Genomic DNA, 287,059 nt, shown 5'->3' on the forward strand with positions numbered 1-287,059 from the left:
CATCTGACATGGAAATGTCAATTCCGGGAAACCACTTACAGAGGTGTTAGAAGATACACAGAGTAGGTACAGCCACGGTTTCATTCGTAAGGTCAATCATGACCCAGCCCCTTCAAGTATGAGTGATAGCTTCTCAACAGAACTGAGTCGTTCACAGTGAATAATTAATTTTGCCTCTTTTGTTCCTGAATTATCCTTCTGATTTTTTCAAATCCTTTATTATTTGAAGTTTCTGCAAAAATATTTTGGCAAGTAAATTTTCAACCTTTACATCCTTCACAAGCAGCTAATCATGGACATTTTATATTGAAAATTCAAGCTGTGCATTAGACTTGTAGATCACATAGCAGGTTTCTCTTCCCTTACTGAGTAAGCACAAACACTCTGAATCAGGTTTTTGGCACCAGTACTCTCACTGATGATCTCAAAATTTGCCCTGTCACGGTTCCTCCCCCACTCTGAACTCTAGGGTACAGATGTGGGGACCTGCATGAAAAAACCTCCTAAGCTTATCTTTACCAGCTTAGGTCAAAACTTCCCCAAGGTACAAAATATTCCCCCCGTTGTCCTTGGACTGGCCGCTACCACCACCAAACTAATACTGGTTACTGGGGAAGAGCTGTTTGGATGCGTCTTTCCCCCCAAAATACTTCCCAAAACCCTGCACCCCACTTCCTGGACAAGGTTTGGTAAAAAGCCTCACCAGTTTGCCTAGGTGACTACAGACCCAGACCCTTGGATCTTAAGAACAATGAACAATCCTCCCAACACTTGCACCCCCCCCTTTCCTGGGAAATGTTGGAATAAAAGCCTCACCAATTTGCATAGTTGACCACAGACCCAAACCCTTGGATCTGAGAACAATGAAAAAGCATTCAGTTTTTTACAAGAAGACTTAATAAAAAATAGAAGTAAATAGAAATAAAGAAATCCCCCCTGTAAAATCAGGATGGTAGATATCTTACAGGGTAATTAGATTCAAAAACATAGAGAACCCCTCTAGGCAAAACCTTAAGTTACAAAAAAGATACACAGACAGAAATAGTTATTCTATTCAGCACAATTCTTTTCTCAGCCATTTAAAGAAATCATAATCTAACACATACCTAGCTAGATTACTTACTAAAAGTTCTAAGACTCCATTCCTGTTCTGTCCCTGGCAAGAGCAGCATACAGACAGACACAGACCCTTTGTTTCTCTCCCTCCTCCCAGCTTTTGAAAGTATCTTGTCTCCTCATTGGTCATTTTGGTCAGGTGCCAGCAAGGTTACCTTTAGCTTCTTAACCCTTTACAGGTGAGAGGAGCTTTCCCCTGGCCAGGAGGGATTTCAAAGGGGTTTACCCTTCCCTTTATATTTATGACATGCCCTCTGCAAATATTCTTCAAAACTCACTTGAACATCTCCATTTCTATGAACATTTCTGGTTCTCTAGAGGCTTTTGCATAAGGTGAATGCAACAGGGACAATCAGAGTCAAAGTAAGTATGTTCAAAATTGGAATGAACGTTTTTGTACATTTTTGTAGTATTTTCCATTTCAACACAAGTCTAGAATATGGGCACAAAGATATTGAGGAGCAAGTGAACTTTGAAATACACTAGGATCCAGAGGTGCTGGAACTAGGAGTGCTGGCTTGCAGTGGTTTCCATCATATATAGGGTTTACAGTTTGGTTCCATGGCTCTCAGCACCCCCACTATATAAATTGTTATGGCACGCCTGCTGGTATCTCCCAAGGTCACAAATGTAGGAGAAGGGGAAGAGATGGACCCTGTACCACAAAATTGGGACCTGAATTTCAAACTCTTCCTATGCAACTGAGTTCAGGAGTATTTGGATCCAGGGCTATGGTTCTATGCATTTTATAGAGAGAAGCCAGATGGGAGATTTGAAACCGTATTCTTATACCTCTGAAGTTTTAGGGAGAGAATTAAGTTTAGGTCTTTGACTTAGACCCACACATTCTTTTTATATACATCTCATTCTCCCCAGGATCACCCCCACTAAGGTTTATAAACCTGGCTACTGATTTATATTATTCTTTGCTGCATGCTTGGCTGTGCCTATCAGCCTATTAAAATATTAATAGGGTCTTAGTATCTGTCATTACTAATTTTGAACAGGAACAAGGACATGCTGAACCATAATATTGATGTATTTGTAAAATATGTTAATGGAAGCGCTCATTATTCATCCTAGTTAGCTACTTTCCAAAGATATCTTCTATATACAAGTCATAAGAGATATTTTAAGGGGTTTTTTTTCCCAGCAAACTCTGAACTCCTCTGAAATGCCTGGGTTTTTTCACTCACTGAAAAATAGGTTTCATGTGGATTTTTTGCAGAGTTATTCAGCAATCAGAGATAGAGATTAACGTATATTCTATAGCGCTCTCTGGGCCGTATCTCAGGCAGGTACTCCTAATGAAAACTAGTCTTCTGAGTTCAGCAGAGGTGCAGACTACCCATTATCTAGCTAGCTCACTAGACCGTCCCCCCACCACCATGGTATCAGATTTCTTGTAACTGATTCCGTCACACCACTGGTACAAAATATCTACAGTAACTCAGAACTAAATAGCATAGGAATATATTTTTCCCCACCCTCAACAAGCATGTGTAACTCCTATTAATGGTAATGGAAGGCATGCTTTTGCAGCATTAGGACTCTAAACTCATTTTGCAATCTGATTGTGTCATACAGCATACGGGTGTATAGAAGGAAGCATAATATCTACTGTTATTTTATGCATTGCTTTCCTAGTTCTGTCTTTGAAAGCATAGCAGAATACTGAAAGGCCTGGCTCCATTTTAGCAAATTTTTTTTTTTTCCTGAGCGTGTGGAAAGATTGCTCTTGTGACATTCAGATGTCAGGTTTCCCATTCTGATATTTCATTCTTAGGCTGAAATATCTTTCAGGCTGCCTGAGATCTTATCTACCCAAATTAAAAAAAGTTCCCCTCCAAATGATGAAGAGATATGGCAGCCTTTCAAGTAATAAATCAGGAAATGTCTCCCTTATGGTGAATTGTGAGCAAGGGGGGGATAATGGGGGCGGGGGGGGGGGGGAACGACTCTGATCATTTCCACCACTGGCTCGCTCTTTAAGATGAGTGACAATCATCATATTGCCATTACTCCTTTGTCTTCTCCCCTCAACTTCTCCCTTCCTCACCCTCCTCCCTCACTCTGGGAGCAACAATTTATCCAAGAGCTATGGATACATCTAAGTGACTAGCTTCAGTCAGAAACACTTCAATTTCACACGCATTTGTGTGCAGAATCTGAAGCCAAAAGTGAAAAACAAAAACTGTGGAAATGATATGGGTGCAGAATCTCAAGAGAGGATGGTTTTGCTATGGAGAATCATTCCCAATAGGGAGCAAGCATCACTACCATAGAGTGTGTGTTAAATGTAAGCACTGAGGCTGGGATTTTCAAAGAAGCCTAAGGGAATTAGGCACCCAAATCCCATCAGTTTCACCTTACTCCCTTAGTTGCCTAAGAAAGTCCCAGATTTATGGTGTGATTTCCAGAGGTGCCGCACTGTGGATGCTCGGTACATCTGAAAAATATCAGGCCACTAACAACTGGCTGTTTGTTTGGTTTTTTGGCTAAAGAACCTAGATGGAAAATCCAAATAGACTAAATATTACAACTAATCTAGAGTTAGGCATCTTGGAAATTTTATGTGGTGTTGCTAGTATTCCTAATGCTGATACAAATATTAATAAGATAGATTGAAATTTAAAAAAATGCAAAGATTTAAAACTAACAGGTGACTCCCATACTGTTAGAGCATCTGGAAATTTAGCTGTTTAACCGTAGGTTTTCGTTGCTACTTTAAGTTCCACCAGTCTGGGGCCCAGATGAAAGATCTTGCAAGACTTCCAGCGCTTACTGGTTTCAGTCGGTGTGGGACCCTCACAAGAGCCATCTCTGTGCGTCCACTTCTGGTAAGAAAACCAGGAAATGCACAGGCACATACGGGATTTTTAAACAGGGCTGAAGATCTTTTTTCCTGCTGGCATGCAAAATATTAAAAAGCCTTTTGTGCTGCTCTGCTAGTGCAAAAGGGAGAGACAGCTGCTTCAAACGGGCACCTGAGCAGTCCCCCCAGCATGGGGAAAAGATTTGGCTGGTGTAAAACCCAGCTGCCTCCATCCTCAAGTATAAGAAGTGCGTTGGAGGACAAAGGGGTGCAGAGGCATCCCAGAGATGGGAAAGGGCGGGCCCAGAGGCCTGTATGGCCAGTGAGTCAGACTTCACTGGGGAGCTGTATGGCTCTAGGAATTGGTAATAGAATAGCAAGCCTTTTACCTTTAGGTCACTTATTCAAAACAGCCGGACTGCCACTGACCAGAAAATCTCTGCCAGCTGTCCAATGGTGGTTTGAGTCCCATCACAACAAAACAGATGTCCACATTTAAATAAAAACAACACACCACAGCTTGTTGGCACCTTCCTCAGCCGTATCCTCAGAGAGAAGCCACAGACTGAGTGGACAGCGAATGTGAACAATCCCCTCATGCTTCCAAGTCAGGGTGGAGACACAGATATGGGGCAGAAGCTTGTTTTGCTGCTCCCTATGGTGTATCAGCTCTGTGTACCAATAAAGAGCATTGGTCTCCAGCACTGTGAGGTTGATACCTTTCATGAGCCTAGGTAGACATTAAAAAAAATACTAAGGGCCAGACTGTATAAGGGTCTGAGCAAGCACACGAGCATGGGGAGTGGGTGCAAGGAGCCATTCCATCCCTTCATCCATCCCCACCTTCCTCCGCCCTCCCCCCCCCCCCCCCGTCCCCAGTGTGGGCACACACTTCTGAGTGATAATTGCTTCCTGAGGTGGTGGAGTTACCTGCCCCCTTCCCACCCTCCATTCAGTGTGGTGTTTATAGGCTCCATCTACTCTGGAGAGTTTACATTCCTAAAGCATGCCAAGATCCTCAGATGTAGGGTCTCTATATATGCAAAGTATCCAAAATATTAATATTTAATGATCAGACACATACCAATTTGAACTGAAATGAGCCTTAGGGGCCTACTCTCCCCTTTGATTAGATAAGATAAGCCTTGACTTCATTCTCAGACAACCACCAATGCTGCGTCTGTTTTTAATGCTCTCTTTCCATTTCCTTTGCTCCTTTTCTGGCTGTTAGCCCAGCCCTGCTGGACAGGTGATTCTCTCTCCACATTTAGAATTACAGATGAGATCAAATGAGTGTGTGTGTATATACATATATATACACACACACATAAAGCCACCCAGCATGGCTAACGTACATTCTCTCCCCTCCTTGGATGCCGCATTGTTGCGTGTCTTTAGCTGTATGAAGCACTTGCCTGATGCTCCAGTACACACAGGGTGAATGCACACGGAGGTACTGTGATATTAGAAGGGAAAAAAGAACACTTGCATAACAGATTCAGTTCAAGAGTGAGCATGGAGATCCTGATGTACTCAGGAGACAGTGTTTCAATTTTCAGCATGCAAAGTCCAATTGCAAGCACAGTAATTAAGAATGAATCATCATCCCCCATCCTGAGATGTTAGGCAAGGGATATGCTTTCTGGGAGTAGTGTCACTTGGGATGCCAAACCAAAAGGAAAGGCGATTAGAGCAACTACACACCACTGATGCTTGCATTACCCAACTTGTACATGCGGGAGCTTGCAGCAATATTCCATTGTACCTGATCAGCAGTCAAGGCTGCTTTAATTCCTAGTAGAAGTATCATCTCGTTCAAATAAGAGGTGGAAAGACATTTTTCTAAATGAATTCTACAGTGTTAGTTCAGTGGGTGGATTAAAAACCTGAGGCTTGTTGTTGCTGCTAAAAACATAGAAATAACTAAGCTAGAGGCAATGTCCCAAATTCGCCTAGAGTGCATGATCTGAAGTGTTGCTGTTTGAGTAGCATTATAGCAGTGCCTAGCAGACCCCCAGTTAAGCTCAGGGCCCCATTGTGCTCAGTAGTACATAGTATAAAAATGTTGCTGCCCCAGTGATCCAAAGCTCAGTGCATCTGAAATAAATTTGTAAGTTTCAAATATTGTGTCAATGACTAGCCGAACAGCTAGACGCTAAACCCATGGCAGTGAATGCAAAGACAGAGCATGCAAAGTGTTCTATGGTGGTCTACACATCAAGAGAGATTGCTAACAACTTGGCTCAGTTCACTGTAACAGTTGAGGGGAGTTGGGTTCGTCTCTCCCGTACCCAGTGTGTTATTGCTTTTGGCTGCGGGAGGAAAAAGGTAGAAAGCTGGTGTTTTTCCACTAACAAGAGACAGTGCTAGAAGAGTTAAACTAAGAAACCCTGAATGTTTAATCTGCCAGAAACATATGAGAAGAGCAATCAAATCTGGGATAAGTAGCTCCGAATGAGGTATGCCTGATTGCTTTAGGCCATGCTGTTTGTCAGTCTTTTAAAATTCAAGTCATTACCAGATGCTGATCTGCTATAATATTGTGATATTTTATCTGATTACACTTATCTGATTGTGCCATATCTGCTATTTGCCTTCTCATTTTTCCATGTATATTAAATGCAGGTGGTTTTATTATTCTGAGAGCTAGAAAGTGTTGACTGCTCTGAATATAAATGGGGATATTATATCATTAACTTGCTCTGAAAGCAGAGCCATTCAGTGTGTAAATCACATGCAAGGTACCTAGTGGAGACACAATAAACCATAATGTCTTGAGAGAGAAAGCAATGAGGAAAGGATAAGGAGATAAAAATTTAAGGCATTGTTAAAGAAGGATAATCTTCATAATCCTATTTAGTTTTTTCAACGATGGGTTGTTGATAATATAACCTTTATATTCAAAACTTTTTTTTTTAAGTTCATTAAGCATCTCTTAGAGGTACCACCCTATGGAATGTTATCAATAATGGGAATGCATAAAAACTAGGATCTCCAGCCCACCATATGCAAGTGTGAGTTAGCAGGTTTCAAAAGGATGCAATGCAGAGACACACATTTAACACAGGTTTCAGAGTAACAGCCGTGTTAGTCTGTATTCGCAAAAAGAAAAGGAGTACTTGTGGCACCTTAGAGACTAACCAATTTATTAGAGCATAAGCTTTCGTGAGCTACAGCTCACATTTAACACAGCAGCTCTAGATACCCTCTTGTCTCCCCACAAATAAGGCTCTGCTTTAGATAAGAGGATTCAAGGTTTCCTGGCAAGATATGCCTTACCACTGGGGTGAAGCTGAAAGGCAGAGTGTGCTGTTAAGAAGTTGGGGAGATTCACCAAAAGGGGAAAACCATGCCTTCGGCCAGAACATGCCATTAGTTTGTGAGCAGAACTCCCTGCTAATTTCAATGGGAAGTTTTGATTCCAACCAATGAAAAAGATCTGTCCCTCTGGGAGGGGGCACTAAAGTCTAATTCTTCTGCTTTGCTAACCCTCTTGGTGTCATCTCCCCTACTCTGATCTGGCAGATTCAGATAAATGCCAATACAGTTTGCAATGATGCACACATTGACCATTTTCACACACACCCTTTAGTCCGGCTTCTGCCAGGTTACACCAGGTCATAGTGAGCCCAATGGTGATTGCGACACCCACCCTTATGTTTGTGAGGGAGGCGCTCCAAGAGTGTTAACCAAACCCCAAAAGCAGAGGGCAAGACCCGGTCAACCAGAAGATGCAATGTATCCCTCATCCAGCCGCTGCTGCAGGGTTTCTATGGCACCCCAGTTAGGAACTAAAACTGCTTTCCCTAGATTAGGCCCCAAAGGTGGACCACAGTGGAACCACCATCTGACCTCCTCCTCCATGGATGATTCTCTCCTGGAGCACAAGCGGCCAGACTAGCACCAGGTTGGGCAAACTACACTTCCTGGTACCAGCTGGGGTGAATCCAGCCTGGAATTAGACAAGTTCTCATTCTCAGCACCCAGGCAATCTGTATTACTCCTTGCTCGTGAATAGAACATGTGATCTCTCCAGCTGGATATCTGCTCCCTCGACTAACCAAGCGACCAGCTCTCCCTTTTAGTTCATCATTAGTTGTAGTCAAAGGTCACAAGTTCTTAGCTAAGTGCTTCAGCTACTGTGTGCTGTAAGCATATGATTGTGGTGACTGCACATAGGCAGCCATGGACTATTATGCCAAGAGGTTGATTATGTAAAGAACAGAAAGTACAGAGGGAGGGAAAGGCTGTGTGTGCAGAAGGCAGCTGGGGGAAATCCTAAGAGACTCTATAATTAAAGCACAGCAGACTAGAGCTTCTCTGGAAAAAAAAAGGCAATTCAAAAAACCACAAGGGGGCTGCTCAGAGAGCTTGAGGTTAAAGAAAATAAAGTACTGGAAATGGGGGAAGCAGCCAAATCTATTCAAGGTTAGTTTAAAGCTTGCAGGGAAAGCAGAAGGGCAGCAAAACAAGCCAGAAAGAGTTAATGCTCAGTCTGTGTTTATGGTGCCGAAGGTCCCTTGTTCAAATCACAGGGCAGCTTGCTGGTAACAGTGAAAATTATGGGATTGATTTTTTTTTTTTAAACTTAGATCAAACTCTTTGGGGCAGGGACCATCTTTCTGTTGTGTTTGTACAGCACCTAGCACAATGTGGAAGCTGTTCCCCTTTGTATAGTTAGTCATTGTACCAGGGACTAGAACTCAGGTGTCTCCTCTCCTGGGGGAGTGTCCTGAGTCATCCTCTCTCTCCACCCCCCATGGCCCTTGATTTGAGTTTTGATACAAAGTGGAACAGCGTCAACAGCAGAGATGGAGAAAGACCCACCCTGGAGTGCCCTATAGCCTGGTGGTTAGGGAACCTGGCCTTCCACACTGCAGTTCAAATCCCTGCACTGAATCAGGCAGAGGGGGGCCTGGAATCTGAGTCTCCCAAATCCCAGCCAAGTGCTTTAATTATGGGGCTAAAGGAGCAGGGGCGCTGTGATACCTTCACCATTTTGGGCAGGGCACCTAAACCCTCTCGTGCATCTAGTCCACATAGTATTTTGGGCTGAAGCTATTCAATGAATGTGTATCAAATTCATGACTATAGTTTCAACCAACCCAAAAATCCATTTTTCGGTGAATAAACTATTTATCCAAAAAAAATTCACCCAGCTCTAGAGAACAGTCCCTCCAAAAAGAAGTCAAACTGATGCCAGGACACTAGATACTCCCATTGGTGGGCTTCGTATCAGATCCTTAGTCCTGTCAATATATTGGACTCTCTAAACATTATTTCCCCCATAGTGTAAGTACACAATAGATTTTTCTGCCCCTTGAATCAATGAAGTTCTGCTTCTGAGCACAGACATTGAGGGATCTCCCAAAACCACGTTTTATAACCTGGCTGAAATCGGAAAATAAAAAATAAAATTAGTCACCACAATAAGCCTTTTGGTCAGTAATTCGGGAGAATCTACCTATTTCATTTGAGGAAATTACATTAGCAATAAAATATCTTCACATTATTTTCTCTAGTGTCTGTTTATTTATATGCTAATTTTTGTAATATGTATACTATAAATACACCTTATTTTGTTTTCATTGTTAATGTTTAAGTGGTATCTCCGTGAATAGAAATCCAAGCCACATGAGGCAGCAATGCAAGAACATATTTAAGTGACATAAGAAAGCCTACATTGTCAAGGCCTTGTATCTCTTTACACAATCCCAGTCAATATAACTAAAAGTTTTCTATTGTGAATGAGTTGTGCACTCAATCAATTGTAGTACTACTGCCCTCTACAGGAGGGAATCAGAACTGCTTGACTGTGTCAGAGACCATATAATGCCGATTGCATTTGAGCTAAAGCACTTGGTGCAGGGTGTAAAATGGCCCCAGTCAGGGACATCCCTCTGGACCTGGAATTGTCCAGGAGACCCACATACACACACACTCTCCCACCCTGGGGGCACTAGGACCTAGGCTGAGTCCCTCCTTCCTCCCACCATGTGGGCTGCAGACAGGAGCCAGACAGATTCCACCTAGTAGAACCAGAAGCAGTCAAAGCTGGGACTGTTAGATCTCTTGACAGTCCAGTCAAAGCTTTTCTTCACTTCAGCTTCAGGCCACACCTACCCCTTCCATGTCCCTCTCACCTCCTTTCTGTCTTTTCTCCTCCCCACAAAAATTGTGGCACTAACATGATGGTTGCTGCCATCACATTGCTCATTCCACCTCTCCCCACCACCCAATGTCTGCCTTGTCCACATAGAAACAATGAGACTATATTGTCTATGTACTCTCCAGTATTGTATACAGCTGTCGGCTTATATTTAGATTGTAAGCTTTTTGGGGCAGACACTGTCTATGTACAACACCTAGCACAGAGGTGGGCAAGCTATGGCCCGCGGGACCGTCCTGCCCAGCCCCTGAGCTCCTAGCCCGGGAGGCTAGCCCCTGACCCCTCCCCCACTGTTCCCCTTTCCCCACAGAAATACCACCACGCCACCAGTGCTCTGAGCAGCGGGGCTGCCTGCTCATGCAAGGCAGCATGTCTGGCTCCAGCCGGGCAGCGCAGCTGCCAGACATGCTGCTCTCAGCGGCATGGTAAGGGGGTGGGGGGCCGGATAAGGGGCAGGCGGTTCCAGGGAGCAGCCAGGGAGCAGTTGGATGGGGATGCAGTCAGGGGACAGGGAGCCGGGGGGATTGGATGGGGGGGTCCTGAGGGGGGCAGTTGGGGAAAGGAAGTGGGCAGATGTGGGTGGGGCCGGATAAGGGGCAGGCGGTTCCAGGGAGCAGCCAGGGGACAGGGAGCGGTTGGATGGGGACGCAGTCAGGGGACAGGGAGCTGGGGGGGGTTGAATGGGGGGGTTCTGAGGGGGGCACTTGGGGAAAGGAAGTGGGAGGGGGCAGATGTGGGTGGGGGCCAGGCTGTTCGGGGTGCAAAGCTGTGGCTCCCCAATGTGGCCCTCCGCCCAAAAGGTTTGCCCACGCCTGACCTAGCACAAGGGAGTCCTGTCCGTGACTGCAGCTCCTAGGTGCTACCGCAATGCATGTAAACAGCAAGTGGTAGGAGCCTGGACTTTTGGATCTCAGTGCTAGCCCCGGGTACCCCCATGAAGTTGTGACTATCGCGTGCAGCATAGTGACAATGGTGAAGCTCTTATATTTGTTAGGCAGAGGATCCATGATAGTGCTTAATAGTCTAAAACGACATGACACATTCTAGCTCAGGCTAACACCAGGGCATTTAGGCACCAACTCACATGGCACCACTAAGTCTGTTTGGAAGTGTTGACTGTCACCAGTGATTTGCCTGATTTTCTCCACATTTCTCTCTCCTAAATTAGCTAAATTATACTTCCATTTAATCTAGTTCTGGTTCCTGTGAGGGACAGGCTTGAACCAAAACCCAGTATCCAAATACTCCCAAACCTAGGCCAGGCTAGAACGTGTACCCTGAGTAGTTTTCAAAAGGCTTAAGTGACTTAGGAGCCAGGCTCCCCATAACTTTCAATGAGAGTCACTTTTGGAAATTTTACCCCATAACTTAACTTGATTCCTTTTCTACCTATTACAGTATGTACTAGGAATAGAGAATCTGAAGAAAGGCAAGAAAAATCTTCATTAACGCTATCTCCAAATTAAGATTGTGTAAATTGCATTATTCATTTTTATTGCTGGCTTAACCTTTAAAAAAAAATCAGCCAATTAGAAAAAGAGCTGGTTAATAAAGCTGAAATAATCTCCGAATGCTAAGGACAGAAGCCAGCATCCCCTTCAAACCCACTTATTTTGCAAAGCCTCTTTCTACCCAGACCTCCGCAACCCCTTGCACTTGGGTGCACTATATTTGTCTTGATTCAATCCCCCTTTACACTTTCAACCTATGCAACATTCCTATTGAAGTCAATGAGACTTTTGCGGAGAAAGCTGCCTCAGGCTTTTGGCTAAGCCATTTGGTCCAGGGCTCATGCATTTTTACATGCTCTTTAAAGAGCATGTGTACATTTGCAGTTCTCTGTGGGTATTAGTAATCAAATACCAATCGTCTTCCCTGCTCAGAGGGTGAAATTCACCCTTATGTGGAAGGAGTCAGCGGTGCTTAGGGCCTCCCATTAGCTCTCTGCAGTGGGGTGAAATTAATCCCTACTGTACATTATAAGAATCCCACAAAGGACTTCGTAAGTGGTAAAGTACCATCCTCTCTATCCCTTATTCTGTAGCGGGGAAGGGATGGTTACACTACTGATAGCTGGAGGGGGAAGGAGGGAGGCAGTACCAAAAACAGCATATTCAGTTGTATTCCTACTGTTCCACATTGTTTCAGTTCCAGCATTAGGCCATTTTCTGCCCCATTTTAGAGTTCTCCTTTTCTTTCAAGCAAATTATTACAAAATGCAAATAGAACAAGTGTCAGTATGTTCCTGGTTATATTTTTCTTCTCCCATTCGCAACAGAACAGATATGTGTTCAGTTCAAAGACTAAAACGAACTGTGTGCACAGATAAACAAAGTCATACTGGGAGTTCAGACAACTTGGTACCAGCCCCTTCCTTACTCGCTATGCCATGGACATTGTATGGGCAGAAAACAGTGATGTACAATAATAGAGAGAACTGCAAGATTATTTCCTGAAGATTCTCTCTTAGGCAGCATACCTTTAAGCGGTTTAGTGTCGTCTGAGTCACTTCAGTCTGCACATACTGGGGCAACAGGTTAGCACAGAAAGAAATCATTTAGCCAAGGAAAATTTTGACAGTCACTGATTTTATCAGAACTCGCTAGGACTCATCTGGTGTTTATTCTTCCAAAGGGTTTCCTCCCCACACCTATCCAGTCTCACATGTGGTTTCCTAGTCCTAAGAAGGCCCTTCTTCATAACCACCAGCTGAAGAAATAGGCAGTGGCATCTTCTCAGCACAGTGGGATATTTTCATTCCTCTTTGGGGACATAAGTAGAATCAGGTTGAGATCTTTATTCACCTTCAGGTACTAGGTGGGGAGTATGATGATGGTGGCCCTGCCTGGAGTACCCCTTCTGTTGCAGGCCACAGCATGACAGACCCCTACCTCACTTTCCCCTTTCAGAGTCCCTGATAATTCCACATCAGGTTCTCTTGCCTCAGACGTACTCCTCCTTGGGGCTCGTTTATTATTTGAGCAATTAGTCCATATGTAGTCCATTTAATCAGTCACCCCACTGCAAGTAGTCTTAAAATCCAAGGCATCTAGTCTATTGATGTAGCACATACCACATTCCGGCATCTTCTGGATGGGAGATCACCTTCACCAGGGAGCATCCCTCACTCCCCCTAGCCTCTCACTGTTCCTCTGGGTCCAACCCTTCAGCATGGAGCTTTCAGCAGGGAAGCAAGGGAGGAGCTTACCTATTTTCACCCCATACTGGTCATTGGCCCTGGCTTAGCAGCAGAGTAGGTCTCCTGCTGACATCTCTCTGGCTGTCAAGTGTCTCTAGCCCTGGCCCTCTGACTTGGAGAGGGCAGCCAGCAAACCCGTATTACTGCTTTCCCCCCAGGCTTCCCCCAAGAAATACCTTCGGCTTCCTTCCACTGTCCCCTTGGTGTCTGGCAGCTCTCCCCTGCCCTTCTTCTGACGGACTCAGTCTGAGCTAAGGCAAGCCGCACTCATCAGGTTTCTCTCTCTTTCAACCCAGTTGGGAGGCAGCTAAGGAGGGGCAGGTGCACTGGCCCTGCTTCCTCTTAAAGAGCCAGTATCACCCACAGATAGCAGAGCTGCCTCCAGGGACAAGTACAACCTTTCTAGCAAGCCAGCATCTTTGCTGCATTTCTGAGGTGGGGGGCCAGATGTTATGAAAACCTCAACACTTCACTTAACCGCCCCTCCCCCCCCAGCTCCCACAGCCAGGTTTTGATGCAGTCTAATGACTCAACTGCCCTGCTCTGTTAGCACTCATGAATAAATTGAGAAGGCTGCTAAATTTCTCGAAAGGGGCAGATGGCCTTTGCAAATCAGCACCTGTATACTAGGGTGATTTATTCATTAGCCAGGGAAGCTAAATAAATAGATTGTTTTTTAGGGCAACACATGGCCAGAGCCTCAGCTGGTGTAAACAGACATAACTCTGTTCAGTGGATCTGGCCCATTATATTTAGGCTATATAGAAGCCTCCTTGCCATGTCCACAAAAATCACGTATGAGATACTGGTCACTTTTGAGTATTCACTAATGGCCAGTGACAGCCCCACCTATTACTTGCAGGCCATTAACTTGCTGTATATCGCACACAACACACAAAGAACTGTTAGACTCCAAGAACAGCACAGAACGCTGTGGTCTGAAGTGAACAAACTTCTGTCCCCGCACTGTGAGATGTAATCAGCTGGGAAGAAAATCTGCCTCCCATAAACTGACTCACAAATACATTTGAGAGACCAGTGTTCACCTCCCTAGAGACATGACCCATAGGAGTAGAGTGCATGCTACATAACACACAAGCTCTCGCTTTTTGGTTTCAGGCCCCTGTGCTTTAATTGCTACTGCCCTTGAGGATTTTGTAGAAAGCTGCAAATTGACTGCGCTCCACCATTCTTGGAAAACCCCCCTCACGGAGCTCTCATACAGAGCCAAATCCTGAAGTCGCTCTGAGGCAGAGCTCCCACTGACGCCACTGGGAGCTCTGCCCCGCAAGGACTGCAGGATGAGACCCAACTGTGAGCCTAAAAGGTTTGTATTCTGCAAGCAGAACATCGGAGAGTATACTTACCTCACCTTTCCTTTTTCAAGATGAAAATACTTAGCCTTGAGTAAAAAGGGCCATACAGACACAGAAGGATATATACCAAGTGGCATACAATAAATAACTTCATATGGAATATGCAGAACATGAGGACAAACAGCTTATAATTCACATTGTAAACACAGATTTACGAACACCACTTACATTACAAAAGAGGGAACTTTTTGAATATTATTCATGCTCATAACAGAGTCCACTCACCATTAGGCTCACCCTCACGGTGAGGCGTGATATAGCAGCTCTCTCATTGACAATGGTTGCTATGACGCTTTCTCATCCCTCTGGCCAGGTCACCACTTTAGATCCACTCCTCCCAGCATCACTATTATGCAAAGTAAGGGTCCCAAAAATATCTATAACACAAATAAAAATCCTTCCCCCTCTCTGGGACTCTTCCTCAGCCTGTCTTCTGCTCAGCCTGTTGCCCTCATGCTGGGCTCGATAACTCTCAGGGTAGGCTTGTACAGCCCTGGTCCCTCCTCCTTCCACTCTAAGTTCTGGCCCAGAGCCCTGTATTGAACAGCTGGGTTTGCTCCAGTTTTCCCTGGGCAGTTTCTCCCTCTCACCTCTGTTTCAGTGAGGGTCTTTCCCAGGCCTTCCTATCTGGAGAGCTGGCCTTCCAACTCTCAGCTTTCTACCTGGCTCTCACTCCAGCTCTTTCCCTAGTTGGACTTTATCACCATTTAAGCTAGGCTCTTCCTGACTCTACCACAGCCACCTTCGGCTCTTTATGGGGATTAGCCTGATTCTCTTCCCCCCGCTCCAGGTGAGGCTCATTCTCTAATCAAGTTGGCTTAGCCCCAGGCTCTCTAGCCCCAGGCAAGCCACCTTGTTACAATGCTCTTTACTGCCAGCTTTTCTCTCAGCTTGGACAATGAAAGGCAGGGTTTTTTGTTCATCGTCCACTTCACTTTTAGGTTCTAGGTGTTGCCCTATGTAGGTTTCAACCACAGCAAGGGAACAGCTATTAGTTTAAATGCAAATGTTTTCACTGGAATTTAACCCCCCTCCTCCTGAAACATTTCTGGTGGTTTTTAGATTTTCTAAAAGTGTGTTTTTCTAAAACTTACATTTGAAGCGGAACCTAACTTGGCAGGGTTGCGTTCAAGAATATTATACAGTCAAAAGCAAAACACAACTAGATGTACAATTGCCATCTTCAGGGGACTGATCAGCTACAACCGTCACCAAACCAAGGAGCACATTGGCTCAAAGACCTTATTTTCTATGAAGATTTTTGTTTAAAAAAACCCACGTAATTAACAATTGTTTTTGAATACAGGTTGACCAACGGTAATTGTGACCAGTACAGCATTTCTCACATTTGTAACCACATGAGCCTTTCTGTCATGCTTGCTCCTGCCTACTCTGCAGTATGATGAGGGGGAGGGCTTCACAGCGATTAAAAACGCACGGCTGGTTGTTGCTAGCTGACGGACTCGCAAGGCTCAGGCTAACTGTTTCACTGCAGTGTATACATTCAGACTCAGCCTGGGTCACAGGCTCTAGAATCCTGCAAGTGGGGATGGTCCCAGAGCTCGGGCTACAGCCCCAGCCCAAACATCTACACCACAATTAAACAGCCCAAGCCCTGTGAGCCCAAGTCAGCTGGCACAGGCCAGCCGTGGGTATCAAACTGCAGTGTAAACATACCCATGGAACCTGATTCTCCATTATGTTACACTAGTTGTATGCCATTAGCTGCACTGAAGCCAATGGAGGTAGCCTGGTATGGACCAAGTGTTAACAGAGGGGAATAGCAGACCCAGGGCATTAGAACTGGCTGTATCCCACCAGCAGAGGGAGGAAGAAGAAAGGCGGAGAGTAGGGGAAGCTCCTGTGTAGATGTGGCAAGGTTGGTTTTCTTCCCCACAAGCATCAGAATGGCCCCTAGGAGTGACTGTGCTGCCAGAGCCCAGAGGGAGCAGCTAAGTGCAATGACAAAGACCGCGAGGGCAGCTCAAGGGAACAATTAGCACCATTCAGATGAGTTTCTGCAGAGAAATTAGGCTGCAAGCCAGAAACAGAGCAGCTGCAGCAAAGAGTCCCAGACATACAGAAAATGAGAGATCCACCTTCACAGGACCAGCAAGAGAGAGTCTTAAAAGAGGAAGGGCCTATACTACACTTGGCTATGCCTACATGAGGGAATTCTGTCAGCATAGCTATGTTAGTCATGGCCATGATCCCCGACTGATATAGCTGTGCCAGCTGAAGACCCTAGCAAAGACACAATTCTATCAACAAAACTGAGCTTGCACTGTTATAACCAGTTTTGCTTATGGGGGTGTTGTTGTTATCCCAGTACAAAGGACCGCTTTGCTGGTATAGCTGCAGCTACACTAGGAGCATTTTGCCAGTATAGTGTACCGGTATTCTTACACCAGTACAACACTCCTGTAGACAGAAAAGGAGTACTTGTGGCACCTTAGAGACTAACCAATTTATTTGAGCATGAGCTTTCGTGAGCTACAGCTCACTTCATCCGATGAAGTGAGCTGTAGCTCACGAAAGCTCATGCTCAAATAAATTGGTTCGTCTCTAAGGTGCCACAAGTACTCCTTTTCTTTTTGTGAATACAGACTAACACGGCTGTTACTCTGAAACCTATTTCCCCTTGTTTTCCTAACCACCCCCTTCCTCAGACGTTCTTGTTAAACCCTGGATTTGTGCTGGAAATGGCCCACTTTGATTATCATACATATTGTAAGGAGAGTGATCACTTTAGATAAGCTATTACCAACAGGAGAGTGGGTTTGTTTGGGGGGGGGAGAAAACCTGGATTTTTGCTGGAAATGGCCCACCTTGATTATCATACACATTGTAAGGAGAGTGATCACTTTACATAAGCTATTACCAGCAGGAGAGTGGGGTGGGGCGAGAGAAAACCTTTTGTAGTGATAAACACCCATTTTTTTATGATTTGTGTGTATAAAAACAAACATCTTCTGTATTTTCCACAGTATGCATCCGATGAAGTGAGCTGTAGCTCACGAAAGCTTATGCTCAAATAAATTGGTTAGTCTCTAAGGTGCCACAAGTACTCCTTTTCTTTTTGCGAATACAGACTAACACGGCTGTTACTCTGACTCCTGTAGACGTAGTCCTAGTATCCTTAAATAAATACTCTCTGTGTGTGTAGACAAGTTAGCATACCTAATTGTGAACACACACAGACAACCGCTCTATTGAGTAATGAGGTCGAGGTGCGTTTTTTTAAACAGGCACTTTCCAGAGTAGAACTTCACTTTAAGACTCAGTGACATCCAGCTGGAACAATAAGTTATGGGTGAGACAGCAGGTAATAGCCCTGATGTGTTTAATATTTACTGTTAAAATAGTACAACAAAAGCAAAGAGGGCATAGTAAGAATAATTACAGGTACACAGTACAAACAGTTGTGAGGACTGCCCCCCAAAGGAATTGTTTGCAGTGTGTCATCTATATAAGATTCCAGGACTGTCACTCTGAAGCCTAGAACGTCTGTTGAGGCAGTGTAAAGCAATGGAAAGAAATAGCTATAAGCATGTTTGGGAACTCCTTTTGTTTAGAATATCCCCAGGTTCAATCACCACTGGGATTTGTGGTTGGTTAGTCCAATTTTTAAAGTTCTCAGCCATTTTCAACTCTTTTACATTTTACAAATTAGATCCATACGAAAATATGGGATTTCATCTAGTACAAAGAATAAACAGCACTATACAGAATTTGAATATTGTATATGGTTTTGGTAGACAGAGATATAAGCTAGAGTCAACCCCTAACTTGTCTAATTTATAGTAGCTGCATTGCATAAGCATCATTCAAGTACTCCCAAACTCATCTGAATTGAGTTTTATCATCTTTAGCAGAATAATTGGCTTTTTCTAGGACTATCCTTTGCCCAATCAGATTGAAGAGGGGTACACTGGCTTTCTACTGCAGAGTAAATTTACATGTGCCCAGTGCAGTCGAGTGATCATAAAATCATATGACAGAAAAGGACCTCGAGAGGTCATCTAGTCCAGTCCCCTGCACTCATGGCAGGACTAAGTATTATCTAGACCACCTCTGACAGGTGTTTGTCTAACCTGCTCTTAAGAATTGCCAGTGATGGAGATTCCACAACCTTCCTAGGCAATTTATTCCAGTGCTTAACTACCCTGACAGTTAGGAAGTTTTTCCTAATATAGAATGTAAGCTGCCCTTGCTGCAATTGAAGTCCATTGCTTTGTAAGGTTAACTGGGTTAGGCAGGGTGTCATGCAATGGAGACATGCACTAGCCCTCCCTTACTTCCTGTTTAATTAGGGGGAGTCCCTCTGTTCCCTCACCCCTCAGGGATGCAGTTATATAAATCAATAAGGCCCAGATCCACAAAGATGTTTAGACGTCTAACTTCCAGGGAAGATACGAACGTAAATGCCTTTGTGGATCTGAGCCTGCAATCCTGTGAATAGACATATTTTTGCTGCATTAAGTAGTCCTGTTTCAAAAGCCAGGGTAATTGTCAGGTGGACAAACCATCTTTTATTTAAGTTTACAGAGAAGATAGGCTGTATTGAAAAGGATATGCAATCTTATAACTCTGTTAACATGACTTACCTTGTAACAAAGCTGCTGTTTGACTGGGTGTTCCCAAAACATCAAGGAACCTCAGATACATTCCCAAAACATTCCATCACTCGGATACTACAGTGACAGGAGCTATGTAAGTATCTGGATAGACAGAACCTGCTGAGGCTTGGCACCAGTGACAAGTCACCTTCCCTTCACCTTTATAAGCAGCAAGGTTTTGGTGTGTATCCAGTGGTTCCGCAACAGTGATCTGTGGACCAATGGTAGCCCAAAGAGAACTGGCTGGCTAATATTACATTCCCATGTAAGACTGCCACAGAGATGTTAGGTGAATGGTTGAGGAAGAGTTCTGACAATGACAAATGGGAGAGGAAGTGATCCACCAAATCAATCTTTAATACGGTGTAGTCCCTGGTATGAAAAAGTTGGAGACAGCCTTTTAGCCCCTTTTAAATGTCCATCATGGTAGTTAATTGGGCACTAAATAAATAACAAGTTGTACTATGTTCAGCAGGGACTTTAAGTTCAGATTCCTTGAGTTCAGTTGCAGTTACTTACATAATTTAAAGTTATGTCAGTGAGAGGTGATATCAGGTCATCTCAGTATGGAAGGAAGGCTTGTGCAAAGAGATGTCTTGTATCAAGCTCTGCAAATGGTCAGGCTCAGGTTCCTTATGGTCCCTTCTGATAATGAGTTCCACAACACAAGGCAAGCAACTGTCCCATCCTTGATGATGGGGTGGTCTCTCAACTAGCCAGGCTCTGACCCATTTAAAATGCTTAAAAATTAGATCCAACCTCTCGAACTGGATCCAGAATTAAGTTTGAAACCAGCAGAATAGCAGTGTGATGATGAGCAGATCTGTCTAATATACATTCAGTGATGTGATCAGTTTTATGTTCAGCTGGAAGTCGCACTGGCATAGAAAAGTTCACCTGAGCTCTCTTCGTCCCAAGCCACTCAGTCATCCTGCTATTTGATTATATGGAAGAGATAATTATGGATATATATATATTTTAATTAAAACCTTCCAACATTTGTCAAGCTCAATAGCAATAATGCCCCATCTAGGATCACAATATCAAAAAATATCTACATTTGACAATGTTCATTGCACTCAAAATGTTGCTCCACTCTGACATTGCAAGATTTTTCTGCAGAGCCAGAAGTGGATATGGGTCTACTACCATAAAGCATTTGCAAGATCAGGACCTATCTATATTGTTCTTAAATGTGTGCTTAGCAGGAACCTACAAAGATAAAGGACATTTTCCATTATTCAATACTACTTTGGCTTCTGAAAAGTCAGCAGCCTGCATTTCATTCCTACAAACTAAGCTGAATCACTACAAGATGCTTTCTTGGCAACTCTCTGTAGGGACTTCTCATAAGTCAATGAGCAACACAAGTTTTGTTTAACTGCTCTCTTATTTATTTATTTATATTAATTCAATGCATTTAAGGGGCTGCCCAGGCTGGAATGGAAAGAGAGTGGTTACACTATCAAATATTTCTCCTGTAGGGTGACAAAAAGAAGCTGTCTCTTAACCTGATGGCAATGAAAGACAGAGAATGAATCATTGCTTGAGGAAACCAATTTATTTAGTCACTCCGTGCCACTGTTATTTATTACTTGTCAGCACATGCTGTTAGTTCAATTAAATATAAAAACCTGAAGTTCTCTCCAAGTCCTTCCCCCAACCCCATTTTTAAAAACACACAACAAACAAGAAAAATGACATGAATCTGCACCGCTAAAGCAGAACCCTCTGGGTTTATTGTGCTTCTCTTGTTTTAATTAAGCATTGTTTATTAAACCTTTTGCAGCAAAGGTAAGGGGATTATTAATCTTTTTCACTAGCTGAAGATAAAAGTTTGCAGGGAAAGAGGACATTTATAAAAATACAGTTTAGAGTACCCCACTGAGATTCACTGACAGAAAAAAAAAATTAAAATGAGGAAGCGAGACAAAGTGTTGATTGCAACACTTTATCAATACAAATACAGAAAGCTGCAAAGACCAAACTGTTCTAGTAAAACATCTCCTCTCTTTTGTGTATAATGGCATGGGGAATGAAAAACCCTCACTTTTATATGCGTGTTACATATAAAATGAGGGAGAGAAGTAAGCTGGTCTCTCCTCTCTCTCTCTCTCTCTCTCTATATATATCTCACATACCCAAATGAGTTTGTATTTCATTACTTCATTTATTCTTGCATACGCCACATTTGTTTAAACATGACAACAGCAGACCGTGGAATTTACTTTCCCGATGAAGGGATTCACTGTTTGCCTTACTTGCACAATTAACCTGAAAATCCTTCTTCATGCTAAATGTAAACCCTGAAGGTCTATAGAAAAGTTGGTATGTGGAGAATACAGATTCTCCTTCTCTCCCCCCCTCCCACCCCTGGTGCCATCCCTAACATAAAAGGGCTTGCTATTCTAAATTACATTTCTGATCAGGTTTACACCTCCAGTGTGTCAAACACTGCCCACTGATTCTTGGGACTGATTACAGCTTTCAATGGTATGTATATATTATACCCCAAACAGCTTTATGAGACCTGCAGTTTTTCGTCCACCCTAGATCTCACTTCACCAAGTTCATTCTTTTTGGCCTATCGGTATTTAATGAACAGCAGTGACATTATCGTCCTCTGCGGTAAATGGGAAGGGAGGTGGAGCTGGTGGCCAAGTGGCTCACCGTTCTCTTCCTTTATTGTTTCTGGGTTGGATGGCCATCAGGACTTAAAATAATGCTAATCTATGGCTAGAGCAAGGCGGAAGTGCATTTTCAAACTGGCGTACCGAAAAAGTATTCTGCTAATTCATTTAATATTGATGACTCTATTATTTAATGAAATCTAGAATGAACTGGCAAGTTGGTTTTCTCAAACACACAGTGATTTTAATATTCTGGTGGTGTACACTCTAGCTAATCAGCACCGAGGATGGGATTCACCAGTTTAGGGCACCAGCCCTGCAGTCTGATCTTTGCAAGTGGATTCCTGTTACCTCTGTGCAGCCATACTGAATTCCGTGTCTTTCCACATGGATCATATGGCATGACCAGCCCCAGGTTTACAAATTAGAAAGTAAGAGAAGAAAAACCATGGCCATTGCATGCTTTGTTAATTTATTCTGACAATTTAATTATGGATAATATGACCGCATGTCAGTAAATGTACCGTCATATATTCTTAAAACAATGAAGTTTTAGAAATGAGACCTCCCTATAATACTTATTCAATCTCTCCTAAGTAGCAGTGGGATGCTGCTGCTTTTTTGAAAGAATTATCAAATTTGCAGATAAGCCAAAGAAGGAACTAGTGAAGGTCTGCTGTACTTTGAAAGAAAGCAAAGTACACATATTTAAGTCCCCAAGTATCTAATGCTGAACATTCTAACTTGTCATTCGCAATATTAAACAGTTCTACCGTATTTCAGTTTGGTTTGAAGATTAATTCCTTTAACAAATCAGTTCCTTTACAAGGAACAATGGCTATGCTGTTATATAAGGTGGTAAGCTGAAAGTTGATCCTTGAATAGAGTTGGCTGGGTCCTTGGAACATTTAAAAATTTTACAAAAATTGAAGCTAGAAAAGACTTTAGTCCATGCCTCAGGTGTGGCAGGATGGGTGCTTCAATTTATTTTTCCATTGCTATGTCCAGTCCAGGTTCAATGCATTTCTGCATAGATATTGCCTTAAGGCCTGGAAAAAATATTAACAGATATTTTAATCAAATGACCTAGCCTGTACTTTAGTGAAGCTGGCTACTGTAACTCCTTAAGGAAGAGGGAGATTTAGGGGCTCTCATTTTAGTAACAACACAATCTAACTAAACTGACACTACAAGGATCATCTTGGGCAGTGGTTCTCAAACTTTTGTACTGGTGACCCCTTTCACAGAGCAAGCCTCCGCGTGCGACCCCCCTTATAAATTAAAAACGTATTTTTATATATTTAACACCATTATAAATGCTGGAGGAAATGCAGGGTTTGGGATGGAGGCTGACAGCTCGCGACCCCATGTAATAACCTCATGACCCTCTGAGGGGTCCCAACCCCCCAGTTTGAGAACCCCTGATCCTGGGGCTAAAAGCCATGGGGTCTCAAGAGACCTGGGTTCTATTCCCAAGTTCTGCCACACATTTCATGTGTGATCTTGGGCAAGTCACTTAGGTGGATATAATGATATTTCCTGTCTCACCTTTTGTCTATCTAGATTAGAAGGTTTTTTAGGGCAGAGAGAATCTTCTTTTAGGGCTTCTGTACACAGTTTTTGTATTGCTTTAACTATAGTTGTTTGAAACTCGTATAGTTAAAGCAATACAGCCCCCTAGTGTGGATGTAATTATACTGCTCTACAAGTGCTAGTACCAGTGTACCTTATTTCTGTAAATTTAAGGGAATAAGTTATGTTGGTGCAAGGCATCTTTATAGTAATGTAACTACCTCCACACTGGGAGCTGTGCTGATTTAACTATTTTGGTTTAAAAACATACCTGTAACCTAAATAGTTAAATTGGGTACAAAAACTGTAGGCCAGGTTTTACCATACCTATACAGTGCATAGCACAATGGGTCTTGATCTCAACTGGGGCCTGCCGGTAATCTAACTGTAATACAAATAAATAAGGAACTCCAGACTCCAGTACTTAAAGCGTTAAACCCACAGAGGAGCAAATTTTGCTCTCAGTTTAAATTCAGAGTGACTATATGAAGGTGGGTGATTTATATCACTCTGACAGAGCAGAATTTAGCCTTGTTTACTCGTCCTTTCTTCTGATATCTCAAATTCACCCACACGTCATGAATAAAATTAGGTTGCATGGAGCCACAAAATTGAGGAGGGAACTGCAATTTTATAGGAATAGAAACTTTTACAATCTAAAATAGTTACCAAGAGCAACTTTGCAGGGCCACCAGATGCAATAAGCAAAAATTCAACTTTAAATTATGACAATAGTCAAGGCAGATCCTATGGAAAGGGAGAGACTCTTACCATGCATTTAAAAAAGGGATGGTCTACCATATGAACATGCATTTTTTAACAGAGATGATTACTTGTCCTCTACAGTTTAATAACCATGCAATATTTACAGTTATGCTCTTTGGTTCTTTCCCCCTCTGACTAGAGTCTGTTTGATTAACTGGTATGCAACAAAAACCTTTATACAGGCTTCAGATTTTTCTTCACCTTTTATGTATCCTGTTTACATATTTTAATATTAATGGCAAGAAAGGACCATAAAACATGAGACTTGACAAAAAAATTGCAGTATTTTAACATTTAAATTTGACTGTAAATAAGATAACCATAATAAACTTTTTTTCTCCACATATTGCAGATTGTCTTAGCAATAAACATGAAGGTTTATATTACCGTGACTAAACTGCAGGACTTCATAATCAGATTTTAATTTGGTATCTGTGCTTCTAAACTCATGTTCCTTTTCTTCACGTTTCGGCATCGATGACTTAACCAGTTCATCTCTCCTCCCTACCAAATAATCTGTTGCAAAACTCTCACCTGCAATTATTTTACACCCATAAAATGGGCACAATGCTTACCTATGTCAGTGATCTTACAAAGCAAAAGCAATGCTTGTAAAGCTAAGTAGTAGTACTTATAAAATACTATATTTGCTATTAGGTTCTGTGTGCAAAAGCCACTTTTAAAAAAAAGAAACTGCTTTTTTTTAAAAAACCTTAAGATACTCACACCACAGGATAAGAATGATATAAAAATTAGTTCAGATGCGAGCCTTTGTAGTTTGAGCTGTGGTTAGCAATAATGGGCATACATGATCTTTATAGCCCTGAATGATTTCAGACCCAATTAGGTGAGTGTTGATCTGCCCACAGCAGCAAAGAACTGCAGGCTTCCCTTGATGCTGCTGTTCATGGCAGTTGTACTCTCTTGAACTGCAGGCAGGGCACCCACAGTCAAAGGGGCCTCCCCCTATAGGAATAGCTTCCTGGTTCGCCAGTTTGGTATGATTTGGAGCACTGTGCTTAATGTGGCCTTTAACAACCACCACATTAGAATGGAAGCATTTTAACCAAGTCAGCTATGTGGGTGACCTGCTTTTTACGTGTGTGCTTCTTTTCTAAATCCTATGAAGTAAACTGATGTTAGTCATCAAGCCTTTAACACATTGTGATTAATAATTATTATTTTAAACAGTGAAAGAGAAAATATCTTAGCACAGATGTATTAAAACAAATGATCCAAGACTGTGGTTTCCCAGCATTTTAGGCAAAACATTTCCCTGCAAGAGCAAATACTATAATCATAAGAAAGCTACAAATAAATCTGAATTGTTCAGTGGAAATGCCTATAATTTCTCTCTTAAAAATGACATTTTGAAGTCTAATTATTGTTCCCTCTATCAAGTCACCATAAAAAACACATTAAAGCCTCTCACCAGGAATAATTGGTACTTTTGACTCTCTGGGGAGTTGCACCTTTTTATTTATATAATACAAAGACAGTCTTGCCACCAGAGAGAGCAGAGGAATTCTTAGGGCGGCAAGGATTCATTTAAGTAAACTATTTCTTTGGTCCTCAGAAAGTTGAGGCAGGGTCTTTCCCTTAATACTGACCAATGTCCAAGCTTCCATTCTACTAGGCTATGATTTTTTTTTATCCTGAATCAGCTAAGGCTTCCAACTTGCTAATCAAAAACCAACATACAGTTATTTTAAGAGTATTCCATAAATAATTCAGGACTGTATTTTCCAAACCAATTGCCACTCCCTCCAATGTGAAATACTAAAATTATTTTTAAAGAGAAAAACACAGAGACATTTAAAAGTGAAATAAAATATGGCCTAGTAAGTATTTAAAATACACTGAGTAGTTTAACTGCACAGTGAATAAAGAGAGGATGAATCAATGCAAAAGCCTGCGTAATGCGGCTGATATATCCCTAAACCATAGCAGCAACAACTCAGTATCCAAAAAATGAATTAGCCCTTGAGTAATCAAATACACAAAAACAATCAGACAATTATTTCTTTGTAAACATCTTTATTTAATTTTCCTGGAACCCTTCCTCTTCTTTTTCATTTCAAGTTCAATTATTTACCTTCTTTATCACATGCATAGTAAACCTTTTTCTTTGTTGTACCACATTAACAAAAGCTCAGAATATGGGATTTCTTGCTATAGACCTTGATATAAGCACCTTTGAAATTACAAATATCAATACACCATAAACTGAAGCCTTAAAGGTGACCTGAAAAGCCAATATGAAAATGCAGTTGAACTCAGAAATTAGTGCTTTAATGCCTTCACTAAGTAAACTAAGTAAAGCAGTATTTTAATTTATCATTAAAAAGGAGTCATCCCTGGAACTACTCCTGGCAGTACTTCCTGATTTGCTAATAACCCAGAATGCATCACTGATACTATGGATTGTGTGGGCAGAAACTGAATAAAGTTGAACCTCATGGACTGAATGCCCTCACCAGCCAGATCATAACTGACTACATTCAGCATGTGTTTCAGAGCTTAAGTCAATTTATATTTTGGCTTTGCAGAGCTCCTCTAAGGTATGCCCTATTCAGCAAAGGCTGTTCTGTGAAATAAGCTCTCACAGCTTGATGGCCTGGCAGACGTATACTGGGAGCCAGGGGAGTCGCGGCATGGAAGGAGCCCCTTTCCTGCAGCGAGGATGTGGTTGAAGAGTGCCAGCAGGTAAGGGTGGTTGTGAATCCATAAACATTTGTCAGCACACAAGATGATGGGGTGTAGCTATCAATCTCATCAACAGAATGAATGGTCATGTGATCAACACAGAACACAGGAGATTAACCACTGATACGTTACCATTCATTTTTCTCCAGTTTTAAGAATAAGATGTTTTATGGTTTATATTTTCTGGGTTTTTACAAGCATTGTCAATACTATGGAGAACAACAGGAAGAGTTGGCAAATGCAAACTAGAAACAGAAGAGCAACAGGAGCGAACACTAAGGAACAATTTCTCCTGTCAGTTATACTGGTGTAATCTTGCAAGATATATGCGGCTGCACTAGTATAACTTAAGAGGGGAATGTCCCTACAGGTGAGATGCTCAACTGCCATGCAAAGCTGGCTTAAATTAGGTATTCAATACCTTAACTGTTGGAATTAAACATTTACAGTAATAGAAAAACATTTTATAGCAAAACAACTGCACTCTCCTGTAACATTACAGTTTAGGAATCTCCCAGGCAGATCTAGGCCTCACCTGCTGTCTTTCTGCCATATTCTTTTTCCTCATCCCCAAAGAAATCCCAAATTCCCCGGAAAATAAGTTAAAATTACAGCACTAGAGGCTGACTTGGTAAACAGGATTCTGTGTAGTACCTAACTGGTTAGGTCCATTCTCCCTCACACATACATTCTGATGATCATCCTCCAACTGCTACATATAGTAGATAAAAGTTAGGGTCATCAATACGGTGACTAAACCAGATGCAATTCACTCAGGCCTCTTCTGCCCTTTGAAGAGTACTCACCGTAAGAATCCTCGCAGCTGCATTTAACAGTGTCTTTATTTTACAAGCAAATTTATGCTGCAGTAGGTCAGTACTATTTTAACAAAACAAAAAAAACCCCGATCCTGATTCATCTTTCAGACAACACAAAAAGAACCTGCTACCATAGACAATGCCCACATATTTACCAAGTTAGGGAAGCTCTTTCAAATCTTGTAAGAGCATTTTGGGTATTGTGCATCACTAAAACAAGGCCTGCAGATGTAAATAATGGAAAACATTTCAAATACAGCATGTAAGAGTTACTAGTTTGTTTTCTTACTATTTAATAAACATCTAATTTGCTTATTTGCATAAGAAGCAAACAGAAAACTCAATATAGCAACATGTAATGAACCATTTATTTTATTTAACAATATTTAACAAGAATTAGACTCAGACCTGGGATGTAACAAAATCAAAAGTTTCTTTTAAATATACTTTCAATTATAAAAATAGCACCACTTCCAAACAATCAAAATTAATTTGTCGCAGTTACCAAATAATAGGAAAGCAAGTTGTATAAAAGCAATTATTTATAAACATCCTTAAAATGAAGAATGAGTTTATGATTTTTGAATCCTTACAAAAATGCATAAAATAAATTATACCACCTTTCTGGAAAGCTATTTACAGGGGATCTGAAAAGATTAAATCAGTTAAATATCAAAAACTTGAGCTCAAAATCAGAAATCTTTACACAGTTTCTGATTCGCTGCATTATCCAATCTCACAAGATGATGTGCTGAATTAACAAAATCTCACAATGAGAAAAACAAAGCATTCATTTTCCTGTTTTCAGCTGAGATGTACATGATAAAATAATTGTGGGAGGAGACTAGCCAAATAAAATGACCAGCAGTATAAAAACACCTACTAGCATAGTTTGTCACTGGAATTACTTTCTCTAACAACAATTAACTTAGATTGCTTACTGAAAAAAATTTTCCTTAGCAATTTTAGCTCTCTAAAAATGAAGCATGCTTTTAATCTCCCAAAGTAAATTGTCATTCAATTTTAACTAATTCATTTATATTCCTAAAAGCTGCGGCCCAATGAGAAATAAACATCTCAAATCGTATCACAGAGTGCTGCAAGCAGATATGAGTACTGTCATGCCACAGAAGACCTCCTCAAACTAGTACCTTTTTAAGAAGCACATGCAAATCAAGTTACTTAAATTGCTAAAAAGTTCAGGAGGAAAAAAAAATTAGCAGTTTAATTGCTAACTACAGGAATTATGAAGAACCTACGGTGTTCGTTTAACCTTTATTAAAGGCACCCAGCATCCTGGCATAGATCTATGACTTCTTCCTGATTCACGTCAAGTGATAACCCAGCAAAAAGAGACACTGATCTAGTGCAGTGTCAAACCAATCCATTTGTATAAGTCACAGAAGCAGCATGCCAAAGGCAATGAAAACCAACTATCAACAATTTAAGCCACAGGTCAGGATACTCAAAAGGGTTTGAATGAGGAATGTCATGCCCAATCCAAACATACTATAGCACTGAAGAGAACAGACATCACACCCTTCAAAACAAATATAAAAAAATATTAAAATGAAGTAAGCTTAGGGCTATTTTTTTACATCGCCAGCCTTCATCAGGGCCTTAATAGCCCTGGCCCGCATCTCAAGCTCCAGGAGCTCCAGCTGCTGTGCTGATGGCTGAACATCTTCTGATGGAGCAACAGTCAAGTTTGCTGCTTTAGACTCCTTTGGGCTGGATTCTGCCAACCCCAGTATCTCATTCACGCTTTTCTCAATGTCCTTCTGAAGGTCATCTATCTGACCAGCTCCACTTCTGACAGCACTTTCTGGCACATCTGGACTCTCCTCTTCATTGCATGGGCCTTCTATGTCACTATCATATGCATCTGCATTTATGCTGAGGACATCACTATCTTCTCCCTTGCCTGTAACACAAATGTAACAAATAACCATGCAGTGCAGGGAGCCTAACAAAAATTTACCTTTCATTTTAGAAACTGCCTCTGCATAAAAATGTTTCTCTTCACAGATTCAGATTATGACAAAAACCATCTATAAATTATAGGCAAGTATTTCCTCCTCTTTTCCCTCCCCCAACTTTTAAGACTGATCTAATTTAGACAAGTTTTAATGCATTTTTTATTCCAATTTAGAAAAACATGCAATATACCAAAGCAGCAGTGCCTGAAAAATGTATTCCATCATATGGAGTTACATGATCTATTTTCCTAATTAAAAATGTCATAAGGTTTTATATCACAATGAAGCTTCTGCATTACAAAATGAAAGTTGATGTGGGGAATTTCTGGGACTGATTATTTTAGAAGTAAATTTAATTCTCAAAATGCAGTTTAAAAATACTTTGATTACTTTATAAATTACAATAAAGAAAAAATACCAAAGCCAATGAAGATGCAAAAAAAAAAAAAAGTCATACATTACAATTATCTAAGCCTTTTAGTGAAGTATTTCAGATTAATTTGGGTCAGCTCAGTAAAATTATAAAAGAAATGCTGGTGATTTTTATTTTTCGTTAAAAGCAGAGGTTTATTAGGAAGAGTTTAATTAGAAAAAGCAGTATAGTCAGTAAAACTGGCAAAACCTCCATCACCGATTCTCTTTACGGTGAAGTTGTGAGTGAGAGATACTATCCCTCTTGACACCTTGGCTCTGCAACTACTTGGTGCTTGGGTGTCATTTTTCATCTTTAGATATGCTCTGATAATATTGCTTATTGCTTAAAATAAATATTGTTATTTATTGCAACAAAATGGCAAAATTACTGATTCCAAGGGTTTAATATTGGCTCCTGGTAGGGTCATTATACAATAGTTAAGGCTGCTAATTCATAAATAGTCTTAAAAAATGAAATTATAGATTTAAAGAAATGCATTTTAAAAATAAAAACTTTTCACTGTGTGCTGAAGATACAAGGTAAAAGGTACATTCATATACAGTAAGCTCCTGTACTGTATAGTAACAAAACAAAATGATAGTTTTAGAGCATATCAGCATTAGGATATAAACATCTATATACCATAGTAATTTTCCTTTTTTAAACTTCCCTTTTTTAAATTAGCCTTTTGCCAACTGGTTTAAAAAGGTTTCCTTTCTGTGGATGACTTAAGAATCACTAGTTTTCTCCATCTGTTCTTTTAGCTCCTAAACCTCAAATCTCCAAGGCTGGGAAGTATTATTGATCTGCCAGTATTGCTCATCAACAACAAAGCCACTGATATACTGGAAACCAATGCAGTACTTCCTTTGTGAATTGCTGTTCTTGGACACCAGGCAATTTGAGTTTTACTAAAGCTCAGGTTATAAAGAATATATTGATAATGTAGTCTAATACAGCAGGGAGTCAGGGTTTGATGCCTTTAACTAATTGTCTTTGTATCTCTGGGATTTTCCTCAAGATGCTCACATTTTATTGTTGCAAAACTTACAGAAAGGATTTTGCTAATCATTCTTCTAAATACTAATGACAATTCCCTTGAAAGCATGTGTTTTAGTCCCAACATGAACCATTCTCCCTTCCTCTTCAAATAACAGCACAGTACACATCTTTGAAAAGAAATTTTTGAAGTCTGTCTTTAGAAATGCTTGTTCATATTTCGGTGCCGTTGGTTGTACACCACATCACAAGAATACAGCTATGTGGGTGAGAGGCATTTCTGGAAAACAGGAGGGAGAACTGAAAAACTCTCCATACCTATAAAGGGCCATATTCCCCTTGAACTTTTCATTCAATGAAAATTCTGTGTGAAGATTAACAGGTAGGATATGGACAACAAATTAAAATTTCTGGATCCAAAATAAGTTGAAGCAACAAATTTTGCCAGAGATCAATTTTTCCTTTTAAGAGTAAAAGAATGCATTAGAAAACTCTACCCCTTCTATGAAACGCTTAAAAGAAATGTTTTTTGGGATGCGTGCATATTTGCTTATGAGCAGGGAAGGAAAATCTTTAGAAAAACAGATTTTTCTTGGCTTTTGTGACATAACTGTTATCCTGAGGGGATGAAAAATCAATATTGAACACCAAGAAAGAAATATAATAAATGCACTTTCCTTGCTTAAAAAAAAAAAAAAAGAGGAGGAATGGTGTTTCATCCAACTACCTAGTCAACAATAAGTTTCCTTAAATTGTTTTTATAAACACTAGAGGCATATTTAAGATAGCCAGCTGCTTTTTATTTACCCTAAATAAAAACTTAAACCTGAGTGCTGGTGTAAAGAGTTCAAAAGAAATATACACATCCTCAATTCTGGAGTTTTGGCCCAGATTTAAGAAAGCACACGAGTCCCTATTCGGGACTTAAGTGCTATCCAAAATAGGGATGCTTTCGTGAATCGAGGTCTTAGCTACTCAACATGTGCAATCCCAGATTTGTAACATCAGCTACTGAACATGGATGCAAAAGCATACTAACAAACAGGTAAACAGTATATGATATGTAAAGTGTACACAGCTACACATTTTCAGGATCAAGATCATCATAAATTTAGTCAGGTATGGGAAAATTGGTCAAATCCCTATAAATTCTTGCTTCTGGAGATTAGCATTGTTGATCACGTTGATATATAGGATTTTTGGTCTGTGGCACTTATTAGGTGAATGATGACTTTTTTTTGGAGTAAAAACTGGTTATATTGGTTAAAACAATTTAATTCTATGAAAAATGTGTCCTCTTCTAATCCTCAACATCACATGGAGAGTTTGCAATAAGCACTAATATATAAGGCCCATCAGTCCCCTACTAAAGTCTTCAACACCACAGAAGTGATGTGTTTGGGGTAGTTGCCCTGTCTCTAAAATGCCTATGATCATGGCAACCTCAAAATCTGCATTTCCACCTCAGATGCAAGTTTCACTTCTCCTCTCCCTGCCTACAGAAAGGGATGAGTGGACTCTGAACAAAATCTTGCTAACTAACTTCCCAGAAAGACAAGGAATGGGAATTATTAAGATTAAGGAATGGAAATTCTTCTGTCTTGCTACAAAGCACCAGTCCATATTTACTTAGCACCTTATTCAACAGGACTGCATTTCCTTGGGGCAAGAAAACATACTGTATTTGAGGAGCCTAGTTCAAAGTTCAGAAGTTAAACTCTGAGCATGCTCATCCTTACTGCCAATCTTCGCTTTGGAACTGATCAGATGGAGCGGGTGGAAAAACCTGAAAGCTACTGACAAACTGGGTCATTCATTCCTGTCCCACTATCTGTATAGAATAGGGAGCTGCCCAGCCTTCAAAGGTACAGGCTGTCCTGGGTTCTATCCAGAATTAGGAGTCTCCATTGCAGCACAATGCACAGTAATCACACAACCACTGGCCTACAAATGTTGTTTAATTAGCCGATGAGCTTCATTTCCCTCTTTTGCAGTTGTAATTTTACACAGTAATAAAAGTCTCAGATGGCATTTTTCTCATTATCTTTTTCATTTTGATAACTTGTACTTATTCCTTCAGCTACAGTTGTGAAATTCATTTCAGCACACTTAATTCCTTTTTTAACCATATTTTACTCACTTCTGCTTAGTCTGCTTTGTCTTCTACCTTTTTTTCCTGTAGCATCACAGGCTCCAGCATGGAAGAAGAATGATTACTAAGTTATATTTTACAATTTATGCCCATATTCTCAAAAGCTCTTTAAAGCTAACATCTTGAGAAGCACCGCTGTCATTGCCCAAAGCCATCATGATACCGTGGTTGATAAAGTCATAAAAAAGGACAATGAAGCAATCACCTGCAGCAGTCATCAATTCCCTGAGATAGGACAGAAAGAGTGGAAGAGGTCTGCAGGAAATCTGTCAATTCCGAGGTCACTCCATATAACGCAACAAGCAATATTTAAAGCGTTTCTCACAAAGTCATGGCATCCTGCTCTTAACAATTCTGCAGCTTTTGTTATGACATTCTTACCTCCTCCCTCCATTTAATTCCCCTCACTTGCTACTTCAAAAAAAAAAATAATAATAATAAACCGTTTGAAAAGCTGTTGAGATAGGACTCAGAATTGTGAAATAAAAGCTGCTGGAAGCAGATAATATTGGCCCCTCATAAGAGGAATACAGTTTATGAGAATCTGAAGCATTTACTGATTTGACAGTTATTTCTGACATTACAATGTATAGTAAGTACAAATGAAAATAAACAGGCTGAGATAGAAGCAGCTATAATTCTAGTGTCATGTATAAAATAATACTGGCAGTTGTTACGCAGTGTTCATGAAATGGATGAGCTAAAACAGGAGCTGATGCAGCTTAAACGCAGCTTCCAATGTACAGTAGGGAATCAAAAGTACATCACTGTCTTGGTATTTTATCCAGTGCCCATCACAGCAGTACATGAATGCTTAACCCAATGCATTTCTGCCTGTTCTAAAAAAACAGAGGACACTAGAATCACCAGAATGAAAAGCTGATTTTGTACCTTTCTTTCCTGGAGGCTACAGAAAATGAAGGCTCATCTGTCCCCACCTGATTACCAAAAGCTGCCATATTGGTGTGATCACACCAAATGCTGGCTTGTTTGTATTTCTACTTTCAATTGCTCAGCTTGCACTTGAAGTACAGAAGCAGCTGTCTTTTAGATATCCAAAGGAAGGTGATCATTTAGAATGATCTGCATCCAAAGAGAGAGAAATGATCAAAGTTCCTCTTAAGCTGGATGGCCAGAAGTGAGAAGTCGGAGAGTGGGAGGGCCTGCAGTCTTGCTTCCCCTCTACTACACTCCCTTCTCCCACAGCTGAGTTATTAACTGTGCTTCTGCAGAGCTGCAGTAATGCTCCCCTAGCTACCAAGAGCTCCAGTCCTGCAGAACTCAGAGGGGCAGGAGAGGGATGGGAACCAGGATTGCAGATCCTCTGAACAAGCCACACAGCCTTGAAGAAATCAGGCAGCTGCTTATTTTGAAAGTAAAACTCTATTGCCATCCTTTCTCCTGCCGTTGGACCTGGGCTCAGGGAAGAGGCTTAAACAATATGTGCTAGGGAGCAAGAAGAATGCCTGTAAGAAGGCAGGACTCCACACTCAGGAACTGAGAACTGCATGGACCCCAGGCTGAGGCAGGATTTGGGTTGGTTTTAAAAGGTTTTGTTTTTTGCTTATAGCGACTTGTTTTAATTTATGGATCTGAAGATTTGCTCCTGCTGAAAACTGCTTGGTCAGTTCACCCCACTAGTTAACGATGGACCTACAGTCTACTTCAGGATAGTTACTATTATGTTATTAGGATTTGAAGTTCTGGAGGAATTAGGAAGAGCAATGAATGGCTAGTTGCTTATACAACAGATTTACCTAATCTCTTGCTGCTGCAAATGGTTATACTGAATGTATGTGACTGGCAAAGTGAAAAGATAGCATCAACTTCATGATAAAAATACATTTCCCCAAAACCTTTTATTTTTTCCTATGGAGCCCAGGGAAGAAACAGGAGGCTCTTAAGATGATCCTGGTCTACTGATCCAGCACTAGTAGGGTCTAAATATATATAAAACTCACCAAACTCTCTTCTGCCACTTCAGATCACTATGAGTACAGTGCAAAAACAAAGAGTGGGGAAGACTTTTGAACGTCAATATTTCAGCATGAAGGCAACAAATGCCCCCATGTCATTCAAAAGAACACTCTGGTCTTACTGGAGCATCAATGGGAACTTTGATTGTTCAGCACTTTTGAAAATTAGGCCCATGTTTTGGATTTTGTTTTGTTCTTTAAAAAAGTGATTCATCATTTTTTCATTTCTGTACTATCTAGGTGGCACAGATGTCTGGGTGGCACAGATGTCTTGATTCCACTGAGGATGCGTCACTATTATTATTACCACCAGTTCAAGTATCCAGGCTGACAGTCACTGGCTGTTGAAACTGGTCACTGCCAAGAACACAAGACTTCAGCTTTCTCAATACATACCCTGTTTTGACTCCAGACCTTCCAGTTTGCTGTCTTCCCTCAGAGAAGAAGTAGAATCTACATTGTTGTCTTGTCTGGAAACAAACGAGAACACATTTTAATTTGCACACTTTATTATATAAAGTGAAGAGGGCTATTTCAAAGAAACATTTCCTTTACACTAGCACACAGTATTTGTTAATAGCCTGAGTAAGACAGGTTCTGTATGAAAGGGGCCAACAAGAGTTTACATATACTTTTATAACCATTTTAAGCACTTTAGAACCCCAGGGTATTTTTCTGCTTTCCTCAGTGACATACAAGATCAAAGTTAATTATCCTCACTGCACTGGTCCTACAAATGAAAAATCATAATTGGCAGTATCTTCCCAATATGGGGTGCTTATTTGCAAAATGCAACATAAATTGTCACACAGGCAGGAATTTAGAAAATCTAGTTTCAGTTGCATTCAAGGGATATTTGCTGTTTACTTTTGCAATTAAGTAGCTATTTTCACCCTCATGAGAAACTAACATTACCGCTGAAGAATTGCTTTTAAAAAGCAAATTCAGCCAGACTATTGACCTGGGTTCAATATCTATTTCCCCTACCTTAAAAGATTCACCTTTTTTTAATTTTAAGATTCATACACCCTCCCCCGCTAAGGTGTCAACCCTGGAATTGCTTCATGTTGCACAGAAGCAAACAAAAAATAGCCTAAGAGCCATGGAACCATATGTTTGTGGCCTGCTATTTACCTACAGTTTTCAAATGACATTTTTTATACAAAGCAGGGAAGTATAAATGAGAGATTGTAAGATGCACCTGAAAAGGGCAGACACTGCTTACAGCAAGATCCTGAAATCAAGAGAATCCAATTGTTGAGTTTAATGAGCATTTTGGCAGTAAAATTATTTTATATTCATCTACCCAATTTCATCCCTCAGCTGTTTTCTTGTCTAAAGTTTGTGTAGTATGTATTACATTAACATGTAATCAAAGCAACCAGCCTGCTTGTAGGTATTAAATCGAACCATAAAAAAAATGATAGCACTACCACAGATCTTACCATATTCTAATTTCAAAGTTTCAATACTCCAGACTTAGTTCCTTTTCAACTATGGCCTTAAACAAGTTCTTTCTTAACAAGGTGGCTGCAGATCTGTTTTTCTATTAAATAACCACAGATGTGTTTCTGTTTAGAATGTCAGGCTAATAAATCAACTGGAAGGGAATCTCTTCCTTTTGTACACCATTTCTAACCAGCCCAAATTTGCTACACTGATGCAAACGAGGGTACACCTATTTTGACGGCTACTTTCCCCGCTAGTTGTAGACATTGTAATCAATTCTGAATGGCCCTCCATTTGTCCCACAAGTTTGTACACAAAGACATGCATATAATTATCACAATTATGCAAACAAATGCTTAGGAAGGTGCCTAGGCATTTGCACACACAGATGCAATAGTTACGCAAAAAACTGAATGTTTGGCTCGATAGCACACACCCACTTTGACTTAACCTGTATCTTGCAAGAGACTGGGCGAGGATCGTGTGCTTCCCTCCTCTCTCTAGTATGCTTCCCTACCCGCTGAAGCTGGGTGAAATGTTATTCCAAATCCCAAGGTTTCAGTTCTGTTGGGCTCTCCATTTCCAGCAGAAGGATGGAAGAGTGGGTAGAGATGAGAAGGAAAAGAGCCCAAATGGGGAAAGAGCTATGCTGAACAGGGAGTTTGTTTATGTGAGCTTCTCTTATCCTAGGAACCACCCAAATGCTTCCCCCACATAGGGATAGCTCAGTGTTTTGAGCATTGGCCTGCTAAACCCAGGGTTGTAAATTCAATCCTTGAGCGGGCCATTTAGGGATCTGGGGTAAAAATTGGGGATTGGTCCTGCTTTGAGCAGGGGGTTGGACTAGATGACCTCCTGAGGTCCCTTCCAACCTTGATATTCTATGATTCTATGTTTTTTGCTTGTCTCCAGAAGGTCAGACATTTCAGGCTGTATTAGCTCTTAGATGCTATATCTAAAACCAGAAATTCTAAGAGAAAATTAATTTTGCTTTAATGTGATCTTTTAAACATATTAAGCAGGTTCTCAGACTTTCATTCCTTCTTGCCCCAGCCTCCGGGGGTGGGTGGGAGGGCTGGTGGTGGTAAAACACAACCCAAAATCTTGCACTCTTCCCTTTTGCCAAGGAGAGAGGCTGACTGGCTGTTTTCATTGCTGATGGCAATGCTACTCCTTGGCAAGCAGCAGGGTCAGCTCTGACACAATCAAATAATTTCCAGGGGGAAAGATGCCAAGCAGTGTCACCTCTGCAGTAATAAAGCTTCTGCTGCCCTGAGTCTTAAAGCCAAATTTCATTCAAGAATTAGAATCACCCCTTTGTCAGCAACCTCACAGCTACCCTTATTTTTAACTATGCAGTTTGTTTTAAGTACAAGTAGTAGAAATATCTACATTTCTTTTTACCTAACAAAAAATAAAGACTTTTCTGTAAATTGGAAATCATGTAGCAAGACCTGCTGTAGAATGTGTCCCTGATATTTAGACCATATCAACTGCTTTAGCAAAAAAAAAAAAAAAAAAGCATCCCTGCTGTAAAGACCATCTGCTGTCAAAAAAATTGGGGGTCCCAAAGGCAAATCTTTTACAGTGCATTTTATTTTATCATAAAAGGTTGGGTTTGACTGGATTGCTGATGAAACTTCACCAGCTGGATTTTAATAAGCAGGTGTCATACACCATCTTGTGGCCAAGCAGTGGCCGAGCAGTCTAGATTTGGTTATTTTCTTAATAAAAAGAATTCAATTGCATAAGGACAGTGGGCCAAATTCAGTTACTATTAATTTACACTGGTGTAAAACAGCAGACACCCAGCAGCCAAAAGCCGATATAAAAGTGGGGAGCACCTCAGTACAGCCCCCACGTGCGGGGAGCAGGAGATAATGCTGGATTTAACCCTAAGGCAATGCCTTTGTGGCTGCAGGTCTCATATCCTCATTTTCCATATTGACCTTGGCTAACAAGTGGCAACTAAAGTTTGGAGTTCCCTGTGCCTCCTGGCTGTTAGGAAAGAAAGCAGTCAGAATCAGGGAGATATGCTCTAGGAGGGAGTCAGTGCTAATTTTCAAAGTCAGCCACAGCTCTCTCCTGCCCTCCTTTTTCAGCTGATTCCCTCCTCTCACCCTTCCAATTTTGGTGCATTAGCCCCTCCACTTCCATTTTTCTCTTGGGTCTCCTTGCCATTCTCCCTTGTTTGGGTGGTGTTCTATTCCACCTTATACATTTTTTTTTTTTTAAATAGAAGGTTGGAAGGACCCTCTCTACCAAAACAATAACACCTTCCCTCTTTTGCTGCTTGCCGTTGACAGCAGCTGCAAAATGAAGCTTACCTAATTAGGTGGTCCATGGATCCCTGGGGGTCTGCAGACTATGTCTAAAATTTCCAAATTGGTCCACACCTTTATTTGAAGTTTTTTAGGGGTCTGCAATGAAAAAAGGTTGAAAACCTTGGCCTAATTCTTTTAGGCTGCTCATCTCCTAAGGCTGTTAGGGCTAGTCTACACTGACAATGCTAAAGCACTGCCACGGCAGCACTTTAATGTGGCTTGTGTTGTCGTGGCAGAGCGCTGGGAGAAAAGTCTCCCAGCGCTCTACAAAAATCCCCCTCCACAAGGGGCGTGGCTAAATACACTGGTGCTTTACAGCACTGAAACTTGCTGTGCTCAGGGAAGTGTTTTTTCACGCCCCTGAGCGAGAAAGTTGCAGTGCTGTAAATTGCCAGCGTAGACAAGCCCCGAGTTTCACTTTACAGGCTTCCTTCTAAGGTAGTAAAAGGCTTCCCACACTGATCTTTCCTTGGCAAGGCTTGAACAGTTATTCCAGATTTCCTTCTCTATTTCACGTAAGAGAATCAAGTTTTACAGGACAAGAATTAATACATACATATCATCTTAGATATTCTTCTTGGAAGAAGTATCAGGGAAGGAGGTTTGTTCCCCCTCCCCCACCAAAAGGATGACGACAGATGAAATAAATAATAAGCATTAGCTATGTTACAGAATTGGACTCCAGACTGATCTGACTTACTAGACCAAGGTTTCAAGACACAAAATATGTCAAAGGGTTGCATGGGAAGCCCAAGGTGTTCAGGGGAAGGGTTCAGAGAAACCCAGGGTGTATGCAAGTGTGCACTCACCCCCACAGAAGTGACTCCTGCAGCTCTGGCTGGGCTAGGCTGTGTGCAATGCAACCTGATTCATGGGCTCTCAGTGCCCAAAGAGAATGAGAACCACTGTAATAGATTCTCCTTGGTACACACTGAGAAGAACAGTCAGAGCCTGATTTTGAGAAGCAGACTCATTTTGCAGGCATTTTTGTACTTGCAATTAACTGTGCTGTAATTCAATGCCCTTCAATCACTTGTCTCTGTGATTAACAGATAGAAACAGGCTATTAGACATCTATGGATTTTTTGTGCAGTTGTGCATGTGGTTTGTGAATATAAAATCTAAAAACAAGGTGAAGCCCTTAAAAAAAAAAATCCAGGGCCTAAGTTTGAGGAACTGTATTTTCTTGCATGCAAAACTTAATTGCAGTGAACAAGTCTTCTGTATTATCACAGTGGTCTGTGAATTACTAATAAAAATCAACACATTAAACATTATTGCTGGAAATACTAGGTATAGTCCCTACCAGCATTATGCACTATGCTCAGGATTATTTGCATGATCGGGTCCTATTTAGAAAATCAAGAATTCATGGGGGCTAACTAGTATTAGAGTCATAATCAAAACCGATAGTTCTTTAGTTTTCAAAAATTATATACAGTATTAAACATTGCAACCCAAATTTACAAATTTGGTTAAGCAAGAGAGCTTCTTGTGTAAAAGAGACAATGCTCATTTTTAAAAATAGCAACATGCAACTGTTTCTGAACCAGATGAAGGAGGAAATTTTCATAAATTTACCAAAATCCCTGTGGTTGACATTGTCTTGTAATGGAAAGTCCAAGATACTTTTTATTACATTTTGCATTAGAAAGGGCATAACATTAAACGGAATGACAGGATGTACCTCAGTAAATTTGGATACATGCAAAATGAGCTATGAATGTCAGACTAATGCATCAGAAGCCTTGCTTTCGTGTGTTCTATATATTACAAAGTAAAAAGAAACAACGGATATTACATTGATTACAGCTTTTATGCTGCCTATGTTCACAAACAAATCTGCTTCAAGTCCTGTGTTACTGAAAATTCTTGAACTGCTTATCAAATTATCATACTTTCTAGTTTACAACTTGTCTTGGAAATAAGTTAATTTAATGTACTATACTAGAGAGAACCTTTAAGAAAAAAAGAATGTATTTCATACAGTTTGAGGGGTCAAATTCTGTGAAGGACAAATTTTTTTTTTTTATGATCACAAAGATAAGGGGTCCTATACTATACTAACCTACAACAGATCCTCCTCAGATAACAATGGGAGATTTGCATCAACATCCAGGGTTGAACAAGCCCCTCAGGTAGCAACTAAATTTGTAGTTAGTAAACTTACTGTTGTACACCGCATCACAACAACCACAACAACGGGGGGAGCAAGCACGATACTCATTCTGATTTGTGCACACAAATGTAGAAACTATGCAAGCTAGGTGAACAATTGCACAACAACCTTATTTGAATAATTGGCTCTAAAATGCCATCATTAAACTCAACAACCCATGTTATTTCAGGCAGTCTGTGAACTGTGGAAGACAACATTGCATCAGTTGCACTTGACTTCCATTTGGCAAGTTTTCTTTCTTTGCAACCATAAGTACTCTATAATTATTTTTTAAGTGACCACTTTAGAGTCTACAGAATCTGACTGTCATGAAAGCTGGTTAAATATCTTACATGGGGCACATCAGGGCCAGGGATAGGTGTCTGACACCAGTGTACTGAGTCTCAAAGAAAATTATAAAAGTATAGCATATCAGAGATAGTGCCTACTATCCACAATTCACTAAAGAATTGTGCCGGACAACCAGATAAGGCACTTCCACCACCCATGCTGGGAGAACAGAAAGGAAATGAACTAATAAAAGGGTCCATCTAAAGATCTGAGATTACTGTAACTTCTTTGCACAATGTCATACCAGTAACTAGAAATAGGAGTCCATTTAAAAAAAAAAAAAATTCCCTGGTCTTCCTTTGTTTTCCTTCCTTAGATCAGAAGCTCAAGCCTCCTCAACATTGGATATGGTTTTATCTGGAGGCAGTACTCATCTGATTGACAAGAGCTGCTGTATCTGGTGAGTATTTTCTTGGTCTAAATCCTTTTATTTTTTATTTCCCTTTCCCTTCCTCTGTTGTGTACAGCTTCCTGCTCGCCTGCACATTCCTCCCCACTCCTATTTGTCCTCTTGCCACCTGCATATGCTTTTCCCTCTCCCCCAAGCACTTCAAAATATTAAATGCTAGTAATGATGTGTGTCCAATGCAATAAATGTTTCTAGCATCTAACGCCAGGCACAATACAGATGTGAAGCCAATATACTAGACTGCATACAACTGGACTCAGACCAAGACAGAGAACAGGAACGGCATTAGTGATGCAGATGGTAGATATCCTCCCGTCAACTGATGGAGGGCAGACATGCATCCTTTCTTCTGAAGCTTTGTGTAGCATTTGACACAGCTGATCATGAAATGTAGTTATCCCACGACAGAAGTGACAGAAATCCTGGGGAAATGTACTAAAATGGTTCGAGTCCTTCCTTCAAGGACACACCCAAAGGATAGTGATGGAAAACTGCACCTGTACCACCAGACACACTCACTTGCCAAGTCTGACAAAGATCTTTTTTGTCTCCAGTTGTATTCAATATTTACATATAACCACTGGCAAGACATCATGGGCTCAAATGCCAACAACATGCAGATGACATACAGCTCTATTCATCCTTCACAGTGTAAGAAAACTGTTGACTAATATGTATATATATCCATGCTAGCCAGCATATTAATGTATTATCCATATCATACACCTACAGATAAGTATGCATTAAGAACCAATAACATTAAACATAAATACTGTAACAATGATATAGCCTAAACTGACCGATACCAGAACTCTGTTCAATAGTCTAAGTATCCCACAACTCCTTGCATTTGCTGAAGCAAGCATTTGGCCTAAGCAGATAGGAAACTTGTCGAAATCCAGATGCATTCACCCTATGTCTTAGTACACACTAGAGAAGTAACTTCACAGGCCAGTACCTGGAATGCTAGTATCCAAAACCAAGATAAGGAAGAAACAGAACAAGTTAAGGAACTGGGACAAAGTGATGGATTTGATTTTAGTGACATGTAAATAAAGGTGTAACTTTGGGATCGCATCTTCTTGTAATACAGATGTAACATTGCTGCACGAGACTGCTTCCCCAGACACTGGTATCATATAGAACCCTTTTCTTGTAGTATATTATTGGCTTACAGCAATAAACCAGATTGATATTGGTTATTTGGCCTCTTGAATAAATTTCGTAAGTAACCAAAGTGTGGGCAGGCATCTCACTATATACAATTTAGCATCACATCACCACCATTGTCATCAAGTTAGGTAGGTATTGGCAACAGCTGGTTGAACATAAACCAAAGCAAGATGGAGGTTATACCGACTGACAGAAGAAAATAATTCCAAATTATGTCACAGTACAGTCTCCTCTGGTTGAAGAGACATACTCATAATTGGTCAAGTCAGTCCTGAGTTTACAAATGCTCTTTGACTCCTCCCCAGCTCTATGCTGTCACACTCCAACATCTGCAAACATAATATTCTACCACTGACGGCTGGCTAGAAAACTACATCCCATTCTGGCAAACTATCACCTGACTTCAGTGACCTGCCCACTGGCCTACCACAATTGAATCTACCTGGACAAGGACGAAGCTATCAGTTGTCGGGAAACTCCAACTTGTACAAAATATAGCAGGGTACCTCATCGGCAGGAGGGAGGGGGGACACTGTCTGTGAAATGCTAGATTCCCCCCTACAGTTATGAGGTATACTAGGAAATTGTTCGAAAGCAAAGTAACTTGTATCGGAAAAGGGATTTTATCTAATACAGAAGTGTAAAGACTGAGGTTGAGCCTTTGTTTTCTGCATAACTTGTACATGATGCATTTCATCTTTGAATCTGATTTTTCTATTAAATAAGCCTTTTTGTTTATTTTTACCCCAAGTAAGTCTCCGTTGTGCAAACTGTGAGGAAGGCCAAAGTAAGCTGGTATCACACCTTTCAGGGTGACAAACTGTGGGGGGAAACACTCCAAGTGTCCAGTAGTTAAGAACTCAGGGAGGATGGATTTGGGAGACTCAGGATAGGAAGGCCTGTTGATGTCACCCTGCAAAGAGTAAGTAGGCTAAGGGAAGCCAGTGTGAGACCTTATGCTGTAAGATAGGCTCCTCGTGTCAGAGATCTGAGCCATAGCAACACAGTGTTAAGGCACCTGAAGTTTACAGAGCAAGTGACAACCTCTTACTGGTCTGGGTGATCCCTAAAACATCAATAACACATCACACCTATTAAAAAAAAGATAAAAATCCAAAAGAAATATAAATCCACATGAAAGGAGGAACCGCATGTGACAAATCTTAGACACACTGCTTAATGCACTACAGGAAGGAGCTCTGATGTCATGATGATGGGTGCAGTTTAAGAACATGAATAGAATACCAGTGAACAGACAACAGGTGCTAATAGTGCTGCTCATATCTGATGCGACTAGCAGTACCAGTGTCCCAAATGGTATAGCTCAGCATCCTATCCTAGGGGGATAAAGACCAGCTGAGGACATGTCTGGGTGCAGTCCTGTATCTGGAAGCAAAATATGTTAAAACAAAAAGAAATCTTCAAACTTTTAAGCTTCCTAAACAAAACCAAAGGAAAACTGCATCCATGAGAGTAAGGTGACCAAAAGGCTGTAAGCAGTACTGATTAAAAGCAAACATGTTACACTGAATATTTCCACACAGCAATGAAAAAACCCACACATATTAGAGTTCTCACAGCAAAGATAACTTGACTGCATTACACATATGGAATATATATGATTATTAGTTAGTGGTATCCAGTATATTGGCCCCCCATCTACCAACACACGCAGTGATACATCAAGGAATAGCTTGAGACGCCTACTCGGGGCACACTCAGAGAAGGCCATTCAGGAAGAACATTGTTTGGAAGACCTCCAGGCTTCTTCACGATGTTGTGGGACCACCACCTGGGTCCTCTGCAGCCCGCAGATACCCAGGAAAAAAGTATTCTTACAATCCCGCAGAACCTACTACAGGACTAAACTGGGGAATCGGTACCTGCTGAAGGAAAATAGGAGAGCAAAGTGGGGGACTGACCAGCAGCTGAAGAACTCACTTCTCAACCTCAGAGCACAGGGAAGAAACAGCTAGCCAGCTTTGTAGACAAATACTAGTTGACTGTCTTCCTCAATTAACTATACCTCATTTAGCAAAAACCTTGGAATGTCCCAAATCCTTTGGCTTAATGGTGTTGTATTGTAGAACAGCAGCATAGAAACAAACAGTGCTGTAAATAGTATATTAAAGATCTGATCAATTGCATGTTAAGAAACTGCACACAGCTCTGAAGTTATGGAACAGATCTATTAGGGCAGTGTTTCTCAAACGTGGCCACCAGCAGATTTTTTTGCAGCCACAACAGCCTCCAAAGCATGGGCAGAGATTGAGGGGACAAAGCAGCAAGACCCACCTTGCAGTGCCCAGTTGTTGCTCCTTAATAGCTGTTACCAAGGGCAGCAAGATGCACTGTTTGCTGGTGCTGCGGCACCCTTTTCTCTGCAGCCTTCTCAAGGCTCTGAGCAGCACCTCTGAAGACATGTGATGCCGGTGTGCGCAGCACCAGAGACAGCTCGTCAGTGGAGGCAGTTGCAGCATTTGGTCACCGGGGCAGTTTCCCCACTCCCGCCCGACCAGGGCTCGGGGAGTCTGGGACTCTGCAGGTAGCCAGTGAGTTCCCAACTCACCTTCCCCAGGACAGGCTCTTGCTGAAGGGCCATAGGAGGTAGGGACAGAGAGACCAGTCAGTGCTTCCCTCGCCTGGACTGGACTCGCCGTTTACAGTTGCTGTAGCTACCGCAGCAGCTCAGTGGCTCCTGGCTGCTGCAGAGCTTGGCAACTCCCTGACAGGGTGAGGGGGACATGCTCTGAGCGCAAGAATAAGAGCAAAGTCTGGGTAGAACTGTTGTAAAGACATCCACCTTTTACCAAAAAAGCAAAAGAACAAAACAAAAAAGACAAAAATATGCAAAGCACGTTATTTGTTTTTAGGTCCAGTAAAGAATAGAAAGAACTGTACATTATTTTTATTATTGAGTCTGCAAAAAACTACATAATATACAGGCACATTTACATGTCCAAATCATTGTAATTTGTTTCATTTTCCTAAAGTTAATAATTTTAGGAAAAATTATCAGAGCAGCCACCACCAAGAGTTGGTGTCCACATTCTGAGGCCACCAATTTTTTTTTTTTTTTTGGGGAACCCATGTACTGTATTAGGGTAGCAATTTGCAGGGTCCTAGCAAACACTGGCCCTGATCCTGTAATCCTTCAGTATGCACAACTCATACTGACTGATTTTACATGGCTTCCAACATGAAAGGGCTGGATGACAGGATAACAATCATATCTTACATTTGATAAGAGCTTTCTACATACTAATGGAGTCTACTACAGATTTTCATAAATCTTTTACATTTTGAGCTTGAGGAAACATTCAGTATTCCATTTCATTGTGGGGACAGGATTTATATGCATCCATTAATAAAACAAAGCTTTTATCAAACTATAGCCACTTATAAACTATAACCACTGATTCAAATTCCAAATGGACTTGGGAGAAGTCCAGAACTAAACTTTGCAACTGAGTGTATCCCACTATATACTTGTGGGCAACCAGACTGAAATGGAGACAGAGTTGGAATAAGACTTTTGGAGACAGAAGCAAGAGCTTTCCTATTTTTTAAGGCAAAAAGTGGAATGAGCAAAATATTCCTCCAAGGGCCAAGAAACCATGTTTTTAGCCCATTTCTGATTTACATCTAATTTGTCAGATGCTGGGCTTGAAGCTCCATGAGGCCTATGAAAACAGAGAAGACAAGTGGGATTTTTTTTAAAAAAAACTTTAATATCTTCTCATTAATATAATTCAGGAATATAGAAAATTTAACAGTTTTACATAAAACAAAAGTCACTTCAACCCAAAAGCTCTACTGAGCTGCCCAGCAAATCATTTGGAGAGTCTTTTTTTTTTAAAAGACTGTCTTCCAAAAACAGATATATTCCCCTATTTGAACTGGTTTTGATCTTACACAGCTTTACATTGTTTATAATCCCTGGAAAAATTTTAAATTTACTTTAAAATCAGCTTTTCTGTTATTTCCTGAAGAGTGCCATATTCAAGCAGTCTACTCCCCGATATGGTACAGTTGTGACTGAAACACTGTCTTCTAAAAGCTCTTACTGGCTTTCAACTTCAATTTGTATTCATTTATAAATGGCTTGAAAAAATTACTTAACACATACTGGCCCAAAGGTTAAGCCTACTTAGGTGAAAGCTATTGTGACCACATCTGCCTGCCTGCACCTTGTTCAGGGACTTCATCCTTTGAAGGAACATGTGGCTTGTATACAGTTCTGATAGTTTTCCAACTCCCCAGAATTCTCTTTGACTACTAGAAGGGAGAAAAGGAACCTTTGTCGATTCCCTTCTTTCCCCTCCACCCGTTTTCAGGTATACTAGCTGCTGCAAGAGGTGTGGGTGTCTCCAGTATTCTACACCTCCCTTGGTCTTCTACCTTCACAGAAGCCAGATGTAAAAGGTTAACCGGTTAACTGGTAAGCATTAGTCTGACCAGTTAACCCGCCTGAGCCATTAACCCCAGGCCTACCAACCCAGTGGCCCCACTGCCCAGCCCCGGCCCTGCTGACCGGCGGGATCAGCAACCGCCACTTAATTGGTTAACTGTTTAAACAACGTATTTTTAATCATTTAAACATTTAACTTTTAAAATGATACTTACATCCCTAGAAGCCAGAGGTATCTGCTACTTGACACTGCATGCCCAGCTTCTGTTTTTGACCCTCTTCCTCAGGAACTTACTACAGTGATGCTGCTGCTGCTACTCATAGCTTTGTCTGTCAGCCACAGAGTTGAAAATAGCAAGGTTCTTGTCAGTTTCGCTGCTCCCCATAAGGTCCTGCATAGCCACAGTGAAAACTGACAAGACTGCTTGAATATTCTGGTGCTCTCTCATCCTTTTGTCAGAATAAAAATTGGCCAGTGTCTTCAGCCTTTGGAAGATTGCACTGTGGTGGTCTGATTTACATTTGGCTCATGTCTGGAAGGTGATCTTCACAACCATAAGGGCTGAAGAATCCCTTCCTTTTAAATTTGAAGTTTAGATTCTGTGGAGGTTAATAGTATTCCCCTGAGAAAGCTTCCTATGCTCTATGAGCAAATGGATTTTGCAATCCCTTCAGATAAACACTAGTTAATAATGATAAAAAAACATTTTTCCCCCCTTTACATTTTTATTTTTATTGTTTTATTCTCTAAGTGACAACACAATTTTCCTCTTAGTTTTTTCCCCTAAAGTCACTAACTATTTTATTTGCATGTAAATTTTTGTTCAATTTATTTTGACTGGAAGTCATGACTACCTGCTTTGAACACTAGTTTTGAAACACCTTTGAGCTATAGAACTACAATCCTGAATCCTGACAGAACTGATTCAGCCCTTATCTTTCTGAGATAGTGAAGTGTGCAGAACTCAGTCTATTAGCTCAAACCTTAAAAACAAGGGTCCCCCCACATCTCCCCTTAGGATAATCCCTCAGGATCCTTGGCCAACAGGATCCTCTCCTCACCCTAATGAACATTTCACTTGCTGTTAGCTATATTTCCAGTGGTGGACGAAGGGATGAAGAGACTGCTTGACATATCTAGGACCTGATACTACAAAGTGCTTAACTCACTGACTCCCATAAAAGTAGGAGGCACTCAGCACATCACAAAGGGTGATCAGCACCTCACAGGATCAGGCTCACAGTTTGTAAAGGGCTTCAAGATTCTTATAAGATGAAAATGATATATTTTCCTGGTTTTACTTTTACACACAAGTACTAATGGGTATTAATGTTAACTGCGACACAGGCATAGATAAAAATATTCCCCTAAATCAGAATTCTTTATAGTGGCATCTTAAATATGCAAAGTAGCACACAAAACAACCCACTACGCTCTTACAACAAACACTAAGTAGTCTGATAAGGAGCCTCATGCAAACTTCTGCAAAAAGGATGAAAGGTATTTCTATTCTAACTGATTCTCTTTAGCCCTGATTCTACAATTAGATTAGTGCAGGTGGACTTTGTCTGGACAGTGCCACAGCAGGGCTGTACATGGGTTCAGGGGTCCATCTGTGTGGATGAGATTGCAGAATCAGGGCCTAAGTGCTCATGCAATTCCCTTAGAAGATCTCCGTGTAGTTAATTTCTCAGTTAATTGGCAATTGTGCAGTATTTTGGCACATGATGATCATCATCCAGTAAGGTATATACTGTTTTAGTGTCACACTATGGCTAAACTTTCTTTTTATTAAAGCAATGGCTTGGTTTTGGTAGGACTGATTTATGGAAAGGAAATTATTTAATGGAAAGTGATGGGGCTAACAACATGAGGGTCTGTCTCAGAGAAATTTACAATACAACGTTGTCTTCAATGCAGATAAAGTGTTAGTACAGGTTTGCAGAGTTGGACCCTGATGATACCACTCATATTGGCTTCAGCTGGATTAGCCATTTGAGTAAGAGTCTGAGGGGGTACTGCGGCCTTTGGTGCTACTGTGAACCGAGGTAGAGGAAAGCAAAACCTCTTTCAAGTTTGTTTATTTTTTACTCACTGACTGACTGATTCAGCTCTAGTCTTATCTCCACCACGATCTGCATCTTCATCAGTATCAGAGTCCGCACCAGTCTCACCTGAATGTATAAAATTTCAGCATATGAGATTATAGCCAAGGGTTGCTTCCTACCTGCTTAGAGTTATTTGCAAAACTTAATTTTACCTGAAGTCAACAGTGTAGTTTTTTCCAATTGAAGGAGATGTTCTAAAATTACATTTACCCAAAAGAAAAAGCAATATCTGAAACTGCTGCTGCCCACAAGCTGAGACTAGTTTGAACTATTCTTTGATTATCCATTAAAAAATATGAAAATCCAGCTTTGTTATTGTACTAAGGGTAAAGGGCAATGAAAAGCCTCAGAGAATCAATCCAAGGCTCTCTGTATCACATAAGCCCCACAGTGAGCTACACAAGAAGGTGAAACACCCACTCAGTGGACCTCTGCATCTCCTGCAACCAAAGGGGAGCTCAACACTGGCACAGAAAAGTTAGCAATAAACAAGCCAGTGTTGAAGGGAATTTGGCAGACAGACCAGAGAAGGTACCACTGGGTCTGAGCTAGGTATTATCTGTGAATACACGGATCTAATACCGGGGAGTCACCAAGCATGGAGTGCAAAAGAGGCTGCAGATACTATTCCAGCTCATGGGTTTGAATGCAGCCACAGAACAGCTACACGTCAACCCTGGGGCCTATCATGCAACACATTCATATAAAACTCAACAACAGCACACTAAACTGTGGCTTGCCCCAAGTGCTTGTACAAGAAAATATGACTCCGCATTACTTCCCAGCACATGCTACATACGCGAGTCACAGCAGGGGACAGAACAGCCTACATGGGACTGCTACACACCTTCATGCACCAGATGGGGGATTAGGTAAAACCATGACTCTACCCCAATGCCTCAGCCAGCACAGCTGAGCTGGTACAGCAGGGGATGGAATCTGCTACTCATACATAACAAAAGCAAATTATTTTCCTCTGTAGCACATGGGGATCCAAGTAAAGAAGTATGGCTAGAAACAGTCAATTCCCTTCCTGGTCTGCTCCTGGAGCAGCACCATACTGCCCGTTGCTATGGGTTGAGAGAAGATTCTCATTCTAACCCTATGACTCTATACAACAACCATGAATTTCGCTTTAGTAGAACAATAATCGAGAGCTGGTCAGAAAAAGGATGTTTTCCTGCAGAAAATTTAGATGAAAATAAAAAATCTGTTTTTTTTTCAAATTTCCATGGAAAAATTATACGTTTTGTTGAAAGTCTGATAACTCAAAACTTCACGGTGAAAAATTTTTATTGAGAAAAAGCAAAATTAAATATTTTGTATTGATCAGTTCAACTTTAAACTGTGTCCATACAGGAAAATTGCAGGGGCTCTAGAGGTGGCAGTTTAATGTCAAATCAACGCAAAAGAAAAACATGTTAATTTGAAAGTGCTGAAATATTATACTTTTGGGAGGGTTTTTTTTTTTTTTTTTGACAAAAATCAGTTTTCCATAGAAAGACACTTTGCATGAAAAAGTTTGTTTTGTCAAAAACCCGATTTTCCATCAAAAATAGCTTAGACAAAGTTTTTGAGCAACCCTAGCTATATCACAGCAGATGACATTGGATAACCACATTTTTCTATCAACAGGTATTAACTTAAGAGCTATTGACTTATTACATATATTTTGGTTTAAGTATGTAGAAAAATATATTTAGCCAGATAATTAACTTTTTACAATACTAGAAGTTTATTCCTTTCAAGTTATTTATTTTAAGAAATTTCTGAGGATGCAGTAGTCTGATATACAGAAAAGACCTATCTTTAAGGTAGATTCCTTTAACTGGGCACTGTTGTACAATTAAAGATCAAAATCTGTAGAATTTACCATAAGAGAAAATAAAGAACTAGTTCTTACCATCAAGAATCTTCAGGAGTTTTTTCTCAGATAGAAGTTCTAATTGATCCAGGCAAAGCCTTTTGATTTCCTCCATGGAACAATTCTAAGAAAATTGAAGTAATACATTAAAACAAAAAAATCCACATATCTGAGGAGAAGCATATATGCAAACTACAATCAACCCTCCATTCCTACCAAAAATTAAACTGTTTTCTTTAGAGTGAAAGAATCTCAAATCATTGAGAGATGCGGATGAACCAAATCTGAAAAAAACAATTCTCTTTCTCTCTTCATCCCACCTCAAAGGGCTTTTGAATTCTTGCTGGGACCTGATGATCTTCTCTATTGTCTCTGATCCAGACAACCACCTTTGGAAGACGAACTGCAAATATAACATGAACATTCCAGCCATTTCAGCTCTACCTGCCGCATGTTCTCATTAACCAAACTAGCAGGGATATTATGTAATTCACTCAAAGTTTCAGTTCTTCTCATATAGTTCATGCAACATCCAACTCAGACAGCAGCTCCTTTTTTGCTGTGATGCACCTTCCTGAGATGTCACAGCCATCATATAACTACAAAGGAGCAATAAGACAGCTTGGGTGCATGTGTGTGTCTGTTTTCAAAGTTAGGTATTTAACAACAATAAAAAAAATAAAAACTGACAAAATATAAAGATGAAGTGTCTGTTACCTAATCCTCTTGTAGATTCTATGGTGGCTGTGACATTTGAACAAAGTGCAAGCTAGTGTGTCATTATGGAGGAGACGCTGGTAACTTGAGCCATGAGCATAAACCATGCTTACTCCACATACTCTGTCCCTAACTAGTAGCTGAACCACAAAGAAGTTTAAATTAGAGCCAATAGACCTGCACCGTCTAGCTCATGCAGTAAAGTCTTATGCTCAGAGGTCCTGGGTTCAATTCCTGTTGCCAGTGACCCACCCAGGGGCATCAAGTTTTTACGTAAGTAAGATAGGATGGCAAGGATCTGAAAAGTGATTTAAAAAGAAGAGGATACAGGTAAAATGTACTTAAAACTCTTCATGGGTAGTTAAATGAACCATTTAGTCCATATTACTGAAGTGCATGGAATTTCTAGCTCTTGTGTTTCTGAATTCTAGCTACCATATTTCCTCGTAAGGATAAAAGTCCCTTTAGAATAATCTTTATTATTTTCAATCACAGATCATTAGAACTGCAGGCGCAGCACAGGCTTACACACTGTTTTGTTACTGTACTTCAATCCCTGTGGCAACAAACAGCCCTCAAGGATGACATGAGGTATGTTTTTTGTGTCTGTCTAGCCTTTTGTTTTAAACTCATTACTTTAATCTTGGTCAATGCCTCAGACTGGAAAGCTGTTCCTTTAACCTTTTTACGTCACAATAGAAGATGCACACTCCCAGAATAATATTGTTGTTTTTTAAGAGGAAACGTACTATCAATCACTTGACTAATCTAACCCTACATGACAACAGACATTTCAATTTTAGGGTTTTCTTCAGCAGAGGCTGCTAGTCTTATCAAATTGTATGCTTTTGTTTTCTTTAGTTTAAACAGGAATAACATTCCAAATTCATTTTCACTTGTGACCTAGAGGACTGGAACCCAGAGCTCAAGCAGATGACATACACCAGGAACTCATTCTACAGAATGTTCCAATAATAAATTAAGAGTCAGGTCTTACTGTAGCAGCTGTGGTATGACAAAATTATGCTCTATTAGTGTTTGTTTTCCTTCCATACCATATAAGAGTTTAATATCATATTAAAGAGAAAGAGGAAAACATTTAAACAGTTTTAGAAATATAAAAATCAAGTCTCATTAATCAGTCAGCTCAATATTAAGAAGTCTATACACAAAGCAGCTCTTCAACCCAACTATGAAATGCTGTCATTTCTATATACCACAGTGATGAGCATGGTATCAATAACTAAAAGTACAGCAATGTCTTAACAATGCATAGAAATACTATGCAACAGTTTAAGACATGAAGTAAATACCACATCGAATTGGAATTCTAGTAGGAATTTAGCGGAATAGAATAAAATTAGTGCATTTGACTAATTTAATTTATCAGGGTTAATATGCCCATCCCTCCTAAAAGTATTGCCATAGGATCTTTAAATGACAAGTTTCACCATGGTTTCATGTCTCATCTTTGTGAAGACTCTGAACAAGAGTGAAAAAAAAATAAAAACAGACGACTGTACCATAATGGAAAATTATTAAATTTAAAATTTTATATAACTGTTGCACAAAAGGTATGTAGGTTGCTGTAATATACATATTGGAAATCCACTGGACTGACCTGAGGCAAACAGAGCTGTTCAGCCCTGCATGTACTGAAGAGTTAAGTATATTTCAATACCTTCAAAACATCAGGCAGCATTTTCTGCAGTTTCTTCTCCCCTATGACACAGAAGCACTGATGAAGCATTTCTTTTTTGTCTGCAATGTAGAAACTAACTGGTTTTAGTGACACACTGAGGTCCAGTCCACCTTCTTCTATGTCGCTGTGCTCTTCAGCTAACTCCTCTTTTTCTGCAGATGGCACAGTACATTTTATTTCCTAAAATTAAAAGATTAAAATACTTGGAAAAATAAAATGGAAATTGTCTCTTTAATAAGTCAAGAAAAGAGGAAAGATTTTACAATGGTGTCTGCCTCAACAATACGGTTCTTACTATAAAATGTTTAAAAGAATATTACAAATGAACATCTTGTATTTCTGGAATGTTATGAACCTTTAAGTGCTTTACATTGTAAGATTGTAAAAGTTACATGAATGCTCTTCAAATGTGTAGGCCAAACATTAATATCCCTCTCAAGAGACTGCTATTTTGACTCATCCTAGCAGTCTGAAAGATCATAAAGCAAAGAGCTACTTCGCCACATAATCTGAACAATATATTTGGAAAAAACGAAACAAAACTTTGCCCACTTGGCTATAACTGGGCTGCTGTATTCCCTGAAATTAATGGAAAACAAGGGGAGAGATGTTTGGCAGCACAAAAAACATGTTCCTCAGGTATGTCTGACGTAGTTAATCACAATTAACCTTTGTAAGACTACTGCTAATGACAAATGTCTTGTTGAAACACAACAGTTTGGGCACAGGATTTTGAGGGCCGAGTTTTTTTTAAAGAAAGGGTGGAGTAAATGTTAGGACAAGAACATGTATTGGGCAGGGTGATGGGATACAGTAAAGGCTTAGAGATTCCCCCAGAAATTTCTTTTCATGTAGCCCCCCTTACCATCAAACATTAAAAATTAGCTAGTAAACATGAAACTGCTTTCCTATAATGCAATTCTGTAGACACTAATATACAAATTTTGGTCACCTCTAAAACTTGTCCCGCACCTAATTTCCCATGAGAAAAGTTATGCAGCTCACCAATACTTCAGACTAGCACCACACAGTTTCAGCACTTTATTCCTTCACCAGGTTTCTATCTTGTTTGTCTTTTTTCTACTCTACATTCGTGTCTGTTCCTTTTTATTTTCGTGTTGTGTGTAAAAGGCTTCTGAGCCTGATTCAGGAGTTTACTTCCAATGAGGATGTGTCCGTTTCTTTTTGAAGCCAGCACTTCACAGTAGTTCTCATAGGAAACTGCCTGCAGGCACGCTAAAGGGAAGGGACTGGTGTAACTGCTTCAAATCCAGCACTCCAAGAGGAGCTGGCAAGGTCCGGCCACCCCAAAGAGAGTGGGAGCAATGCTACCCTCGCCGTGGGGCAGATCTGGGGAGTGCAGAGGAAGCGGGAGCAGAGCCATGGGGGGTTTCCAAGCCCAGCTCTGGAAAAGTTGCTTTCCTCAGACGGAGAGACAGGCCGTTTCCCCTTGATGCCAGTGAGTCAGGATTGAGCAGAGGCCCCTCCGGGGGACGCTTTCACCCTGTGCGGGTTAGAGGCCGGGGGGGTCCCCTTCCCTGGCAATGTCTAATCGCATGGGGGCTCTGCTGTAGCCCAAGCAGGAGCTGGGCCGGACAGTCCCACCGCCCGTGTCACGCAGGGGTCGGACGAGTCGATCCCACCGGGTCCTTCTGGTCTCGGGCTCCAGGAACCAGGCCGAGCACCCGCCTAGGCGGTACCGCGCCCCTCCCCGCCAGGCGGCCCGGGCCTCCCGGCTCAACGCCGGGCCTAGCGCTCAGCACCACAGCCCCAGCCTCCCCCCTCCAGAGCACGGCCGCTTCCACTCGCCCAGCCGGGCCCCGGCCGCTCTGGGGGACGTTACCTCCAAGAGGCCGTAGCTGGACTCGGTACTTCGCCGCTTCCCCTCGGTGCTCCCCGCGCCCAAGCCCCCCTCGAGGCCGCTGGAACGAGAGCGGCGCCGCTTCTTTTCCTTGGAGGATTTGCGGCCCGGCATCGGCCCGGCCTCACGGCGGTTGGAGCCGCGCCCCGTCCCCCACCAACGGTCACATTCCACCCCCTGCGGAGTCAGCGACAGGGCACTGTTCACAACGCGCGCGCGCCGCCGCCGCGGGTGGATTCCATCCCCGCGACAACGGGGTGCTGGCGGCTCCGTGCTGACGTCAGAGCACGCGGACTTCCGGCGCTTGGTGGTGACGGACAGATTTCCGCTACAAGTACTTCCGGTGCGGGGAGGCGCCGCGGTTTCCTGTGCCGTGGTCTCCCCCGCCCCCTCGTGACGTGCCGGCAGCGGGGGACCCTGGCCGAGGCTGCCCGGCATGTCCCCTGCCGCAGGGTCCCCGGGGCTTCCTGCGAGCCGCCCGCCCCCTGGCATCCGTGGCACGGGTTCAGGCGCTGTCTATACTAGGGCCGTGTGCGAGCGGAGGCTGCCGGCGGCTGGGAGAACGTGCGGGTTGCTGTGGGGCCGAAAAGCCCATGACAGCAACGCACGAGACACCAGCCCGCTGTGCAGTGCAGTGCAGTGGGGCTGTCGAGCGCCAAAGAGAAGCCCTCCCAGGCCAAAGGTCCGTGTAGAAGCGAGCATCCCCTGAAGGAGAGTGGAGGGAAGCTCGGAGAGGTGTTGGCAGCAGGAGGGATGGCCGGGGGGGGCGGGGGGAAGGATTCGGGGATTTGTCAGAGCAGTAGGCTGCATGCTCCCATATCTTCCAGGCTGTCCCACTGCTAGGCCTGCTTGTTCCCCAGCAGCATTTTCCTTCTTACTTTAATAAGGAAGGTTTCAGAGTAGCAGCCGTGTTAGTCTGTATATGCAAAAAGAACAGGAGGACTTGTGGCACCTTAGAGACTAACCAATTTATTTGAGCATAAGCTTTTGCGAGCTACAGCTCACTTCATCGGAGCTGTAGCTTACGAAAGCTTATGCTCAAATGAATTGGTTAGTCTCTAAGGTGCCACAAGTCCTCCTGTTCTTTTTAATAAGGAAGTTAGGTCCAGCTGCCTCACCGAGCACCTTTCCACCTTCTTTTAGTGAAGATGCAGTTGGTGCTGTAGCCTGACAAATAGCAGAGGAAGTCAAATTCTGCAACTGTACTGTTTGGTGCTTCTTTATTGTGCTCCAGAGACTTGAGTTGCCATAAGGTCAGGGGAAGCACTGCAAAGGGCAGAGATGGATGGGTGGGAGAATGTTCCTTAATCAATTATATGGAAACTGGAACAATTTCAGAATAATCATCTAGAGTGCCAGATAAGGTTCTGTTAGTCTGTATCCACAAAAAGAAAAGGAGGACTTGTAGCACCTTAGAGACTAACAAATTTATTTGAGCATAAGCTTTCGTGAGCTACAGCTCACTTCATCGGATGACTTTCCTGGCAAAGCATCATGTTGAGGCAGCCTGCATAGGTAATGTTAGCAGAGGGAGGGAAACTCCACAGATGAACAACAATCTGATATCTGATAACTGAATGTACTATTTGCATATTTAAAACTTCTCTTTCTGTCTGTAGAGCACTCTTCAGAAAAAATTGCAGGTGGAGTAAGCACATTACCTGGATGTTTTTATAAGAAAAGAGTTAATATTGACATGTAAATGGTTGTGATTAATGTAGGATAAATATGAAATTAACTAATTAAATTTAGCTTAAGTTTGGTAAAGGAAATGTGTGTTGTAAAGAAAGGCCCTGACTAGCAAGGACGACGACCCTGAAAATAATGAGTAAAGCCAGAATGAATGAAGTAGACAGGATGTCTTCTTCAAAAAATAACTAATAAGATAAGAGGAAGTTTCTAAAAAAGAAGCCCTCTGACTAATAGCGGTGACTGCATATGGTTTTAAATAAGATAAAAGAAATGTGTCATAAAAGAGGCCAGTATAAACCTTCCCACCCCAAATACCAGTGTTATCTTAAAAATAAAGCCTATGTGAACCAAGGTAGAATGGAAAAACTGTTGGTCAGCAAGAAGGAGGGGACAAAAGACCTAGGAAGAAAGGAGGCTGTAAATCTTATCTACCTTAAAAGTGGAAATAAAGGTGACCTGTCTCAAATTGGTTTTTAGCTGAAGTCAGTAATTATCAGTGATATCATTTGTTTATTAAAGGGTTTAAGATATTCAGAAGTGGAGGGGTTTTTGTTAGACCTTACCTTATCGTGAGCACACCAGAATTAGATGGTTTTCCCTAGGTCTGGCCTATTTGTAAGTGTCTTGATCTCATGCTTATGAATACTTTGTTGTTGGATGTAGTAACTGCTTATTTTTAGGCTGTTAGGCATATTTAGAGCAATTGTATAAATACCATTTGGCCTTGGATTTAATAAAGGAATTTATGGTTAAAATAGTATGGTGGTCTCCTATATTAATTTCTAATAAGTCCTATTAGGCTTCAGAGTTAACACTCAATCAAAATGAAGGCAGTTCACACACTGTGCTATTATTTCAATTGGTACACATTTTCAAGCTTATTTTTGCAACCAGAAAAACTAGAAATACTCCCCCCCACCCCACCACGCATAAACATATAAATTCAATAGATCACATATCAAAACTGCACAGATTCTAAATTCTACAAAATGGCCATACTGGGTCAGATGAAGGTTCCATCTAGCACAATATCCTGTCTTTTGGCCAATGCCAAATGTTTCTAAGGGAATGAACAGAACAGGGCATCTATCGAGAGAACCATCCTGTCATCCAATCCCAACATCTGGCAATTAGAGGCTTAGGGACACCCAGAGCATGGGGTTTCTTGCATTCCTGACCATCATAGCTAATAACTAGGGCCCTACCAAATTCGTGGTCCATTTTGGTCAATTTATTTTTAAAATCCTATAACTGAAATTTAATGGTTTTAACTATTTAAATCTGAAATTTCACAGTGTTGTAATTGTCCTGACCCAAAAAGAAGTTGGGGGGGGATGGGTTGCGATACTGCTATCCTCATCTCTGCACTGACTGCCTTCAGAGCTGGAGAGCGGCAGCTGCTGGCTGGGAGCCTACTCTGAAGACAGAACCGCCGCCAGCAGCAGCACAGAAGTAAGGATGGCATGGTATGGTATTTGCCACCCTTACTTCTGCGCTGCTGCCTGCAGAGCTGAGCCCTCAGTCAACAGCTGCCACTCTGGCCACCCAGCTCTGAAGGCAGCAGCACAGAAGTAAGTGTAGCATAGTATGGTATTGCCACCCTTACTTCAGCACTGCTGCTGGCAGGATACTGCCTTCAGAGCTGGGTGCCTGGCTAACAGCCCTTGCTCTCTGACTGCCCAACTCTAAAGGCAGTACAGAAGTAAGGGTGGCAATACCATTATCCCCCCATCCCCAAAACTCCCTTTTGGGTCAGGATCCCAAATTTGAGAAACGCTGGTCTCCCCCAGTGAAAACTGTATAGTATAGGGTAAAAGCACACAAAAGACCAGATTTCACGGTCCGTGACACATTTTTCACAGCCATGAATTTGGTACAGCCCTACTAATAACCACTGATGGACCTCCTCCATGAACTTATCTAGTTCTTTTTTAAAATCGGGTTAGTTTTGGCCTTCACAACATCCCCTTACAAGAAGTTTCACAGGTTGACCGTGTACTGTGTGAAGAAGTACTTCCTTTTGTTTGCTTTAAAGCTGCTGCCTATTAATTTCATTAGGTAACTCCTGATTCTATGTGAAGGGGTAAACAAAACTCTGCTATTCACTTTATCCACACCAGTCATTTTATAGACCTATCATATTCACCCTCAGTCATCTTTTCCAAGCTGAATAGTCCCAGTCTTTGTAATCTGTCCTCTTAATCATTTTTGTTGCTCTGGAAATGTAGGGCTGCTAGAAATCTACATACCAACTTGTTGCTGAGTGTTTTCTTTTCATAATGTTTAATAAATAACCAAGTCCTTGTAGAATTAATGGGAAACTTCCACCACTGACTTCATTTAGATTTTGAGTTAGTAGGGTGGTTAGGTTTTTTTATTATTATTTTAGAGAGAGAGAGAGAGAACACTCAGGTAAGATTTTGTCATGGTTATTTTTAGTAAAAATCAGACAGGTCATAGGCAACAAACAAAAATTCACAGAAGCTCATGTCCTGTCTATGACTTTTCTAAAAATAACCAGGGGGCAGGGCTAGGTAGGTGGGAGAAATGACAGCTGGAGTCCCATTCGGGAGGAACTGACAAGCTGAGCCCCAGCACTATTATGGAAGGGGGGAGCGCAGCCCTGGCTCCACCAGCCACAGCAGGGGAGAGGTGCGCAGGCCAGGCTCCAGAGCTGGCTGCACTGTGGGGCAGGGGCCCACAGCCCCGGCTCCAATCCCAGCCATAGGTGCACAGCCCTGGGCGCAGCCAAAGAGGGGGGTGCATGGCCCTAGGAAGCTGCAAGGGGAGCACACAGCTCCGGCCCCAGCCCCAGGGCAGGGGGCCACAGCCACAGCTCCAGGCCCAGCTGCAGGGTAAAGAAGCTCATGGTCTGGGGTCCGATGAAGTGAGCTGTAGCTCACGAAAGCTTATGCTTAAATAAATTTGTTAGTCTCTAAGGTGCCACACGTAATCCTTTCCTTTTAGCTGCTGGGCAGGGGCACATAGTCCTGCCTCCAGCCCCAGCTTCAGCTGCAGACAGCTGAAGCCAAAGAAGTCACAGAAGTCAGATAAAGTTACAGAATCAGTGACAATCTTATCCTTACTCATAGGATGCAGCAATATATAGGATGAAGCTGTATTGACTGAGTCAGTGCCTGAGTTGATGACTGGTGACAACATTTAGTGAGGCTCAATGCAGTTGGAGCCAATAAGCAGTAGACCGCTCAAAATGTTTACAACAGACCTCCTTACAGATTGCCTTACCAAACTGTTTATAGAAGAGATAGCACCTGTACAATTATTCTATTATGAAAAGGGATTCTGTGGAATAATACTGCAAGGTTCCCGTCAAGGTTTGTCTCTAAGTTTAGATTTCCATCTCTTTCAACCTAAACAGCATGACTGAATGGTTTATCCAGCATCTGGTTAAGACTGGCCTAGATTAGAGTCAACTGTCTCATAACACTTAGCTCTACATAAGCCCTTTTCACGTTAAGATCTCAGGAGGATACTATTATCCCTATTTTACATTCAGAGAAAGTGAGACAGAGGTTAGGGCCCAGATTGTCAAAGATATTTAGGCACCTAGCACCTACTGAAATCAATGGGAGCTAGGCAGCTGCATACCTGACTTTCCTAAGGTCTCACATCAAGTCAGCTAGCAACTCACTGCTGATTGAGCCAAACCACCTAGGAGCACAGCTGCTGGAGAGGAAGAGGTTCCAGTGGTTAGGGCACTAGCCTAGGATTTAGGAGACCCAAGTTCACTTTCATGCTCTACTACAGACTTCCTGAGAGCTTGGACAAGTCATTTTTCTTCTCTGTACCTCAGTTTCCCATCTGTAAAATAGGAATAACAGCACTGCCCTAATACCTAGTGGTGTTGTGAGCATAACGACATTAAAGACTATGGCAATTAGAAAATGATGTGGGACCATATAAAATACCTAAAACAGACACCAGGGCTGTTTCTACCATCCTTGTCCCTCTCTGTCTACCCAATTCTGCAAATACTGTGCTACATGCTGTCCTGAAGAGCTTAAAGTTTAAGGCTACAATTTTCAAAAAGGGCCAAAGGGAGACAACCAACTCCTATGGAAATTCAGTGGTATCTGAGCACTTAAACTGGGGTTTTTAAAGGAGCTTCAGAGGTTAAGAAAGCTGTTCTTGCTCCCAGTGTGCCTTGAGGGCAATTTCTCAAGACAATTTCCTTTAGGCAGTGAAACAGTGAAGGGCTAATCTGTTGTCCAATACAGTGTTCTGATGCCTAGACAACCCCTCCCTCTGTGACAGCCTCACACTGATTTTGACCCAGGACATACGAAACACGAAGGGAAGAGCCTAGGGCAAAGATTTTCAGTAGAAGATTTTGAGCCAGGCTCCTAAACTCATTTAGGAATCTGAAAAATTCAGCAGAATGCTGAGGACCCAACATCTTCGGCTCAATATCAGGACAAGGAAGTAGCATTTGAAGTGGCCAAGGAGCCTGCTTTGCAGACCTTATGAGCAGTGCTTCCCAGTCCTTGGAACAGAGCACTGTAAAGGCAGGACAAGAAGCAGAGCCCAGTTCCCCAGCCGTTTTTATTTTTAATTGCATCACTCCACCTTAAAGTCTGGCTATAGCATTTGCTATTTTATATTGCACTCTTACAATGAAAATAGAGTCTTTTATTCTGAAGGATTCCACAGAGCTTCACGAACTTAGACCCTGATCCTAGAAAGACATATTGCTGAACTTTATGCACAAGTAGTCGATGGAGCTATCCTGAGCACAAAATAAAGAAGATGTAAGCCTTTGTAGCATCAGGGATTTAAACTATTACACAAACATACAAGCGACCACCTTCATGTTATCACCAAATCACTCAGTGAGTGAGCTTAAATGGCACTTAAAGACATTTCCTGGCCCAACAGAGCTTCCTCCCTCATCGGAGTTGATGTGCTGCAGCTTTTAACCATGTACAGCAAAACCATATTCAACAGTTTAAGGAAGTGAAGAAAACTACAAGGGAAATTTAAGGAGGTAGAATGTAATTAAAGTTAATCTTGAGGTCTGAACTTGGCCAGAATCCTAACTTTTACAAGTACCATCGAATCTTTAACAGTCACATTTGATCAGAATCTTAGTTTTGTGTCTGCTGGCAAACAGCACCACCAACAGGCACAATGCTTCCCAGCATCATGCTGACGTACTATTTTCAGTGCTGATTCTAAAGAGACTGACACATACTGAATCAACAACTTCCTTTGTTTCCTTGTTTTTTTCCCCTCCTATGTTTCCTTCCAAGTACAGACCTGGTTTGACCCTGTTTAGCCTGACATATTTAATGAGCTCATCACTCAAGACAGTATAGTTCATACCAGCGTCTCATGTATCCCAGACAGTAAAACATAATTTACAATCAGTGCAAAAGTTTATTAGGTTGTTCCACTCATGACAAGTTAGATCTTCATCAAATTTGAAATTCTCCCACAGTATTTTTTCAGTTATATTCAGTCATGTAAAATATGAAAGGAAAAAAACAAACAAACAAAAAAACCCAACATTATTTCGCTATATTCCTAGGTGCCCAAGTGCTAAAAAAAAGTTACAGCAGATTAAGGACAAACCTACAGCATTTGCTTACTTTAGCTGGTTCTGATACAGAGGCATATTTTTTAATTTGAGAGTCAACTCCTAGAGACTTGGCTAATTGCACAGCATTTGTATCGTCACTGATTAATGTCCCAAGAGCCACAAGCAGTCTAAAAATGGCTTCAAGGTCTTGAACAACTTCTATGACTGTGCTGATTACTGACAAACACTGAGCTTTTCCCTCAATGTTATTAACTTTATGTAACCAAACAGCATAGTTCAACGTCAACGTGGCCAGTGCGATGTGAATGTTCTTATTGCTGCCCAATTTCAGTTCTATTGCATGTGACATTATTGTGTCCCTCTGTGACATCATGAGCCTCTGGCCTGCCTGGCTGACAAAACAATTGCAAAGAGTTCTAAGTGCCAGTAACTGGTTTGCCTGTTTTCCATTACGGCTTAGAAATTTTAGGAGATGGCTGCTGAATCGTATGCTATCCTTTTCACTGCAGAAATTCTCATTCACGCTGGGATGCCTGATAGACAATCGAAGAATGTCTAATGCTGGAAAGACAATATCTAAGAGACAAGAAAAATATTTTAATGTATTACAAACAATGCAATATCTGTGTAAGAACTCTGGAGAACTTTCCTTATATGTGCAGATCTTTACTCCTGCTTTTGAAAAGAGTACTACTATACAAAGGAACATACAGAGAACAATTAAGATTCAGATAGATCACAACTGCCTAATCCACAAGAACTCAAATATTCAGAAATTCATATCAAAACGAAAATTGTGTACACAGCCCCAATTGTACAAAAAGTTTCAGATGTCTACCAGAGAAACTTTACTGCCATGGGTATTAACTTCAGAAACAGTCACAGTGCTTCCAAGATACTAGTAAACTATCATGTCCAAAGAATTCAGTCTGACAACACTGAGAAGACAGATACTTCATATGCAACACAGTTGTTTCACAGGTGTTGTCAACTTTTTTCAATGTAGCCCACATCTAAATAGCAAGCATATCATGGGCAACCTCCCATTCCAGATCTCATAACAGTCTTTGTGACCACTACAGCAACTGTTTACATGGAAAAGGAAAATATTTAGTGTATTTTCAGCTGCCCACACTATGTGTTTTATCCAATTTGAAAAAAAGTGGAAAGGATGCCATCAACTTGAATCCTAGTTTGTATTTCTAAAGTAAGCTTACAATATGAATAGTTTCAGGTACTACACCTGCCTCCTAGCTCACATAAAAATATCTGTGGCTATAGAACCACTTGAAAACAAAAAACAGCAGACACTGAACAAGGGAAACTGACAATACTGAAACAGACTATATACAAATATACAACTTTAAAAGGAGATTTTTTTCCACCCTTGTAGGCTGTAAGGATAATCTTGGGTGTTATTTGTAACAGTTGGTGAAAGATTTCAGGCAGAAATTTGATTTTTAAGTTGGCACAGTCCCTTTAATTGGACCAACTACTGATCTCCATTTTAGTTTCCCCAAACCATCTATTCTGTTCCTTTTCCTCTCCTATACATGCTTTCCTGCCCCCAAATCTCCTCCACTCCCTCAGACACACTCCCCTGCACCCCCACTTCCCTGAACAAGATGTCTAAGGTACTAAGAAGTCCAGGCAGTTAATTTCCTGGATATGCTGCCCAATTCCATCTTCCTCTGGACATTCTTCCCTCTCTGGTGGCTGACAGCTCCAGTCCCACTGATGGATCCTATTTTTCCTTTTTAGCAGCAGGGCTTTTTTACCATCAGCTGCACCTGGTCCTCCTCTTCACATGCACCTGTTTTTACAGGCATCCAGGCTCTTTGGAATGAAGAGACTGTACACCCGTAAAAGCACTAGAAACATGTAGGTGTCAGCACTGGTCTACAGAGATGTGGGAGATTGTAGTATGGTTCACTGCTATGTTTCACAACTTTTTATCTAATGTACAAAAATCCATATTAAATCTCTTAAATGTGATTTGTTTAAAAAAAGTTAGTTTTCTACTTAAAACGTTGCATTAGTTTGATATAAGGTTAATTTTAAATTCAGTTTCCTCCGAGTTCAACAGACACAGTGCACCCAATTGATTTACACAGGCTATAAATCTCAACCTGACTAAAGAGCCACCATCCGCTATGGTGAGTGCTGCATTGGGGGGTTGTGTTGTGGTGAATATCCGAGTGTCTGTCTGCTGTGACCATTTGTTTGGCTGATGCTAGTTGCAGGCACTGTTTGACCGTGTGGCTGGTTGTTTGAAAAGTGTGAATTGGGAGTCCTTTGTTCCAGGTGGGCCTTGAGTGGTTGATTGGAGGGACGGTTTTGAGCCTGGGCAACTGCTTTGAGCCAGCAGCCTTATTAAAAAAAAGCAAACAATTGTGAACTGAATGAGCTGCGAACAGAAGAGAAGCAAACAGGCAGTTTGCCTGTGGAGATTTCCCACAGAGCTTTTGCCTTTCAGGCTTCTGTGAGCAGTAAATACAACATCTGAAGAGGCTCTTAGAAGGAAGACAATATGGATAGTGAGCGATCAGCTGTTGCGACCGGCACAGGATGTGCCATGTTTGTCTTTCTCCTAGAGGATAGAAATGACTTCTGTACAAGTGCAAGCTGGTCTCCATATTGGAAGAGAAGATTAAAGGACTAGAGACCCAAGTATCGACCCTGCGTTGCATCAGAGAAAACGAAGACTTTCTGGACAGAAGTCAGTGTTTGGTACTGCAGGCACAGCATGCTGAAGAATCAGAGGGCAGTGCAGAACATGGAAGAAAATTGGCAGCATGTGACCTCCAGAAGAAGAAAGAGGAGAACCCAAGTACCCCCAATGCAGATAGAAGAAAAACTGTTTTCAGGCTCTCTGCACAGGTACTACTGTGGAGAATGGTTTGGAAGAGTCATCTGAGGGAAGGGATCAGGAGACCCCAATCGACCGGAAAGCATGGGTTGCATTGTCCTAAGGATGGGAGGGGGTGGGGTGGGACCACCATTCCCAAGAGGAGGAGATGGGTGGTGGTGGTGGTGGTGGTCGGGGACTCCCTCCTAAGGGGGAATGGAGTTATCCATCTACCGTCCAGACCAGGAAACTCAAGAAGTGTGCTGCTTGCCTGGAGCTAGAATTCAGGATGTGACGGAGTGTCTGCCAAGACTGATCAAGTACTTGGACCACTACCCTTTACTACTTCTCCACGCGGGAGCCAAATGATACTGCCAAGAATGACCTTGAGCGGGTCACTGCAGATTATGTGGTTCTAGGAAGAAGGATAAAGGAGTTTGAGGTGCAAGTCTTGTTCTTGTTTATCCTCCCTGTTGAAGGACAAGGCCCAGGTAGGGACCATCGTATTGTGGAAGTAAATGCGTGGTTACGCAGGTGGTGTCGGAAAGAGGGCTTTGGATTCTTTGACCATGGAATGTTGTTCCGGGAAGGATTGCTAGGAAGAGATGGGATCCACCTAATGAAGAGAGGGAAGACCATATTTGCAGGCAGGCTTGCTAATCTAGTGAGGAGGGCTTTAAACTAGGTTTGCCAGGGGATGGAGACCTAAGCCCTGAGGTAAGTGGGATACCGAGAGGAAACACAAGGAGGAGGGTGCAACAGGAAAGGCCTCCTGATTCACACTGAGAAAGTAGGGCAATCAGCTAGTTATCCTATGTGCCGGTACATGAACGCAAGAAGCCTGGGAAACAAGCAGGAAGAACTGGAAGTTCTGGCAGTCAAGGAACTATGATGTGATTGGAATAACAGAGACTTGGTGGGGTAACTCACATGACTGGAGCACTGTCATGGATGGGTATAAATTGTTCAGGAAAGACAGGCAGGGGAGAAAAGGTGGAGGAACTGCACTGTATGTAAAAGAGCAGTATGATTGCTCAGAGCTCCAGTATGAAACTGGAGAAAAGTCTGTTGAGAGTCTCTGGGTTAAGTTTATAGGTGAGCAACAACGGTGATGTTGTGGTGGGTGTCTGCTATAGACCACCAGACCAGGAGGATGAGCTAGATGCGGCTTTCTTCGGACAACTAAAAGAAGTTTCCAGATCACAGGCCCTGGTTCTCCTGGGGGACTTCAATCACCCTGACATCTGCTAGGAAAGCAATACAGCAGTGCACAGACAATCCCGGAAGTTTTTGGAGAGCGTTGGGGACAACTACCTGGGGCAAGTGCTGGAGGAACCAACTACAGCCCGTGCTCCTCTTGATCTGCTGCTCACAAACAGGGAAGAATTGGTAGAGGAAGTACAAGTGGGTGGCAACCTGGGCAGCAGTGACCATAAGATGGTCGACTTCAGGATTCTGACAAAAGGAAGAAAGGAGAGCAGCAGAATACAGACCCTGGACTTCAGAAAAGCAGACTGACTCCCTCAGGGAAGTGATGGGCAGGATCCCCTGGGAAAAGCAGTCCAGGACAGCTGGGCTGTATTTTAAAGAAGCCTTATTGAGGGCACAGGAACAAACAATCCCGATGTGCAGAAAGAATAGCAAATATGGCGGGTGACTAGCCTGTCTTAACAGAAAAATTTTCTGTGAGCTTCAGCACAAAAAGGAAGCTTACAAGAAGTGGAAACTTGGACAGATGATTAGGGAGAAGTATAAAAATATTGCTCGAGCATGCAGGGGTGTAATCAGGAAGGCCAAAGCACAATTGGAGTTGCAGCTAGCAAGGGATGTGAAGGGTAACAAGAAGGGTTTCTACAGGCATATTAGCAACAAGAAGGTGATCAGAGAAAGCATGGGACCTTTACTGAATGGGGGAGGCAACCTAGCGACAGAGGATGTGGAAAAAGCTGAAGTACTCAATGTTTCCTGCCTTGGTCTTCAGACAAGGTCAGCTCCCAAACTGCTGTACTGGGAAGGAGGTGAGCAGCACTCAGTGGTGAAAGAACAGGTCAAGGACTATTTAGAAGAGCTGGACATGCACAAGTCTATGGGGCCGGATGCAATGCATCCGAGGGTCCTGAGGGAGTTGGATGATGTGATTGCAGAGCCATTGGCCATTATCTCTGAAAAGTCATGGTGATCAGGGGAGGTCCCAGACAATTGGAAGAAGGCAAATATAGTGCCCATCTTTAAAAAAGGGAAGGAGAATCTGGGGAAACTACAGCCTCACCTCAGTCTCCAGAAAAATCATGGAGCAGGTCCTCAAGGAATCCATTTTGAAGCACTTGGAGGAGAGGAAGGTGATCAGGAACAGTCAACATGGATTCACCAAAGGCAAGTCATCCCTGACCAACCTGATTGCCTTCTATGATGAGATAACTGGCTCTGTGGATATGGGAAAAGCAGTGGACGTGATATACCTTGATTTTAGTAAAGCTTCTGATACAGTCTCCTACAGTATTCTTGCCAGCAAGTTAAAGTATGGATTGGATGAATGGACTAAGGTGGATAGAAAGCTGGCTAGATCGTTGGGCTCAACGGCTTGATGTCTAGTTGGCAGCCAGTATCAAGTAGAGTGCCCCAGGGGTCGAACCTGGGTCCGGTTTTGTTCAACATCTTCATTAATGATCTGGATGATGGGATGGATTGCACCTTCAGCAAGTTCGTGGAATACACTAAACTTGGGGGAGATGTAGATATGCTGGAGGGTAGGGATAGGGTCCAGAGTGACCTAGACAAATTGGAGGATTGGGCAAAAGAAATCTGATGAGGTTCAACACGGACAAGTGCAGAGTCCTGCACTTATGACGGAAGAATGCCATGCACCACTACAGGCTGGGGCCCGACTGGCTAAACGGCAGTTCTGCAGAAAAGGACCTGGGGATTACAGTGACAAGAAGTTGGATATGAGTCAACAGTGTATCCTTGTTGCCAAGAAGGCTAACAGCATATTGGGCTGCCTTAGTAGGAGTACTGCCAGCAGATCGAGGGAAGTGATTATTCCCCTCTATTCGGCACTGGTGAGGCCACATCTGGAGTATCGCATCCAGTTTTGGGCCCCCAACCACAGAAAGTATGTGAATAAATTGAAGACAGTCCAGTGGAGGGCAATGAAAATGATTAGGTGGCTGGGGCATATGACTTATGAGAAGAGGCTGAGGGAACTGGGCTTATTTAGTCTGCAGAAGAGAAGAGTGAGGGGGGATTAGATAGCAACTTTCAACTACCTGAAGGGGGGTTCCAAAGAGGATGGAGCTGTTCTCAGTGGTGGCAGATGACAGAACAAGGAGCAATGGTCTCAAATTGCAGTGGGGGAGACCTAGGTTGGATATTAGGAAAAAGTGTATTTCACTAGGAGGGTGAAGCACAGAAATGGGTTACCTAGGGAGGTGGAATCTCCATCCTTAGAGATTTTTAAGGCCCAGTTTGACAAAGCCCTGGCTGGGATGATTTAGTTGGGGTTGTTCCTGCTTGGAGCAGGGGGTTGGAATAGATGACCTCCTGAGGTCTCTTCCAACCCTAATCTTCTATGATTTCCCAGCTGTAGGCAGAATACAACTGAAATACTTCAAAACTCAAGTACTGGTACACCTAATCGCTTCCAGTTGGGCCAGTTTCAGCTTAGTCCAATGAGCTCCTGAGAGGATGCATTCCGTGAAGTTTTGGAGGTTTACAGAGTAGCTTTTGAACATCTGGGTTTAAACAATGGCAGAACGACAGGCTTTTAAGTGAAACAATCATGGAAAAATCTAAGGCACCATAATACAAAGTTAATTACTTTCCTTCCTCAAATAACTATGGATGAATATTTTGAGGGAACAGATACATTGTGGAGGTACAACTCAAAGGAAGGGATAGATGAAGAGGAGCTTCCCAATTATCTCCTGCCCATCCATATAATGTGTTTATTTCATACCTTCTGGCCAGTTAATTGCTTTCCACAAAGTTTGAAGTTGTTGTGCTGTTGGTGTTTCTGCAGAGGTATTACATGTTACAAAGAGTAATTTTTCTAGGAGTATCAGATCATCTTCCGTTAGCTTTTGTTCTTCAGGTGTGCTTCCATTAAGTTCCTTTAGTTTGCCTGTGCAACCAAAAAACCCCAAAAGGTTAGTCTGTGCCAGTAGATTTTCACCACTTGAAATACTTACAAAGCACTTTCCAGAGAATCTCAAAACATTTTAGAAACATCGAGTCCCCTACTATTTTCACAACTTTTCTTCTGTAGATTTTTTGCACAGAAATTATTTTGCTTGACTTCACCACCTTTCAAATTCAGTTTTTCACAAATGGCTATTTTTCACAATCATCATTTCCAAGATCACCCAGCAAGTCAGCAGCAAAGCTGAGGTACAATCCCAAAATTTAGATCCTTGATTCCCTGCTCTAGCCACAATATTGAATGAATAACATTATCTCTGGCATAATCTTGTCTCAGAGAAGTCTGGACTTCCTAAGATTAAGTTATAAAAATACATCAATAATATTAGTTCATACTTTATCATTTTGAATTTCTCATTAAGAGACTTGATATTAGACTCAAGAATGTTCAAGAAAGAGCTGGTTACAGAAGTAGATAACACTATCTGCTTTTGAAAATTTGCAACAAAGTGTTTTAAAATAGGGGGGAGAGATTTTGAACTCATATCTATGATACTGAAACATGTCAGCTGACAGTGGTAAAGGATCATATCACCACAAATTAGTTTTGAGTGTTTATAGCTGTATTTTTTTCCCCTTATCTTTTGATCATCAGGGTAGGTAAAGTATGGGAAGGCTGGGTAATTCAAAGTTAAACTGAGTCAAGATGTGCTCGGAAACAACTGAAATCATCTTAATATGTATACTTCCTTGTTAAGTGCCATGGAACATCTAATCACCTTATCATTCAAAAAACCTTTGAAACTAAAATTAGCATAATTGAAACTAATTTAAGAACAAAATGTTTATAATATATATAATATATTCCAAACTTTTACAGCTTGCCACAAAGTTTGATTCACTGATGCACATACACCTTCTAAAAGTCACAAATTCCAGTTCTAAAGAAAATTAGAAGCAGGAGTACCACTTCAACTACCTCTACCCTTTCTTGTCAAATTTATAGAGGACAATCAATGGGAAGTCCTGGAAGGACTAGTTGAGAGTCTTTCTTGAGAAAAAAACAAACAAATAACTACACTAAATTTGTAGTTGGGGGCTCTAGCTCCCGAGTTCCATACTCTTATTGTTTGAACAATTCACTCAGAGGGCTAGTAGGAAAAACTTTCCTGGGTGAGTGATATCAACGTTTGCAGAATCTATGCTTTCATAAAAAAAAAAATTCTAGCCCTTGTGGTTGCAAATTTCAGTTCTCACAGCTATTACTGGAAACCCTATGGGCAGCAATTAAACTGGCAAAAATTAGTCAGTTTCATTCTCCATCATATAGGGAAAATCTAGGAGTAATAGCAGAGGCAGGACTGGAGCTATTTACTAGAGAGAACTCCCCACAAATGAAGGCATGGGATTAGCAGAGACCACCACTCAAGCAATCCGCAGCTTATAGAGTTTGAGGAAGAATGTTCTCTCTCTACCATTGGTGTGTGAAGTAGTGGTGTGTGGGGTACTGCTGCACCCCCAGGTTTTATGTAGGGCTGCTGGCCCCGCGCCCCAGCCACTGGTTCTGTGCATAGAACTGGGGGTGTTTCCCCTGCCTATGCCCTGCTCCTGGCCCTCCGCCTGCACTCTGCTCCCTAACCCCTCATCTCACCTGGGGCTCAGGTCCTAGCTGCCAGCCCCAACCCTGCTCCCAGGCCTCCACTCTTGAGGCCCCCGTGACCCCACACCCAACCAGGGCTCTGCGCTTGGCCCCGCACATGGAGTCCTGGCTGTCGGACCCTGCTCAGGGCTCCGCTCCTGGCCCCATGCCTGCCCCCAGCTGTGGCCTCGGCCCCTTTACCCCATCTGGGTCCCCTGCTCCCAGAGACACAGCCCTGCTCCCAGCCTCGGGGTAGGATGGGGGGGGAGACAGGGGTAAGAGGCTGGCTTTCAGCACCCCCACTACTAAAAATGTTCCAGCGCCACTGCTCTCTACCCTCTAGCAGTCTGGGTTTGGAGTTCACACTGATCAGATATTTTCTAGTACTGAGTACAAAATACAGAACCCCAGGAGGTGGTCAAAGGACAGCACCCTGGTAGTAATCCCACCACTCTTCATTTTCCAAGCAGCTGGGGTAAGGTTATAGGCATGTTAGCCCTGGACAGTGAGACACTTTATTTTAGTTCAGTCCTCTGGCTATTGGGTATTTGGTACATTTTCAAGCCCCATAAGGTGGGAAGATGGGGAAAGGGTGATCATAAAATCTCTCCTTCCCACCCACATTTATGCATCATTTCACTTTCATAAGCTCTTTAAGGTAGGACTATGTCATCCCGTAAATGTGTATAGCACCTATCTCATTTTGAGTTACTATCGTATCAAGTACAGTTTTATAGGACTCCCTAGGTACAGAAAATACAGACAAAAAAAAGAAGGGAAGAGATTTTGGGGACAGATGAGACAGAAAACATAGGGGAGGAAACAGAACGAAATAGCAAACGATAAAGGGGGAGGGAGGGTCGAGGGAGAGTAAGAAAAGTAAAGTGACAGTGAAAACAAACACTATGATCTACTACAGCAAAGAGAGTGGAGTCAAGGCAGAAAAGGAAAAGTCTAACAAAAGCAAGGTACATTTAAATGAATTCAATAGAAAGTTTGTTTACTGTAAATTACAATTAAATACTGTACACCAGTTGTTCTCAACCAGAGTCTAAGGCCCCCTGGGGGGCCGTGAGCATGTTTCAGAGGGTCCTCCAAGTAGGGCCAGTGTTAGACTTGCTGGGGCCCCTGGCAGAAAACTGAAGCCCCAACACATGGGGCTGAAGCCTGGAGCCCTGCCACCTGGGGCTGAAGCCAAAGCCTGAGCAACTTAGCTTTGCGGGGGCCCCTGTGGCATTGGGCCATGCAACTGCCCTGCTTGCTACTCCCTAATTCCGGCCCTGGCTTTTATATTCAGAAAACCAGTTGTGGCACAGGTGAGCTGTGGAGTTTTTAATAGCATGTTGGGGGGCCTCAGAAAGAAAAAGTTTGAGAACCCCTGGTGTACATGACTGTTTTACTTCGTGGGTTACACAGGATGTCAGGCTAGATGAGAAGACTGTCCCCTTTGGACTTGGTCTAGGAAAGTGCAGGGGACATGACTGTGTAACACAGCACGGAGGACATGACTACCCAGCATACTGGGTGAATTTTTCAAGCCCTGGCTATACATTCCAAATCAAAGGATGTCCTCCTGAAGCCAGCAAGGGCTGGAAGCATTGTGGAGTTTTATTGCAACAGGGGGAGCAAGACTTGTATCACTCAGATTCACCAATTCAGTAAGCAAAATCCCCAAAAAGAGCAAGAATAGGCATGCAAGATTTGTATTACAGGGAGAACAAAGTATATATTTTATATAAAAAAAATTAGTCCCTTGTGAAATTCAGTCTAGACTCCCAATTCCCCATGGTCTGGATTTTCAAATACCCTTCCATATTGTAGGTCTGGCTGGAGCTGTGACAAAGATATCCATTGTGCAGGACTAGAAGGTTGGAGAGGTGGTAAAAATAATGTAGCTTCTTGGAGGGGTTGAGAAAGAGTGGAGAATTAGTTTAACCAAAATTAGATTTAAGAATTTTAAAAAAACCACACACACACAAAAACTCACCCAATATTTGTGTGGGGTTGGCCTGGTCAAAAGTGACAGCTTCCTTCTTTGGAAAATAAATATTTTCAGTGTTAGCATCGGTTGCTTGATAAGCACCTCTTCCTACACAAGGTAAAGATGATATTAGAAATTCAAGAGAGAATAGTGTTTGATAACAAGTAGTAACTTCCTTTCAGAAAGTTAAACTTGCTGGCTATATATTTCTATATTTGTTGCTCCTGCAATTTGTCAATAGTTATGCCATTAGTGCTTACAATGGTTACAAACCCAAAAGGCCATAATTATAAACATAATTAATTCATAACTGGATTTTTTCCAAATGCTTTCCTACACAATAGCAAGTGCATAACTAGGATTTCACTGTAATCCAAACAAACATCATTCAGTTCACAAACTTTTCATTGGTTCAAATATTCCAAGATCAGAAGGGATAATTGTAAACATCTAGTCTGACTTCCTATGTATTAAAACCCACATATCTCCCCCAAAATAATACTTAGAATTGGAGAGTAGATATCATATTTGACACACGAGTATGGACAGTCCACATTTTAATAAAAAAACAAAACAAAACATCCCTTTATCTTCATGGTGTCATATTCACAATAAAGAGGCTAATGTAAGGTGGTCTGCCTGGGCTACACCTACATTATTTGGAATTGAAGTTTGAGAGATTTCTTTGGAAAGGCAATTTCCCCTCTCTTAGCAACGCATTATCAGATTTGATCTATTACCTGTCATTTATTTGCTAGAATTACATCTGAAAAGAATCAACTCACTTAGTAGAATTCACTTAGCCATTTAAAACTGACGATACTCTGGTTGGTACCACAGACACCATCTGTATGAGCGGAAACCTATTTAACATACTAAGAGAGATAGTCACCCTTATATTCCTTTAAGGGGCAGATTAAACACCACATACTTTGATGTTTCACTCTACCATTCCCACTGGAGCACAGAATAGAGGAATACAAAAGATGAAAAATGTCTTCCATTTTTCCAATAATTTCAAAGGGTGAACAGGCTTCCTTTTACTACAGCTTTGAAAACAATTGAATTTAATATAAAAATCTCATCTCAAGCATAATCTTATAGTGTTAGAAGAGAAACTGAAGTGAAAGATAAGCATAACCAATTTATTTGCAAGATGAAGTCCTTACCAGTAAATGGATCAACTACTCCACTTAAAGGAGCTAACACATTTGATGCAGAACCAGGGACATAGCGACCAGCACCTAAAAGATGGCAATTGAGGGATTACATTAATGTATACCACTCCAAGGCAGTAAAAGGATAACTAGTTTTTTCCATTATTGATGAAATTATATCACACAGTCACAATATCTGTATACCCCTTAAAGTAAAATGTTATTTTTAATTAACTAAAAAAAGTTATCCTCAGCATTTCACGCAGTTTGAGGATTGTGCTACACTGTGGTATGCTAGCTATGTCCTGTTTCTTCTAGCACAAAACTAGAAATTAAAAAATACAAGCCAAACTGATCCTTCTCAAGTGCCAAGTGATTGTCTTATCCTCACACCAACAGTTGTGGTCACAATCCTGTTAATCTGAAAGTGTTCTATACTATTACATTAAGACAGGTCACTCAGATAAAACCAGAGTAGTAAGAAGATACTGAAGTGTAAAATTCTACAGAAAAAACCCAACTCCTAGTTGGCCAAGTGACTTAACAAAAGTTTAGCAAGTATGAGGGTTAAGCACCTTGTTTCCTCTGCAACTGGAGTGGTGGTACATTGTAGAGGACAAACTGAACCCTGTGAGGTGGAGGAGGGAGCCTCATATCACTTCTCCTCACAGTGGATTATCACAGCAGAGAGTCAGTCCTGGTCAATCTGAGTCAAGAGGAGTCAATCTGATCAAGATTGTGGCCCCCAAAATGAAGGGATGGGTAGAAATTTACTGCTCTTCGTTGGCCATTGGTTGGGCCTAAATAGGATAAAAACCCACTTTTTGATGCCTGCCAGAGGCATCAGAACAAAAATCAAGTTATGTAATACCTGTGAATGGATCTGGTGCAGGTACAGCATTGGACCCAGATGAAGAGCCTGGAACATAGCGACCACTGCCTGTGAAGTAGTAAGAAAAGGAAAGCCAGTTTATTCTCTTATGCTGATGATAATTTGTACTGAAACCCATTAGTCTCTGCACTGGTCACTCTTCAGACAGCAAAGTGGCTCAAAATGAGGCTGAATTCAGTTTGTGCCTTAATAACCCTTAACTGTGGGATGATAAAGATGTTTTGCAGGGGGTTTTTGTTTCTAAAGAAAATTAGACACACACACACACACACTTTCTAGTCATCTAGCCAAGACAACTGAGCACTTTTTATTTTTCATTTAAAAAAGGTATACATTTCTACACGTTTGTTGTGACCTTCAGCTTCCTAGCAAATTGCCAAATCAACCATTTATGTTGCAAAATTAAGGCATTCTTGGGTTAAAATCATTCCATTTAGACTGAGATTTACCAGATTTGTAATGTATCTCCAAAAGGAAGCTATTAAAAGTCTTGCATACAAAATTATGTCTGTTCATTGAGTTTGACTACTCTCAAGAAGTCAGCTCCACACATTTAAAAAAGACAAATAGGTTAAAAATGTAATTTATTTTTAAAGTAAAATTTTTAAAAAAAAGTTTCCTTGCTACTACTACCACCTTATTAAAATCAATAAATTCCCACCATGTATGCATTTTACTTCTTGTTCTTCAATGGGACTGGAAAATACACATACTAGTCTACCCTATTTAGGTTCTTACACCTTGTTCATTACCATCTGAGTACTTTCTAGAGACTTTCAAAAGACAAACTGGGTGAGGTAATGTCTTTTATTAGACTAACTTAGTGCTTACAGAGAACTTCTCTTTAGGTCTAAGTAAACAGAAACACTAATATCTGTCAAGTGGGGTTTCTCTCCAACCCCAAGGAATGAACTGCATGTGTATGTTCTTATTAGTTATTTCAACAGTTTATGAAAATCAGATGCAACTGGATTATGAACTAGCAAAATGCTGAATACATTGCAGGGGAATGTTTCAATCTCAATAGAACTTGTAACTGAAATATAAAAGTCTTAACATTTCTATTCAGACTAGAGATTTGTTTTTAAAACACTAAAGCAAAAAGAAAATTGTACTACGATCCCTGAGTTTTTAAACTTAAGGTAAAAAAAAGTTATGCTGCTTTGAAAAGCTGTGTTCCTATTACGGATTATAAAAAGAAAATTAAAGAGTAAATGGAGTAATTTTTTGTTGAAGATTCAATTTAACAAAAAAAATGCAAGCCCAACACAGCAGTTAAACTAGTAACAATTAAACAAAATATAGAGGAAGTCAATTCAAGTACAGAAGCTAGATCAGGCAAAGCCCCACGGTAAATCAGTGTCTTGCTATGCAAGTACTGGATATTGAATTTGGAATCTTAGTGGGCTCATATTTGCATGGTAATATACAGAATGCTTTCCCAGCATTCTGCTAAACTGATGTCCCATATTTGTGACCATGCCAACTATATAAAAATATGTTGTACGCTGCAGACAGAAAAAAACATGCACCTTATAGTTTGCAGTTTTAATTCAGAAAGATATTAACATCTGAAATCTTAAAGTGTCCACCAGTGATAGTTACCTGTAAGGATTTTTTCTTTTACCTGTAAAGGGATCTGAAAATCCAGTGTCTGTATTCCCCAGCGTTTGCCCTTTGGTGTTGTCTATAATAAACTTGGCCACCTGATCCAGAAACATGGCATTTAGATCATTCTTCTGCAGGAAATTGTACGCAGTCAGCCAGGGATCATCACTGATGTTATATGGCAATTTGTAGGAAGGCCCATTTTCATTCACATCAATAGTGAAAACATAATCATATTCCTTTAAGTGGAAATAAGTCAAAAAGGTGTCAACATCTTTATCTACAGATACATCAAATGTGGACTGTAAGAACAGTACAGGCAAATGATGCCAGACTAAGATTTCTGGTTTTGAGAACATGAATATCCTTGTTATCAGACTTCATTAAAAAGTAAAATATACTACTCTCCTATGCTGACTGTTTGTCTAAATATTTTATTTTAGACAATACTGGACACAGTTAAAAAACAAGCGTGGGCTAGATTAGTAAATTTTACCATGAATGGAAGCTACAGTTTCCCTTAGAGTGCAGAGATGTTCCTTTTGAAAGGGGCAAAGGATAGGAAAACTGAAATCACACTTGTGTGCGTGGCTTTTAGAGACAAACTAATACTAAAAATAATTAAGCAGACACATCACATCAATTCTTGTGAACAAGTTTGGCCATCTACAGAATCTGTAGAGGTTAGAATAGATCAGAGGCACAATAAAATGCAGTCTTGAATGTATGTATGTATGTATGTATATGTAGCATGACAAACTAGTGACCTTTTCAGACATACAACTACAACTCTCACTGAAGTCAACAGAAATTGCAGGTACTGAAAAGCAGGCCACAAGATAATCAAAATCTAATGAGACATTAACAGTAAGCTATAAATGAATAAGAACTCAATCCCGAATAGTAAATTAAATACTGCCTAGAGTGTATGTAGTTTTCCACATCAGCTAGTTTGCTCCAGCAAATGCATTTCAGAAATATTAAGGTACATACTATAGGCAACTACAGTATCTAACAGTTCTGCTGTTTGTTAGACCTAGGATCTATAATGAAGTAATGACAAGTACCCAACTTATTTTAAAAAGTTTATTCCAAACAATGACTGGAGTAATGTGGGGTTTTTTTGTATGAAGAGTTACTAGAACATCAATACGATGATCTAAGAAAACTTTACATACCTTTCCTTCAAATAAAACCCTTCCAGATGATTGCTGTGTGGCTCCAGACGAGCCGACCACTTCACCAATCTTGATCCACCTCCTTTCACTAACACTCCACTGGTAGGCTTCAACTTTCCCATTATCTTTAATTAGTCGTGTCTGCCCCTCTCTTGTTCCTTGAAATAATTAAAAAAAAAAAAAGACACTATATAGCTAGAGAGAAATAAGATAGTGAAGCAGCTTCCAATGAGAAATAATGTTTCCAAGTACACAAACCTTCATATTTGGCACAGGTTTTGCCTTCTGACTGGAGAAAAAACCAAAACAAAAAACCAAAACCATCTTTCTGCTTAAGAGCTATCCAAATTATCACTGCTTCCTTTCATTTCACTTGGCTCCGTTCTTTTCTTATGGAGATCCTCATTCTGAATTAAGTAAATTTACGATAAAATTTTGATGCAATTAAGACAGTTTTATTTCAACATTCATGGGTTTGAAAGGGTTAAGTTTGTTTTGTAACTATTTTTTCTTTTTTCGGAAAACAATGCCACATCAAGTTGTCCCTTAGTCACATTGCTAAACAAAAACTACTGCACTGGTGCATAATAAAGCTATTAAAGGCTCATCATAAATGTAATCTGTTCTATTTCTAGGAAGAGATAGAAGAATATCAATTAAACCCTCAGAAACAAAATATTTTATTAGAGGCATAACAGAGCCTCCATAATACCAGTGAACACAGAAGAATGAAATTAATTTTTTTGTTAAAGAACACAAATTTAAGTGATCATCAAAGCCTTCTCCATCTCCAGGAGAGATTAAGCTCCTTATAATACAAAACCAAGGTTTATTGTTTGTTTGTTTTTTAATGCAATAGAAACTGAAGAATTTACCAGGTTCTTTCAGATGTTCTCTTCCAGGAAGATCATCAGCATTAATGTCTCCCAAATCACTAGTTTTAGGGTCAATAGTTGCTTGGGAAAGTTCATTTTCAAAAGCTTGAATCTCCTCAGAACTCGCTGTCCGCTCCAAAGACTCTGTAAATACTCTGATAATCCCATCGCTGAATGCGGAGAAATAAAACACATTTAAAAATGTAATCTCCATCATCTGATATGTCAAAGTGGTTATGTTCCTGGTATGGAATAAAAGTTATTTCTAATATGAATTTATGTCATTAGTTAATTCTAATAGGCTAAAAATCAGTATCTGCTATACAAAAGATTCGGTTCTCATGCTGGCGTTCTATCATAAAGAAATAAGCAGACAAAGAGCAGAGGTGCCTTGAGGCAGCATACTTCTATCAAATGGACTTTGGTACAGAATAACTGCTAGCCTATCCATGGTACTGAACTTTAAAAACCAGCCACATTTCCAAGGCACCATTTCTTCTGACATTCTCAGAATAGTATAAGTGTTCTACTGAAACGAAGAAAATATAAAACTTCCTCCAAAATAAGAAATGTTATCCTGGAGCAAGGCACTTCTCCCATACACAATGATGCATATAATCAATTTGACAAAGTGCTTTGCAAATGCAGCTCACTACATATTATACAGACAGAGTGAAGTCTGGATACCTTGTGCCAGCCGCGATGTCACCATTGTCTAACACACAGCAGCTCCAAACAGACTGAGCTGGAAGTCTGATTATCTGAGCACATTCCCCTCGTTTCCAGATCCTAAGTGACCTGTCCTCTCCAGTGGTTACAAAATCTGGGGAAAAAAAAAACAAAAACAAAAAACGAACATATAGAAGTTTAATATAACAAACAAAGATAAAAAGGTACAAAGTACCTTCCCGCAGGTAAACAATTAAATACTTCTTGCATCTCCTTAAAGAGGTCTACAGGGAAAGCAGTGTAAAACAGTCATTACTCATTCTTCTTTCTGAAAAAAGTGCTCAAGTGTGTAAACTGGTGGGCTGAGCCACTAGCCGGCGAAGGTGAAATTATGCTCTAAACAGCACAGTTCCAGTTTCCTTCTCAGGGGTTTATTAACAAAGCTTAAAAAGCCAAAACAATCTCACCATCATCAGGTCATTGTCTTCCCCCTGGGTCTGCAAGACTTCAGTCTTCACAGCCCTCCCTAGTGGGGGCTTTCTGCCAGCTGGCTCCTGCCCCCTACAGGTGTCCCCTTTGAAGGCCTTACAGGTGCAAGAAAAAACAAAAAAAGTCTCCTTCTAGGTTCTTCCCAAACCCTGGGCCTCTCCCATCTGCCCACGAGGCAGGAAACCTCATATGTGCTCAACAGAAAATAGCATAACTAGGAGAAACATGCGACCTGCTACTACAACTGCCAGTTTTAAAGAGTACAAGTACTGTAACAAGTGCACTGAGACATGTGCATGCACCCCCGAGGCCCTGTGCTCTGTTATGGTGCTTTACTTTTCACCAAGTGTGCAAACATATTCTATACATCATAGAAAGATCTTATGATTAACACACAAACCTGAGAATCAACTTCTTCTGTGACCTTGGGCAAGTAACAGTCCTGAGCCTCTGTTTTCACATCTAACTCTCTGACATGTAGTTAAGATTACATAATTAACATTTGCAGCATGCTCTGAGATCCTTCTGCAGAAGTTGCTACAGGAATATTAAGTATTGTCTCTAAGACTATTGCTATGTACAAGTATCATTTTTGCACTATGCTAGGGTACTGATAGGCAGATGGCAACCTGGGCTGAATTCCTGGCCCTGTTGAAGTCAATGGGAGTTCTGCCATTGACTTCAGTAGGCCAGGATTTCACCCGATTCCCAGGACCTTTCGGATCATATCTATTTTCTGAGCAATTTTGAACCCAGATGTTCAAGAACATTTCTCCTCCAGTGACATGTTAATTGTCCAAGCAGAAAAATACAGAAGATATAATCAGAGTTCTTTCATCAGCATTCTATAATGGTACCAGAACTACCATTCATTTTGAAAAGCTATTTTACTTTGGAAGTAAAGTCTTACCTTTACAACGAGGGAAGACAGATATGCTGTATATGTAATTTGTATGTCCGTAATAAATTTGAAGACACTCGCCCGAGATCTGCCACCTTCGAATACTGGCATCATTAGCACAGGAAAGAAATTCTGTGTCACTTAAAATTGCTAAACCTCTCACACAATCTTCGTGTCCTTTATAAAGGAAAGAAAAAGGTTTTATGAACAACCAAATATTGCTTTCAGCAGCAGCAGCTTAACATACCAATATCTTATTTTGCAATTTTTTTATCCTAGAAACTGATGTTTAATAACGATCCAGCTTTAAAAAAAATTCCTTTGCTTAGCACTTTCTGAAAATCAGGCCTCTTTAACGTGTCTCAAGTTGGGTACCCAAAAATCACTAGCCACTTTTCAAAACTCTTGGTCTAAATATTAAGTTACTTGAATCCACGAAATTTTCACAAACAGGAAGTTGATTCATAAAGATGTCAAATTAGAAAATACTCTCCATTTTACCCAAATACTTACCAGTGAATGTTCTCTCGCATCTGCCTGCTTTCCATAGCTTAATAGTTTTGTCAGCTGAACCAGTCAACATTAATCCCTGTTCAGGCAATATCTTCACTGCCCATACTGCAGCTGTGTGACCCTGTGAACAAGAACAGTGTTAGAATAGCTAGAGAACAACTGAATTTACAAAGCTGTTCAATTATTCATTTGATATACTCATGAAGAACTACTATACCTGCAATGTCATCATGCATTTGTCATTCAACCAGACTTTAGCTGTGGTATCCCATGAGCCACTAAGCAATGTGCCGAATTTCCCAGATGAAAGGCTGCAAACTGGAACAAACAGTCAAATCAGCATTGACACACTCCTATCCTCTGCCCCTTTCTTATTCCAGTAACATATGGAAGGAGATTTTTCTTATGTTAGCAGCATATATTCATGGAATGCAATTTTTTTTTTAAAGTTGTTTCCAGGGCAAGCCCTTGGGCCTTTCCTCTTCTACTCTGGAAAGGGAATTTAGCATACTTGCAGTCACAGTGCTAACTACAACTTAATGCTTCAGAGGACATCTCTGTAACACAGAGGACCACTGGAGCCAGCTGGCAAACGGTTCACTGTTCTGTGACAGCAACTCCTAGCAGGCCGGACTAACTCACTACACCTAGCACACAGCTTTCATGGTATTTATCCATAAATGATGTCACGTAAGAGCTTAAATGAAAAGCATCATGCTGATTATTAACATCATTGTGAAATATATGTATAATGAAAACACGTTCCTAAAGTCTGAATCTAGACAGGGCTCACAAAACAGGTTTCTGCCAGACAGACAAAGGATGTATATTCACCTGTCTCGGCTCACACATAAGTTAAGCATAGTAAGCCAATACAATTTACATATGAAGTAAGCCAATTTACATATGAAGTCAACTGGGAGGCAATGAGACTGAACCACAGCAGGTTGTCCTGTTTCTGAGGGCAGCCAATGAACTTTGGGGAACATAAGGAGAAAACAAAAAAAGACACCCCTTTAACCTGCACCTAGGAAGTAAACGAACAACGCATTTACATTCATGAAAACGGGATCCCAACCAGACTTGGTTGGAGACGCTGCAAAAAGGACATTTATTTATTTTGGGGAGGGAGGGGGAGGAGGAGAAGAGATAAATTGGCTCTAGACAGGAGATTAGTCTGTTAAGTTTAGCCTCTAGAAAGCATGTATTGACTTGGTTTTATACATAACCCTTCTGGTTTCATTATCCTTACTCACTAAAGTAGAACCTCAACATTATGAACACCTCGAGAATGGAGGTTGTTCGTAACTCTGAACAAAACGTTATGGTTCTTTTCAAAAGTTTACAATTCAACATTGAACTTTACTATGCAGAAGAAAAATGCTGCTCCCCTCCCCCCCCTTTTTTTAGTAGTTTACATTTAACACATTACTGTACTGTATTTTTTTTTGGTCTCTGCTGCTGCCTGATTGTGTACTTCCAGTTCCAAATGAGGTGTGTGATTACCTAGTCAGTTCGTAACTCTGAGTTTCTACTGTACATCTTAAATCTTGATTTTTGATAATAAAACTTATGATAGTTTTCATAATAAGTAGACCTTAGTGCTATGGTATTGTACAAGGAACTGATCCCAAATTGAATCATTCAAGCTGATGTGTCTACTGTACCCTTGGGGACAGCATACCTGGTATTACCATGAGTGGATAAGGGGCGGAACACAACAGGGGAACGCTTCAGAGAGTCTTGGGTCTGAGTATACCTACTGTTAACCTCCAAGGCAACATAAGAGTTGGTATAGCCCAGAAATTGATTGGGTAAGTAACAAACTGGAGGTGTCTGGGAGCTGACTCCCAATTAAGCACAAATAAGTCTCTCTCACGCTGGAGGCAGGGGGGATAATAAGGTGACTCTCAGTGTACATCTACACTGCAGCAAAACATGCCTGGCTGGCACTGTGAGGGGGTGGGTCCCCAAGCATCTGAAATTTTATAGCCCTGCAGCCTGAACCCTGAAGCCCAAATCAGCTAACACAGGTCAACCACGGGTATGAGGGTATGTCTACACTGCAACGTAGAGTCCAGGGTTTGAACTCAGGCTCAACCCCAATCCCCCTTCCACCTACACACAAAATCGCTCTAAGCCAGGGCTTGGACTCAGGAATCAAGCCCTATTGCTTTGCAGTGTAGACACATCCCCATTTGGACTCATGCTCTGGGAGTCTGTCAAAAGTATTCCACAATCCCAGGGCCAACTTTATTTGTCCCCTGGACAGTCAAGTTTGGAGCAGATCTCATGGTTTTTTGAACAGTTTGTAAAGTCCCAAGTGGAGCCCTAATTCAGTACTGAGGCACCTACGTAGTACCACAACACAAATATTATTAATCCACATAAGTAATTATACATTATGATAGCTGTGCCTTGCTCTGCTGAAAACATGAGTTACTGTGACTAGTGTACAGAGAATCTGAATTTACAAAACCTGCTGATAGCCATATTTGGACGTAATTCACAATGGAAAAATACTAAAGAATTCTAAGTCTTAGAAAAGCCACATTTTATGAGCCATATTTTATTTTAACCAAGTTAAAGACAATTTGCATTAGTTCCAGCTTTCACAAGGGGAATTACAAAACAAGACCTATACTTACCTGTATTTTTGTGACCCTTAAGGACATAGAGCGGAGCTGTGTTGTCCAGTGTGAAGATGCAAATATTATGGTCATTGCCACCTGTTGCAATTAGCCCATGAGGATAGTTGTCACTTGAAGGTATGATGCATACACAAGATACAAAATTGGAGTGGCCACTCATAGTATGCATTTCAGTAAACCCCCTGTTAGGACTAAACAGATAAACAGATCAATAAATTTACATTTACAGAATCATAAAAGAAAACATACCCACATCAATTTAAGCTACAGAATGCACTTTATATTCAAAAACTCTTGGACTGATATATATTAACAATAGGCTGAGTCTTAGACAGAAAGAAAAACAGAGCCTTGAAAAAAAAATACAGTTTTCAAATTTTGCAGTATGGTAAGCAATATTTAAACCTGGCCATTTAGGTACTAATAACCTAAAGGAGTCAAGAAGTAAAGCTACTACTTATAATAATATTTACATGTAGGATAGGAGGATTTTTCTGGATAAAGATTTTTGAGTGTCAAGTACTGGTCTTTTACTGAATCCCATGTCCATTTTTAAAGAGTACTGACAAGCGTTTGCAAAAGTAGAATAAAAAACACTAAATTATTTAAATAGCTACAGAAATTGAGAATAATAATAAATTCAGAAATAAAGTTAGTAAGATTTTAAGAAATCTGATTATCAAGCTGACTGCCACTTCGTACTGACAAATATTTAGAAGTTCTCTCCAAAATCAACAGATTTTTTCTTCCATTCTATTTCTTTGCTTCACTTACTAATATTTAATACTTAAGGCTCATGCTGCAAATGGGCATTGTACTACTTTCCAATAATTTGTGTTTTCCTTCCTACACATGCAGTTAGCTTTTTAATATGCATTTTGTAATAGCCCCTTAATTTTATTTTACATTAATTTCCTTTATTACAGTCAGAGAGTGGGTTGAAATTGTTTTCATAACCCATCTGGTTAGGTTTAATAATAATATAGGCTTCCTGAGACAAGACTAAAAACAGCAAATCTTTGATGTAATAATATAGCTATCAAATAATACAATATAATATTTTAATCTAGTATCTAAAACACCCCTTGTGATCACAAGTCAAGATTTCTGCAAAGGGGTAAAGTTAACGTGCAACTGACCTTAATTTCAGTACTGAACCATACAACTTTGATGTTGCATTAATAGTTCTGTTTTGAATTCAAGTTTTTTTGTTTTGTTTTGTTTTAAGGAAAAGATCATTCTTCAATAACTAAGACGACACCAATCGGCAAATTATTTATGCTTATGTCATTAGAAGACATGCGCCACTGGCGAAAGGCTGTCTTACCACTACAAACTAAGGCCCCAACCCTGTAATTGACTGTGCATGGGCAACAACTCTCCTCTCTTTTGTTCCTTCCTCCCTCCCCAATGTGAAGTACAAGTGGCTTCAATGGGGGACTGCCTGCAAAAATTCTTTTGCTGAATCAAGGCCTAAGTATTCACTTCTATACTCATGCTCAAGCATGATCAGGTATATACCTTTATAAGCATGTATGAGCAAAGGTGAGGGTGTGAGGACTGTACAATTTTCATAACCTGTAGAGCCAATGAACAGATTTTTGAAGTTTTGAACATTTACAGGGTTGCAATTGTAAGCATCTCAACTTACAAAGTGCCTGTTGTAATACTGTTTTTTTTTCACATTCTGATTTTGGATTTTTCACAGCTACACCATAAATGGACAAAAATCATTTACTTTGAAATACTCATATTTTAAAGAGAATGTCAACTAAAAATCACACTTCTATCTAAAGGTTTTTTGTTTCTTTTTTTAAAACTTATAAGACACACCTCATATTAAAATAAATTAGAGATTCGAGAATATTTCTATATTTTGGTTTGTTTACATAATACTTGACGGCTCTCTGTACACAGTTTCAAGGATTCCTCCGAACAGTCAGTCTAGTTGAGAGAAAAAGCCATTAAAAATATAAAAATCTGGCAACCTACAGAAGTTGGCAGGTACTGAACCTGAAACAATTTTAAATTAGCTTTCCAGGTATTGTATGCAGCTGTGTGTCTACCTCCTTGAATGTCTCAGATGCACAGGAGTCAGTGAAAATGTTATTTAACCCCACACTCCAAAGGTTTTCTTGTAAAAATCATGATCTTCCCCCCACCCCTTCCTTCAGCTTCTCAAGTGCTACATGTAGGTTGAAGTCACAATACAAACAATAGTGGAAGTCACAATAGTCAGCTAAAACCTCTCCTCCACCAAAAAGTAGAAGAACAAGGGCTACATCCAAAATTTTGTATATGATAGCTTACTCATTGATCCCTTTCTGCTGTATCCCTATAATTTCCTAAAGTGGACATATTGCTATTACCCACATTGTGATCACTAACATAGTGGTGGAGAACTAGAAAGAAAAACAAACATGATAAAAGGGAGAGATGTTCGCCATGCTCTCTCTCTTCCACCTCCATCTACAGACACCACCACCAAGCAACTGAAGAGCTGATTAAAGGGGAGAGCCTGGCTGAAGGGCAACCAGCCAGCCTGTTGTGAGAAGCATCTAAGTTTGTAAGGGCACTGAAAGTGTTAAGATCAGCTTAGAATGCTTTTTGCTCAGGATGAATAAAAATCAATGATTAAAAAAAAAAAATTGGATTGTTTTTATTTAAATAGAATTTTTTTGATAAAATGCCTTTTGAGGAAAAAACACCTATGTAAAGATAGTTTTAATTAAGATACATTAGAGCTCAAAGAGCTCTCATCATGGAATAGGGATTATAAATTCTAATTCTATAGTATGAGACAATAGTGTCATGTACTGTTTAAAAAAAGTTTTGTAAAAGAGTTCCAATAGTTCATGAATTAGGGTCCCAATTTTATGGGGTTCCACAGGCTTCTGTATAGATTATTTAGGTTAATCTTTCTATCTACCCAACGGGACTTAGTGCTCAGTCTAGAAGATATATTCAGGGATGCTTAGTTTTGCAGTTCTCAAACTGGATTTTTGTCTCCCGAGGTAACATGCTTGTTAACAGCAAAAGTGTTTTTAAATAAATATATAGAAATGAGAAATAACAGACCTCAACTCTATTGTCCCTCTGCAATTTTGTGCACACAGAGTCAATCTCTTACCTCTCTTTAAGAGTGCAAAGTTTCAAAAAGTTCAATGAATAAAAGATTGTCGGGGGTGGAACAGATCTGGACAAGGAGAAGAAGTCTGGAGATAAATGTGAGAAGCGAGGGACATATGCCTGTTTTGTTAAAATATTGTATGTTTGCTGTTGAAGAAAAAAATCCAGAATACTTAATGTTGTTGTTTTTGTAAAAAAAACAATTTAAATGTTTGTCTGGTGATGTTCTCCTCCTAATACAGCCTGGAAAGAAAATCCTCCAAATATTAATGATTAACCTGTTGAATTGGAGATAGTTCACCTCCCAATAACTTCATAAATATCTGCTTCAATTATCTTTGGTAAATGAAATAACCAAACACTCATTCGTTTTCTGATACAGCTGTAAAACTAATCTGAAAAGTTTTCAAAATAAATCACTGTTTAAAAATGTATAGTGTGTACCTTCTAAAAATGAAACCTACATCTATCTCTGAGTTGTGAAGAATACGTATTAAGGTTGTAACAACCAACAAGAATGCCCTTTTATGTAGAAAACCATGATTAAATCGAGTCTTCTTGACTAGTGATTTAAATCATGATTAAATCAAATCCACCCTAGTTTTTCTTTTATCTCATTTGACCAAATCGGACTTGTGCTTTGATTTATAATCACTTAAACAAATTTAGTAACTACAAAAGATTTTGTTCTAAAAAATTTTATAGAAAGAGCGGTCTCATTAATTTGGAAGAGAGGACAAATCCCTCTTTTGTGATAAAGTTGTTAGGAAATGTTAAGAGTCTATTCCTCTACACTTTCCCTCACCCAAATCACAGTTTTATATAACAGCCTCCTGGCAAAATATTCAGACAAACTTGTCAATTGCTTCTTTTTCCACTCTGTTAGAAAAGAAAGTGTATACCCACTAAATCAATGATATGGGTCACAATTTTAAGCTGTGCACATAGTAGGAAATAGGTTTTGCTGATGCCCCAAGTATACATTACATAGCAGTGTATACATCTACTGATTATAACAAAGGATTGTGAATCAGCTCTCAGTTTCAATTCCTGACTCGCTCTCAGTTTCAATTAAATGACTCACAGTGTGACCCTGGCAAGTCTATTTAGAAACAAAATTGTACAGTTGTTTGTAACACCTAAAGATTTTTATAACTGAAAGCAGTCAACAAAAAAGTTTCTCTCTTTTTCAGTTTGTTTTGTGCATTGGACTGTACTTTGTATATAAATAGTGTCAGCGCATACCATATCTGTGTATTCAGTTTCTACCTTGCTGAAGAGACCATTGTGAACATTAAACGAAGCACAAATACCCGTTTAAAAGACCTGTAAAAAGAATTTTTAAAATGTAGAACATTCTGATCTGTCAAAAACTTGAATGACTTTATTTTTAAAAACTAAGTTTACAGTAGCACTTTAATCTCTTATTGCTTCAGTCATCCCATCTATAAACAGGATTCACACATTCATAGGAGGGATGAGAAAAATGTAGCATCCGTAAAGCACTGAGCTAGTGAGATAAAATGAGCTCAAAGAGCATTCTTCCCTGAATTCCCCAAAAAGTAGACACAAGGACTACACTTTACGATCACTCACAGAGCAGCCGGCTATCAAGTTAGAACAGACTCTGCACAAAAAGCCCTAATAAAGAGCCACCACAAGTCTGCTCACTCCACAGAGCTCGGTGTCGTTATTAAACTGAGAGATTCTCAAGGTGTTTAGAGAAAGCCAATAAGGCTGTAATCCACTTTTAAACAGACACCCACATATATTTAGCAGCTAAGGCCAGCCACAGCAAGAGCAGGGAGATTATACTCCTTTGCACTAAGATTCTGAACGCTGAAGGCCAATTTCACCTGTGAGACACGTACCCACAGCAAGGAGCCAGGGAAGAGTTTAGCGCCTAGAGCCCAGAAGGAAAGATCAGAGCTAGCCCTGGCGTTCGCGGGGGCACAAGATGCCCCTATCACAGGGGAAGGCTGGGTTAAAGCGGACCCTCATCTCCTTTCTCCCGCGGGCCTGCTACCGGCGCAGCACAGGACTGGGGGGCGCGAGACACGGGGGGGGGGGGGACGGTCGCGCCACATGCCCCCGAAGAGCCCGGTCCCGGCCCGGTCTCTTCAGCACTCACCAGTCAGGGGCCCACAGCCGGGCGGTTCGGTCCCGGGACACCGACACGAAGCCTCCCGGCGGGAACAGGCCGTGACTCAGACCCCGCACGTCCAGCTCGTGTCCCGCCACGGAGCAGCGGAGCCGGTAAGTGCCGCCCGCGCTCGCCATGGCCGCGGCTCTCCCTGCAGCTGGAAATCTCGCCTCAGCCCGGGAAAGCCGGCGGGCAGCGGAGGTACGGGACAGAGAGACCCTGACACAGCAACCACTGCCCTTCCCTGCGCCGGAAGCCGTCATCAACCAGTGCCGGGCCTCCGTCCCCAGAAGGCGGGGAGACTGCATATCCCAGCATGCGGAGCGCCAGGTGGAGAGGAAAGACCAGGTCGGAGATGGCGCGATGTATGCTGGGAGTTGTAGTCTCTGTAGCGCACAACAGTTAAAAGGTGGCGCATTGCATGCTGGGATTGGTAGGCCCTTACTACAGCGGGGAGCTTTGTAAGTTGGGACTCGCAAATTGCAATGTCCGAATGTCCTTTCCCAGCGCCCCTCTGTGCGGAGGTTCCCCTAGGCCTTTCCGCCTCTCCCTGTATTGGGGGGGGGGGCGGTAAACCTGTATTCTTAGCGGGGGCGGGACTCGAGGTCTCGCTCCTGGCTGTGGGAGGCGGCGGGATTTCAGATTCTCGCGAGAGTGGAAGGAGCGCGGCCGACGATTGGCTGCTGGGGCAATGGGGCGGGGTTGCTCGGTTGCTGTGATACTGCCGTCGCTCCGGGACGGGTCGCGGAGGAGGTAAATCGGCTCCAACGGGCCCTGGGGAGCGGCCGCCTCGGGTGAGACCGCGGGGCCGGGTCTCCAGCCGCTGCCCGCGTTGGGGGCCCGTCTCCCGGTAGGGCGGAACCCCGCGCTCCTGTCTGGCGCTCAGCCGCCATGGGGAGAATCGGGGACCGGAGCCGACGCTTCCCGTGACCCTCCCGGGAGGGAGCCGCCCCGCAGCGGCCGCCTCTAGTGCCCCCCCCCCCTCCCCAGCGCTGCCCTAGTGTCGTTCCCTCCCCTCCTCTATCCCTAGTGCCCCCCCCAACAGCGCCGCCTCTTACTGCTCCTAGTGCCATCTCCTACTGCGCCCCCCCAAGAGCGCCGCCCCGAGTGCCCCCCCCCAACAGCGCCGCCTCTAGTGCCCCCTGCGCTGTCCTGGGGCCCCCCATCCACCTGCTCCATCCCTGGTGCCCCCAGCACTGCCTCCTAGTGTCCTGCATCCACCTGCTCCATCCCTGGTGCCCCCCAGCGCCACCTCCTAATGTCCCCCAGCCCTGCCTAGTGACGACCTCCACTAGCTCCATCCCTAGTGTCCTCCAGTGCCACCCCTAGTGCCCGCACCCACCAGCTCCATCCCTAGAGCCCCCAGCACTACCTGTAGAAGCCCCTGTCCCTTGCCCCTCTCTAGTACCTCTCAGTGACACCCCTGGTGCTCCCTAACAGTCTCCATAGCCCAACCACCCCTCGTACTCCTCCAGTGCCCACCCCTAGTACTCCTCACAACTAGGGTTGCCGATTTTGGTTTGAAATATTCCTGGAGATTTCATCACATGACATAATCTTTAATTAAAGATGAATCTTCAATTCTTGGAGACTCCAGGCCAATCCTGGGGGGTTGGCAACCCTGCCCCCAGCCCCTGTGTCACTCCTTGTACTCTTTAACAATCCCCACTGCCCCTAGTGCCACCCCAGTACCCCCAAAGCTCCCAGCACTACCCCAGTACCCCCTTGAATTCTCCCCACACTCCCAGTACCAGCCCATATTCCCCCCCACAGCCCAAGTATCCCATCTTCCCCAGTGCCACCCCTAGTACCTCCCTACAGCCCCTGTGTCACTCCTAGGACTTCTTAACAACCCCTAATGCCCCCCATACCACCTCAGTATCGCCAGTGCCACCTTATATTCCTCTCACACCTCCAGTGCCACCCCATATGCCCCCAGATCCCTAGAACCCCATCTTCCCCAGTGCTACCCCAGTATCCCCTAACAGTTCCCATAGCCTATCCACACTTATATCCTCCACAGTCCCCCAGTGCCATCCTGTATTCCCCCACATATCACAGTGCCACCTGTAAACCCCCCCCACAACACTAGCACCCAATACCCCCATCCTCCCTGTGCCACCCTGGCTACCCACCCATCCTCCTAGTAGCCCCAATGTAATCCGCACAACCTACAGAGCCACCCCTTATACTTCCTGCTGCTCCCTGTATTCCCCCCACATTCCTTGTGCTGCACCTTAAACTCCCCACCCACTTGAGTATTTCTAGTATTCCCACGGTGCTCCCTAGATACCCAGTACTCCCCGCAGCATCACACATTATTTATACTTCCTATATACGCTAGTACCACCTTATATCTGCTACATGTTCCTCATACCCTCAGCTGTCCAACACCCTCCATTCCTTCCCCAGCATACAACAAGCTCCCTTAGTAATGTAAAGGATTAGAAATGTAGTGGAGGGCGTCACTAATAAAGGATCAGTTCTAATTAAAGGACATGAGCATCATATGTTTCTTTCCAGAGAGAAGTTTAAAATAAATAGAAAATGGCAAGCAATCACAAGCCACCCACAGCTCGTCCTGCTTCAAGAGGAGGAATTGGGCTGACAACCAGGCCTTCTTCATCCTTGTTACGGACTCCAGCAGTAGCCAGAGTGGGAACAGGGGTGTGTTAAAGTGATTTAATATGTTTGTTTTGAATGTTTAGATTTTATCCTGATGTTTCTGTTATGAAGAATTGGGTGCCAGTAGTAACTGTAATTGAAGGTAGCCGTTTGAATTCTTTTTTGGTACTTCATATTTCTTTCTTCATTCCAAGAAGATTTGTCTATTGTATGTTAAAAGGAGGTGGGTTGGAAACTGTTATTGCCATATATTGGATGAAATATATCTTTTAGAGTTACTAGTAGAAAAAGCAAAAAGATCTGGTTTGTTAGAGATGTGTCCTGTCACCCTTTGTCGGTTGCCTTCCCCTATGATTTTGTTCATGTCATGGGAGTAATTTACACTGGGTCTTCAGATTGCCTCTGGTCCTTTTATTCTGGTATGGCATGCAAAGGCCAAGTAAAGGTCAAACCCATAGTACTTAAAGATTACTGGATCTACAAGCTTAGTGCCTCCCACATCTGGTATCCGCAAAGGAGCAAAATGCATTTTGCAGAAGTCCTAAGGCATCTGCTGATGCACTTTGGGACTAGAATAAACAGGGCTGGACTTTTGCTTTCACAGTACAATCCAGTTTCACAGTACAATCCAATTCCCTAACAGTCTCTCCTCTCCAGCCAAACTAGAGACATTTGTTTGGAGGAGCAACAAATTGTTCTTCCTTAATTTATGCACTTTTTGGTAGCCAGTAGGTTGCTTTTAGCCTACACCTCTGTTGAAGTAGGAGATTTTAATAAAAAGTGGGTGATTTCAATAAAGAGAAGCATTATATGTGAGGCCTGAGCATGAGACTTGTATGTTTTTCTCCACACATAAGTAGAAACCTGAGCTTTATGGAAGTTTTTGGACAGGAAAATCTTGCTTTTCCTGACAATTAAAATAATAGTCTCACTGAACAGATTTTTTAAATCTAATGGGGGGGTGTGGGGGAGGGAGAGTGTTATTGGAACTAACTGCTAAAAGATAACCACATAGCATGATAAACAAAACAGTAGGAATTCAGTTTACACTATCATTTGGGCAGAGGTCAAACCTGAGGAAGAAAAAGAACATCAAGAATGCAAAAAAAATAGCCTTGAGTCTCAAAAACAAATATAGAGAGATGTATGTGCTCGAGGTTTTGATTTGATACTATACTATTTAGATTTACTTCTAAAATATTTGGTATAAATTATCACCTGCAAGAAAAATACCGCTAAAGATCTAGTGTACTAAGTAAAATACATATGTTAGTTTCTAATTGTTAGAACAATCCAGACAAGCTTTTAAATGTTCCTCTTAACAACTGCATAAATATAAGAACTGGTTTATTATTCTATTGTCTTTGTCTAGATGCCCCCTGGTACATCACGGCCTGGTACTCGTGGTGGTCTCCTAGGTACTGGAGGGGTGTTGTCATCTCACATTAAAGTTGCAGACCGTCCAGTGACACAACAAGGGTTAAGTGGAATGAAAACTGGGGTGAAAGGTATTTTAATATATGAAGAATTCTCATCTTAATACAGGAAGATTTTTTTAACACTCTCAATGAATCAGTACAATTTTGGGGAAACTGGATGGCAGAGGATATTTTGTGGCTCTAGTAACTCTAGTGTGGGACAGAAACTTGAAATTTAGCACTGATAGTCACTAGGTCAGACATGTGCCTTTTAGAGTCCTTGGGCAGATTTGGCAGAATGTATAGGGGTTTAAAAATGCGTCTTGCACATTATTTGAATAACAGCCTTACTATAGTCTGTTCATATCATGCAAGCATAAGTGAATTAGTTGAATAGAATATTCTGTCTGGGTGGGTGTGTATGGAATCTTAGCCTTGTCTCATTCCATAAAAAGTTTGATGTTCATGTGGAATTTGGAGCTTTGCGTGATCTATATGATCTACTAATGCTCGTATTGAATGAGGCAAGGGGGCAAATAAACCAGCCTCCTGAGTACACATCTTGTGCAAGACAGAGGGTCTTACAACTGTCTAGAAAATAGTTTCATGTTATTGAATGTCTGTGTTTTATCATTTTTCTCTTAGCATAGTTTCCGTGTGGAATATTTGTAGTTTTTAGAAAGAAAATTAAGGTTGCAAAGTGAAGCCCTCAAAAATCTGCTTCTTGTGCTAGTGCTTTATTATATGCTCTAGTTACGCAAACATGTATTTTGTGTATTGAATGAGGCAGGGTTACAGAGTGAATCAATGGGTCATCATGTGATTCCATCTCTCCTTTTAGGATAAATTCTTTTTTCAGTTACCACAGTGAAAATTCAGAGTGAATCATTAAGGCTCATGGACCTACTCTAAATTTACATTGCTGTAATTGAGAACAAATTTTGGCCCTCAAGGAACAGGATGAATGGCATATAGTGATTAAGGCCTTGGTCCGAGGACTTAGAAAATGTATTGTATCTTGAGTTTGATTATACTTCCTTATTTACAACCATAGAAAGATTTAGTTGATAAAGATTGTGACACCTTTAACTCAAAAGAAAAAATTCTGATCGCAAAGTCAAAAGTTTCTTATCTGTGTATAAGTAGATTTTACAAGTTCAGAGAAGATATGTATCTTTAAGATTTCTTTTATAACTTCAGATTATTTTTATGACTCTTTATGAATCGTAACAATAAGATTTCCCCAAATTTGTGAAGAGTCAGAATAAGGGACACAGGGTAACAATTTAAATGGGAATCCTAAAGCATTTCAAAACACACAGAAGTGAGTCAAATGTCTAACTCAAATATTTGTGTAAGACTAAAGCAAATTCATTAAATGATTCAGATTTCATATTATTCTCTGTAGTTTTCAGGTTATGATTGAGTAGACTGTTATGCATAGAAAGGAACTCCAGTAAGAGACTTCATACTTTCACCCTGATCTTGCAAAATGTTAATTTTATTCTCCAGTTATTTTGTAGACTGTTCTACATTGTCTACCTTCTTTTCTAATACCCCAATTTTAGAACGCACTAAATCACCACTAGCCTCAAATAAGTCACATTTTGACTCGAGGACATGAATCACAGAAAGTGTGGAAGTTAGTGAGGTATCTGAAATGTTTTTCAAGGAAGAGTAATAAGGAGTGAACTGAACAAATTACACTGTAAGGAACTACAACTAATAGGGATTAGGGAAGGGAGAGACACACTAATGAGTCCCTCCTTCTACTATCTTTGCTTTTAGAAAACTCAGAAGTAGCAGACTTCTCTATGCCTGAACACTGCTTATAGTATTCACATCTCTTGGGAGACATTTGAAAAAAATAATATTAAAAGAAGAAGGCATAGATTGAGTCTCCTTCAAGCACTGCAGAACAATATTTAAATACTTTACTATACAACAAATGTTTATACAGTTGTAATCACATTGAACTCACCCACAATTGGACTATGGTTTGATGTCAGAAATACAGCTCCAGGGTGAGGGGACTTCAGATGTCCTTCTTCGAGATAGTGGGTTACAACTAGAACTGTTGGTTTTAATTCCAGGGTGTTCAGTTTAGGTCCCAAAATTCCTTTCACGGCTGTCATAGAATCATAGACTACCAGGGTTGGAAGGGACCTCAGGAGGTCATTTAATCCAACCCCCATGCTCAAAGCAGGACCAATCCCCAACTAAATCATCCCAGCCAGGGCTTTGTCAAGCCTGACCTTAAAAACTTCTAAGGAAGGAAATTCCACCACCTCCCTAGGTAACGCATTCCAGTGTTTCACCACCCTCCTAGTGAAAAAGTTTTTCCTAATATCCAACCTAAACCTCCCCCACTGCAACTTGAGACCATTACTCCTCGTTCCGTCATCAGCTACCACTGAGAACAGTCTAGATCCATCCTCTTTGGAACCCCCTTTCAAGTAGTTGAAAGCAGCTATCAAATCCCCCCTCATTCTTCTCTTCCGCAGACTAAACAATCCCAGTTCCCTCAGCCTCTCCTCATAAGTCATGTGTTCCAATCCCCTAATCATTTTTGTTGCCCTCCGCTGGACGTTTTCCAATTTTTCCACATCCTTCTTGTAGTGTGGGGCTCAAAACTGGACACAGTACTCCAGATGAGGCTTCACCAGTGTCGAATAGAGGGGAACGATCATGTCCCTCGATCTGCTGGCAATGCCCCTACTTATACATCCCAAAATGCCATTGGCCTTCTTGGCAACAAGGGCACACTGTTGACTCATATCCAGCAACTCGTCCACTGTAACCCCCAGGTCCTTTTCTGCAGAACTGCTGCCTAGCCATTCGGTCCCTAGTCTGTAGCGATGCATGGGATTCTTCTGTCCTAAGTGCAGGACTCTGCACTTGTCCTTGTTGAACCTCATCAGATTTCTTTTGGCCCAATCCTCTAATATGTCTAGGGCCCTCTGTATCCTATCCCTACTCTCCAGCATATCTACCTCTCCTCCCAATTTAGTGTCATCTGCAAACTTGCTGAGGGTGCAATCCACACCATCCTCCAGATCATTTATGAAGATATTGAACAAAACCGGCCCCAGGACCGACCCTTGGGGCACTCCGCTTGATACCGGCTGCCAACTAGACATGGAGCCATTGATCACTACCTGTTGAGCCTGACAATCTAGCCAACTTTCTATCCACCTTATAGCCCATTCATCCAGCCCATACTTCTTTAACTTGCTGGCAAGAATACTGTGAGAGACTGTGTCAAAAGCTTTGCTAAAGTCAAGGAACAACACGTCCACCGCTTTCCCCTCATCCACAGAGCCAGTTATCTCGTCATAGAAGGCAATTATATTAGTCAGGCATGACTTGCCCTTGGTGAATCCATGCTGACTGTTCTTGATCACTTTCCTCTCCTCTAAGTGCTTCAGAATTGATTCCTTGAGGACCTGCTCCATGATTTTTCCAGGGACTGAGGTCAGGCTGACTGGCCCTGTGGTTCCCAGGATCCTCCTCCTTCCCTTTTTTAAAGATGGGCACTACATTAGATTTTTTCCAGTCATCCGGGACTTCCCCCGATCACCATGAGTTTTCAAAGATAATGGCCAATGGCTCTGCAGTCACATTCGCCAACTCCTTTAGCACTCTCAGATGCAGCGCATCCAGCCCCATGGATTTGTGCTCATCCAGCTTTTCTAAATAGTCCCAAACCACTTTTTTCTCCACAGAGGACTGGTCACCTCCTCCCCATGCTGTGCTGCCCAATGCAGTAGTCTGGGAGCTGACCTTGTTCGTGAAGACAGAGACAAAAAAAGCATTGAGTACATTAGCTTTTTCCACATCCTTTGTCACTAGGTTGCCTCCCTCATTCAGTAAGGGGCCCACACTTTCCTTGACTTTCTTCTTGTTGCTAACATACCTGAAGAAACCCTTCTTGTTACTCTTAACATCTCTTGCTAGCTGCAACTCCAGGTGTGATTTGGCTTTCCTGATTTCACTCGTGCATGCCCGAGCAATATTTTTATACTCTTCCCTGGTCATTTGTCCAATCTTCCACTTCTTGTAAGCTTCTTTTTTGTGTTTAAGATCAGCAAGGATTTCACCGTGAAGCCAAGCTGGTCGCCTGCCATATTTACTGTTCTTTCTACACATTGGGATGGTTTGTCCCTGTAACCTCAATAAGGTTTCTTTAAAATACAGCCAGCTCTCCTGAACTCCTTTCCCCCTCATGTTATTCTCCCAGGGGATCCTGCCCATCAGTTCCCTGAGGGAGTCAAAGTCTGCTTTTCTGAAGTCCAGGGTGCGTATTTGCTGCTCTCCTTTCTTCCCTGTCCTCTCAAAGACTCCAATTTAGCTATGCCCACTAAGCATTGGGAACAGCTGAGGGACAAGATGGGGTGAATAGGAACTATTGGCAACTCATAATGTCTAAGGCTGGTTCTATACCAGCCCAGACCCCAGCATTGTTTAGAGGTCCTTTATACTATGTCTTGTGGCTATGGCTCCAAGGAGGTTGGTACATCAACCAATGATTTCTGGGACACAACAGTCTATGACCATGCTACCAAAATATCCCCTATGTTGGAGGTGGCTTGGAGTTGGTGAAAGTCCCATTGGCTGGATCAGCTGTCTTTACAGTCCATTTGCAATATGGGGCCATATTGTAGAAGAGAATCTATCCTAAAATCACTGCTGAGCAGGTGAAAAACAAAGGAAGGTATATAGCAGCTAGACTTACAGTAGATTGTCACCCAGAGAGAGCCCGCTGATTCATATGTCACCGCTTTATGCTGTGCGGAGAATCTGTTTCTTTATGTGCTGTGATGTTTAGCCTGTAGAACTGGGAGAGAGCATGTGATGCACCTCAAGGTGATTTCAGCTTTATACAAAGAGTGAAAAGAGATGTAGCGCAGGGCAGGGAGAACCTGTTTTTTAAAGGACTTATTCAGCCTGATGGCATGGCTGGGGTGGTACAAACCGCAAGAAAAGTCAGTCAGACCGCGGGAGGCTGGAGCAGCATCGAGGAACCAAATCTAAACGATAGATGAGGCTAGATCAGCAGTGGAGCTGAATGTGAAATTCAAGGCTTAGCTGAGGTGGAGAGTGTAAGAAAAACAAAGTGGGGTTGAAACTCTGTCCTTGAATTTAGTGTTTCTATGATGCTTTTTAACTTTTATGTCTTTATTTTTAATATGTGCTTGGTTTTGGTAGAGAACACACATAGGGCAAATTACAGCAGGTTTTATAAATCCTCCATCTCTTTTTAGGATGAAGTCACCTTCCTGCAAGATTCATCTCAGAAACTTTCAGTTGCTTAAGTAATCTAAATCCCCACCAAAGCCTAACATGTATCTCTGATTTCTTCTGTATTGGTTGAATAAAAGCTGTATGAGGACATTCTGAAGGTGCTCGTTCTCTGTTTGGAGTATAACTTCAGCTCGTCCTTTGTGAACTTAATTTGTCTCATTAAAACACATTATCTTCTAATAAAATGTTACTTGTTCTCCTTTGTTAGGTCCTCAGAGACAGATTATGGATAAATCCTATTATCTTGGACTGCTTAGGTATGTTAGTGACAACACTTTCAAGCTGTAGCATAGTTAATGTCTTCTCCCTCCCCACACCCATATCAAGGAATAAAATACAACATCATAAATCTAGTAATAGCCATACTTATTAGTGTGGATTAGGTTGGCTTGTTCACTTATGTTGAAATTCTCCCTGTTATAAGGCTTTTTGGGATGAGGAGGGCCTTTGTAGATCCTCTATCCTGGGGTACATTTCGCCCTTAATTCCAAGAATAAATTTGCTAAATTAACATTTTTCATTATTGCCCAAGTATCTTATAAAACACTTTGTCATGTTCAGTAAAATTTCTGTGTTGGATGGGCACTCCTAAATCATATCCTCTTACCTTTAGAGGCTACCCATGTTGTGAAACTGTTGTGGGATTGTTCTACTGGAACAACTGAACAATTCTACTTTACACTTACACCAAAGAGGAGAAAATACTCTAAATTTAAATAAAATGAACTTTTTATGCTATCCGAGTTCAGTACTTTATAACTGTTTAAGAGTTTATCCAAGATAGAACCCCTTTTTAAATTTCTTTAGCTGATCCTAGAGCTGTTTGAGACAATCTGTAATACAAGAGAGATGGCTTGAATACATATACATTTATAATCTAGTATTAGCTTTATCCTACAGTATTTTAGTTGTACATTTTAAGCATACAAGTAACTTTTTATATTTCTTTTCTATAGAAGCAAAATAAGTGAACTCGCAACAGAAATAAATAAACTTCAGAAAGAAATAGAAATGTATAACCAGGAGAATTCTGTCTATCTGTCATATGAAAAGAGGTGAGTCATGTTGAAGTTAATGCAATGTTAGCATACCCAAGTGCCTTGTCAGGACCTTGTCTTTTGTTATATCAGACTTGCATATCAATACCGTGCAACCTAGAAAACGATAAAAATGAATACTTGTTCTGATTTTGTTTTGCTGTATAAAACACTTAATCTCATAAAATTGAATTTTTGTTCTTTATCTAGGGCAGAGACTTTAGCTGGTGAAATCAAAGAATTTCAAGGTCAACTAGCGGACTACAATATGGTATGCTGTTGTTAGCTGTTTCACACTAGATTTTCCCCCCATTGCTTTTGCATGGTGCACATACTGGTTTTAACTTAGTATTTTTTTTGTATGACGTTTCTCCATTAGAAAGATTTACTGTTTAAAACTGCTTTAATTCACTTATTAAAAAGGAAACAAATGCTTGCATAGTTGTCATAAGGATATGTACACCCACACATACATTTTAGTCATTTTATGGTTAGACGCAACCTCCCCCAACAATATCAGATTTGATGTTTATTACAGTATGTCATTTGAAAAAATAATTTCACTTGGCTTTTCAGTGAATTCTCTGATTATTTGATCAATGACCTCAATGATAATTTGGGAGTTGTTGATATAACATCATAAGTACAGCCATACTGAATGAGACCAGTTATCCATTTAGCCCAGTATCCCGTCTTCAGACAGTGGCCAGTGCCAGATGCTTCAGAGGAATGAGCAGAATAAGGCAATTCGAGTGATCCATTTCCTGTCATCTAATCTCAGCTTCCGGCATTTGGAGATTTACGGACACCTGGAGCATGGGGTTCTGTCCGTGACTATCTTGGCTAATAGCCATTGATGGACCTATCCTCCATTAACTTATCTATTCTTTTTGAACCCAGAATTCTTCACAACATCTCTTGGCAACAAGTTTCACATGTTGACTCTGTTGTTTGAAGAAATACTTCCTTTTGTTTGTTTTAAACCTGCTGCCTATTAATTTTATTGGGTGACCCTGGTTCTTGGGTTATGTTCTTGTACACTATTCATGATTTTATAGACCTCTCTCATAGTCATCTCCCCCTTAGTCATCTCTTTTCTAAGTTTAACGGTCCCAGTCTTTTTAATCTCTCCTCATATGGAAGGTATTCCATACCTCTCATCATTTGTGTTGACCTTCTGTGTCCTTTTCCAATTCTAATATATCTTTTGAGGTGGAGTGACCAGAACTACACACAGTATTCAAGGTATGGGCATACCATGGATTTATATAGTGGCATTATGATATTTTCTGTCTTATTATCTGTCCCTTTCCTAATGGTTCCTAACATTCTGTTTGCTTTTTTTGACTGCTGCTGCACATTAAGCATGTTTTCAGAGAACTGTTCATGATGACCCAAGATCTCTTTCTTGAGTGGTAACGGCTACTTAAGATCCCCTAATTTTGTACGTACGGTTGGGATTATGTTTTCCAATGTGCATTACTTAGCATTTATCAACATTGAATTTCATCTGCCATTTTGTCACCCAGTCATTCAGTTTTGTAAGATACCTTTGTAAGATACCTTGTAACTCTTCGCAATCTGATTTGGACTTAACTATCTTGAGTAATTTTGTATCATTTATATATTGTGCCATCTCACTGTTCACCCCCTTTTCCAGATTATTTATGAATATGTTGAACAGCACTGGTGCTGAGACAGATTGTTAGGGGAACCCGCTGTTTACCGCTTTCCATTGTGATAACTACGCATTTATTTGACCCTTTGTTTCCTGACTTTTAATTAGTTACTGATCAATGGGAAGACCTCTCTTATCCCATGCTTGCTTATTTTGCTTAAGAGCCTTTGGTGAGGAACCTTGTTGAAGACTTATGAAAGTCCTATTACACCATTGTCCACATTGTTGTTGACACCCTTAATAGTTCTATTAGATTTGTGAGACATGATTTCCCTTTCCAAAAGCCATATTGGTTCTTCACCAACATATTATGCTTATTTTTGAATCTGATAGTTCTGAGCTTTCATGTAGGTTCAACCAGTTTGCCTGGTGCTGAAGTTAGGTTTACTGCCCTGTAATTGTCAGGATCACCTCTGGAGCCTTTCTTAAAAGTTGGCATTACATTAGCTATTCTCCAGTCATCTGGTTCAGAGATTGATTTAAGTGATAGGTTACATACCACAGTTAGTAGTTCTGCAGTTATATATTTGATTTCCTTAGGAATTCTTGGGTGAATTCCATCTCTGTCAGTTTAATTTATCAATTTGTTCCAAAACTTTCTCTGTTGACACCTCAATCTCGGACAGTTCCTCATATTTGTCACTTGAAAGGAATGGCTCAGTTGTGGGACTCTTCCTCACATCCTCTGCAGTGAAGACTGATGCAAAGAATTCACTTAGCTTCTCTTCAATGGCTGTGTTTTCCTTGAGTGCTCCTTCAGCACGTCAGTCGTTCAGTGGCCCCACTGTTTGTTTGGCAAGCTTCCTGCTTCTGATGTTTTTGTTTTGTTTTGTTTTAATTGCCGTTACTTTTTTGTCTTTAGTTAGTGTCTCTTCAAATTCTTTCTTGGCCTGGCTTATACTTTTACACTTGACTTGCCAGAATTTATGCTCCGTTCTATTTTCCTTACTAGGATTTGATTTTGAATTTTTAAATGATGCCTTTTTGCTTCTAAATGCCTCTTTTACTCTGGTGTTTAACCATGGTGGCATTTTTTTTTTTTTTTTTTTTTGGTCCTCTGACTATTTTTTTTTATTTGGAGTATATATTTAGTTTAAACCTTTATTATGGTGTTTTTAAATAGTCTCTGTAGTTTGCAGGCATTTCACTCCTGTGACTGTTCCTTTTAATTTCCCTCATTTTTGGTTAGTTCCCTTTTTTGAAGTTACATGCTACTGTGGTGGGTTTCTTTGTCTTTTTTGCCCAACAAGGATGTTACATTTCATTACATTATGGTTTCTATTACCAAGCAGTTCAGCTATATTCCCCCGTTGCACCAGATTACTGCTTACGACTAAATCACGAGTTGCTTCTTCCCCTTGTGGGATCCAGGACAAGCTGCTCCAAGAAGCAATAATTTATGGTGTCTAGAAATATTCTCTCTGCATGCCTTCCTGAGATGACATGTATCCAGTGAATATGGAGATAATTCCCCCACTACCTCCTTTGTCATTCCTATACATTTTGTACACTGATTTTTAGGGTCCCATAGATTGTCTTCTTTCCACCAAGTTCTTGTGATGCCTGCTATATCAATAGCCCCATTTAATGCCAGGCACTCCACTTCACCCATCTTAGTATTTAGACTTCCCACATTTGTGTATAAGAACTTGTACATTTTGTCAATATTCAGTTGCTTGCTTTTATATGTTATATTTAAATGTGATCTCTTATTCTTTACTGTTCCTGACTAGCTCCTACCTGTACTTTACCAACTTCTTTTCTATCCTCTTTACTTGGATGTGGAGGTCCCCCTTTAATAAATTCATCCCTAAGGGATGTCTCTACCCAAACTGTGTTCCTCTGCACCTGTCAGCTTTCCCCCAACCCTTATCTAAAAACAAAAACAAAATCCTCTAAACCTGTCTAATTTTACATGTCAGCGCTCTGGTTCCTTACATCTGGTCACCTCTACGCTGATACCTCCACTACTAAATGCTACAGCGTTATCTCTTTATGGATCTAGAAATTTTTAGCAATATTCTACAACTTTATTGTACATGTGCATCACAATATTGTGACTTTAAAAGGATTCTGTTAAGTTGCCTAGACCTGAAATGTTAGTTACTTTAAAATCATTCCAATGTGATGTAGAATGCCTTCTATATTCTAAGAAAGCTGATCTCTGTGGGCAAAGAGGATGTGTTTTGAGGAATTTTATACTGTTCAGTGCTCTAGTTTACTGTTTTTAAAAATCCCAAAGACTAACCTACGCTTGCATAGAATCATAAAAACAGTGTTTTCTATTGGTTGTGCAGTAGTGGTTGCCTAACTAACAAGCACTATTTTGAAGTGTGTTCATAGCCATAGTTAAGTTATTAAGAGATTTAAGCTAATTGGACAGATACATTTTGTTTCAAATTTGAAGTGGAGTTGAAAATTAGCCTTTCTTTCTCTATGTCCACAGGAAAGGACTAAATCAGTAGAGAGAGAAAATATTTTGAGGCTTGTAAGAAGGAGAGGGAAACCAAGGAGAGTATTTAAAAAGAAAAAAGAAAATGTACTGGATATTATAAGTAATCAACTTTGCTTTGGATGTGAGAAATCAATACCACTTCTGTAATATTAATGTTATTTAATATTAATTTTCTATACAGTTATACAGAACTTGTAAGAATTATGAAATATGAAGCTTACATATGGTATATTAAAATTTCTAATTTCAGATTTTTGTTTGCAATACCATACCAGTCATCTCTTTTGTAACGTTTTCAAAGAATGATTTAAGAGTTTTCTAACTTCTTGTATGTTTCTTTAATGTAATTAAAAAGAACAGAGTATTAACTGTTTGAGCTTCTTTCTTGTTTCAGCTAGTGGATAAACTTAACACCAATACAGATATGGAAGAAGTGATGAGCGATTATAATATGGTAAGAGTTTGAGTATTTGCCATGGTAATATAGTATTTACAATAAAAAAATATATATACATTACAACTTCAGTCATTCAAATGTCTGTGCATATGCATGATTTTGTTGACCTAAAGAGTCTATTGACTATAATGGGATTATTCGGGTGAGTAATGCTAGGCAAGTATGTAAGAGTTTGCAGGGTTGGGACGCACATTACTTCAATGGAGCTGCTTGTGTGTGTTGTGTTAAGCACATGTGTAAGTGTTTGGAGGACTGAGGCCTTAGTTATAGAATGAAGACAGCATAAAACTCTTTGTTGTCTCAAAGTTTAGCAAACACTTGATAATTGTTTTCCAGAAACAGGATTGATAGTTTTTAAAAAATTAAATAGATTAAAGTTTCTGTTGTAAAAAAACTCATCAAGGTATTATATGTTTTCAGTGAATTCAGTTCTTCTTTTTGCTTCCCAAGGAAGTGCGTGTCTAAAATTTAGATCTTGAGTATACCCTGAAAACACTGCATGGGATGTTAAATGTAGTATCCTGGGATCCCATATTCATTGTGTTAAAATACTGTGGTTTACATCCTAAAACAACATGTGTAGAGCTGCAGTTATTGAAAGACTGACTAAACCTTTTCATCCAGCTGTTTCGACCTTAATGCTGGGGTATCTGTTGGTCAGTGACACAGTTGCTCTTAGAATTATCCTCAAAGCCCATGATATTTCTCTATTTCAGGCAAGAGAGATGTGTCTCCCAACCCAAGGTACCAGTATTCACATATATCACACATTATTTGGGTGGAGGGCACAGAAAACTAACCACCTGACAGGCTGACCACATGCACCAGTCTTGCTTGTAAAATTCCCCAGGCTCTTGAGTTTTTCTTCATTCTTCTCCATGCTGTGCCCTTCAAGTGACTCCAAAGCAATAGTGCATTAATGGGCCTATGGTGTGTTCAAAAGCAAATACATATCAGCTGTGCTTTCCCTTGAAGTTCTTTCTTGATTTCATAAGTTCGCTGGAGGGAGTCTTCAGGCACCAAGACTGTGCCAGTGCTCACTGTGTTCATAGTCAGAAGGAACTTTTCTTTGAAAAGAGGCTTCCAGGAGCTCGAGAAGCAAGTGAAAATATTTTTACCCTAAGTGATCCAACCTGATTATTAATAAAAACACTGATGTGCAGTTTCTATGATTACAGCTCCTATTCAAATGCAGGCTTCCAATGGGAATTAGAGTTACAGAATCCATCTCTGCCGCATCAGATAGGCCTTTGTGGTAGGAGGTGGCTGCTATTCCTTCCCATCTCCATTCTGGTCTTCCATTCCCTTCATTCATTCAAATGCTTGTATAACCTTGGATGAATGGATACTGTTTATATTTTCATTAGTGGCAAGAATCTTTTCATGCAAAAATCTGTTACTGAGTATTGATTTTTTTTTTAACAGCTAAAAACTCAAAATGACCGGGAAGCTCAGAGTATTGATATAATTTTTACAGAGAGACAAGCGTAAGTACATCAAATATCAGAAAATTGAATTTTAGCATAAAGTAGCTTATTAAAATGGGTAAGAGTGAAGAAGTGATTTGATTGATTGGGGGATTTTTAACTCAGAAAAATATTGCCTAAGAGTTGCATGTATGCTCTACAAATGTCACTGAATAAAGTTTGTAGGAAATAAAACTTCACTCACTCAGTCAACTTTTTAAAGTACGGCATAGTCCTAAAGTACATTTAAAATATTGTTTCAATATATTTTAATAAAGAAGTTGATTTTTAATCAGATGAACACATAATGGGTTTGTTCTCTAAGTCAATCAGAAATTATCAGGTCAATAATCCTACAGGTTATACTGTCACTACTGCATCTGTATTCATTAAATATGTCATTCAGTACAACAAAAATGAAGTTATTTAAAAGAACATTATGTAAGAATCAATGTCTCCTTTAAAAACAAACACTTTGTTCTTTGACAGCATTTTGTTTCATCAGGATTGCTTTATAGTTAGTCTGACTTCCTGACTGAAAGAAACAAATGTTACCATAGCCTTCATAACACAATTAAAATCTGTTATTCAGTGATTTCTAAATACATTAAAAATGATCACATACCTGCTAACTGTTCTATAAATACACCACGAGTTTTTGTAGTATATTTATTTTTACAGTTGGTGCCAATTCTGTCCTCAGACATGCCTAAACCAATAGCATTTATTCCAGTGGGTCTCTTTGAGGATACATTTGAGCCATTAATGTTTCAAGTTTTGTTTTTTTATACAACGTAAAGATTTTGTGACTTTAAAAGTTTAATAAAAAGTGATGAAAAATGTGGAGCATTTTGCTATTGGCTGTATTTTATGAACACTTTTGTGAAATAATACGAAATACATTTTTCTTCTAATATTAAAAACAAATGTCTATTTTCTCATTTACTATAAATTATTCCTTAAATAAAATGATGTTTTCCTATATCTCAACATCCAGATTTTAAGAACATTTGAAAATCGTGAAGAGGTTCATCTACCTTCAGTTTAAAAATGGAAATTTCTCAATGTTTTCTTTAAATTGTTAAAAATATGTACTGCATTGGCAGTTTTCAGATATTCAGAACCTGTTAAGAAAAAAGACATCAGGCAACCGTGGGATAAGATAAAAAGGTGGTTGGTATATAATAATGGTAATTTGTCCTTGAATGCATTTAAATGATGGGGGTAAGACAGCGTATTTGTTTTGCTTACTCAAACAAATACTTTTTGTTTATGAATAAAGAAAACTGAGTTTGGCTTAGATACTCAATGCTTTTAGTTTTGCCTAGTGGACAGAGCATTGAATTGAGACTCAGGAGACCTGGGTTCAATTCCCACTTCTGCCAGTGGCATGGGCATGTTACTTCCCCACTCTGTGCCTCAGTTCCTGGTTGTAAAACAGGGGTAATGATGCTACCTTTGTAAAGTGTTTTGAGATCTACTGATGAAAATACTATATAAGAAGTAGGTGTTATTTTCCCCCACTATAATCAAACAGTGAGATTTTAGTGTCAGACATATGGAGTATATGCTTATGTACTTTGAAATATTTGTTACTGTGGTAATACATTCACAACGCCAGATTTCCTACCTCTACAGTTAATACATGTGCCACACATTTGTCCAAAAAAGAGGGATTGAGAGCTTTGAGTTCTGTCTGTGATACATACTAGATATATTTATATACAAGATTTTGAATGGATTGATCCTATATAATCAGCTATTGTAAAGCCAAATGATCATCCATCATATAAGAATTTTAGACCTTTTCAGGTTTCAGAGTAACAGCCGTGTTAGTCTGTATTCGCAAAAAGAAAACGAGTACTTGTGGCACCTTAGAGACTAACCAATTTATTTGAGCATGAGCTTTCGTGAGCTACAGCTCACTTCATCGGATGCATACCGTGGAAACTGCAGCAGACTTTATATATACACAGAGAATATGAAACAATACCTCCTCCCACCCCACTGTCCTGCTGGTAATAGCTTATCTAAAGTGATCATCAGGTTGGGCCATTTCCAGCACAAATCCAGGTTTTCTCACCCTCCACCCGCCCACACAAATTCACTCTCCTGCTGGTGATAGCCCAGGAAATGTGCAGGAAATGGCCCAACTTGATTATCATGCACATTGTGTAAAGAGTTGTCACTTTGGATGGGCTATCACCAGCAGGAGAGTGAATTTGTGTGGGGGGGTGGAGGGTGAGAAAACCTGGATTTGTGCTGGAAATGGCCCAACCTGATGATCACTTTAGATAAGCTATTACCAGCAGGACAGTGGGGTGGGAGGAGGTATTGTTTCATATTCTCTGTGTATATATAAAGTCTGCTGCAGTTTCCACGGTATGCATCCGATGAAGTGAGCTGTAGCTCACGAAAGCTCATGCTCAAATAAATTGGTTAGTCTCTAAGGTGCCACAAGTACTCCTTTTCTTTAGACCTTTTCAGTTAATCCAGGGTCGTCTATATATTTGTCTTCAATAAATCCATCCTCCTCAAGTACAAATGTATGAGTTTGTTCAAATGCTACAATGGCATCGTGCTCATTGGTATTTGATATTGATGGAAAAGTGCTCAGATCAGTTGTGAACTCCTTGTCAAATATTTCTGGTTCATACTCCTCCAGACGACGGTGATTGTAGCTGATCAAGTAGAGGTACCACCGTGGGAATTTTATGGCAATAAAAATCAGTAGTGAAGTGCTTAGGACAAACACCAGAACACCCAGAAGAAAGGCCCAAGATTTGCCAAGAGGTGGAGAACCTTTAAGAATACAAAAGAAAGTAAAATCACATTAAATTAAATATCTTAAACCAAAATAACCAGCTCCTTGCATAATACCAAAAGAGCTATGATATTAATTGCTTCATGGCCTGATAAGGGACTCATGGAAACAAAGTGATAGAGACTCTTGAGACTCTTTGTACAGCATTAATAGAATACTTATGTTTGGACAACCAAAATCTCTGCACCGAGGACAAACTTTTTACTTGCAGGTGCCTAAGTCCATATTTTAACTCTCTAGATACTTAGAATGTACTGTGTGGTCAAGTTTAAATAAGTAACTTCCTTTCAGGACTGAAGATCTGTTGAAATGTTCTGGGCACGTTCCATGAATCATTATTCAGATTTTAAGTGAACTTTAGATTCATCCCTGGAATAGGACAACAGAACATGTAACTGATTTTCATTTTCACACTTCAAGCTGACATGATTGCCCTCAAGAACATCTATACCCAGATAGTCACTTTTTAATTTTTTTTCATTTTGCACATCTCTCCAGATATATTTCCTTTATGATGAAAATCCCAACAGACCATAGCTGCCAAGAATCTCTATTTGCAAATCTACCCTGTGTGTTCACAGTGCTGGCTAGTGTCCAGGGAATTATGGCAGCTGCCGCATCCTAAGGGATTTTGTGGCTGAGCTGGCCTCCTAGGTATAAACGATCCAGAGCTTGCTGTCTCTTTCTCCCATTTCAGCCACTCATCAGTCCTACTGGTCTCTTTGTGCAGAGGAGAGATGGGCTCAGGAGCAGGAAGTGGAGCTGCTACTCTGAGTGGGAAAAGGCAGGGGAGCAGAATCATTTGGATGGAGGATGAAGTAGAGAATAAATTGTGGGTAAAAAGGGAGAGGAAGGGTATCAAGTGGAGTAATGGTGGTTCAAAATGGGACACCAATGGTGGAGAAAGTGGTGTAAGTGCTCCTTCATGTTTCCAATAGGGGTAGAGTGGGAACAGTCATGATGCCCTCTCACTGAACACACCAGAGGTCAGGCATAAGGGTATGGGTAAGTAAATCAGTAGAGCTTGTTTACATACCAAGAAGAAAACTAAAAATAGGAAGGAGCCTGTTTTCAGGGGTAGAAGATTGTGGGCGGTTTAACTGGGTGGCTTGATTGTAGTTCATTTAAAATACAAACACTTGGATGGTTATTTGAACCTCAAATCTTTTCACATCATTAGTTTATAGATATTATTTTACAATATTCCATAATGGAGTTCTAATTCAGGTCAGTTTTGAGCTTCTGATAAAGTTAAACATAACAAAAATTCCACATAATGTGAACACAATATTTCTGTGCCTAGGAGCACAGCAATCCCCATATCCCTAACTTTTTAGAGGACTGTCCCATAGCACTAGTATTGGATGGTGCTATTATGAAGTATTAAAATGAAACATCAATACATCACCTGGATTTGATGCATTACTCCTAATATTGTTGTTTGAAGAGTTGAGAGAAAATGTTAAAATGGCAATGTTTTTAGGACTGATGGCAGATGTGGAAGGTGTAGTGACTGCTATAGAGCCTCTTCTTGAGTCACAATCAGATTTTTGGATAGGTGCGGTCTTGATAGAAGATTTGTTCCAGACATCTGGATACGCACACACAGTGTCATTTTCATGTTCTGAAAGTATGAATAATAAAAAGGTCATGAAATATTGTATTTATAGGGTCTGCGCTGCAGTGTAAGTAAGATATTGTGATATATTGTGTAATGACCTGAATGCTGCTGTTGTCAAAACTTACCCATTGTCACGTTTGAGGTATTCAACCATTTCTGTAAACTGAGCAGGCCACAGGAACAATTCCATGGATTTCCATTTAAGGTAATCAGTTTAAATGATGCTTTTACATCAAAGTACTTCAACAAATTGTCCTGTAGTCTCAAAATTGTCAGGTTTTTTAGTGTTGTAATTGTGTCAGAATCCAACTGGGATATTTTGTTATGATTTAGATTCAATATGGATAGTTGATTTAGGCCTGTAAATGCAGCCTGTTCGATTGTACTGATATAATTACTACTAATATCTAGAACTGTGAGTTTTAACAGATTGCTGAAGGTATTATTATGTAGCACAGTAATGGCATTTTCATTCAGATAGAGTTCAGTCAAGTTAATAAATAGCTGAAGAACCTTTTTGTCAGAATCATTTAAAGTAATGTTGTTATTACTAAGACACAGTTTAGTAACACTTTTATTTAGAGAGTTAGGGATAGAAGAGTAATTCTTTCCAGATTCCTCACAAGTAACCTGTTGAAGGGAGAAAGAAAAACAATATAAACATAGAAAATTACAAATTATTTTCTAGTAGGGAGAGTTGATGGTGAAGGAGAGAGAAACAGTGACAAGCACCTACAGTGCAAAAAACCTTTGTAACCAAGCATTCCAACTCTTTGAGGTCCAAAAGGAAATCTGTCCTGGGCCAGTACTATCCCATTCCTGATTTTCTTAAAAATATGCTTGTGGGATAAGGGACACGGTCACTGAGGTGGTGGAAGTCATCTTAGGCCTTGTCTATACTACAGGGAAAAGGCGATCTAAGCTATGCAATTTGAGTTATGTGAATAGCGTAACTCAAGTCGACAGAACTTAGATCTACTTACCATGGGGTCCACACTACACGATGTCGACAGGAGATGCTCTCCCGTTGACTCCCCTTACTCTTCTCGATCTGGTGGAATACAGGAGTCAACGGGAGAGCGATCTGCAGTCGATTTAGTAGATCTTCACTAGACCTGCTAGATCGACTACATTGATCGCCATGCATTGATCCCCCGGTAAGTGTAGACAAGCCCTTAGTGAAGCTGTTTTGGAGTGTGGAATTCCAAGAGGGGGAGGTGAAACTCCCCTCTGTGGTGAGGGGGTGAAGCTGGGAATTAATGACCAAGAGAAATTAGGAATGTAATGTGAAGTTTTTTGCCAGGCCTGATGGGAAGGGGGCTGAGTATAAAAGAACTGCCTTCCTACATAACTGGAAGATCTCTAAAGAAAGGTGTAGTGACTGAATGAAAGGAAGGGGGCAAGAGTTTGAGAATTAACTCATTTTTGTTTTCTCTTCATATTTTGTTCCATATGTAAAGATGTTTATTTTAATAAGATTTTCAGGCAGACCTTTTGAGAAGGAGTGAGTTCACTAAAGATTAAATCTTTATGGCAACCAAGACACTTAAATGAATTTGGTTTTCTGGGTTGAAACTAACCTACCTGCAGTCATCTCAGCTCTGAGAGCCTACTGTACTGATTTTATTCTGCATACCAATGAGTACACTGAGACCTGTTTTATTTTTACAAGATGGTGGATTTCTCTTGTGCGTGTGTGTGTGTGTAATTTGCTCTCCTACAGGTTAGTGCAAAAGATAAATAGCAAAGTTAGTTCTAGACATGTAGGCAGTGAGTTACTTCCTTAATGTAAGCAGAGTAATCAGTGTAACAGCAGTTTAATTACCTGACTGTACATGACACCCAAATATAAATACAAGAAGGAGGAAGCAATTCAATTAAGTCTCTTTGGAATTCAAAATCAAATTCTATTCTCTTATTACTATGATTGTTTTCAAAAGCTGTAGGGCTGACTTTCTGAAGTGCTGAACTCCGTCAACACTCTTGGCTTGAGTGGTATTTGAGGGTGCTCAGCAGCTTGCAGTTTTTTGAGCTTGCTCCAAAACTGATTGAAGTCAGGGAAAAGACCGTTGACTTTTTGGGTTTTGGATCAAGATCTGAAAACATAAATATATCAAACATGTTTGCAATTCAATAAATTACAAAGTGCAGACTTGTCATAACGATTTGCATTGGTTTATTGTGCAATTAAAAGAAAGCCATGTTGTTTATTGCATTTCTATATGTTTCTACCGTCAGGTTGTTGAATATCAATCTTTCTATAGCTCCAGCTATAGCTATATACAGGCTTTGTATGTATACACCATAAGGTATTGAGGTGGTTGAAGATGGGACTATTGTTAAAATACATAATGTCTTTGATCTACAAGGCACCTCCTGTAATTTCTATGGATCTTCTACAAAAATGAGCAAAAATTAAACAGATTAGTTGATATGGTTATAAAACTTACAGAAAGAGAAGTAGTATCGCAGTCACCTGTGACTGGATCGGAGAACAGTGCTCCAATCCAGATCATTAGCCAAGGGATTTTCATGTTCAAAATCTAGAAGAGAAAATATTTTTCCATGTTAGGGCCAAAATTTAAGTAGCTATATTAGTAGTTTAAAGGCATGCTCCTAGTGAAGATTGTTTTAGTAATGTAAACAAAATTGTTGATTTATAGTTGAAACCAATTATTCATCATAACTTACTGCATTTTTGTCTTACGTAAATATTGCCGAAGGCCTAAATAAGACTGCAGCTGGGGCGAAAGATGTGTTTTAGCCAAAATAGCTGCAGCTTTTATTGAACTGAGCCAAACCTGAAAGCAACCAGGCAGCTTGTGTGCAGTCGATCAGTATTTGTGGTGACCAGCACAGTCAATGAAGCTCATAAGCTATCTGTTATTCTTGTCATAGGATAGCCCTCTATGCGCCGACCTATTCATCTGTGCTTTGGAGCTAGGTAACCATGGGTCAACATGCTATGTTGGGGTCTTTGAACCAGGATACACCCTATCTATTGGAAATCATGAGGGCTTTCCTTACAGAGGCTATTCATTTTAAGATTAACCTACCTCCAGAAATTGTGCAAATGACACCTGATCCATCTGCTTCTTTGAATCAGGGTTTATTGGCAAGATTTAGCCACCCATCAAGTAATAAAGTAAAAGTGAATGCAAACCATGTAAACTGTATTAAAGGATACATGCATGCAGCATCTTTGGATTTTCAAGAAAGGCAAAAATCCTGTGAGGCAAAATCATTAGAGATGGAGAAATAGGATTTGGCAGGAAAACCAGAGTTTAGAAAAAATTACTTTATGACCCCTTAAGGAAGTTGAATCTAGGCTCCTTCAGACATATGCAGTGCAGATTTAGGGACTATATTCTAAATAGGCACTAGGAGTGATCAGGTTAATTACAGACCAGTAAATCTCTACCTGGCAAACTGGTTGAAACAATAATTAAAAATAGAATAATAAAACATCTGGAAGATCATGATGTAATGGGGTGTAAGCAGCATGGTTTCTGCAAAAGGAAAATGTGTCTCACTAACTATCCACAGTCTTCAAACTTGTTAGTAAACTTGTGAATAAAGGAGAATCAGATGAGATGATTTATTTAGACTTTCAAAAGGTCTTTGACATGGTCCCATACAAGAGGCTGCTAAAAAACCCTCAGTAGTCATGGGTCAGAAGCTAGCTAGGAGACAGAAAACAAAGAGCAGGATTAAATGGTCAATATCCATCATGGTTAAAGATTCACAGCAGGCCTTCTGTGTAATATATTTATAAATGGGCTGGAAAAGGGAAGTGAGCAGCAAGGTAGCAAAGTTTGCAGATGACAGAGTTATTTAGGTTAGTCAAGACCAAAGATGACTGTATGAGTACCTTCAGAGAGACTTAACCAAGCTAGGTGAATGGGCAACACAATTATACCTGAATATTAATGTTGATAAGTATAAGGTAATGCACAGTGGAGGGGAAAAAGTTAAAAACTCAGACACCTTACAGGGTTCTTTTATGTTAACTATATAAACCCTGAAAAAGGACCTAGACTCAACTGTAGATGGCTCAGTGAAGACCTCTGGACAATGTGCAGCTGCGGTCAAGAAAGCAAACAAAATGTTAGGATGCATAAAGAATGTGATAATAAATGTGGATAATATTATAATGCCTTGATATAAATCAGTGATGTGGCCTTATCTGGAATGCTATGTATGGTACTGGTTACCCCCATCTAAAAAGATATTGCAGAATTAAAGGGAGTTCAGAAAGTTAAGAGGTATGGAAAAACTCATATGAAGAGAGACTGAAAACAGCTTTACCTTAGAAAATAGATGAATAAGAGGTCCCTTCCAGTCCTATGATTCTAATGTTTTCAAAGTTATTTTTAGCGCACTGGTCTGCAGTGTAGACATACCCCAAGAGACTTTCCAGCATCAAAATTTCTTCTTAAAGCTAGGTCTCAATTCTTCTCAAAACTAGTAAAAGGAAGACTTAGCCAATCTCGTACCATGATAGCAGGCCTAGCCATTGACAAACTTGGTTTGCTGGGCACATTGGCTTATAGCTCTTTATCTCAAACAATACTTATGATCTATTTTACAGGTGTGGCCTGCTGACCAAACCTAGCTAGTTGCTTGCCTGCCTCCCTCAATCTGTCCCCTCAGGAAGATTGGGATTGCTCCAGCCAGTTGTGTATCTCCACTGTTGTTGGAAATGTACATCTGCTGGATTCACTCCACATGCTCTATAGCAAGGGTTCTCAACCATTTTCTTTCTGAGACCCCCCACAACATGCTATTAAAAAGTCCATGTCCCAACTATGCCACAACTGTTTTTCTGCATATAAAAGCCAGGGCCGGCGTTAGGGGGTAGCAAGCAGGGCAATTGCCTGGGAGTGCACATGACAGGGAGCCCCTGCAAAGCTAAATTGCTTAGGCTTCAGCTTCAGCCCCAGGTGGCAGGGTTCGGAGCCCTGGGCTACACTCCTGTGCAGCGGGGCTTTGGCTTTCTGCCCTAATTAGTCTTAACATTGGTCATAATTGGTGGATCCTCTAAAACCTGCTCACAGCCCCCCAGGAGGCCCTGGACATCCTGGTTGAGAACCACTGCGGTATAGAAACTTTCAGTTATCATAAGAATATAAGAACGGCATACTAGGTTAGACCAAAGGTCCATCTAGCCCAGTATCCTGTCTTCTGACAGTGGCCAATGCCAGGTGCTTCAGAGGGACTGAACAGAACAGGTAATCATCAGGTGATCCATCCCCTGTCACCCATCACTGCAGCATACCTGAGATTTGTGGGTTTCTCTCCACACCTAGGGAGGGCAGGCTATTAAAGCAATCTTGACTCAGAATATTCTTGCAATTTAAGAAGGGGAAACAAATCTTTACAAGTTGCTAAATGGTGAAAATTATGCAAAGTTCAGTACATCTGAATTAAAGGGACGCTGTAAACTCAAAATCAATTTTGAGCTGTTGAAAAATTTTCCTTGTGTAGTCAATCGGTCAGTTTCTGTCACAATGAAAAGACCCATATAAACATCAGCATAAGAGCAGAAAGATGTTCATAAAAATTTTTAAAGAATTATAAAAAAAAAAATCAACAAATACTATTTCAGGGGTGGCCAACCTGTGGCTCCGGAGCAACATGTGGCTCTTCAGAAGTTAATATGCGGCTCCTTGTATAGGCCCGACGCTGGAGCTACATGCACCAACTTTCCAATGTGCCAGAGGGTGCTCACTGCTCAACTCCTGGTTCTGCCACAGGCCCTGCCCCCACCCCACCCTTTCCCACCCCTTCCCCTGAGCCCGCCATGCCCTCCCCCACCCCTCCCCAGAGCTTCCTGCTTGCCTAGAAACAGCTGATCGGTAGGTGCGGGGAGGGAGGGGGAGGCAGTGATCGGCAGGGCTGCCAGTGGGCGGGAGGTGCTGGGAGCTGGGGTGGGGGAGCTGAGGGGGGCTGCTGATGTATTTCTGTGGCAATGTACGTTGGTAAATTCTGGCTCCTTCTCTGACTCAGATTGGCCACCCCTGTACTATTTGAAGAATGATCTATTAGAAAATAGATTTTTTTTTTAAATTAGTCATTTTGCAAAAAACTCAGGCTGGCAGTACATCATTAATATCTTGACTTTCTCCTAAGATCTGAGCCCATAGGTGCTTTCTTTGAAAATGTTTCATAAATGACATTTTTCATTTCACAGGGATGTGTTCCTTTACACTTCCTACATTTAGTTAAAAAACAATAAAATATGCATTTTTCAAGAGTAAATTGGGAAGAAATGTAGTTTATAAAATCAGAAAATCTTTCCTTTCCGAAAGACTCAGGTTGTTTTCTAATCTTCTAACAAAGCATAATGCAGTAGGTTGGCTTGTGAAGAGTTCATATTGATTGAGGAACCCAGAGCGTCTTTAATGTATGATCCATTTCCAATCGGACAGCCAAATTATACAAACCAAGTATTTTCCCACACACTTAAGATATTAAATTGGTTTCATAAAAAAATTCTATAAAGTATCTTACCTTTCTATTTTTTCTGAGAGATCATATGTATAGTTGTGTGTTTCCTGTGCATTAAAAAGAAGTAATATGTTGCAACAGCACTTTACTTTGTTTGCAACCTTTGTACTCAGTGAACAGGCAGGTAGCTAAAAATAAATAAATAAAAAGACTAGAACTTCCTTAGCAAAAGATTGACTAGGTTGAGCAATTTCTCATGGTCATCTCAGGTTTATTTGGATCTACAGCCAATAAGGAAGTCTGGTAATGATATGTTTAGGCCTCATAATTTCTGATCACATAGGAGAAATCAAGTTAAAATATTGCAGGAGCTTACACAGCATGAGTTGTGGTCAATTAAAGAAACTTATAAGAAAAGAGGTTTATTGTGTAAATGGAATCTAGTAATCAGATATGTAAAATCTGTAGATCTTTACAGATGTGCACATTTTTAAATGAAAATTCATGGTTTGCAAGCCTCATATTTTTAGTTTGCTAATTTGTATATAATGGTGATGTAATTGAAGCAACTATCTCTGGTAGTAGCTTAGATCTGTCACATAATCCCTCTTTATTTAGGGGGAACATTGCATGGTATGTCAACATTCAAAAAATTACTTTATGATAGGTTTGATCCTAAAGTTGTTTTGTGTTCAAAATTCACATTGATTTCAGTGAGTTAAACTTGTGTAAGGACAGAAGAATCAAGTCCAGTGTTATACAATGTGTATCATATATATATTTCAAGCAAAAAATCTACAGTAATGGTGCACTTATTTTATCGGCTGGAATATATTTATTTTATTCTGGGGAAAGAAGTTAGTTGTATATTTTTTGTGTGAAATTAGATTGTTTCGGGGGTACAAAGCATGGAATGAGCATCTCTTTGTTTTATAAATAAAAAGGATAACTAGTATCTAGTACTAGTTACAAAAATACTCTTACTTTCCTCTGTCATTACAGCAAAGAAAAGTTAATTCAAGCAGTGGAAGAAGATATTGAGCGTGAAAAACAAGTAGCTGATGACATAATAAAAAATATGTCTCAGGAAAATCAAGCTAAATACATGGAGATGAAGGCTACAAATGAAAAACTGTTGCAGGTGGGTTTTGTCATTATTGTTTTCTAAGATGCATGTGAAATTAGCTCCATGATTTCCACTGTATAGTTTGGAATACTGAAGAATTTAAGATCTGATTAATTTAAAAGGAAACTTTCAGGTAGCATTATCCCCAACATTTCAACTTTGTGCTAGTGCATGAAAATCAGAAAATGAAATTGACTAGAAACAAAATAATGCTTAGCACTTTCCACCTGTAGATATCAATGTGGTTTACAAAGGATAAATTGTCCTCGTTCTCCTCCATCATTATTCTCATTTTACAGATGGGAGAAATAAAGGTGTAGAGGTTAAGGCTGTGATCCTGCGAACAGATGCTTAACTTTAAGCACATGAGTAAAATTAAGAACAACTATAAACTATGCAGGATCCAGACCTAAATGACCTGCCCAAGGTCACATTGCAAGTCAGTGACAGAGATGAGAGCAAAACCCAAGATTTCTGATTCCTTGTCCACTACAATAACTGCCTGGCATTCACATAAATGAAAATGACTGCAAAAATTAAACTTAGATTTTTAAAATTCTTTCAGTGTCAGTAACCTACAGTTTAACAAAAGAGATGAGGCTATTTTTAAAATATATATATTATTTTTTCAACGTACACTTTCCTTTCAAATTAAAAAAGGGGACACTGGTTCATAATTATAACCAAGATACAAGTAACGATGATATGAAGCTTATTCACAAAGACCCCAGTACTGCAAAGTCAGTGAAGCTCTGCCTGGAGCTGTTTGGAGGAAGGGATCTTAACCTATTCACACATATACCTAATAAAAACAACTGAACATTCTACAGCATTTGCAAGTATAAAATTTGTAAAATAGGAAAGTAAATCCTCCTCTAGTGGTAATTGTTACCTAAACTTTTCATATTTGTTTTCTTTAGGAATTAGATGCTCAACAGCAGGAGTTGGATGGACTGAATATAAAGGAAGACACCCTAGGATGCGTATGTATGAAGATAAATAACTGATCTACTTATATTTGTAAATGCAAAAAAAGTCTTGTCAACAAAGTAATTACAATATATTTTTTTCTGTAACTCTTTAATGGCTTGATCCTGCACCCATTGAAGATAAGGGCAAAGCTCGCATCTATTTTAGTGGTGTGGACTCAGGCCATTAATTTGTATAATTTTATTTTTAGCAGATAGGGCCAAAACTCCACCAATTATGATTTATAACTTGTTTTTGCTAGATGTCAGGTAATCAGATAACTGTATTTCACAGCTAGTATATCATACATGTGAAATATAGCTTAGTGATTACATCATAGATGTAAACTATCACTTTTGAAAGTATTAAGAAAGTCACTCGCTTTATGCTACTAGAGTAATTGGTATTTTGTGTGGATCTAAACAAACGTCCGGGAGAATAGAATTCCGTCAACAAGCAAGATCAGGGCTGTAACACTGTCCTTCTGTGGCCACTTTTCTAGCCTATGTGTTGGAGCAGCAGATGCAGTCCTTCCAAACCCCAACACAAGGGCTCCTTGTTTTTGTACATATGTGTATGAGCTCAAATCAGTGGTCCTCTCCACAGTCACTTATTTTGATCTAGTATCAGTGCTCCTCTGAAGGTCATCTTGCATGGTAATTTCACTCCCATTCCTGCAGAGGCAACCTAGCACTTAAGTAGCATGCAAGGGCTTGCTTGTACTCCCTAGCCTGAGCTAAATTTTTCCCATGGTGAATATATACTGTGCTGTCACTTAAGTGTGTAGTAGGCCTGTGGCTTTCCTTCATGTTTTCCGCTGCCTTGGATTTGCTCCTCAGAAAGAAAGCAGAACATATTTTGCCACTAGATACTCCAGCATTCAGGATAGCTATGCTGAAGTTTCCTTTCTAAACTCTATTTTTCAGTTACCCTTAACATTGTCAGATGTATTCTTTTGTGATGTTAGAAATCAGAGAATTACTTTTAATTGTTCTCTGAATATATACATCAGATCACTCACAAACTCTTCTCCCCAGACAGTTGAGAGGTTTGCAATTTCTCCTTATGACTCAGCCTTCTTTAATGTGTGTGTCAGCCTTCATCTCCCACTTTGAAAGAACTGGCCTAAATTCCACAGCAGGGGTTGTGCTACACACTCACAAACCAATATACACACAACCACTGAAGCTGAAGATTGCCTGCATTGATCTCACAGAGGAACATGCACCCAAGAGTATAGATATGATGTAGTATATATCCTCAGAAAACAATAGTTACAATGAAGTAATTTCCTCTTCTCTTACTTTCATCGGTTAGTGGCACAGAGATTTTGACAACCCCTTCAAATATTAGATCTTTTGATGTGTGCATGTGGCTTGATATCATAGTGAAAATGTCTTGACCATGCAAGGCCTTTCTGCCACTTCCCCCATATCGGTTCCTTAATCGAGATTATCTTCTAGCAAAGAAGGAGCAGAAATGTAAATTTGTAATTTTGGTAAAATTAGCAGAAATTGGTAAATTTGGAGCTCCATTAGGGTAGACCCTCATAGCAAGACATAGCCTAATAAAGCACTCAGATAGCACTGAGATGCTCAGAAACTATGCAAGATCCTAGACAGCTAGATTATATGGGTGGTCCTTTGTACTTCACTGTACAGTTGCCAAATAAACTTGTTTTATTGAATATGTGAACTTTGCTAAATAAAAATATAAGCACTGCAACAATTTCTTACCTACTGGCAATGCATCTAACCAGTAAGTGTTTGTTTGTTTGTTCTACTCAGGAAATAGCACATTCCCAGGTAAAACAAGAGGCAGTGCAGATGTATGAAAAACTTCATGGGCTCGAGGAACATCGGGATCAAATGATTGCTGAGGACAAGAGTATGGGATCGCCACAGGAAGAAAGAGAGAGATTACTGAAACAGGCAGGAAAACAAAATGACTATTATATCTTTTGTTTACAAGGCTTTTTTAATTCAGTATTTTTTAAAGAATGACAATGTTAAAATACTGGGCTGGATTCTCTGCCTTGGTTCTGGCCCTTTTTGCTCTTTGAGCAACACAAAGGGGCTGATTAAGATTATCTGGTGGGATGGAGCTCTGAGCTAATGTAAAACTGGCAGAGGCAGCTCCTGTTCTAGTCCCCTTCACACCGGTTTAGAGGGCATGTTAAGATGGAAAGGGAGCACTTGGGGGTGTGGAAATTGGGTTCATTTTATTTAATATCTTTCTAACTCACGACTAAAAAGTTTGGGAAAGATGAGCTGTCTTATTAATTACGGACCTGGTCCTGCAACCTTTTCTGATGTGAATAATTCCTACTAACATAACCAGTCTGATTAACTTAAATGAAGCTGTTTGCATGCATAAGAAGTATTCATGTGAGTAAGTGATGCAGGATTAGACTATAAAATAGAGCATTAAAGTTTAAAATATGTATTGGGGAAAGAAGAGAAGCACTGGGAGGTAGCTGAAATGATGACACCACTAAATGATAGTATTGCATCTTTTATTCAACAAAGCAACCATTGTAGAAAAATGATTTCAAAGCAGATCTTTGGCAGGCTGAGCCTTCATTCCTAACATAACTGGGTTAATCATTTGGTTTTGAACATCTTTTAGATTGTCTCTCTCTTTTTTGTCTTTGAATTTATTCTCTGTATTGAAACATTTGTTATTAATTTTTTATAGGTTAAAGAAGATAACCAGGAAATAGCAAGTATGGAAAGACAGTGAGTACTTATGTTATATTGCTCTTATAAGCCCCGCTCCTGCCAGTGGGTCCGCACATTGTAAGAGAAGTGTCTGAACATAGGATTAGCAGCCAAACGTTACTTTTTGTTCTCACACAAACTTCTCCTCTGCGGAGCTGAGCAAGTCATTTATCCTGTTTGTTATCCTGCTGTGAGAATTAGTTAATATTTATAAAGTAATAATGTGTTGCTTATAGCTGTTGTTGTTAATAAGAATCTACAGTAAAAATTAATTAAATTAAGTTACTAAAGCATTCTTTATATGTATTATGCTTATACTTCCTAAAGCTACTGTATTTGAGGATCTCTTGCGTTTACTTTAGAAACTCAGCTGTTTTTTAAAAAAGTCTCTGAGTTTAAATTTAGTGAGTAATCTCAACCTGGAGACCTTTTAAAATTTGTTCTAAATTATTTTTAAACAGTTTTTCCAGAGTTTAAAACATTTGACTGGCTTGCTGCTCTGTTGATATGTGCTGTATAAATCAAATGTCCATGAGACGTAAATAAATAATTTTATGCTTGCTTCCATAATTTAAAACTGATATCATAACTTGTTTTAATACAAATATTTATTGGTACAGTTAAGCCCTGTTACTACATCACAAGTTAAATATTGTCTAATCCATATTTATGCAGTAGGTAAACTGTTTAAAGTGGGACTGTCAAGCAATTTAAAAAATTAATCGCGATTAATAGTACGATTAATCGTACTGTTAAGCAATAATAGAATACCATTTATTTAAATATTTTTGGGTGTTTTCTACATTTTCAAATATATTGATTTCATTTACAACACAGAATACAAAGTGTACAGTGCTCACTTTATATTTATTTTTGATTACAAGTATTTGCACTGTAAAAAAACAAAAGAAATAGTATTTTTCAATTCACTTAATACAAGTACTGTAATGCAATCTCTTTATCATGAAAGTTGAACTTACACATGTAGAATTATGTATAAAAAAAAGCTGCATTCAAAAATAAAACAATGTAAAATTTTAGAGCCTGCAAGAAAACTCAGTCCTACTTCTTGTTCAGCAAATCGCTCAGACAAACAAGTTTATTTACATTTGCAGGAGTTAATGCTGCCCACTTCTTGTTTACAATGTCACCTGAAAGTGAGAACAGGCATTCTCATGGCACTGCTGTAGCCAGTGTCCCAAGATATTTACATGCTGGATGCGCTAAAGATTCATATGTCCCTTCATGCTTCAAGCACTATTCGAGGGGACATGCGTCCATGCTGATGATGGGTTCTGTTCGATAATAATCCAAAGCAGTGTGGACTGATACATGTTCACTTTCATTATCTGAGTTAGATGCTACCAACAGAAGGTTGAAACTGTATGAGACTCCTAGGGCACATGGCCTGATGCACATATGTAATACAACATGCCAGGCTGCACTTCAGATCTCTTCAAACGTGGCTGGCCTCAGAGTACTCACCAAACCGTCTGCATCTGGACACTTGCTCATGGTACCTTCACAGGTTCTAATTTTGCTGAATTGGTGGTTGAATCCTATCAACATTTGTGTGGGTGCTTCCTGCGCCCTCAACCATCAATGACTCTGGTCTCAGGCTCTAAGATGGCTCTAGGATGGGGAACTCACTTGGAGCTCTGAACTCAGGGTCTTTGGTCCTCGACAGAACTTGCCCTTCGTATAAATGTCAGAGAGATCAGGGCCATTTGTCTTGCCTGTCAGGCTTTCCTACCTCATATCGGGGAAGAAACCTGCTTGTCCTTCCAGAAAACATTGCAGCAATGTTTTACCTGATCAGATAGGGAGCAGATCTCCTGAGCAGGTCTTTCTCCAGTCACCACGAATGGTCTCTTCACTCGATGTAGCCAGAGGCATTTTTCAGTACTAGGTCTATTTAGGCAGTCCCCTATTTGCAAACAAATACAACAGAAAATGTCACCAATTCTGCACCCTACAAAGTCACAGTCCAGGTTCCATCACAGACACCTTTCTGCTACCCTGGATGGGAAAGCTTTCTTAACTTTTCCCCCAATCCCACTTCTACACAGAGTGCCACTAAAGAGCAAGCAGAACCATACCTGGGTAATGTTAATAGCCCCAGCATGGCCGCACCAACACTGGTTCTCCACTCTACTGGACCTTTCAGTGGTAACTCCAATCTTGCTCCCTTTGCACCCAGATTTGGTCTCTCTGGACCACAGTTGACTGCTTCTCCCAAACCTGTGAACCCTTTTTTTTAACAGCCTGAAAGCTCCATGGTTAAATCCCAAAGAGGAGGCTTGCTTGCAGCAAGTTCACTAGGACTTACTAGGTAGCACGAAGCCTTCCACCAGGGCCACCTGTCTGTCAAAATGGAAGCGTTTCTCTATCTGGACTTGTCAAACCAGAGTCTCACCGATTCATTCATCCATCCAACAAATACTTGACTATTTCCTGCACCTGAAACAGCAAGACCTAGCGATTTCCTCTCTCAAGGCTCACCTGGCAGCAGTATCAGTCTTCCACCCTCACGTGGATAACTGTTCTATGTTTTCTAATGACATGACAATTAGATTCCTTAAAGGCCTGGAAAGATTGTACCCTCAACTAAGGGAGCCAGTTTCCCCTTGGGATGTGAACTTAGTTTTGGCTAAATTTATGACACCACCATTTTAGCCTCTTTCTAGAGGTTATATGTGCTGTTTATACTACACCTTTCCTGGAAGGTGATCTTCCTAATGCTATCGCTTCTGCCAGAGGGGTCTCCAAACTGTGCACCCTCATATCCAAACCACCATACACAATCTTCTTTAAAGATAAGGTGTGCTTACGCCCTTATCTGAGGTTTTTGTCTAAAGTAGTTTCAAATTTTCATATCAGTCAATTTACTTGCCTGCATTTTACCCCAAACCACATGCAAATAGGGATGAGCAATGACTACACATAATAGACAAGCACTGGCATTCTGCATAGACAGAACCAAACCATTCTGGCAATCCACCTAACTGTTCATGGCCATAGCAGATAGAATGAAAGGTCTTTCGATCTCCACTCAGAGAATTTCATCTTGGATAACTTCTTGTATCGGCACATGTTATGATCTGGCAGGCATGTCTCCTCCAGACAAGCTGACTGCCCACTCTACAAGATTGCAAATATCCTCAGCAGCATTCCTGCTGCAGATGCCAATCCTGGACATTTGCATAGCACCAATCTGGTCATCGGGATACACTTTCTTCTCCCTTTACACCATCACTCAGTATTCAAAAGATGATGCCAAATTTGGTCGCTTTGTATTGTCTGTGCATACATAAACTCTGGTCCAACTGCCTATTTAACGGCTTGGGAATCATCAAGAGCAGAATGCACATGTGCAATCACTTGAAGAAAAAGTGGTTACTAACCTTTCATAACTATTGTTCTTCGAGATGTGTTGCACATGTCCTTTCGACGACGCACCCTCCTACCGCTCTGCATCAGAGTTTCTGGAAGGAAGAAACTGAGGGGGCTCAAGGTCAACTGGGTCCATCAGCAGAGGGCGCTCAAGCCATTCCAGCAGGTACCACTATTGGGAAAAGTTTCTGGTGACTCTGCGTGGGGTACGCACACACTAAGAGTGGAAAGGACACGTGCAACGCATCTCAAAGAACAATTATGAGAAGCTAGTAACCCTTTTTCTTTAAATCTCCTAGAAACTATGGTGCACAATTTTATTTAAATATTCACAGTCACAGACATTTTATGGATTTATTTTTAAACTGAGTAACCAACATTTGATTGGCTAATAATAAGTTGCTTAAACAGAATTCTTGGTAGCTAAGAAAAATTATAATTGGCAAAGAATTATAGTTGGAGATTTACAGAAGAATTTCTGAATGTAATTTAATTACTTAATCCATTTGATTATAGTCTACAGTGTTTTATATTTCTTAATTAATATTCCTGTACGGAGAATTTTATTTACATAAAAATCACAATTTTCTGCTGCGTTATGCCGTTTGTTGTCTCTCTGTAAAGCTGTGTAACAACCAACAGAGGGACCCATATAGTAACACAAAACTGAATAAGAACTGACTAATTGTAGTGATTATGTTTGTTTCACAGATAAAAGGTTTTTAGTCCAAAACGAGGCAGAAACAATGTGTTTAGTACATTGAGAGACCAGAATGAGAGGTGCCATACAAATGCTTGTTATAAAGACAATAACCTTACTATTCTATTATTATTTGTATTAGTAATACATTCTGTTTACTATTTTTATTCTGGTCCTTCTCTTCATAGTGCCTCTTAAAAGCTAACCATTTAACAGCACATTTTTAGCTCCAGATTTTATTATTTATTATTAGGCTGACAGAAATAAAAGAAAAAATCAACCATTTTAATGATGTCATTCGACGACTTGAGATGGATTTGGAGGAGCACCAAGGTAATAGCACCAAATTCAAAATAGAATTTAAAGAGCCAAATTTACAAAAGTTGGCTTTAAGTTTGCATGTGGTTTGCGTGGCTTTGCAGTTTGTAGTTTGGGGTGTCCTAAAACTCTGATTTGCATCTGCAAATATCTTTTGTGTACCCTGATCTGGAAGAGCACAAACTCCAGTTTGTAGATGTCCAAAACTGTGAGTTCTTTAAATTAGCTTGAGGCCAGAAGTGTGGTTCTGGTCAGTCAAATGACTGTAGAAAAATAGCACTTAGTGCACCTATCTGTTTCTTCTGTGTTGTCCCAATCATATCTGCATGGCTTCTTGAGAAAAAACAAGCCTTTATTACTGGCACCACTATAAAACTAACCTATCACCAGAAAAACAAAATACTGTAATTTTTGTGTTGTCTTTGGTCTCTGAAATATTGTCAGTTAATTTGGATTTTGGAATGTTTGTTGCTTGTAATGGACATTGTGTAATGTGAAACATGAAAATGGAGCTGAATTCTTCCTTTGAGGCGTCAGATGTTTGAGCCCCGGCCAACTAGCAGAATAACAACTTGATTGCCCAATGGTTTGATCAAGTATGTCAGATCATATATTTTCTGTCCCTGACAGTCTATACAATAGCTCATTCCCTGTTCCATAGCAACTGGAGGAAGAGCAGATCTTTGACTTTGAGCAAACAGTGGTCCATCTCTGAATCAACTTTGATAGGGTGCTCCATCTCTGAGTGATTGCTTATTGACTGGAACTTAGTGGTAGAGGGCTTAAGGAGTTATAAAGCTCACTCCAGCTTTAAAAGTGTCTTTCTAGCCTGACTTAGAAAGAGTCCTACTCCAGCTTTGGAAGACTTAGTGTAGGACTGAAATTAACTTGAGACCCTGGCTTAGGCAGAGACCTGTTCCAATTATGAGAGATTCAGTTTAGCCTGGGAGTCTAATCAAGGCTTGCTGTAGCTTAGTCCAGCTGGGGAAGCTTAGTTTAGGCCCATATCAGACCTGACAACATTCTGTTCACCCTGGAAACTCAGCCCAGGCAAAGGCTTGTTCTAATTCTGGTGGCTCTTACTTTGACTGAGAGCTGCATTGTTACGATGATGCTGCGGGAATCTCTGAAACAGAAGTTATTTTGCTTTCTATGAGACATTTAAATTAACATGTGTGTGTAAATAATTATAATATTTTTAATTCTTGTGATACAGGAGGGCCAGGGAGCAGTGGGAGTGCTAGAGGGGAAATTTATAAGCTCAAGGCTAATTAAGGCGTGGTTCCCTGTAGATTAGGGAAGGTGGCTGCAGGTTACTTGGAGCACCTGCAGTCAATTAAGGCCCTGTTAGGAACATAATAAAACCCCCTGCTTCAGGCAGACAGAGGAAGAGGAGGAAGGAGAGAGGACTGGAGCTTGGAAGTATGCTGTGAGACTTGGAAAATCAGAGAACCGAAGTAAGGGGGACCCTGCCCAGTAGGGGAGGGAGACTCCCTTCCCCAGCATCTAAGGACTGCAGGTACCCCACCCAAGGGGGAAGAGGCTAAGAACCCGCAGGGGTTGAGAGGGGCTGGGGCTCAGAGTGAGGAGCAAACCCAGACTCCTCTCCCACTTCCCTCCTTTACCACCTTCCTGGGCCACTAGCGGGGCCATCGATGTCCCAAGAACAGGGGCAAGGGGTGGCATCTTAGCTCCCTGCCAAGAAAAGTGTAGGACCCACCAGACTAACATCGGCCATCTTGTCACACTCTCCTGAGTATTTTTTCCTCTTGAGAGGAGGCTCAGCACACAATCTGACCTCTAGTTTCTTTGAAATGACAATTGTACTGATGTTGAGCTTAGCTTAAACAATTGCATAATGCTTACTGTTTCTCTTCTCCATCTCTTATACATTTCATTTCTTATTACTGAAATGTAGCGTTTTCATTGTTTCCCAGACTAACAGCTTGTTATTGAAAACATTTTTTATTATTATTTCCCTTTTCCAGATAGCAGTAAGAGCTTTACTATTTTGCTTTTATTTTTCTTTTCATTTGGTTTCCAACACTGTTATCTTTGTATCCTTGGATGAGTGTAGAAGGTAAGAAGTGAATTGCTTCTTAGTTTTATAGTTTAGCAACAACTGCATAGCAACCAGTCCTTTGTTGCTAGTCCTCCATTGCACTTGCTCTGCTGCCGTCATTTGTTTTCTAAAGGCCTTTATTTAAAAGAAGTGTATGAAGTACATTTAGTAGAACTTTTGGTACCCTAATATCTGGACTGATCAGTAGAAGATAAGTATTACATGCTGAATGAGACTACCTTGTATAATTATCTGATAGCCAGTAATGTTTCCTACAGTCTAGATTGAATCAGGAATGTATTGGGCACTGACCTTGTTCGTGCACTATGGGGACAGAGCCCACCTGGTCTAAATTGCCATAGCTCCATGGAGATACAACAGTTTACGCCAGCTGAGAATCTGCCCCATAAAATTTATTTTCTGTATTTTTTCCCTCATCAGCTTTTTTTCTGTTTAAAACATCACTGCATGACTATTGTATTTTTGACTGTGAAAGTAGTGATTACATAACTTGTCCTCATAATCTGTGCTTAACCTCGTCCTTGTCCGTAAGTTATACTCATTTGAATCTTTTGTCACCCACACTTTTACAAGGTAGACTAAAGGCTTATAGCACTTGAAGTTAAGCACATGCATATGTGCTTTGCTGAATAAGCATGAACTTAAACACATGCTTAAATTCTTCGGTGAATCAGGGCCAAATTTTTAATGTTAACATGAACAGCAGCTGGATAGCACAAAAAGAAATTTCCAAAACAGTAGGTGAAATAGTCATTCTCACTGTACTCTGGACTGCATCTGGCTTCTCCTGCCCATTTCTTGTGTGAATGTTGACAGCCAAGGTGCTTCTTATAAAAGCCTCTTATTAGAGGCATTTAGTAGGACCTACAATGAATTTGAAATGTAAAGCAGTGCTGTCCAGAGGTGGGTGAAGTTTATGGAAGAATTGCTCAGTAGTGAATTAGAGCACTTCGTAAACTGATTCAAATGCAATAGGAAGAATGTAGAGCAAATAATATTATTAAAGGTTAGGATGTAATTTTTTCCAATGTACTTCTGTTATTGCACTGGAACGACGTTAACTTCTATTTGGCCCCAAATTTAAATTTTATATAAATAAGTTTTTTATAAAGCCTCAGTTCAATAGCAACGTTTCAAAAAAATAAAATGAAAATGTCAAATGAAAACTATTGATTTTATACAACTAAAAATTCCTTTATAGCATTTGAAATCCAAATATTTCACCACTAAAAACATAAAAGTAACAGTGACTGTTGTAAACAAAACTAAAACTGACTTCATTGATTTTTATTGTCCAAGCAGAGAAGCAAGTAATTAGGATTTTTAAAATTTTAACTTCTAATAATCTAAAATAATATAGGTTTAAAAAAAAAAAAAAGTCCACTTACAATATGTGACTTGTAAGTTGGCAATGACATTTAAATGACCAGACACAAATGCCTAATAAATCAGATGTATGGAATGTATTAAATGTACGGAATATTTAAAGTATGTTGTTGGTAAAATAATTCAAACTTTTGAGCTAAACTCATTTATACACTATGGACATTTTAGAACTAGTGCTATAATTCTTTAAACTCTTTTAGATTGCTTACAGTGAGCCTTAACGTGCTAACCATGTAGAGTGATGCACAGTCTTCTTGCAAGTGGAATGGACTTCATGCTGCTAATTTACCCTGTATCATGAAAGGGAGAGTCAGCAAGAAACAAGGCCACAGCTGCAAGGAAACTCAAGCAAAATCACTGTCCCTCAGAGGCCACTGGTTATGCTTATTGTTTATATGCACTAGATAAAAAGGAAAGCAGAGAGGATGTAGATGTAAAAGATCTGGGGGAAAATGTGCTTGCTCAGTTAAATCTATATCCAGCTTTTCCTTTCCTTCTGTGCGTTTTAAATGCTCGGGCATATGCTGAAATTAGTGATAAGACTGAATTTCAAACCAGGCACTTATTAAGTTAAGGCTGCCACAACATGATGAACTTGTGCCATCTTCTTGAAATTTTGCAGCATATATAGTAAGAGTCTGTCCCTGTTCTAAGACTCCTTAATTGAAGACTTCTTGTAACCCAGTATTTAGTACAAAGGTGGCTTGAGTTAAGGGCATCATGGTATATGTACTGATACTGTTGCTGTTAAAAACATTCTAACGGTCTTATCTTAGCATTATTTTAAACAAATTTTCTTTACATTTTGTTCCCATGCTGAAGTGAATTGTGATACCTAAACCCTGTTCACTTTGGACTAAATTATGGCTTGCCACAAGCCCTGAATGAAGGGAAGCGCATAGCTGGACTACTTTAAGAACAGACTGGTAACTAGTTTCAGAGTAGCAGCCGTGTTAGTCTGTATCCGCAAAAAAAAAAACATTGTTCACCTGGTGGCTGAACTTTTTAACTTTGTCCTCACGCACAACTATTTCACATTTGGGGACAATGTATACCTTCAAATCAGCAGCACTGCTATGGGTACCCACATGGCCCCACAGTATGCCAACATTTTTATGGCTGACATAGAACAATGCTTCCTCAGCTCTCGTCCCCTAATGCCCCTACTCTACTTGCGCTACATTGATGACATCTTCATCATCTGGACCCATGGAAAAGAAGCCCTTGAGGAATTCCACCATGATTTCAACAATTTCCATCCCACCATCAACCTCAGCCTGGACCAGAGATCACACAAGAGATCCACTTCCTGGACACTACAGTGCTAATAAGCGATGGTCACATAAACACCACCCTATACCGGAAACCTACTGACCGCTATGCTTACCTACATACCTCCAGCTTTCACCCAGATCACACCACACGATCCATTGTCTATAGCCAAGCTCTACGATACAACCGCATTTGCTCCAACCCCTCAGACAGGGACAAACACCTGCAAGAACTCTATCAAGCGTTCTTACAACTACAATACCCACCTGCTGAAGTGAAGAAACAGATTGACAGAGCCAGAAGAGTACCCAGAAGTTACCTACTACAGGACAGGCCCAACAAAGAAAGTAACAGAACGCCACTAGCAGTCATCTTCAGCCCCCAACTAAAACCTCTCCAGCGCATCATCAAGGATCTACAACCTATCCTAAAGGATGACCCATCACTTAAGACAGGCCAGTCCTTGCTTACAGACAGCCCCCCAACCTGAAGTAAATACTCACCAGCAACCACACAACAGAACCACTGACCCAGGAACCTGTCCTTGCAACAAAGCCCCTTGCCAACTGTGCCCACAGATCTATTCAGGAGACACCATCATAAGGCCTAATTACATCAGCCACACTATCAGAGGCTCATTCACATGCACATCTACCAATGTGATATGTGCCACAATGCCCCTCTGCCATGTACATTGGCCAAACTGGACCGTCTCTACGCAAAAGAATAAATGGACACAAATCAGACGTCAAGAATTATAACATTCAAAAACCAGTCGGAGAACACTTAAATCTCTCTGGTCACTCAATTACAGACCTAAAAGTTGCAATATTACAACAAAAAACCTTCAAAAACAGACTCCAACGAGAGACTGCTGAATTGGAATTAACTTGCAAACTAGACACCATTAAATTAGGCTTGAATAAAGACTGGGAGTGGATGTGTCATTACACAAAGTAAAACTATTTCCCCATGTTTATTTTCCCCCCCTACTGTTCCTCACACATTCTTGTCAACTGCCCATCTTAATTATCACTACAAAGGGTGTTGGTTGGTTTGTTTTTTTTCTCTCCTGCTGGTGATAGCTCACCTTAACTGATCACTCTCATTATAGTGTGTATTATAACACCCATTGTTTCATGTTCTCTGTGTATATAAAATCATCCTACTGTATTTTCCACTGCACGCATCCGATGAAGTGGGCTGTAGCCCACGAAAGCTTATGCTCAAATAAATTTGTTAGTCTCTAAGGTGCCACAAGTCCTCCTGTTCTTTTTGACTGGTAACTAGATTATGATTCAGCGTCACAATCTGATCTCCAATTTCCCCTTCCTCCAGCAGGGAGAGTAATCTGCACCAGCCCTAAACTCTGCTGCTGCTGTTGTTGTTGTTTGTTTATTTGAATTATTGCCCGCACAGCTATTGTGACTGGCACATTGAGTGTGGAGCCAAAGCTCCGCATTACTTGCTTGTTTACCGAGCCTACTTGAGCAAGAGAAGTCAGCTCCATAAAAGCTACTTCCCCTCCTGTGTGGCTACTTGTGACATGCGTAGTGAATGCAAGCAATGCTTTCTTGCTCCCATGCACAGGTTAATGGTGAAAATTACAATTTGACCCTCTGAATAAACATTTATATAGTCTAGAGCATGTTTAAAATATTTTTAAAAAATAAAGTTTGTTAATGTACACAAATTTGTCAGGAAGGGAACATTTCCTCACTTATGTATTCAAATTCTCAGCTTAATCTTGTCTTAACATAGTTTTCCCCACCACCACCAGTAAATTGTTATGCTGTAGAAAGCTAAATGTTTATATTATGTTTTCTACTGGATATTCATATTCGTGCCTGTGACTAAGGCAGCTGAAACCCAAATTAGGGATGAAGCAGAACCATGAGTTAGTTATTTAAGACCATCCTAATGCATGACAATAAAGATGGTGCGTGTTTTTTTGTTTTATCTTATTTTATTGAAGATTGCTACCTTATTAATATCCAGAAAGCACATCACAAAGTAATCTTGCTTGCTGAAAGCCAGAGAAACTGGCATCACTTCCCAAATCTTAAAAAGACTTGCAGAATGACTTAGTTTACCAGTCAACGACATGGCCTAAATGCACAAATGTGATTTTTCCAACACTAAAAAGTGAAACAGACTAATATTCTAAAATGTATTGGCCCTTAATTTAAAAAAAAATCTGCCAACTAATACAACTTTAAAAAAATATTTGGGGCACTGTCAAATTCTGAGGCATTTGACCTCTATCCCACTACGTATAGTTAAAAAAAAAAAAAAAAAAAAAAAACCCTGAAGATTACATGACGACATATTGTTACGCTGATTCCCTTTTTTGAAAATGTGTATAATTTGCTGTTGATTGACAATGATTATAGTGAGACATGTAAATAACATACAGTCCAATCCTTTTGTGCTTAAGTATGCAGAATTCACGTTTTAGATAGTCAAAGTTAATCTACCTAAGGGCTACAGGATTGAGTTAATAAAAAAAGACGTATAAAGAACATAATGTAGAGTTCGGAGCAGTTGGTGTTTTGGAGGTAAATCAATATTATGTCTCTTGTAGGGGAGAAAAATCTGAAATACAAGGAGCTGAAGAAGAGAGAGGAAAGCATGGACAGTAAGTTGTTTAATATAGATTAGACTCCTGAACTGCCAAAGCACAAGGCTCTTTGGATTGTCAAAGCCTTTTTGGATTGTAACAATTTATTTGAACCCCAAAACTGCTGACCTGCTGACCACTTGTCTTAAGACCCTGTTACCTGATTCAGAGATGCCTCAGCACAAGGTAACTGATACTGCAAATTTACATATGATTGGAGCACCTTTCCTGGCTCATCATCTGGCGTTAAAGATTTCAGGAACACGTTTTTTACAAGATAAAAGCTAAAATAAAATGATTTTTTAAAAATGTGCTAAAATGAAAGTTAAATAATGCCATGGAGTGCCCACCCGGTGTTCTGAATACGAGCCAAACTTTGAGTTTACTCTGAGAATCAGAAACTACACCTTCAGGACATTTTGACTTATTTATCTAAGATACGTACTACTAAAGCTTTCTGACTTACCAATGAGGTCTTGTGACATAGAAGCCTCAGCAGAGGTGAAGTCAGGGTGCAAAACATTTAGGGCAAAAATATATTTTAAAAGGCTCTATAAACATTCTAACAATAGGATACATTATAAATATATATGGCTCTTTATAAAGCCCAAACCAGGAACTTCCAAGAGCTTACCAACAGATTTAGACACGTGCCATGTAGAAAACCAGTTTGTATGAAAGGAGGCAGTGTTGGTGAGATGGGTGTATATATAGACTTTGCCAAAAGAAAAATTTGTTTAAGGAGCGTTTAGAATGAGAAGAGGGAGAGTAGTATATAGCATGTTAGATTTTTTTTTAACTTTTAGGAGAAAGCACTTTCTGTTAGGTTGAAAAAGTGGTCGTCTTGTGAATCTCTATTAGGTTTGGGGTAATAATTCTCTGCTAAATCCAAAACTTGAGTCAAAATATTTATATCAGATATATATGGACATCCACTGATGCCTCAGATTTTGTTCCTTTATAGAATTAGTACGGAAAAGGTTTACTGTATACATCTTTCTGTTGTAATGATCTCTAGGAACACATTTAAAATGTTTCTTTCTAAAGGTAAGTTTATTTCATAATTCCCATTTTTCCATTCCCTCTGTTGTTGAGCCAACTCAATGTTTTAGAAGTTTCAACTCTCTTTCTAAAATTGTGGAGAGAAAATATTTGTGGGGATTTTGTGGGGCAGAAGGGATTCCTGTCTGATATCCTTAATTTACATTTACCCATCTTCTTTGGCTCAAAATCTAGAAAGTAATACTTTAGTCTTCTTTTCTCTGATATGTAACATGCCTGGACACACATGCTTATAAGCTTTCCTGAGTCTGAGCAAAGTCCAGGCACTGTCTCTGGGTTTCTAGGCACACTTACAGGTTTCAGATTCGCTTTCTAACACCCTTTCTTCTAACAGTTGAGGCCCCACAATCCAGCTGCCTAGGCCATGAAACTAATGTGAGCTCCCCAATATTCCTCTGTTGCTTAAGCGCACACTTTCCCAGAGCTCCAAACTTGCGGATGCTCTGGGCTACGTTTTACCTCTTCAGGGATCAGTGATAGTTCAAGCAAACGGACACAGGCTTTGCAAAGGGATCCAACATAATTACTCTTTATTTTAGATAGCACAAAAATCAATCAAACACCTATACACCATTCCCTGCCTCAGTTTCCTCACCTCTCTTGAGCATTCTTTGGGATTTTTTCCAGAGTCCCCTAGGGGGTCAAGGGTTCTCCTCTTGTAGCTTATGGCTTCTCCTTCAAAACATGAAGTCTGTCTAGCTGACCCCTGCAGTCACTATCCTTTAGCTCCAAATCCTGGTTGGATCTCAGTGGGAAAAGGTCCCCTCTACTACAAAAGCATGCCTCTTTGTTCCTTTCTTCTGCCTCAAGTTTCCTTTGTCTGTCTAACTGACTCAGTCTCTGTATTAAATTAAATTTGATGGGAAAGACATGAGAGGCACAGAAGGGTCTTGATGAGGGGCACAACATGCTCTGAGCAGTGGACAAGGAAGAATTTTGCTCCTGTGTTCTGAAATAGCTGTAGGGGAGTTAAATGGCAATTAAGGAGACTTAAAGAAAAGGCTTTTAGTACTCTGTCTCTCCTTAAGGCTTTTCGAGTGAGCTTTCACTGCATTGTCTAAGTGCTAGACTTGTAATATGTTGAAGAGAAAGCTAATGAGTTTGCTTTTCAGAAATAAATTTAAATGGATTGGTAAATATTATAATGGAGAGTCTCTAAAGTTATTTGTGTTGTCTCAGTTTCCACCCTTCTGTTGTCATCCTTGTGTTGTTCCTCTTTAATTTTATAGACTGATACCCAGACGCATACATCTTGAGTGAACAATCCTATAAATACCAAAAATGCCAAAAACATGCATTGATATGGCATCATTCTAAAAAAATGGAACTGGGAAAAAAATCTCTTCCACTTAACTCAGCAAATAAATGTCTTAAATAAGCAAGCTGTACTTGATTTTATTTTAAAAATGTGATTATTTCTCACTTGTTCCCATATTTAAAATTTTAACAAAATGGTAAATAGTAAAATTAAAAAAATAAAACCACAAAACTTCTCAGACCCCAACATTTAGTAAGCATGAAATTACTTGATAGAGTATTTTATTTAAATTGAAGTATATTTAAATCTTAGGTGTTATACAATTTTGTAAAACTACAGTGAGGTATTTCTATATTTGCTGTTGAATTCAGAGTAAGTACAGTTATAATGGAGAACCCAGAATGTTTATGTAAACAGCAGCAGCCTCCCTTATCTTGTTGTTTTTAATCCGTAGACTTTCTTGAGACTTTTGAAGAGATGAAGACGCAGGAACTGGAACGGAAGGCACAGATAGAGGCCAACATTGTTGTACTGTTAGAGCACTCAAGTAGGGTAAGTGCCTTTCTCTGTCTCTGATAAATTAGGCAGTCATAGCCTCATAAAAGTCACTGAGCAAATTAAATAGAACAGTGGTGATTAAATACTATTCAGCCCAATTATTGGTGTAATTATCTTCCAAACAGTAAACTGATACCATGTGTTATTGTAACAAAGTAGAATTTATTTAATTATTGTTGTATTCTCTGTCACTGTTTTGAGGAACTTTTATTATTAATAAAATCAGATGATATTTGTGACCAAATGAAAAGGCATTACTATAATCCATCAGTATGAAACATACAAGAATACTAAAACTAAGAAATGTCATTGTTTGCTAGTTTATCTAGACCAAGTCTGAATGTTATAAATGAAGGGGAGGATTCAGTCATCTCCCTTAGATTATTTTCCATATTCTGATTTATGTTGTTTTTAGGAAATTTCTTCTACCTAACCGATTAAAAGTATTTCTAGAGTTCCCCTCAGCATAGTTTCTAAATGATATATGCTCCTGGTGTCCAGCTAGAATTTCCCCATTATCAGTATTTTTTTTTTTTTGCCAAGTCTTACCAAAACAACTCTTCATTTCTTTGATTTTGATTCCCTTGAACTATTTGTAGAGGATTGTCATAGGCATCTTTTAGCCAAGTATTATTTTAAATAAATAGCATTTTAACAGCTCCTTGATACTGTTCTTCAATATGGTGCCCCATAACTTCAAATTATTTTACTAGAAAGGTTGCTTAAGAGTTGATGTGCTGCAAATCCCATGACACAGGGGAATGCAATTTTCCTTGTAGTTAAGACCCTACTTGAATCACGGGATGATCTTCAAATAATTGTGGCTGGAAAATAGTGGAAAAGTAATAATTGACCTTTATTAATAGCCATAATTTGGAAAAGCCAGAGTAAAGCTATTTGTTTAAGAAGAATTTGCTGGAACAATATTATGTTATGCCTGCTAATGTTTTTGAGAACCAGACATTTTGCTGCAACTATATTACATTCCTTAAAAAAAAAAAAAAAAAGTGGCCGGTACAATATAAAATTCAGAAGACTAAAAGTCTTAACACAACTGCTGTCGAAATGGAGTCAAGTCATTTTAGCCTTTTTACATTTTACAGGCATTGAATGTTAATGTGGTACTTATTGCATACTCAGAATGTATGTTAAACTGTGGACTACACAAAGTAAGCTAATTAAAATCAAAATTGTGGGAGAAGCCTAGTATTGTATGATTCACAATTTCTGCAATATCACAAATAAAGTAGGGATTTACTTTATAGTACAATGACTCTACCACAAGTGAAGTATCTAAGGCAATGTCATTTAAACATCCATACTTCATCCTCAATGGTATATCAGTACATCAGTTATAAAAGGGACACAGTTCAGGTTGGCAGACCTGAAATAGAAAATCATTATATTTAAATGGTCTCAAACTATTTAAAAATATTTTGTCCAAGAGTGTTGTAAAAGAGTTAAGTCATAAGTTATGTATTAGCAGAGCTTTTTTCTTGCTGTCCGGTGAACACTCGTAGCTGCAAAGATATCCAGTGTTCTAATTTACTGTCCTTATTTCTGTAAATGAACAGAATGTCAATCGCATGAAACAAATCTCCTCTGTTACCAATCAAGAGTTGAAGATCATGCAGGAAGACCTCACTTTCAAATCAAATGAAATGCAAAAGTCACAGAGCACTGCTAAAAATTTGAGTACAGGTGAGGCATATGTACGTATATTCCTTCCTTTTTTAAAAATAAAAGAACATGAGAGTCGTAGAATACACGAGTATAGGGTTGGTGATCTTGCATACCATGTATGCTAAAACATGTAGCTAGGGTGTGAGGCAGTGCAAATACTGAAGGATGTATCTTCTTTTGGTGCCTTTATATAGCTCTTCTTAGTGCTAACACAAATTATTTATAATTCATCATAAGAAGACTATTTCTCTGACTAGTAACAATAACTGATTTTCTTGCTTACTTGGTTTAGGACATATTAAAAGTACATTTTAATATTGTGTATAGCAATTCCCATTGCATTAGTAGGAGTTTGCTTTATTTATTTTGATTTATTAGCAACTGACTCAAACTCTAGGCTCTTCATAAACTTTAAAATAACATTTAATAGAAAGTAGTAGAGAGCCATGCAGTGAAATTACCATGTATCAGTTTGAAAATGGACCCCATAATGTCACTTATACCTATGTTTTGTTAGTGCTTTTCTAAGGATATGTTTATGCAGCGAAGAAAAACCTGCAGCTGGCCTGTGCTAGCCGACTCAGGCTCGAGGGGATGTTTCATTGCTGTGTAGACTTCAGGCTTGGGCTGGAACCTGAGCTCTGGGACCCTCCCACTCTGCCAGGGTCCTAGAGCCTGGCTACAGCCCAAGCACAAAAGTCTACACAGCAATGAAACAGCCCCACGGACTTGCGGGGCTCAGGCTGACTCGGCTAGCTGCAAGTATCTAGTTGCTGTGTAGACATATCCCAAAGAGGATTCCTGGCAGCTGTAATGTAGATGGTCCAACCTTGCCTTGTAAATCGTCACGATCAAATTCTCAGGACCTGATTCTGCAAGCATGCACATTGTTAACTTAAAACACAAAAATGTTCCTGTTGACTTCAATGGGACTATTCATATGCATAAAGTTAAGACTATATTAACATTAGACATGAGAGTAAAAGTTTGCAGGAATCAGGCCTATATTTTCTAAAAGCAGAGGTGATTTTTTTTTCTTGTGGTTTAGTGATAGAGATCTCTGTTTAATTCTTTATTTGTGCTGTTTTATGGTGGTGGTGCTATTGTCATAATCTAAACCTTTGCCAATATCATTACTGATTGAGCAGGGTTTTCCTTGTTTTATTACTGAAAGGAAGCTGCAATAATCATAAATCATTTTGTTTGGTGACTACTACAGCCTGTACTTGGTACCAATTTTCAAAATAGGCTTGTGTTGTGACTGCAAAATATGTACTGTATCTGCAAAGAAGTAATTGCTGTGCACAAAATATGAAGTTAGTTGCCTGTTTTCCCTGTGCCTCTGGATATTTTGTAACAAATTTATTTGCAAATACGTATTTTGCAGTCACAACGTAGGTGTTCTATTTTGAAAAATTAGCCCTTGCACTATATGGGCAAGATATGAAATATATTCTTCTTATGAGCATTTTAACTAAACATATTTATTGTTTTTATTTTACATTACAGTAACACCATAAAGGTGCTAGATGTTGTAGGGACATTGTATGAAAACAAAGTTTCTTTCTTGAAAAAGTTTACAGTCTACAATTTAATCAAATAATTTAAACTATTTATAAAGAAAATTCTTGGAACTGGGAACCACAATAAAAGTTCCATAATAAACATAATAGGGACTCTCTTAAAGTATAATGATTGTACAGTTCCCCCCCAGTTGGAGTGCTTCCCAAACCTTGAATTATAGTACAGTCGTCTGCAAAATTCTTCCATTGGGATTAAAATGTGGATTTCCAGATTTTCTTGCCTCCTCAAAGATATAAAAGGCCATCAGCAGAGTCCTTTTTCAAAAAACAAAAAAGAAAACTACAGAGAGTAAACAAATGTGCTGATGGCATAGTTTTTCAGAAACATTTTCCTGGGTCAAAGCAGTTTTGGTCTCAGACTTTGCTACTGTGTGTACACTGCCTGCTAAACTCTGCAACTTAATGGCATATCAGAAGGAACTGGGCTGCATCCTCTTCCTGTCTTTTCCCATAGAGAAGTTTTTAGTATTTATTTGTGTGTGTGTGTGAAAATATATATGTATGTATGTATGTATGTGGAGAGAGAGAGTGAGTGCATAAACTTTACCTTCTCCAAACAGTTTCTTCCTTTTTCTCTAGAAAGTGTGCTTGGATAGGAATACTCCTTAGCTGTCTACTCCGGCATTATCAGCATACTGATATTGCATTACAGGAATCTTTTTCCAATGTTTTTACGGTTTTTTGATTACTTTTATCCACCAAAAATGAATTTTAATTGGTCCTGTATCTGTTTTATTTTTAATTAAAAGCAAAAATCTTACATACGCATTTCCATTTCAAGAAAATGCAAAACTACTTCTACAGATATTTTCATCTAAAGATTGTAAGCAGTTCATGTTTTAAAGGTTGTTTTTAATAATCATTTATAGCGTTTAGTGCTAAGTATGTGATTAAGCAAGTTCCCAATCTACCTTCTCTACACCATTCATTATTTTGTATACCATTGTCATGTCCCCTTTTATTCATCTCCTCTCTAAAGTAAACAGTCCCTTACATCTCTCTTCATTTGAGACTTTTTTTCCATGGCTCTGATCCTTCTGCTCACCTATATTTGAATCCCCTCTAATTCTGTTTTATCCTTTTTGAGGTGTGATGATCAGAATTGAACACCGTATTCCAGTGCATTATGATCTTTTCAGCCGTGACATATACCAATTTTTATTATTCTAAGGCTTTGGAATGGTTCCTCATTTATAAAGCCAGTGTCCAGGGCCAATTTGACCCTAAATTTAGTATTCTAAAAACAAGACACTTTCAAAAATGAAAACAAATATTTATATGATTTTAAAAATTGAATGGAAACAGTTTAAAAATAAACAGGCACCTGTATTGTTTGCAACCAACATTTTGTACTAATGTGCTGGTACAGTGAAACCTGAAATTGACAAGGAAGTAAATATTAACAAAAGCAGAATGGAATTACCACACTGTAGTATCCCAGATCACCACTGTGTTTCCTTAGACTTAGACTCTCTAGTCTTCAGTATCTGTAATAATTGTATAATATCTTTTGACAAATGGCACTGTGTGTTGGGCCACATCCTGATTACTTTATTCTCATGAATAGTCCCTTGGTATCAATGTGAATAAGGCAAGCAGGATTTGGCTGGCGCATTGTGTAATGGAAAACTGAGAGTTAAATCTTTGTGCATTGGCTAATACTATCATGAAGAAAAGTTACTGTTGCTTATAACATTTGTTCCCTATGTTCCAGATAGTCAAAGACTGCGAATGGACCTGCAGAAAATGGAATTGTTGGAGGGTAAGATGGTTGATGAACAGGCTTCTCTCAAAATAAAAATTGAACAGATGACAAAGGACTTGGAGATGTACAATAATTTGCCGGCTCTGAAAGCGTCAGGAGAAGAGAAGAAAAAGGTGATAACAGCAGTATCTGGTAGCATTACCTAGATTACTTATATTGTAAGTTCTTTGGGAAGGGAACACCTTTCTGTTCCGTGTCTGTACAGCACCTAGCACAATGGAGCCCTAGGTCGTGACTGAGACTCTTAGGTGGTACCACAATACAAATAATAATAATAACAACATTGCTTTTGTTCAGAACTCAGCCATTAATATTCGAAGGCTGATATTTGTCATGCTATGTTCAGACAGAATCTGGTTTATATCTTTGTTTTCAAAACAGTGTTGGGAAGTAATTTGTTTGTTTGAAGGCTTGAAGCAAATGACACAAAATTCACCGTTATATTTGACATAGTAATAACAATAATAATAATACCTAACTCTTATTTAGCTCTTTTCATCAATAGATCTCAAATTGCTTTACCAATGAGGTTAGTATCATTATCCCCAATTTACAAATGGGGAAGTTGTGGCACAAAGAGTTGAAGTGACTAGTCCCCACTCACTTAACAGGCCATTGGCAGAATCAAGAATAGAGCCCAGGTCTCCTGAGCTTCAGGCCAGTGCTCTGTTCAGTATAATTCCATGCTGTCATGACCTCGTTTCTAGAATTAATACGAAAGAGACTGTGGACATTTGTGCCTCATTTCACATCACCAAGTATGCATTTTAATGGCTACATCTTGTTCACAGGTATTAAATGCAACTTCTCATGCTAAGTATTGGTGTAGTTTTTGTGATATTTGTAGAACAAGTTCTGAATACCTTCTTGTTTAGGGGGTGGAAAAAGAAAGTAGCTCCTGGAAAGTTAAATTGAAAACAGTCGAACAGTTGGGAACACCAGTCCAAAGTAAATTTGAATGAATACCTGTGGGAGAGTAGGAGATCACTATGGTGATGAGTGTATTAGAAATCCTTAGATTCAAAGGAATTGGCAGTTTTAATGGAAGTGCAATGCCTTAAGGCCAGTTTGATCCATTTTGCTTTTCTTCCTCTAGAAACTCCACGAGGAGAAAGAAAGGTTGGTAAAACGTAGAGATGCCTTCAAGAAAATAATGGAACAACTGAATGCAGAGTATGAAATACTAAAGACACAACTTGAGGAGAATGAGACCCATTCCCAGGTATAGTTGAAAATAGGTGTCTGTTCAGTTGTTTCATTGCAGGTCTTGAGTTTCTCAAATATATGAAACTATATTTGAATGAATCAGTTAGGGTTTTTTAGAGGAATGCATAGACTCTGGAGTAAGTTTTCAAAGCTGCATATTGGAATTCCATGCCCAAATCCTCTAGTTTGTTCAACTGGATGTTAACAAACCCCCCTCCCCCAATCAATCTATTGAAAGCCAACGATTTCAAGCTTGTTGAGACCAGTCTTATGTCAAAAATTTGCAAATCCTTTGTTAAATACTCATTTTGGTTTTGTTCAAAGTCCTCATTTTTCCTCTCCAGCCTTCCTGGTGCTACTGCAGGAGCTCAGGATCAGGCTTGGTTTGTCTCAGGGCTGGACTGGCAGGTGCAGAGTCCTGGGCTGGGGAAAACATGGCAATATGTTTTCCCCAGCCTATAAAATACTGAGCAATTTAGAGAGGGGAGATAAAAGTTCTTGTTAGGGGCATCCTCCCCTATTTAACTTATAGAAAATACCAACCTTTTGGAACAATTTATTGTACTCCAAAGGCAAAAACACTAAATCACACTTAAGAAATATTTTTAGGATCCTAGGATAAACATTGTAATTGTTTAGCAGTACCAAGGATGAACCCCATCAGCCATAATGGGACATGCTGTTTCTGAGAGCAAGTATCCTAGGAGTGTTCTAGCCTAGGGAGAAGACAAAGGCTCAGTTTTATGTAGTATCTTTTAGTTAATAAAAATAGATTTAAGGAAGGATGAATTTTTGATTTTGTAATGAGTATGTAGCTTGTGTTTGTACCTGAGTTGAAACTCCACCAGTTTATACCTCTCTTTAGTAAAATCCCTCTTCCGACCAGCTACTCTTGTGTAGTCTTTCATTGACAAACCACAAGAGAAAGAAGCGTGTACTTCATGCTATAAAACAACTGTACTTTGGACAGTCTAGACTGTCATCTGGTCATCTTTTGCATTTATGTATTTGTACTGTGTGGGCTGCATAATTAGAATGTAAGCTTTTGTGGCAGAGAACATGTCTTTTATGTTTTGTATGTTGGCAACATTTAAAACGTGCTGATGATCAGAAACATTACTCTGCGCTTTTTTTTAACCTCTTTTTACTCAATAGGTGTTCTCCTCACCTGTAGTCAGACTCACAATTTTATTACTTTTTTCTTCTGTTAGCATTGTAGAGCCAACACAGATACAGGATAATGATCTAGATTCCTCTCCACCTGCATTCCAAACAGAAATTTTTATTTGGCACAAATATTGGGTCAAATCCTATGGTTCTTTCTCAGATTATAGTCTTGCCCGATTGAAGACTTTAGGATTAAAAATATTTTAATTAAAACCAAATTTGAACCCAGGATTATAAACACAAAAGGCTAGTGCATTAAAATTGTTTGCATTTCTTAAATTTTCCCATCTTTTTCTTTTTGGGGTGTGTTCTTGTATTATTTGGTTTGACCTGCCTTTTCAGAGGAATCTGAAAAATAGAGACATGCAATGTTAGTTTATTTAAAGTCCTGTGATTCTTCTGATCTGTATTTCAGTGCAATATTGTATCTGTAGCTTGTATCGTAGTTGCCTTCTGACTTAAAGCCTAATAAACACAGGCATAACATTATCACTTGAGGGTCATTCCCATTTAATATCTGTATCCTAGGCTGAATGAGCTCAAATGTTGAGGAGAATAGAATAAGGTTATTACTATATTCAGAAGAACCTTTTAAACAATCAGCGTAACCATTCAAAAATTTTTTTATGAAACGTTGTTTTTTAAATGAAAGTGGAGAAACTACAGAAATCGAACTGGCAAAAGGTAATTTTTTTGCTTTGAAATGCAGTTTATAAGCCCTCTCACCTACATGCCTCCAGTTTCTATCCAGGACACACACCGCATGATCCATTGTCTACAGCCAAGCTCTAAGATACAACCGTATTTGCTCCAATCCCTCAGACAGAGACAAACACCTACAAGATCTCTATCAAGCATTCTTAAAACTACAATACCCACCTGCTGAAGTGAAAAAACAGATTGACAGAGCCAGAAGAGTACCCAGAAATCACCTACTACAGGACAGGCCCAACAAAGAAAATAACAGAACGCCACTAGCTTTCTCCTTCAGCCCCCAACTAAAACCTCTCCAGCCATCATCAGAGATCTACAACCTATCCTGAAAAATGATCCCTCGCTCCCCCAGATCTTGGGAGACAGACCAGTCCTTGCTTACAGACAGCCCCCCAGCCTGAAGCAAATACTCTCCAGCAACCACACAACAAAAACAGTAACCCAGGAACCTACCCTTGCAACAAAGTCCAATGCCAATTCTGTCCACGTATTTATTCAAGTGACACCATCATAGGACCTAATCACATTAGCCACACCATCAGGGGCTCGTTCACATGCACATCTACCAATGTGATATGTGCCAGCAATGCCCCTCTGCCATGTACGTTGGCCAAACTGGACCGTCTCTGCGCAAAAGAATAAATGGACACAAATCTGACGGCAGGAATCATAACATTCAAAAACCGGTAGGAGAACACTTCTGCCTCTCTGGCCACTCAGTAACCGACTTAAAGGTGGCAATTTTGCAACAGAAAAGCTTCAAAAACAGACTCCAACGAGAAACTGCTGAGCTTGAATTAATATGCAAACTAGATACCATTAACTTGGGTTTGAATAGAGACTGTGAGTGACTGGGTCATTACACATATTGAATCTATTTCCCCATGTTAAGTATCCTCACACCTTCTTGTTAACTTGATTATCACTACAAAAGTGTTTTTTCTCCTGCTGATAATAGCTCATCTTAATTAATTAGCCTCTTACGCCACTTTTTCATGTTTTCATTTATATATCTTCTTACTATATGTTCCATTCTGTGCATCCGATGAAGTGGGCTGTAGCCGACGAAAGCTTATGCTCAAATAAATTTGTTAGTCTCTAAGGTGCCACAAGTACTCCTGTACTTGACTTTTCTTTTTTTGCTTTTCCTTCCCCTTCCTACAGGCCAGCAAGGTTTCTTTCCCCCACAATAACTTTCATATTCATTTTTTTATTTACATTGTGTTTCAAAAGTAGATCAGAAGGGAAGAGGCTTTTAAACTCTCCACCAACTTGGAGTCTTCCAATATACATACTATATACAAATTATCATTTTGGCAACAAGTCCTTTACTGACTGTAGAGATAGGAGGAAGGAGGAAAACAGATCAGCTTTAAGAGAAAGAGGGAGAGACAAAGAGAGGATGAGAACTGATTTCTCTTCCAGCCACATTCTTATTGTGTTTTGGGGTTGGTGTGTGTGTGCGCGTTTTTGTTGTTGTTTGTTTGTTTTTTTCCCTCACTTTCATGTAAATTTTTCTGCTTCAGCTTCAGGGATTGAGAATCTGAGGTGTCACCTTTATTGTTGGGAAACAATTTAAATTCTGAATATATGAACTAATTAGAATAGAGAGAGTTGAATATATAAAGTAGAAATAACTATTCAGTGATTATGCAAATCTACAAACTCTTGTCTCGTGTCTGCCAACTAGTCAGAGCACGGGGCAGTATTCAAACTGAAATACTTTAATAGGACTACTCTGGGTGCTGTTGAGTAAGGCTATCCGATCTCGTCCATATTGATTATGTAATTTGCCCACTGACAACCAGTCAGGGTTCAGACAGCTGTTTAATTGGGATAAAAGTGTGCAGCCATCAGTAACTGTACAGCATCCCTGCACTCTGATTAGCTGCAACTCTTCTGTTTCATCATTATATATAAGAATGCTTATGTTCTCTTCCATCAATAAGAATTTCTCCTTCAACGTAATTATCATATTCCAAAGGAACTTAGCTTGAAGAAAAGTGAGATCCCAAGATGACTGATTAGCCATTTTGCCAGTCTGCATAGCTATTGATGTACAGCGTACATCCTTTTTATATATCAATCACACAGAAATGTAGACAGGCTTTATATGACTTGAGAGCTTTACCATTGATAAGATTGAAAACAGTGGCCTTAAAAGTGTTTTACTAAGTGGAGTTCATTGTACAAGAAGCTATATAAAAAAAAGTGCTGATCATTTGCTTCAATCTCTATTATACAATATTTCAAATTCAGGTGCCTTTACTAGGTATATTGCATTTAGCAGCACCCATAGTGGATGTGGAATGTAATTGATCACAAATATCTTTTTTCATAACTTACACAAACAGCAGAATTCATGTTTGCTTTGAACTAGGGATAAAAAGGATGTGGTATATGGATAGATTTTTTTTTCATTATAAAGATAATTTTGGTACAGGGTAGGGAAAGCTCTAACACAGCATCTATTTTCAATCATTCAGCATGATTTTCAACCTCAAACATATTGATATTGGTGGCTTTCCTTTAAAATTTGGTTTTAAAATGATGATTTTCAACCTTTATTTTTAAAAATACCTTTAAAAGGGTCTACATACCTTGAAACAAAAAACCTTGAATAGTAGCATCAGAAAAACAATTTAATATTATAAAATTGTATTGTGAGGAATATAATATAATATCCACATTAGCTTCCTGTTGATGCTGAAAGTATTGAAGAAGTGCCAACATATAACCCACAGTCTTACAATCTTCTCACTACAGCTCTGCTCTTATCACAGCTTCTGGCATCAGACAGGAAACTCAGCTATGGAAATAAGGAAGTTTTTTCTGTACTGCTGTAGGGTCCAAGACAGTGTTGCGATATATTGTATCAGTGGTGATTTTGCAAACATCATCTTTCAGTGATATGAAAAGATAAGAATTCATATCTTCCTCCCGGGTTCATCTTTTCTGTGACGCTTTTATGATTGTTCAGAGATGACAATCTCAAATAATCATTCAGTTTTTCATGTTCCATACCAGTTATATTCAGTATTTTCATTTTTGTGCCAACAGCAGAGCAGTAGCTATGTGAGGGGTACATTTACATACATATATATTATGGGATATTTAAAAAATCCTTCCCAATTATTTATCGTCTAGTTTTCTTGTGTTGTAACCACAATCTTATCAGTTTGATAGAATGTGAGGTATTGATAAGACAACTTGGGGTTTTTTTTTTCCGTATAAATGGGTATGTGTCTGTTTTCATTTGTGGCTGTTCTTAACATTTTCTTTTTGTGTTTTCAGCTTACAAATTTGGAAAGGAAGTGGCAGCACCACGAGCAAAATAACTTTGTGATGAAAGAATGTATCCTTTTTTTAAAAAAAAATGCTGACAATTAATATAGTATAGTAATTGACTAAAACCTTTTCCTCCCAAAAGCAAAGTCAATCAGGACAGTTTTACAGTGGCGTGGGGAAGGGGGATAAGGGGTCTTGCAAATGTTTGTTGGATGGGTAGACTCTTATATACAATGAAACCTGCAACTCATTAGGCAACCTCCAGCATTAAATGACTCCATATAGTATTCCAAGCTTCCAGTATTTTTATTTGATCACTAAAAGACCAGCTGTACACAGCATATACTTTCTCCTGTACTCTTGGGTTTATCCTAGGGCATACTTTTCACCCATAGGTTTTCTTCAGTGATTATTCTTACACCAGCCCATTCTTATACTTAGCTTTCCAGCAAAGGCAATGATTTTTTTTTCAATGTATATAGCTCCATAACTATGCATGACATTTTACAGTATGTAAAACACAGCAAACAAAACCCACAAAGGGCCAAATATTGCTTTTAGGTGCTTGTTAAACGCAATGAGAGTTGCTTATGTGAGAGCAGAATTAGATCCCCACATATTGAGGAAAACTTCCCAAAAGCTAGTGGTAATGACACTTTCAAAGAACATTCATTGCAAAGAACTGCCATAAAATAGTTTTTAAATAGGTTTTTAAACTAACAAAAGCATAGCCATTCTAAATGAGAGCTGACATTTTGTCCTTAACTTGCGCTACTGTCCCTAGTTATTGCAGAGATCTGAATTGTGCATAATCGTATATTAATTTTATTATCCAGGGACTAAAATGTTACTAAAGTAAACTCCCTTCTTACAAAATGACCTAAAAACAGTAGCACTGACAAATTAGGGATGCAGTGAGATCATTGTTATACCATTACAGCTCAAAATATTGTAGGTACATAGAAACTTCAGTACTCAATCAGACCAGTGGTCTAGTCCAGTGTCCTGTCGCAGATGGTGGACAATGCTAGATGTTTCAGAAGAAAGTACAAGAAAACCTGTAATGGACAATTATGTAATAACCTGCTCACAGGAGAAATTCCTTCCTAACCCGTGTCAATTAGGACATGTCTACACTAAAAATGGTACAGCTGAGGCTGCGCTGCTGTAGCACTGTAGTGTAGACACTTAATACTACAGCTATGGAAGGAGTTTGTCCATTGTTGTAGTAAATTCACCTCTCCGAGAGGTGGTAGGTAGCTCGACGAAGAATTCTTCTGTTAGTGGTGTCTACACTTAGGCTGGCTTAATTACATTGCACAAGGCATGAAATTTTTCACAGCCCTGAACAACATAGTTAATTTTAAGCCAACCTAACTTTGTAGTGTAGACCGGTCTTTTGTAGTTGACTTATGCCCCATTGCAAGAAAGTTTATATTCCATTTAAAAAAATTTTTTTTATCCTATCGTAACAGATCTCTTTAGTCAACTAGCGTCTAGTCCTTTTATTTAAATCCTCCTCGATCACAATTATACAATGAATTCCACAAATTGGTTGTCGTGTTTTATTTTTTTTTAAAAGTCCTTGCTATCAAATTCAAATTATTGTGTGGAGAAAAATTGTGATTACCATTAAACTCAATTATTTTTTAAAAAACCTGATATGCAGTAAAATGATACCTCAGTGAACCATGTGCTTGCTTTCTGTGCTTGAATACAATCGATAAAGGATTAGTTTCCAATAAAGTTTAATTCTCCTTCATATACAAGATCTAAATATTATTACTGATGACAATTACCTCTGCAGATGCCTACTGTGAAATTAAGTTCCCTACCACATGGCAATGGCTCCTATTTTTGTTTTCCCCTGTGCTTCCCGTTGTTCTTAGGATGTCCTCCTAAGGAGTAGAATCAGGTTGAACCAAGAAACCCCCAGACTAATAGAGGAGTGCCTGCTTTGCTCATGGGCAAAGGACATTATGATCTCCTGTACTGACAGGTGAGAGAACTTCTGCTGGTGGGCTTAGACCCAGAAGAGCCTCCCAGCACAACATGGCTGGTCATTCCCTGATCAGATCCCGGGACTTCTTAGGCTAAGATCCAGAAGAGCCTCCTGTCATTACATGATTGGGTTTGGGATCCTTTCCTCCACAGGGATATTTTGTCAAGACAAGAAATCTTGGACCCTGACACCTTTAACCATCTGCCATGGAAGAAAGAAGCTAACTATCAGGAAACGTCCAAATGCAAAATTAAAAAAACCACATGCAAACCTCTAACTATAACCTTACTGCTAGAAACTGCTTCTAAGTCAGACAGTATACCAAGTGTCCAAGCACAGATCCCAAAACAAAGAGGGATTGAGTTTCCTGTTTGCTCGGCCTGACAGACAGAGAAGGAACAGTTGTCAGAATAGGGGCTTTTATATCCTTGGTTCTGGAATGCTGGGATATGCCCACCCTCCCACAACAGTTAACTGCTTTGAAATGGATTCATTCACCATGTGACAGTGAGTACAGTCTCCCAGCATGGACCTGCAGAAGCAATACATTTAGAGAATAAAAGATACTTCAGTAACTTTTCCAGCACATTTTGGACTTGTCTAAACAGTGCTCAGAACAGCTATGTAGATGTTCAGGCTTGAGCTGAAAGGATGGAGGGAGACGGGCTTCAGAGCCTGAGCTCCAACCTGCGCTGCAATATCTACACAGCTGTTTTTAGCACCATAGCATGAGCCCAAGTCTGTTGACCTGGCCTCTGAGACTTGGTGCTTCTCACTGTGTAGACGCACCCTAAGTGGCTTGTGTGGACCCCGCTGGCGCACACACAAAGTTCCCTAGTGTGCGTTAATGAAGTGCTGTTTGAAACACTAGAGCCTAGAGGCTGCTGCTCACTGTAATCTACCCGCAATGCTCAATACACTAGTGGGCACTAGAATTTATATTCCTTTTCATGGGCCAACGCACCTCATAGACGAGGGAGGGAGGGATAGCTCAGTGGTTTGAGCACTAGCCTGCTAAACCCAGGGTTGTGAGTTCAATCCTTAAGGGGGCCATTTAGGGATCTGGGGCAAAAATTGGGGATTGGTCCTTCTTTGAGCAGGGGGTTGGACTAGATGACCTCCTTAGGTCCCTTCCAACCCTGATATTCTGTGATTCTATGTAGCCCTTATTGTGATACAATGGCTAACCTGTTAAAGCAGCGTAGTTCTTTAGATACAAGTGGTGCTTTTCCGTTATCTGCAAGCCTTGACAATTTTTCTAGAAGGAGACTTCTTGTAATCTAATTCCCTTATGATCTCTAATTAGGTTAGTATTTTTCTTACTAGTTGCTGTCCTTAACTCTTTTAATCAGTCATAGCAACAAAAAGTCAGGAGAGTGACTACCAGCCAGTAATGAAGAACGTGAGTAAGCAGATTGCAGAATATAACAAAACTCTCATAGAGGCTTTACAGAACACCAGGAACTGAACCCAGGCGCTTCCTTCCTGCTCCAGTGGACCAACAATAGGAGATGTCCACAAGCACTGCAGGACTCTGAACTGCTGAGCTGAAAGCACAGTAGGTGCATTCAAAAAATTCCTCCAAGTTCCTGAGAGAGTAGTGGTTTCAGCAGTTTTCTTCATTTTAAATATAGATAATATCTCTGAAAGCTTTAAAGCCAGAAAAGACATTTAAAGTGAGCCCACTGGATACCCATTCTGGATATGAAAATATAGTTTGCTCTACAAAGTTAACTATTTGGGGCCCAACCCTGCAAACCTTACTCAAGCAAAACCATTGGGGATCAGTACTGTAATCATTACTCAGGCAAACCACACATAGAAAAGAATGGGAATTTTGCCTCAGTCAGGACTGAACATTTGGCCCTTTGTTGTTGGTAAACAATTGTCTTAAACCTAATGAAGATAGCAGACCAGATCCTCAGCTGGTGTGAATCAGCATAGCTCTCCCACACCAGCCGAGGAAACAAAATGTAGGGCTAATGCATTTTAAGGCTCTTTCATTGTATTTTCATTTCTGTAAAAGACAATATAATTACTAGAGCATCTCATTATTAAATGTGATATTTGGTTAAGGTTATTATATAAGGAGAAATGTATAGTGGAGATTCTAATAAAAACTTAGCTAAGGAAAGTTTTTTTTCTCCATGCTGACTTTGTGTAGTTTTGTTTTTCACCAATAAAGAAATAAAAAACGAAAGTTATTCATAATTCTTCTTTTTCTGAAGATGATGTCTTGTAGGATTCTCTGTCTCAAGTTTCATGCCCCCCTGTCATGTCACAGCAACAAGCAGCTCCAATGTGATCAGAAGAATGTGTGAAATAGAGAATTCTATGTGGCTATATCTGTCAGTACTTTTTTAATCCTATTTTTTACTGTTAAATTATTCTGTATGGTTTGGACTGAAGGCATTCCAGGATCCCTTAAAATAACAACAACATTGCTGTTGTTACTTCCCTTAGTTATTTTCTTCTTTTCCTACCTACAGTATAATTATCTATTTCTTATTACCTTTCCCCCACCTGGGAGGTCAAGTTAGTCAGGCTGTTTCCTGGCCAGCCAAAAGCAGGTACTGTAGCTTGCAGAGAGCTAAATGTAGACAAGGCTCCTGGTCAGACTCGGCTGATCTTTTATCAAAAACAGCAGAGGCGGGGTTAGTAATTATTCTGCTGTCACAGAATAGGAAGGAATCCAAAGGAAGAGTTAAAGACCCTGTCACTTGCGCCTTATAAAACTAGCCTGGATAGAGAATTACGAAATATGCCATGGGCATGGCATGACCTAATTAGGTCTTTTCCGTTTCTTAATGTCTCTGAATCTGTGACTAAACATGTTATCTTCAGCATGAAGGAAAGTTACACGAGAAGATTCTTGGAAGGACCATGGTTTCCAAATTCAGCTCAGTAAATGCTCCTGTTCTCTGTATTTATTATTTATAATATTTAGACAACATGACAGAACAGGATTTCTATAAACCAAAATCTGTTATCTAGGGGAAATTCCCACTAATGTCTCTTCCTTCCTCTCAGAGTTTCAGCTCTTCCAGTGGCACTTATTTTGTTAAACAGGGTGGGAAAGTTCCCAGGCCTTTGTTTTGTCCTTCACAGGACTTCTATCATAAACAGACACTGGCTCGAGTACTATATTCTTATTTTGTTTTCCATGAAGCTCTTCTGATTGTCATCTCCTGAGGACCTCCCCTTCATATCTTCTTTTAACACCTTATCCTCAAGGCCCTGGTCTCCTCATATTTGACATACTGCTTCCATAACTAATCCCTGATGACTGAAGAAGAAAAGAATTGAACCTGTTGGCTCCTGCATGCAGGGGCAGAGCACTATCCATTAGGTCACGACTTCTCAATTCTTTTTATTTTTCCCAAATGAGGTTTTTAGATAAAGTATCAAATGCAGAAGAGGTGAGCAAACAGCACACCAAAACAATCCTGTTTAAACCATCAAAATGTAATTTCAGCAGGACAGGTTCTCTCTCTGGGGATGTCCATAAGGGTCTGGTACTAAATTCAAATCTACCTTTATGTGAGGCTTTCACAGTGAGAGCACACTAGGTAGCAGCAGATAAACAGACAATGGAATTGACATTTTAAACCTTTTCTGCTTTTCCAAAAGACAGGCCATAACATTCTGGAGAAGTATGGGTAGCTCAGATGTAAAAATACCTGCTGCTCAAAGGCAACATGGGCTTTGAAGACTCCACCACTATTGTGGTACTGTAGCTGTGATTCTGGCCTGTGCCCATCCTGATTGACGGTGCATAGCAGTGAAGCTGATGGGCCTCCCTTTGGCAACTATTCTGTACCTGTACCATGCATGGAGACGGGTCCAGAAGGTCTTGCCCTGTTCTTTCCTCAGTGTCTGTCCAATGCTGCATGCCCCTTGCTCTGGGGCTGTAATATTGTCTCCAGGGAAGCAATATTTCTGCTGCTGAAGGAAGGTCTTATTGGTCTTATTGCTGCTGCTCATGGTGAGCACATGGTTTTTTTTTTTTTTTTTAAATCAGCTACTTTCTCTCCTGGCTCTCCCAAGCTCAGGAAGACGATACATGTTGGCCTGATGAGCACTACCAACATAAACATGTAATCTTGGGAGACCAAGTACATCTGCACAAAACAAGTTCTCTCTGAACGTTCCTGCAAACAAAAACTGCTCATACCAATGTTTGCAGAGAAGCGAACAAAAAAGGGTGCAAACAGGGCTGAATCAAAATGCATGCTAAAAGTTGCACATTGTTCAAGAATATATTTTCCTCCCTACTTACACAATCTGGCTGGATTTGGACCAGTGGCAAAGACATAGAAGGCCCCATACTGTTAGCATTCTGTTGGGGCAGATTTGGTATCTTTGTGTGAGCCTTTTGTTTAGTTCTAGTCACGTGTAACAATCATTCCAGTCAGAACACGGATTCTTTCTCATTTCTTCCTATTCTACCTGCCAGTGGTTATTAATCTAATAGCTTCTCAACTCATGTTTTTTAATGTTGGCATGCTTTGTTTTAAGGACCATGAGATGGTTAATTTCCAAGTTAAAGTCCCTTTCAATAAACTTCTGTGGTAAAATGCCTAAGAATAAAAAGTCCAAGTAATTAGATCTTAATTTTAAGAGAGAGGTCTCGATGAGGCAGATGGAGAAAGAAAAATAATCTCTTAGTAGTTTGTGGGGGGAGGACATCAAGGTGACCCCTTTAAAACAACAAACTAGCAACAACAACAAAAAATACCACACACAAAATTGGAGATCCCTTTGTAAGAATCTGATATGAGTGGATTCCTTGGAAGTACGTTTTTTTCTCGCTGATAAGCTGTCGGGGGGGGGGGGGGAGGGTGGATGTTGCAATGGGTAGAAAAAGTTGGATTCAGAAATGAACAAATCAGAATGAACTTAATACAATACAGTCCAAAGATGATACTAGCCTTCTGCAGGCCTTTCTCCTTAGATAGAGAGATGTACGTTCTCTGAAATAGCTTCCTTTCTCTTTCTTTCCCCATTTAGGCTTGTATGTGGATTTGGGACGTATGAAAGGACTGCCCTGGAGACAAGTGCTGTGTTATCCAGAGAACAGGTACAGTGACAGGTGTACAAGGTACTCAGCACAGTGCCAGATCAGACCTTCAATGAGTAGTGTTATGTCAACGCCGGTTAATATGAGGGTTGTCTTAACATGTGTCATGAAAGGTTACGTTGTTCACTGATTTTAAACTAATTTTACAGCCTCACTTTACGCACACATGTATGGTGCTTGCTGATTAATAAATTAGACACAAATTACATGTAAATCAATAGCCATCCCCAGTTGAGCCTGGTTGAAAAGGGGGGCTGCCAGCCTGTTTAATACCTGTATTAAATTGCTTGTTTAAAATGTATATAATGCCTTTTGTCTGGCAAAAAAAAATTTCCCTGGAACCTAACCACCCCCATTTACATTAATTCTTATGTGGAAATTGGATTCGCTTAACGTTGTTTCACTTAAAGTCGCATTTTTCAGGAACATAACTACAATGTTAAGTGAGGAGTTACTGTACTAAGGTGGCAGTTTTATCTGTGAAATGTTTGGGAGCAGACAGACAATTTGGGGCAGAAGAAAGCTTTGTAATTTCTCAAAACAAGTTAGCATTTGGTTGTAACCCCATTTTAAAAGGTGTTCCCTCCTCAGGCTGAGGACCTAGGGCAAAATCTTCTCCCTACTTCCCAGCTTAGGCGCCAACTTCCTCTCTACCCAGGGGGTGCTCGACCCCTGCTCCCACTCCACCCAAGCCACCACCACCGCCTCTTTCTGCCCCCTCCCTCAAGAGCCCCTCATCCCCTGCTCTTCGCCCTCCCTCCCAGCACCTCCTGCACACGGTAGAAAAGCTGATTGCGGCCGGCAGGAGGTGCTGGGATGGAGAAAAAGGAGTTGATCAGCGGGGTCGCCGGTGAGCAAGAGGTGCTGGGGGGGTGAGGGGGAGCTTGGCTGCCGGTGAGTACAAATTTTTTTTGTGGGTGCTCCAGCCCTGGCAGCATAGCTGGGCAATGGCTACTACTTCAGCCAAATGGCTGGAATAGTGACCCCTAAGCTACCCTTTGCAATGGGTCAGGACAAACATATTAATAAAGTGGAAGATCTCTGATCTTGCCAGTAAACAATCTCCACCCTCAGCACATCATCACACAGAGAATCCTATAGAAGCTTCATTTCCCACCCCTCGCCGCCCCTGCACAGATAAGCCACACTGGTTCTGCTGCAAGATAGCTTGTCACACCACAGAAGAGAGAGCAGGATTTTACTCCATGACTGGGAAACCATCCATAGGCCATATAGGCCAGATCTTGAAGCCAACAGAACTACTTTGACTTGCACCAGCTCAGGATCTGACCCTATAGGTTATGCTGGTATAAGAGGGAAAGAACAGACTTGCACCAAAGCAATTTCTTTTAGATTTTAGGTGGAAGACTGCTTAGTGAAAACAGCTTTCAACTGGAAGGACATGGCTATCCCACTCAGACTGAGATCTTTGATAAATCAGTTTAAAACGAGGGACAAGGTAACCTACTTCTACCAATATAGACATTTTTGAAAGCTAATGTGAGTAATAAATGAAATTTGGGGATAAAAAAACATGCAAAAGTTATTTTGATGCATCCATGGTGATAAACAATGGGGCAACATGTATAATGCAATGTCTTTAATGCCCTGATTCAGCAAAGCACTTGAGCACATGCTTACCTTTGATTTCAGTGGCAGTTAAGCACATCAACAGACAGGATCTGTAAATGCTTCTCTAAATAGGGATGGACTTGAACTCAAGCACATGCATAATTGCTCTGCTGAATCAGGACCAATATCTGCAGGTATTTCACAGAATAACTATTGTTGTATTTTAAAAACTTAAACTGAAATATACCAGATTTACAGGTCAGAATGTTAGCATCGGTATCTTGGTTAGATTCTAACTTGGCTAGTTACATTCTTCCCTGGCAGTTTCAGTTGGATACAATATTCTTTGCTTGCTGTTCTAAATTACCACATAGTGTTGCTGTATGCTGTTAAATAGTTGACATGCTTCACCCCAGAGATGGTTACATTTCAGTGACAGAATGATCAGTGGGCATTACCTAATGCTTCAGAGGAAAGTGAATTACCCTTATAATGGACCTATCCAATTATGCATGCTGTATTATAATCATGATCACCATACTTAGCCCTTATGTAGTACTTTATATCTACTAAGTGCCTTACAAATGGGGAGAGGATGGAATTCCCTCCTGATCTTGGCAATGATCAGTTTGTGCCCTGAAGAATGAGATTTGGTTATTTTAGCTTGAAATAAGCTACAGACCAATGGTAACTTCATTCAGGAGTCAGGACCTGGGTGAAATGGCTTAAAACACAGAGCACATTGACAAAGTAGACCAAAAAAAGAGAGATTATTATTTATATTATTACCATATTACCATATCTCCTTGTAGCAATCATTATGGACCATGACCCCGCTGTGCTAGATGCTGTACATACAAAGAACAAAACATGGTCCATGCCCCCAAAGAGTTTACAATGTAAGCATGAGCCAACAGATGACAGACAGGAGTACAAGGAAACAGTGAGACAATAAATTAGGCAGTGTTCCTGCTAGTGATGGGTTCAATGCACAGCATTTTGACTTGCAACCAGACTTCAAAAACCCTAGTGTTTGAGGGTGTTTAGGGTTGGGATTTTGGTTCAGCTTATTTATTATAACAGAAGGGCCTTTTGTAAATAGTGGATCTGGATTCGGACTTCAGACATCCACAGAGTTTGGTGGGTTTGGGTTTTGGTGCAAGCCCATCTTTGATTTTTTCCTCTTTAATAAGGAACTTTATCCTCTAGAGCAGAATGAATTTTAATACAGGGTGGGCCAAACATAATCAGCTGTATCGGGGATTTGGGGTATAGGCCAGTGTAAGGGGCTGTTAGTATTAGCTTATGAACTACTGGTTGGTGAAGGAAGTGAGCTGATTCTATTGCATTTTGAAATGTTAAATAATCGGCAGGTGCTCAGAGATTGGCCTGTGCACTTTTTATTATTCTAAATAAAAAGAAAATAAATAATTAAACAAATAACTTCCTGTATGATGAGGATATTCAAACCAGGAATTCAAAGACTGGGGAGTGTTTGCTGGCTAGTCGGTACTTTTGTAAAGTCTGACAAACAATTGGAGTCTGTGTGTGAACAAAAGGGATGTACTTCAGGTTTGTGAGTAAAGGGAATGATGCAGTGTACCTCTGTGTCCATGCAGCACTGAAGGACCCTCAAAGACGGACTTTAGTGGCACACAAGCCTTGTTCTGGGTCACTGCACACAGGGAGTTGCACCCTAGGTCTGTATTTATTGTTTTGATGGGGGAACATAAATGATTCTAGGGAAACAACTTCTGAGCCAGCCCGCTGCAAGTTAAACATGTGACGTGCGCAAATTCTGCCTACATTTCTAGACATCTGGGAACCTCTTGCAGAGCACATCCTGGGACCCAATCCTACTCCCATTGAAATCAATGGGAATTTTCCTAATGTCTTCAGATGGAAGCAGAATCAGCCCCGTAACTCACTTCCCAGAGGAGACTGAGAACTGATATCTCTGTTCTTCTTGAAGTGTCATTCTGGGTGTTTTTACCCATGAAAGCTTATGCTCAAATAAATCTGTTAGTCTTTAAGGTGCCACTGGACTCCTTGTTGATGCTGGGTGTTGGCAAGACTACAGTGTCTCCTAATACAATAACCTGGGTTTATTTCTAGTCAAGTGGTTGTAAATAGGATTGTTCTTTATTTGCAATTATATTGATTTGTCTGAGTGCCACCTCTCCACTTGTATGATTAATTTTCCTCTATTCATGTGGTTTTACATTCTAGGTTTTTATCTTGTTTATTCTTTGTGCAGTTAACTTTGCTCCCAGGCCTCTCGAGTGCTGTGGCATTTAGGTTCCACTGAAGTCAAAACAAATCTTGTTGTGATTTATTATGACATCAAATTTTCTGAGTCTGTTTCCAGTCTTGGAATGAAAAAAAAATAATTTCCAGTAACATACATGAAGTAATGGGGCGGTTTGCTAGAGAGCTCTGGGCTTTGGTTTGTATCGGATTTGATGTGTTGTTTTGTTAGGGTTCTCCTTAATGTTTGTATTGTAGATGCCTTGCAGTAAGCATCTTCTGAGTGGATTGATTAAATAAATAAATGAAAGACTATTGCCTCCTGAAAGCCCTCCACTGAAATGCTGAAGCGTAAAGTGACCTCTGGAGCAATTAGCAGATCTGTAGTTTGAGCAGAGGGTGGGATGACAATTTCCACATGCTGTACATAGGTGGAGAGCTTGTTATTTGCACTATTCCGCCTATTGGAGGATGCCACTATTGTTCCTGACATTGCTGACCATGACCTGTTGCTGGTTCTCTGACAGCAATCCGCTGCCTCTCGAACAGCCCCAGATAAGTGTTATGATGTATTGCTAGATGGACAGGGTTTGCAGTGCCTCACGGTCCTGTTGATACAAAATGCCTTTAAGATCCTGCCTTTCCCATCCTAATCTACAAAGGAAACAGGAAAAAGGAACTTAAACTCCCTGTACTCAGACAGCAATGAGACTGTTGTAGCCTGCTCCAGCACTGCAATTTCTTGCCTCTGACTTGTAAACAAGAGTCCTCGTACCATGCAAGTGAAGAGTAACCAAGGTCTACCCCACTGAAAGGATAATCCCAACCCCATGAGCTGCTGTGGAAACTGGATGGATGTATTTCGGAAAGCATGGACTCTTTAGCACATTTAATTCTCTGTGGATTCAGCCTGATGATTTCAGGTAAGACTTTGCTTTAGTTACTGAGCTAGCATTGCCGAGGTGCCGTGGCTTTACTGTTTCTCGCGCAATGTACAGACAAAAGGGCCTGATCCTAAAATCCAAACTGCTGAGGTATCCTTCCTAGCATAATTCTCACATTGACTTCAGTGGGATTATTTACATAAGTAAGGATCTCTCATGTTGGGCGAAGGTAGCAGGATGATACTCTGATTCTTTGTCAGAGGGTGGCTGAATGCATTTGGGATCTGTAGCTAAATCTTTTTTAATCTAGCTGCTGTTTGTTCACACTTACAAATGCTACAGTGTGGATTCCTCTGCTGAGCCAGTTAACTTTTTCTCTGAGCCAGTTGTTTGGAAATGATCACCACATGGTTTTTTTGTAAAATCTGTTCTAAATGTTGACTCTTACTGTCCACCTCACAAATATAGAGGTGAAACACAAGCTAACTGGTAAAAATCTGATATGTGTTCTATCTAGTATTTATTTTTAGCTAGTCTCTTCCAGCTGCTGAGTCTAGAAACTAATTATTGAACATTGAAGCTTGAATAATATGCATTAAATACAGTGGATTGGTTCATTACAGACACTGTTTAAAAACAAGTCTGACTCAACAATATTACTACCCGACATCATTTGCTTGTCTAAATAGTACAAATTGTAAGGTATGGATTTCCCATACCTGGTAAATGTATATTTATGATTTTATTAATGCAAAGTTTATTTCATAGCATTAAGAGCCTTAAGGGTCAGAGATGCTTTACTCGAATACGCATTTTTCTGATAGGTTTCAGAATAGCAGCCGTGTTAGTCTGTATCCGCAAAAAGAAAAGGAGTACTTGTGGCACCTTAGAGACTAACAAATTTATCTGAGCATAAGCTTTCATGAGCTACAGTTCACTTCATCAGATATCTTCTTTGCATGTGGTTCTCTCTCAGCATTGAAGTATATGCTCACACCACTAGTGTCTCCCTCTGACCTGTTTCTAGGCAATCTCTTCAGTGTAAGATACAACACATGAACTTGATAAACCTAGAGATGGGCCTCAAACCATCTTTTCTATTCATCCCTGAAAGTGTAGCTTCGGATCTAATTTTTCTGGCTCCAGGCCATCTCGAGATAAAATGGAATGTGCTATATAGCTGCAGACTGCTACAGTAAGAGACAGAAGGTAGTAACAAAAGAAAACAGAATTTTTCACTGCAGTATAACTTATTCTACAATCTCTTGTTCTTAATGGGTTACAAAAATGTTCAGAAGTACAATGAATGGTCAATAAAAGGGTTTGGGGTTTTGAGGGTTTTTTAAGTATCTGGAAAGGTCTGTGGCTATCTGCAGGCCAAAAAGTTTACATAAAATGTGGTGAGTGTGTGTATGTATTGTTATATAATTATTGCTGCATTAGGTTGTATATTTGTATTCCTCTTTTGTGATGTGGATTGCTTGCTTGTTGTAGATGTATAGTGATGTATAGCTTCACAGATTAGCAATAAACATGGACAGTGTGCTCATTTGAGTTTGGCATTGAAGAGCTGCCAGTCACAGCCCTTTCCACAGGACTTGACCAGTTAGGTGTGTATTTTAGTCACACCCATCTCAATAGATCTGTCAGCTTTCCCGCTTTTGTTCAAGTGTGATATCATGTTTCCTGGGGCCAGTGGTGGAAGACAATGCTAATCCCCTTTCCTCTAGATATAACAGGCGGAGTTCAGGAAAGCAGTATTGACATTCCCTAAGCAGGGGAGACATTAAAGTCAATGCAACTGGCAGACTGTGAACTGACTTAACCTTGTCCCAAATAGTTGTGGGCTTTTGTGGGTGTGCTGCTGGGTAGGCGCAAAACTACTCCACCCTTGTTCCAAGGTGGGGACCATCCCTCTGGGCTTGACTCCTGGTTACATTAAATGCCCTGTAATTTCCTTTACTTCATCATCATCAACAGCCAAAAGACTTGATTCCCAAAGATGCTGTTGAAGTGAGATATAATATAATGAATGCCTCTCTCCAACAGTACACAATCCAAAGTACATCTCCATTGCACTGCAAAAGGGACAGGTTTAATGCTAGTGATAAACGTGAAGCAAAACCAGGAATGTGAACACTCTTGCCTTCTGTGGAGGTTCTGTTCTACGCTTTGCATGTGGCCCTTAGCATCATGATGGGCTAAACCAAAGCCCTGGATCAAAACCCCCCTGACATTTATGGATGTTTGGATTCAATTCCCAACTTCATGGCTTGAGCCCATCTCAGTTTAATTCAGAATGGGAACAGTTTTCACTGCTCTCATCTTCATTTTAAAGGACCGAGGAGGGATGTAATTAGGAATAAACATTATAACTTGTTCTTAGGCCTGTTAACAGGATTCTGAACCAGACTGGGAACTTATTTACAGTCTCTCACACTGGGCTTCAGCAATGTTAGTGTCTGAGCCTCATTTTAACAGCTGTGAGCCTGGAAAAGTCAACAGCAATTAAAAACAAGTTCTAATACATTTTGCCAACTATTGTGGGTGGGAAGCTTATGCATTTTCAGACTACTAGCATGAGCAACATGTGTGAAGATTTGCTTTCTACCAAGCATGAGACAATCCAGAGGGTTCCTAAAACTTCTAGGGTTATTTTTGTTGATTTTTATTTCAATCCATATATGATGAAAAATGACCTTCAAAGGCTTTGAGCAAAAGCATCTTTACAGCATAACTATAATTCAGAGAGAGAGAGAGAGAGAGAGAGAGTGTGTGTATAAAGCTAAACAAATATAATCAAAACTGTATTACAAACCATATTGTACCAGGGTTTCTGGTTCCTCCTCCCCGGGAGTGGGTGAGTTACGGTGTCTAACAATTCTTTCGGTCTGCAGCACTTAGATTAGTTACAGCGAGTGGTGGCACAGTGTCCTGGTTCTTTTCTAGTGGCTCCAGCCGTTTCTTCAAAATGTAAACGTTGTCAGAGTGCGCAGAATTTAAACTCTTTGTCACAGCTAATCTAGAAGTTATGGCTTTGATGCAGAAATCATGGGGTAAAATGCTGTGACCTTCTGGAAAGCAGTACTTTTGTACAATAGGTCAATCTAGATGATTGTAATGGTCTCTTCTGGCTGTAAAATCTATGAATCTATGGCTTTGGGTTTTTTATTAAGTTTGTAGGTATTTGTGTGCAAAGAAAACCTTGCAAATGTGATGTGCTGCACAACTGTCTGACCCTGCAAATAGACAGTTTGAAACAACAGCCCTAACCACAGGCTGCACTCAGCCCACAACCTAAGGGTGGCTCTGTGTCACCTTGGTAGCTATACAGTGCCGCTGTGTGCCCACGGTTGGTGTAAGTTAGAGTTATTCTGATAAGAGGAGTTCCCGCAGCTAAGAATAGCTAGAGCATGGAGGCATTGGGCCAGGCCTAAACCCATCAAATCCATAAGAGTGAAGTGAAATCCCATGATAATCCGAATGAGACGGACATATTGTGTCATGAGTAGAGCTAGTCAGAATATTGTAACTGAAATTACATTTTGGTAAAATTGCTGATTCATTGAAGTTGAAACATATTGCAGGGATGTATCAGTCGCCATGATGTTTTCTTCAGGAAAGTTTGGGTCAAAGAAAGAGAGACTGATTATAGCTTGGTGATTAGGGCCTGAGATGTGGAATATTCAAGTTCCTCCTCTGCTTGATTTATAGTGGTCTGGGATGAAAAACTCTGCTCTGAATCAAGTAGAGCAGGGACTTGAATTTGGGTCTACCAGGCCCGTGCCCTACCCACACACAAAAGAATTTCATTGTGATTCACTGTGATTACAATGAAGCTCACTGGAAAGTGACAGGCTGGAGTGCAGGATCTGCAATGAACCAGTTAAAACACGTGTAACTGTTCAAGTATACATTTGTGATACCCATCCTCCAGTTAAGTCTGATAAATCTGTCCCAAACTCAGCAAATACATTAACATTTGCAAGATAAGGGTCAAACAGAGAGAAAAGAGCAAGCTCACCAAAAAGGGCTGTATAATTCACCAACATATTTGCAAATCTGTTTTTTCATTATCCACTCAGCTCTAGTTAATGACCAAAGTTTACAGTTTAAAAACTGAAATAATTTCAACCATGGGTTTTCTTTTTCACCATGTATTCTGTTTGTTTACTTTTTGCATTTTATTTAGCCTGGAGGGTGAAATTACACTGGGTCAATTTCAGTTTCAGTTTCCAGCAAGTCTCTCTTCTGGTTCTCATGTGCCAGCAGAATGCAGTTGTGTTCACGTTTCTGACAATGAAAACCAGTGTGTGCATCTGAAACAACTGTTTTCCTAGGCTTTTCTCTTTTCATGTTGTGGAAACATTTGTATTCTCTCTAGGTTGTGTACTCCCACCCTTTATTTTTTGAAAACTGAAATGTGGGACCTGAGTCTCAATTTATACCAGTGTTTCTTTGAAAATCAATTTAGATTAGTTTTTCCATCAGCTTAAGAGATCACACAGATAACCAGTAAAATAGACTAAAGTGTATTGGAAGCCAAGGGATTGATTCTCCTCTTATGTCAGTTTTAGACTAGGATAATAACTGGATTAACTTTATGGGAGCTCCTCCTGAATTACACCAGAGCAAATGGGATGAGAATCAGACCCACTATGTACAAGTGACACATCATTCACCTTAACTTTCTTCATCGCTGGTTTCAAAATGAGACTGTCAGCAATGGCAAATTGCTGATCCACTTTTCACCACAAAGCAAATACTGTTTAATGGTTCAGGCTCCCATCCAAGTCCCTCCCTTACTATTGGTAGAAGAACTCATCTTCTGCGAGGGTATCTTTATCATCACCACCATGTTAGCTTATAAAACCCAACAGAGGATAACACCAAGCTCCTCCTGTTTCAAGAACAAGTCTTCAGTGTTGTGTTAGATATACGCAGTCCCACAGAATCTGGGCATTAGCAGTATATGAGATTCATGCTTTACAGAGAGCAGGCACATAATTGTCTTGGGCTAGGTGAATGAATAAGAAGAAAGCAGAACAAGGGAATCAACTGATGTCTATATTTTAAATTCTAAGTTCTTAAATCAGTGGGACTCTTTCCATTGACTATAGTCAGGCTTCAAGTTTTGTTCCTTACTGCTATTTATCAGCGAAAGCTTTAATTTTATTATTTCTGGGTGTTAAGTGGCAGAGACGGGCTTGAACAATAACGTATTTACAATGATGTATCAGCTTTGTCTTTCTGCTGCAGCTGAGCTTTCAAGGGGGTAGTTAATTTGGTGGGCGGCAGTTTGGTCTTCAGGTTACTGCATTGGATGGGGACTCTGAAGACATGGGTTCCCATCCTGGCTATATCAATGGCTTACTGAATGACCTTGGACAAGGCATTTTGCCTCGGTTTACCCCTCTCTGCAGTGGAGATGATGACTTTTATTTACCTTTGTGAAGTGCTTTGAGATCATTTGATCAAAAGAGCCAGTGATTATTGCCTAGAGCTAGGACAAGAAGTCATGCACTTAATCTGCAGCAAGGGAGATTTAGATTAGACAGTAGAAAGTTTTTCCTAACTATAAGGGTAGTTAAGCACGGGAATAGTCTTCTAAGGGAGGTTGTGAAATCCCTGTCATTGGAGGTTTTTAAGAACAGGTTGGACAAACACCTGCCAGGGATGGCCTACATTTGCTTGGTCCTGCCTCAGTACCGGGGGCTGGATGTGATAATAACTCGACGTCCCTTCCAGCCCTACATTTCTATGTTTATTATTATGAACGGAACTCAGATGCAAGAATTTGACTACATTTGGGAAAGTACCTGGTCATTGTTATCTTTTAGTCACCAAAAACATTTGGCATTTTTCATGGCATCAGTGGACTTTGGATTCCATAAGATGGACTCTGGACACTCGAGCCCATAACATTCAGCAAATACTTTAAATTAAAAATAAAAAAGAAGGGAGAACTGTTTATCATGAACCTGCACTTATGGCCCAATTCCACAACCCTTATTTATGTCAGAAATTCTTACAATTCACTTCAACCACTCCCACTAGTTAAGGAGATCTGAAATTTTGAAATTGAAAATTTTGATAAAACTTTTTGTCAACATTTCAAATTTTGTCAACCATAGAATCATAGAAATGTAGGGCTGGAAGGGACCTTGAGAAGTCATCAAGTCCAGCCCCATCTGCTGAGGCAGGACCAAGTTAAACAGTCCATCCCTGACAGGCATTTGTGTAACCTATCAATAACACTCCCCTCCCTCCCAAAAATAACAGGATGGTGTCCCTTTCCTCTGTTTGCCAGAAACTGGAAATGGGCAACAGGGAATGGAGCACATGATGGTTGCCTATTCTGTTCATTCCCTCTGGGGCACCTGGCATTGGCCACTGCCGGAAGACAGGATACTGGGCTAGATGGACCTTTGGTCTGACCCAGGATGGCCATTCTTATGTTCTTATGAATTTTTTGTGAAAATCTGGATCCATTTTTTAACCAGCTCTATTAGGAAAGATTGTTCTATTCTTGTAAGTAAGTGTGGCAGGATTAGGTCCATAACTGGTTCGTTGCTTTGTGAGACCCAATGAAATTATAACTGTAAATTTCAGTATTGATTAATTTAGTACTGTACTTATAATAATAAATAAAATACTGTTCTTCATTTTAAAGATTTGTTAGAGGAGCTGTCAGGTTTGATTACCTTCTTTAACAACATTGCCAAAATGATAGACTTCTTGGTTTCTAACTAGATTTCGTAGTACTACTAATAATAAAAATTTGTTTAGAGCCACCAAAGTGCCAATATACTCTTTTCTGTACAATACACAAAAATAAAGATGGCCCAGATTGCTTTCAATCTAAAACATAGACACCCTGAAAAATCCAGAGGTGCAGGAGACTTAGTGGTTAGTGTTTGTTTTAGATGATAAACTCAGTTTTGTGGGCTTCATAGATGAAGTGTTTTTTTAAAGGGACTTGAAAGAAGTGAGGTTGATGCCTTGGCCAACTGGGCTGTCTGTTTTCAATATACTCTAAATTAGTCTTAAACCCCATAGTTACATAATGTCATATAACAAATACACAGCATAAGGCCCTACATTGAACTGCTAATGTGTCATGCTCTCTGTCCTGAGGATGAAGGCCAAGTACAGACTCCAGCTATCCTGTTGCTAGGATGTCCATTTGGCTTATATTCATATCCCCAGGTGGGTCATGAGAAAAACTAATTTAATTTCCCAACAACAGCAAAAGCCTGTATAAATCCAGCCTAAACTGGGATTTATTACATTATAGGCTCCGTTTAATGACACTGTTTCTACCCATGATGATAAAAGGGTTTGATGTGTGTACTGAAGTGATTCTTTGGATACGTTTCCACCTCCCCAAAGGTTGAAGAAGGGTTTTCCACTACAAGGCAGGAGGGTGGTAATTGGAACAATCAGATTACCACTATAATAATACTGGCATTTCTGCAAGTTCCACCAGAAGATATTAACTTAGTTTACATACAAATACAAATGAAGTCAATCTCACAACACACCCCACTCTCATCTCATTGTACAGTTGGGGAAACTGAGTCACAGAAAGGTGAAGTGACTTGCCCAGGAAGCTTGTGGCAAAGCGAGGAATCTAATCCAGCTCTCTCTACACTTCCATGGCTGTGTTTTAATCATGAGATCTGTTCCAAGCTCCTGTTTTATGTGCAAGAATCTAAGCTTTAATTTAAGAAAAATAAGTTTCTAGTCTGCACTGAGAGTGGCATCTCAAGAGGGTAGAACTTATTTTGTGGGTTTATTTTTTCCCCATTCAGTCCCTGGTTCAGACTGCAGTCCAGATCCTGGGTGATGTTCAGTGCTCTCAACTCCCGTTGAAGTTCAGTGACAACTGAGGGTGTTGAGCATCTCACCGGAGCAGCTTAGCACTTCAGGAGAGGCTTCTTTCTGTCTATCCACAGTGCAGGAGGAAATGCAGGTTCATGTAGGCCCCAGGTACACACAGACATTGCCCACATCCCTAAGGATATTTCAAGAACCACAGCCAATAAAAGTTACATGTAATGAGTTAGTGCCAGCTGTTTTAAAATGGTTGTTGACAGCTGTAAGACTAGGATTGTGATCCTGACCCCAATGGAGGCAATGGGAGTTTTGCCACTGATTGCAGCGGGGCCTGATTTTGTACTAGGCACTGCAGTCATGTTACCTGAATCCATTTGAAAATTATTTCAGGATATGGCCAATTTTCCTTTCCCAGAGAGGAAATTTTCTGCCAGTGCTTCCTGAGCAGCTACTTCCTGCCTCCAATTTCTCCTTGGAGGAAAGGAGTTAATTGTTTTTGAAGTGTGGAGAAATCCAGCCTACTTGGTCTCCATGTGCTGAGCACAGCCCTCAAAGGCAACTTTCCCTATAAAAACAACAAAGACCTCCACCTCAACAGAGTACAGGGGCCAAAAGAAACAAGGGGATCGACTTAACATCAGGGGGAAGAATGAAAAAACAGGGCAGGGGTGGGCCATAGGGTCAAAGCAAGACATCCAGAAAGGGTTACCAAGCAGGGAACAGTAGACAGCGCCCACTGCTCCATGAAGGGATTGAAGGAATCAGTGAATGCTTCCTGGAAGAAATCTGCCAGGAGATGGGATCGAAATAGGCTGCACAGTAACAAAGTAACCCAGAGCACCAGGGAAGTTCCTGGGCCTTGATTCCTCGTCCACTCCTTTACTGGACGGATGCTGCATGGTATTCACATATCCACCTCTCTCTTGGTATAGCTCTTGTTATTTCTCTGCTATGCTCAGAATTCAAAGGGGATCTGCTTTTGATGCTGAGCATTTCCAACTCCTAATTACTGTTGTTAATAATGAATCCTAAAATTCAGATTCCTATCCTAACAAGCTCTTTTCCTTCCGCCCTCCCGCTGCTTCCTTTCTTCCCTGTTTCTCGCATTGCTTCATCATAATACTAATGAATAAGAAGTTAATGCACTTAGATAGCACTTTACATATTCAAAGCACTGTACAAACATCATCCAGTTCTCAGATATGTGGTTGGGTTTTTTGTTTCCTCGGAGCTCTCTGTTGGTCTGGCTGGCACAGCTACTTTGAGTGACTGCTCTTAGGAAGGAAAGCTAGGGACTCCATTCTTAAGGTTATCAGCAAATTTTTCGAAGTGCTCTCACATCCCCACGCATACTCACATTGTCTTGGAAATTGCCATCCCTCATTGGGATCCAGGGGAGGTTAGGGGTGCAAATTTTGATTATTGAGTCAAGGGGTTCCGTTCCAGAGGTACATTGCCAAGAAATAAAAGACTTGTCATTACATTTATCCCATTCTTATGATATTTTTTGCACATAGCTGTGGCTCAAACTATGGCACTAATCTCCCCCAAACAGATCACCAGATCAAGTTTAACCTCAGCTAGTGTCTGGGGCAGTAATATTTAACAAATGATTAGGGAGGCTTTCTAGGTCTGCGAATTGGCATGCATCTGGGATGAGTGCCAGAGAATTCCTCTGAGCCATCTCTTCCAGTTACTCCTGACTGAGCCTTGTGGTGCACAGTGATGTGTGCACACCCACTGATAGCACTTACTGGAGCAATAGCACGGCACAGAGGACTGGCGGGTACATGGCAGTGTGTGAATGGCATTGCAAAGGAGGAGTTTTGGTGGACACTTAGAAAATGCAAGGGGTTGTGAGGAGAGTGTACATGACTCCCACATTTGGGGAAGCTGGGCGTGAGTGCTGGAAGCTTCCTAGAAGTGGGGGGGCACTGACCCCAAGACCATGGCCCTGCCCCCTCCCCCACTGCTGCTCGGCCTCCTCCCCCGAGGCCCTAGCCACATGCCACCCCCATTGCACCCCAGGCCCTGCTCTGCCCCTTCCCTGAGGCTCTCCCCTACCCTTTCCTCCCCTTATCGGAGCTCCCCCACCTGTCACCTTTTCCCCCTCCCCACAGATCCCTCCTTCTTTTCCTCATCCCATAAAGTCATCCCTCCCCACCCGGAGAGGTTAGAGAGGCATGAGCAGTGCGCGGGGGGAACCTCGGGGGAAGAGGCGGAGTGTGGATGGAAAGAGGAACATCGCGGGTGGGGCCACAAGGGAAGAGAACAAGAGGGAGTGGGGCCTCGGGGCAGAGCAGGGGTGTGGCTATGGCCCAGGCATCCTTTCGGCCTCCAAAGGGTGGTTCACTGCATCCTGTTTGGGGCAGTTTAGCCTCCCCTTGCCTTAGATTAGTTGTGCTCAAGTGGAGTTGTGCTGAGCACACAGAACTCTCTGTCTCTACATTGGCAATTGCCGTCTCCACAGAGGTAAAGTGTGTGTGATGGGGGGTGGGAGGATACAGTGGAACAGACATGACTTTAACTCTGTATTTCCTTGTTAGCGGAGGATTAAGTTTAGCCCCACTCCCTGTTCTGGAAGGGCACAAGGCAGCACTGGGCAGCCACAATTCTGTGTCAATAGTCTTTTGGCAGGGAATTCGCTGGAAGTTACACCTCCCATTTCCAGTGTTCACCGCCTGCGGGTGCCTCCTTTTCCCAAACCCCCTTTGCATACACAGCAAATTGCCTTCCTGCAGAGGTCAGTCCTACAAGGAGAGGGGCAGGAGTCAAAGGATTTTTTCAAGGAAGCACAGGGGATCTTCACTGATAGAGAGAAAAGCTGTTTCCTGTCTGTGTTTGTGTTCTCAGAGAGCTAAATCCTTCAGTTACAGGTTGGGCAAAACTCCCATTGACTTCAAGGTTTAGTTTTGCCTGAGTTTTGCCAGACTAAGGAGCGGGAGTTCCTCTTGAATAAGAATATCAGGATTTGGCCATGAGAGGCTGGAAAGCAGGGGTGCTGTAGGCAGTTGGCTTGCAGCAGAAATCTACTGTATCAGCACTTTCTCCTAGGGGTTGTCTGTATGGTTAGATAGAACACAGCAAGCTGGGTTATAAATCTACCTTGCACTAGCCTGCTGCGCTCTAACACAGTGGCTCTCAACCTTTCCAGACTGCTGTACCCCTTTTAGGAGTCTGATGTGTCTTGCTTACCCCAAGTTTTACCTCACTTAAAAACTGCTTGCTTACAAAACCAGACCTAAAAATACAAAAGTGTCACAGCCACACTATTCCTGAAAAAGAGCTGACTTTCATTTGTACCGTTACAGTTATAAAATACATCGATGGGAATATGAATATTGTACTTACATTTCAGTGTAGGGTGTATAGAGCAGTATAAACAAGTCATTGTCTGTATGGCATTTTAGTTTGAACGGACTTTGCTAGTGCTTTTTATGTGGCCTATTGTAAAAGTAGGCAAATATCCAGATGAACTGATGTACCCCCTGGAAGACCTCTGCATACCACCAGGGGTACATGTACCCTTGGTTGAGACCTACTGTTCTAATGGACTGTGTGGACTCTGCTGCTGGGCACGAAAAGTTCCCTAGTGCACTGTGACCCACTCCAGTTTCAACACGCACTAGTGCATCGCAGCTGGGGCCACACAGACACTTAGTGTGCTGCAAGCTAGTACAAAGTAGATTTATACCGCAGTTTACTGAGCACTAACTGTTCATATAGACAAGCCCTAAATCTAAGGGGACTAAGGTCTGATCCTTTGCCCCTTGGAGAAATCAGATGTCTTTCTATTACTTCAGTGGTTTTTAGTTCAAGCCCTAAAGGTCCAGTCCCATAGATGCTGAAGCCAGTGGGAGTTGAGGGAGCTATTCTCCTCCCAGGAGATGCTCAACCCCTTGCAGGATCAGGCCTTCATTGGGACTGTCTATCTAAAGGTGCAGGTTTCATTAGCGCAGAAATTAAATAATATTGAAAAATAGGTTAAAAAGAACAAACATGGGAAAAGAAAATTTTATAAAGCAGAAACTGTTTAGTAAGCACATGATAAAAATAGAAAGGCAGGTTAAAAAGAAATATTTAAAATATTAAATATAAGAGCAGGTTAAGAAAGAAACATTTAGAAACATTAAATAATATTGAAAAATAAGTTAAAAAAGAACACACCTGGCAAAAAAAAACGGGGAATTTACTAAAGCAGCGACTGTTTAGTAAGCACATGGTAACAAGTATAAAGGGAGGTTAATAGAAAAGCATTTGAACTATTACATACAAGGATAGATTCAGAAAAGAACATTTAAGAAGAGTTAAATAAAAGAGAAACATATAAAGATAGGTTAAAAGAGAGAACCGGGCAAGAAAAGGGAAAAGAAAGCCCTTTTGCAAAGGGCAAAGATAGACAGCACGTGGTTGAGTCAGAGAGAAAGAGTGAGAGAGAGAGAGAGATCTTACCCTTCCAACTGTTCCTGGGGAAAGAGGTAACTTCCCAGGTTCAGAACCCCTCAGGCTAGTTATCTCCATCTTTGGATCGGACCACTCAGATGCTGTTCTACAGCTGCGTCATAGAATACATTTTCCTGAACCAATCCTATAGTCCCAAGAGTTTTAAACAAGAGCCATCTCCTTTAGCTGCCTTATTCTTATCTAAAAAAACAGACCTCAAGCATCTTTCCTGCCATGTAGCCCTTTTACATAGGTGCTTCAATAAAGGTGAAAACTATAAGACCTTAGTAACAAACAATTTTTAGAGTAACCTTGGTTATTTTTTAATGAAGACAATCTGAAGTTGCAGCAAAGCCTCTGTTAGCTAAAACAGCCTCTGTAAACCAGTGGTTCAGAGATAAGAAGGCTGCTTCTTCCCCCACTTTTTAACAAATGCAAGTGAAAGTTATATTAAGTTTTGAAAAGGAATAAACTCTTTAAAAGACAAGCCTATGTGAAGACAGAGCCCTTTATTTAACCTTTCTATGTGTGTTTCAATTAAAAAAAAAAAAAAGAGCATGCAGAAACACCCCAGAGTGAAAATCACAGAACCTTAGTAACAGCTATTTTATATTCCCCTTATTCTGTAATCCAGTGGATCAGAGAGAAGTTTATTTTCCTCCCCACTTTTTAACAAATCCATGCAAAAGTTATATTAAGCTTTCATTTTCTTAGGACTTTTAGATTTAAGTATGAATTTTTCTGTTGCATTATCAGAATGTCTTTGTTTTCAAATGTTTGCATCCTGTGTGCTGAGACACAGGTTCCAGCTCCTGTGTTTTGTTTTGGGTCCATAGATTTTATTAAAACAATACATCACAGACTGGAGCTATGGCTTTCTCTACATTTTACAAACAGATAAGACTAATTAGGCTAGCCAGTGATCCATGCACTGTAGTCTGCCTTAGCGATGCTGTATGGGTCACCCCTTCAGTTTGCTTGTTTTTTCACACAGACTTTTTTCCTAAGTTTTGAAAGGCTGTTAAAGTTTTAACAAAGGGTGAGATTGCATCGAAAGACACTTTGTGAAAGTTATAACAAGTATTTTATTCCATTTACTGATTGTAAAAGACAAAAACTGTCTCTTTGTGACTGCATGAAGCTCAGAGATAGCCTACCTGAAGAACATCTTTCCCCCCATACTTTTAACACTTGCTAAACATACAGTATTTCATTATATAAAGGTTTTTTTTTTTAACATTTAACATGAAAATACAGCATTGACTGAGATGTAACAGAACATGATCTTTTTTAAGGATATTCTGTATGCAGTGAGGCCTATTTGAAGCATTATGTTTGTTTTAAAGTTTAACATGAAAAAGCAGTATTAACAAAACAACACCACTCTTAGGGATATTTTGTAGTTTAGTGAACTTAAAAAGGCTTAAGATACTAGCCTATCCTTTTAAAAATAGTGTTTTTAAAGTATCAAAACAGCAACTGGCTGTTTGAATATGAAAACTGGCAATTGAGGGGAGTTTACATATGTGTTTTAATTAACAAAAAAAATAAACAAGACTGCTTTTTAAAGTTTGGATTTATACAAAAAACACAAGAAAAAAATTACCTTATGTAAAAAAAAGTTAGCTGTTTTTTTTTTTTTACCAGAGTTAAGGAGTCTGCCCTCCTCTCTCTCTCTCTCACACACACACACCCCTTCCTACCCCCCCCCCCTTTTTCTTTTCTAATGTTTTTTAAAATCTAAACCGAGGACAAATTTTTTTTAAAAAAAGCCACAGTCACAGAGATCAGGCCATGGGGGTAAGAAAGCTGTCCTGAGTTTTAGGGGGAATGCCGATAACTCTTTTAGTGAAACTGTTTTGTAGGCAGCCATTCTGTGTTAGTTGTTATGCTTTAGCATGGGCAAGCATTTGTCATTCAGAAGCACTTTCCCACTTTATGAGGTATTATCTCCGCCATCCTGTATCCTATCAGAAATATTAACAAAAACTTAAAGATACTTTGTAGAAGGGCCTGCAAAGCAACAATTACAATTTTGTTTATCATTACCTTGTCTAAGCCCCTAGAGAATATTTTTTGGTTTTTTTATAAAACACTTTTATGCAAACTGTAACCCTAGATGATGTAGAGCATTAAATAATATGAAAAAGTAGATGAGAGACCTGAGACATTATTGAAATCAGAGGGGTCCTGATCAAGTCCTAATGCAGAAGGCCTGGGGTGGAAAATGAAAAGTTACAGCCAAAGTGTAAGAAGGTATGATTTAAAAGGGGTTCTGCAGCTGCTTTGCAATGGTTCAGATGCCCCAACAGCCTATATACCTTGTGCACAACATACAATATGATGGGGGCTAATTTAGCTACAACTAATCAGGAGACAGATCTTGGAATCATCGTGGCTGGTTCTCTGAAGACGTCCACGCAGTGCGCAGCAGCAGTCAAAAAAGCAAACTGGATGTTAGGAGTAATTAAAAAAGTGATAGAGAATAAGATGGAGAATATCTTATTGCCCTTATATAAATCCATGGTATGCCCACATCTTGAATACTGCGTACAGATATGATCCCCTCATCTCAAAAAAGATATACTGGCATTGGAAAAGGTTCAGAAAAGGCAACTAAAATGATTAGGGGTTTGGAACGGGTCACATATGAGGAGAGATTAAAGAGACTAGCTTGGAAAAGACGAGACTAAGGGGGATTTGATAGAGGTCTATAAAATCATGAGTGGTGTGGAGAAAGTGAATAAGGAAAAGTTATTTACTTGTTCCCATAATATAAGAACTAGGGGCCACCAAATGAAATTAATGGGTAGCAGGTTTAAAACAAATAAAAGGAAGTTCTTCTTAACTCAGTGCACAGTCAGCCTGTGGAACTCCTTGCCTGAGGAGGTTGTGAAGGCTAGGACTATAACAGGGTTTAAAAGAGAACTGGATAAATTCATGGAGGTTAAGTCCATTAATGGCTATTAGCCAGGATGGGTAAGGAAAGGTGTCCCTAGCCTCTGTTTGTCAGAGGGTGGAGATGCATGGCAGGAGAGAGATCACTTGATCATTACCTGTTAGGTTCGCTCTCTCTGGGGCACCTGGCATTGGCCACTGTCTGTATACAGGATACTGGGCTGGATGGACCTTTGGTCTGACCCAGTATAGCCTTTCTTATGTTCTTATGTCTCTACGTGGGCTTGATCCAAAAGGCTCTAGCCAACCGAGCACCGGTGACTGTGTCTCTGCCAACCATCCCTTGATCGTTCTTACATACAACATATCTGTGCCTTGTCTCCGTACAGCCCTTTGTTTGAATCATTTGGGTTCTCCTGGCTGGAGTCTCAAACAAATCTTGGCCCAGCGATCTGGCCTAGTGTTTCTCCACCACATCATTTTTGCATGTATAGGCATTGTTAGCTATCCCTGTTTCCCCGCTCCCGTGACCCATCTCAAACACGGTTTGCCACAACAGTGCATTTGTTTCTTCACATCCCATAGCAGTGACCGTTTCACGTCTCTTCTTGAGAGGCTTGACTGCCGGTGTTGGCTAGGGCCTTCTAGGTGCAGCCATCTTTAATCATCAGACACTGTTTTTACTAACAGTGGCTTTGCTGAAAAAGCATGTTGCTTCAAATTGTCCTTATTTAAAAATGACCAAAGTTAGTCTAAAACATAGAGGGAAACTTTTTTATCACTATAATTTACTTTTATAAACAGGTTCTTTGTGTTTTTAACCCTGGAATGTTTCTTCATGCTAATTTTTTATTGAAACACATATGTAAAAGAGCTAAATAGAGAAATGTGTCTTCGTATAGGCTTGTCTTTTAAAGTGTTTGTTCCTTTACAAGACTTAATATAACTTTCACCTCTATTTGTTAAAAAGTGGGGGACCAAGCAATCTTCTTCTCTCTGATCCACTGGCTTACAAATGCTGTTTTTGCTAATAGTAGTTTTGCTGAAAAAGCATGCTGCTTCAAATTGTCCTTAGTAAAAAAATGACCAATGTTAGGCTAAAACATAGGGGGAAACGTTTTTATCACTATAATTTATTTTTATAAACAGGTTCTCTGTGTTTTTAACCCTGGGATGTTTCTGCATGTTAACTTTTTATTGAAACATATGCAAAAGTGCTAAATGAAGGGATGTCTCTTCAGATAGGCTTGTCTTTTAAAGTGTTTATTCCTTTAAGAGACTTAATATAACCTTCACCTCTATTTGTTAAAAAGTGTAGGAAGAAACAAATTTCTTCTCTCTGATCCACTGGTTTACAGAATAAGGGGAATATAAACTGTCTGTTACTAAGGACCTGTGGTTTTAAACCTGGGGTGTTTCTGCATGCTCTATTTTATTGAAACACACCTGTAAATAAAGGGATGTGTCTTCATATAGATTTCTCTTTTAAAGTGTTTGTTCCTTTACAAAACTTAATATAACTTTCACCTCTATTTGTTAAAAAGTGGGGGAAGAAGCAGCCTTCTTATCTCTGATCCATTGACCCACAGACGCTGTTTTTGCTAACAGGGGCTTTGCTGCAACTTCAAATTTTCTCACTGAAAAATAACCAATGTTAATCTAAAAGAGGGGGAAACTTAAAAATTGTTTGTTACTAAGGGCTTATGGTTTTAACCTTTATTAAAGCACCTATGTAAAAGAGCTACGTGGCAGGAAAGATGCTTGGGGTCTGTTTTTTTTTTTAGCTAAGAATAAGGCAGCTAAAGGAGATGGCTCTTGTTTAAAACTCTTGGGAACTCTTAAAACTATAGGATTGGTTCAGGAAAATGTATTCTATGACGCAGCTGTAGAACAGCATCTGATTGGTCCGGTGAAGATAACTAGCCTGAGGGGCTGTGAACCTGGGAAGTTGCCTCTTTCCCCGGGAATAGTTAGAAGGGTAAGATCTCTCTCCCTCTAGCCTGGTCTACTCTGGGTGGGGGATTGATCTAAATTACGCAACTTCAGCTACATGAAAAACATAGCTGAAGTCGACGTATTTAGATCTACTTACCATGGTGTCTTCACTCCGGTAAGTTGACGGCTGACGCTCTCCCGTCGACTCCGCATACACCTCTCGCCCTGGTGGAGTACCGGAGCCAATGGGAGCACACTAAACGGTCGATTTATTGCGTCTAGACCAGATTTATCACTGCCCATCAATCCAGCGGGTAATGTAGACAAGCCCTCTGATTCAACCATGTGCTGTCTATCTTTGCCCTTTACAAAGAGGCTTTCTTTTCCCTTTTCTTGCCCTGTTCTCTCTTTTAACCTATCTTTATATGTTTCTCTTTTATTTAACTCTTTTAAAATGTTCTTTTCTTAACCTATCCTTGTATTTAATAGTTTAAATGCTTTTCTATTAACCTCCCTTTATACTTTTTACCATGTACTTACTAAACAGTCTCTGCTTTAGTAAATTCCCTTTTTTTTTTCCATCTGGGTTCTTTTTTAACCTATTTCTCAATATTATGTAATGTTTTAAATGCTCTTTTCTTAACCAACCCTTATATATAATATTTTAAAGGATTCTTTCTTAACCTGCCTTTATATTTGTGCTTACTAAACAGTTTCCTTTATATGTTTCTCTTTTATTTAACTCTTTTTAAATGTTCTTTTCTTAACCTACCCTTATATTTAATACACCTTTTAAATTTATCTCAAAAATTTTTATTCTTTAATAACATACCAAACTAGTCCTTTAAAAGTACCTCTCCTTACTAAACCTAACCAAAAATCTCTTTTTTCTTTAATAACTTGCCTCTATTCTTTCAAACTAACCCTTTAAAAACAAATATTGCCATTTTTTTAAAGTTCTCTCTTTCTATTCTTTAATAATATGCCAAACTAGGCCTTTAAAATCATCTCCCATTACTAAACCTAACCAAACAATCTTTCTTCTCCTTAATAACCTGAAGGAACATTAATCCACACCTTGCAGAGTCAAGCACAGGAGTTTATTACACACAGCGCTGGCGGAGTGTCACTTTGCTTTGCTTATTAGGCTCAGAGACACTGCAGAACAATTAATTACAATAGATTATATAGGGTGCTCACTGGGCAGAGAGAAGCAACGGGGATGGTTTTTCCCAAACCCCTGGCTAGGTTCTAGCGGCAAGACAAGATAAGCACAATAAGCCAGTGGTCTAAAAGATTACATGATGGCTCCACCCAAAGCTCAAATTAATATATTGCTGATACACAGGTAATTACCCCCAAATTATGTTTATTAAAATGTATAGGTTAAATCCAAATTTTGGGGTCCAGGGAATGTGGTAGCAGCTCTCCCAGTTGACCAGCAGGTGCATTCCTGGAGATTTAAAGCAAAAAAAGCAGTAATTAGTACTTAACAATAACAATTGTTTATAAGTTTACCCTTGCATTTTTGTGGGCTAGGATTGGCATACATCTGTGAGGGGAGGGAGTCGTAACTCATGTCAATCAAATTAGGCCTCTCCCCGAACTCTGTCTGGGATCTGAGGGGTATTGTACCACTATCTCCTCTCTGCATTAGGGAGTAACCGTGAGGCCTTTCTCAGCACTTCTTGTGTCTATAACTCACAATAAGGATGCCCAATTACACTCAGCGTTATGCTGACTCTGCTTACTGACTTGAAACGCACAAGGTTACCTGTTTACCCCAACTTTCTCTTAGCCATGTATTGTTCTCTGTTAGCCAGCCCCCATGGCCCAGGCCAAGTTGTGGACTCCAGGCCTATATGAAAAGTTCTTAGCAGAACTGTAGTTAAGATCTTACATCCACAGCAAATGAATTTTGGCCCGTCATAACTTTTCTTTCCTTTTTTCCTCTAAACCTTACCAAACCTTTCTTTTTTTAATCTTTAAGCTCTCTCATTCTATTCTTTCAACCTTTTTCTCTAAACAATCAAAGCACAAGCATGCAACACTACCCCTATTTAAACATAAAAAATAATCAAAAATGTTTTTTTCAAAATGGCTGTCGGCTCCAAACCTCAACACCAGCGGAAACAGGGATGGAGGGCAGGACATAAGCCCTAAATGGGGCTTGGAAACCTGTCAAAAATACATAGTGATGGATGCTGTCGAGGTATATACTATTAAGAGTAACCAAGGTCTACCCATTTAAAGGATAATCCCAACCCCATGAGCTGCTGTGGAAACTGGATGGATGTACTTTGGAAAGCATGGACTCTTTTTAGCACATTTAATTCTCTGAGGATTCACCCTGATGATTTCAGGGAAGACTTTGCTTTAGTTACTCAAATAGCATTGCTGAGGTGCCATGGATTTACTGTTTCTCACGCAATGTACAGACAAAAGGGTCTGATCCTAAAATCCACATTCTGCTGAGGTATCCCTACTAGCATAATTCTCACATTGACTTCAGTGGGATTATTTGCATAAGTAAGGATCTCTCACGGTGGGCGAAGGTAGCAGGATTATGCTCTGATTCTTTGTCAGAGGGTGGCTGAATGCATTTGGGATCCATGGCTAAATCCTTTTTAATCTAGCTGCTGTTTGTTCACACTTACAAATGCTACAGTGTGGATTCCTCTGCTGAGCCAGTTAACTTTTTCTCTGAGCCAGTTGTTTGGAAATGATCACCACATGGTTTTTTTGTAAAATCTGTTGTAAATGTTGACTCTGACTGTCCACTTCACAAATATAGAGGTGAAACACAAGCTAACTGGTAAAAATCTGATATGTGTTCTATCTAGTATTTATTTTTAGCTAGTCTCTTCCAGCTGCTGAGTCTAGAAACTAATTATTGAACATTGAAGCTTGAATAATATGCATTAAATACAGTGGATTGGTTCATTACAAACACTGTTAAAAACACGTCTGACTCAACAATATTATTACCAGACATCATTTGCTTGTCTAAATAGTTCTAATTGTAAGGTATGGATTTCCCATACCTGGTAAATGTATATTTATGATTTTATTAATGCAAAGTTTATTTCATAGCATTAAGAGCCTTAAGGATCAGAGATGCTTTTCTCAAATACTCATTGTTCTGCATGTGGTTCTCTCTCAGCATTGAAGTATATGCTCACACCACTAGTGTCTCCCTCTGACCTGTTTCTAGATAATCTCCTCAGTGTAAGATACAAAGCCATAAACTGGATAAACCTAGAGATGGGCCTCAAACCATCTTTTCTATTCATCCCTGAAAGTGTAGCTTCAGATCTAATTTTTCTGGTTCCAGGCCATCTCGAGATAAAATGGAATGTGCTATATAGCTGCAGACTGCTACAGTAAGAGACAGAAGGTAGTAACAAAAGAAAACAGAATTTTTCACTGCAGTATAATTTGTTCTACAATCTCTTGATCTTTATAGGTCACAAAAATGTTCAGAAGTACAATGAATGGTCAATGAAAGGGTTTGGAGTTTTGAGGGTTTTTTTAGTATCTGGAAAGGCCTGTGGCTATCTGCAGGCCAAAAGGTTTACATAAAATGTGGTGAGTGTGTGTATATTTGTATAATTATTGCTGTATTAGGTTGTATACTTTGTATTCCTCTTTTGTGGTGTGGGTTGCTTGCTTGTTGTAGATGTGTAGCAATGCATCCTATTTAACTCTCAGATCAGTACTGACATTTCACTTTAGAGGCAGATAGGCTATGCACTGAGTGTTATATACAGAAGATAAAAAAGATAGCTTCATTAACTTGAACTGAATGGGACAACACTACATCCCTTTCTCAGAGTCAAATCTCCCCTGGGTCTCCCTTTCTTAAAGCCAACTCATAGTGTATACCTGATTGCTACAGGAAGCAAGTAAAATCCATGAAGTCATGTGAAAGTGTGAGAAACAAAAGCAGGCTTCACAGATTAGCAATAAACATGGACAGTGTGCTCGTTTGTGTTGGGCATTGAAGAGCTGCCAGTCACAGCCCTTTCCACAGGACTTGACCAGTTAGGTGTGTATTGTAGTCACACCCATCTCAATAGATCTGTCAGCTTTCCCGTTTTTGTTCAAGTGTGATATCATGTTTCTTGCAGCGAGTGGTGGAAGACAATGCTAACTCCCTTTCCTCTAGCTATAACAGGCGGAGTTCAGGAAAGCAGTATTGACATTCCCTAAGCAGGGGAGACATTACAGTCAATGTAATGAATTTTCAGACTACCAAGCATGAGACAATCCAGAGGGTTCCTAAAACTTAAGGATGGGGTAACCCAGTGGGTTCCTAAAAGTCCTAGAGTTATTTTTGTGGATTTTATTTCAATACATATATGGTGAAAAATGACCTTCAAAGGCTTTCAGCAAAAGCATCTTTACAGCATAACTATAATTCAGAGAGTGTGTATGTGTGTGTATAAAGCTAAGCAAATATAATTTAAAAATATCAAAACTATATTACAAATTGTATTGTATCAGAGGTTCTTCAGAATGAGGCATAATGAAATTAAAGAAAATGAAAAGACAAATGAGTGCTGTTTTGCATCATGTTTTTTTAGTTGCCTAGAGTGGAAAGTTATAGCAGTTTGGGGTTTCAAGAGCTCCCCCCCCTTCATTTAAATAATTGCATTTTTTCCCCCAAAGGAAATTTAAACAAACCCCTCAGTGGTGTCTCTCACCAACAGAAGCCTGTGTTATTCAACAATAAGGTTTCTCACAGAGAAAGTCATTCTTGCCCTGCTTCTCCAACTACTGAGATATAAAGTAAAAATGCATAGCACTCTAAATCATGTGTTTTAAGCCAAAGCCAAATGGAACTTAAGTTCAAGTGTTTTGCTTTCTGTTCTACATGTATAGCCAAAGCTTGTTCTAACTAAAACAAATAATAGAGACAACACTTGGATTCACGGTCAGCTATTTCAGTATGATCATGATGCTATATATGATATTTTGATGAGACCTGGGTCTAAATCAGCGCCTCTAAATTTTGAAAAAAAGTTCTAACCTGGAATATCTACTAAAGGAGAAACAGGAGCCAGGGTTTCTGGTCCCTCCTCCCCGGGAGTGGGTGAGTTAGGGTGTCTAACAATTCTTTCTGTCTGCAGCACTTGAATTAGTTACAGCAGGTGGTGGTCCTGGTACTTTTCTAGTGGCTCCAGCAGTTTCTACAAAATGTAAACTTTGCCAGAGTGCGCAGAATTTAAACTCTGTCACAGCTAATCCAGAAGTTATGGGCTTGATGCAGAAATCCTGGGGTGAAATGCTGTGTCTTGTGGAAAGAAGTAATTTTATACAGGAGGTCAATCTAGATGATCATAATGGTCTCTTCTGGCTGTAAAATCTATGGGTTTGGGTTTATTATTAACTTTTTAGGTATATGTGCAAAAAAACCTTGCAAATGTGATGTGCTGCACAACTGTCTGACCCTGCAAATAGGCAGTTTGAAACAACAGCCCTACCACTTCAGTCTGGGGAGGCTGCACTCAGCGCACAACCTAAGGGGTTGCAAAGGTGGCTCTGTGTCACCTTGGTAGCTATACAGTGCCGCTATGTGTCTGCGGTTGGTGTAAGTTAGAGTAGAGCTATTCTGATAAGAGTAGTTCCAGCAGCTAGGAATAGCTAGAGCACAGAGGCATTGGGCCAGGCCTGAACCTATCAAATCCATAAGAGTAAAGTGAAATCCTATGATAATCCCAATGAGATGGGCATATTGTGACATGAGTCGAGCTAGTAAGAACATTGTCACTGAAATTACAGTTTGGTAAAAAATGCTGATTCGTCGAAGCTGAAACATTTTTCAGGGATGTATCAGTCGCCATCAAACTTCCATCAGGAAAGTTTTGGGTCAAAGAAAGAGCGAGACTGACTATAGCTTGGTGATTAGGGCCTGGAATGTGGAATATTCAAGTTCCTCCTCTGCTTGATTTATAGTGGTCTGGGATGAAAAACTCTGCTCTGAATGAAGTAGAGCAGAGATTTGAATTTGGGTCTGCCATGCCAGTGCCCTACCCACACATAAAAGAATTTCATTGTGATTCACTGTGATTACAATAAAAAGGAGGACTTGTGGCACCTTAGAGACTAACAAATTTATTTGAGCATAAGCTTTCGTGAGCTACAGCTCACTTTATCGGATGCATCCGAAAGCTTATGCTCAAAAAAATTTGTTAGTCTCTAAGGTGCCACAAGTCCTCCTTTTCTTTTTGCGAATACAGACTAACACGGCTGCTACTCTGAAACCTGTGATTACAATGAAGCTCACTGGAAAGTGACAGGCTGGAGTGCAGGATCTGCAATGAACCAGTTAAAACACATGTAACTGTTTAAGTATACATTTGTGATACCCATCCTCCAGTTAAGTCTGATAAATCTGTCCCAAACTCAGCAAATACATTAACGTTTGCAAGATAAGGGTCAAACACAGAGAAAAGAGCAAGCTCACCAAAAAGGGCTGTATAATTCACCAACATATTTGCAAATCTGTTTTTTCATTATCCACTCAGCTCTAGTTAATGACCAAAGCTTACAGTTTAAAAACTGAAATAATTTCAACCATGGGTTTTCTTTTTCACCATGTATTCTGTTTGTTTACTTTTTGCATTTTATTTAGCCTGGAGGGTGAAATTACACTGGGTCAGTTTCAGTTTCAGTTTCCAGCAAGTCTCTCTCTCTGGTTCTCATGTGCCAGCAGAATGCAGTTGTGTTCCCGTCTCTGACAATGAAAACCAGTGTGTGCATCTGAAACAACTGTTTTTCTAGGCTTTTCTCTTTTCATGTTGTGGAAACATTTGTATTCTCTCTAGGTTGTGTACTCCCACCCTTTATTTTTAGAAAACTGAAATGTGGGACCTGAATCTCAGTTTATACCAGTGTTTCTTTGAAAATCAATTTAGATTAGTTTTTCCATCAGCTTAAGAGATCACACAGATGACCAATAAAATAGACTAAAGTGTATTGGAAGCCAAGGGATTGATTCTCCTCTTATGTCAGTTTTAGACTAGGATAATAACTGGATTAACATTATGGGAGCTACTCCTGTATTACACCAGAGCAAATGGGATGAGAATCAGACCCACTATGTACAAGTGACACATCATTCACCTTAACTTTCTTCATCGCTGGTTTCAAAATGAGACTGTCAGCAATGGCAAATTGCTGATCCACTTTTCACCACAAAGCAAATACTGTTTAATGGTTCAGGCTCCCATCCAAGTCCCTCCCTTACTATTGGTAGAAGAACTCATCTTCTGCGAGGGTATCTTTATCATCACCACCATGTTAGCTTATAAAACCCAACAGAGGATAACACCAAGCTCCTCCTGTTTCAAGAACAAGTCTTCAGTGTTGTGTTAGATATACGCAGTCCCACAGAATCTGGGCATTAGCAGTATATGAGATCCATGCTTTACAGAGAGCAGGCACATAATTGTCTTGGGCTAGGTGAATGAATAAGAAGAAAGCAGAACAGGGGAATCAACTGATGTGTATATTTTAAATTCTACGTCCTTAAATCAATGGGTCTCTTTCCATTGACTATAGTCAGGCTTCAAGTTTTGTTCCTTACTGCTATTTATCAGCGAAAGCTTTAATTTTATTATTTCTGGGTGTTAAGTGGCAGAGACGGGCTTGAACAATAACGTATTTACAATGATATATCAGCTTTGTCTTTCTGCTGCAGCTGAGCTTTCAAGGGGGTAGTTAGTTTGGTGGGCGGCAGGTTGGTCTTCAGGTTACTGCATTGGATGGGGACTCTGAAGACCTAGGTTCTCAGCCTGGCTCTATCAATGGCTTGCTGAATGACCTTGGACAAGGCATTTTGCCTTCGTTTACTCCTCTCTGCAATGGAGATGATGACTTTTATTTACCTTTGTGAAGTGCTTTGAGATCGTTTGATCAAAAGAGCCAGTGATTATTGCCTAGAGCTAGGACAAGAAGTTATGCGCTTAATCTGCAGCAAGGGAGATTTAGGTTAGGTAGTAGAAAGTTTTTCCTAACTATAAGGGTAGTTAAGCACGGGAATAGTCTTCTAAGGGAGGTTGTGAAATCCCTGTCATTGGAGGTTTTTAAGAACAGGTTGGACAAACACCTGCCAGGGATGGCCTACATTTGCTTGGTCCTGCCTCAGTACCGGGGGCTGGATGTGATAATAACTCGACGTCCCTTCCAGCCCTACATTTCTATGTTTATTATTATGAACGGAACTCAGATGCAAGAATTTGACTACATTTGGGAAAGTACCTGGTCATTGTTATCTTTTAGTCACCAAAAACATTTGGCATTTTTCATGGCATCAGTGGACTTTGGATTCCATAAGATGGACTCTGGACACTCGAGCCCATAACATTCAGCAAATACTTTAAATTAAAAATAAAAAAGAAGGGAGAACTGTTTATCATGAACCTGCGCTTATGGCCCAATTCCACAACCCTTATTTATGTCAGAAATTCTTACAATTCACTTCAACCACTCCCACTAGTTAAGGAGATCTGAAATTTTGAAATTGAAAATTTTGATAAAACTTTTTGTCAACATTTCAAATTTTGTCAACCATAGAATCATAGAAATGTAGGGCTGGAAGGGACCTTGAGAAGTCATCAAGTCCAGCCCCATCTGCTGAGGCAGGACCAAGTTAAACAGTCCATCCCTGACAGGCATTTGTGTAACCTATCAATAACACTCCCCTCCCTCCCAAAAATAACAGGATGGTGTCCCTTTCCTCTGTTTGCCAGAAACTGGAAATGGGCAACAGGGAATGGAGCACATGATGGTTGCCTATTCTGTTCAATCCCTCTGGGGCACCTGGCATTGGCCACTGCCGGAAGACAGGATACTGGGCTAGATGGACCTTTGGTCTGACCCAGGATGGCCATTCTTATGTTCTTATGAATTTTTTGTGAAAATCTGGATCCATTTTTTAACCAGCTCTATTAGGAAAGATTGTTCTATTCTTGTAAGTAAGTGTGGCAGGATTAGGTCCATAACTGGTTCATTGCTTTGTGAGACCCAATGAAATTATAACTGTAAATTTCAGTATTGATTAATTTAGTACTGCACTTATAATAATAAATAAAATACTGTACTTCATTTTAAAGATTTGTTAGAGGAGCTGTCAGGTTTGATTACCTTCTTTAACAACATTGCCAAAATGATAGACTTCTTGGTTTCTAACTAGATTTAGTCATACTACTACGGATGACACTAAACTGGGAGGAGTGGTAGATACGCTGGAGGGCAGGGATAGGATACAGAGGGACCTAGACAAATTGGAGGATTGGGCCAATAGAAATCTGATGAGGTTCAACAAGGACAATTGCAGAGTCCTGCACTTAGGACGGAAGAATCCAATGCACCGCTACAGACTAGGGACCGAATGGCTAGGCAGCAGTTCTGCAGAAAAGGACCTAGGGGTGACAGTGGACGAGAAGCTGGATATGAGTCAACAGTGTGCCCTTGTTGCCAAGAAGGCCAATGGCATTTTGGAGTGTATAAGAAGGGGCATTGCCAGCAGATCGAGGGACGTGATTGTTCCCCTCTATTCGACACTGGTGAGGCCTCATCTGGAGTATTGTGTCCAGTTTTGGGCCCCACGCTACAAGAAGGATGTGGAGAAATTGGAGAGTCTAGCGAAGGGCAACAAAAATGATTAGGGGTCTGGAACACATGACTTATGAGGAGAGGCTGAGGGAACTGGGATTGTTTAGTCTACAGAAGAGAAGAATGAGGTGGGATTTGATAGCTGCTTTTAACTACCTGAAAGGTGGATCCAAAGAGGATGGATCTAGACTATTCTCAGTGAGAGCAGATGACAGGACAAGGAGTAATGGTGTCAAGTTGCAGTGGGGGAGATTTAGGTTGGATATTAGGAAAAACTTTTTCACTAGGAGGGTGGTGAAACACTGGAATGCGTTACCTAGGGAGGTGGTGGAATCCCCTTCCTCAGAAATTTTTAAGGTCAGGCTTGACAAAGCCCTGGCTGGGATGATTTAGTTAGGATTTGTCCTGCTCTGGGCAGGGGGTTGGACTAGATGGCCTCCAGAGGTCCATTCCTACTCTGTTATTCTATGATTCTACTAATAATATGAATTTTTTAGAGCCACCAAAGTGCCAATATACTCTTTTCTGTACAATACACAAAAATAAAGACGGCCCAAAGAGCTTTCAATCTAAAACATAGACACGAGGAGAAATCCAGAGGTGCAGGAGACTTAGTGGTTAGTGTTTGTTTTAGATGATAAACTCACTTTTGTGGGCTTCATGGACGAAATGTTTTTTTTAAAGGGACTTGAAAGAAGTGAGGTTGATGCCTTGGCCAACTGGGCTGTCTGTTTTCAATATACTCTAAATTAGTCTTAAACCCCATAGTTACATAATGTCATATAACAAATACACAGCAAAAGGCCCTACATTGAACTGCTAATGTGTTATGCTCTCTGTCCTGAGGATGAAGGCCAAGTACAGACTCTAGCCATCCTGTTGCTATGGTGTCCATTTGGTTTATATTCATATCTCCAGGTGGGTCATGAGAAAAAATTAATTTCCCAACAATAGCAAAGGTCTGTATAAATCCAGCCTAAACTTTTGGGATTTATTACCTTATAGGCTCCGTTTAATGACACTATTTCTAACCATGATGATAAAAGGGTTTGATGTGTATACTGAAGTGATTCCTTAGATAAGTTTCCACCTCCCCAAAGGTTGAAGAAGGGTTTTCCACTACAAGGCAGGAGGGTGGTAATTGGAACAATCAGATTACCACTATAGTAATACTTGGCAATTCTTCAAGTTCCACTCCAGGATCTTAACTTAGTTTACATACAAATACAAATGAAGTCAATCTCACAACACACCCCACTCTTATCTCATTGTACAGTTGGGGAAACTGAGTCACAGAAAGGTGAAGTAACTTGCCCGGGAAGCTTGTGGCAAAGCGAGGAATCTAATCCAGCTCTCTCTACACTTCCATGGCTGTGTTTTAATCATGAGATCTGTTCCAAGCTCCTGTTTTATGTGCAAGAATCTAAGCTTTCTTTTAAGAAAAATAATAAGTTTCTAGTCTGCACTGAGTGTGGCATCTCAAGAGGGTAGAACTTATTTTGTGGGTTTATTTTTTCCCCATTCAGTCCCTGGTTCAGACTGGAGGCCAGATCCTGGGTGATGTTCTGTGCTCTGAACTCCCGTTGAAGTTCAGTGACAACTGGGGGTGTTGAGCATCTCACCGGAGCAGCTTAGCACTTCAGGAGGGGCTTCTTTCTGTCTATCCACAGTGCAGGAGGAAATGCAGGTTCATGTAGGCCCCAAGTACACACAGACGTTGCCCACATCCCTAAGGGTATTTCAAGAACCACAGCCAATAAAAGTTACATGTAATGAGTTAGTGCCAGCTGTTTTAAAATGGTTGTTGACAGCTGTAAGACTAGGATTGTGATCCTGACCCCAATGGAGGCAATGGGAGTTTTGCCACTGATTGCAGCGGGGCCTGATTTTGTACTAGGCACTACAGTCATGTTACCTGAATCCATTTGAAAATTATTTCAGGATATGGCCAATTTTCCTTTCCCAGAGAGGAAATTTTCTGCCAGTGCTTCCTGAGCAGCTACTTCCTGCCTCCAATTTCTCCTTGGAGGAAAGGAGTTAATTGTTTTTGAAGTGTGGAGAAATCCAGCCTACTTGGTCTCCATGTGCTGAGCACAGCCCTCAAAGGCAACTCTCCCTATAAAAACAACAAAGACCTCCACCTCAACAGAGTACAGGGGCCAAAAGAAACAAGGGGATCGACTTAACATCAGGGGGAAGAATGAAAAAACAGCGCAGGGGTGGGCCATAGGGTCAAAGCAAGGCATCCAGAAAGGGATACCGAGCAGGGAACAGTAGACAATGTCCACTGCTCCATGAAGGGATTGAAGGAATCAGTGAATGCTTCCTGGAAGAAATCTGCCAGGAGATGGGATCGAAATAGGCTGCACAGTAACAAAGTAACCCAGAGCACCAGGGAAGTTCCTGGGCCTTGATTCCTCGTCCACTCCTTTACTGGACGGATGCTGCATGGTATATACATATCCACCTCTCTCTTGGTATAGATCCTGTTATTTCTCTGCTATGCTCAGAATTCAAAGGGGATCTGCTTTTGATGCTGAGCATTCCCAATTCCTAATTACTGTTGTTAATAATAAAGCCTAAAATTCAGATTCCTATCCCAACAAGCTCTTTTCCTTCTGCCCTCCCGCTGCTGCCTTCCTTTCCTGTTTCTCTCATTGCTTCATCATAGTACTAATGAATAAGAAGTTAATGCACTTAGATAGCACTTTACATATTCAAAGCACTGTACAAACATCATCCAGTTCTCAGATATGTGGTTGGGTTTTTTGTTTCCTCGGAGCTCTCTGTTGGTCTGGCTGGCACAGCTACTTTGAGTGACTGCTCTTAGGAAGGAAAGCTAGGGACTCCATTCTTAAGGTTATCAGCAAATTTTTCGAAGTGCTCTCACATCCCCACGCATACTCACATTGTCTTGGAAATTGCCATCCCTCATCGGGATCCAGGGGAGGTTAGGGGTGCAAATTTTGATTATTGAGTCAAGGGGTTCCGTTCCAGAGGTACATTGCCAAGAAATAAAAGACTCGTGATTACATTTATCCCATTCTTATGATATTTTTTGCACATAGCTGTGGCTCAAACTATGGCACTAATCTCCCCCAAACAGATCACCAGATCAAGTTTAACCTCAGCTAGTGTCTGGGGCAGTAATATTTAACAAATGATTAGGGAGGCTTTCTAGGTCTGCAAATTGGCATGCATCTGGGATGAGTGCCAGAGAATTCCTCTGAGCCATCTCTTCCAGTTACTCCTGACTGAGCCTTGTGGTGCACAGTGATGTGTGCACACCCACTGATAGCACTTACTGGAGCAATAGCACGGCACAGAGGACTGGCGGGTACATGGCAGTGTGTGAATGCCATTGCAAAGGAGGAGTTTCAGTGGACACTTAGAATATGCAAGGGGTTGTGAGGAGAGTGTACATGACTCCCGCATTTGGGGAAGCTGGGCGTGAGTGCTGGAAGCTTCCTAGAAGTGGGGGGGCATTGACCCCGAGACCATGGCCCTGCCCCCTGCCCCAAGGCCCTAGCCACATGCCACCCCCATTGCACCCCAGGCCCTGCTCTGCCCCTTCCCTGAGGCTCTCCCCTACCCTTTCATCCCCTTATCAGAGCCCCACCCCACCGGTCGCCTTTTTCCCCCTCCCCACAGATCCCTCCTTCTTTTCCACATCCCACAAAGTCCCTCCCCACCACCTGCCCTCCCGGAGAGGGTAGAGAGGCATGAGCAGTGGGTGGGGGGAACCTCGGGGGAAGGGGCGGAGTGGGGATGAAAAGAGGAGCAGTGTGGGCGGGGTCATGAGGGAAGAGAACAAGAGGGAGTGGGGCCTCGGGATGGAGCACAGGTGGGGCTACGGCCTGGGCACGCTTTCAGCAGTAGTGCTCCAAAGGCGTCAGGCCAGCATGTCTCCAGAGGGTAGTGGGCTGCATCATGTTTGTGGCGGCTTAGCCTCCACTGGCCTCTTATACACCACCCATTTTCTCCTTGGCATCCCTCGTGGACTGTCAGCCACTGGAAGTGATGGTGAGAGCTGTGCTACCCACCTGCAGTATTCCCTGGATCAGTCCTGCTAGACGTAGCCTAGTGAGGGATAGTGCAACCCTTGCATTAGTTGTGCTCAAGTGGAGTTGTGCTGAGCACACAGAACTCTCTGTCTCTACATGGCCAATTGCCGTCTCCACAGAGGTAAAGTGTGTGTGATGGGGGGTGGGAGGATGCAGTGGAACAGACATGACTTTAACTCTGTATTTCCTTGTCAGCGGAGGATTAAGTTTAGCCTCACTCCCTGTTCTGGAAGGGCACAAGGCAGCACTGGGCAGCCATAACTCTGTGTCAATAGTCTTTTGGCAGGGAATTCGCTGGAAGTTACACCTCCCATTTCCAGTGTTAGCCGCCTGTGGGTGCCTCCTTTTCCCAACCCCCCCTTTGCATTCACATCAAATCGCCTTCCTGCAGAGGTCATTCCTCCAAGGAGAGGGGCAGGAGTCAAAGGATTTTTTCAAGGAAGGACAGGGGATCTTCGCTGATACAGAGAAAGGCTGTTTCCTGTCTGTGTTTACTGTGTTCTCAGAGACCTAAATCCTTCAGGCACAGGTTGGGCAAAACTCCCATTGACTTCAAGGTTTAGTTTTGCCTGAGTTTTGCCAGACTAAGGAGCGGGAGTTCCTCTTGAATAAGAATAGCAGGATTTGGCCATGAGAGAAGGCTAAGCAGGGATGCTGTAGGCCAGGGGTGGGCAAACTACGGCCCAGGGGCCTCATCCAGCCCTTCAGACATTTTAATCTGGCCCTCAAACTCCCGCCGGGGAGCAGGGTCCAGGGCTTGCCCCGCTCTGGCACTCCAGCCAGCGAGCAGGGCTGGGGGCTTGCCATGCTCTGTGCGTGCCATGGCTCCACGCAGCTCCCGGAAACAGAGGTATGTCCCCCCCCTCCGGCACCCTGCCCTAAGCGCCGCCCCCTACCTCCCATTGGCTGGGAACTGAGGCCAATGGGAGTTGCAGGGACGGCACCTGCAGACGGGGCAGCACACAGAGCCGCGTGGCCGCACTTCCGCATAGGAGTCGGAAGGGGGACATGCCATGGCTTCCAGGAGCTGCTTGAGATAAGCGCCACCCAGTCTACACCCCTAACCCCCTCCCGTGCTCCAAACCTCTGCTCCAGCCCTGATCCCCTTCCTGCCCTCTGAACCCCTCGGTCCCAGCCTGGAGAACCTCCTGCACCCCCAACCCTTCATCCCCAGCCCCACCACAGAGCCCACCCCCCCCAGCCGGAGTCCTCACCCCCCTCCCTGCACTCCAAGTCCTTGCCCCAGCCTGGAGCCCCCTGAACTCCTCATTTCTGGCCCCACTCCAGAGCCCACATACCCAGCCAGAGCCCTCACCCCCTCCTGCACCCCAACCCCCAGTTTTTTGAGCATTCATGGCCCCCCATACAATTTCCATACCCAGATGTGGCCCTCGGCAGTTGGCTTGCAGCAGAAATCTACTGTATCAGCACTTTCTCCTAGGGGCTTGTCTGTATGGTCAGGTAGAAGACAGGAAGCTGGGATGTAAATCTACCTTGCACTAGCCTGCTGCGCTCTAACACAGTGGCTCAACCTTTACAGACTGCTGTACCCCTTTTAGGAGTCTGATGTGTCTTGCATACCCCAAGTTACACCTCATTTAAAAACTGCTTGCTTATAAAACCAGACCTAAAAATACAAAAGTGCCACAGCCACACTATTCCTGAAAAAGAGCTGACTTTCTCATTTGTACCGTTATCATTATAAAATACATCGATGGGAATATGAATATTGTAGTTACATTTCAGTGTAGGGTATATAGAGCAGTATAAACAAGTCATTGTCTGTATGACATTTTAGTTTGAACTGACTTTGCTAGTGCTTTTTATGTGGCCTATTGTAAAAGTAGGCAAATATCCAGACGAGCTGATGTACCCCCTGGAAGACCTCTGCATACCACCAGGGGTACACGTACCCTTGGTTGAGACCTACTGTTCTAATGGACTGTGTGGACTCTGCCGCTGGGCACGAAAAGTTCCCTAGTGCACTGTGACCCACTCCAGTTTCAAAGCACACTAGGGAACATTTAGTGCTGGGCGATGTTCTCTTTATTTTTATATTTTGGACTTGAAATCAGTGTTCATGTAAGCAAATGACCTGACTGCACATTAAAGTGAGAGGAGGAGAGGGAGCTGCCTGCCTTGTCAAAAAGGTATGTACCCCTTTAAGGGCTAGAGATCTCGAGAATGACTTGCTGTGGCAGCTTCAGACCAGGTCAGCATGGGGATGCTGACCCATCCCACCCCCACAGGTGACCAGAAGGTGGGGGTGTGTGTCCATATTTGTGTCCATGCAGATGCTATGGAAGCCCTCCCCTCTCAGCTATATCCATGCATTTTCATTCCAATTTGCAACCTTGCCTCAAGCTCCACCACTCCAGGGGAACAAGTTACATGTAACAATCCCCCCCAGTCACGGAGTTGGGATCGAGATTTGAATCCGAACTTCTCCAGAGTTTGGGGAAATTAGGATCCAGTGTTTTGGTTCAAGCCCATGTTTAGTTATGGGTTGCCAGAATATGGGCCGGCTCCTCAGCTGTTCTATATTGCCATAGCTCCCTTGACGTCTATAGAGGTATGCTTCTTTTCTGTATGCACCCAATGCGCTGTAGGAAACATACATAGACACCTGTTGTAGAAGCTTCATCCTTAAATATTGACTTCAGTGGAGTGGCTTCTGATTTACTCTGGTTAAAAGCAAGAGGAGACTTGGCCCCAGAATAAGCGAGGAAGAACTGCTCATCTGAGTAGAGATTGCAAGCTTAGACCCTATATATGCAGTAAATGAAAAATGAATAAAATGCACACACCCAACTGGCCACGATTGCATTGTACAACTACTTAACTTTAGCTGTGTTCAAATGAGTCGTTTCTGTAATGTGCTACAGGATGACTTGACTTCTTTGACCCTTGGCTTTATAAAACATTTATTTTAATGGCTGTTACATCCTTTCCAGAAGGTTTTATTTCTCTGTTATGTAACGTAAGTTCTCAGGGTTGGCACATGAAAGGGTGGTAACTGCAGTACTCTGGCTGGGAGGGATGGGTGTCAGTGTGTCTTAAGATACTACATTCCCCTGAGAAGCTGCTGACATTGAATGCCGCGAGGTACCTCCCCCCTTGGACAAAAGCACAAAATACACACACGCACACATTCAGAATCTACAGTAAGCACTGCTCCCCTTTGACCTCCTTATCTAGGGCTATACTCCTTGCTTCAAATCTGAAAGCTGTTTGCAAACGGAATGGCACAAAATACTGATTGCAGAGAGGCTGCTGGTATACACACAAAATACAACGGAATCTAAAGTTGGAAAATAAAGGTGATGCTTAACAGAAATCAATTATTGTTTGCATTTTAGCTGAAAAATGACAGCATTCCCCTACTCGTTACCCTTATTTCCAAAAACCAAAAGCACTGAGCGTAAGGGGTTCTGTATCTCACTCCCTCAACAGCTAAGACTTAAAACACTTTCCAAGAGAAAACATTCTTTCTCTTTCTCTCTGTATCTATCTGCTGTTTTTAAACAGTATCTATCACCATAGTATTTCAAATCAGTTAAAATTATTAAAGGGAGCCTTATCTATTGGCAAACACACAAGATTAGGAGTTAGAAAGTCTGGTTTCTATTTCTCTCTCTGGCACAGACTTCTTATGTCCTCTGGAATGTCACTTTACCTCCTTTTGGCCTCAGTTTTCCAGTCTGTAAAATGGAGATAATAATACTTACATCTTGGCCATGTTGTGAGTCTTAATTGGTTAAGTGGTTGAAAAGCACTTTCAGATCTATGGGAGACACCTCAGATGTCCAAAGTATTTGTTGTTCTTAGTTCCTATGGCTATGTGACATGTCCAGACTATCAAAATGTAAGTAATATGTACTTGTTGGAAAGCCAGTAAGCATGTGCTGGGACTTAAATGCTTTCTTAAACTGCGGGTCTTTAACTGTTGGAAACACAGATCACTTCAGGTACTTTATTGTAAGGAACCCCTATAACTCTTGTGTTTGTTATTCTCTTTGGGGTGTATGGGTTTCAAAGCAATAACCATACCAGACTGTAGATCAGTGAGGGAAGGGGGTAATGGGAGAGAGTTTAATTTTTTAGTTTTAAAGTTATTTTATGTCTGTAGAGCATGAAACAGACAACATATAATTAGCCATGTTAGGGTAAGAAAAAGGGGATTTTATTTGATGCAAATAGGGGTCTGATTTTCCACTGCCCTGCACCTTGCCTAGTCATTTGCACCTTGACAAAGTTGGCATAAAGCAGGCATTTTGATTTGGTAATATTTTCCATTCATTTTGCACAGATGTGCATATGAGCACAAGATACAAAGCAGTGGAGAACTGGCTCAAAAATTTGAAATATGGGAGTATGACTGGCTCATAGATGCATATTTTCAGATAGGTTTCAGAGTAACAGTCGTGTTAGTCTGTATTCGAAAAAAGAAAAGGAGTACTTGTGGCACCTTAGAGACTAACCAATTTATTTGAGCATAAGCTTTCGTGAGCTACAGCTCACTTCATCGGATGCATACTGTGGAAAGTATAGAAGATCTTTTTCTACACACAAAGCATGAAAAAATGGGTGTTTACCACTACAAAAGGTTTTCTCTCCCCCCACCCCACTCTCCTGCTGGTAATAGCTTATCTAAAGTGATCACTCTCCTTACAATGTGTATGATAATCAAGTTGGGCCATTTCCAGCACAAATTTTACTGATCTCCATTTTTCCTGGTACAAATTCTTCCCATAAAAATGAAGACCCAGATACATCAGGCTGCAGATTTGGCTCATAATGTCCCCCAGACTCAGGGACAGTTCCTCTCTTTACACCAGCTGAGGATCTGACCTACAGAGTTTAAATCATTATCTTATTACTTGCTACAGCCCTTTCACTGGGTTTGTTATTATATCATATGCCATGCTAGCTTCATTTAAGATCCCATTTCCATGATAACTCCCTCTTTTCAACCACTTAAAACTTTAGGGGGTGGGGAGGAAATTCCTTTCAGGCAAATGTTTGGTACAAATTGTTTCAACCCAGAGGTCATGTTTTTCTTCACATTTGAAAAAAATGAGTCGTTTCCTTATCAGTTTAGAACCCAGTGCTTTGGAGCTAGTGTTGTGGTTCAAGACTACCTCAAGTCTTCACAGAAATGTCTCTGAGTGCATTTGAACTGAGGGCATGATATCACCGAACCCTAATACTTAGAATGGGTTCTTCTGAGAAGCCATTTAGATACGAGAAGGAGGAATTTATTGCTGAACACCGGGAGCCATTTGCCGTGTATAGCAGGATCTTTACTGAACCTGCAAGCTTATGAATGATAAAATAGATGCTATTATTTGTATACATCAATCGACGGCTACTTGGAGCAAGTGCATGGCCACTGATCCATGCATGCAATTATATCTGCAGTGATGACACAACGGTCTCCCTGTGCCCCTACTTCTTAGTGCTGGTCTTAAAGGATGTTCCATAGGTTTGGATGTATGGTCCTTTGCATCACCCCTCACCACAAAGAGGTGTGAGGAAGGGATCAGTGTTGCCAGAGAGGTGGCTCACTTCCCATTCTTCACAAACTGGGGAAAGCCACATGTGGAGGGTCCTCTCCTTCCAGACATTCCTAAGGCACAGTCTGGGCTCAGGGTTTGTTCCCAAAGTAACTAGAACAGAATATTTACATGCAGCCATTTTATTTTAGTTCGGTGTTCACTAAGGTAGGGGAAACACTGAGTGTGAGGCATTACTTCAAAAGCCCCTAGGTGAACAATCAGAACTAAAAGAAATATTCAGACTCTGCAGAAAAATCCCTTCACCTATTGTTTGTTTGTAGGCAAAGTGGAGGCAGCGCTGGACCTGATGCTGATCAATTCACTCCCTCTAGTGGGCAACTCAGAGACGTCGCTTATCTGTATTGCAGCCAGATGGAGGTCCCGCGAGTCTGTCACAATAGGGCGAGACTATGAGGCCTTGATGAGCCAACACCAGGACCCTCTGGAAGTTACTGAAGACGAGAAGAGAGGAACAGCCAAAAAAGTGGTGTGGAAAAGGGAGAAAGCTAGTGAAACTATCGGAGCTTACTACTGTGAAGGGAAAGTCAAAGATGAGGTGACGAGGATACGTACAATGAAGATGCCACTAGGAGGTACCGTATGCAGGTCAGACCAGAGATGTGCGAGCCCCACTAGGGGACATCTGCTTGCAGTTTGGCTGCTACCCTTAAATAACAGGAGCAGGTACAGTAGTGGATCCAGAGTGGGCAAACTGGCCTGGATTCATTAAGAATTTATCTGGCCCAAGTCCAAACCACTCTTTTCTGAGGCTCAGAAACATTTGGTTAATGTTCTTAGTTAGTATTTTTCTCTTACATTTTTGCATGTTCTGCCCATTTCTGGTTATACCCAGCAGCACAAAATGGAAGCAATAAAATATGGCAAGAAAGACCATTGTGGCCTCATTGAACCCACAAAGCAATAACTACAATAACTCTTACATTGGGCCTTTCATCTTCAAAGCACTCTAAAAATGTGAACCCTACCCCAAGTAATTTTTGTAATCTGGGAAAAACCAGAGGGCTTGTCTACACAGTACAGCAAACTGCACTCTAACTTGTTACATTCTAACTGCCCCTTGTAGACCCTGCCGGCGCACTCTAAAAGGTATCAGGAACTAGGTACATTTTAGAGTGCACCAGCAGGGTCTATACAGAGCAGTTAGAGCGCTTTATAAACTGGATTCCTCTAGTGCATTTTGCCATGCTGCGTAGACAAGCCAAGAGACTCCACACAGTCCACCAAGAATTTCTCTCTTGCCAATCTCTTTTATGTGGGAGGTGCTTTGATACCAATGTGGTGGGCAACAGTATTAGATAGATAGATAGATGAGTTTAAAAGCTGGGAGCTATTGCTGTGCTCTGATTCCTAGACCATACCTATTCATACTGGAAATCTCATTTGTATCTTGATCTCATGAGACTTCCAGGCTCAGTTCCAAAGCAAAGAGCTTGGCATAAGCTCCAAAGAAACATAGGAACTTTTAGATAATTTTCTGCACTTCAGCAAACATTGAAACCTTTTGAAGTTCACCCATCACTAATATTTAGCACAATATGTTATGATATCAACAGTTCAAACACCAGCACTCAGCCTGCAAATCCACTATTCTGCACAAATACTGTCAAGATGATGGAAATTGTAGAGTGAACGTATAACAACACTTTCTCTTGCTCTCTCTCCCCAGTGAGCAGGGCTGAAGTTTCTTTGTTGTAATGTGGTGTGAGCAGGCGAGGTAGAAGAAGTGGATTTTGCATTTTGTTCTGAAGGTGATAAGGTTTGTGGTTGTTCTGGCCTCTTCTGGCAGTGCACTCCTGATTCTCAGGCCTGTCACCCAGAAAGCTCTGTCCCTTGTAGTCACACACATGTCACTCTTGAGGTTGCCAATTCCATTGTTCTGTTCAATGGTGTGTTTTTTTCCATGATCAGGCAGGTGAGGCAGACCCTCAGGTAACAATCTACAAAAGGCTTTGAAGATGGGGGCCAAATTCTTGAATTTGGCCTTGTATCTAACAGGAAGCCAGTGTAGATAGCAGGTTGTTGTGGGTGATGTTCTCTTGACTTCCTGTGTTCCTCAGCAGATGAGATGATGGGTTCTGAACCCACTGTAGCTCTTTAAGGTCCAGGGTTATCTGCCTGGGAACAGAGACTTACAATAACCAAGACTTGAGAGCCCAACACGTGGATTACCCTGGCTAAATCTGTTATACCCAGAGGAGATATAATCTTCTTGCCAGCTGTACATGGATTTGGAAGGGGCATTTTGGGGGTCTTGATTATTGCATTTCTACTTTTCAGATAATCTTTGCTAAAAGCTTTGGCTGATATGGTTTGAGTTTGGATCTCATCAGACAGTCTATTATGTGCACTGACTAGTAAGCTTCTGGATGGGTGAGAAAGAGATATGGTAGACATTCTCAAAGCTATTAAAGACCACAAGGAGAGGAAAGGGGGGTCAGGGAAGGGGTCCGAGGTTTGGAAAAACTACTGTAGCTGGCAAATAGGCTTTTTTCCTCTCCACAGTTATTGTCTGAATAATTTTAAAGGCTTCTGAATACACTAAGGGTTTCTTCTCACCAAATGAGTTGAAAGGTGCACTGTGTGTCCAATTGAAGACAATGGGAGCTCTTGAATGGTTGGCAATTTTGAAAATCTACCAATTGCTTTGGGCCCCTATCCATCACACCACTTAAGCATGTGCTTAACTTTAAGTATATGAATAGTCCCATTGACTTTAATGGGATTGCTCACATGCTTAAGTGCATGCTTATATGCTTTATTGGGACGTAAGAGCCTAACTTAAGCTATTCGTTTTTGAAAATCTTGTCCTTTATACTGTGAAAATGTAAAGGAAGAACATTTTTCTGCATGAGTCTACATATAACATTCTCAAAGTAGACGGACAGTTCTCCTATATCCTGTATACTCTAGTAGACTTGCAGGGCATATAGTATATATAGTATAGAATCTATTCCTAGCGACTGAAGGGGAAAAAAATTGTAATACAACCGAATCTCTCTACAGAGGAAGGGATGGTTATGGATTTATAGAAATGTAAGCCAAAGATGGCTGTGGCACTTCTACAACTCAGTTCCATTGTATCTCTTTAAGGAGTGGACTCGTATTGTAAAATAATTAATTAAATGCAGATCACACGCTAAAAATACGTTGGAACTGAGCCCACCAAGGCATGTGGGTTCCTTTCCATTACAACAATGCTGTGGAGAAAAGGTCCCATGGATAAACTAAACAACTCACACAAAGAAAATAGAAAGGAAAAATAAAAGCTGTACTGTAAAGCGAATTTCTCATGAAAAACAACAATTAATACTAGCTGTCTACATTTAAAACAAAAAGCCGCTGAACCGAACACCCCAATACTTGGAGATAAGGTGCAATTCCCAGCCAGCACAGACATACTTGTGCTAGCTCTCAGTAAGCTGGTGGCACCAAAATTGTAGTGTCGGCATGGTAGCATAGGTAGCGGTGGGCGGCGACAGGAGCCATCAGCCCTGACCACAATCCAGACTTGGGGTGGCGAGCCCTTGCTGCTGCTTGCTGCTTCCAATGCTGCCATGCCTACATTGCTCTTTTGAGCTCGTGAGTTCAGTGAGAGCTAGTGCAAATATGTCTGCGTGCACTGGGAATGACACCCCCAGCTCCAGCTGTGGATGTCGTCTTAGGATTGAACACGTTAGTCGAGCTGGTTGAATCATTGTTGCAAGAAACTTATTTTTTAAAATTTTGCACGATTTTCTGTTTACAAATAGATTGCAGTTTTAGAAATGGGTTTGTTACTTGTGAAAGCCATTGAGTTGGCAACAATCTGGGGTTGTTCACAATTTTCTTGATTGTAGGAAGCAGTCATTTGATTATTCAGTTCTTAGAATTCCCTGTTTGGCTGTGTGATTGGCCTGGCAAGTCCAGATGCTAATGCCTAGATAATACTGTGCAAGGCCCCAAACCTGCAAACACTTATGCATGTTGTCAAGGTTCCTCCCCCACTCTGAACTCTAGGGTACAGATGTGGGGACCTGCATGAAAAACCTCCTAAGCTTATCTTTACCAGCTTAGGTCAAAACTTCCCCAAGGTACAAAATATTCCACCCGTCGTCCTTGGATTGGCCGCTACCACCACCAAACTAATACTGGTTACTGGGGAAGAGCTGTTTGGACGCGTCTTTCCCCCCAAAATACTTCCCAAAACCTTGCACCCCACTTCCTGGACAAGGTTTGGTAAAAAGCCTCACCAATTTGCCTAGGTGACTACAGACCCAGACCCTTGGATCTTAAGAACAATGAACAATCCTCCCAACACTTGCACCCCTCCTTTCCTGGGAAATGTTGGATAAAAAGCCTCACCAATTTGCATAGGTGACCACAGACCCAAACCCTTGGATCTGAGAACAATGAAAAAGCATTCAGTTTCTTACAAGAAGACTTTTAATAAAAATAGAAGTAAATAGAAATAAAGAAATCTCCCCTGTAAAATCAGGATGGTAGATATCTTACAGGGTAATTAGATTCAAAAACATAGAGAACCCCTCTAGGCAAAACCTTAAGTTACAAAAAAGATACACAGACAGAAATAGTTATTCTATTCAGCACAATTCTTTTCTCAGCCATTTAAAGAAATCATAATCTAACACATACCTAGCTAGATTACTTACTAAAAGTTCTAAGACTCCATTCCTGGTCTATCCCCGGCAAAGACCCAGCATACAGACAGACACAGACCCTTTGTTTCTCTCCCTCCTCCCAGCTTTTGAAAGTATCTTGTCTCCTCATTGGTCATTTTGGTCAGGTGCCAGCGAGGTTACCTTTAGCTTCTTAACCCTTTACAGGTGAGAGGAGCTTTCCCCTGGCCAGGAGGGATTTCAAAGGGGTTTACCCTTCCCTTTATATTTATGACACATGTGCTTAACTTTACTCACATGACTAGTCTCACTGAAGTGAATAGAACTACTTGCATATGTAAAATTAAGCATATAGGCACATTTTTACAGGATTGGGACCTAAATATGAGAGCTGTGCAGAGAACGGACATTTTGTTTCACAAAAGATTTCAAAATTTCTCTTTGTTTTGATGGAATCAAACTCCATAAATTTAGAAATTCTCCAAGAAGGACAATTCACGTTTTTTGTTTGTATGTTTCAGGTTGATCAAAATATTTCATTTCAACAAACCATTACATCTGATGTTGCCTTTTAAAATGTTATATTACAGTATATAATATATATACAATACAATACATATATAATACAGAGACAAGGTGGGTGAGGTAATTTATTTTATTGGACCAACTACTGTTGGTGGGAGAGACGAGGAGTGACACTCTGAGTTAGTTTCCCAGACCTGAAGAAGAGCTCTGTGTGGCTCAAAAGCTTGTCTCCCTCATCAACAGAAATTGGTCCAATAAAAGATATTACCTCACCCACATTGTCTCTCTAATATCCTGGGACCGACATGGCTACAATGACACTGCATATAATACAATACAGCATTTAAAGTGTTTTTATACGTCATTTCAAAATGGAAACAAGTAATTTCAAAATGAAAAATCAAAACTTCTCATTCTGAAAATGTCGAAATGGAATGGTTTAACATTGTCAGGACTTTTTTTGTAGGTTTTCTCCTGAACACATTTTTGGGAAAATCAATATGATTTCTCAAAGCGTTTTTACTTCAATGGAACTTCATTTTCTGATGGAAACTGGTTCCATCTAAGTTTTTCCAGCCTATGTACTAAATACCTAGGACAGATAGATAGAGACAGAAGCCACATGTTATTTTTTGTTGTTGTTTTTGTTCTTTGGCTTTTGTTTCTGACCTAGCATTTATAAACTACTTCTACTTCCATCTAAAATTAATTTAATTACTTCAGTAAACAAATTTCAGCTACAGGCCCAAAATTAACTTTCCACAATCTTTGGTACAAACCCAAGTGTGCTTGCTTGAATGTTTGTACAAAGGGTGGGGGCAAGGGGAGTGAGCGTAGCTGAATGGAAAAGTGTCTGAACAATTTACCCCATGATTCATACTAGTCTGTAGCCCGCACATCCTTTACTATAAATAAACTATCCTCATAAATGGGACTGCAGTAGAATGGGACCCAGAGCATAAGAGCTTATATCATTCTTGAGTGATTCCTCCAGCAGAGACTCAGATTGGCTTTGGCAGACTCTGGAGGAGGTAAAATTCAGCCCTTTTGGCCAGGAGGCCTCAGAACTCATTGTCCTCAGTAAAAATGGGCCTAAAATGTAAGGTTTAGATCCAGATTGAGATCTGAATATCCCCAAAGTTCAGTTTGAAAAATCAGAGTTTTCTAATTTGGTAGGATAGCTTTTATAATGCTCCCCCGCCCCCTCACCCCCCAATATTGTATTTCAGAAAGAGTTTGGCCTGGAATCTCAAATTTAGAGCTGGTCAGAAAACTCCAATTTTTCCCTCAAAAAAATAACAAGTTTTCCACAGGAATTTTCAAAATGAAATTAAATCAAACTTGATTTAATTTTGTATCAAAATATTTTGCAACTAAAAGTTTTGTAAAAAGAAAAGGAGTACTTGTGGCACCTTAGAGACTAACCAATTTATTTGAGCATAAGCTTCCGTGAGCTACAGCTCACTTCATCGGATGCATACTGTGGAAAGTGTAGAAGATCTTTTTATACACACAAAGCATGAAAAAATACCTCCTCCCACCCCACTCTCCTGCTGGTAATAGTTTATCTAAAGTGATCACTCTCCTTACAATGTGTATGATAATCAAGGTGGGCCATTTCCAGCACAAATCCAGGGTTTAATGAGAACGTCGGGGGGGGGAGGGTAGGAAAAAACAAGGGGAAATAGGTTACCTTGCATAATGACTTAGCCACTCCCAGTCTCTATTCAAGCTTAAGTTAATTGTATCCAATTTGCAAATGAATTTCAATTCAACAGTTTCTCGCTGGAGTCTGGATTTGAAGTTTTTTTTGAGAGTGGGTTTGTGGGGGGGAGAAAACCTGGATTTGTGCTGGAAATGGCCCAACTTGATTATCATACACATTGTAAGGAGAGTGATCACTTTAGATAAACTATTACCAGCAGGACAGTGGGGTAGGGGGAGGTATTTTTTCATGCTTTGTGTGTATAAAAGATCTTCTACACTTTCCACAGTATGCATCCAATGAAGTAAGCTGTAGCTCACGAAAGCTTATGCTCAAATAAATTGGTTAGTCTCTAAGGTGCCACAAGTACTCCTTTTCTTTTTGCGAATACAGACTAATACGGCTGTTACTCTAAAAGTTTTGTGTAATTTTGACTTAAAATGTCATTTTGGGGGTTTTTTTTCCATTATTGCTTTCTGGATTTTCAGGTTTCTCACTCCCCTGCTCCCTTTCCTCCACTGGTAAATAGACACGAAAGGTGAAAAAGGTGTGAAAATGAATGAAACTCACTTTTCACACTTATTTACTGTTTTCCAGCGGGAAAAGATTGGAAAACAGCAGGAAAGTGTGTGAAAGTAGGTTTCTGTTTTGTGCATTTTTTTTGTTTTGAATTTTCCAGTTCAAGAATTTTTTTAAAATACATTGAACTGCATATTTTCCCTTGGAAAATGTAGATTTTGAAGAAAAGATATATTCAGATAGAAAAATTTTTTGTTGAAAAATGTTGGCCAACCCTTCTCAGAATACAGTTATTCTGTTTTCCTTGGTAAGGAATGGTGTCTTTCAGTACTTGTGGAAAGTATGGTGAGCTAATTTTGAGCACTACACTGCTATTCCTGTCTTCCAGTAGGCCCTATATGATACTGATGTCCTGACACTTGTTGCATTTCACTACATCATAGAAACTTTATTTGCCAGTGAAAGATCTTTTCCTAGTAAATTTACCCAGTACTTTACCCGGTCTATTTATAAAAAATGTCCCTAGGGCTAAAAAGACTTGGGAAATTATTCTACAACTGGTTGGCTCTTTTGGTTAGGAATTGTTTCCAGTTATCCAGCCAGTATTAACGTTATTATTAATTTCCTCTCCTTGCTTCTAGTTACACCCCCTTATTGTTCAAGCACCTATATGACCTCCCCCGCATGCCACTGCTAAAACACAAAGCAGGGGCTGCTGATGGCAAAGGAAATCAGTGTACTCTTGCCAGAAATCTAAACATATAAATCACCAGTGTTGATTATGCTGTAGATTATCCTCCAGCTTTCAGCCTAGGGGAATCACAGTCATTGATCATATTTATAGTCATTGAGCCCATGTTTTGACCATTTTTATTTCAGCTTCCTTCCTCCCAGTGGCCTTAACTATTACAGTGAACAAGGGAGAGCATGTGAACATTTCCTTCATCAGAAAGATTCCAAAGGAAGAAGATGCAGTGATCTACAAAAACGGTAACGACTCTCCCTCTCTATTTCCTCCTCATCCATCACTGTGATAACCTAGCACCTGTGTCACTACATTAAAGTAATTACTGGTGATGCTCTTGCTGTGCAATTGAAGGAAGCATAATTTCTTGTGCATTTAGTGCTCAGAGAAGGAGCCAGATTGCCAACCCTAGAAACAGAGTTGATCAAATTATTTGCTTCCCCTCCACAATCCCTTGTGCTCTCCGTTCCCCAGTTGTTGTGCCTTTGCTTTTAATCCTACAACTCCCTGCCCGTGTATCTCTGCCTTGCATCCCTCAATATCTTCAGTGCTATGCTGCGCTAAGTGCTTCTGCCCCACTTCCTCTTTTTCCATTTACTTGCTGTCTTCCAAGATCTCTTCCCCTTCCCCCCCTCCCAATTCCCCCTGAGCACTCCAGAACCTGGGCATCTGACTGAGATCTCTCTCTGCTACATGATTTAGGTTCCCATTGCTCCATAGCTTACCCCCTGCCCGAGCTTAAGGAATGGAGAGACCAACAGGATTCCACAAGGGAGTAAGGGTCTGTGTTTGTGAATCACATTACATGATCAGGGCCTAATTAATGGCCAATACTTGTATATGTATGAAAGTGTGAAACCATAGAGCAGAGGCCATCCAAAGTGACCTTATTCATAAAAGGAAACATTTGCAAATGTACCTACACATGTACCACGCCCTACGAAAAAGCTGACATCTGACTAGCTAAAGCACAAGGTGAACTGATCCTCTAAAACAAGCAGAATTCTGCAGTTCACTGATAGCACAATGAGCGACTATCCCTGCAGACATTAATTACTGTGTTGTTCAACTCCTGTGCAGTGGTGGCTGGAGGAGAGGCAAAGAAAAGGTTTTGTGCCCCAACCGTGTCATGGTCAACAGATTTGTTTTGCGTGGTAGACAGCTTGCTTTCATCTGAGATGCCTTCAGTCACTGGCTGACCTGAGCTCCTCTTGTGAAGGGATGAATGGATGTTCTGCTCTATTATGATGTTTGTTATGTCCTTCTCTCAGGTACTTTCATTCACTCTGTGCCCAGGCATGAAGTGCCAAATGTGCTAGAAGTGACCCGCTCTCAGGCTGAGCTACAGGATGCAGGGGTCTACTCTGCCAGATACATAGGAGGAAGCACCTTCACCTCTGCTTATACAAGGCTGATAGTAAGACGTAAGTTTCCCTCTTTTTTGTGTTGATCATTCTTTGTTTTTGTGTTTTGAAGTGGTGTTACAATAAAATGGAGATCCAACCTTTGTAAAAGCAAAATAGGGGCCAAATTCTCAGAAAACTGAGACCATTTGACTCGAAGCAGGGATTTTGGCCGTATCTGCTTACTGTGTGCATGCTGATGCTGCTTTTGTAAAGGTGGGAGCCCAGCTTTCAAAAATGCCGTCTTGGGCAGCTCAATCAACATGACTCTGACCTAGAGTTTGGTCTTTGAGGTTTTACCATAGGATTTCCTAGTGGGTGCCAGCCAGTGAAAATTCTGTTTAGATGTCTAGAGGACTTGGGGACTCCTTTGACAGCCAAATGCCACATTGACGCATTAAATGCAAGCTTAAATCTGAAAATTCCAGCCCAAGTCTGGATTTCTCTAGTCATGTTTCTCTGTTATTGGAGCTGCCTCAAGAATTTTCCATCATCACTTTCACAATCATGGCTTTGCATTAGAAGAATCTGTGAAGATCATAGGAAGCATAGTTACTGAGAGAGGGTCCATACTGACAGGTTTCAGAGTGAAGGGTTCATGTAGCGTTCATGCACCTGAAAACAGTCAGGGCACACCCTGACTGTTGTGTAGGAGCAATGCACACATTGCTCTGTTCTGTCCAAGGACATGGACCATGAAAACATGGACCATCTGGAAAGTCAAAATAAAAACATCAGCCGTGGGAAGCTTCCTCAGCCAAAGCTCAAGGCCTGAAAATAAAAATTGTAGTAAATAAAGGCTAATAAATAAAAATATTAATCAAAGTCCTATTATTTCCTTTGTTAATGCCTTTTGCGGTCGGTTGGGGTATATAATGCGCAAAAAAATAAATAAATAAAAAAGGTAAAAAAGCTAACAGGGGCAATCCCATCAGCAGACCAGCCTGCTTGCTTGCCTAAAGCCGTGTCCTGTCTTGTATTAAACCGCCACATCAGAGTAACAGCCGTGTTAGTCTGTATTCGCAAAAAGAAAAGGAGTACTTGTGGCACCTTAGAGACTAACCAATTTATTTGAGCATAAGCTTTCGTGAGCTACAGCTCACTTCATCGGATGCATACTGTGGAAAGTGTAGAAGATCTTTTTATACACACAAAGCATGAAAAAATACCTCCTCCCACCTCACTCTCCTGCAGGTAATAGCTTATCTAAAGTGACCACCCTCCTTACAATGTGTATGATAATCAAGGTGGGTCATTTCCAGCACAAATCCAGGGTTTAACAAGAACGTCTGGGGGGGGGGAGTAGGAAAAAACAAGGGGAAATAGGTTACCTTGCATAATGACTTAGCCACTCCCAGTCTCTATTCAAGCCTAAGTTAATTGTATCCAATTTGCAAATGAATTCTAATTCAACAGTTTCTCGCTGGAGTCTGGATTTGAAGTTTTTTTGTTGTAATATCGCAACTTTCATGTCTGTAATCGCATGACCAGAGAGATTGAAATGTTCTCCGACTGGTTTATGAATGTTATAATTCTTGACATCTGATTTGTGTCCATTTATTCTTTTACGTAGAGACTGTCCAGTTTGACCAATGTACATGGCAGAGGGGCATTGCTGGCACATGATGGCATATATCACATTGGTGGATGTGCAGGTGAACGAGCCTCTGATAGTGTGGCTGATGTGATTAGGCCCTGTGATAGGGTCCCCTGAATAGATATGTGGGCACAGTTGGCAACGGGCTTTGTTGCCAGGATAGGTTCCTGGGTTAGTGGTTCTCTTGTGTGGTATGTGGTTGCTGGTGAGTATTTGCTTCAGGTTGCGGGGCTGTCTGTAGGCAAGGACTGGCCTGTCTCCCAAGATTTGTGAGAGTGTTGGGTCATCCTTCAGGATAGGTTGTAGATCCTTCATAATGCGTTGGAGGGGTTTTAGTTGGGGGCTGAAGGTGATGGCTAGTGGCGTTCTGTTATTTTCTTTGTTAGGCCTGTCCTGTAGTAGGTGACTTCTGGGAACTCTTCTGGCTCTATCAATCTGTTTCTTCACTTCCGCAGGTGGGTATTGTAGTTGTAAGAATGCTTGATAGAGATCTTGTAGGTGTTTGTCTCTGTCTGAGGGGTTGGAGCAAATGCGGTTGTATCGCAGAGCTTGGCTGTAGACAATGGATCGTGTGGTGTGGTCAGGGTGAAAGCTGGAGGCATGTAGGTAGGAATAGCGGTCAGTAGGTTTCCGGTATAGGGTGGTGTTTATGTGACCATCATTTATTAACACTGTAATGTCCAGGAAGTGGATCTCTTGTGTGGACTGGACCAGGCTGAGGTTGATGGTGCGATGGAAATTGTTGAAATCATGGTGGAATTGAGAAAACCTGGATTTGTGCTGGAAATGGCCCAACTTGATTATCGTACACATTGTAAGGAGAGTGATCACTTTAGATAAGCTTTTACCAGCAGGAGAGTGGGGTGGGAGGAGGTATTTTTTCATGCTTTGTGTGTATATAATAAGATCTTCTACACTTTCCACAGTATGCATCCGATGAAGTGAGCTGTAGCTCACGAAAGCTTATGCTCAAATAAATTGGTTAGTCTCTAAGGTGCCACAAGTACTCCTTTTCTTTTTGCGGTCACATACTGAACCCTGCTGAGCCCTGGGAGCTCCCTGTAGTTCCTCCAGCATCTTGCAGGAACAGGTCTAGCATACACACTCTGATGTTTGTGCTTGTAATGGAGTTTAGGGCCTGGTCTTTGCTCCTCTTGAAGACAATGACAAAATTTCTATTAGTTTCCAGAGTTCAGGAACAGGCCTTTAGTAGCTTATCAGCCTAGGAAATGGTAAACAATGATCAAGACAGGAGTTTGTGTTTACACTTCTATTGATTATTTTTAAACAGTTTATAAAGATAACAGTGAGCCATATTGATCGCTGGTATAACTCCAGCAAAGATAGTGGATGAATTAGCGCTAATATGTTTTTGTCTCCTTGAAAGAAGAATACTGTGACAGAAATTTTGTCAGATTGCCAACCATAGACACAAAGCCAGAAATGTTGAGCTTAAACCTGCTGGCATATTATAAGTACCACATCTTTCAGATCAGATGTAACTCTGAGCTCCTGAGTATTTGTAGTCAAAGTCCTTGACATTTTTCGGAGCAGAAGTGTTCAACGTAACATCCTTGCCCAGACAGTGCAACTCTTCCTGCATTAAATCCTCCCTGCTGTTTCAAATAGAGAAATTCTACTTTGCTTCCTTTCTTAAAGGCATTGTGTAGAGTTGCAGTGCGTTGATAAACAGCTGCCCTGTTCCACTTGGGAGGTGACTGTATTTCTGTAGTGAACAAAGTGATGCTTAATATACTGTGTGTAGTTTGTAAGGTTTTTAAAGCCCTTTAGGGTCCCTATGAATCAGAGGCACTATATACAAAGCCAGTATTACCGCTTTGATCAGGCAGATTGTCGTGATTTGTATAGTTTGTGAGTGTGTGAGAAAGAAAACAATTTACTGTTATACTTTTTGCATAAAAGGCTGTGCAGCTCAGAAGTGGGGCCCGAGCTGCAGCTCAGTCTGCCCTGTGTGCATGAACAATGGCATCTGTCATGAAGATACTGGAGAATGCATTTGCCCTCCAGGCTTTATGGGGAAAATGTGTGAGAAGGGTAAGTACGCATTCTCTCTTCAGATGTATCATTTGTTTCTACACAGCAATGTTACCAAGAGTTACAGCGGAACCCCAGCCCCAACCGCTGCGGCTTTAAGGGCCTGCTTGTCACAGGAGAGGAGGGTCCACGGTTGACTGTGCCTGCTGCGACCTACTCTAACATGTGGGATGCATGACAGAATGCTCAGGCCTTAATATTCTAATTGTAGTGTGGTGCTGCAGACATCAGAACTGAACTACAGTGAGATCTGACATCTGAGCTGTGCTACTATAGAACAGATACATTCACTCCTGTAATTTCAGGAAAGTAAAATCCCATTAAGGTCCTGATCTTGCAAACACTTGCACACGTAGCTAACTTTAAACAGGTAAGTCCCACTGAGGCCAATGGCCCTACTCACCTGCTTGAAATTAAGTGTATAAGTATGTGTGTATATATATATGTATATATATATATATATATGTATATATATAAGGGCTGTCGATTAATTGCAGTTAACTCATGCGATTAACTTAAAAAAATTAATCATGATTCATCGCAGTTTTAATCGCACTGTTAAACAATAGAATACCAATTGAAATTTATCAAATATTTTGGATGTTTTTCTACATTTTCATATATATTGTATTCTGTGTTATAATTTAAATCAAAGTGTATATTATTTTTGATTATAAATATTTGCACTGTAAAAATGATAAAATAAATAGTATTTTTCAATTTACCTCATTTACCAAGTACTGTAGTGCAATCTCTTTGTCATGGAAGTGCAACTTACTTGCAAATGTAGATTTTTTTTTATTACATAACTGCACTCAAAAACAAAACAGTGTAAAATTTCAGAGCCTACAAGTCCACTCAGTCCTACTTTTTGTTCAGCCAATTGCTAAGACAAACAAGTTTGTTTACATTTACAGGAGATAATGCAGCCCTCTTCTTATTTACATCACCAGAAAATGAGAACAGACTTTTGCATGGCACTTTTGTAGCTGGCATTGCAAGGTATTTACATGCCAGATATGCTAAACATTAATATGCCCCTTCATGCTTCAGCCACCATTCCAGAGGTGTTAAAAAATAATGTGTTAATTAAATTTGTGACTGAACTCCTTGGGGGAGAAGTGTATGTCCCCTGCTCTGTTTTACCTACATTCTGCCGTATATTTCATGTTATAACAGTTTTGGATGATGACCCAGCACATGCTGTTCATTTTAAGAACACTTTCACTGCAGATTTCACAAAACGCAAAGAAGGTACCAATGTGAGATTTCTAAAGATAGCTACAACACTTGACCCAAGGTTTAAGAACCCAAAGTGCCTTCCAAAATCTAAGAGGGATGAAGTGTGGCCTATGCTTTCAGAAGTCTTAAAAGAGCAACACTCCAATGTGGCAGCCGTGTTAGTCTGTATTCGCAAAAAGAAAAGGAGTACTTGTGGCACCTTAGAGACTAACCAATTTATTTGAGCATAAGCTTTCGTGAGCTACAGCTCACTTCATTGGATGCATACTCCAATGTGGAAATTACAGAACCCAAACCACCGCATGTCCCCTGGAATGGTGAGTGAAGCATGAAGGGACATATGAATCTTTTGCGCATCTGGCACATAAATATCTTGCAACATCGGCTACAACAGTGCCATGAGAATGCCTGTTCTCATTTTCAGGTGACACTGTAAACAAGAAGCGGGCATCATTATCTCCTGCAAATGTAAACAAACTTGACTGAACAAGAAGTAAGACTTTGGAATTGTTGGCTCTAAAGTTTTACACTGTTTTGGTTTTGAATGCAGTTTTTTTGTACATAATTCTACATTTGTAAGTTCAACTGTCATGATAAAGAGATTGCACTAAAGTACTTGTATTACGTGAATTGAAAAATGTTTTTTACAGTGCAAATACTTGTAATCAAAAATAAATATAAAGTGAGCACTGAACACTTTGTATTCTGTGTTGTAATTGAAATCAATATATTTGAAAATGTAGAAAACATCCAAACGTATTGAAATAAATGGTATTCTATTATTGTTTAATGATGAATCACAATTAATTTTTTAAGAAAAGAAAAGGAGTACTTGAAGTGAGCTGTAGCTCACGAAAGCTTATGCTCAAATAAATTGGTTAGTCTCTAAGTTGCCACAAGTACTCCTTTTCTTTTTGCGAATACAGACTAACACGGCTGTTACTCTGAAACCAATTAATTTTTTTAATTTCTTGAGAGCCCTAATATATATATATATATACACATGTGTGTGTCTGTGTGTTTACACATATGTTTAAATTCAAGCAGGTGAGTAGTGTATATGTGTGTGTGTGTATATATATATATATATATATATATACACACGTGTGTGTCTACATATATACTGTATGGTGGTACAGCAGGGCTAGGGGGCAGTAGGAAAGTGATAGATGGGAGGCATATAAGCCCCTCCCTGTGGACTGAGGAGAGGTTACTACAGATTAATTAGAGTACCTGGAGCCAATTAAGGCCCAGCCAGAGACCTAATAAACGCCCCCTGCTTCAGTCAGAGAGGAGGAAGGAAGGAGAGTGGACTGTAGTTTGGAGGAGTACTGTTATTGACCAGAGGATCAGAGTACCAAGGGAAGGGAAACCCTGCCCAAGCAGAGGGACTCCCCTGGCACAAAGGACTGAGAGAAACCCTGCCCAAGGGGAAAGAGGGTAAGAAGCCCGTGAAGCTGAAGGGGCTGGGACCCGGAGTAGGAGGCGGACCCAGGTCCCTTCCCTGCTCACCTTCTCTCCCCCACCAGGGCACTAGTGGAGCCATCAACACCCAAGAATAGGAGGAAGGTGCAGCGCCCTGACCCCATCACACCATGGAAAAGCGTGGGACCCACCGCAATAGCGTCGGCCATTTGCCACTATATATATAAATACTCTCCTGATTTATTATGTTATCCCTGCTAGAACAGTGTTGGAAGAGACCATTGTCCATTCAATACTGTACTTGCTTGTTTAACTATAACTTCCATTTATGTCACTCAAGGATATAACATGGCTGTTTACTCTCAAGCTTATGTGTCACACATGTGATGTGTGGCATTCAGCATTTTGTTTTATTCTGAATTACAATGGCAGATTTGGAGGTTTTTCTTGACCCTTTGCTGTGAACAACATCCTCAAAGAAAGAAAACTTACCTCTCCTTGGAAACCTGAGGTTAAATCCTGGCCCTCATTCTGACAAAACTACCATTGACTTCATTGAGCCCAAGATTTCACACTAGGTTGGAAACGTCCAAGATTTCAGCCATAATCAAGTTCTAAGGAAAGTTCTAGGTCAGGTCCTCAGCTCGTATAAACCAGCATAGCTCCATCAAATTCAAAGAGGTTACAGTGATTTGCACCAGGTGAAGATCTGATCCTGAATATCCAAAGCACTGCATGTTCTTATATTTCCTCACCTTAAAGAAAATTCAAGGTTGTTTTCATTGCTTAAAGTTTTCTTCACTGCAGCAGCAGCGTAGGGTATGCCTGGAATCTTGCCTGATGATTCACATAGTTATGGATTTTAATGGACCCAATATTTGGGGGTAAAAATATTTATTTTCCATTTTTTCTATTTCTTTAATGTTGCCTAATGATGTATCACTGGAAGAACTAGCACTTTCATGGCTTTGACGCTGTTGGCCTTTTTCCCCCCCACCCCCTTCTATAGCTTGTGGAGACAATACATTTGGCAGAACCTGTAAAGAGAGCTGTAAAGAGAACTCAGGCTGCAAATATTATATGTTCTGTCTACCAGATCCTTATGGCTGCTCTTGTGCTACAGGATGGAAGGGCCTGGAATGTGATGAAGGTACAGTCACAGACACGATGCATTGAAAGAGTTTGCTGCTGCTTAGTGTGTGGAAAACACAAAAAGAAAAGGAATGGCAGTGGGACAGAGCCGGGCTGTTAATGCCCAGCCCACATACCATCAATTTCCCAATCTGTGAAATAGAGATAATAATCAGATCTACCCAAGAGGAACATATGAGGTTTGCAGATGGAAGGTTCTGTATAAGTGCAAAATATTGCCAGTATCCCATACTTTAACTGATTTTGTCACTGAAATTTAAAATATTCTATAACCTTGAGTACATAGGTGCTGGAACTAGGGGTGCTATCGGACCTCCTGGCTTGAAGTGGTTTCCATTATGTACAGGGTTTATAGTTTGGTTAAATGGGTCTCAGCATTCCCCCACAGCCCGCCCCGTAGAAATTGTTCCAGCACCCCTGCCTTGAGAAATTGTCCTGTCATATTTCTAGGGATAAATGTGGGTTATGTCAGTACCCATTCCTGCAAACTGTCAAGCATCTTCAGCTTCCATTGACTATATATTAGACTGTAATCTCTTTACGCCAGGGACCAAGTTTTCCTATCTGTCTGTGCAGCATCTAGCACAATGGTGCCATAATCCTGATAGAACCTTTGGGTAGTAGCACAACTCAAATAATAATGGCTTAGCTAGGAGTTGAAGATGCTTGCAACTTCGCAGGATGACAAGTACAGAAGCAGATTTGCTCTTTTTTTGTTGTTGTCATGATCCTCGTGACCCTGTGTTGATGCTTTAAGCACACAAGCCTTCACAAACTCAGTCCAATTGGATCAGTGGTAGGCAACCTGTGGCCTGCGGGCTGCACACGGCCCATGAGGGTAATCCGCTGGTGGGCCACCAGACTGTTTGGATGCCGGACAATGCTTACTGCAGCTCCCGTTAGCCGGGAACAGCGAACCGCGGCCACTGGGAGTTGCGGGCAGCCATGCAAATGTAAACAAACGGTCCGGTGGCCCACCAGCAGATTACCCTGATGGGCCGCACCCACCACTGAACTGGATGGAATAAATTCAGCCTCAGAGTCCAGTGCGTAAGAGTCTGAAGTAAGGGAGGAATATTTGTAGCATGCAAAGCAAGTTGCTTTTATTCATTCCATGTTACTAACACTCACCCTAAATACCTGTGCTTGCAGAGTGCCAATCTGGTTTTTATGGTCCGGACTGTAAACTCAAATGTAATTGCAACAATCGGGGGAAATGCGACAGATTTAAGGGCTGCCTCTGTCAGTTTGGCTGGCGTGGTCTACAATGTGAAAAAGAAGGTAAAGCAAGGTAACACTGTAGTAAATGGCCTCTTCCAGTGTGATTGAAACAAATCTTCATGCTGGCGTAACATTTCCACCTATGGGCGATAGCCCATGGCAGTTGCCCCGTTTTGTTCTGGAGGGCACAGGACCGGTTTCCAAACCTTTGCTCTAGTGCAATGGCTGCCAGCCTCTGTTGGGCACACCATGTCTGGTGCCTCAGCTTTATGAGTACTAGTCTATGATACCTCTCCCTACATTAGAGGGGAATACTTGTGTAAGTACTTACTGACATGAGTAAGGGTTGCGCATCTAGCCCTTACTGATGACTCTCAGGGCTGGGTCGTGGGGTACTGGCACTTCCTTTGTCCCATTCCACTGGGCGTGTTCTTGCACCAGGTGTCTCTTGGTGTTCTCTAAACCCCAAGTTTATCATCAGACTGGGATCTAGCTCCACGGGGAGTTAGGACTTGCACAGCTGAATGGTAGACAGTAGGCACTGGCTGACACAGGTGAATAAGGAGGCTAAGCTCTGTGCTGATTCACACTCTGTGCAACCCCACTGAATTAAGTGGAGTTGTCCAGGGTGTAAATCAGCATGGAATTTGGCTTTTACCTGGTAAACTGATTGAGTAGTCCCAAAAGGTTGGGATCTATGTTTTAGTCTAGGTTGCCCAGACGTTCCAATATTATCAGGACCATCTCGATATTAGAGGCTTTGTCTGATATATGCAACTATACCCCCCATCGTACCCCCAAAAAGATGTGTCCTGATTTTTCACACTTCCTGTCTGGTCACACTATTGCAATCCCACAGTAGCCTTCAAATTCTCAGGAGATAGGAGACGGGAAGGAGACGGCACATGTTATTTTATAAAATACCCTATGCATATATTGTTCCTGGCTCACAAGGTCTTTCAAGCTCAAGAAGTGTGGAGCAGTTGAGATCATGATCAGATTGTAGCACTTCTACCCTACCCAGATTTCACTGCTGTCTTGTTATGGGTCTGGGCAATGATGAGCTGCAGGGGTATTTCACATTAACTCAGAATGCAATGTATGATTTTGCAAAAGCTATATTGTTTGTGCTTGGTATGTTTTGGATCTGAATCTTGTCTGATTTAGTTTTACATTGGTGTAACACTTTGGTGGAATTATTTTTGATTTGTTCCTGTGTAAATAAGAGGAGAATCAGGCCCACTATACCTAAGGTCTACAATTTGTTCAACATATGCACGGCATTTGAATTGTAGCTGCTTTTTTTAACCTCTTGACCTGCTCTGTTTTATTTCTGAGGGAGAAAAGCAATCAGCAGATGTCATGTTGTGAATATTGGATTCCTTACACAGGTTCAGCTGACGTATCACCTCAGATAAAGCACTTGCCAGACCATGTGGAACTCAATTCTGGCACAGAGTTTAAGCCTATTTGTATAGCCACTGGCAAGCCACTTCCTGTTATTGAAGAATTTAAACTGTTGAAACAAGATGGAACTGTCTTCAAGGTAAGAAGACAGTTGGTTTCTACTCTGTTTCTTATTTTTATTATTATTGTTATGTTTATTTGTTAGTTATTGCACACTGAAGACATTTTGACCAAGTACCCTTCCTTGGTGGTATGAAAATGGCACAAGATCTTCAGGGCCAAATTTTCAACCAGCTTCTATGAACTTGCTTAGACTCATAGAGGCACCAATTCAGGGAACTATCCTTATTCCACAAAATCACTCAGCACATGGTCATCTCTCCAGGGACAGACTTAAGCATGTGCCTCAATGCTTTCCTGAATCAGGTCCAGAACTTGCTGTATAATGGTGAAAAAGCGGGTGAGCATTTGTTCAAATTCCCATTGGTTGCTAAGTTCATCCATGTTTGTGCTGCTTTTTATTCACTGTTCATGATAATTGGTGTGAACAGGCTTCTGTTTGCACTATGTTTTGGGGGAATGTCTGTCCTTCATACAAATTCCCCTACTTTGCATACAAACCATGATATTTGTCTGTGAAAAAGAGTGTTTGCTGTTTGCTATTTGTTATTCTCTGTTTGTCATTCTTCATTTGTTTTTTCCCCCTATTTAAATAGTTTGAGGTAGTAGAAAAATACCATGTGACTTGGATGACTAGCCAAACACAGTGAATAATAAATAGCAAATGACTGAAATTAACTGTTCACGAACAACACATATAGACTCAGAATTCACCACCCAAACTATTCAGCAAAGACTGAATAGTTAATGCTCTTGTAAAACTCAAAACAGAAGAAGGGCTGAGTTCTTTGGATGATTTACTGGTAGTTGCTAATTCAACCAGTTGTAGCAGCAAAACTGAGTAAAAACCACTGGTGTGCAATGGCTGTTAAATTTCCTTCAGAGTTAGCTACGTTTTACAGATGGGTGAAGAGGGCTCATACATGCAGAGCAGGAAATCAATGGAAGTTTTGTCACTGAGGCCAATAGAAGCGAGACTTTCTCTGAAGTACTTTGGGATTTTTTGGGAGGACAGGGATTATAAATGGAAGTTATATTTATTATTGTTCCATGTTAAAAGCTACATTAAAGGAAAGTGAAGGTTGCAGAGTGAAACATGCAGTAATCAGGAAATAACAGAGCAACAGTGAGATCAAAATCAGAAGTTACCAGGGCCATTTTGTCTGTACTAGAAAACTCCTGACTGAGGTGTAATATACTACATGTAATGACTATGTGCAATATACTAAGGGCCTGATCCAAAGCCCATTGAGATTAATAGGAGACTTACCATTGGCATTAATGGATTTTGGATGAGACCCTAAATTAGGAGGAGGAGTGACTTGGAGGAGGTTTTTCTTTGTTCAGGTTTGTCAGAACCTTCTTATGATTTGTCATTTCAGCCCGTCTCATTTGTTAGCAATCGCTCAGAAGCAAAGTTTCATATCAATAGAATCCAGCCCCCTGACTCAGGAACATGGGTTTGCAGTGTTCAGACAGTAGCAGGGATGGCAGAAGAGCCTTTCCGGGTTACAGTTAAAGGTAAGGTTCTCTGAATCATGTGCTTTCAGATGTTCTTGTGTCCCTCTTTTAACACGGGGAAGCTTACACCGTTAAATGTCCATAGCATCCTTGAGATGCGATCTATCTTCTAGCAGTTTCTGTTCAGAGATCTGATAATGCATTGAGTTGAGTCATGAGCCCATTCCTTTATGTCATGTTTATGGTTTTTTATACAAACACTTAACCCTTCCATGTATATTATCCTGCTCCATCATTCATACTCCAGCTATGCTTAAAGAGCCTGAACCAAAGCCTACATTATTAAACTCAATGGGAGTCCTTCCATTGACTGGAAAGAGCTGTGAATCAGGCCCAGAGCTTGCTGCTTTGCTGATATTAAATGTAGTATGGAAAATCTTCTTTATGGACTAGGACAAGTATCTTCAAACATAGAGTGTAAATTAGGTACTGCCATGCATATTAACTCATCTTAATAAAAGAAGCCCAATTGTCATGCACCTAGAAAACCCATAGACTTCAGAGATACAGGCGCTCAGAGTGGTGCTTTGGGGTTCAAGCCAGACCAGTAAGAGGTTATGTCACCTCCTGCCCTGCAACTTTGGATGCTATCGGTGCTATGCTGCTATGGCTCACAGCCCGAACACCAACAGCCAGCAGGCGGGTCACACCCTGGCCTCCACAACCCAGTTACTTTTTGCAGAGCAACCCCCAATACCCTCTCAGTCCCAAATTTCCCCCAAACTGTCTGCCACTGTGACAATCTGCTGAGGTTCCCAGAATTGTGAGTTACTGCGTTACCCCTCTCTGCCTCAGCAAGTGAGTTTTGCTACTGCTAAGGTCTGTCACAACTCCCTGCAACACCAGTTTGTCTGCATTGCCAGCAAACTCCTCAGGACTCTGCCAGTCCAAACCTTGCTCTGCAGGTAACAAACAGTGACCCCAACTTCTGAGTTCCCCAGACACGTCTCCCAGCAGTATCCTATCCTGGAAGGCTCAAGAAGTTATTAGTTCGTTGCTCCTTTAAAGAGACAATGCACTCCAGTTCACTAATTTAACTTGGGTTTGACCAACACTCTTACTTAAATCACTGCACAGAATTGTTGTATAGTAAAAGAAAAATAAGTTTATTAAGCAAAATGTCAAAGGTCTAAGTCAGGGGTCAGCAACGTATGGCACGCGTGCCAAACATGGCACACGAGCCAATTTTTAATGGCACGCTGCTGTTTGCTGGACCCAGGCAGACCGCAGCGTGCCACTAAAAATCCTGCCCGGCCCGGCCTGCTCTTTTCCACCCTGTGCCCTCCGCTCTCTCCTTGCAGGGCAGGCAAGCTTCCCATTCCCCCCGCCTCTTCCCCAAGCGTGTTGGGTTCCTGTCCCTCCTTCTCTCCCGCCCTACGGCTGATCAGCTGACAGCCCTTGCTATGGAGCGGGAGAGGTAAAAGCGGGGGAGAAGTAAAAGCAGAGCCGCAGCGCCTCTCTCTGCTTCGGGGACCTTGGGGAAGGGGGTCGAATCAGGGCATATCCTCTCCAGCCTCCTACCGTGAGCCGCTCAGGGCAGGGAGCTGGGAGCACCCCCATAACCCCAGCCCACACCCCCAGCCCTCTGCCCTGACCCCTGCACCCCCCCACACACCCCAGCCCTGTGCCCTGACCCCTGCACCCCTCCCCACAACCCCAGCCCTGGCTCCTGCACCCCCCACAAATACCCAGGCCCCCCACACCCTATGCCCTGACTCTTGCACCCCCCACATCCCCACTCCCACCCTGAGCTCCAAACGGGAGCTCCTGCACCCCGCCCCCCCATTCCCACCTGCACCCCTCATACCAAACGGGAGCTGCCCAGGTAAGCACTCCACACCAAAACCTCCTGCCCCAACCCTGAGCCCCCTCCCTCATTCTAGCTCCTGGACAGACCCTGCACCCCAACCCCCAGCCTGCTCCTTCACCCCCCAGCCCTGTTCTCAGCACACTCCCATCTTCATCTCAGTGCAGAGAGAGAGGAAGAGAATGGCTAGGACCAGGGAGAAGGTAGATACCTACTCTATGTGTACAGGGCCGGGACTTCAGACCGGCAGTGGGCTGAGAGGGGCCGGCAGCCGGGACCCTGGCTGGCAGGAGCCGGCAGACGGAACCCCAGACCAGCAGCGGGCTGAGTGGCAGCGGGCTGAGCCGCTCAGCCCACTGCCAGTCTGGGGTCCCGGCCACCGGCCCAGCTCAGCCCGCTGACAGTCTGGGGTTCTGGCTACCGGCCCCTTGTCAGGCAGGGTCCTAGCTGCAGGCCCCGCTCAGCCTGCTGCCAGCCTAGGTGAACAGAACCCCAGGCTGGCAACGGGCTGAGTGGGCCGGCGGCGTAAGATCAGCATTTTAATTTAATTTAATTTTAAATGAAGCTTCTTAAACCTTTTGAAAACCTTGTTTACTTTACATACGACAATAGTTTAGTTATATAATATATAGACTTATAGAGAGAGACCGTCTAAAAAACGTTAAAACGTATGACTGGCATGCAAAACCTTAAATTAGAGTGAATATATGAAGACTCGGCACACCACTTCTGAAAGGTTGCCGACCCCTGGTCTAAGTGATACCAAGTATAATGGAGTAAAGGTAGAAAGGGTTACAAGCAAACAAAAGTAAAAATACTCTTCTGAGACTAAAACTTAATTTCAGCAAGTTACAGTCTTTGTCTAAGCAGGTTTCTCACCTATATATAGTTCCCAGAGACTTTAGCCCCCTTGGTTGAAGGATCCAATGTCCTGTGATTTGAAGGGCTCTGGCCCCTTGAATTTTATGCAGCTCTCTCCCCTATCTTTGTATAGTCCAGTAAATTTTTCAAATGCAGTCTTTGAAAAGTAAGCCCAGCCCAAGCTTCTCTCCTGCTGGGATGTAGACACCATGCTGTTTTCCCATTTACCCAGTTACAAGATGCAGGAAGGCTTCCTGTTGATTTTCCATCTCTGTGCTGATCTGCATGTAAACCAGACTTACATTGTTTCGATAATGCTTAATTTACCTTGGAGACAGTAGATAGCTACCTCCCTGCTGTCTGTGAGAAAACCTGGTTTCTCCCTATGTTGGTCACAGACTTCAAAGCATAATATCAGTGAGTATCCATAATACCTCACATAGTGTTAATGCACATATTTCTCAATGATATTAATCACCAAAGTGTCATTTTTTCATAAAAGACCTTACTCGATACATTTTTGTAATGCAGTAGTATTGTATACTATCAGTTGATTCAATTGCTTATCGTGAGGTTCAGATCCCCTGTCTTTATAGGCCTGGTCTACACTAGGGGAGGGGATCGATCTAAGTTACGCAACTTCAGCTACGTGAATAACGTAGCTGAAGTCGACGTACTTACTGTGGTGAGTTGACTGCTGCCGCTCCCCCGTCAACTCCGCCTGCGCCTCTCACCCTGGTGGAGTACAGTCATGGGTGAGCGCTCGGGGGTCGATTTATCGCGTCTAGACTAGACTAGACGCGATAAATCGACCCCCGCTGGATCGATCGCTGCCCACCGATATGGTGGGTAGTATAGACATACTCATAGTTAAGAGGCTATCTTCCCCTCCCTCCCAACTCCCACACACTACATTCATGGCTTTGTCTACCTTTTATATAAATATACGTTTAATTGTCTCTGCCTAATGACCAGGCTGGTCAGACAAGCAAATACAGTCCTATGTCTAAGGCAGACTGAGATTATGCATTGCGTGCCAAACACATTTTAAGAACATAATTCTAGCACGTATCCATAACTCTTTGTACACACCCATCCATACCTCATTCAAGAATATTAATGATCAGTGAGTTATCAGTTTTCCAGTGATATGTTACATGCTACCTTTTGGTTCTATATCATGACAACAGTGTCAGGCTTGACAAGAGTTACTGACACAGAGAAGTAAACCACCAATAGGCCTCTGTGTCTCGCTCAGCAGCTCTAAAAATTAGGGTATGTGAGTAAGTGAGTGCTTGTCAAAGTGAGTAAGAGTGATAGAAATAGGACCCTTACAGTAGGGAGCATATTGACCATAAGGGGACACTATCTAGATCAAACCCCATATTTTAACAGTCTTCCTTCCTCTTGATAGTCCTACGTGGGATTATTAAAGATGAAGGAATTTTAAAAATCTGATGTATTTTCATTGTGGATAACATTTGTTTACTTTCTTGACATTTCATTCAGCCTGGACAATGTTTCCAATCAGTTTCACTTTCTGGTTCTCGTAGACTGGCACAAGATTGAAATGTTTTTTATTGACAACGCTACAGGGAAATGTTTAAATAAACATCTGCATTCAAAATATTAAAGCATTTCTACCTTAAACAGCTGCCTCCTGCATTGTAATTTTTGTGAATTGGCAAATGAATGGGATGGTAAAGATTGAAAAAAAAATCCAAGTGTTTGGAGAGGGATCTAAACCCTTATGCTTTAGGATATAATCCCACCTCTAACTAACGGGAGTTAGGAAGAAACTTTCCCTACCATAGAGAAATGTTGCTGAAGCAGCTGTCAGAGACAGGGTACTGGAGTAGATGGACCATTGCTCTGATACAGTCTGGCAATACCTGGATTCATAGGAATACAGGTAGATGCCACAGTTTTATTAATACAGACAAATAAAAGATCTGGTCTAATAGTCACATTCTTGCTCAGTTCCTCCTGTGCCTCAGTATGCTCCGAGGATGATAGACAGTGGACATAATTTTCTCACCATCAATATCAATGCTGACTCCCATACTGGTGATGGACCGATTGTGTCAACCAAGCTCCTGTATAAGCCTGCTAAAGGTTATCAGCCCTGGATGTCAGTAGAAGGTAAGGGTCAGTTCTTTCATCCCATCACTCATACAGAAACCTCATCTACAGTCAAGCTGAAGAAAAATCGGAATGTGGTGTTTGCTCTAACGTAAAATTCTGTTTTGAAAAATGACTTTTACTTATGCAGGGCTCAACAGAACCTACGGCTGGCCCTTGCAAGTGCAATTCTTACTTAGGTTTCAACCTAAAAAGATATTAAAGCAGCAGCAGAAGCAAGTGGCCTCCTACATATTTCTCTGTCTCAGGTTTTTATAAGGCTCCTATCATTGTGGTACCCAAGTACTGGCTTCTAGGACTTCTAAAGACCAAGGGCCAAGTTCAGAAGTGAGTCAAGTGAATTTGAGTAGCCTAGAGGAGACTATAAATTGGTGTAGCTTACCACTTCATCCAGTCCTGTCAAATGTACATTAAAGTCATGTAGACTTTTCCGAGATTCCCATAGGTTTGCATGGGCTCACACACACTTTGCCAAGTACATGATTAACTTACAAACACACACCTTACACATCAGCTCTAAATTTGACCCACTGAGTGCAAGGGAATCAAAACAGACATATTTCAGACTCTGACAGGCCAGAAGCGAGGAGCGTAGCTAAAAAAAACCAATGAACTGAGGATGTAAGAAGGTGTAATCTAAAGCAGCCCCCATCCTCTTTAACTGACATCTTCTGACTCCTCAGTGTGTAATTTATGTCACCTTGCTTTCCCTTACATATCAATAACTGGATGCAAGTAGATCTAAGGGAGTATGCCTGGTTGTATGGGAGTCTAACCTATATCACTTTACACATCATCTTCATTAGACACCAAGTCTCTTTGCTGGGATCTCTTGATGAAAAGAAACACAGATACATCAACACTGAGGATTCTTGAGCCTTTAGCCAACACATTCATGGGTATTCGGGATTCCAATTCGTTCTTTCCAGGCTTGTATGTTTTGTCCATCATTGTGGTATCTGAACTCCTAATAGCTAGACCAATGACTTCATTAAGTCTCCACAAGAGCGAAGAGGTTTGCCTGCACCGGATCAGATTGTAAGATCTTTGGATCGGGGCCAGCTCACTTGGAGCCAGATTTTCAGAAGTGCTCAGCACCCAGCAGCTCCCCTGAGGATCCTGAGCACTTCAGTACTTTTGAAAATCTGCCCTTTTGTATCTCATGCAAGGCTGGGCACATTGCTGGTGCTTTAACCCATAATAAGCAATACTGTCATAATGGTAATTAACATGTACATCTAAACAGCTCATCCTAGAGTAATGGGGGTAAAGCGGAGCCCATAACCTTGACCTCTCTCAAGAGCAGACCCAGCTGTGATGCGGGATTCAGAAAATCCCTTATTATTTTTCAGAATGGAATGGAGGGTTGACCTTTCTTTCTCTTTTCGTTCCCAGTAAATGGAAAGAGCAAGAGATTATTTAATCTAGAACCCAAAACAGAATATCAGTTCTGTGTTCAGCTAAGCCGGCAAGGGGATGGTGGAGAAGGGCATCCTGGGCCACAGGCAAGCTTCACAACGGCTGCACTTGGTACGTAGGACTTTTGGCCTTTCACATGGGGAGCTTTCAATCAGCCTCCTTCGTCTTCTCTGCAATATGCACAGCTGCATTCATCTGCATGCATGCCAAAGCCCACTGAAGTCAATGGAAGCCTTTCCATTCATTTCAGTGGGTTTTGGACCAAGCCCCAAAATAATGTTTCTCAAACAGAGGGGCCTGGGGAGGTTCAGATCCTTTCAGAGGAGTCTCAAGCAAAGCAAAGGAAAATGTGGGGAAAGGGGAAGAATTGCAAAAAGTGACTAAATATCATTCTCCCCATTTTACAGGTTGGGAAAACTGAGGAATAATGAGGTTAGGTAACTTGCCCAATGCCACACAGCAAGTGCTCCACAATGTTGGGGATAGAACCCCTTCTCTTGATTGCTAGTGATGGCTCTAACCATTAGACTATGTTGACTTCTTTAAGGTTAAGATTATTCGAAAATCAGAATCTCATACAGAGTCAAGGAACAGAAAGAAATCAAATACTCAAGCACTAAATAAATGACCTCTTGTTTACTGAACCCTTAACATGGAAATGATCCATCAATAAAAAGAGAGGGGCCTGGCCCCTTCCTCATGTTTAAAAACTTCCACTTTGCATCCATAATCTTTCAACCCTCCTCCATCCCAGTGAAGGACATGAGACAAGAAAGATACTTTTTTGCTGACACCCAGGCCAACAGTTCTTTGTATGGAGCTTGTGCACACCAGCAACCAACCAGGGATCTACTAGTTGTAGAGTATTAGCTTTCTTCCCTCCACCCCATCTCCTTCAATGTAATTTGAATTCCCAAGTCTATTATCTCTATCCTCACATTGTCCCATAGCTCTGTTGTTTTACTTAACCACACGCAATATAGTTATTCAGGCCCCCTCATTCTCCTTCAAAGAACTGTAGGTAGTGAGAGGGGCATTAACCTTTGCTATTCTGATCTAGCAAATGTGACTGTGGCCAGGAAATAAAGTGCCAGGGTCTGATTCTCCATTGCCTTGCACCATGTGTAGTCATTAACACCTATGAAAGCGAATGTAGAATTCTACCAAATTGACATATTAGCCTTTTACATGCACTTTGTAGCACTATAAATTATTATACATGGTTCAGGGCAGTGGAGAATCAGGCATCAGGCCCTTGGTTTCTTACCAGCACTCCTGTTTGTGAAACCCTTATCACCAAATGTTAGAAGTAAACAATCTTTCACAAAAACAGAGCAAATGAAGCCACATGAATCCTTCAGTCCAGGAGGGAACGTGGCTGGAGGAGGTGGCTGGAGAAATTCCAGATTTTCTGAGAAGCAAATGGCATTTCAGAGAAACTGAAGATCTGAAATCCACCACCCTGCTACTTGTGGCAGGCCCAGCAGCATCAGAGATTGACAGTACTTTCCAGTGGCACCATCAAGGGCACTGCAAAATGCTAAAGTCATTTAAAAATGTCAGTATTGTGATCCATGCAAGGATGTCATGTCCCTGAGAAGCAACCCAAAACACGCCATGCTTGGGCTGAGCATTTGACCTCAACAGCAATTCTAGCCTCTGCTAGGTATGGAGGACAAGATTTGAACTATGGATGACCTCAGGCCTCACTTGGCAGTGCAGAGCACTAACCACTAACCCAGATGGCCAGTTCCAGATTATTGTTTTAATACCAGCCTTTGCGTGCAAGTATCCAGAAGACATAAAATAAAGTTTTTTTTCTCTCTCTCTCTCTGTGGATTCTCCAAGGTCTTCCTCCACCAGAAGGTCTCACCCTCCTTCCTAAAAGCAAGACATCTCTGATTTTGTCATGGCAGCCAATAGCACAGAAGCCAGAAGATGACCTTCTTGTTGAAGTGGAAAGGACGCGTGTGAATGACAACAGTGGTGATGAGATCAGTGTTATCACCCGTGTGCCAGGAAATATATCCACCCTGGTTATTGATGATTTAGAACCCAGACAGCAGTATAGGTGCAGGGTACGTGTGAATACCAGGTCTGAAGGAGAGTGGAGTGACTATTTGTATGCATGGACCTACAGTGACAGTAAGTGACTGGATTCACTTTACTTTATTTATTCCTTTCTCTTCCTCTTCCCCCTAACCACCCCCAGCAGGATTCTGATGTTGCTAGAGGTCTTTGTAAAATGTAATTGTGATGGGTTAAGTCACAGAGACCCCCTTGGGACTGTCACCTGTTGTGCTGAAACTACCTCTGAGCCCATCTTCCCTGCCAGCTTGGGACTCCAGAACCCTGTCTTGTTGAGCCAGACATGCAAGTCTGCTGCAACACAGACCCAGGGTCTGAACCACACCCCCAAACCTGCAGACTTAACTGAAAACAGCTCAGCATGTGCTCCTGTCTCCAGCACCCAGATACCCAATGGGATCTAAACCTCAAATAAATCTGTTTTACTCTGTATAAAGCTTATACAAGGTAAACTCATAAATTGTCCACCCTCTATAACACTGATAGAGAGAGATGCACAGCTGTTTGCTCCCCCAGGTATTAATCACTTACTCTGGGTTAATAAATAAACAAAAGTGATTTTATTAAGTATATAAAGTAGGATTTAAGTGGTTTCAAGAAATAACAGACAGAACAAAGTAAATTACCAAGCAAAATAAAACAAAACATGCAAATCTAAGCCTAATACATTTAAGAAACTGAATACAGATAAATCTCACCCTCAGCAATGTTCCAATAAGCTTCTTTCACAGACTAGACTCCTTCTTAGGCTGGGCCCAATCCTTTCCCCGGTACAGTTCTTGTTAGTTCCAGCTCAGGTGGTAACTAGGGATTTTCTCAAGACTGAAGCCCCTTTTGTTCTGTTCTACCCCCTTTTATAGCTTTGGCACAAGGTGGGAATCTTTTGTGTGTCTGGGTCCCCACCCCTCCTAAATGGAAAAGCACCAGGTTTAAGATGGATTCCAGTACCAGGTGACATGATCACATGTCACTGTAAGACCTCATTTTCCATTCTTTCAGGGCTGGCGTGCATGTAGCCAGGAAGGTTTGCGAGTAAACAGAACCATTCACAACCAATTGTCCTAGTTAATGGGAGCCATCAAGATTCCAAGCCACCACTAATGGCCCACACTTTGCATAGTTACAATAGAACTTCAGAGTAATACTTCATATTTCTAGCTTCAGATACAAGGATGACACATTCGTACAAATAGGGTGAACACACTCAGTAGATTATAAGCTTTGTAATGATACCTTACAAGAGACCTTTTGAATAACGCATATTCCAGTTATATCATATTCACACTTATAAACATATTTCCATAAAACATATGGAGTGCAACGTCACAGTAATTCTCTGCAGTAATAGCATAGTGCTTCTGAATGTGCATTTACAGCTGCTTTTAGCTATTGTTCAGAGGGATAACTGAGGGTCAGCACTAATTCTTATCCACCTGGTCAGAGACTAAGGATGTGAGTTTCAAAAGTTCCTAAGTGACTCAGGAGCACAGGTCTCAGTGACTTTCAATGGGATGTGTGCTCCTAAATCACTTAGGTGCTTTGGAAAATCCCACCCTCAGGGCCTGATTCTCAGAAGTGCTGGGCACCCACAGCTCCATCCAAGACAATAGGATCTTCACTGATTCGGGAAATCTGGCTGAGTTGTACCAAGCACTGAAGGGTGAGGAGAGGATGCAATGTCTGTGCACTACACTGAGTGCAGAGAGTAGTTGAGTCTGTCATAATGCTGGTGCTAGAATCCTCAAAGGAGGTAGGAAGGGATGAGAATGGTGGCAAGGCCATCGTCTCACCTGCCCCCTCCCTCCCCCCCCAGTACTGTCACCGCAGCCACACTCCCTGGGGACTCGTGAAGTCATTGTGCTTGCCTGAGGCCCAATGCTTCTAGTACGCTCCTCTGGAAGAGCACAACTCTGCACCGCTCATGCCTGCAACCTCAGTGCTAATCCCATTCGCACAGGTGCTTACCTACACTGGTAAAGGTTACACAGCTGGGCCCTGCATGTATTACAAACATGACAGTGGTGACCTGCTTCTGGAAATATCACCATAGGTATATTATTCCAAGGAGAACTTGTCTTGCCAGCTGTGATTGTGGCTACCAGCTAAGGGCTCAATCCTGCTCCCATTGAAATTTGTGGGAGTTTTGCCGTTGACTTCTACCCTTCCTAATGGCTGTTGGATGGACAAGGAAAACAGGCCTTAAAGAAATGAAAAGTAAGGGATACTGGAACCACAGGGGGATGCTGATCCAGTCAGGAGGTAAAATTATGCTGCCCTAATTCAAGAGGAAGCCCTTTGTCTAGGATAGTAGTACCTGAAGCAGTCTCTTCTTTTTCCTAGCAAGGATAGGGAATACCATGAGGACACTCTGCTGGAAGTGTTCAGTATTGCAGTAGTTGGTGCCAGAATGAAATGCACCATGTCAAGTTTATAAAAACATAGTCAAGTTTCATTTGCTGTCGCCCTGATCCTGGTTCTGTTTAAGCCAGTGGGAGTATTGGGGAAAGGACTGGCGCTAAGAGAAGGAGCAAGGATGGATGTAAACTGGAACATGTTCTTTTTTTGTCCATAGGAATCCCACCGTCACCTGACAACATCAAGATTTTCAACATCACGGACACCTCCGCCATCATCTCTTGGTCAACTGCTGCGGGACAGTCCATCTCCTCCATCATCATCAGCTACAAGATTTATGGCAAGGCTGAGTACAACCACATTGACGTCACAATAAAAAACACAACCATCACGCAGTATCATCTCAAGGGCCTCGAGCCGAACACTGCGTATCTGGTTCAGATTAGTGCACAGAACAATATTGGACTGAGCAACCCAAATCCCTCTCTTGAACTGCAGACTCTCCCGGAAACAAAAGGTTGGTTAACCCAGCTTCCTGAACTCAGTCCAAGCCATGCCTGGGCGGTCTGAGGGGCCATGTGGGTTAGCAAGCTGAGAACACAGCTGGGGACCGATGAGCTTTTATTTGTTACTCTGAATTTTGTTGGATTTTAAGAAAAATGTACCCAGTGCACATCCAGACAAAGACCTTAGAATTTAAATCCCAGCTCTGTTATTGGTTCACTGTGTAGCCTGGGGCAAGTCACACAATTTCCAGAAGTGGCTGCTGACTTTCAGTGCCCCAGTTATTGGGGGCCCAACGTTTCATAGATTCTTAGAGTTTAAAGCCAGAAGGGACCATTAGCTCATCAAATCTGACCTCCTGCATAAAACAGGCCATGGAATTTCACCAGCCTGGCCACCCACGGACTGACTTTCAGAGATGCTGAGCACCCCCAGCTCCAGTTGAAATCAGTGGAGCCACGGGTGCTCAGCACTACCGAAGATGAGGCCCAAGTTCTCTGGGCCTCCATTTGTGTATCTGTAAAATAAGAATGCTAATATTTACTCCCCTCAGAGGACTGTCAACGTTAACCAGATGCTATTAAGTGCCATTTTCCCCTCAACAGCTCCATATGAATCAAAGGGAGGGAAAATGCTGCTGATTGCTATCCTTGGCTCAGCAGGGATGACCTGCCTAACAATCCTCCTGGCCTTTCTCATCATGCTGCAGCTAAAGCGAGCCAACTTCCAGCGCAGAATGGCTCAAGCCTTCCAAAATGTGGTAGTGAGTTTCCAGTTTTGCTTTGTCGGTGCAGTTGTTCATCTCAGCCTCATCTGTTGTCTTTTTCTGATGGTTCCCTCCTCCTCCTCTTCTGACTTTCGAAATAAAGCTGCCCCCTAATGCATGTGCTAGCATTAATAGTGTCAAGCTTTCCTACCACTGACCCAGAGGTGAGCAGGGGATCACAACTGTGGGATACAAAGTTGAGGGTCCACCTAGAGAAGGAAGGCAACTATGTGCTATGTCTCCCCTTCTGCTTTACTGCTTCTATCTCCTTTGCAGCACCAGTTTGTGATCTGATGTGTGTGAGGACGGGAGGCATGCCCTGCCAGACCAGAGAAAGGCTTGTGAACACACTACTCGGTGTGGTGTAGTCTCCATTTAAGCTGCACCGTGGGTTGTAAAATGCAGTGCAAGTTACTGCTACTCCGAGCCCCAGTAACTGCTCCTCCACAGTCTGTAGAGATGGGCACGGCAGGCCAAGAGCCAGCCAATGGCAGCACCACACCTCTTCCGGCTTCTTTCATACAGTGGACAGTATGGGCCATCATCACCAGTTGTTAGGTCCCACGGAAACTCTCCCTACACTCTTTTCTTCCACATTAGCAAATCCTATGAGGATGCATTAATTAAAGCGAGGATGACCCCTCAAACACAGCAGACTATTTGATGTGCCCCAGCCTGATTAGGCAAGGGAGAGAGTGGAGACTATTTAGTTGCTAGATGTAATAGTTTGCTCAGATGTTTCGCTTTCTCTTCTTTCTTCCTCAACACTGCAGTGGAAGCTGCTCAGCATGAAGAAGGAAGCTTACCCAACCCTGTAGCCTACTTTCTGTCAGCCTCCACTACACTTTTATAAAAGTAGTCAGCGAGTGTCTCTCCTCTCATTTAGACAGTATAAACCAGGAATTACACTGCAGAAGACAATAAGCTAGAGAAGGCTCAGCTCCCATGTGCTTATATTGAATGGGTAGTAAGTTCTGTGGTATTACTCCATACGGTACAAACTACTACTAACGTGGTCAATTTTTTTCACAGAGAGAAGAGCCAGCTGTCCAGTTTAACTCAGGAACTCTCACTCTGAGCAGGAAAGCCAAGAACAGCCCAGACCCCACTATCTATCCAGTCCTCGAGTGGAATGACATCAAATTTCAAGATGTGATTGGGGAGGGCAACTTTGGACAAGTCCTTAAAGCACGAATTAAGAAGGATGGCTTGCGAATGGATGCTGCCATCAAAAGGATGAAAGGTCAGCGGTTTTCATTAAAGACTGCAGAGTCTTTGAGGCCGGGGCCCTATGTTTATCTGGGTTTGTACAGTGCCTGGCATAAGGGGACCTTGATTCTGACTGGGGCCTCTGGCTGCTACTGTAATATAAATACTAAATAATAAGCATGAATAATAAGCTCACTTCTGCTTTTGCCTGGCCAAGGTTTGCATCCTGGAGATGGCTTTTTTTTCTGTCGGTGTGTTTTTTATAGTTTAACCCGGTATCATTGAGTGCTGACTCTTCCATATGAGTTTCAGTCTGTTTGATGAGTCACATGAAAATCTCATCATTTGCTACTCCACAGTGATAATGGCACAGAGCCTTTAAAACTTGCCAATGTTGCCTTAAATAAATAGATACGGTAGCAGTATATTTGTAGGGTCATTTAAATTTCCTTCTACTTCTTTTTGGGCATCACTTCTCTATCTAAGGCCTGGTCTACACTGCGGGGGGGGGGGCGGGAATCAATCTAAGTTAAGCAGGTTCAGCTACGTGAATAATGTAGCTGAAGTTGCTGTACTTAGACCTACTCACTGTGGTGTCTTCACCATGGTGAGTCGACTGCTGGGATCCCCCATCGACTCTGCCTGCGCCTCTCGCAGCGGTGGAGTTTAGGAGTTGACAGAAGAGTGCTCAGGGGTCGATTTGACCCTCGCTGGATCGATTGCTGCCCTCTGATCTGGCAGGTAGTATAGACATACCCTAAGGTACTTTTAAGATGCTTATCAGCATGGTATCTAAGTTCCAGAAATACTAGAATACTGCCACTATAGTGCCTGGAATAGTGCAGATGTTGTTATGCAGCTCTCTAGGTCATTATCCAAGGAAACTGGCAATTGTTTAAGGGTGGCCATTGTATCATCCATTCTCAGAAAAAGAAGAGAAAACCTGGTTGCTGCTGGTGCATGGAATGGTGAATGCTGAGTTTTTAATGATACCCAGTGTGACCGGAATCCCAGGGGAGCCGACTGAGGTCACTCAATTAGGATGAAGTGCAAAGAATGGGGCAGACAATCCCCAAAGCTGGAGGATATTCCAATACTTAGATTTTCCAAGCCAGCACAAAACCTTCTATAATACCTTACTGGTTACCCAGAAGCCAACAACGCAGTTCCCTTAAAGTAACCCAGCCTCAGACCTTCACCCAGACACCCAAGTTAAATATGATAAGAACTAATGAAAGCTTATTAATCATATAAAAAGTTTCTACCAATCCCAAAGGATCGGACACATTACCTCCCAGGTTAATGAATATTCCAGATCTTACCCAAATACATGCTTACAGCCAATTCTTATTAACTAAACTAAAATTTATTAAAAAATAAAAGGGAGAGAGGATTAGTTAAAAGACCAGTATACACACAGACATGAGTACAGTGCTTGAGATTCAGACTCATAGCAGAGATGGTGAGTTTTGTAGAGGCAAAAAGTTTCATATTTCAGAAATAGTTCATAGGTTATAGTCCAATGTTTATATTCAAGGCGGGCCAGTCAGCGCTGGGATCTTATTCCTTGTTGCTTAGGCTTCCCCTGCATGAAGCCTCAAGCAGATCTGAGATGACAGGATCAGGACCCAAGTCTCAGGCCTTCTTGTGACAGATCGGGGACTCGGAGAACAATAGACACTCATTTCCTAAGCATGGCAGATAATTCTCCACACAGATCCACATAAAGCATTGCCTGTTTTTCCACCATTTGCAGATGATTGGCTATACACTTCAAAGAAAGATGAATACAGCGATATCCTAGGTTTACAGTTCATTTAATTGTTAAGAATTTCTTTTGATCTCTGAATTAACAGAATACAGCATAGACAGGGACTGTTTGATTACACTGTTGATCTCTACCCATATATATGTAAATACACAAAAACACAAACATTGTCTCCCCTTATGTTTTTAAGGGTTGAATTTGAGTCATTGGTCTTGCAGGGTGCTTAATCCTTTCTTCCTTAGTTTGGGCTTTTAATTTGATCATCAACTTTAATCTGCTCTGGAGAAACATTTTCCTGACCAATGCGTTCTTTCTGCGCTTTATCTATTTCCAGATTCACTTGTGAGATATTAGACAGACATTCAGAAACTTCATTCACATATAAACTGCTTTTCTGCACAAACAGCTATTTTCCACAGACAAACATTTGGAGAATTCCTCAATAGGCAAGTTATTGCCCCAATAGACACAGGTTTAGGATTATTTCTTTCCTGTGACTGATTTATGTTAACCTGACTAAACAAAGCTTTAATATCATGCTCAATCAAAAGATGCTTAGGCAATAACTTCCTTACACCGGCTATAACTTCATGTTTAATGCCATTCCACTCAAGGTGGATTCTGGCTGAAGGCACATTTACAGCAAACTCATAGAGGGTTAAAATATTCACACTTTCACCTGGTAAGTAATCTTCCTCTTTGACAAGATCCTCTTTAACAAGACTGATGTTAGAACCTGTAATTTGCCCTAAACAGCTTTTACCATTGATTTTTACATTCTTTGCCCAAGTTATGGGGTTACCTTCACCTGACCTCGCAGTAAAAGCATTTACATAAAAGGTGGCAGAGTTGGGGTATATTTTAGTTACACATAGACAACTACTTAGAGTCAAACAACATACCAACATGGTTACAAACTGGATAGATTCTATCCCCATCTTTGCTGTTGAGACGCTTTTCAGGATGATGCTGTCCTTCATTCTCTTGAGTTGGAGCTTAAGTTTGTCCATTTTGCCTTAGCTTCTAGTTCCTGCAATTGAATATATGTGATTCTTTGTTAATGTTCAGAACACAGGCGTTTTCTTTCAGCAGCATCTCTTTCCGTATCAGCTATCTTTTGCTTTCCCTGCAATCGAAGAGGTATTAGCTTTTGTTCAAGTTGCTGCTAGTTTCTCACTGCAGGCATTTTCGCTGGGTCTGCCTCCTGATTACTGGCCATTAACAGATTTTTCAATTCTTGCTCTGGGGCCTTTTTTTAAAAGACAACCCCCTCTGTGAGCACAATTCTTCCAAGCTTTTTCTGTCAGGATCTTCCTAGGATCTGGGTCACTCACTGTAACTGATTTTTAACCCTTAAGCTCTCCAATATCAAAATTAATTTTTGACAAGTGTGTGGTTTTGATCCAAAAACCCAATTAACCTGTGGTAATGTGTGTCCAAGCACAACTACGCCACTATGACCGGAGTCCCAGGGGAGCCGACTGAGGTCACTCAATTAGGATGAACTGCAAAGAATGGGGCAGGTATTGGATATTCCAATACTTAGATTTACCAAGCCAGCACAAAACCTTCTATAATACCTCACTGGTCATGTGTCACACCCAGTGTGCATCTTTTATGGATGAAAAACTGGTCTAAGTGTGGGTAGCCCAGAAGGGCAATACCACTCTGGCTATGCCAGCATGCCAGCTACAATACACAAGTAGAAACAGGGACATGAAACGCTGGTATATGGTAAATTAAAACATAAGTTTAGGGGCAACTCTCCAGCCACTCTCCCAAGATTTATAATGTATCTTTTAAACAGAGAGATCCAAGCATTGTTGATTTTGCTCTTTAGGAATCATTAGGCTCAGTCCAACTCTCAGTGGATTATTTTGATTGACTTCAGCTGGGGTTAGATTGGACCCTTAATTAAGGACAAGATGAATCATAGCGGTAACCGAGGTTTATTTGATTTTGCAGGGTAGGTATAAAACCAGGCATATTTCACAACTGTGCTATGATGTTTCAGATCATATTCTCATTTTTAGATGTTAAAGATCTTTTCATCATAGGTAAACAGAAAGTGGGTTCAGTTGGTTTACTACACCAGACTTCACAGAAGTCTTATTTTGTGCTGCATTGTAAGTGTGCTAGGTGAAAAATATTTCTGGTGTACGATCGTGTTAGCCTATCGATGGCTTTTAGAATAAGCTTGCTTGGCTACTTTTATTACCCTTGAATTGGATGCTTTAAGGCGTTTGGTATTTGGGGACTTCAATATCAAGATCTGCTCACTCTCTTTTTTAGGCTGATGGATTTGTATAACCTGCTAAGGCATATTGTGTCTCTATACCATAAGAGGAGTGACATATTGGGTGTGACTGTTGAAGACATTATGATGCCTCTAGGTTTTTGACTGAAGAATGATGTTATTATTTAGGTAAAGACTGGAATACCATGGAGTTTATCCCTTTTCAACATCAACCAGTAGTCCAAGTTCTTGTCTTAATGACAGTAGCAACAGCGTGGTTTTAACTGCAGTTTAGATGAGTACATAAATAAATGTTTCTTATATTTTCAGAGTATGCCTCAAAGGATGATCACAGAGACTTTGCTGGAGAATTGGAAGTTCTTTGTAAACTTGGACATCATCATAATATCATAAATCTTTTGGGAGCATGTGAACATCGGGGTACGATATTTTGTTTACCTGGCTTTAAAAATTCCAATAAAATAAAATATAAAACTACATATTTGTCTAGGCCAGAAATTCTCCTTATATTAAAGTAATTATTGTGCTCAGAAAAGGAAAGATGGCACCCTTTTTATAACATAAAATATAAGCAGATTTTTACATAAAATATTTAGATGCATAATAAACAGAAAACACGACATAGCTAAACAGTGGTCTGTGGACCACCAGTGATCAGCAGTGCTCTTTTTGGTGGTTTGCAGAATTAATCTGTTTCAAAACCAAGCAATGGGGTAATTGGACAGGAGGTTTGTTCATAAGCCAATGTTTACCTGGGAGGATTACTGCAGTGAATAGATCTACACCAGTTAATGATCTGGCCACTTACTACAGTACAACTTTAGAGTTACGAACACCAGAGTTATGAACTGACGAGTCAACCACGCACCCCATTTGGAACTGGAAGTACGCAATCAGGCAGCAGCAGAGACAAAAAAAAAAAAACAAGTAGAGTACTGCGTTAAATGTAAACTACCAAAAAAAATACAGGGAAATTTAAAAAAAAAAGATTTGACAAGGTAAAGAAACTATTTCTGTGCTTGGTTCATTTAAATTAAGATGGTTAAAAGCAGCATTTTTCTTCTGCACAGTAAAGTTTCAAAATTCACTTGTAAACTTTTGAAAGAATAATCAGAGTCTGGAACAACCTCCGTTCCTCAGGTGTTTGTAACTCTGAGGTTCTACACTGTATTCCACACTGTGAACTGCTGGGCTGCAACATTTCTGTTATGAAAAACGCTTTTTGAACTATAAAATCACAAGAATCCTTCTGAAATGGCCATCATTGCCATCTTCTTCTTCTGCATCTGAGAAATAGAAGGTTTGTTTGTTTGTTTGTTTGAATCTTGTGTGGCATTATACTGTAGTAGTGGGACCCAATCAGGGGAAATGCATAATCACTGACACTGTCTCCATTTTTAGCTTGTTATGTAATACTGCTCTCTCTGTTTTACATTAGGGTATCTTTACCTGGCTATTGAATATGCTCCCCATGGAAATTTACTCGATTTCCTAAGGAAGAGCAGAGTGCTGGAGACAGACCCAGCATTTGCTATTGCCAACAGCACTGCCTCCACGCTGTCTTCTCAGCAGCTTCTGCATTTTGCAGCAGATGTGGCCAGAGGGATGGACTACTTAAGCCAAAAACAGGTCAGCTCTGAGCTCCTTGTCTTTTAAAAACACAGCGCTTTAGTTTTTAGGGCTTGATCTAGTTTTTGTCACCTCTATTCAATATGTATTGTTAGGGCTATACCAGAACTGATCTTTTATACAGTCCCCAAGGATAACAGGAACACACTGACCCCTCCTAAAAGATAAGGTCAGGATGACAGTTTGTAATAGAGATGTTTTGATTGAACCAACATGATCAAGGTGATAACTAGCCGCGCAGGGGACAGTGATTAACTATGTCAAAGGGGCAGTACTAACTTGTTTGTATAAGGGTATAAAGATGAACCTCAGAGGGAGAATCAGCCAAGGGGGGACCAAAAAGTCCCGCCATTCACTGAGCTGCATCCATTGTCATGGGCATACGTCTTAGCATCCTTGTAGAGTCTACCAGGTGCTATTACCATGCTTTATTGATAATAAACCTGGACTGGCACCTTCGTACTTTAATGACTCTTGTGGTCATTGGGCGGTTCGCTCCACGTCTACTGTGCCAGCTGTCTGCACAAAGCTGGGGCAGCACACAGGGAGAACACACACACACAGCCGAACATCTAAGCATACTGGGTTACCTCAGAATTTCTGTTTTCTTTATTGTAGTTTATTCATCGCGATTTGGCAGCAAGAAACATCTTGGTTGGAGAAAACTATGTTGCAAAAATAGCAGATTTTGGATTGTCTAGAGGTCAAGAAGTTTATGTTAAAAAGACCATGGTAAGGATTGAAACAAACATGTTCAGTATGATCATTCTTTAAGAAAATCACACCTCATCAGGGGTTATTACTATGTCTTTTTTTTAGAGATGGAGCCAAGAGACAAAGTTTGGTTCTTAACCTTCCTAAAGTCCAAGGAACCAGTTGCAAAAATTTCATGCAAAGTTCAGGGATATTTGGATGTAGCTTTTTGGCTGAGGCCCATCACTAGCCATTTAAAAAAAACATCTTTCAACTATAATCTGTATTCAGATGGCTTCATTCTATTGACATAGGTGGAGCTATGTCAACTTGCGTCAGCTAAGGATCCCATTGTGCAAAACAGATGTGTTAAAGCAATGGCAATTCTGTTCTATACAGATATTTGGATCAGAGTAAATGTTGGTACATATGACATCACTAATAAGTAAGATTTCAGTAGTTTTGAATGTCACACATAGGACAAATACAACAATTAGTCTTGTTGTCGCGATTCAGAGTACTAAAAATTTAAATTAAAAGAAAAGAAGAAAAAAGCAAACTAGTTATTCACAGGCAGCTTTGTCTCACAACTGAAATAGTGAACTACTAAAAAAGGGTGTCACAACCACAGACAACTGTCCAGATGTGCTGAAGGAGTTCTGGGATATAACACTGTCACGCAAGGGATGGGAACAACTCTAGCTAGAAGTGTCTGATTATTTTTAATCAAAGGCAGACTTATTTAGACGCAAATCCTTTGCACAAGCTGAAAGTTTGTACTCCAACCCTGGCCTTTGTATTTATTTCATGAATGTAATGAGGAAAAATGAAATAGGAATGTAAAGGCACGTAACTGATTCTTATGTTCCAATTTGATATTTACAAAGCTCATATATGAAAGTGAATCCCTCCATGATCTGCACTGGTGTAAAGCCAGTGACCTAAGATTAGGATCAGGGCCTGAGAAAGTAATGAGACTGAATGTTGATGAATCATTGGTCAAACTATCTTGCACACTCCCCTAGAGGTTCCATTGAAAAGTGGGTGGAGTGGGTGGGAGTGATGAGATGGAATCTTATGTGCAAGGCTCCTCAGGGAGGAAGACCAGTTCCCAGGCACTAAACCCTTGGCATCCCTTGAAGAGGAAGAAGTGAACTTTCTAATGAGTCTCTTCATCCAATCCCACATGATTCTGCCTCTGTGTCACTGATACCTTGTGGTCAATGGGAAAGGAATGGTTCACAGGATGTGCATCATGCAAGCAGAATTGTTTCCAATTCATAGTGGGACCACACTCATTTGGAAAGAACTTCTCTTTGCTTTACTGGGAGCTGTGCATCTGGGACCTGATTGTACAACCAGTGCTCAAGTTGGGGAGCATGTATATCAGTAGGCCTATTGACGTGAATGGGGCTACCTGTGTAAGTGCTCACTAATGTAAGTAATGGTTGTTCGTGGTGCAGGTTTCAGTAAGATTGTTTTGAAACAGCTATGAACACTACCATTAATATAATAGCCTGTAATGCAATTCTAATGGCATCACTTCCAGGGAAGGCTTCCAGTGCGATGGATGGCAATTGAATCTCTAAATTACAGTGTGTACACCACAAACAGTGATGTGTAAGTACAGTTCTTTAACATGTTTTTAACAAGACTTTCTTTAATAACATCGAAGCTTCATAGGGGAAAGTTTTTTTGCCAGCGTTTTTAATCGTGCAGCTATTAATTCATGGAACTCAGAAAACACAGGCATATGTGTCACCATGTGGGCAGACAGCTTATCAGACTACAAGGAATAGTCTGGAAAAACTGAACCAGGCTAAGTTTGGGTCTGAGTCCAGATCTGAGTTTCTACAAAGTACATGGGATTTTGGACATGGGGTTAGTTCAGGGGCATCTCTAGTTTGAAACTCAAACTCAAATGCACCTTTGGAAGGCCCATACGAACACCAGTTTCTGCCAGCGAAGTGTAGCAAGTATCCAGGAAAACAGCAAAAGTTCAGATCTGTGATAGCAGTACATGCCAGGAAATCAGATAGAGTTGGCCAAGCTCTACGGGCTTGATCTAGCAAAGCACTTAAACATGTGCATAGCTGTAAGTACTTGAGCTGTCTCATTAAAGTCAACAGGACTCCTTGTGGGGTTTAAGTGCCTTGCTAGGTCACAACCTGAGCGAAAAGGGGAAAGTAATCAGAGGCGATACCTCTGCCGAAATTTTCTGTATAGACTATAGTGCTGGTTCATTTCTATGCGACGTCTGACACATTTGGTCATTTTCTATTGAACTTAGTCTCTGTAAATCTTTAAGTGGAGAGACGAAAAGGAGGTACAAAATAATTCTTCTTTGCATGACAGTCTCTTCTGGAATCAGATAAACAAAATAGCAGAATATAATCGTAGTTAAAAAAGAAACCTCATAAGGAGGTTTGCCAGAAGGTGGGGACGAATGACAAGGGATGGGTCATTTGATGATTACCTGTTCTGGTCATTCCTTCTGAAGCCCCTGGCATTGGCCACTGTCAGAAGACAGGACACTGGGCTAGATGGACCTTTGGTCTGACCCAGTATGGCTGTTCTTACATTCTTGATGACTCCTTTAAGAGCCAATTTCTGCCCACCTGACTAGTGCTATTGAAGTCAGTCACCAGTGTAAATTCAGCATAATTTCATGTACTTCAACGAAATTGTTCTGGGTTTACACTGGTGACACTGAACTGTGAGAAGAGTTTGGCACTTTGTGTATTAAATGAGACAGAGACAGTGAGGAAATGGGCCAGATCCTCAGCTGGTGTAAATCAGCGTAGCTCCATTGATGTCAGTGGTACAATGCTCATCTACACCTGCTGAGAATCTGGCCTTATATGTTTTAAAGCCTGGATCCTTACTCCCAAACAGAAAATTGATCAGAAAAAAATGAAAAGAGTGAATTGTAACTTACGTTCTCTGTATATTAGCAAAATGTCTTTTTAAATTCTCTTCAGTATCACACCTGTTCACTTTTAATCATTGTTCCTATCAAGGTATGAGTGCTTTTTCTTTGTCCCTATTGCAGGTGGTCATATGGTGTCCTGTTATGGGAAATAGTCAGTTTAGGTAAGTATCCATTTTTTTCTGGTAGACAAATAAACCAGCATGGGATATTCTAGTACAGTATCCCTACTGGGTATTCTTGGCTCTCAGCCCTGCATTCAGCCCACTAAGCCATTCCTCGCTTTCAAACATCTTCCGCTGTTTTCTTTTGATTTATTAACTACATCCTGCATTGGTCACAATACCCTTAAAAAAATCATCACAATTCCAACTCAGTCCAGGTCAGGCACCACATTACCTGAGCAAGGTAGAGAGAGACTCTTTTCATTATCCCATGGCAAGGAATTTACACCAGGTATTTTCTTTTAAAAAACAAATATTCCAAGGGTGAGCTTAATAAAAGGACCAAGGCACTTAACTGCCACTTTAGGCACTTACATCCCAGGCTGCACTGGGTTTCACAAACCCCCTGCTCAGCTGCCCATGAACCCTGTCGGCGCCTGTTTCTGCCTCTGAGCGTGCGCACTGCAGCCATGCCATGTGTCTGGATTCCTAAGCCCCAGAGCCAAACAGAAACCAGGAGAAGCTAGGCATTCTTTCACCTAAGTCACCTATGGGGCCCAATCTGGTAAGTGTGCTCAGAGCATGCCTACTGGATTGGCCCCTAGAGGTGAGTTTTTGCAAAACAGCTGGAGGAGGAAGAGCCCACACCCCTCAGCTTGGCAGTTCCCATTGGCTATGTTAGGCCAGGAGCTACCTAGCCTGCTGGCTTTTTGTAAAGCCCATTCTGAGGTGCTGATTTCTCTGCATTCATTGTATAGGGAGCTTAGGTGCCAAACTCAGGCTTTGTGAATCACGGTGATTTTCTACGTATCTATAGTCAATGTCACCAGGCCTAAATTTCTTTGTGGACCTAGCCCTAAGAGTACTCTCCAAATATAAGTTAGAGCCTGATCCTGCAAACACTACCACTGGTCACATGGGATCTAAGTCTGATCTTATTTACAGCAGTGTAAAACAGGAATAACGCTACGGAAGGCAGTGTAAGTGAGATCAGAATCAGGCCACTGGCTGGAAAAATTTGATGAGACACATTATCAATGGAACTGTGCCAGTTTACACCAGCTGAGGATCTGGCCCGTTTGCCTTTTACTTTATAAAAACACTGTGCATGGTTTTAGCACAGCATAAATAATGACTAAAATTATTATTATCAAATACAGTTACTTAGTACAATCTTCCTTCATCTTTAACCTGCCTTCATCAAATATTTTGTTGCTGAGCCATCCTGTGGCTCTTGTGCTGAGCGCGGTTATCCTTATTTGTGATAGCACCAGAAAAATTTGCTTAAGCCCGTGTTAAAATCTTGTGTTTTAGGTGGGACACCATACTGTGGAATGACATGTGCAGAACTCTATGAGAAATTGCCACAAGGGTACAGACTGGAGAAGCCTCTCAACTGCGATGATGAGGTGTAAGCAAACAAGTTCATTAATTATTATTTTATTTCCATTGTTTACTGTGAAAATAGCAGTTTTCAGGGAAGCCCTGATTCAGCAAATGTGTGATTTTTTTAAATATTCAATAATATAGCTGTATGAGGCCTGAATGCACTGTTGGTTGCAGAATGGCAATTTGCCTCCAGAGGTGCTATACTTTGCACAGGCTGGGTGGCTGTCCTTTTGAAAACCACCGCAACGTTCCACACGAAAGATCACCTTCAAGAAGGCCAAGCATGGGAAATTTAAGCCCAAATATGGCAGTTGAAAAAGTAAAACAAAGCATGTTTGAATTGAAATGGGTTTGCTACCTTAACAGGTGTGGGCAACACCAGTACAGTTACCACCACGCTGGAGGAAACCGTGGAGGAGATCATACATGTGGCTGTGTGTCACATCGTACATGTGGCTGTGTGCCATGCAGTAAAGCCAATTCCTATGCGGGAGTCTGGGAATGCCGAATGAGAGGCTCAGGTGGTGAAGCACTGCTATAACAGCTCCTGTGCCTCCCACTGCTTGGTGCACCTCTTAGAGGTCTGGCTGAAAATTCCAGCCTTAAACTGGGGCTGCTTGCCATGGTTTTAAGATGGAATCTGCAGGCCTTGTGTTCAGTGACATGCTGCCAAGTCCTCATCGGGTTGTGTCTGATTTTTAAAGGTATGACCTAATGAGACAGTGTTGGCGGGAGAAACCGTATGAAAGGCCATCATTCGCTCAGATCCTGGTGTCACTGAACAGGATGTTAGAGGAACGAAAGGTAAGGCTATGCTAGCTTAAAGTCCAAAGGCTAAATCTTTCCATGGCATGTGTGTCAAGTTCATTGGGGGGTACTGTAAACACAAGTAGTGAGCTCTATATCCCCAAAATAATTAGAGCACAGCTTAGTGCGCTTGAGGAAAAACATGCATCACCTACTTCAACCTCTCTTCTTCTTTCAGACATATGTGAATACCACGCTGTATGAGAAGTTTACCTATGCAGGCATTGACTGCTCTGCTGAAGAAGCTGCTTAAGACAGAAAAAAATCTTCATATATTGAATAACTATTAAACAAACCAAAAACTCAGCCTTCTGGGGCACAGAATGGGATGTGCTGTGTATAGCTCTTTGTAAAATATTGTTGAACCACAGATAGCATTGTGTATATCTTACAGTAAGCTCTGCCTCCATAGACTGTAGGAATGTATATACTGTTTTGAGTAAGAATGGGCTAAAGTCATCAATTCTAAGGTTTCAGAGTAGTAGCCATGTTAGTCTGTACCAGCAAAAACAACAAGGAGTCCTTGTGGCTCCTTAAAGACTAACGAATTTATTAGGGCTTAAGCTTTCGTGGGCTAGAACCCACTTCATCAGATGCATGGAGTGAAAATACAGGAGCAGGTATAAATACATGAAAGGATGGGGGGATTATTTTACCAAGTGTGAGGGCAGTCTTTACAAAACGTAAACTTAACTTCCCCAATAGTAATTTCTCCCCACTGTTACTCTCACCTTCTTGTCAACTGTCTGGGCCACTCTCTAATCACTTCAGAAGTTATTTTTCCTCCCTTGGTATCCTACTGTTAATTGATTTATCTCGATCGACTGACCTCACACTTGGTAAAGCAACTCCCCCATCCTTTCATGTATTTATACAAGCAACTGCTGTTTGTTTTTTGTCATTCAGTTTAATAGCCAATTTCTGTATTAAATATCAATGTTTATCTTGACAATATATATATTAGAGAGTGGTGTTATTTTAGAAAGCCACAGGGCGTTTATCACAAAGACTGGGCATTCATAAATGTATTACATATTGTAAAACACATTTCTAAAAGGTCAGTTTGGCTACAAGTGCAATTTTTTCATTTTGTATTTGAGTCTAATAATACACTGACTAAGTATGGATCATTAGTTAATTATAAACAGGCAAGGTTCACTTACTTGCTTGTGACCACCCCTATTCCTTGTGTGCCTGGCTGTAGTTTACTGTGTCACCTTTAACAAATAATGTACTAAAAGCCTTTGAAATATTTTTCTTCAGTGGCATTATTAAAAGGTTCTCAACTCCTACACATCATTCAGCTAATGTACATGATGGTCAAGAGGGCAGGAAATATTTTTACATTTCAGTATAATGGCCTTCTGCATTAGTGTGTCTGAGAACTGACTCCGGACTCTTGCTATCAGATGAAGATCTTTAATTCGCTCTCAGCCCATGGGGGGCAGGAAGGACGCCTGGGCCATGGTGGCGCCTCGCAACTGCTGGGTGAATCTTCCTCAACTCCACAGCCACCCCCCAACAGGTCCCTGCCCCTGGCTGCGTCCCCTCCTCACCATCCATCCCCCACAGAGACAGGGCAAATGAGCCAGCTATTGGACACAGTCTGCCTAAAGTGCTGATAAATTTTTATAATGTCAAAGCTGTAATAATTTTAAAAATAATTGCTGAAGAATGTTGAAGCTGTTTAGACACATTGTAACAGCCCAGTACCCCTCCATCAGGGTTACACTGCACACCAGTTAGCATCACACAGACGTGTCTTCACAAGCCATTTACAGCTCACATTTTTGGGGCCCAAATTTGCAATTGGTTGTGCGGGGGTGAGGGAAACCTAGACAGAGTCTCATGCTCCCAGATATATCAAGGCCAACTCTATGAAACCTATGAGGGTTGGGGGAAGAGACTTTAACGTGACATGTTTGTGGTACCACCTCCCCCCCCCAACCCTCCCCAAAAAACCACCCCAGATCTTTATATGAGTGTATGACCTTGCATGATTATGGCTTGATATGGTACTTTAACATTTTTGATTAAACTAATCATGTTACACTAATGCTTTGAGCCCTCCCTCCCCACCAGTTCTGCAAAGGATGCTAGCACTACAGTCCTGGTGCTGGCGTGAGCATGCCTCCCCAAGACCCTAAAGAGGTACTTTATTCCAGAAAGGGGACACTAAGGGGGACCACATTTGTAACTACCCCCCTTTGATGGTATGCTAGCTACATTATGCCACAGGCTGCCTGTTAAAACAAACTGTGTTTATGTGAACACACAGCCATAGCTCTGTACAAACACAATCACCTGTACAAGACAAATTTCAGAGCTATGTGTATATTACCTCGATTGTTACCAACCCTATGTGCATTCAGTCTTCTTCCTGGGGCAGAGAAGTTTGGATTAAACATTTCATGCCCTTTGGACAGCTCACACAACCAACTCCTTCCCCCCCCCCCTCAAACAACACACCCACGAGCAAAGTTTTTAGATACAGCCCTTTGTCAGGTCATTTTTAGAGAAAGTTTTGTACCCCTTTGCTGTGATAGAAAGATTTTTGGCACCTATGTCTTTGTCAACAAAAGGCTGATGAGTGCTAGCTGTGGCCTTTTCAGAGGTGAGTAATAAGTTTCTTTTAGGTGTGGCACACACCCATTCCAAGTCATGCAATGTCTCTGTTTGAAAAAAACCTACATATTGGAAGTAGTATAGGTCTCCCACTTTAACTTGTAATACAATCTAGGTGGGGAAACGATGCATTGTTGAAAGGGGAGTAATGAAATTGGGCTTTTCTACAGGCAACCTCCCTGTTTATGTACTTTGTGCAAAGAACCATTTGTCATGTGGCATAATATTCTACCACATGGTTATTTCTAGCAGGCACTTAACCTGCTACTGATTTGGAATAGAGTTGTTTACCCCACTGTCCCTGCACTAGTGCCTACAGGTTTGGTGTCATTTTTTCCTTTCCATTATTTCATTCATCTTTAACAGGAGAATGCATAAGTAAAATTGCACTCTACATGACACAGGTATCTAGTTTGAGCTATAATACTGGAAGGATTTCAATGCACTCCATCATCTGTTCTCTACCAAGAAAGAGAAGTCACACACCTACATTGCCCAAATTTCATATTTTGTGCATTAACTAGTGCTACAGCATAAATTACAGATCAGATTATGGAAGCACATATGGGTCTATGAAGAAAAAATTGTAGCTTCATGAGAAATAAGTGGCCAACATGTCCTTTGCTGTAAACAGTAACACCTTTAATTTGGAAAAAACAATTTGTAGGTTGATGATTGTAACTGACACAGCTTATTGCTTTTTAACTGTTCTTCATTTAAAAAAAAAAAAAGACCCTACCAAACACCTTTCCAAAGCAAGGTTAACAAAAACAGGTCAAAATAAAAGATCAATCATTAGCTTCTCCATAACCAAGAGTACAGATTACATGTAGCCCAACTTCTTCTCTCTGTTTTAGCTGCATTTAGTTTTTCTTGGGGAAAACTGGCACAGGTGTGAAGATTGTAGGATTTCTCCACTTTATTCATCTTCTACACCACGCTTTTTTGAGGGGGGGAGGGGACAGTATGGAGGAGACGTAGGAGACAAATTGACTTTTCAGGTGTGATGTGCAGACAGCACCCGTGGAACTTACTGTACTTAATGTAATTACAGGGGGGTTGGTGTATTGGCAATATTAGTAATGTTTTTATGGTCGTGCCCATTGACTGCAATACACACTAAAAGTGGTTAATACTGAAATATTATGGAAAAGGAAGTGGCTTCCTGTTGATTATTCTGTTCTTGAAGAAAATCACCATTTTCTGCCCTTAGTATCCTCCTTTACTTTCCAAAGCATCAGTTCCATACAAGCAGCAGCATCTTCACTAGAATCATGGCCACCAACTAGGAAGGAACAAAATATATTCATATTTAAAAAGTAGTAAACAGCAACGTTTTTCCATTAGATAGTGTCCATCACAAAAAGATACAATAGAGGAAATGAACAAAGTTAACATTCAAAAAAGTCAATTCTAAAAAACTGACTGCTTCAGAGAGCCTGGCTTCTCTACTGGCTAGTGAACTATAGAATGGAAAACCAGCAACATAGCAAATAATATTTACAGGAACCTGGGACATCTGAGCGTACTGCATATACAGGTATTGCATTTAAAACAATTTAGTGACATGAGAAAATAGAGGACAGAAGAGAAACAGAAGTAAAGACAAAAAAAATCCCACACGAAAGGTGGTGTTCCAGAATTATGTAATGGCATAGAGCAGTAAAATTAATTCAGGAATGGGAAGTTGGAGGGGCAATAACTGAGGGTGAGAGGGTTAGTGGCATGATCTATGTCAGACGCTTATTTACCCATCATTTGTGAGATAAAGCATCCCTGCCTATAGAGAAACAGGGAAAAAAATCATTGAATGATCAATTGTCTTAAGTATGCAGCCTTGAAAAATACTCTTAAGGTAAGTTTGCTTGTTACTAATGATGTAATACTTTTCCTTATGCAGTTTGTTATGGCTCCTGTGTTGGTCACACACATCCTATCAAACATAGGGACCAAACCTGAATATCTTGTAGGAAACCGGTAACAAAGTTGAAATTCAGTATTTAGACTGATATGACAGGAATTTGCAAAAAGCACTTCCATAACAACATGTAAGGAGTACTGAACTCTTCAGCAGTGATAGTGAAATATCAATAAAAAGGAGTATTTAAACCTAAAAAATGGTAGAACTGCCTCATATGGAGTAGCTAAACTGAAGTTAGCATTCCCTGACCTTCTGTCAGCTGTACTTATCCATGATTTTAGGAGAACAGAAAAATGTTTGGACTGTACCCTACACTGGAAAAATGATCAAGTCTGGCCTTCAACAACCCACATGCATCTATTATATCTTGACTGTCTCAGCTACTCATTGCACAGTTCAGTTAATTTATATCTTTGCAAGTCTACTTTAAAATGAAAGCATCTAGCTAGGAAGGTAGGATAGTAATGCACTGCTTTTATAGTAAAACTAGACACATCTGCCTCTGCCCCACACAAAAATGAAAAGTTCAACACCTGGTCTTAGGAGGGAGACCACCCGATAGAACGTCCTGCTGGGAAAATTGAACTTCAAAAATAGCTAGAGCCAAATCTAAAAATAGAAGTTCTATAGAAGTTAAGAGGAATGATCTGGGGTAAAAAGACTTTTCCCCCTCCAGATACACATTTGCAGCTCCTATTGACTTAAATAAAAGTTGTTCATGCCTGTTTTGTCATTAACATTTTTCAACAACGGAAAAAAAAAATGACGACGCTCCAGTGGCTGGCAATAAGATTTCAGAAAGTTTAGGAGGCTGTAAAATCTATTCCTTTTCCAGTCTTCCTTGAAGCATTTAAACCTGCAGAACTCATTTCCTATTTGTCCTTCAGAACCTGCAGGCAGCCATTCTTTTTTCTTGTCTTTGAGCTAATGGTGGGCATTTCCATCTGGTAGCATGAGGCAAGGTGGTTGATGGCGGATGTTGTCCAACGCAGACAGAACTGTTTGGTTTCATGAGATTTATAGACAACAGAACAACTAGCACAGAAGCTATTAAAATAAGCCACCATATAAGACAGCGGTGGTTCAAAGGCTAGAAACAAGCTTTAAACAGAATTACATATACCATATAAAAACAACAACATCTACAGGGAAGTGTGATATGGGTACAAACAAAAGGAGGAGTTAATACCATTTAAGAAGATGAGATAGTTTCTTTTTGCATAGCACCTGCTCAACTCACTGAAGCAGCAAAATTTCCATTAACTCAAAGGAACCAGGGAAAAACAATAGAGAGGTATTGATTCCTGAATCTTGTACTTTTCAGATACACTGGAAGAACTATAATTTGCACAAGTTAAGATAATAGAATACAACCAAGTAGCTGCTCTGTAATTACTTTATGTTGTATTAAGTACTGTCTCATCTCCAAACAAATTACAATGTCATAACATGATATGGAGGCCTTTCAAAGACCTTTTGTATCCTACACAAAAACACTTAAAGTTGTCTTCATCATACTGCAAGCTTCTTCCATAAGAAAGCAATATTTGAGCAAACAGGAGGCTTTAACTTCATGAATTTAGTTCTGACCATTTTCTACCTTTGTTCATATAAGTTTGCATTGCTGGTTACCAGTTTAATTACATATTTATTGACTATTAATGAAATTCTCAAACACTCAGAACTACCTTTATCCAGGACTTAAAAACTTGGAGACTGAGATCTGAAAGTGAAGAACCCTTGTAAATGCACCAATTACCTAATAAATTACGTAATAGCTTAATAGATGTACATTTCTTTAAAATTATGTTCTAGAAAGGTTTGAGATGAGTTTAGCTATATGGAAAGACAGACAGACAACCATTTGCTAAAAGAGTTCCTCATCCCACAAAAATAAAAAAACCCACACACCGCAACGAACACTGGAGAAAATACTTTCCATTTTTAAAAAGTTTGATTTAAATCTAATTTAACAGATTAAGTTGAAAATTCCCAGAAGTTCAAACATCACCCACAGATTGCATCCTGTTAGTTTGGGGAAGAGAGACTTCTGCATTCTCTGAATCTCTGCTTTAAGTGAAAAACTGAATCCAGCCTTAATGTAAGATGCTATGGTACCTCTATAATTACAAAGCTCTAAGACAAGGAAGTAGCCAAGAAAAAAAGATTGAAACACAGAAGTTCAAAAGGGACAAGTCATCTTCTGTCAGATATTTGCTTAGGAGAGATCAAAAGTAGAATACTTTTAACTACTTGACTGATTAAAACTATTAAATGGAAGTCAAACATTGTTGACTACGAAGAAAGTCGTTCAGGATGTGACTGAACATTTCCACATTAGCTCTGGACACCTCCACTTGTTTTATAGTATCCAAAAGTGTGCTAGACACCTCATTTCGGACATGTTCCCTGCCCCTGAAGTGCTTACAATCTAACACTGGGCATGACAACAGGAAGGAACTCAGATGAGGAAGGAGTCAAGTAAAAGCAACAAGATCATGCCATTACTTTGGCTAATTATGTGCGGACGTTTTCTGTTTGATTAGCTGTTATTAAAAAGCCTATTAATATTAGGTATTGATTCACATTTTGTAGGCACTACAGAAAGTAAGTTTCAAGGAAACTACGCCTAACAATTTAATAATTTAAACTTGTGCAGTATGGAATTTAGAAGCCAAGGAATGTGAGATCACAGAGCAAGAGTATCTTTGGAGAATATTTATCTTTACATCAAACTAAATGTTTATTGAAAGGAAGCCTTCAACTTATCTAGACCACATGATCATAGACACTTGCAAATTAGGAGCCTCATAGACCTGGAGTTTGAGTGCAAATGCATTTAGATAAAGTTCAAAACTTGTATAGGTTCAAAACTTTTGGCCGAATTAGTTTAGACAAAAATGTTTGAGTGTAATTATATTTTAAAAAAGGAAAACTGTAAAATATAAGCCTTACATTTAGTAGCCCTAATGATATCCATTTTCGTTGTCCTCAACTGTTATGGCAGATTAATATGGATTCAGAGTCAAACATAATTACTTTGGGAAAAAATGCAGGTTAAGATAAATGAGATCCTTCATGGTTTATTTTTAAGGTAGGCAGGCTATTGGCTCCAGAGGATACCAAAAATCTTGCATCTAACAGTTCTACTCATTTGAAATACAATCCAGCTTCTACGCAATATTGCAGCTTAAAGGTTGTTCCTGCTCTTCCTTGAAATTCCCTTTTTGCCCCTTTTCCTCCCCAAGCACCCTTGTGTGTCATTCAGTTGGACTGCCATACAGCAAATAGAAGCACTCTGAAAATGAGAACGGTCGCCAAGACAGAATTTGAAGAACTGTGTTAAAAAGCTAAATTCAAACGTGCTAATCTGAAGTACTGTGGGCAGTTTCAATTTTTTTTTTTAAAGACTCAAAAAAGTGCATCTGGGAACTCATTAAAATAGTGCTTTCAATCAGATGACTAATGTACAGCACGTCTCATTTTATTCTATAGAAGTAATTGTACATGTACACTGTATGTAGTTTTACTGATTCTTCTTTTAAGCCCAATTGAGCAATTCATTTTTATGATTTTAAAACTGAAATCCAATGAAATTTTAAGGATGGTATTTTGTATCCTAACAAAAACCCGTGTGTATCAGGTCGCTAGCTAACATATGTGAATCTGTGTTTAAAACATGCATGTAAAATATTTATCAGCCATAACCCATTACGTTTTCCATTTTGCCTCTCAGACATTTTTTTACTCTCTCGAATTGGTTTTCCCTCCTTTTAGTGCTACTTGTAGATATATGAGCAAGGAAATCATGCTATTTCTATACATTTGATACATACATTGGTTTTGTATAAAGAATTTTGTTTAAAAAACTGAAGTCACTGTTAGAACTTTTCCCTCTAGGAGAGAGAAAATACTAAAAAATTACTAAATGTTACATTTGATAATTGGACTAAAAGTAATCCTCCAAAATAACTGACATGTGCATAGATGAAAATGGTTGAAACATAGGTACACAAGTTGCACTTTGAAAGTTAATTCCCGCTGGGAGAGAAAATGGAGAAGAGAACCTCAAAAGTGAAGAAATGTTAAAGTGCAACCAATGTAAAATACAATCTTACACAAGATTCTATACCTTAATTTGTGAAATTAAGAGTGTCATTCCCACAAAGAAAAATAATAGTTGGCAAGTTAAACAGTGAAAATTTTGCCTTTACTTCCACATCTACACTTGCAGTATTTTATGTATATACTACAATGAACACCGCAAATACTGAGGCAATTTCATCTAAGACAAAGTTAGCAAGTTTTTAAAAGGGCAACAACCGTACTATTAGATTAGGTTGTTGCTTGGTACTTTTCCTTTTTTTATGCAAATCACCAATGGTTTATATAGAAACTAAAATAAGCTCCTACCATCATCTTGAATAATTCGTCTGAGGTAATCAGCCATTAGATTTCTAAGTGCTCTTTTATGAGGCAAGCCTAGCCGATGAGGAAACACCACTGCTGTGTCCACAACAGTGTTATGAATCAGCTGTTAAAAAAAATGCAGTGGTCTATGTTAAGTACATCCGTGATCACAAGTCCAATTACATTTTTCCTTTAATAAAATAAAACTGTTCTTAAATTATCTCATGGTTAAAGCACTGCCCCGTCACCCTTCCTATAACCCATTTCCTTCATTAAAACCTTAAACTCGTCTCATCCTTGATTTCTTCATACTATTCCTGTTCTATGTTTTATCTGGCCTTATTAGAGTATAAATTCTTAAGGGCAGGGGCTGTCTCTATATGTTCTGCAATGTGTTATGTATATTACATGATCTAGACTTTAGTTGACTGCACATCAAATTAACAATCAACTCTATTTTTAGGCCACAAGCAAATATTTTACCACTTTTTATTCTTGCCAGAAAACTGTATGAAAAGCACCCTGATGAGTTCATATGTAGTATAAAAAAATTCATAATTTTAGCTTCTGAATATTAATCAATGGCAATGACTCCCTACTAGGATTGCCAAATGCTTTTTTCTTTTTTACTTTTGGCTGAAATCTTCCATTGAGTACTAGTGCCTTTCACATGTTTAAAAATAACTAGTGTCAGTCCAATAAATTGTTAGAAACCTGGGTACTGAATACGTGCAGCAAGCAGTTTTGTGTTTAACTACGCTTGCTTCAGCAGTGATTCAGTACAAATATATGCTCAATTATTTAAGTGTGCACTGACTGTTTTATGGCAATTATAAGCGGTCGGCAAATTCACTAGAGTTTATGCTAAAAAGACAAATAGTAGCAGATTTTCCCCCCCCATTTAATAAGAAGGAAAATATAATGCAAGGGTGATGTGAAACTGCATAGTTAAAAGCACAAAAAAAGGAAAAGTGAAATTTTCAGTGAAGTTTTCTTGCTTGTGTTATATCTCTCTCTATTCTGTATCTAAGTATGAAATGAATAGCTTTCATATCACTGATATATATAAAAATGATAAAACACAGCGTGTGTAATGCTGACAAATTAATCTGACAAAATCTTAACTTTTATTTCCTAATTCATTATTTTAACTGGGCACCATTATATCCTGCAATAAGTTCAGTTCTATCCTAAAGATATTCTCCTGAAGACCAGCTGCTTTGAAGTTAAAGTTAATGACAGCACAGGTTTAAAAAAATCTTATAGAAATTTCATAGAACTAATGCTTAAATGTTTTACCTTAAGAGCAAATAAATCATTTTCTAAGCTGTGTCCAATTAAAATAGTATCTGCACTGAATAAGTTTAGCAATATTGCCTGCACATCCCGAATAGATGACGTAATGTTCTTCAAGTCCTCTTCTGTCACTCCAGAAAATCTAAAATAGATTTAAAAGAGCTTCAGGAAGTGAGAAATATAGCAAGTGAACAGTGGGAAGAGGTAGTCTCTGGACTCCTTTTTGTAGCATTCAAATTAACTCTAGCCAGCTTTGGAACCCAGTAGACCAATTTTTATTCTCCTCTCCAGCATAGGTGAAGGATAATGAGGTTACTGGCTTTGGCCCTGCTTTCAGAAAAAATACTGTGACAGCTGGCTGCAGATTGTCCACATAAGCCTGGAATGGAGGAGGATTTGGGGTACTACAAGGACACAGGCCCCGCTATTGAGAGAGATTGAAGCAAGAACCACAGACTGGGTATTTTCTGGGCTTCTTCCTCCTCCTCTGATTGTGAATCAGAGCAGGTAAAAAGCAAAAGACTCTAAAAAGGTTGCCTTGCCTTAAGACATTTGCTACTACTTCAGCAAAGGCACAAATGAAAACTTTGGAACGGAATGCATGAGGATCCTGAGGAGGCTGGAGCCAAAAAACTTTTGCATCCAGGATGGATGCCTCTTGCCTGACTGGCAGGCAGGGAGATGGGACATGTACAGAATCTGCATTAATAGCAGTCACATTTCATCAAATCTTACTCCAGTATATTTTAAAGTTCGTTATTTAAAAGTTGCGATGCTTCAGACAGGGATCTCAAACATCAACATCTCTAGATTTTTAAGTAAAGTCACATGAAAATGCAGCTATCCGTTTGGGGAAAAACAGGGAAAAATTTACATAATGTAGAAAAGAGGTTTTTGTTTAACTTAAAGCCGGTAGCCAATTGTTTTGTATCCAAGTTTACCTACAATAAGTAGAAGAAACAGCTTTAAAAAAATAAATACAGAAAATATATACTGAACTTCTCAGAACTGGAGTTTTTTTTCCATTAAAATCAACAGTTTGTGAATTAAGGCACTATCATCTTCAAATGTTATAGGTTTTTTGGTTTTTTTTTTTTTTAAAGATACACATACCTAGTATTATAGTCTATGATTTCATTATCTGGTTTAACAAGTGTATCATAGGCAACCTGTAGGTTGGAATCAACCACTGTCACTCTAGTAAGTTCCAGACCTTGTGTTGTGTAACACTAAAAGAAAACAAAACAAGGGTTAAATGAGAATTTAGAGTGTGTCACCTCTGTGCCTTTTGCTCTTTATACAAGGTATGTAACATTAAGGAACCACACAGTTACTGTGGGGTCCAAATAATAGTTATACCTACCCTTTCCTGCAGCCACACTTTTAAGAAGTTTTGTTTCCCGCCCCCAAAAAAACCCCCCCCAAAAAAACAAAACCACAGATTGCCACAACAGATAAGTTTCTCTATATTGATTCCATCTCAATCTTTCCTTAAGGAATGAGCAGTCTCTGGATGTCGTAACAGCAGTCAAGTTTTATTTAGGTAACACTAAACAGCCTCCAATTTGGTGGTATTCTTCATTAGATAGAATGCACCCAGTTCAGCCTAAATCTTAATGAAAACCCATTCCACCACTTCTTATTCCTAGAAGAGAATTATACACAGTATTTCCTATGAAGCAACATTCAAAAGTAACTGACAAATATTTGGTTTGAGCTAATATTTCAAGAAGCCTAAAGTTAACCATACCATCTCACAGTCGAGTGCAAACACACCATGATTTCCATCAGCTGGAGTTAGTTTGATAAACGTCTTCACGAAGCCTTCCAGGTTTTCCTTTCGGCCATCATGGACATGGAGCTGTGAAGTTTCCATTAGCATTAAAATGTGATTAGTAAGTGTCTTATTGCTATGCAGGCATAACCCCATACTATAGATAGTGGTCCTACACTGATGTGAAAATCTCCCCATCCAAACGTAGCTAGATTGAGGGAAATTTTTCCATCAACCTATCTGCATCTACACTGGGGGGTTAGGTTAGCATAGCTATTTCATTCAGTGATGTGGATTTTTCACACCTCTGGGAAATGTAAATCTGTCAACCTACATTTTAAGTGTAGGCCAAGTGTTATTCAAATTGCTGAGTGTGTAACTTATCTTTGATACAGACTAAAGTTAAAACAAGAGAGCCCTTTATTTAACATTCTCCACTCAACCTACTAACTCTTAGTATAGAAACCTAAATTTCTGTAAAGATAGTGATTCATAAACTGTGATCTATGACAACTGGTGGGCCATGGGTAACTGGCTGGTCACAAGGTGCTGGCTCTCTTTTTTTCCCTGAAGGAAGAAATGAATTGAGGAGAAGGGCACATAAAAATAAGCAAAATTAGACACTATTCTTTTTGGAAAAACCACCCTAATTATATTAGAAATAGCTGAAACAATACAATTACTTTCCTAAAAGGAAAAGGAGTACTTGTGGCACCTTAGAGACTAACCAATTTATTTGAGCATAAGCTTTTGTGAGCTACAGCTCACGATGAAGTGAGCTGTAGCTCACGAAAGCTTATGCTCAAGCAAATTGGTTAGTCTCTAAGGTGCCACAAGTACTCCTTTTCCTTTTACGAATACAGACTAACACGGCTGTTACAGGTTTCAGAGTAATAACTTTCCTATTACATTTCCATGAAAATAGCCACAGGGCTATTTTGTGATCAGAAGTACACATCCCCTGCTGTCGGAGTGGAAAGGGAAGTGGGTCCTTGAGACACTTTCTTAATATGTGATCCCCCCTATGAAAAAATTTGAGAAGCAATGCTAACATGTCCCTACCTTTGCAACCTGGCATCCAGGAGACCCAACTACTCCTTCACAACAGCTATACCGTGTTTCCAAGCCACCAGGAACTGCCATAAAAGTGAAAGGAAAAATCAAAAAACAGTCGAACAGCTGAAACAAATCAGTACTTGTTTGGAATAAGCAGTTTACTTTTCCATCGGTCACTACAAAAGAATAAAGTAAAGTTTAATTTTGGTTTCTTTTTCTACTTTGAGTGAATGTAAAATTTCTTTAGTAAATGAAGTTAACCATGCCAGAAGTTCGCCCCATTTTCTTCAACTCATGTAGACTTCCCAGGGTCATTCTTGGGCTGAGGCTAGAAGATTCAGTAAATGGTCATCTCTAGTTTAGATTCTAAATTATATATTTATTACATACAAAAAAACCCTACATTAAGTAACATTTTTCTATGTGGCAAAGACAAGGACTTACGACAGACACTGCAAAAACTTAGGTTGCTTGTGAAGCCTTCATTCTGTCCCCTTGAATGTATGCATTACAAGATCTAAATACTGGCATTTCCTAACTTTTGAATGCTTGATATTTCAACCTAGATAATGTTCTTTAATTTTTTTTGTTATTTGTTGGTGTTTTGTTTTTTAAATAAAAATGTAAACACAAATGATATTTTGTGCAACTCTACCAAGCCTTTCCCCTCCCCCCCCAAATCATGCATCATTAGTTGATTTTGAATCCTGAACCTTGGGCATTGCAGCACAAATTGAGCTACAGGATTATTTATGTTAGCTGGCACCAGAATACGATGGAAATGGGCCACCTGCTGTATCTCAGAAAGGGCCTTGAGGGGAACCAGGCCCGGCCCTTCCCACTTCTATATCAGGAAGAAACAGGAGCTCCTTCATCATGTGCTGCCCCTGATGGGGGAAAGGATGAACCATTGGGGCAATATGCTGGTCTGGGAAGGGTGAGTTCCACAGCTGAAGTGACTAAAAGGAAACTGATTTTCAGAAGCTTCTCAGCCAAACCTGAAAAGAATTTAATGAGGCAAAGAAAAGGCACTACCCTGACTTCAGGGCTTTCTCCCTGCTGAGTTTCAAATGCTGGTTATAAACAGTAGGGTATTACTGCTTCTCAAAAGAAATGAAAAGGACCTTTTAAAACAAACAGTATTAAAACGACTTAAATAAAGGGGTCACTACCAGCTCCACCTATAACAAAACTTTCCTCAAGCAAGAGACATGTTTTAATGCACCTGTACTTGACTCCATGGTGGTGTGTCCAGGTCGGTAGAACCCAGGCTTCTTACACATGGAAATTTGATATGTTGTGTGGTATCCACAATCCCCAATGCACAGCAGATATTTCTAGTTTTATCACACACACTTCAAGATTGTAAACAGCATCATAATATGAAACATTAGCCATTAAAAAGTTCTTTTACATGATTTTTGATTGTGGCTTACATCAAGAGTGAACACCAACTATACTAACCTTTTTGTCTTAGTACTCTACCAGAATGGTAGTTGCATTCTTCTTTACGAATGTGCTTTCCTGAAGCAGTAACAGTGTATATTTCTCCACATCTACAACATAGTCTTTTGGAAGCTGAAAGAAGTATGATAGTTCAAGGACTAATTAAAATTCAGCCTTGAAATAATTCTACTTGCCCATTAGAAAAGGTTTCCTCACTCTGGACAAGTGAAACAATATAAGATTTTCTTCCTTTTCAATCATCAGGGTAAGTGGTAGGCACAGTAACTACTTGCTTTGATAAGTAAATACATTTTTATGACAAGTTTTTCAAGGCTGGTCAAATTAATGACAAAAAACATTTTAGCACTAAAATAAATACGAATTCTTGCAGCATAATTCTGATATATGCATCAGTTATAAGAATTTTAAAAAGTTTATTCTTAACAAGAAAGCCTTTTTTAAAAACTCACAAATTCAATTCTTGAAGTATCTTTTATTAATCCAACTACTTCAGTCAAAGACTCTCAAACCTTTCTGGTTTACTAATACAGCACTGTGGACAGAATACGCAATTCTAGGCAAGAATTTCACTCGGGAATAGTTCTACTAAAATTAATGGAATTATTTGAGAGTAAAACCTAAAGAATTTTGTAACTTTAACAATCAGGGTCCAAGTAGTTACCTAACACTATTGTACACAAATTTCAATACAATATATACCAGATAAGAGGAAGAAGTTTTGTATGAAAAAAAATTCAGTTTCCATATCAACTGTTATAGATAAACATTTCCAAATTCTGGTTTCATTTACTTACCATCAGATACAGCTGTTTTTGTAATTCCATTACTTAATATAGCACTGCCAGGTTTTTCAGGATTTGGTTGTGGGTAGCCATTCTCATGCAATTGTTCCTCAGTCAGAACATAATCTTTTAGAATTCTATAGAGAACAATTCCTGTAAAATCTAACAGCATTTAAGATGGGTTAGGGTAGGTAAGACAACGAATTTCAAAAACAAACATGAATTGGACATCTTAGATGCACATTTAAGGTTTTGCTTCAGTTATACGCAATCATTTTACAGTTTGTTTACCTGATCACATCTCTGACAGCAACCAAAATTAACAAAAAACAAAACCCTACGTAGAGTAAGATATTAAAATGACTTCCAACAAGTTACTACTTAACACTAACAAAAGGTTGCTTTTCAGATTATGGTTTTGCATTCTCACTTCAGATAGAAATTCAATTATTTCCTTGTCCTTAAAAAGAAATTTGAAACATCAGTGATTTGAAAAATAGCATCCTCATTCTGTTTTAGAAGTTGGTAGTATGTTGGTCATGGGTGGCATTTGGGGCTGATATGTAAAAAAATCTAACAATAGGAGAAAGACCAGGAAACTCTGAATGAAAATTTATTTAATGTTGAAAAAAGTTGCCCCAGTTTATATGTAAATGGGGGAAGTTACATATTTTAGGTAAGAACTATCAGATTGTTTTACCGTTCTTCTCTTCCAATTTTCTAGATCCAGTTGCATTAGTACATCTGCTGCCACAAGACTGCCCTAAAAATAGAAACACACTTTGAACAGATTTTTAAATCTTTTAAATGGCATGTTCAAACTTCAGATTTCCTGTGGCAGTTACAGTGAAAGTATTTAAGAATTAAAACATTGTATATCCTTGGTAGCTTTTTAGAAGCATGTTTACACCAAAATAATTTAAATAAAATCATCAGTAATGATGCAAAATAGAATGATCTTTATCTCTGCCAGACATCATCATTCCTTTCTCCCTCCCCGTTCCCCTACATAATTTCTTACCATTTGGAGAGAGACTACCTTGATCCCTCAGCTTTTTAAGGGTGTTCACAGCTATGTTCAGATACATATTTTTACTGCCACAACGATCATAAATTGCTTTTTCTTCTACCAATGCCTACATTTAAAAGAGTAAGACAAAATTTTAAGGGCATATAGCTTATTGTAAATTTTGCAGAACTGTGTTAGTCAGAATCTAAGATGGTTTTGCAGTCAGAACTGACAACAATTTCAAGCTGAAGTGTCCTAGAAACTTAAGTGCTACATCAATCATATACAATAATCTTTTAATAAGTTGTATAAATATTTGGAAGTAATCTTTAGAAAAAACTCCATTTCAGGAACTAGAAAGTTAAGTCAGGCCCTTGAAAGTGAACACACCTCTGAGTGAAAATAAGAGTGATACTTTAAATCAAATCCTAAATATAAATTTATAGATAGGGATTACTGAAATCTTATCTTGCAAATAGATGAAATTGAAGAATATAAAGAGCACCATTATAAAACTAAGTGAAACATAGTGTAACATTAAAAAGTCTAAAGATTTTCTTGCGTAGAAGGAAAAATAATAGTCAAGGTTTCCTTTGGAGACTATGACACTCAGGGACAGATATTAGCAATACCACAGAACATCCCAGAAGAAGTCAGTAGATGCTATAACATTTTTAGGGCTAGGAGAATTTCCCCAAGCTTCCTCCTGTAAAGGTGTAGTGGAAGAAGTTGAACGACATCAAGCAATTTGACAGAAGAGGAAAGAAGAGCTAATGAGATAGGTTTGTAGATTGAATGTGCTGCAGTGAACCTGGCTTTCTGCTTTGGAGAACACTTGACAGCAAAAATTTGTTCCTTTCTTCGGAGACAACAACTACTTCCCCTCTCCTTGGTTTTACATGTGGCAAATTCGGGGGGGGGGGGGGAAGAAATCAGTAAGAGACCAAGGGCTTGTCTTTACTACCAGGGTAAGTCATCCTAAGTCATGCTACACCAGCTACGTGAATAACGTAGCTGAAGTCAACATAGCTTAGATCGACTTATCCCGGAGTCTTCACTGTGCTGAACCCACGGGAGATGCTCTCTGGCTGACTTCCCTTACTCTTCTTGGAGAGGTGGAGTACCAGGATCAACCGGAGAGCGTTCTGCTGTTGATTTAGCAGGTCTTCACTAGACCTGCTAAATCAACCCCTGCTGCATAGACTGCAGCAGCGTCAATAGCCCTGTAGTGAAGGCCATCCCTGAGGGTAGGAAAATGAAAGAATAAAACAGTTTAAGAATAAAGGAAAGAAATTAGGAGAACTTGAAGCACAGAAGCAAGGAACAACTGAAAACAATGAGGATACCTGGAGAGAACAAATACTAGGAAGACACTGAAGAGGAAATACTTAAACAGTAAAGAAATATTATACCTTAAAAACATATAGTGAAAAAGACAGAAAATACATAAAGGTATACAATACAGTATTGTAAAAGGAATAATACCGTGAAGGGAGAAAACAAGGAAACATAGCAAGTTATTTTATTTTTAAGAGCAACATCAAGATGTTACAATGCGTGTTTTCACTAGAAATTGAATTACAGGCATTTACCTGGGACCCTAGCAGAATGGCGTCACAGAAGGCCATCAAATTTGCAATAATCAAGAAATTTGGGTCACACTGAAGATGTTGCCCAGGCTGCTAAAGCCCATGAGCCCATCCTAGAGTAAATTTAAACGTATTTACTTGGGATGGGGTGGGCAGAATAATAGAATATCTAGGGAAATCAATGACCTGGACCATTGTGGCTGCTTTTTGAGCGAGGATTGTTGCCAAACAGGTGACTACAAACATGAATGGCATTAAGATATTAATTTCTTCACCTGGGAGTCCCACTCAAAAAAGATGTAAATACCTACATATTTTAAAAGGGAACTGTTTCCTGTATGATAGCTTCCAAGCATTTCAACAAAGTATATTTTACACTTGGACAAACATGAGAGAAGTGGATGGGGTAAGGAAGAAGAGAAAAACCAAGTAAATTGCTAGTTTTTGTCTGCTAATGACTAGATTTTCAAATAGCTTACACTCATACTTGATTTTAATGGGGTCTTTTCTCAAGGTTCTTTAACATTTTTCCCCAACCATGTATAGCAAACAACATGTGTGCGTTTACTTAAACTTTTAAAAAGTGTTGTATATCTTCAAAGCTTCTCTTCATAATTAATACAAACCTTATCAAAAGCTTCATTTATTGTTCTACAAACTTTCAAATATTCTTCAACAAAAAAGTTGACATATCGTTGTCTTGTGTCATGTGGAACTTTGGATCCAGATTCTGGAATTATAGAAGGCCTTCTCCGACTAGAAACCTTAGAGAGTACATTCAATATTTAGTTCACATGTTATAACAAGGAGCTGAATAATATAAATAACTCAGTTTTTACTCAAACTAAAAAATAATAATTTAGTCCAGAATGATGTATAAAAATTTTCAGCTAAAAGAGTTTTAAAAAGTCAAGAGCAAACAAAAAGCTGGGTTAGATAAAATACAGTGTTACCCTCAGGAAAAGTTACCAGCACCAGCTATCATCTAATAGTCAACAGTTTCTATTTTTGGCCTCTCTAAATATTTTTCATTCAAACACAGACTGAAGAGACACTGCAGGAGTTAATTATTTTGATACAATCTACAAGCTGTGTCATTTAGAACAAAAGAGTTTGATTTTATTAGATATTAAGATTTTTCAACGCTTGCCATAATAGAATTTAATTTTTTGTTTAAGAAGAAGTGGAGGATAAACCTGTCAAATCCAGAAGTCTAGTGTGAGAACATGCCTATTTTAAAATTTTGTCCTAACAGGGTCTATTAAGCAATCTGTTTACTTAAAACATGTAATCTTAGTAACACTTATTCTCACAGAACAGATGGCTTTTATGTATTGATATTGAATGATCATCACCATCTAAATGATATTCACAGATATCTAGGAGTAAGTAGTTTTGGTAGAAGAGGGGGAAAAAAAAAGATAAGGATACTCTCATCACCCTCTAATTTTGTTAAGTCTCTTTCTGGAAAACATGTTAGCCACAATGCCTTCCAGAAGAGCAGTTCTGAGAGAGATCAAAAAGCAAGTGTTTGAGAACCAGGCATAAACAATCTGGTACCTGGGACAGACCATCATTGAAGTGTAAATGAATTTGGTATTTAAAACCTTCAAAAATACCAAGTTTTAATCAATTTCAAACTGCTTCAGCAACACTGAAGAAGCAATCAAGTATATGGTTTTAATTGAAAGTTGTGTTTAATAGACAGCCTACAAAAGATGTTATTTTGGTGGCAGGCTGACCTACTATGCCTATTACTGTACTGATTTATTCACTCTGGGTTAGGTTTTTTTTTCATTTAAACTCAATTTGATGATTGAAATTCTGCTTGACATGTAGATTTTACCTAGTCTACTCTGAAGCTTAGAGCTTTAAAGTAGACTCCCATAAGTGAATTTTACTTAATCCCAAAATACTTCCTGCCTTCTGCCAATAAATCAAGATTAGAGGAATCTTTGTCTGAAAGTAAGCAAGACCAACAGTACTCTACACAGGATTTGACTGCTCAAGATGACAGAGCACCTCTGTGCTTACACACTACAAACCCACCGCACTACTACTTGGACTCACATTAAAAGAGTTTCTATAAACCTTTCAACTTCTGCTTTCTAGGAAGAGGAAAAATCCTTTATTGAATAAAGCCAGAGAAGCCCTCCCCTTGAGATCTTGTATAAGGTAAAACATGTCTATGCCTACAAACCTGCTATCATGCATTACCTGCTAGAATTCAAAGACCTGCTAAGTTATGTCACAATATCATATGTACAAATAATTTCATATGCACTTGTCTTTATTAAGTCTAGCCAGTACAACTATAAGATATAACTATTTTACAATAGTTTTATTTGGCCTGACTAGACTAAATTAAGCTATGGAACACAGTAACACCATCATTAATTACCTTTAGGTTGATATGAAGCTCTACCATGGGGGGGGGAGGGGAAGGAGTTAGATGACAGTATTACAGTTTAACAAGTTTAGTGTGCAAGCACAGTTCAGCCTTTTAAGAAATGCTGCATTGTTAGTTGTGAGATTTTCTTTTTGGAAGAGCAGTTACCAGCAGGATATTTTGCTCTCTTCCTTAATCTCTGACTAGTAAATTCTTGGGGCAGAGAAACCCCCAAGACTCCCTGAAACCTACCACTGGTGATTTGGCTAAGATTCCTGAAAGAAAAAATTGCCTACATGCTGTCTGACCACCTCTGTTCAAGGTCTGCTATATTTAGTGTAAGTAAAACATGCAACAATAATATCCAGACACCTAATCACTGCTACCTATTCCCACAAGAAACCGACCTGCAATACCCTGACATCTGCAACTTCTCAGCAGAAGGGTAATAGTTATGAGAAGGCAGGAGAATGAGGTACAGTTCTGCTAGTATACCAGTATTGCTCAAATTGAGCCACTTGTAACCACACAGACCACCATCAATTGTTAGTTTATTAAATTGACTTGAAAGCAGTACTTACTGTATGATGTGATTGTGAAATATTCAGAAAAAAAGTTAACATTTAATACTTGCATATCCTGCAGTGCTTAGCAAGCAAGACTCTGCATTAAATCAATAGGAGTTTTTCCTGATAACTGCAGTATTTGGGCATATATGTGCACATACATTTTACTACTACTATAGTACCTTAATAGGCATAGGAGCAATCCTTTTTACTGAAATATTAGAAGGTCTGCATGGCATTGCTGTTACAGCATTTCCTTGAAGGAATACATTCAGTTGACCACTGCTGGTTGCCACAGGTTGAACTTCAAGCAAATTTAAACATACTGAAACAACAGAAGGTAGTTATTACATAGTTATTCATTAAGAATGAAGTTTTACTACTCAATCCCCTTTCATCAAGTGGCAGAGACAGCAGGTTTGTATAATTTTTCGTGGTGCCCAGAACAGGTCCAAGTCCTGCCCCCCTTCCCCTCACCTGCCTAAGGCTCTGGGAAGGAGTTTGGATGCAGGAGGGGGTGCAGGCTCTCAGAGGGAGTCTGGGTGCGGGAAAGGGTTCAGGCTCTGGGAGTAAGTTTGGGAGCTGCGGGTGGCCATGCCTGCGGATGGTCAATGTAAACAAACTGTGTCGTGGCCTGCCAGTGGATTATCCTGATGGGCCTCCCACCACTGTGCTAAATAGATCCACTTGGCACCAATTTCTACCACACTGTTGAAGGGACTAGAAAGTGAGAAGACATTTATACAGCATGAGAAACACTCACTCATCAATTACATTCTAAATTACATATGCTCATTTGAAATTAACAAGCTGAAAAGCCAGGCTTGTACAACCAAAAATCCTTCAGGCTACATATGAAGTACTAAATTAATCCCTAGTGTAATACTGGACATCAGTGGAGTTACTACATGGAGTATTCTGGCCCAAAGGCCTTGTTAGTAAATACCTAAAATCACTAGCTGAAAAATTAAGAGGAAAAATATTTTTCCAATATATAAAGACTTTGGGCATTTGACAACACTGACTACATAGTTTCCCTTCTTTAAAAGGGTCTTTCACATAGCAAAGAACGAACTTTAAAAAAAAACAAAGAACAGTTTAACAGCACAACAATTGGCAGCGAGTACTTGTTCTTTTAAAAAATTAATTTATTAGAGTTAAAAGAGGTATACTTTTAAAATTAGAATAGTGCCATGATGGGTTTAATGTCAGCATGAAACTAGAGCTATCCAAATGTTAAGTTTTTGGTATTTTCTTTCAAACTAGAGCAGTGGTTCTCAAACTTCTTTGCACTGAGACCCGCTTCTGACAACAAAAATTACTAAGGGGGTCTGGAGCCCAAGTCTTACTGCCCTGGGCTAAAGCCCTCAGGCTTTGGCATCAGCCCTGGACGGCAGGGCTTAGGCTTGGGCCCCAGCAAGTCTAACACTGGCCCTGGCAACCCCATTAAAATGGGATCTTGACCTCCAGTTTGAGAACCACTGAACGAGAGGAAGGCTTTCAGGAAAGAAAATACATAAGGACAGGAAAGAAAGTGATTGCCAGGCTTTAGGGCTTCTGAGAAACCCTACATACTTGACAGTAACTTGAAACAATTATAGATGTGGAAAGTTGTTTCTTTCCAGCCCCACAAAACTGCCTTCAAACATTTTAGAGAGAACTTCACCCAAAACCAAACACAAAACTAATTGCATTAATGTAAACTGACATTAAAATGTTGACTCAACCAGGCTACTCAGAATAATAAAATGAATTAAGGGTTCACTCAGGGATCCAAAAATGTTTAAGAATGCTCATATTTGGAACAAAACAAGCTGATCAAAATATTTTAAAGTAATCTGAAGACCAAAATTTATTTAAAAACCTGCTTTATCCCACTTTGTGAAGCCTACAATGAATTGAGATATCATACCCATTGGTCCTACGTTTTGAATCTGAGTAGTTGACAATACAGGTACAGTTTTCTTCTGTCCAGAAGTTGCAGCAACAAAAGCCTGTCCACTTTTAACAGCAGCTGTTATCTGCACCGCCTGTTGCTGTGCCTGCAGGATTCTGGTAGGACAAGATTGCTGTGGAAGAGGTGCCTTAAAAGGCACAAGTATTTCTTTGTTGGTCTGTACCTAACGGGCATGAAAATTAGATAAAACATTTACAAAGTAGTTTATGATGGAAGACTGCATCCAAACATATACTTCCACCATCTCTTCTACATTGCTTCTCAAAGAAAATTTTTCCAACAAGACAAGCTATAGGGCCAGATTCTCAGTTGGCATAGGTCATCAGAACTCCACTGAAGGCAATGGAGCTCCACTAATTCACACCAGCTGAGGTTCAGGCCCGATAGCAGGGTTAGGCAAAGCACAGCCCGGGGGCTGCATCTGTCCCTTTAGATGTTTTAAGCTGGCCCTCGAGCTCCGGCTGGGGAGTAGGGACCAGGGCTTGCCCTGCTCTGCACGTGCCTTGGCTCTGCACAGCTCCCGGAAGCAGCAGCATGTCCTCCCCTCTGGCTCCTGCCCCAAGCACCGCCCCTGCATCTCCCATTGGACGGCAACCCCGGCCAATGGGAGCTGCAGGGGCAGTGCCTCTGGACAGGGCAGTGTGGAGAGCCGCCTGGCCATGCCTCTTCCTAGGAGCCAGAAAGGGGACATGGCACTGCTTCTGGGAAGTGCTTGAGGTAAGTGCAACCCAGAGCTTGCACCCCTGACCTCCTCCAGCGCCCCAACCCCTGCCCTGATCCCCCCTGCACTCCTCATTTCTGGCCCCACCCCAGAGCCCTCACCCCCTCCCGCACCCCAACCCCCAATTTCGTGAGCATTCATGGCCCACCATACAATTTCCATACCCAGATGTGGCCCTCGGGCCAAAAAGTTTGCCCACCCCTGCCCTATAGTCTTTATTTTTTTTTTAAATCCCACATTCATCACCCAAGCAACTGCAAAGTAACTTAGCTGATATCAAACACTAGAGTAAAGAACGTGGGGGAAATAAAACAGTCTAGAAAATATCCAGGATTGAAACAATAAAGGACTTTAGAAATTCAAGTCAACCTTTTATAGGCTATATAAATACAAACTGAACGGCAGTTTTTGGAGAAGAGGCACAACATGCCTCCTATGTGAAAGTAAACAGTAAGTCAGAGTTTGCATAAGTTTCCCGATCATCTTCAGATAAAGACCTCTGGAGAGCATATGACCAGTAACTCAAACAGAAGATAAAAAACACGATGCACAATACTGGCAAAATCCTCACAAGACACCTATAAACCAACAAGGTTTGGCCCTGCAGTCATCCATATGCAAACTTGCACTGAGTGAAAAATTTTAAGTTACAGGATTTTATTTGAATCTATTCAATTTAAAAAAAATTATACACACAAGTATATATTATATACAGAGATGGCTCAGTTGGCATGGGATACTTATAGATGTCAAGTAGAATCTCAGATTCAACGTGAAATACAGTATGTTTCATCCCTAGAAGATAAGGATAATTATCCTTTTACATATCAATGTAATCTGATACAAGGTTATGAGTGGAGTTAGCTATATAGTACATATTACTGAAGAATATAAATCAGTAAGAGACTAGATGTTGACTCTCTGCCCCACACACTAATTTGCACTTTATGTTTTACGTTTCATACTAAGAACCGAGCTCAGAACTTTGTTTCTCCTGTGACCAATATCACTAACATCTGACGGCAGTTCCCCATAATGGGTATGACAACAGTATCAGGATAAATCCTCCGGTCTTGTAATGCAGGAAGGGCCATCCCTAGCTATTCTGGGGCCCTACGCTGCCCCAGGCCTCCACCGGGAGGGACAGGGCTGGCTTGGGGGGTAAGGGGGAACCACCCCCGAGCACTCACCAGCAGCGCGGCTGGGGCCAGGTCGCTACACTTCCTGCTGCCAGTGGTTGCAGGCCCGACCCTACTTCAGTCCTATGGGGAGTGGGGGCGGGGCTGACCAGGGGCTTTGGGGAAGGGGTGGAGTGAGGGCAGGGCTGGAGCAGAGCAGGGGTTGGGGCCACGGGGAAGAGACTGAGCAAGGGCTGGAGCAGCACACAGCTGCGTAGGGCACCAGGGAATTTGGGGCACCAAATTCCCTGGTGCCCTACGCAGCTGCGTACTTTGCATATGGGTAGGGACGGCCCTGAATGCAGGCCTCAACTGAAGAGTTCTAGAAACAGGAACATTCCAAATAATACAATGTGGATATATGTCTTAATATTTTGTAATGAAAAGAAGAACAACTGTTGAAAAGAAATGTAAGGCACCGCTTGCTCATCCTGTGTATATAAAATGCAACTTCTTTTCAAAAAGATCATGCACTGTGTCAAGGTTCCTTCCCCACTGCGAACTCTAGGGTACAGATGTGGGGACTTGCATGAAAGACCCCCTAAGCTTATTCTTACCATCTTAGGTTAAAAACTTCCCCAAGGTACAAACTTTGCCATGTCCTTGAACAGTATGCTGCCACCACCAAGCGATTTAAACAAAGAACAGGGAATGAGACCACTTGGCGACGTCTACCCCCAAAATATCCCCCACACTCTACACCCCCTTTCCTGGGGAAGGCTTGATAATAATATCCTCACCAACTGGTACAGGTGAACACATACCCAAACCTTTGGATCTTAAGAACAATGAAAAAGCAATCAGGTTCTTAAAAGAAGAATTTTATTTAAAGAAAAGGTAAAAGAATCACCTCTGTCAAATCAGGATGGTAAATACCTTACGGGGTAATCAGATTCAAAACACAGAGAATCCCTCTAGGCAAAACCTTAAGTTATAAAAAGACACAAAAACAGGAATACACATTCCCTCCAGCACAGCAAATTTTACAAGCCATTAAACAAAAGAAAACCTAACGCATTTTCTAGCTAGATTACTTACTAACTTTACAGGAGTTGGAAGGCTTGCATCCTTGATCTGTTCCCGGCAAAGGTATCACACAGACCAACAAACAAAAGTCTTTCCCCCCCCCTCCAGATTTGACAGAATCTTGTCCCCTCGTTGGTCATTTTGGGTCAGGTGCCAGCATGGTTACCTTAGCTTCTTAACCCTTTACAGGTGATAGGATTTTGCCTCTGGCCAGGAGGGATTTTATAGCACTGTATACAGAAAGGTGGTTACCCTTCCCTTTATATTTATGACACACTGTGCATCAGGACACTTTCAGCTGAAGGAGGTTCTTCCATAAGACAGAGCTCAATGAAGTACAAGTGTTGTGTTTTCAACTGTTGCCTCAGGACATGCTTAATAAGCAAGTCGGTAGTCCCAATGACCTTCAGTGGGACTAAACTCACTGTTTATTATTAAGCAATTATTCGAATGCAATTCAAAAGAGAAAAAGAGAAAAGAAGTGTCCATATATAACATAATATAGCAGGATCTCTAGCAGGTAATGCAAGCTTTCAACTAGGCTGATAAACAAATAGTTTTGCTGCTGTTTCCAAATTGATTCTGTAATTGGAACTTCTGAACACAGTATTTAGATATATTTGTACCACAAAAGTTTCGTAGAATGGCTCATGTCTGCCAGCTCAAAATGAGCCACTCCTTTACTAAATCAGAACAAATTCTGAGCAAAATTACACATTGAGTCAATGGCACCCTACATTTAATATTTTCTTCTATTTTTCCCTGATAGTCACAATCTTCATTGTAGGGATAGGTTCACCATTTGAGAGCTCAGTGAAGCAAAAATATACATCTCAATTTGCAGGCCTACAGTTCAGTCACTAGTAGTCTTGGAGTTTGCTAATGTTAATTGTAATTTATAGAGGTTAAAGAAAGGATTTACAAGTAAGCAGTTTTCACTAAAACTGAACACACACACTTTTGGCTGAACATACCTCATTTAAGATGAGTCTCCAATGCAATTAACTTTAGGTTGAAGATTAAATAACTAGTATTTTTTATTAATTGTTTCTATTATATAGATATATTTCTCAAATTCCCAGAAGAAAACTCACATCAAATTTTGCAGTGTGTGCAATTCTTTTCTTCTGCCCAGGAACCATATTTGTCTTCGTATCCAATGTATCTACTTCAGCATGAGCTCCAAGAGCCTATTAAAATTAAGAATAAAAGAGTACAGGTTTTCTCTTTAATTAGACAGAGAATGTATTAAATCTCATAATTCACTAGTTAGGCTTCCAACTGTTCCAACTAATGGAAGATATCCAAACATTTCTAATCTAAAGTTATACCAACTAAAGTATATACCTTCACAGTACCACAGCTTCACCAAGATTAAGCTACAAGGACCTCATCTTTATGTTCACATATGAAAAAAAGATGGTATATTTTCATTATTTCATATTTAGAAATAATTTTAATAGCATAATTAGATTTTTCAAAATACAGAGTCTCCTACAAGTCAGTCTGTTTATTTGATGTTTCTCAAATTTGGTCATTTTAATAAGGAGGTTATGTAATTAATCTAAAGTTTACTAAGACTAACACATTTTAGACTTCCCATACACCACATCTGGCCACTTCTAAAGATAAACACTATTGCCAAAAATGTTTTTAAGAGTGTCCACTCTTACTTTTGGATGCCCGACTCAAGCATTTAGAATATGATCTTCAAATTTTCTAAGCACGAAAAGCTCCCAGTTACTTGAATTGGGGTTGATGGTGCTCAACGGTTCTGAATAGTTGGCCCTGTGTCCCAATCGGAGCACCCAATATTAGTGGACACTTTCCAAAATGTGGATTTATATGATTAGAGAAAAAACACTAGTAAAAAGTATTACAGAATGTATGGAACACTTCTCTCCCTGCATCCCAATGAAGGAGGGAAGTGCAGAGATGTACAACAAAATGTACTGCACCTGCTTAGCAATTTCTTGCTTCTGTGCTTCACTTTCAACAAACTCATTGAAAATTCTCCGGCATTCCTCTATAGGGTCATCAGATTCAGATACTTCAGTATCCTCTTCACTATACTCCATCTCTTCTTCTGAAGAAGAATCTAATATAATTATTTCACTTTCTTTGATGGTAGTGTTCATAGTATTACTATTACTTTCTCCACTATGGTTTTTAGTTGAGAGATCTACATCATGACAAACTTTCTCACCCAAATTCAAGGGAGTGCTAGGGTGAATGGGTGCATTTCCCAATACTTCATTTTCTCCATGTTCTTGTATAATCTGAATTTTCCCTATATTTACTGGTAATTTTTTACAAGTCCCTTGTGCAGTTAGCACAGTTTTGTCTTTTGAGCTGGCTTCAAAATACTGGCTAGTTTGGGTCTCTCTCTTGCAACTCGGTATGTTTTTATATTTATTAGTACTCAATTCTTCAACAGATGTTTTCACTGATATTTCACTCTTTGGATCTTCTTTCTTCAAAGTTTCTTTCTGCATCTGTGCCTTAATATGAGAAACTGAAGATATATTATTTTCCTTAGAGACAGTGAACAATTTTCTTTGTTCATGAAGGTTATTTAAAGACTTCAAAGCATTAATTTTCACATCAGGCAAATATGCACTTCGAGTTTTTGGTGAAGTTTTCAGTGATTTTTCAGGGTTGCTTACATCTGTGTTGTCATCCTTTTGCAGAGTTACAGTAACTTCTGCTCTTTTTTCCTCAATACACTTAAGAGGATCTTCTGCTATGTCACTATTCTGCAGATTTTCTGGACATGTTACAGCAACGTGTTTGTTGTCTTCCCTATTCCAGTTTTTAAAGCTCCTACTTATTCTTGGCTTCTTAGTGACAGTCAATGGTGGAGCATCAATAACCAGAATATCATCATCATCAGATTCTTGGAGCTTTATTTCAAGCTTGATAGGTGAATAGCTTCTTGGTCTCTTCTTTGGGGATCCATGCTGATTTCCGCAGGGAGACATTTTTGGACAGTCCATGTGAAAATCAGCAAGAGGCATTTTCACCCGCTTAAATTGCTGTGTGTCATTTTCCTCCTCTTTCATTATGGAAGAGCTGAGTAGGCCTGCAGAATAATTTAGAAGTGGATCATATTCAAGGTCAGTTGCTGGACAACTATGGTCAATGACATATTTACTGGATAACAAACGACAGCCTTTGCTAGAGTACTTCGAGACTGGAGCTACAAGACATTTGTCTTTTGTAAGAGAGCTACACAGACCATCATCATCTGGGGAAGTTTTATTTCCTTTAACATCATTTATTTTAGATGTCAAAGAGTTTTTAAGTATTTCATCTTGCAAATTATACTGAGAGAGTTTCTTCTGCCCTTCTTCAACTTCAGTCTTGACTGACTCAATTGCTTTTTTGATTCTTTCCAATTCTTGTATACTTTTACCTAGCTCTGTTGGTGGAAGAAAATCATGTCATTCACTGATCTCTCTCTTAAATACTACAAGTATTAAGTTATGATTTCACAGAGTTCAGCTGAAAAATATCTTCTAGGGAATAAATATTACAGTCTGTGGCAATGCTCTACAAACATACAGGTTCATGGTCCAGACAACAGTTTTGTTATTCAGTGACTTACATGATGTTTTTAAGATGTTATATTCATAATCTTTATAAGTTTCAAGACAGGCACGTTATCATCTATAAGCTCTGTATCAGCTCTCAGATCAGCTTGAAACTCCAATTACTTATTGTACTTAAACATAATTTAAATAGAGAATTTGGTATCCCAATCTTTTTTCACTACTACAGATTCTATTTTTTTTTAACTGCATTTCAGTGGAGCACAAAGTACACTGAACCTCAATGCTCAGTTCTAAGGAGAGCTGCTTAAAGTGGTGCTGTTGCTACATATTCAGGGAAGGGGAGTGCTCTACTGCAACTGAGTAAGCAGTAGATATGTAGGGAATGATTTGATCTTCATTCTCTTCCCTCTCCCCCGTTGGGTGCTAGCGACCACTGGATTCTGCCACGTTTTCTTTTTCTCAGCCTTACGATGAAGTGCTCCTTAGTCTGTGCCCCCTTTGCAACACCCATGAGACTTGGACTCCCCTGGGTTGAAAGAAACTACGAAGTCCCATTAATCATAAATCAGCTGTAAACAGGGAATCCACTGGCACTATTCTGGAAGTGAAATCTTCCATCATGGAGGCAATATAAAGACTTCATGTGGTAAGAGTCACTCATGGCTCTCACATATAATACTCACTTATCCTACAAAAGTGAAATGGCAAAGGATCAGTAAGAAGTGCAATCATTTACGACCCAAAATTAATAGCAGACTATATGCTTAAAAAATTATACACATCTAAAATAAAACTGGGAACATCCAACTACACCCCCTATTGTCTTTAAGCACTAATTAACATTATTAATTCTTACAAGAGAAACAGATTTCAGAAGAAATTAGTAAATCAAATGAAAAATAAGTTACACTTTTATTTTTAAGGTATCCAAAACAATTCAAGTTTTTAAAACCTAAATTTACAGCATCCTTTTGTTATTTTGGGATATTAAAGTGGTTAAGATAAAGTTTTCCTGTACACCTTTAAAATGAACTTAGCCCACTACTGTACTAACAGTGGGCCTGCCCAGCTTTCCCACCAAGTTACACACTACCATTTGTCATGCAACAATCAACTCAGAAACTGACACAGAAGTGCCTGAAAATGCCAATTCATATAAGAGGAACAAAGCTCCCTCGCAGAAAAAATATCAGTGAGAGTAAAAACAAACCAGATGTGACAGATGTTAGTCACATCGCTTAATATACTACTGAAAAACACTCAGGTTTTATGCCACCTTCATCAATATAATATCTATCTAGACCATCACATCTCCTATGAAGTTCTACTAGGCGCTTCACGAACTGACATACTCCTACATGGAAAGCAGTGCTCACCTTCAAAAAAGCTATAAATATTTACAATACACATGTCCACCCTTCCTCAGAAAGAATATTGTTCACAGGAACAGCTCAAGGTTAAAAATCACACTTAACAACAAAGTTTTGAGACCAGGAAGTGCCCAGCACCTGCAACTGCGACTTCAAATTATGCCATGGGGAGTTACAGGGGTTTAGCATCTCTCAGAATCAGCCTTCACATTTTCTTATCTTTGTAAAAGACACCTTAGTTTTCACTATGTTGCTAAACAAAACTGAGAGAAATGCAAGAATAAATGCTAGAAAGACTAATCAGTTTGTACCTAATTTTTAGGCAATTCATTCCCTGGCTTTCTTTCATTCACCACAACACACTGCAACATAGACTCTCCAGAGAATTGCATTTTATTTTGGTTTCCTTTTTTTAATAGTCTAATTGAAACATTTCTATTACTCTTGCTGGGGATACATTTAAAATTCTGAGCAAGAGGCAAAAGAGGCTATGCTACCACCAGTAAGTTATTTATGAAGCCACCACATGACTCTCTACTATACCTACTCTGCACACTAAAGCCAAGGCTCTGACTCGGATTTGAGCCCATGCCCCTCTTTTGTCCAAAAACAAATCAGTCTGACACAGGTCACCAAACACTCAGCATTTAGGCCCTAGGACCCTGCCAGGGGCTGGGTCAGAGCACAACTTCCGCAGAGACTCACATCCAAACCCTGTTGTTTTGCAGCATGGACAAAGGTTACGCAGCAGACCCGAGTCAGGGCAGTATTACTCAGTACAGACGCATCAGCTTGGCTGGGATACATGAGCCCAGCAATTACAAACCCAGATCCACAATGCAGTGTGGATGCAAGCTTGGAAACGCTACATCCCACAGGCCATGGCTTACAATGCAGCGTAGCCATATCCTAATCTATGTCTTGAGTGAACAGCATTATGGGGTACATTTATCCAGCGACACCTGTAGCTCACAGTCAGGTATCTATGGGGGCGGGGGTTAGCCACAGGGCAACAACCAAGGCTGTGGCAGCCATTCCCTAAGGGCCGGCTAGAGACCCTGCGGGGCCAGACTCCGGGCTGGTGTTGGAGTGGAACCGGTGCCACGGGCTGCCAGTCACCACAGGGCCGGGGGGCGGGTGGTTTGCAATCAGACACACAGATACCAACCCCAAAGGCACCCAGTGCAGTGAGGAGCAGCCCAGCCCCAGGGGTCCTGCCCCACACAGCCGGGGAGCAGCAGGCTGTAGAGCCCCCCCAGAAAGGCTGGCGGGGGGGGGGGGGAAGCTACAGAGGATGAATAGCAGGGTCAGCACAGACTGGAGATGGAGGGGCAGGCACCCCCGAGTCACGGCAGCCCCCAATGGCGGAAGGGGAGCGCAGAGGGGTCCCCGACCCCCTCCGCCCTCTAACAACGTGGGCAGCGCCCCCGTCCTCACCCATGGCAGGCGCGTCGCTCAGCGGCTGCTGCCCGCTCCGCCCCGCCCCGTGCCTGTACTGGCAGTGGGGCCGCGGGCAGCCGCCGCCCGAGGCGCCATCGAAAGGGCAGGAGAAGCCACTGAAGTAACCCACGGAGTGCAGCATCCTCCTCCCCCTCCCCCCCGCGGCCCGCGGCCCGCGCGCGCCGCGCCGCACGCACAGCGAGACCACCGCGCGCGCAGCCGGCCGTTAGCGGTGGCCCGGCGGGAGCCACGCGCTCCAGCCCCGGCGCGCGGGAGGGGAAGAGGCCAGCGCCCACAGTAACTGCCCCACCCCAGCTACTCCCTTTTCCCGCGGCGGTGGCTGGGCGGGGCGGCGCAGCCGCCTGGGTATTTACACAGAGCGGGGGCGGGGCTCCGCGTGCCCGTTAAGCCGCGGGAGCCGGAGCTGGGCGGAGCCTCTCGCGGCACGAAGGTTCGCGAGCGACGCCGAGCTTCACGCGCCCGCTGTTGTTCGGTTGCCCACGGCGCGTGGGAGCCGCGGGCCTGCAACGCGGGGCCGGGGTCATCCACGGCGCCCCCTGGCGGCGTGTGGCGTAGAGCCACATGGCAGCGGGGGTGAGCCGGAGTGGGTGTGCAAGGGCCCAGGGCCGCGTGGCAGCCAGGGTACACCTAGTGTGCCCGTGTCCCTGTTGCAGTGTGATTTTCAACTGATGAAACCGTGTGCGAACAGAGTTGATTTCAGTGGAAGGTGGAAGCCTGAATACCTGTGTGGATCTGGGCATAAGGTACTAATCAAAGTGAAGAAGGCGGAAGAATCTGGTCCTGAGTTAACAGGGTTTATAAAGTTTGCACTTTTCCATAGTGAATTCTCACCCCCCCCCCCCATGTCAGTGGGAGATTTGGGAGAGTCAGAAGTGTCAAAACAAATTTAAACGATTAAGACAACAGAATAACAAAAGATGTGGATGCTGGTTTAATTGTTGCTAGCTTGGCTGCAGTAAACCTTGAGAGAGACCGCTTGTTTTGTCAGTCACCAAGAAAGTTAACATATTGAAAGGTGGTGTAAGAAAAACTCCTTGGCTCTTTAAAGTATTTGGGACACCTAAATCAATGCTGGTGGTTTTGCGCTGAAAGCTCATTGAAGTACGTGGAAAGACTCCCATGGACTCAGTCAACTTTGGATCAGGCCCTAGTTAGTGTGGTTAAACAGATATACAGTATTTTAAACCGTTGTGTTGTCTTCAAGCGGTTAAATTCAGTGTGGGTTTGGAAATCCTGCATTTTTTAATGACCCTTCACTTAAAAGAAAATCTCAAGGCAGTCACCCAAGAAAGATAATGCCTATAGTATTTTTTTCCTTCCCACCCCTCTTGCACAGGGCAGTCAGCACTATCAGCAGCAGAAGGAGACAATGTGTCCGCAGTAATCTGCTGCTTCTATTTGGTAGTAGCAGGGGCACAGATGTGATAATATGGGGAACAAGATGAAAGAAGGGGAAGGTAAGACACAAATGGGACAGAGAGGCAGGAGTAGACTGACAAAAAGGAAAGGGAAGCTACACTGGTGGAATTGAATGTTAATTTATGACCAAGATCATTCCCTGTAAGGAAGTAGGTTTAGGAGCCTGGTTGAAATCTTTTCTATTTGTATTTATAGTCTATTATTCATGTTAGAGTCTGTAAATGTTTTGTTTTCTCCAACCTTGCAGAGTCTGCTTTATTTTAAATAGTAGTAATATGTCTTATAGAGGGAGTTAGGTCCAGATCCTAAAAGGGATTTAGGTGTCTAATTCCGTTGATTTCAGTGGAAGTTGGGTACCTTTGAGGACCACCTTGAAAGCAGACTACTCAGTGTTTAAAGAGGGCTCTAGGAAGAGGATCTATAGCACTTATGAATTTAAACATTTAAAATAAGGATTAATTTGGTGTTTAAAAATATATATGTGGTTCTCTCTGTTGAGAAGAATCATCAGATTGCATTGCACCCTTGACTGTTCAGATACGAATCGGATATTCGCACACCACCTTTGAGCTGCAGGTCCCTACACTGTTTTACTACTGTACCTACATGGAGCCCCACTGACTCCAGTGGAGCACCACCTGCACTCAAGAAGTTGGGGTCTACATACAGGAATGCTGCTGCTGAAATGCAGCCATAACTTACAAAAACATTCATTAAACCCAGGTTGTGACGTTGCACTCCATATGTTTAATAAGAATATGTTTATAAGTGTGGATATGATGTAACTGGAATATGCTTTATTCATAAGGTCTCTTGTAAGGTATCATTACAAAGCATAAAGAAAAGGAGTACTTCTGGCACCTTAGAGACTAACCAGTTTATTTGAGCATGAGCTTTCGTGAGCTACAGCTCACTTCATCGGATGCATACTGTGGAAACTGCAGACATTATATACACACAGAGATCATGAAACAATACCTCCTCCCACCCCACTGTCTTGCTGGTAATAGCTTATCTAAAGTGATCATCAAGTTGGGCCATTTCCAGCACAAATCCAGGTTTTCTCACCCTCCACCTCCCCACACACAAACTCACTCTCCTGCTGGTAATAGCCCATCCAAAGTGACAAGTCTCTTCACAATGTGTATGATATTCAAGGTGGGCCATTTCCTGCACAAATCCAGGTTCTCTCACTCCCCCACCCCCCTCCAAAAACCACACACACAAACTCACTCTCCTGCTGGTAATAGCTTATCCAAAGTGACCACTCTCCCTACAATGTGCATGATAATCAAGGTGGGCCATGTCCAGCACAAATCCAGGCTTTCTCACCCCCCCCCTTTTTTTTTCCCGGGGACACAGACACACACACAAACTCACTCTCCTGCTAGCAATAGCTCATCCAAACTGACCACTCTCCAAGTTTAAATCAAGTTTAACCAGAACGTCTGGGGGGGGGGGGGATAGGAAAAAACAAGGGGAAATAGGCTACCTTGCATAATGACTTAGCCACTCCCAGTCTCTATTTAAGCCTAAATTAATAGTATCCAATTTGCAAATGAATTCCAATTCAGCAGTTTCTCGCTGGAGTCTGGATTTGAAGTTTTTTTGTTTTAAGATAGCGACCTTCATGTCTGTGATTGCGTGACCAGAGAGATTGAAGTGTTCTCCGACTGGTTTATGAATGTTATAATTCTTGACATCTGATTTGTGTCCATTTATTCTTTTACGTAGAGACTGTCCAGTTTGACCAATGTACATGGCAGAGGGGCATTGCTGGCACATGATGGCATATATCACATTGGTGGATGTGCAGGTGAACGAGCCTCTGATAGTGTGGCTGATGTGATTAGGCCCTGTGATGGTGTCCCCTGAATAGATATGTGGGCACAGTTGGCAACAGGCTTTGTTGCAAGGATAAGTTCCTGGGTTAGTGGTTCTGTTGTGTGGTATGTGGTTGTTGGTGAGTATTTGCTTCAGGTTGCGGGGCTGTCTGTAGGCAAGGACTGGCCTGTCTCCCAAGATTTGTGAGAGTGTTGGGTCGTCCTTTAGGATAGGTTGTAGATCCTTAATAATGCGTTGGAGGGGTTTTAGTTGGGGGCTGAAGGTGACGGCTAGTGGCGTTCTGTTATTTTCTTTGTTAGGCCTGTCCTGTAGTAGGTGACTTCTGGGAACTCTTCTGGCTCTATCAATCTGTTTCTTCACTTCCGCAGGTGGGTATTGTAGTTGTAAGAAAGCTTGAGAGAGATCTTGTAGGTGTTTGTCTCTGTCTGAGGGGTTGGAGCAAATGCGGTTGTATCGCAGAGCTTGGCTGTAGACGATGGATCGTGTGGTGTGGTCAGGGTGAAAGCTGGAGGCATGTAGGTAGGATGTCTGCTGCAGTTTCCACGGTATGCATCCGATGAAGTGAGCTGTAGCTCACGAAAGCTCATGCTCAAATAAATTGGTTAGTCTCTAAGGTGCCACAAGTACTCCTTTTCTTTTTGCGAATACAGACTAACACGACTGTTACTCTGAAACCAACATTACAAAGCATATGATCTACTGAGTGTGTTCATCCTATTTGTATGTATGTATCATTCTTGTATCTAAAACTAGAAATATGAAGTATAACTCTGAGGTCCTATTGTAATTATGCAAAGTGTGGGCCATTAATGGTGGTTTAAAATCTTGATGGCTCCCATTGTCTCGGACAATTGACTGCAGATGGCTCTGTTTACCTGCAAGTCTCCACTGCATAGGTGTGGGCCAGTCATGAAGAAATCCCCTAGTTACCACCTGAGCTGGAACTAACAAGGTCTGTACCAGGAGAAAGGATTGGGCCCAGACTAGGAAGGAGTCTAGTCTGTGAAAGGAGCTTATTGGAACATCTCTGAGGGTGAGATTTACTCGTACTCAGTTTCTTAATGTATTAGGCTTAGACTTGTGTGTTTTATTGTGCTTGATAACTTACTTTGTTCTTTTCAGAGTAGCAGCCATGTTAGTCTGTATCTGCAAAAAGAAAAGGAGTACTTGTGGCACCTTAGAGACTAACAAATTTATTTGAGCATGCATCCGATGAAGTGAGCTGTAGCTTACGAAAGCTTATGCTCAGATAAATTTGTTAGTCTCTAAAGTGCCACAAGTACTCCTTTTCTTTTTACTTTGTTCTGTCTGTTATTATTTGGAACCACTTAAATCCTACTTTTTATACTTAATAAAATCACTTTTGTTTATTAATTAACCCAGAGTAAGTGATTAATATCTGGGGGAGCAAACAGCTGTGCGTCTCTCTCTGTCGGTGTTATAGAGGGCGGACAATTTATGAGTTTACCCTGTATAAGCTTTATACAGAGTAAAACGGATTTATTTGGGGTTTGGATCCCATTGGGAACTGGGTGTGTGGTGCTGGAGACAGGAATACTTGCTAAGCTGTTTTCAGTTAAGTCTGCAGCTTTTGGGATGTGGTTCAGACCCTGGGTCTGTGTTGCAGCAGGCTTGTGCGTCTGGCTCATTAGGCCGAACTGGCAGAGAAAACAGGCTCAGAGGTAGTTTCAGCACAACAGGTGACAGTCCCAAGGGGGTCTCTGTGACCGAACCCATCATACAGGTATTCTTATTTGTCTTTCTCAGACTTGAAAGGCTATTTTCACTGGAATTCTCAGTGTCTATTTCAGAAAATATGTTAGTGCTAATATCTTTAATATCTTTTTTGATACAAGGTAGCTGTTATTAGGAAAAAAAAACTTTCAAAAAGGTGATTTATTGCTCAGAGATTACATCATTACAACCTATACTGTATATGCCCCTGGTATTGGCTTATATAGCCTCTTGAATTTACTTCACAAGGTCACCATAGTAAATCGCAATAACAGAGTTCCTGGGAAAGACTTCTTAGGTCTTCCTTTTGCCTTCGTGTAGCATTGGGTAGATGACAGTATTTAAAAGCCAATTCTGTTCCTTTCACCCTTGATTCTGAAGCACTTAAGAGTATAGTGTGCCTGCGAACATTTGTGATCCAGATTTAATTTCAAGTCCCTTTCCCTTCTCCCTTTTCTATCAAAATTTAAAGTTAGCTCTGCCTCCTCCATGGAAATGTAAGTTGTAAACTTTAATGAATCACAAATGCATGCCATTTTTATAAAAGCAGCTGCTGTTTTGTTTTGTTTTTTTTTATACCAATAGCATCAGGGTTCAAAGGTTTTGTCAATCCTCCACTCAGCTGATTGGTTTATAGCTCATTTTTGCCCGTTTTTGAGGCTTTATACGAAGTAGCTGCGCTGCGAGTTGATTCATCAGAAATTGATGATACATCATCTACTGACTTTATATTGGATAATGTTCTTGATTTTGAATGTCTAGACTGTGAATTGCTCCTTATCGCAGACAGTGTTTTTTCATCCCACATACTACTGTCTGCAGTTTTAGAAAAAGAAGAATCAGATACTCCTTCCAAAGGTTGAAAATAAGATAGGTATGCTAGTCCTTGTTGCTCAGCATGAGTGCTGGAGGCATTACTAGAACCTCTGAAACACAAAAAGAAAAAACATTTTACTCATTAAATATCATGTTGAGAACAAACACCCTAGACATTCTGGGAGCTGCGTATAAATTACCAAGCTTCCACTTCTCAAGATTTTAACAACTAAGCAGGAAAAGTTCATGTATTTAATAAGTGTAGTACATAGACTTCCTAGATTCAACATTGTTTGTGCGTTTTTTGGTGATTTTCTCATGAAGGGGAAAATGTTACCAAAGTGATTGAATGTGTATGTGCCTTTTCCCAAACAGGAGAGAAAATAAAAGTTGGGTTTGTTTTTATCTGGTTGCTAAACATTTTGCACAGTTCTGCATAATATTGTAGTATGTTAACAATAGCAACCTTACATCTTAAAACCTTTATGGATTTTAACACGTCATTATCTTTTCTTAAAGCATATGTATTTCAACATGTAATTATCTTCAGTATAAGAATATTACCCTTCACTATTAAACTGCTTTACCATCTCTGTGCACTGAAGAAGAGCAGTAGTTTTCTTTTAAGAGTTAATAGTCTATTAGAATATGAATACTTCAAGAGAAACATATCAGGTGTAGGGGGCATTCTGGGGTCTAACAGTGCACTCCTGCTCCATATACATGGTGAATTAGGCAGCACTATTGTGGATAATCAGAAACAATAGGCTTATGCATAACTTTGCCTTATACTTCGTAGGGTAAAATCCTGAGCTCTTTAGGCAACACAAAAGAGCCATTGTCTTATGGGAAGTAAAAATAACTGAGGTCTCTTAACCTAGATCTTGTCTCCAGCATTACACCAAAGAAAAATTCAGCTATCTCATGTGGGAGTTCAGAGGTGCAATGGGGAGGCCTGTACAGAACAGGTATTCTCATCATAGCCTCCTCCCAGGACTCAGACTCTATGTGATAGGAAGACTTACTTTTTTCGTTTGCTGAACTGGTTGAGAGTCACACCACAGCATATCATAAATATTATTAAAATGATAAGTGTTGTAGATGAAACAGCAAGCATCAGTGTTTCCCTTACATCTTTTTTTCTTCCTACATTTGCTGCTTTCTTTTGATTAAGATCATCCTTATCCGACACTAGAAAAATAAAACAAACCAGACCAATCAAATTCAAACAATGAATGCCAAGTACATAGAAATGATGATTTTTTAAAAAAGATTATACCAGTAGGTTCTGTACCAACAAATCAGCAGACTGATAAAAAGGCTAGACATGCTTCTGTATAGATCCCATGCTTGAGAAGCCTGTTTATTTGACCATTGCATACCAGACCACAATTTGGCCCCAAGTGAACATCTTCAAAACACTGCCACACCCAGATCTGTACCTATGACAGAGGAAGTTCTGGTAGAAGTTTAACAGCCCCATGGAGTGCAGAGGTCTATGAACATTTTTAGTTTAATCAAAACACTTCCTCCCCCCCAAAAGATGACCTACTGTTCTTGAGCTCTATCATCTCCATAATCCCAGAAGATTATTGTCTGGGAAATCAATAAGATTATAGTAAATACTGTATTGTGTTCTTACTTGGTACTGGTTTAAAAAACATGTTTCTTGGGTGATATTCTGTCTCATTGAACTCGGGAGTTTGGTTATCCAGTTCTGTTGGAAAGCAAAAAACCTGTGATGCAGTGAAAACACATGTGATGTAGTGTGCCCTGTTACCCCACCCCCTGACATATGAAGTTAATTCATTTGCTTCATAATGGAAACAAAAAAGACAATGTAATCTGAAGAGGCAATGTGCGTGAGACAATCTCTTTTATTGGGCCAACATTTGCTGGTGAGAGGCAAGTTTACCCAAAGCTCTTCTGACCCACCTTGTGTCTCTAATATCCTGGGACCAACATGGCTACAACAACACTACACACAATAATGTAATCTGCAAGCAGTTAACCATATTATAAATGATTTCATTGTGACTATTATAATAGATCTTGATTTGGCTATATCCTTTTGTGGAATTAAAAGTATGTAAAATTTAGGGCCGGATTCTCAGCTGTTGGTAAATTGCTTGTTTAAGTCAGTTGTTTGTTTGTCAATTGTAAATTGTTTGTTTAAGTTAATTGTTTAAATTGTTCAGTTAAGTCAGTGGAGTTATGCTGATTTACATTATCTGGAGATTTGGGACATTGACTTCAATGGGGCCAGGATTTCACTGTGGCCTTTAGTTGTTGTGCAGTCTGGTTTTTGCTTGCCTTGATTTTTTTAAGACCTAGTTGCATCTGAATTCTCTTATTTTCTTGATTGCAATATGTTCTAATAAGCAACAGCAATCAGACTAACACATATTGAATTGTCTTTAGCACATAACACAGTTTCTAAAAGCCGATTAATTTCCTGTCATAAGTGTTTTCAAAGGGGCAACAAAACTATTTCCATAAATCAGCCAGAAATTCCCTGTCCGTAGACTTTTACCTGCAGATAGGTCTTTCAAAATTGGGTCCTTGTAAATGTTCACAGGTTTTACTCTTTGATCTGTAAAAGGATGGCAAGAATCAGTCAGAAGTACTTCAGTCATTGCACAGTAAAACCAATAGCAAGTAACTTATTTTCATCTGTTTAGGTCTGATATACAAATTCATAATAAATAAGCATGTTGTAGAGACATTTTTTTCCTTATGAGTTAGATTAAAATTGGTCTTTAAAAATATTTTCGCTAAGATGTTCTTTACATGGAAACAAAGAAAGTTAAGGTTTTTTTTTCAGAAACGCTTAGGAGAAACAAATGACAATTTATACACATGGTAATTTGCCTTGCCAAAGGCATAAATTCTTATGTTATTATTAGGAACTTGGCAAGTGAGCCCAAACAGAAAAAGAATATATGACTGGAAAGGCCAAATTCTGCCTTTGCATGCACAAGTGACTCATTTATTTCTGTGAAAGCCCCACAAAGACCTTTGGGATTAAGGGTATTATGTTCTTCCAAGGTCAGCCCAGTTGCAAAATTGTAATAACCTTTGCCTGTTCATAGGAGAAAAAAAATTAATGCCAGAGATACAGACTAGAGAATTCTTCAAGAATTTGGTGTGGGTGCATGTTCTAGAGCTTAAAGTACATGACCTTGGTTTGGTTCCTTTCTCTGACTTGCTTGGGTAAGTCCTAACCTTTTTGTATCACAGTTTCCCCATTTTTAAAATAGAGAAAATAATACTTGCATACTTCCTTGGAGTGTTGTGAGGCTTAGTTAACCCTTTACACTGCTTTGAAATCCTTGGATGAAAGGCGCTATATGAGTGCAAAGCATTTTTATAAATACTGGGTATGGTTCTCAACTATCTTGGAGTCAATGTAGATGTAGAATTACAGTCTCTTTAATTCAGTTTTCTTTGTTAATTTCAGTTTTTGTCAATTGCATTCAGAATATTTTGAGAAGTCAATATTGTTTTCTTGTGTAATTTATGATTACAATTATTTTAAGTTTTAATTTGGCCATTTTAACTGTGAACAGATCGTTTTGATGATTTCATCATACCATACCTCCACTAAGTGATTCCTCAACTGGGCCTTGAGTGATAATGTTGAGATAATGGGGTCCAAATTTGGATTCTAGAAAAAAAGAGTTGCAAAGACTATTTACAGTTCAGAACAGCCATGTCACTAACAGCAAAAAAAAAGTTGTGCTTGACTTTATTCATAACAAAATGGGAAATGTTGAAGGAGCACTCCAATAACTCTTGATAGCATAGCGCAATGTATCACTAGTACCCATATTAAATGAAATAAAAATCTAAGAATCATTCAGTTACATATTAGCACTGTCAAACAGAACTTTCGGTTTTAATGTATTACATTCCATTGTCTGCAAGTCAAGACCTTTGTGCTTCGTCAAGTGAGCTGTAGCTCACGAAAGTTTATGCTCAAATAAATTGGTTAGTCTCTAAGGTGCCACAAGTCCTCCTTTTCTTTTTGTGGTTAAACTCTGTAATTGATGTCTCCTGTTCCAAATGTGTGCCTTTGCAGAACTGACAACATAAGATCTGGATGCTACTTTCTTTTGGGCAAGAGGGAGGTGCCTCTTTTAGCTTGGGGTTCATAGCAGTGAACCTGCTTCTGGAGACAGATGCTTAAGCCAAGACAGCCCTGCAGCACAGTGCATTCAATCAGAACGTGGGAGGCCCAGGGCAGATCCCCTCTCTGCATGATTTAGAGAAGGGGGTTGAATGCAAGAGAGTCCCCTAACCACCAGGCTATAGGGTATTTGGGGTAAAGGAGGGGACTCTCTCAATCTCTCCTGTTGAAGCTGTTTCACTTTGTATACATAAATAATCATTGGGCCAGAGAGAGAGACTGACTTGTTAACCCACTGGTTAGGGCACTTTCCCGGGGCTGCCGGAGAGTCAAATTCAAGTCATGGCACCAATGAATACAACTAGAAAATCACGTCAGAGCAGTGTTTTAAAGTTCTTTTTGTTTTTAGCATATAACAGTAAATCATTACAAGAACAATACTCACAGTAAAACCTTCCAGTGTATTCTTACCTTCTGAAGACTCTTCTTGAAAACTCTCTAGTTGTTCCTCTTCAGCTTTTTTGATGGAGAGCAATTTCACTAAATGATTAAATATACAAATAGGTTTGAGTACAATAGGATCTTTTAAAGAAATTAAGTTACTATAGGAATGGACACTTGAAAAAAATTCCAACATCTAAATATAGGTTTTTGCCAACCTAGTCTTACTGATTCTGTATTCCCATTTGTAGTTTTGGCAGCCCCATAACGGAAGACAATGTGACTCATGCCCCTGGTCTGAATGGGGAGGGGAGGGAGGGACAACATGGCTTTTAGTTGAGATCATCTTTAATGTTTCTCCAGTATCAGCTGGTGTGGATGCTGATAGGTTTTGGGGGTTAGCACTGGTCCATCACCCTTTGTGTGAAGTCACTCGGGCTGCAGAAGCACTATGTCACTACAGGTCAGCACAAATTCTCATTAACTTCAGTGTTTCAGGATTGGATTGTAAAAGAACGTACAAAAGAAACAATTTTGATCAAAATTGGAAAGATTTTGTAACCATGTGCGCATACTATCTTGTGTGTTGGCAAGAAATTATTGTACAAGTAAATGAGAAAATTAAATGTAACATAATCGTCCATAAAACAGAGAGTAGTTTCCTAGCAGCAATGTTTGTTTTGTGAGAAAGTTTGAAATAAAGTTTAGTTTGAAACTAGCACTATTCCAACTTCTTGTCCCCAAAATAAAATTTAAAAGTAACATGTTCTGGCTGCACAAAGTTATCTTACATGCCTATAATTAAATATGGATCATGGGTGTGGATTCCGAATGGTCAATGTACTGGATTTAAATTCCATTTAAGCATCAGCCACCAACAATGCTGATCTCTCCAAATTAGCAAGGAAGAGGAATCTTCTGAGTTTCTCAGTTAAATGAATGGGAAACCTGTGAGATCCCATTGCTTTTGTCTTCTCCCCACAAGTCACACTGTACCACAAATGATTTCTGTATACTTGCCGTTGACACAAAATACTGTACTAAAAATAGAATGGCAATAGAAACCCTTCCCTTCCATCCACACAGCTCAAGAATGTGTTAATAGCTTGAGGCTACATTAGGATTTCTTGTTTTAACATCCATCCATCCATCATGTGCTTACATCACAGTCATGTCAGTGGTATCTGAGTGTCATGCAAGGAAATAAACGTTTTTTTTCATTACTGCACGGTTCTGTCTTCCCCCCGCCCCACTACCCCTAAAGTGCTTCAAAATTATTTAAGTCCCTGATTGTAGGTTCTTAAATGGTAATTTCTGCTACTTACAGTACTCCCGTAAATTCTGCATGCTATTCTTCAGCATTAACACATCTTTGGACACAGGTGGATTTGTAGAAATGTCTAAATAAATAAAAAAAAATCAAGTATATTCTTATATTTGACATATAAGGCCACGTTTTCAAAGAAGAGCATAATGCATGTAACTCTAAAAAACACAAGCCCCCACTAATGAATTTGGTTAATGTATATCTAGCTACCAAGTTGTGCATGCAACTGCCTGATTTGTGGATGCAAGTGTGCATTTGTTGAGGCACAATGGGTGTATCATTTTTGTGGGTGCAGCCACTGTACTCTCCTTTGGAAATTTGGTTTTTACTGTTCTTTAACAGCCTACTGTACAATTAAGATATATGTTTTAAAGATTAAAATTTATAATTCTTCTTCTTTGTTTAGCCTTCTTTAGTTTTATTCATAATCTGTTTTGTTCCATTCTATAGTACAGATATTAATTTAATAGCAGAGATTTTAATTAGTTTTGCTTAGAGACCTATTAAGTGCTGCATGATTTATTCGAAAAAATTATAGAAAGAACTAGTTTAAAGGAAATCTATACATGTCTAGCGATCATTTTATAAATCTGTATAAATGTGTACAGTTCTTTGTCCACTGCATTACAACTTCATGTATTTAAAATGTTTTTAGGGTTAGAGCAATGCTACCTTATTTAAGCCATGATGGTACTAATTTATTCAGTGCTTAAATTTTACTAGCAGTAGGACAGGTACACCAGGCATAAGGGAAAGACTGGAGAACTGCTATAGAAGGCTTATTTCCCCTTCCGTTGGGCATTTACTAGTTCTTTGAAAGCCTTGCAAATGAGAGAGACTCTCTAGACCTCCCTGAGGAAAAGTGACAGTCTATGAGCATCCTAGAGTGGA

General features: G+C 40.6%; 6 protein-coding genes and 1 non-coding gene across 26 annotated transcripts; 2 read left to right on the top strand and 5 right to left on the bottom strand.

The window, feature by feature from the left end:
* Positions 1-28,141: 28,141 nt before the first annotated feature.
* Positions 28,142-56,134, bottom strand: CAAP1 (caspase activity and apoptosis inhibitor 1). 3 transcript variants are annotated; one of them, XM_073345537.1, is made up of 7 exons: positions 55,817-56,134; positions 53,953-54,153; positions 51,594-51,678; positions 49,678-49,756; positions 35,703-35,776; positions 33,319-33,354; positions 28,142-29,709 (listed from the first exon to the last, which is right to left on the bottom strand). In XM_073345537.1, the coding sequence occupies exons 1-7, from the start codon at positions 55,946-55,948 to the stop codon at positions 29,372-29,374; spliced, it is 945 nt and encodes a 314-aa protein (XP_073201638.1). In that variant the 5' UTR covers positions 55,949-56,134; the 3' UTR covers positions 28,142-29,371. The 3 variants fall into 3 exon arrangements, with proteins under 3 accessions (XP_073201638.1, XP_073201637.1, XP_073201639.1); XM_073345536.1 differs by having other exon boundaries at positions 33,319-33,369; XM_073345538.1 differs by lacking the exon at positions 33,319-33,354 and having other exon boundaries at positions 55,817-56,133.
* A 6,766-nt stretch (positions 56,135-62,900) lies between these two features.
* Positions 62,901-90,204, bottom strand: PLAA (phospholipase A2 activating protein). The gene is made up of 14 exons (XM_073345539.2): positions 89,885-90,204; positions 84,622-84,815; positions 82,191-82,291; positions 81,974-82,094; positions 81,470-81,637; positions 80,089-80,224; positions 79,402-79,571; positions 78,527-78,684; positions 77,368-77,587; positions 75,720-75,788; positions 74,861-74,935; positions 73,698-73,799; positions 69,890-70,054; positions 62,901-63,662 (listed from the first exon to the last, which is right to left on the bottom strand). The coding sequence occupies exons 1-14, from the start codon at positions 90,202-90,204 to the stop codon at positions 63,097-63,099; spliced, it is 2,565 nt and encodes an 854-aa protein (XP_073201640.2). The 3' UTR covers positions 62,901-63,096.
* A 380-nt stretch (positions 90,205-90,584) lies between these two features.
* On the top strand, positions 90,585-151,572 carry IFT74 (intraflagellar transport 74). Of its 5 annotated transcripts, none has more exons than XM_073345555.2 (20): positions 90,585-90,649; positions 92,420-92,563; positions 93,894-94,029; positions 99,452-99,500; positions 100,200-100,298; positions 100,491-100,551; positions 104,808-104,867; positions 106,296-106,357; positions 118,234-118,372; positions 119,278-119,340; positions 121,114-121,257; positions 122,024-122,064; positions 126,393-126,472; positions 133,783-133,836; positions 136,593-136,690; positions 138,271-138,397; positions 141,677-141,840; positions 142,824-142,949; positions 148,109-148,169; positions 151,457-151,572. In XM_073345555.2, exons 2-20 carry the CDS (start codon positions 92,444-92,446, stop codon positions 151,570-151,572), a joined length of 1,800 nt encoding a protein of 599 aa, XP_073201656.1. In that variant the 5' UTR covers positions 90,585-90,649; positions 92,420-92,443. The 5 variants fall into 5 exon arrangements, with proteins under 5 accessions (XP_073201656.1, XP_073201657.1, XP_073201655.1 ...); XM_073345556.2 differs by having other exon boundaries at positions 90,646-90,690; XM_073345554.2 differs by lacking the exon at positions 90,585-90,649 and adding an exon at positions 90,656-90,746.
* Positions 108,751-117,397, bottom strand: LRRC19 (leucine rich repeat containing 19). The gene is made up of 5 exons (XM_073345559.2): positions 117,295-117,397; positions 113,232-113,324; positions 110,907-111,411; positions 110,569-110,784; positions 108,751-109,138 (listed from the first exon to the last, which is right to left on the bottom strand). The coding sequence occupies exons 2-5, from the start codon at positions 113,313-113,315 to the stop codon at positions 108,810-108,812; spliced, it is 1,134 nt and encodes a 377-aa protein (XP_073201660.2). The 5' UTR covers positions 113,316-113,324; positions 117,295-117,397; the 3' UTR covers positions 108,751-108,809.
* Positions 151,573-151,579: 7 nt separating the features above from the next.
* TEK (TEK receptor tyrosine kinase) lies at positions 151,580-243,560 on the top strand. 11 transcript variants are annotated; one of them, XM_078852941.1, is made up of 25 exons: positions 151,580-151,662; positions 155,115-155,184; positions 156,538-156,643; positions 196,527-196,838; positions 204,511-204,621; positions 205,648-205,800; positions 209,300-209,431; positions 213,108-213,248; positions 214,403-214,531; positions 215,863-216,017; positions 217,381-217,519; positions 222,168-222,329; positions 223,725-223,859; positions 225,597-225,893; positions 228,409-228,708; positions 229,301-229,458; positions 230,494-230,704; positions 235,005-235,115; positions 236,134-236,324; positions 236,943-237,056; positions 238,567-238,637; positions 240,070-240,110; positions 241,425-241,521; positions 242,204-242,303; positions 242,485-243,560. In XM_078852941.1, the coding sequence occupies exons 4-25, from the start codon at positions 196,553-196,555 to the stop codon at positions 242,557-242,559; spliced, it is 3,309 nt and encodes a 1,102-aa protein (XP_078709067.1). In that variant the 5' UTR covers positions 151,580-151,662; positions 155,115-155,184; positions 156,538-156,643; positions 196,527-196,552; the 3' UTR covers positions 242,560-243,560. The 11 variants fall into 11 exon arrangements, 10 of the variants coding, with proteins under 10 accessions (XP_078709067.1, XP_078709068.1, XP_078709069.1 ...); XM_078852942.1 differs by lacking the exon at positions 156,538-156,643; XM_073345544.2 differs by lacking the exons at positions 151,580-151,662; positions 155,115-155,184; positions 156,538-156,643 and adding an exon at positions 159,299-159,926.
* A 1,985-nt stretch (positions 243,561-245,545) lies between these two features.
* LOC140911776 (RNA exonuclease 1 homolog) lies at positions 245,546-274,578 on the bottom strand. 4 transcript variants are annotated; one of them, XM_073345560.2, is made up of 16 exons: positions 274,434-274,578; positions 270,031-271,493; positions 269,167-269,262; positions 265,103-265,310; positions 263,373-263,515; positions 260,862-260,999; positions 258,659-258,773; positions 258,338-258,400; positions 257,650-257,799; positions 256,853-256,966; positions 255,395-255,468; positions 254,309-254,419; positions 253,672-253,787; positions 252,562-252,700; positions 251,266-251,386; positions 245,546-246,216 (listed from the first exon to the last, which is right to left on the bottom strand). In XM_073345560.2, the coding sequence occupies exons 1-16, from the start codon at positions 274,576-274,578 to the stop codon at positions 246,125-246,127; spliced, it is 3,288 nt and encodes a 1,095-aa protein (XP_073201661.2). In that variant the 3' UTR covers positions 245,546-246,124. The 4 variants fall into 4 exon arrangements, with proteins under 4 accessions (XP_073201661.2, XP_073201662.2, XP_073201665.2 ...); XM_073345561.2 differs by lacking the exon at positions 251,266-251,386 and having other exon boundaries at positions 274,434-274,516; XM_073345564.2 differs by lacking the exons at positions 251,266-251,386; positions 252,562-252,700 and having other exon boundaries at positions 246,129-246,216; positions 274,434-274,516.
* Positions 274,579-281,381: 6,803 nt separating this feature from the next.
* Positions 281,382-282,866, bottom strand: LOC140911967 (uncharacterized). The gene is made up of 3 exons (XR_013635748.1): positions 282,805-282,866; positions 281,914-281,988; positions 281,382-281,462 (listed from the first exon to the last, which is right to left on the bottom strand). It is a non-coding gene; the product is annotated as an uncharacterized LOC140911967 (transcript).
* Between the last annotated feature and the right edge of the window lie 4,193 nt (positions 282,867-287,059).

This window comes from Lepidochelys kempii, chromosome 5, assembly GCF_965140285.1.
Source record: "Lepidochelys kempii isolate rLepKem1 chromosome 5, rLepKem1.hap1, whole genome shotgun sequence".
NCBI classification, from domain to species: Eukaryota; Metazoa; Chordata; order Testudines; family Cheloniidae; genus Lepidochelys; species Lepidochelys kempii.

Excerpts from the sequence above, each read along its gene's own strand:
- CAAP1 (XM_073345536.1), bottom strand. The coding sequence starts at position 55,948 with ATGCCGGGCCGCAAATCCTCCAAGGAAAAGAAGCGGCGCCGCTCTCGT. Across the intron at positions 54,154-55,816 it reads CCAGCTACGGCCTCTTGGAG|GAAATAAAATGTACTGTGCC; the intron begins GTAACGTCCCCC and ends TTTTAATTTTAG. Across the intron at positions 51,679-53,952 it reads TGCTGCCTGATGTTTTGAAG|AATTGTTCCATGGAGGAAAT; the intron begins GTATTGAAATAT and ends CAATTTTCTTAG.
- PLAA (XM_073345539.2), bottom strand. The coding sequence starts at position 90,204 with ATGCAGTCTCCCCGCCTTCTGGGGACGGAGGCCCGGCACTGGTTGATG. Across the intron at positions 77,588-78,526 it reads GGGTTTTATTTGAAGGAAAG|GAATATGATTATGTTTTCAC; the intron begins GTATGTAAAGTT and ends TTCCACTTAAAG. Across the intron at positions 70,055-73,697 it reads CAACCCCACACAAATATTGG|GCAAACTAAAGGAACTTAAT; the intron begins GTGAGTTTTTGT and ends TTGGTTGCACAG.
- IFT74 (XM_073345555.2), top strand. The coding sequence starts at position 92,444 with ATGGCAAGCAATCACAAGCCACCCACAGCTCGTCCTGCTTCAAGAGGA. Across the intron at positions 94,030-99,451 it reads AATGAAAACTGGGGTGAAAG|GTCCTCAGAGACAGATTATG; the intron begins GTATTTTAATAT and ends CTCCTTTGTTAG. Across the intron at positions 118,373-119,277 it reads CAAATGAAAAACTGTTGCAG|GAATTAGATGCTCAACAGCA; the intron begins GTGGGTTTTGTC and ends TGTTTTCTTTAG.
- LRRC19 (XM_073345559.2), bottom strand. The coding sequence starts at position 113,315 with ATGAAAATCCCTTGGCTAATGATCTGGATTGGAGCACTGTTCTCCGAT. Across the intron at positions 111,412-113,231 it reads GCGATACTACTTCTCTTTCT|GTTACTTGTGAGGAATCTGG; the intron begins GTAAGTTTTATA and ends TCCCTTCAACAG. Across the intron at positions 110,785-110,906 it reads TACCTCAAACGTGACAATGG|AACATGAAAATGACACTGTG; the intron begins GTAAGTTTTGAC and ends TCATACTTTCAG.
- TEK (XM_073345544.2), top strand. The coding sequence starts at position 159,875 with ATGGACTCTTTAGCACATTTAATTCTCTGTGGATTCAGCCTGATGATT. Across the intron at positions 223,860-225,596 it reads CTTCACAACGGCTGCACTTG|GTCTTCCTCCACCAGAAGGT; the intron begins GTACGTAGGACT and ends GGATTCTCCAAG. Across the intron at positions 240,111-241,424 it reads ATGGGAAATAGTCAGTTTAG|GTGGGACACCATACTGTGGA; the intron begins GTAAGTATCCAT and ends CTTGTGTTTTAG.
- LOC140911776 (XM_073345560.2), bottom strand. The coding sequence starts at position 274,578 with ATGCTGCACTCCGTGGGTTACTTCAGTGGCTTCTCCTGCCCTTTCGAT. Across the intron at positions 258,401-258,658 it reads AGGTAGTCTCTCTCCAAATG|GGCAGTCTTGTGGCAGCAGA; the intron begins GTAAGAAATTAT and ends TTCTATTTTTAG. Across the intron at positions 251,387-252,561 it reads ATGATTTATTTGCTCTTAAG|CTGATTCATAACACTGTTGT; the intron begins GTAAAACATTTA and ends TTTTTTTAACAG.